Source organism: Miniopterus natalensis, chromosome 13 (genome assembly GCF_054644295.1).
Source record: "Miniopterus natalensis isolate mMinNat1 chromosome 13, mMinNat1.hap1, whole genome shotgun sequence".
Lineage (NCBI taxonomy): Eukaryota > Metazoa > Chordata > Mammalia > Chiroptera > Miniopteridae > Miniopterus > Miniopterus natalensis.
In genome coordinates, this window is record NC_142093.1 from 63486248 (window position 1) to 63774605 (window position 288358).

A 288358-nucleotide genomic window follows, 5' to 3' on the forward strand; every position below is an offset into this window, starting at 1 on the left:
GCCGCCTCCTGCAGGCCCCGGACCAGCAACCCTGGCATGGGCCCTGACCGGGAATCGAACCACGATCTCCTGGATCCTAGGTCGATGCTCAGCCCCTGAGCCACGCCCGGCCGGCTTAGAAATTTCCCAGAGCCACGCCCGGCCGGGCTATTTGGGAAATTTCTAAGCCTGTTTCTGAAGGTAGGAGTGACACTGAAGATGGTGGTCACTGTAATAGGACACTTGTTACAATGGAAACTTGTTACAATAGGACACTTTAAACAATGGAAATCATTTTTTAAGGCCCTCAATGAACAAAGAACCAGTAGTGGGAAGAGAAATGTGTCATTTTGGGAAACTTGACTGCAGCACCAACAAGTCATTTGCATATGGAAGGGCAGGGAGTTTCCAGGAATCCGGTTTTCAGGGTGCCCCCTCCTCTCATCTGCACTGCCAGCCCTCCCTCCGCATAAGAGCATCTGCGATGCTCCAGGAGTCTGAAGGCGCTTTCCTGTCGACTACTGTGAATACGAGTGTCCCTGACGAGGGCCCACGAGGACTTTTTTTAATCTAGGGGGGAAAACTAGGCTCCTTTAGTAAATGGACAGGATTAGCAAGCTGGCATGGGGCAGGTTAGTTTCACCATACAGACTTGCAAGCAAACAACTGTGCTAACCACACAAAACTTTTACCCACTCAATTGCATCCAGAAAGACCCTTTTTGATAGGTCTTTCAAAAAAGTCAAAAATTTGACAAGCCAAAGTTCAGGCTAATTCAGAATATTGACACTATAATTTTTTAAATTATAATTTATAATTTGGAACATTGAATGCTCTCCCTTCCTCACACATAAATGGTTCCTATTTACAAGGTCTGCCTGTTCTGCATTCAAAGTGAGAAAGCACCCTCCAGAGGTGAGTGCTTATGAGAACAGAATTCTCTCCTGCTTAGAATATGAACCTTCCTTGGCGCCTGGGGCAGCCAGAGCTCTCAGAGAAACAGAGGGCCTCTCGGGCACTGTGTAAGTTTCGGAATCTTTTGAAGGCTTGTAAAAACGTCTGACACTCAGGTTGCAGACTGGGGAACAGAAACATATTAACTCCAAAGTATTTTTCATTGCAAAAATCAAGGAACAAATATTCGATTAAACAGCTAGATAATGCAACCGCAATGACAAGTAGTTGGCGGCAACTCAGCTCTTATTTAGAAAGTTTGCTTCTCAAGAACAAATGGTAATTCTGAGCAAAACTCAATTTTTAAAATTCTAAAAATCCAACAGTTTAGAATAGAAAAATTATTTTGAATGTGCTATGTGTGTCCTATTGAGAGGTTGGATGTGACACTGTCTCTTTGAAAAATGAGGAAAGCCTCTGGAGGCCTCACAGCAGCTGTCCCCAGAGACGCCCCCAAACTGACAAACAGCTCCCCCCACTCACAGGCGCAGCCCCTCGGTCACACGGCCGTCCTGGTAGGCACTGTCTATGTTGGTGTTGTTGGCCATCCACCACAGCAAGGTGGTCGAGTGCGTGCCAGCTCCCAGAAACACCTTGCATGGGATTGTCAGTCTTGACCCTGTGGACAGCAGGACACACGCATGGACGTCAGAACCAGCTGGATACAGGGCTACCCCCTCCTCCCCATCAGTGATCTGAGTGGTGGGTGGATCCCTCCCCATCTCCTCAAACACCCTTCGCCAGCCAATTCTTTCCTTAGAAGGAAGCTAGGTTCCTCAAAAGGTTCCACTCATAGAGCATCAGTAATTACCTAGTGTCTCCAGTTCCTTCAACGGGTCTCGATGGCAGATAAAACCCAGAGGCACGTGGCTTCCCAAGGCCACTCAGTTCCTACAGGGCATCTGCCTTCTCTCCCAACTGATTCTGCTTGTCCCCAAAACCAGATTCACATGTCGACTCTCTCTCTTTGCCATCGCTGGTCTCAGCCACTGTCTTTTACATGAATGGCACCTTCTACAGCCACAGAACGTAAGGCCCGGGTGCCCCTGCCTCAGTCACTGTAAGTTATGTTTTTTAAGTTACCGAAGGGGGGCGGGGAGGATGAGCCAACCCTTCCCATTCGTTCTTCAGCATGGGTGCTGTGCCACCTCAGGCTCAGAACGCCAGTCTTCCTCCCTCCTTCACCACCCGGGGGACCGAAAACCTCAGCCCGCTGCATCCTGCCTCGTGTGACTCCGCCCGATGAGTTCTCTACGGCCTAATTACAACGTTGAATCTAAGCCCAACACCAAACAGAAGAAACAGAGAGAGAGAGATGGCAGGACTCTGCAGCCAGGGTTTAATGAATGAGCATAAACCTGCAAAACCATGTACAACACCCGCTCTGAGAGGTGCAGGCCTCACAGACACAGCCTGCAGCCCAGGTCTGCAGCCCAGCCTGACCCGAGTGTAGCTTTCTGACCATTCCTGAGTCACCATGACCCCCGGGCAGCTTTTCCTTCTGGAAAGCGGGAGAAATGGGGCCTTTCTATAGGGTCGATGCTGGGAACCCCACTAGGAGCACTGATGTTCACTAAGGACATGAACGCCACCAGATAGCCTGGACCAACACGGCTGAGAAAGGACAGTCCTGTCAATCATTTCCATCACCCCACCAGCTGCCCTGTGATTTTGGCAACAGAAATGATCTATGAGGGGCCGGCAGTGGCCAGGTCAGTCTCATTTTACCAATGGAGTCTTGGGAAATGCTGAGGGGCAGCCAAGCTTGGTAAAGTGAATTATTTTCAATATACTGCAGGCACTGCTCTGTGAGGGACTCACACCACCCTTCCCCACAGTTAAAAACTGCCGCCAAAATGTTCAGATTTTTTACGTTTAGATTTTCATAGGTAGTTTTTTAATGAAGCAAAGTACACCTGTTTCCAACAATGCCATTTCCAGCAACATCTGACACAGGGAGATGTTCCCTCACATTTGTTATTTCGGCCTCTCATCCTGGGTTCTAGGGTCTCCACCCAGGCACACTGCACACGAAGGGACAGGCGCAGTCGGCAGACACAGGGGTCTCAGCACCCCAGACTTTGAGATTTCAGGCACCCCCGTGGGTTACGCACTCTTGCTGGCCTTACCCAGGGAAGCCAATATGGTCTGGTGGGGCGAAATGATTACGGGAATGGTCTCCTCTTCTCTTCCTGGGGTAGGTGCACAGAAAAGAGATTCGGTCAGGGAAGCTGTCATTTTGAGCTGCGGTCCAGTTCCATTGTGTAGCTCATTAGCTAAGTTATCCTAGACCGTATGCCACCACTGCGGGAGCCGGCCTTTGTCTGGCAGAGGAAACAGGCTCTCCACAAAGCCGAGGGTCCTTGGCCAACCCAAGAAGCCAGAAGCACACTTTCCCCTCACAGATGGTCTTCATTCTGTGATAAACAATGACCCATTCCCCTCCCTGGCTTCCGGAATGGATTCTTAGCAGTAGCCTGCATAATGTCCACAGGATAGGTCTTCCTCCCCGTGGCCAATTTGCCCTAAAATATCTCCCCCAATCCACCCTCACCTCCCCAAGGGCCTGCCACAGAATACTGAAGTCACCTGGAAAAATAAAAAAGAGGCCTGGGGCCTGGGGACCACCTGTGTGTAATTTTAATCCCATGCTGAGTGACGGATTCAGGTTGGCCACTGCGACTTATTAATTGGGGAGATAATTCCCTTGGGAGGCAAGGGTAGATCTCCTAGGAATCAGAACCCAGTTCCCCAAGAGGCAGGTCTCCCAGGAGCTTGAAGAAACTGGGCACCTGAATTGGAGTAAAAAGAACAGCTTGGGCCTGGGCAAAGGGCTGCCCATCCCCACATCCACTTGCTCCAGCCCCACTCCTTCCACTTAAGAGCACTTGAAACCTCTATGAGTGAGCATTAGGCAGCGTCGCCACGGAGCTCCAAGTGCAGGCGGCCTCTCAGCTGTGACGGGGAGCCCTGCCCTCCCCTCCCCTCCCAGGCCCACAGCTGCAACTCAGAGGCTGGGGACATCAGACGGGGGACAGAAGCTTCAAGGGCCTGATACACCAGTGGGTCTCAAACTTGAGGGCACATCGCGTCACCTGGGGGGCAGGGGCGCTTGTTAAACACAGATAGCTTCGCTCCCGGGCCCTGTTTCCAATTCAGCGGGTCTGGGGTGGGGCCTGAGGTTCTGCGGTCCAGCCAGTCCCCAGGCGGTGAGGCGGGGACCTGCCTCCAGAGCATGCAGGCTGACTGCCCCCTGGTGTTCCTGCGCAGAAGCACATGAACGGGACACGCCGCGGTCACGGGGAGTCTCAGCGCCCCCGTGGGGACCGAGGTGAGATGAATGAATCCTCACAAGACAGTAAAAATGAAGTATAATCTAGCGATCTGACTTCATGGGAGACACGACTTTCCCTGAAACTTTGGATTCTGCGAGAAAAAAAGTTAGTCTTTTCCCCTCACAGACCAATTATTTAACCTTACTATATTTCCAAAACTCTCTGAAATGCCCTTAAAAGATTCCAATCGTGTAGTTATTAGTATATAAAATAAAGAAAAGCAGTCTGTTCTCCAGGGCAGAGCCCAGGACTTACACACCCTTGGGCTGGCACCAAGATCGGTGTCCGGCACGTAGGAGGCCAGGCTTACTGCTGAACACAGCGAGTGCTAATCAGCGCTGCTCACGCAGGATTAGGAAGGACACTCACTATTTGGAATCCTGCTTTCAAGGGCAACTAGCCACGCCTTGGGGAACACGACAGGGGCAATTTCCACGGGGTGTGCCTTTGCATGGCCTTCTAACTGAAAAATCCAATCAAACCTAGTAGCCTACATTCCACATAGCTATGGCCACTGTGTTCTGACGCTGGCCCTGGCGGCACGAGCCTTCCCAAGGGGCCTTCCAAGTGAACCACTGTTTGGGCCCCTCTAGTGGTGCGTTTTAGCCTCAGACCTGGAACCCCCGGATTCGCCCCTCCTCAGAATAACACCTTGCTTCCTACCGTATGAGGCGTCTTACACGCCTTATTGGCCTGGTGTTTTAAGAGAGTTTTCCTTTCACACCAAAGACATTCGAGGAATTCTGCGTGAGCCCCGATTTGTTCTCTGCATGCCCCTTGTCGGACCCGCTAGAGAGGGGCCTTGAGGGCGAGCACTTACTGTTGACGCGCAGTTTTATATTCCTGGTGATGTTGTACCGCAGGCCCCCGCGGGCAAACGTCAGGACGCAGCTGTAATAGCCGGCGTCCTCCACAGACACGTTTTGTATGAGTAAGTGAGTCGTTCCTCTCACACTTAGAAACTTCTCGTTGTCTTGATCCAAAAGGACAGAATCCTTAGGGAAAATGTTTTTCAAAGTTACACTATATACTAATTTTTATCTCAAAAGCTGTGAATGGGATCAGTATTATCGATCAATGTTGAATTTGCAACCCAAAAATGGCCTTGTTATTTACTTTGCAAATGTTCTACTTTGGACATAATTTTAACTCTTTTTAGAAGAGGGAATTTGTTAACACAGAAAACAAAGTTGCTGAATCTGTTTAAGCACCATGCTTAAAGCACATTTGCTTAAGCACCAGGGGGCTGGGGGAAGAGGGGGGTGGGACACCTTTCTTCTTTGACAAAATAAACCATCTAAAATACAAATATAGCCCGGCTGGGCGTGGCTCAGAGGTTGAGCATCGACCTAGGATCCAGGCCATCAGGGTTCGATTCCCGGTCAGGGCACATGCCCGGGTTGCGGGCTCGATCAATGACCCTCTCATCATTGATGTTTCTCTCTTTCTCCCTCTCTTTTTCTCTCTCTGAGATCAATAAAGATATATTTTAAAAAATAAAAAATAAAATAAAATACAAATATATTTATGGCCTGACAGCTGCCTGTGGACCTCAGGAGAACCCAGGGAAGAATCCTATTATAGAGCCGCGGGAACTTGGAAAACAAAGCTCAGAAGAGATAATGTTGTGTAATTACTTTAAACGTCATTTCAATTTTAGGAGTAGGTGGAGATGTAGGAAAAAAACGTAAAAAAACTAATTGAGAGAAATGAGGCCACACTGTTCACATGGACAAAAGACAGGTAGGTGCTGCAGAGCAGAACCCTCAAGAGCAAGGCCTCCAACAACACAGAAGAAGCTGGAAGGGATTCTGAAAACACCCTGAGAACAAACTGTTCCAGGAACAGCTCTTTCAAAACCATGTGCCTGAAACCTTAATGAGTCAAAGGCACCCTTGAGTCATTTCAGCTTCTTACTCTGAATGGGATCCCAGGCATAACTGGGAGTTTGTGCTCCACATGGCTCACAAAGTCTTACTTTCAGTACATTTAATTAAAAGGAGAGAGATTATTATCCCTAACAAGAGTGGACAAATGTGAAAAGAGCCCAGGAGGCCAGCACCACCCTTCTCCCTCGGCCCGGAGCCAGGGCTGCCCGCCGGGCAGTGCTGTCGGGAGCCTCCCGGGCCAGAGCTTTGGCTTCACCAGCTCTCTGCTGTGTGCCCCTGGGCAAGTTCTTACATCTGCGTATCCTTGTTTTCTAATCTGTAAAACAGAGACATTGATAGTTTCTGCTTCGGATCAGCGAGTTTAGGGCAGCGCTGCGCCCAGCGCGCCCGGGGATGATTGGCATCCTCGGGAAGGGGCGAATATTACTAGGCGCCACCAGGGCCTCCCGCCGCCGTGCTCATGGAGCTCCGGGCGTACACCAAGCCCGCGCACGGGACTCCGGATGTTCCCGAGGACTCGGCGGTAGGGATGGCTCGTCACCGCTTCGCAAAGGGAGCGGGTTGAAGAGGTGAAATAGCTTGGCCTCGGCCGCACAGCTCAACGAGACAGCCAGGGTTTCAGGCCCCAGGAGCTGCCGAGCCTGTGCCCTCTCCGCAGGCACAGTCCTTCGTACCCTTCCCGAGCCAAGAGAGAATTCACTCCTCACGGGGCTGGCTCTTTCACGGGCTGGCTGCTTTCTCCTACTTTCAGAAAATCATTTCATTTCCAGCATTCATTGATAGACTACATATATCGTGAAGTTGTGATACCAGTCAACTGGTTAACACATTTTTTTTCTGAAAAGGCACATTTTAATAATTATGACAAAATTATGCATAGTGTTGATTGAGATTATACTAGAAAATTCGGTTTATGTAGATTGCAGGATATCACTTGTATTTCTTAAATGAAGGGAAGTCCCTAACTTCCTTTTCTCTTAACTATGGAAATACCTTTCATGCCTTTGCTGATTAGCAAAGTAGCACAACATAAAAACGCTCTGTAACACTGACTTATAAAAAATGGAAAGGGGCCCGGCCGGCGTGGCTCAGCGGTTGAGCATCAGCCTAGGATCCAGGGGTTCGCGGTTCGATTCCCAGCCAGGGCACGTGCCCAGGTTGCAGGTCGGTTCCCAGCAGGGGCCGTGCAGGAGGCAGCCAGCCGATCCATGACTCTCATCGTTAATGTTTCTCTCTCTCTCCCTTCCTCTCTCTGAAATCAATAAAGACATATTTTTAAAACACCATGTTATTTCAATGTATATTCCTCCAGATTTTTAAATATATTAAACCATATTTTTACATAACTAGGAAATATAACATATATCACTTAAAGTCTTTTAACTATAGCAGTGTTGTATTTTTCTTCTATGTTGATACATATAAAATTATCTCCTCTTTGTAAGTGCTTATGTAATAGTGCACTGTTCCCATGAGAGAAAATCAGCTTAACCAATCCCTAGTAGTGAACTTTCCTGTTTCTCGTGTCCTATTATAAACAACGCTTCAGGTAAACATGTTAGGACATAGTGTTATATAGACTTGTCTCATTATTTCCACATGCGTTTTTTAAATGGACCTAATTCTTGACTACAGGGCTAATTTCTATCAATGAGTAAAAAAATGACTGTACTTTCCAATATCAGTCTATGGCCTTGATAGGTAAATTTTTCTGTGACGGGCCAGATGCTAAGTGTTCTAGGCCCACAATCCGCACGGCCTCTGTCCATACTCAGCTCTGCTGCTGCAGCGTGAAAACAAACGAGTGTGGCCTGGTCCTAGTAAAACTTTACTTAAGAACACTGAAATTTGAGTCTTACATTATTCACATGGCATAAAATAGTGTTATTCTTTTATTTTTTTTAACCATTTAAAAAAATGAAAACTAGCCTTAGCTTGTAGAACAGGTGGTGGCTCCTTTTGGCCCTGGGCTGTGGATTGCCCACACCTGGTCTGCCTGCATCACCTGATGACAGTATGTATTCGACCAGCAAGAGAAGAAATTATGTTTACTCCTTTAACCCAAAGTTAATATGTGCATAAAGCGGTTAAATTAACCAACAATTGCTTTCTGGGTTTTAATAGACAGAATGGAGCAAAAGCTGTCTTTTTCAGCTGTTATTTACCCTGGATTTATTTCATATTCTCAATCACTGTTCTGCGGATCCTTACCCAAGCCACATAGGATTAATAGAGCATATTAATCATAGTCCTTTTTAATTAACTGTTTAAAAAAAGAGAAATACAAAAGTGAATGTTATCTTCAAAAGGGGCATTTTATATCTTTCCTACGGCTAGTAAAATACAATTTAATTAAATGCCAGTTTTTAAAGATGTACCTTGTACCACTGAATCTTCATGTCAGTTTTGTTAGGGGCGAATTCACTCAGCTCAGGGCAGACTAAGGAGCCCGAGGTGGAGAAGGTCAGGATTTGGGGGTATGAGATGACAGGCAAGGAAGCTTCTGTGTCCTCAAGCACCCTGAGGTCCATGGACATTTCGTCACAGTAAGAGGCGTTTCTGATTTAAGAGGGGAAAAATGTAATAAATGGCAAGGCAAAAATAAAGGTAAAACTAAGTGAAATTAAGAGCAAGTTCCCCAATCCCATTAAATAAATTCTACATTCTGCATTTTCTTGATTAGTATGGTAATACTTCTATCCCTGATCCTTTTGAATCCTTAGGGGACAAAAAAAGCACCACATCCTAAATGTTATATAGAAATGGTGATATATTCTGATTTTTTCCCAAACATCCCTTCACAAGCCTGATTTCAACACCATCAAAGGCCACTAAGAAATCCTCAAGTCCCCTTCAGAGGGGCCTAAGCCCTCCAGGCTCTTGGCTCCTTGGGCAATGGGCCCACTTCTTGGTTCAGGGACCCAGATCCAAATGAAGAAACTGTTTCCCAAGAGCTACTGTCTCCATATAAAGAGAATTCCCTTTACTTCTCTGGGGAATCATTTATGAACTAAAGTCTAATTTCAGAAAACTGCTGAGAACTTCATATAAAATCTAGAAAAGATTTTTGCAATACTGCATGGGGAAAATTAACTTAAGTTTGTTTGTTTGGATTTAATTTTTTTTTTGGTTGGGCTAACTGTAATCTCAACATCATAATGCTACCCACACCCCAGGGCAGGGGAAACAATACCAGTAAGTCGTTTCCAGAAACAGGGGACAGACAAAGGATGTTCACTAAAACTAATTTTATAATTTCTAGCTACCTAAGAGATGAACAACATTTTATGCACAAGGAAATACAAAAAGTTAACTATCACCTTGGAAAGCGCAAATCAAGGAGCTGCGTGCAAAGGAGGACAAGCCTAAAGGACAGAGCGCGGGTGGAGGCCGTCGCCGAGGGGGAGGCGCGGCGGCCCGTCTGGGTCCCTGCACGCACTATTTCACCTGTTCTCATTTCATTTTCAGAGGAAAATTAGGTATACCGAGACTGAGTAATTCCTAAGGCTACATAGCTGCTAAGAGGTCAAAGCAAGGTTGAAACCCAGGAGGGCCCTGAGAAAACCCTTAAGTTAGGACACTAACTCCGGAAACCAAGCTCACTAGACATATTGAGAGTTACAGACCTCTTCACATTATCGATCTGGTCGTTCCCCTCGAGCAAATACTCCATAGAAATACCCAACAGAAAGAGGGGTGGGGAGTAATTCGGCCATGCAGTGTGGTATCCCCACAATGGGAGTCATCAGGGTTGCTCACTACGCACACCCAATTCTCCCATCCTGAGCGCACAGTGGGGCTGCACGTCCTGGCCTCACTGAGAGGTGCAGCCACCGACTCTAGTCAAGGGGTGGGATGTGTGTCACTTCTACACCCTTCAGAACTTGCTTCCTTTTGGTGCATGGTCAGCATTCAGTCTGGGCCCCGAGCGCCGGCCGCCCTCCCGGGCTGGCTGCCTGTGTTGTTCGGAGCCGCTGGGGAAGGCCGTGTGATCCAGCAGTGCAGCCTTCCCCACCCTGGCTGACAAAGGCCCTCTGGGTTCTAGATCACAAGGCTGTAAAAGTCAGAGGACAGGGCCCTCTCTGACCCTCTGGCTGTAAATGCCAAAGGGTACTGTGGCAACTCTGGCGACTTGCAGCCCCTAGGAACCCAACCTAGAGACCAGCCAGGTAATCTCTCCACAAGCTTGAAAGCTTGACCCACATTCGGATTTCGCTGCCCCCCAATTCCAGGTCACTACTCTTCTAAAGGAATGGAAAATAAAGTAAGAACATTAGCTACAACTTTTTAGTGAAGTATAAAAACAATCTTTAGACCAACATGGCTCAGCCTGTCTCCCTGATTTTTGCATGCTATCACTTCAGTGGTCAATAAACATTGCCTTGGGGGAAAGCGCAGTTCCACGTGCCGGGTGACCACCTGCTGCGGTGCTCCCCTTACTAGATGTTTCCCAGGCTCTGATTTCACAGAACCCTCCCAACAAACCTCTTTATAAAGATAAAACTAAGACTGGAATCGTCAAGTAATCAGACCAAGACAGGAGATGAGGGGTGCACGCTCGCACCCCTTCACTCTGGCCCCAGGTTTTATTCTTTTTCTAACACACTTTTAGGTTTTCCTAGCAGTGTTCCTTAGGAAAAAAAGATAATTTTTTGCACCGGAAAGGAAACAAAACTATGTGTTTATAGCTGCTGTAAAATCACACATCCATATCCCCCTGATACAGAAATAAGAGTTTGCTGGCCTTGCTTCCTAGGCAGGGCTCAGTCACAGAAAGTAACACACACACACACCATCTAGGAATCTAGGGCTGGGGCTGATGTTGTCTGAAATCCTCCCATTCACCAGTAATTCCTTTGTGTTAAGAATGTCACGTTCCTTCTCTCTCTTTCTAAATGTCAATGCTGATGATATGGCTTCTCCTTAAAGCAAACGTGTTCATGAAACCTACAGACTCTAAGCTGCCTGGTGGGAGGAATGGGTATGGCCTGAGGAGGGACACAGTCAGCAGCTACAGAGAAGGCCGGGAGCTCCATTTCCCAACCAGACCCTAACCCTTTCAGAAGAACCAAGCCAGGGAAATTTTAAGATCTCCATTCTACCTACAACTGTCTCCTCCATGAGCAGCAAGACAGACCAAAGCCACTCAACCGAGAAAGGACAGTCTTTCCAACAAACGGTGTTCAAAAAAACTGGATAGCCACATGCAAAAGAATGAAGTTGGGCCATTCCTTTATGCCATATACAAAATTTAACTCAAAATGGGACAAAGATCTAACAGAAGAGCTCATTCTTAGAAGAAAACACAGGGGAAAATCTTTATGACATTAGATATAGTGATGATATCTTCGATAAGACATCAAAAGCACAGGCAACCAAAGAAAATATAGATAAATTGAACTATATCAAAATTTAAACTTCTGTGCATTAAAGAACATTATCAACAGAGTAAAAATGCAATCCATGGAATGTAAGAAAATATTTGCCAATCATATAACTGGTAAGAGAGCAATATCCAGAATATATAAAGAATTCCTGTAATTCAAAAACAAATAAACAACTCAATTTAAAAATGGGCAAAGGACTTGAGTAGACATTTCTCCAAAGAAAATACACAAATAAAGTGCATGGAAAGGTGCTCAACACAGCTTAGTCATTAGGACAATGCAAATCAAAACCAAATGACATAGCTCTTCATATCCATCAGGACGGCTTTGCTACCCCCTCCCCAAAACCAACAAACATCAGCGAGAAAATAGAAAATAGTAAGTGTTGGCGGACGTGGGGAAGTGGAGCCTTGTGCACTGAGGGGGATGTGAGGCAGTGGAGCCACCGAGGAAAACAGCATGACGGCTCCCCGGAAAATCCACCGATTTACATGCGACCCACCAATTCCACAGACGTGCACACCCGTGTTCACCACGGCATCAAGCACAAAAGGCAGAAGCACCGTAAGTGTCCGTCGATAGATGACAGGTGACCAAGATGTGGTCCATAGCACAACGGAACGTTATTGTCTTAAAAAGAAGTGAAATTCTCATACATTGTACAACACGAGTGGAACTTGAAAACCTTATACCAGGAGAACTAAGCCGTCACCCAAGGGCAGCTGCTGCGTGACTGGGCCCGTGGTCAGACGCCCAGCAGCAGAGCAGAGCGGCGCCCGCCGGGGCCGGGGCATGGGAAGCTGTCGTTTAACCGGGCAGAGTTTCAGTTCGGGGTGATGAAGCTCCCCGGAGCTGGATGGTGGCGAGGGTCACGCAACAGCGTGTGTCCCTAACTGACTTGCAGGGTTGAGTGGATTATTACGGTAAATTTTATGTTCTGCATATGTTACCAGAGTTAAGGGGAAAAGCAGCAGGACAGAGGGAGAGGAGCGAGACCGCGGGAAGCAGCCCCAGCTCCACGCCTGCCACCTGGGAGAACGTCACAGGCCATCCCGGCTCCCGCGCGTGCAGAATAAGTGGTGGGAGTGTTTCCGACACTTCATTCAGGCCTCACATCCTGCTCTGTGCCCCTGTGGGCTGGGCAGTGAGCAAAGCAGACCAGGTCCCCGTCGCACCGGAGTTTACGCTCTGGTGGGGCAGACGACCATTAACCAGACTCACGGGTACGTGTCAGACGCAGGAAGCTCCGGCGGGGCAAGGAGAGAGGGTGACAGGAGTGCTGTTCTAAATACGGGGCTAAAGAGGTGGCATCCGAGCAAAGACTTAAGCGATGGGAGAGGGGCCGTGGGGACACCTGGGGGCGGCTCCGCGCAGGAGGCGTTTCAGGACCGGAGGGGAGGGCACGGATGGGTTCTCACCTGCACACTGGACTAACGTCCAGGCCGCCCCTGAAGAACCCGCCCGCTCCAGACGGCCTCACCTGACAGTGCAGATGTAGGTGCCGGAGTCCCCCCGCACAGCCGGCACAATCCAGAGCGCGCCGTCCTGGACCCACAGGCGCGCGCCTTCCTTCGCGGGGATCGCCCTGGCAGAGCCGTTTTTATGCCACGTCATGTTGACGTGGGGGCTGGCGGAGGCCCCCAACCAGTACCGCACCTGGGGGCACCTCAGGACCACGGGCTCCCCTTCCACCTTGAAGCTGGTCTTAAAGTGCTGGCCCCGGTATCGGCAACTTCCTGCGGCCGCTGAGGACAGAGACTGCGGTCAGGCTGGGTCCCACCTCCTGCCCACGGCCCATCCGGAGAGGCAGCCTTCCCCCGACAGCGTGGCGTTCTCGGGGACCCCCGAACCCCTCTCGTGATAATGGCTTCAAAACTCCTAAATAGCAACTTGAGCTTTACTATCAACTCCATTTACACATTTTCTGGGGAAAGTTAAATCGGGTTCACATGGTGTCAAAAATTAAAGATTAGAACGTTTGGCCATATTTTCCACTGGCCAGTTCCTCATTATTAAAGTAGATCTTAGCTGAGTTCAACACGAAAAAGAGCTTAGTCCTGACGGGATGTGTGAGTAAAACCAAAGGCACCACCCCGGCCGGTGTGCTCAGTGGTTAGAGCGTCGGCCTGCGGGCTGAAGGGTCCCAGGTTCGGCTCCGGGGCACCTCGGTTGCAGGCGCGATCCCTGGCCCTGGTCGGAGTGTGCGGGGGGCAGCCAATCGATGCGTCGCTCTCACATCCCTGTCTCTCCCTCCCTCCTTCCCTGCCACTCTCTCTGAAAAGCAATGGAAAAAGCACCCTCGAGCGAGGATTGAAGATACCGAAGGCACCTTGGGTCACGGGCAGAGGCCCCACTTCCGGGCTGCTCCTTGGGCAGGATGCGCGGGTGTCCAGAGGAGAGCCTGTATCGCATTTCGTTTGCTTTCTTTGTAGTATATTTCTTGAGGTGACACTGGTTACCAGTGCAGATCTCAGGTACACTCGACTGCCCGCCCGCCCCCGAGCCTAGTTCCTCCTGCTACCAGGCAGTGACCCCTGTGCACTGTGCCCCCCACCTTCCCCTGGAGCTCACGCCTCACGTTCTGATGCCAGCAGCCCCTCCCTAGGTAAACACCAGCCCTCCCAGCCAAGCTGCCGCAAGCCCTTTCCAGCTGAACGTCACTTCTTACCCGTGTGCTCCTCGGGCTGAGTGGCGAAGGCAGAGACGCCCATCAGCAGGCTCAGGATGAGCACCGTGTCCGGCAGCCTCCGGGGGACACGCGGGGTGCGCGCCTCGGGCCCCGCACTTCGTAGCCTAGAGGAGGAGACAGAGGGGTCACCAGGAGCCACGACCATCCAAAGAGAGAATCCCTTCGCGATGCTCCCAGGACAGGTTCTGGAAGCTTCACCTAATAAAAGAAACCTTTTTGCCTGGATTTTTTTAAGAAGACAACTCAGAATCTGGAGATTTGCTCCTCTACACTGCAGCCACGACATGCTCCCGGGGGGCCGGGGCTGGGGCGTCCTTCCTTCAGCTGAGGCCTGTCTCCTAAGCGCCTGGCCCTCCCTGCGCCGGCCTGCGGTGCTCCTTCCCCAGCTAAGGCCGCTGCTCGGGGCCCCTCCTCTTGGCTGGAACGTCCCTCTTGGTGAGGTCTTCCCAAGCCTTCCTGGGTAACGGCGCCACCCTTCTGGCCCAGTTCTTCCTATCGTCCCTCCCTGCTCCACAGCCGGCGTGTCTCCTCTCGCTGAAAGGGGAGCTCTACGTGCGCAAGGACCCCACTTTATTTTATCCAGTTACATCCCTACCTCCTATTTGTTGAGTGACTTAATGAGTGAATGAATCGCTGCAAGTCAAAAGGTCCTCATATGCTGGTCAGAGAACTCTTCCTAGGGCCCTATAGGCGTCATCCTTGGGGATTAACTCTTATTTTACATACAGTCTGATAGACGCTGAGGGAGTCCACACACCGCTAACTCTCTGGTGTAGAACATTCCAGAGAAAGGAAAAATGAGGCCCAAAAAGCGAATGATGTACTCAGCTCACGAAACCCGCCCCCCACGAACGTCCCCGAGATGATCAGAAGCCTCTGAGCTCCCCGGGGTCCCTCCCCCTCCACACCACAGCCGCCTGGGGTACCACGGCCAGTGCCACCTGCTGCTAACAAACCAGCTACAGCAGCAAGCCAAGCCTGCGGGTCGGATGGCGGCCGACTGACCCAGTGTAGGCTCCAAGCTTCCGATGGCGCCCAAGTCCGCTCCGCATGTCTCTCACCGTCCCGGACCAGTGTCTTCCTGGGAGGTGACCTTCTCATGTGATGGCAAAATGCAAGCAATGCGGGCAAGGTACCCACGGCCTTGCTCAGAATTAGCTCGCTCCAGTCCGCCCACGTCCCACTGTCAAAGCCAGTCCCGTGCCAATCCTGCCATCACTGGGGTGGAGAACCAGCCCGCCTCTGGTGGGAGGAGCGGCAACGCTGCACCAGGAGGGCAAGGCCTGGGAGCAGTCGTGCCATCTACCATTCCTGCTTCCTGTCTGGCTCCCCACGGGCGGGGGCAGCCTTGAGGGCAGAGGCTGGGCTTATTCACAGCCTTCACGGCCTAACCAAGCCCAGTCCCAGGGGGACCAGGCAATATTTATGACTGAGCTCTGCTAGAATGTTGGGAGTGAGGAGTAAATCTAGAAAAAAATCCCTTCTCCACCCTCCCCCAGCTTCCTTGAAGGAGTAGGCTTGTTCCCTGTTCCTGGAACAGAAATGATTCTAAGTGGCTCACAGTGAACCCAGATGGTTCTTCGCCGGCGAGGGAGGGTTGTCCAGCTGAGGCATGGCCCTGGCCCTGCAGGCAGGACCCTCCCTCGTCAGCGGGACCATCCGGAGGCGCAGCCTCAGAGCCGGTCTGACCTCCACTCTAGTGATGGGGAGCCAGGGTGGCAGTGAGGTTCTCCCCTAGGCGGGGTGTCTGCCTCGGGGCTGTCTCCCCAACACTCCTCTCCTTCCGTTTCTGAACCATAACTATTCCTGAAACTTACCTCTGACCCCACCCTCAGGCTCATGGGGCCTTGGATAGCAAAAGGTGACAGCGGCCCTGACCCAGTTGCTGTGCCTTTGGACACTCACTAGCTGCTCACGTCCCCACTGGACTGGTCTCAGCCAGACTCACGGGTTCTCTGGCAAGGACGTGGAAGAAGCAGGAGTGACACACACCAGGTACAATCAGCACCACGCACCCTGATAAAGGAATGAGGTCAACGACGTAATAGTGGCAGCTATTGCGCTAAACTCTGAGCCTGTGTTCTTTTATTTTACCCCCATGATGAGACTGCTGTGCCAGTTTCGCAGATAATATAGACGAGATTACAGAGGTTAAGTGTCTTGGTCAACACCTTACAGCTGGTGAGCAGAGGGTGAAGTTTACACCCAGGACTAGGGAGCCCACAGCCTTCGCACTTCAAAAACTGCAGTTTCTGTGACAGACGCTGCCGTGTCCCCCCAGCACCTGTCCCCGCTGCTTCCGGCGGCAGAGCCAGCAGGCTCTAAGCAAACCAAGCACCGTCCCGCACCAAGGCCGCGCTTCCCACCCTCCCTGGCAACTAGCAGTGGCAACTCCACAGAACTGGGGTGAGGAAACGTAAGTGGAAACGCGTGGTCGCCACGCTCCCTCCTGCTGCCTCGGGCAGGACGCGAGGGCGGGGTTCCCGCGCCGGCCGGCGGCGACAGGACCGCGGCTGCGTGGAGCGGCCCCTCCCCGACTTCCTTCGGTCACGTGCTCGGGTTTCCGCCCTGCACAGCGAACCCAGCCCCAACATGCTGACTTTTCAGAGTTTAGAAGAAGGACCCGGGGTGGGAAGCCCGGCCGGGCGCTGACAGGCGCGTGTCCATAGTGGCCGTCGTTCCGACGCTCAAGTGTCTGAGGGGCGACTCTAAAAAGTCCCTTTGACCACGGGCAGGAGGAGCTCCCCCGGGACGCAGGCTCAGGCGTAGCCTGGGACTAGGTGAGGGCTTGGGGCCAGGTTTAAATTATTTTCCACCAGAAAGCCAGGCTGCATCCTCAGGGGCAGGTGGGGCTCCGGCTCAGAGCTACAGAGCTGCAGGAACCCAGAGGAATCCCGTCCTGTCACTTCCTTTCCTGGCGATGGAAGCGAGTCGGACGTTGACCCTGTTCTCAAGATCCCACATCTGGTCAGGGTTAGACGTAGAGATGTTTCAACAAGGATCTTATCCAGTAAAGCAAAACTCTAAAATGTCCTCCTCAAGTAACTGCCCCCCCCCCCCAGGCCCCCAGCCGAGAGAACTGTCTGGGCTCCTCTCCGGGGACTTTGGCAAAAATAGCTGCTTTACTGACCTTTCCAGGAGGGGGCTTCAGGCAGCTGAGCCACAGACGCGTCGCAGGGGCTGCTGGTCAGGGAAAGGCTGGAACCCGAGTGCCGGGCTGGGGAACAGAGCCTTTGGCAGGCCCAGAGGGAAAATAACTTGCTTTGCAGAGGTTTGCAGCGAAGCGCTGTTCTCCGGCCCGCTTTCCCCAGACTGCCTTTAAATTACGGACGGTCCACCTTTCTGCTGGACTCTGGCCGGACGCCTCCGGGAAGGGAGGCTGAGGGAAGGGCAGCTCTGCCCCCAGTGTTTCCGTTACATTCTGCCCTTGTGTGTTTCTTTGTTTGCTTTGTTTTTGTCAAATAACCATGTCTCTCCACACCCAGTGTAAGAACACAGAGGAACAGGATGAGAAAAGCAGGGCCAGGAATAAAAAATTTTAAAAAGACCAAAATGCATGAAGAGCTGAAGGAAGGAGGGATGGGGTGAGGGGCAGAGCTCGCGGCACGAGCCGGGGGCCAGGGAGTTACGTTGCCTTTATTTCCGGCTTCACCTTCTTTCTGAAAGTGTTTAAACAACTGTGTCTAAAAACCCTGAATCAGGGCCACAGTCATCCAAACACAGGCGGCAGGTCCTGCAGATTCATGGGGTCAGACAGCTCTTAGTCACCTCCAGCTGGTAGAGTCAACTCCTGAAAACCCAAACGTGCTGCTTCAGGCATGTGGTATAACCTGAAACACGTGGGCAAAACAAATATTTACATCAGAGTTAAGCTTGGGAAATGTTTTTAAATGCGAAAGGAAAGCAAAATAAGAGGCATTTTGAACCGAGTCTCCGGAAGGCACAGAACGGTGGGAGTTTGGGGGGAGGGAAGATCCTCTAGCGAAAGATGTGGAGCAGCTTGGAGGCAGCTTTGGTTGAAAATTGTCCTGGCTCAAAGCAGAACTCCTAATAGGTCATCCGTAAGCTACTTCAGTTCTTTAGAAAAGGTAGAAGCTAGTTCCGCCACCCACCCCAGAGCAGCACGGCGGGACTGTGCGGTTGGCCCGCCAGGCCCGGGACAGCGGCCTGATGTCCTTGGCCTGGTGGGGCCTGAGGGGACAGCTGGCTCCCTGGGCCCGGCAGAGCAGAGCATGGGCCACATGGGGTGAACCAAAGGAAAAGCCTGAAGAGGTCAAGACTTGGCTCACCAGGGGTACCTACTCTCCTTGCATTTTACTTCCTGCCAGCAAGCATCTTATCCCCGAAAACCATCCCTGTCAACCTTTGGGCCTTGTCCAGCTTATTCCCTAACACCACTGACTAGGAGTTTCAGGAAAACAACTCGGCTTGTGGTCCCACTCACCCAAGTCCTCTGGTCACATGCTGTATCCCCATTAAGCCTGAGCTATTCAGAGCCCCCGGCGGGCGTTTGGGTAAGAGGGGTTCGCTGCTCTGAGCAACTCCAGGGGCAGAACTCATGTGCCTGGTGAGCGCAGCCTCCCCCTTCAAGCATGAAGGCGTGGAAATAGCCTCGATGCTTCAGTCGCTTACCGCAGGCCACGGAGCGGGTGGCCGGACAGCGCCGGGTGTAAGCCTGAGTCTACACAGCCCTCGCTGTGGGTTCTCACCCTCTGCTCTGTAGGCCATCAGGGGCTGGAGGCGCTCACCAAACAGCCTTCCCGGGCCCAGCATCCTCCACAGCTGCCCAGCTGCTCCTCCTCAGAGGGACGCTGCACGTCTTCATGAGCACTCAGGATCAAAAACTCCTCTGGCGCTTCGAAATACAAACCTGCCTCCCCGTAAGCTCTACCCATTGGACAGCTTCCACCCGAGGGGCAGCTCAGAAGTCTGCGTCTCCCAGGAGTCCTGAAACTTAGGGAGCCTGTGCAGGGGAGCGTCCCGGAGGGCACGTGGACTGCAGAGGCCGACTAGAGCCTGAGGGAGGAAGCCAGGAGCGCCGCCTGCCTGCCGTGACCGCAGGCCGACTGTGTGGCCTCTGTGAGGCTCAGGCTGCTGCTCTGTGAGGTGGCTGTGGCCCGACATGCATCCCAGGAGGCAGACGGCATGTGATACGCAAAGAGGTGAACGCAGAGCTGGCAGAGAGAGCACGCCACAAGCCGTCGCTCTCAGCGTTTCACAGAAGCAGCCCCGAAACTCAGGGAGTAAGTAAATTCCTGGAGCACGCGCGGCGAGGGGGCCTGGTGAGCAGCCAGCGCTTCCACCGCCTGCGTTCCGGCCAACTCCCCTTTCTGCGATCGCAGTGAATCACTCAGCTAACAGCATCACTGTACTAGAAAGCTGTGCCACCTTTCCTCCTGGGATCATTAAGCCTGTACACATCCGTGTTACAGAAGGATGTTTAGCATGTAAACACACACACGCACACACACGCACATCCAGAGCCTACGCTGGAATTCTGAAGCTTTCATTCAGTGACAAAGGGCGGGAGGCTGGACCCCCGCCTTCACCCTGAGACCTAGCTTTGTGGCTGGGCAAGCCACCTGGGCATTTACTCAATCTGGGTCACAGTTTCTTCATCTTTAAAAGACAAGGGCTGGGCCGCTGGGGGTTGCCACACTCCGAGGTGTAGAACCCAGGGCTCTCGGCCGTCTGGACTTGAACTTAGTCCTCAGTCCTGAGCGCAGCTTCCATGCCTGAAGCGGGGAGCCAGGGGCTTACTCAGACACCCACTCTGTGGGGCCACTCACAAGACAGCAGATGGCAGAGCTGGGGCTCAAGCCCTCCGAGTCCCCCGAGTACTGGAGTTCCAGCTTGTGGGGCTCCCTGGGAATGTTAATTCGCCCCGACTCTGCACTGTGTGCGCAGGAGGCGTGGTGAGCAGAGCGCACCCTTTCACCCCAGTGACGCATCCGCCTCTCGTGACCTGAATGTGGCAGCACCTCAGGCGTTGGATTTATCCACGATCCAGAAAACTGGCCCATTTAAACTGCACCACAGACGAAGGAAACAAAGACGAAAGATCTGAACAGCAGAAAGTAACCAGCAGGGCTCTGGCACCAAGGCGTGTGCCCCACTCACAGGAGAGGTCGAAGGCCTCCTGCAGACCCCTCCTTCTTTGGTCATGAGCGTGGCTCCAGTTCTCAGAGTGGCCCTCTGGACTTTCTAAAGACACCACGGCAATATTCCCCACCCCCCTGGCCTTCTGCTCTGTGACTGCGCCACCCTGTCACCAAAGGTGGACTCCAGCCCCCTCCCCGGAGTGCCGGCCGGTGGCTCGAGCCAAACGACAGAGAGAGGCCAGCGAGCTCAGAAGCGAAGTCAGAAAAAGCCACGCAGCTCTGCCTGCTTTCCTGGGGCCTTCACGCTGAGGGAGACCAGCCACCTGCGGACCGTCCAAAGACCCTGGGACCGCGTTGCAAGGGCCACCTCGTGTAGGAGTCGGGTGACAGTCCACCTGTGCACGGTCTCACCAAACTCCCCTCAAGGACCAGCCCTGCGCGGCCGCTTCAGACGGTCCAGCTGAGAACCGCTGTTGAGCTCAGAGCACCCCTGGAGTGGAAACATGGCCGAGCCAAGCCCTGCTCCAGGCCATGCGCGCAGGATGTGAGTGAGGATTAACCGTCTGCAGAAGCCACCCCCTTGGGGCGGTTGTTATGCAGCAGGGGGTGAGCGGAGAGCTCAGGGGCCGCAGGTGGGAACGGGAGAGGCCGGAAGACCGCGCAGAGGAAGCAGCCGCTAACCCACCCGCAGCGGGAGACAGAAACACTGTCAGGACAGGAGCAAGAACCAAAGCATACAGGACCCAGGGGCCTTAAGGGCTGACACAGGCCCCGCTCACTGTGCCCCCTGGGGGTCAGGGGGTCAGCACACAACCAGTGCTGGTCATGAGCCCTGAGCCACGAGAAGAGCGGAAGGTCCGTTCAGAGCCTCTGCCTCCAGGAGGGGACAGCGCAGAGCCCGCGTCGGGGTAACAGTGTCGCCGCCGCCCCTGGGTTCCCTTCCTGCTTCTGCCGATGTCCCCAGGAAAGGGGAAGACACAGGCCGCCCGCTGAGAGGGAGGGGAGGAAGTGGCGATGACGTCGGGGAATCCACCGACAGCAGGGGAAGCGGAGGGAGGGAAGCCGACGAGGAAGCAGGCAGGTCCTTCCGCTCCTCGGGTAGAAACCGAGTGCAACGCACGAAAGCGGACGAGGGGAGCTGGGAGCAGAGGCTCCTGTGCTTCGCTTTAGCCTGATCCCTGAGGCCCCACTGGGGTAAATAAGGAGCCGTGACCAGGAGGCCACGGGAGGCGGCAGAGGGTCTAAGGTCAGCCCCCTGCTCGCCTCAGCTCCCCCCGACGGGAAAGGGCCTCCGTGGGGGTGGGAGATGAGCAGGCCTGGCTGACACCGGCTGCGTGACGAAGCGAGGCCGCCTGCGCTGCGGGCGGGTGCTCAGCCCCTGGGGAGCCCTGTGGCCCACGGGGCCGCGCGCTTGCCAGCCGGTGAATAAGCCCCTCCGAGGCCCAGAGCTCTCCTCCCGCTGCTGCTGCGACCTCCCGGTGCTCCCCGCAGGCCTCGCTCCAGCCGCTGCTCTGGCTTGTGGGTGCTGAGCCCGCTGCTGGGTAAGGACTTAGAGCATCACTTGCACAGGTGGCCAGTCTGAGCGGGAGAATGACCACACGGCCACGACGCAGAGGCCCTGCGCAGCCCCTGAGGGACACAGTGGGGCACACCAGCCAGAGCATCGGCCTGACCATGGGTTTTCCCAGCCACAGACCTCAGAAGCAGATTCAGCAGGACACCCATGGCAGCCAGGTCCGGGGCATCTCCATGGAAGCCAGTGAAGGCCCACGGCTGGCAGGTGTGGACTGGCCACCGTCCCCATCGTGCCTTGGGGACACAGCTCCGCAACACCCAGATGCCTGCCCGGCTGGAAGAAGGGCGAGCTGAGAAACTCTGAAAGACTGAGCTTCCACCTGGAAGAGACTGAATGATTCCAAGAGAGGAAGACTGGAGCCACCAAGATGGGGATAGCATGTACTGGTAGGATTAATTCCTTTTTCCTGATGACAAGGGGCCTCAGGAGACAAATGCGACTCTGTTAGAAGCGTTAGCCAAGGCACACTTTGGTGGCATTGATCTCAGTGAGTATAAACTTTCATCAGGTTGCATACATTTTACATTTTCTTCCAAAATTATTACATCCTCAAAACAGGTGGCATTTCATTTTACGCTAGAAGGACATCTTCCACTCGCCGGACAGGGTGCCGACCCAAACAGCGTGGCCCCCCAGCCCCGCGCCCAGCACGCCGTGAGAGAGGTGGGCGTCAAGCCCGCACACCCGCAGTAGAGCCCGAGTGATTTCACATGCGCGTTTGCAGAAACCCACGCTGCAGGAAAGCCCGGCTCAGCCTGAGGACAGCCTCGGCTCGCTGGGTTTCCCCCAGACCCAGAGTGCCCCCGAGAAACCGTCTGCTCTGCCCTGGGGCTGGGCAAGTGTGCATTCCCTGGCCTGGCCCCTGTCTTCTCTCAGCTTTCCGTGCCGGCCAGTTTGTTCCCTGGCTCCCTGACGCTGGCCGTCTGAAACCCTGGTTGCTCCCCCGCCACCCAACTGACCTCCTGAGCAACGCGATGTGGCAGAGAGAACCCTGTTCAGCAATATCTGGAGCTTTTCTATTTTGGGGTGCACACAGGAGTTTGTTTCTCTGCACCCTTCAAGTTAGGCATGGCCACATGGCTGGTGTTAGCCATGAGAAGTAAGCGGGAGGGACAGGACGTGGGTCACAGGGCGTGCCTACCCATCTCTCTCCTGGTGCCCTACCCCCAGCCCTTGTCTCCTGTCGCCGTGAACCCTGAGCCCTTGTTTGTCAACAGCAGTCACATAGGGCGGTCAGGCCATCCTGCTAGGAGGCTGAGGTCTACTTCTACTCGTGGATCCAGTCGCTCGTTCCTGAATGCGCTTCTCCTCCTGTTAAACAGGAGGGACACCTACTTCTCACCACAGCACTCGTGTCAAAACTCTCTGCGTCCAGCAGATGGTCTCTGCAAGCTCTCTTCTGTGAATGGCCCCAAAAAACTATGACGAGCTCGGCTGGCATGGCTCAGAGGTTAAGCATGGGCCCATGATCCAAGAGAGCAAGGTTCGATTCCTCGTCAGGGCACATGCAGGGGCGTGCAGGAGGCAGCCGATTAATGACTCTCTCATCACTGATGTTTCCATCTCTCTTTCCCTCTCCCTTCCTTTCTCTGAAGTCAATAAAGATATATATTTTTAAAAAAGCTGTGACAAGCCATCACAGTCTGAAGCAGCGGACCAATGACAATATGGAGCATGAGCGAAACTCTTGTGTTAAGCTACTGAGATGTTACATCCGCATAGTAACTGGGACTGGCATGCACAACAGTCAGAGGACAATTGGGGCATCACATTTGTTTTCTATTGCTAGGTAGCCAACTGCCACACACTCAGGGACTTCAAACCACACCCACTGATTAGCTCACAGCGCTGTGGGCAGATGTCCGGCCTCAGCTTGGCTGGAGTTTCTGCTCAGGGCCACAGACTGATATCAAAGCTCAGGGTCCTGTTCCAGGTGCACGTCTTGTTGAAAGAAGTCCATTTCGAATTCTATAACCAAGGTCCCCCCTTCCTTGCTGGCTGTCAGCGGAGGCCACTCCTAGCAACTCGAGGCCTCCGGCCATTTCCTGCCCCTGGCCCTCCCCACAGCCCGACCGCTTGCTCCCTCCAGCTCCTAGAAGATACCAGATGCTGCTTCACATCTCCAACCTCTCAACCTTCGGGCAAAGAGCCCACTGGCCCTGTCAGACACACCCAGAATGGTCTTCCTTTTTATTAGCATCAAGTCAGCTGACTGGGGCCGTAAATTACATCAGCAAAAGGTCCTCACCTTTTCCCCAGAAGGAAAGCTAATCATGGAAACGACACCCCGTCCTGCTCACGTATCCCACCTTCATTCAAGGGGAGGGACTTGCACAAGGCCATGGATCACTGGGGGTCATCTTGCTTTTTAACTCTCACCCGAGGACATTTTTTCCATTGCTTTTCAGAGAGAGTGGAAGGGAGAGAAAGAGAGAGAGAAACATCGATGTGAGAGAAACACATCGATTGGTTGCCTCCCACACGCACCCTGACTGGGGTGGAGATCGAGCCTGCAACTGAGGTACGTGCCCTTGGCTGGAATCGAACCAGAGACCCTTCAGTCCCCAGGCCGATGCTCTAGCCACTGAGCCACGCCAGCCAGGGTGGTTCTTAGAAGTCTTCCTATCACAGACATTTAACAAAGTGTTCTGGTGAATATTAGCACCAGGAAATTTAGGATTCATCCAAAGCCTTGCATTAATCTCTTCCTTGCTCCCAAATAAGAAATCCGTACCCTGAATATTCTGAATCCTTGCTACTCAAAGTGTGGTTCGTGGCCAGCAGCACAGACATCTCTGTGACAAATGCAAAATCTCAGGCTCCACCTCGACCTAGAGTCAGAGCCATCTGCATGTTAACAAGACTTGAGACACGCTGCTCGTTAGGACTGGCTTCTCCCTAAACAAAGCAGGCACGTGGCGGGAGCACTGGTGGGAAGCTGCCCGGATCCCCGGCCCACTCGGAGCGGCTTCCGAGGTCCTGCCATCAGAGCCTCCTAGGCTCTGAGGACAACTCTAAGGATGACAGTTGTGATGATATTGAAGATGGTGATGATAGCTAGCACCGAACATCCTGCAGGAAGCAGGCACAGTGTGAAAATGCATTACTTCTTTTAATTTTCCCAATATTTTATGAACTCCATACTATTATTTTTGCTTTAGAGATCACAGGAGTTAAATAACTGCTCCCGGGAAGCACAAATAGAAGCCTCGGGGCCAGGATTCGAGCCTCACACCTTCAGCTTCGGGTTTGTGACCAAATCGTCACAGGGCCTCAAAGCTAACAAACTGGGACGCACGGGCCAGCTGAACCTGCCGCTGCATATCACTCGGCCAGTGCTGGCGGCCCTTTTCGCTGGCCGTCTTTCCGAGGCCCGGTCACTCTCTGCCTCCCAGATGTGACTTCCTGCACGGACCCTGAGTGCACCTGGGTTGGCAGTCCCCAATTAAGTCCAAGAATTCCTAAATTTCCTAAATTGACATTTCATACCAAAAAAAATGTGGGTGGTATGAATACCTTCCAGAGATTCTTAAAAATAGCAAAGAGCCCTGCTCGCTAATCCACCCTTTTCTGATGGGTGAAGCCAGCGTCCAGAAGCATAAAGCCGTGTTCCCAAGTCAAACAGCAAGGTAATATCCAGGTTTTAAACTGGGCTCTTTGCCCCAAAATCAAGTGCCACAATCATTTGCCTCCTGTGTTTAGGAAATTATTTATGCCTAATGTGGAACAGAGGTTCTTAACTAAAGTGCGCCTCAGAATCGCCGGCAGGCAGTTCATGCAGACCCTCAGGCGTCCCCCTTGGTGGTGCGGCTGGTGGGTCAAGTGCCCACTTAGTCCAGGAGAGCCAGGAGCCGCGCACATGCGACAGGTTAGGGCACAGGTTTTGAAAGGAAAATGAGTCTGTGATCAGCCTAAAAAGGGTGGGGCGGGGAGGAGCGGAAGAGGGGGGCCAGGCGGTGGGCTCGGCCTTGGTTATGCAGCAGCTTTGAAGCTCCTGACGCCTGGGCTCCGCGTGAAAGCAGCCCCCGGGCCAGCGGGGAGCAGGGCAGAGGCCTCCTTTTGCCTTTTAGGGAGATCAAATGGGCTAAAAGACAATTTAAAATACAATTGAAATGGGCAAGACCATGATGAGGTTGGCAGGAAGGGGCTCTTCTATTCCACACGGAGCTGGTGGAAAGGCCCCGCTCTGCTCTGGGGAAGGCAGAGCTCAGAGAAAGGCGCCGGGCGCGGGTGAGCGAGGCGGGCGAGGCGGGCGAGGCGGGCGGGAAGACAGCACAGGGAGCCCGCACAGGGCGCAGGGCACCGACCGTGCTGCGGGGAGGGGCGGGCGGCGAAGTTCAGCCGCCCAGCCGGCTGCTCGGTCTACAGAGGGCACATGGAGCAGACCTGGGCCGGGAGGCAGGGCAAGCCGAGGGGGCCGGGGCTCCAGGGAGGACAGCCGCCGAAGGGGCCTGGGAGTCAGGAGCCAGGGTGTCGAACAGCAGGCGCAAGCATGAGTTCACTCGTTTCTATCAGATCACAGTCCTTACATTTGATTCAAGAAAATATGGGGAGAGGAGACACCGTTCCCTGACAGGCCAACTCTCTGACCCACGAGCTGGTCCCAGGCCAGAGCAGAGGTGCTGACCACAGACTCCTTAGAGACTGATCATAGTGGGTGTTCATCCTGACTTAAGTCAGCGCCACCCCTGCCCCCCACTGGACGCTGATTCGTCGTCCCACTGCACCCTGGTTCCTGCCTGTCCTCTGCCTGAGCCCACAGCACTCCGCCTGACCTCTGAGCCCCCCACAGCACTCCGCCTGACCTCTGAGCCCCCCACAGCACTCCGCCTGACCTCTGAGCCCCCCACAGCACTCTGCCTGACCTCTGAGCCCCCCACAGCACTCTGCCTGACCTCTGAGCCCCCCACAGCACTCCGCCTGACCTCTGAGCCCCCACAGCACTCCGCCTGACCTCTGAGCCCCCCACAGCACTCCGCCTGACCTCTGAGCCCCCCACAGCACTTGCCTGTCCCTCTGAGCCCCCCACAGCACTTGCCTGTCCCTCTGAGCCCCCCACAGCACTCCGCCTGACCTCTGAGCCCCCCACAGCACTCTGCCTGACCTCTGAGCCCCCCACAGCACTCTGCCTGACCTCTGCCTGAGCCCACAGCACTCTCCCTGAGGCCCCCACTCTGCCTTTCCCTCTGACTCATAGAAGGTCCTCAGAAACCCTCTGATCCAGCCCCTTTTGTGACAGGTGGAGAAACTGAAGGCTTACAAAGCCAAGGTCACCTTCAAGCTGGTGAAGGTCATAGAGATGAGAATTGGCACCCAGAGGAGGCACTGAGGTCCAGAGACATCAGGAGAGCTGCCTGAGGTTCGTGCAGAAGTGGAAACCGGGGTCCTGCGCACAGATCCCTTCGATCCCTCTCTCTCCCGCTCTCTCAGCCTCTTACCTGCAGCTCTGCATTTTTCTCTTTGTTGCGTCTTGTCTGGGGAAGGCCGCCAGGCCTGACTTTCACCTCGGTGGAAGCTCTGCGCTCGGGGTAGGGATATATATCCTGGACCTCTGGGATTTCCCAATCGGGCGCTGTCGGGCTCTCCGACTGGCTGGTGGTGGACACACCTTTTCCCTCCTCGAGGGAGCACCCCGGGCTCGGTGCTGGATGCACCATCACTCAGATGGGGAAGTAGCCGAGGGAGCTCTGTGTAAGTTTCCCTATTTTTTGTGACTGGCTAAGACTATGTCCTTCCAGCTGGGGGGGGGGGGGTAAGTGGCGTGTCCATTACCCTGTTACAGAGTTAAGGAGGACTTTCAGTCTTTAACCAGTGGGATGGTCAATATTCCACCCTTGGGATCCTTTTGGGATTGAAGGAAGGTTAAGCTTGTAAGTCCCCAGCTCCCGGGTTGACATGATTTTAATTAAGTGAAAGGGGTGATTTTCTAAATCTTTATTACAGTTTGTGGAATTTGCCTAACTGAATGGTTTGTGCTCTGAAAATGACAACTCAGTCCTAAGTCATGTCTGTACAAAACACGTCTCCTAGCCTTCCTTGACGGGACCCAGGGTGACATGGGCAGCTCCTGTCTCCCCCTCGCCACCCCCACGGGGCTAGAGAGGACCGTAGGCCCAGCCCCACAGACACACCCAGCCAACTCCAGCCCTCCACCCGCCGCACTGACCGAAAGCCTGCTGTCCAGCCTAGATGGGCGTTAAAGAGCCCTCGGCCAGGCCCCTCAGCCCGGTGCCTCCCTCGACATGAGCAGAAGCCAAGTGGGGAGGGGGAGGATGTGGCTGGTTCCAAGGAGGCTTGGGCCAGGCTCGGGCCCTCTGGGTCCTGCCTCTCTGTTGGGCAGTCACAGTCAGGCAGCCGGACAGATGGGAGAGTGCACTTTTCAAAATGTCCTCGAACCTCCATGTTCCTCACCCTAATGACACTTCCTGCCTGGTTTACTCGGATACGGAGGTTCTTCCAGATGAAAAGCGTGATGTAGAAATTCTTTTAGACAAAAACCTAGGAATTTCCTCTCCAGAACAAAGCTGAAAGTCAAAAGGACCCATGAGCCTTAGTTGAATTATTTTGCTAACAAGGAAGGTGGCTCTCAGAGGTCACAACTCAGGTTGGGTAAATAAAACCTAGATGGAAACTTAGAGGTCAAAGCCATCATCCAGTTTCAAAAAGAGCAAACCAAGGCGCAGGCACATCGCGACCACAGGTGAGGAAGCTGGTTCATTTGCGGTGTATCTGACGTGCTGATGGGGTGGTCATACGGAAAATGGGGCGTTGAGCCAGGGGCAAAAATTACACTGTATCCGTGTGGGTTCTTTTCCCGAGGACTGGGGGATACTTGTATTTGTTCCAAAATGTTGTCATGGTGAGATTAGAGAGCGAGCTATAAATTTGGGGTCAAGCCAAGTAAATTTCAAAAGTGTGAATTCCCCCTGGCAGGAAAATCTCACCAAATACCATCATCATCCCAGGACAACAGGCATGAGAATAACTGAGGCCTCTGTGCACTCGGAGACATCGAGCACACCAGTCCCGCTGACCTGCCTGGGTTGGGGTTCTCTTCACTGAATAGCACAGGGCACCCCACAGCGTAACGTGGCCAAGGAGAGGAAGTGAAACCACAATCTGCCTCCGCCGAGCCGAGTGTAACCGCTGATCTTGTGATCCTCAAAGAGGAATTTACAAAGGTCGGGCCTGGCTCTGGGAAATCTCCACCACAGAGCCACAGAACTGCTTTGAGGAACTCACGTCTCAGACCCCGCAGCCACCCAGAAGGCCCCACGCCTGCAGCCACACTCGGAGCAGCGGCTGCCTTCCCGCACCCCACCCCCATCCCTGGCCGGCTGTCCTGGTCCCCTGCCTCCGGTACATTTGGCTCAACTTCTCCACCAACTGATGGGAAATAGACAAGGCACAGACTGTTCCAAAGCATCTCGAAATCCTCTGAGGTCTGAGGTGAAAGTCACCCAGGATGTTTATTGCAAGGATTGAAGCAATGTGTCTTCACTTTTTTAGACCCAGAGGCCTTTCCAGAATCTGTTCTGGGTCAGGAATCAGCAGTATCCTCTGAAAACCCTGGTGGGGCGGTTCCAACGTGCTTCCTGCCTGTGACGTGGAGGCCAGAGGGCCAGGGAACAGGGAGGGCGGGAGGAGGGAGGGCAGTGTGTGTTGGCCACTGTGTCATGGATTATAACGGCGACTATTTGTCCCTGGTTTTATGAGACAGCCTCTGTCATATTATCCCCATAAATTTACTCATATTATCAGATCAGAGTCCTTACATTTGACTTAAGAAAATACAGGGAGAGGAGGCACTGTTCCCTGACAGGCAGCTGGTCCCAAGCCAGAGCAGAGGCGCTGACCACAAACCTCCCTCAGAGACTGAGCACAGCCGATGTTCATTCTGACGTAAGTCAGCACCTCCCCTGCCTCCCACTGGGCGCTGGTTCCTGGTTGTCCCACTGCACCCTGGTCCCCACTTGTCTCACTGCACCCTGGTCCCCGGTTATCTCACTGCACCCTGGTCCCCAGTTGTCCTACTGCACCCTGGTCCCCGGTTGTCTCACTGCACCCTGGTCCCCGGTTGTCTCACTGCACCCTGGTTCTTGGTTGTCCCACTGCATCCTGGTCCCCGGTTGTCTCACTGCACCCTGGTTCTTGGTTGTCCCACTGCACCCTGGTCCCCGGTTGTCTCACTGCACCCTGGTCCCCGGTTGTCTCACTGCACCCTGGTTCTTGGTTGTCCCACTGCACCCTGGTCCCCGGTTGTCTCACTGCATCCTGGTCCCCGGTTGTCTCACTGCACCCTGGTTCTTGGTTGTCCCACTGCACCCTGGTCCCCGGTTGTCTCACTGCATCCTGGTCCCCGGTTGTCTCACTGCACCCTGGTTCTTGGTTGTCCCACTGCACCCTGGTTCTTGGTTGTCTCACTGCACCCTGGTCCCCAGTTGTCCTACTGCACCCTGGTTCTTGGTTGTCCCATTGCACCCTGGTCCCCGGTTGTCTCACTGCACCCTGGTCCCCGGTTGTCTCACTGCACCCTGGTTCTTGGTTGTCCCATTGCACCCTGGTCCCCGGTTGTCTCGCTGCACCCTGGTCCCCAGTTGTCCTACTGCACCCTGGTTCTTGGTTGTCCCATTGCACCCTGGTCCCCGGTTGTCTCACTGCATCCTGGTCCCCGGTTGTCTCACTGCACCCTGGTTCTTGGTTGTCCCATTGCACCCTGGTCCCCGGTTGTCTCACTGCATCCTGGTCCCCGGTTGTCTCACTGCACCCTGGTTCTTGGTTGTCCCATTGCACCCTGGTCCCCGGTTGTCTCACTGCATCCTGGTCCCCGGTTGTCTCACTGCACCCTGGTTCTTGGTTGTCCCACTGCACCCTGGTTCTTGGTTGTCTCACTGCACCCTGGTCCCCAGTTGTCCTACTGCACCCTGGTTCTTGGTTGTCCCATTGCACCCTGGTCCCCGGTTGTCTCACTGCACCCTGGTCCCCGGTTGCCTCACTGCACCCTGGTTCTTGGTTGTCCCATTGCACCCTGGTCCCCGGTTGTCTCGCTGCACCCTGGTCCCCAGTTGTCCTACTGCACCCTGGTTCTTGGTTGTCCCATTGCACCCTGGTCCCCGGTTGTCTCACTGCACCCTGGTGCCCGGTTGTCTCACTGCACCCTGGTTCTTGGCTGTCTCACTGCACCCTGGTTCTTGGTTGTCCCACTGCACCCTGGTCCCCGGTTGTCCCACCGCACCCTGGTCCCCGGTTGTCCCCACTGCACCCTGGTCCCTGGTTGCCCTGACCTGGCTGAGCAAACACAGTGATTTCCTGTGCCTGGCAACACTCGCACTAGTACCTCGACTTCCCCTCCTGCCCTATATAATTCTTTGGCTCCTGCCAAGCAGCATGGAGATCCATTTAATCTTGCAGCCACCCAAGATGCACCTCGGGTACTAAGTTTCCCTTAATCAAATCCATTAATTACCAGCTGGGAGTGGCTAAGGTCTTTCCTCAGTCTTCCTTTGCATCCCCTTAGGAGGTCGACTTTCTGTCCGGAGACCTTCCCTGGTTCTGCCCGTGGTAGCACATGGTCATTAAATCCATAAGGTTAATTTGGCAACCAGACCCTATAAAATTAAAAATTCTCAGGCCTGCAGTGGTCAGCTGGGCAATAACAAAAAACGTTGATGTCCTGGAAGCAGGAGAAAAGTCATGCCCTTCCCATTAATGATTTACAAATTAACAAGAGCAAAATCGAAAAACGGCCCGCAGTGGGCTCCGGTCTCTCACCTGGAGAAAGGGAGGAGCGAGGCCAGCGAGCTCTGTCAGACCCCAGAGCCGCTGCAGCAGGTCACCACAGGCTGAAACACCAGTTACCCCTCCCTTCCCGCTCTGGCGGTCGGAAGTCTGCCAGGTCTTAGTGGGGTAAAGTCGGGCTGTTGGCAAGGCTGACCCCTTCCGGAGGCCCTGGGGAGGGCCGCTTCTGTGCTCCAGCTTCTGGAGGTGGCCCTTGTCTCTGGGCTGTCCCCAGCACAGAGCCTTCTCTCCCCTGCTCCACGGTCGCATGACCTTCCCTGTCCTCTACCCTCTTATAAGGACCTGCACGAGTAAACCTGCAAATCCTTGCTATAGCCACACCTGTAAAAGCCCGTCTGTCGAGCCAGGTAACGTAATCACTAAGACCCGGCCGTGTTTAGGGGCCAGGCTCAGCCACCCCTTCCAGTCCTCATGGTGTCACTTGGTGACTGTAAACAGGAGCATAGCAAGTGGCTTCACACAACTAGGGGCTGGAACAGAGCACCCGAGGGCGGAGGGTGTCTGGAAAGGGTGCGCAGGGTGTGCACACAGCTTCTGTTACCCGCAGAGAGATGTTACTCTGCTGTTCAGTTCAGAGAAAACCCAGTCTCCGTTCTCCCCAGCTTTCCTTTTGCTTCCTGCTCCTTGCCTTGGTTTTCAGTGAGAGACGCTGGGAAGGGAGAGAATTCCAGGGCACCCGTGACACTAAGGGCCACCACCCACTCCTTCCAGCCTCCCATAGAGCCCAGAGGGAGGCGGGGAGGGGAGCTGGATGCGGGTCCCATTCTATGCCCACTCGCCCTCCCCAGGGCGCCCAGGACTGAGTGCCCTGCTCTCTGCTCCCTGCTCCACACAAGCAGCCCTCCCTCCCCGCGGGTCTCGGGAGACCCAGGCAGGCCCCAACAACTCCGATTTAAGGACCAGTCTCCCGTGCGCGGAAGGGGGCCCTGCTTCCCTCAGCCTTGCCCTCCCACCTTCTGGGCCAGGATGTGCAGTTGCCGGGGACCTGCCTGAACAGGAGAAAAGGCCTGGAGGCCAAGCTAACAGGCCGGCAGGCCATTCTCCCTGCCCTGTGAGGGTGTTAAAATTCCTTTCCTTAGCCTCATAGAGGGTAAGAGCTCCTCACGCAGAGCTGTGACCTCGGTCGGGTATTATTTATTCTATCTGCTGTGAGCTCCAGCCTGGTGTCCCCCACGGGGGAGGCAGGAGGCCTTTGCTTGCCAACTGTCCCAGTTGCTTTCCAATCTGGTCCAAACTAAAAGAGAAGAAGGAAACCACGATGCCCCCACACAGTCAGTCTGTCTTAGGTGCGATGTCTCCTGTGCATCCAGAACTGAGACGGCCCTCCCACGGCGAACGTGGTGTCTCCATCGCCCAGCGAGCGCCGAGCTCCAGGCCCACGGGGCGGCGGAGGGGCAGGGCTGGCCTGGCGAGCGTGCTGCGGCAGAAGGTGGTAGAAGAACCACCCTCCCCAGTGCCAGCCAACCCGCAGCCGCCTGCCCGCGCCCAGTGGCCGCCCCAGCTCGTCCTCAGGTCTCCTTTCCTCCCCTCAGCCTCCCACTGCCCACCAACCCCACCTGCTGCTCTAGCAGCTCTTGTTAGAAATAAAAACCACAAATAGCTGAATTATTAAATTGACTTTTAGACTCATAAGAAAGGTGGTTTTTAGAAAAGTGGTCCTTAACCACTGTGTGTGTGTGTGTGTGTGTGTGTGTGTGTGTGTTGGGTTTGGGGTTTTTCTTACTAAAGAGCCACGCTTTAATCTAGCTGCCCCAGAGCCCTCCAGCCTCCCAGTGCTGCTGCTTAACCAGTAATTACTTTTCCAGCTAGCGCCTGGCAGGGCTCCCGCAGGCAAGGAGAGAGACCCCAGCCATTGCAGAAAATTTGAAAAAAATTCAAAGGACACTCTCCGGATATTGAAGATCTATGTGGAGACGGAGTGACAGGCAGCAGGCTGTATTTTGAATGTTTACGCCTCTAAGTAAGTGCTGTAGGACCCACCCGACCTCAGTGACTATGCATACGCGGGTACAATGTCAAAGTCGCCGTCCACAGCCCTTTGAGACTGTGAGTCTTGGTTCAAACAGCCTGTCTGGCCTCCCTCACCACATCCCCCCACCTGCCACCCTAATGCACCCCCAGCTTCCAGGCAGTCCTTTCCTTGAGCCACGAGCCTTTCTCTGCTTTCTACTAATCTCTCAGGGACACACAGAACATTTTGCCTGAGCTCCGTGCTTCTGGGGAGCAGGGGCGATGGTGCCTGAGTTATCCTGCAAGGGCCCAAATGGGCCCACTGCCTTCCCACCCATGTGTCATGTTACATGAAACACAGCCTGGCCCTCCTGACAGGCACCTGACTTCAGGCAGCACCCTGACTTTGACTTGCCCGTGGCCCGCAGGGTGGCCGTTGCAAAAGCTCGGCACTTGGGCTCCGCAGGCTTTGATAGCTGGAATCAGAGCCCTGACCGATGGTCATCACAGAGGGACATCCACATTCTTCAACGTCCTGTCACAGGCTGGCACACCAGCCTGCACGGGAAATGGCCTTCATGGGGGTCCCACCCACTCAGGCCCGCGGGTGGTGGTGGCTGCACTGGCTGCAGGGAGCCCCGGTCCGCGAGCTATGGGCTGGCACGGCAGAGGCTGGGCCCCGAGAACCCACATTCTGGTGGAGGAACGTGGCAATAATAGAGATGTGAGCAAAGGGATGTGGTTCGTGGCAGCGAGATGCTGGCTGACCAGCAACCAACACCAAGGTTCTCCACACGGGACAGTGCCTTACACAGGTAGAGCCACTCAAATGTCCCTTCTCACTGGATTTGATCGGGGTGACCAGCACTCCCCGTCTTGCCTGTGGAGTCTGCCGTGCTTCACCCCACTGCCCGTGGGACAGCTAAGCCTTGGCCTGACTCCACCAACCCAGGAAAAGCTGGGGCGTCAGTAATGTGGACACTGTTGGAACAGGACTAGGGTGACGCTTACTCTGATTCCACCTGTGTTAAAAAGGCAGCTAAGTAAAAAACATTCAGCTTACAGCAAGGACACACGGCTGCTGATGGACAGCAGTCACACCGCGGGGGTGATGCCCGATAACATCACAATTACTCGCTCCAGGGCTCAGTTCAGACACTGTGCTTGACGCACTGCCAACTGCTTCCCCATGTGTACATTCCCTCACTGACTGCAGGGGATCTGCTTCTCAAAACAACGGCCTAGAGTCACACAGGGCCATAAATGGTCTCATGCCTCTCACCTGAACCCCGGTTCATGCCTCTCTCACCTGAACCCTGGGTCATGCTTCTCTCACCTGAACCCCGGTTCATGCCTCTCTCACCTGAACCCCGGTTCATGCTTCTCTCACCTGAACCCTGGCTCATGCTTCTCTCACCTGAACCCTGGGTCATGCTTCTCTCACCTGAGCCCCGAGGTCATGCTTCTCTCACCTGAACCCCACGTTCATGCTTCTCTCAACAGAACCCCACGTTCATGCCTCTCTCACTTGAACCCTGGGTCATGCCTCTCTCACCTGAACCCTGGGTCATGCCTCTCTCACCTGAGCCCAGGTTCATGCCTCTCTCACCTGAACCCTGGGTCATGCCTCTCTCACCTGAACCCTGGGTCATGCCTCTCTCACCTGAACCCTGGGTCATGCCTCTCTCACCTGAACCACTGGGTCATGCTTCTCTCACCTGAACCCTGGGTCATGCCTCTCTCACCTGAGCCCAGGTTCATGCCTCTCTCACCTGAACCCTGGGTCATGCCTCTCTCACCTGAACCACTGGGTCATGCTTCTCTCACCTGAACCCTGGGTCATGCCTCTCTCACCTGAACCCTGGGTCATGCCTCTCTCACCTGAACCACTGGGTCATGCTTCTCTCACCTGAACCCTGGGTCATGCCTCTCTCACCTGAGCCCAGGTTCATGCCTCTCTCACCTGAACCCTGGTTCATGCCTCTCTCACCTGAACCACTGGGTCATGCCTCTCTCACCTGAGCCCCAAGGTCATGCCTTCCTTCCTGCTCACCCACTTAGCAATGCCTCAGGAGATGAATAGCCCAACAGTCACCCTGGCCACTCTGTCAGTCACCAATGTGGCCAAGAAGCCAACATTAGGATCACACACAGGCAGACCTGCCCACCTGCCTCCCCACTGGGCCTGTCCCAGAGGAGTCAGGCCTGGGAGGGGTGCTGAGGAGTCCATTTCCAGACTTGACCGTAGTCCTGGTTAAGTTGGGGAGGAATATGCTGGGTTCTCTAGGATTTAGTCAACCCGCTGTTAGTCCTCTGGGGATCCTAGAGCCAGTGACTTCCCAGCCCACACTGTGGCTCCTCTGGACTCTGAAAGTCAGAGGGGCCAGCGAGGCCCACTCTAGCAAGCCCAAGGAACTGGGCAAGCTTTTGGCCACTTTTGGTCAAATATTAGTGAAACTAAGTGAAATAGCAGCTGGGGCTTATGTACACCATCATGTTTTTGGTCTTGTGCTTGGTGATCCGCAGCTCCCCAGGCTGTGGGAGCAGGAGGAGGCCTGGGGCCACCCGGGGCACTTTGTCCCTCTGGGAGGAAGCTGCAGTGGCGAGATTTCACCCACATTAAAGACCGAGGACTGAAGTCATCCCTCACTCCCGATGGGCGTTCGAGCCTTGCTGGGTTTGACAACAGTTCTTTGATGAAGCAGACAGAGAAAATCATTTCCAAACCAGGCTCTGTGCTCTCCGGGCGCAGGCAGCTTCCTGCAGCCCATGGCCAGGCCCTGCGTCCGCTCGGTGAGTCCGCCCTGAGCCACTCTGGGTCCAGGCAGGCCGAGGCTCCTAATTCAGCTTCAAATCCTCAGCGTGAATTTCTGCAGCTGTGAGAAGAGGGTGGTGGCATGGCTGCTCTCACTCACGCATTTGCCACTGTCTGACTCTACTCCAGGCACTTCATTCGCATGTTGACTTACTTAACGATCCCAGCAGCCCTGTGAGGTAAGGATTATAATGTATTAGCAGCCCATTTCACAGAGAGAAACTGAGGTATGCAGACACTAAGGAACTTGTCAAAGGTAACGCAGCATCTGGGCTGAATTGTGTCTCTTTCCCCCAGCCAAAAAAACCAGACAAGTTGGAATCCTAACCTCCACTGACTCCGAATGTGACTGGAGTTGGAAATCGGGTATTTACAGAGAAAATTAAGTTAAAATGAGGTCGCTAGGGTGGGCCCTGATGCAATAGAAAAAGGGGAAATTTGGGCCAAGGCAGGCGGGAGGGGAAGACAAGGTGAAGGACACAGGAGACGACAGTGCGAGCGGGGTGGCCCCCCAGCAGGCGGGGCTACGGAGGCCCGGCCCTGGAGCAGCCAGGGGCGCGGGCTGAGCGAGGCCTCCCCCGGCCTCCGCTCGGAACTGTGACCCAGCCAGTGCTGCGGTCCTTCACCGCCAGGGTCCTTCACCGCCAGGGTCCTTCACCGCACATGGGGAGTTCGCGTCGGCGCTGAGATTCAGACTTGGGCCCTCTGGTCCCAGAGCCAAGCTCCTCATCACCATCCCTCAGGGTGGCTGTGAGGGGGACAGCGGCCAGCTCGGGGCCAGGACACCGAGCGGGACACCTGGTGATAGAGGTGGTCAGCTAAGAACTCCATGAAGATGAAATAGCCACCATCTTTGAGCCCCTGTTGAATATTCTGAGAACCCTGGTCGGTGTGGCTCAGCTGGTTGACCGAAGGGTCCCAGTTCCACTCCCGGTCAGGGCACGTGCGGGGTTGCAGGCTCGATCCCCCGTAGAGGGCTTGCAGGAGGCAGCGATCAATGATGTTTCTCTCTCTCTCCCCCTCTCCCTTCCTTTCTCTGTAAAAATCAATTTTAAAAAATCTTTCTAAAAATTGTGCGATTAAAATATACAAACACACAATGCAATGTACAGATGATGTATTATAGAATTGTACGTTTGAAACCTATATAATTTGATTAACCAATGTCAATCCAATAAATTTAATTTAAAAAAAAGACAGTTGCTTTCCTATATAAAATAAATTAAAAAAATACAATACACAAAGAAAGATGGCAAACATCTCCAACAAGACCGAGACCATGCCTAATGCCCCGGCCTGTAGCAACAGAACAGTTCAACCCAGAATGCCACGCGTGTGCCCTGAAGAGACGGGACTGGTGTGCTTATGGTCTTCTTCTAACACTATTTCCCTCTGGGGAACAGCACTGATCCTATCACATTCCATCAAGAAGTTAATTACTTTGCTATTCTTGCCAAGTGGAGAGGGGCCAGGGGCAAATGCCTTTACAGGTCGGCAGGTGAGAGGAGAGGCCCTCTTCAAACCTGCCCCCTCAAGCTTAGTCACACCCCAGGGTTGGCTCTGGGTCCCCTGCCAGGCACAGTGTGACCCCAAAGCCTTGCCCTAGGAGTAGACCCTGCACCACCGATCTTAAGCAGTCACCCCCAAAGCAGAGGCACTGGTGAGTGAGGGAGGCAGGGGAGCACCAGCATTATCAGCCACTACTCAAGGGAGCCTCTCAAACATTTATTAAGCACCTACTGCGTTCAGGGAGTCACATGCAAAGGTGAATACATTCTCTATAGTTAGCGGCCTGGGGCACAGATCTTTCCCTCCCAGTGCTTCGGTCTCCTCTGTACAGTAGGGACAGGAATCGTTTTCTAATGAAAGCAGCGTTTAGGAAAGTTCTGAGCACAAAGTAAAACACTCAGTCGCTGTCGGCCACTGCTACACAGCTGTTAACTAACACACTGGACGTGAACCGGCACGAAGTGGAATGAGGTGAGGTACCAAGAACAAAAGCTAGTGTGAGAAACCCGCCTGGAAGAAGCTCTCTGTGTATCTGAAGACCGGGTGCTGGCCCGCCAGGCTCCAGCCTCAGTGGCCTGGGCTCTTGGCCCCACCCTGCGTGCTGAGACCAGCCTACTGCAGTCATCAGGGATTTAGGGAGCCCCCAGCTTTTGGCTCATGGTCTGGTGAGCCTCAACTAGCCCCAGATGTGGCTCTCACCTGCCCCTCCTCCAGGCCAGACTGGGGTGCAGGAGCGGCTTCCTGGCTGTGTAGACAGCTGGGTAGGTTTCCCATGAGGAAGGGGCTGGGGGAGGTCAGAGGCCAGGAAACCGGTGCCAGAGCTGGGAAGGTGGTGGCATCCACAGAGGCAAGGTGGGAAGGTGCAGAGCAGGTGGGTGGGGAACAGGATGGAAGTCCGAGTTGGTGAAATGGGCGCCATTCTAGAGACACCCTTGGGTGCCTGCTGGAGCAGTGTCTGTGCCTGGCCTGGCCTGGCCTGGCCTGCGGGACAGACCCCCGAGGAAGCAGGCCGTCCCCACACATCCCTGGTCCTGGATCCCTGGTCCACCGGGCACCTGGAAGACACACAGTCCCTGAGGTTGGTTCTCACGTCCTGCTTATGCAAAAATGGCGAATGCTCTGACCTTCAGGCGGCTGTCGGTGTGAGACAGGAGCCTCCTCTGGGCTATGGCTGACTTGTGACCAGAGCTCTCTTGACCCGAATGTCTGCAGCACCTGGGGCAAATCTTAATCTCCCCAGTCCCACGTGAAGTCACATGTAGACCTCTATGACATGTTACCTGAGGCACAGAGAGGGCTCAGCTTCGCCCTTGGGGTCCTGCCAACGGTACAAACCTGAATCTAACCAGAAGCAAACCCCAGACAGAAATCGAGGAACCTCCTGCCTGCTGTCTGCAGAAGTCTGTATCATATATTCTTTCTGATTAGTGTTTCAGGATTCTTAGGGTATATTCCTAGGAGTGGGATCACTGGGCGAAAGGCAGCTCCATATTTAATTTTTTGAGGACCCTCCACACTGTTTTCCACAGTGGCTGCCCCAGTCTGCACTCCCACCAGCAGTGCACCAGGTTCCCCTTCCCCACACCCTCGCCAGCACATGTCGTTTGTTGATTTGTTGATGAAGCCATTCTGACAGGTGTGAAGTGATAATATTTTTTAAAAAAATAAAATTTAAGGCCACATTCCTAGGGAAGGTAGAACTGTAATCGGGTTGGGTAGTTCAGTGGTTGAGCATCAACCCAGGAACCAAGAGGTCACCGGTTTGATTCCTGGTCAGGGCACATGCCTGGGTTTTGGGCTCAAGACGTAATAGGGGGCATGTAGGAGGCAGCCAATTGATACCGATTCTCTCCCATTGATGTTTGTAACTCTCCCTCCCTCTCCTTCTCTCTCTAAAATCAATAAAAATATATATTTAAAAAAAAAATACAAAGGATGGCTACGGCCCGCTCTGGATCACAGGAGTGGAGACAACCAGAGGCAGTGAATCATCTCAGGTGCTCTGGTGCTCCACAGAGCGTAACTGGGACAAACGGGACTACCTGCGTCAGCTCTGCGCCTTAGACAGCAATGTCAGTAAATGGCCTGGGTTTGGTCATCTTGCTGTAACAGGTTACATGAGAGGATTCTTGCCTTCAGGAAACATACCAACCATATCTAGGGATAAAGGGCAGGCCTACAGCTTGCTCTTAAATCATTCAGAAAAATCGCGCGCACACACACATCTGGGGAATCTAGGTGAAGGATGCGGAAATTCTTTTTACTATTCTTGTAAGTTTTCTCTAAATGTAAAATTATGTCAAAGTAATTTTTTAAGTTAAAAATCCAGCCCCTAGCACCATCCACACCTGACTGGTTGCCTCATCTGCTCACAGGCCCGGGTCCCGTCCTCCCAGTCCCAGGCCTTCCGCACACACCCGGGGCCGCCTCCCTGAGGGCGACCACACACGTCTGCTTGACAGGTTCTGGAGACCCCTTGACTCAGCAGCGGGCTTTCAGGGGAACCCAGCTCTTGTGATACTTCCTCTTGTCTCCCTGCCATCAGCACCTCCTGGGAAGGAGCCACTGAAATTGTCCCTAAGCCTTGTTTCCCTTCCCCCGTCCGGTCCCACCTCCGGGAGTTGAGGGAATTGGGAGGAGGGCTGAGTCAGGAGCCCTCCGGGCTGGCCCGCCCGCTTTGCGTTAGGTTTCTTCATGGGCCAGAGCCATGGTTTTGTGGAAATAAAGACCACTCAAGTGAGAACCTGCAAAGGCTGTTACTCAGAGCTGGCATAGCAAGGGAGTCAGCCACCATCACTTGGTTTCGGCAGGAACCTGGGCAGAAGAGTGGGAAGGTTTTATGGCAAGAAAGGGGAGGCTCGGGTGTGCCTCGACTGGACGCTGTTAGCTGGGGAAGCTGCAGGGGGTTCACCGGATGGGGGACATTCTATGTGTTGGTTGGGGGGCAGGGGCTGGCTTTCTCTAGCTGGTCCTCAGTTGGAAGCAAGAGCAAAAATTAAGGAAGCTGTCAGTTATTTACCAAGTCCTGTCCCTTGGGGGCTGATTGTCACAGTGGGGTCACTGCCTGGCTTCCCGGACTGCCCACGGGAGCACCCTGACTTCCTACAAGGCCGCGGCACAGACAGTGGACTGGTCACCACAGACGGTGGGCAGAGCTCTGTTTTCATAGGCTTTCTGGCCATTGTCCATTTGTGTTTTCAGTCCCTCAGTTTCTAAGGCAAAGACCTCCTGCCAGTACCCACTGATCTCAAGTCCCAAACTTCAACCCACACCTGAAAGGCGTTTAAGGAACTAGAACTACCAGTTCTCCGGCAGGTGCCCGCAGACATAGTTGGCATGCTTCGGAGTCCTCAGTTACCAGGCCAAAGTCACTGGCATGTGCACACAGGACGTCCTGGGCACTCCCTCAGCCACATCACTTCTCAGCCTCCAAAAGCTGCCCCTGCCCCAGTATTTCAGCTGAGCCAAGGTGCCAGCCCTTCTACCCATGCCTCCCAATGGCACCTCCTCCCTAACACGCGCCCTCCGTTACTGGTAGCTCGCTGTTGTCATCGCTGTCGGCACAGCCAGCCCGCTCCCTGCCCAGCACGCTGGCCCCCGTCGCAGGAGTGAGGCCCAGGCTCGGACAGGAGGGTATGGCCACACTCTTACTCCTGACACTAGCTCGGTACGCCCGTTTCTCCAGCGAGGAAAGAGTGAGGATAAGGAATATGGAAGGTGGAGTCACTTAACCAAGCTCTTAGAGTTGTAACGTTATGGAGACTGAGACATGAGCAAATGATTCTGGTCTTGCTCTGACTAGCCTGGGAGCGTAAACTTTTGAACTTTCCGACCATGAGTCCATGCCTGGATACACAATGGCTGGTTGTGTGTCAATGCCGGGACATACACCAGGCTTCCAGTTAACCCTCTGATTACCCCCTGAAGGACTCAGGCCCCCTGACATCCGTTATGCAGACTGTTGGAGGTGATCAGAGCTCCTGAAGCCCATCATCCGGACGATCAGACATCTGACTGATAACCATGCCGGACCGCCCCAGGACTGACAATTCCCAAGAACTCTTAACTTTTCTTTCTTCTTTGGAACACTTCTGGGTTTTGGCCTAACTGTATTCCAAGTTTGCAAACTCCAAGACCCTTGAATAAATCTTTGTCATTTATTTCTGGCAAAGCTGGAGAGTCTTTCTGAGTTCTGTCAACACAGGGGGGTTTTCTGGTGTGCAGAGTGTGACTTTGTTCTATTTGGGAAGTTCCTGTGTTGTGGTTGTTGCAGCTGCTTTTAGTCATTCAGGGTTTGAAACAGGACCCTCAAAAATCATCTTCCACGCCCTCCATGTCTTAGTAATTTCACACCGCTTCTCCCAAACCTGCCTGGTCTCCCAGTCAACAGAGCAGTGAGTGAGCCGTGGTGACACACGCTGCACAAGTGCTCCTAGCAGCCCAGACCGAGCTCCAAGGTCGAGCTGCCGTGACATTCGCTCCATCAGTCCTACATGCAAGAAACTTCACACTTCTTAATTTTTACACACCAAATTAAACCTGGCCCTGTCCACCAACCCCTCACCACAGACAGATATACCTTACTCAGAGCTGATGGGAAATTCCATCTCGGCTAAGCCCAGAGTCTAACAAAAATCTACAGGAAGGACCTCACCACCCTCTACCCAGGAGCCACATGAAAACCTATTTCCACAGGTGAGCCCCAAACACCCTGATTATTCTCAAGGCCACCCTGCTTTGTACCTGGTCTCCAGGGACACCTGCTGCCATCCATCCCTACACACACACACACACACACACAGCATTAAAAGGTACTTGTGAGAAAGAAGTAAAGTCCTGACTCTCATACTAACATAAAATTAAACATGTGTTAGAAAGATAGGAAGGATGCAAGCTCGAGTTATAACAGATCAAAGGAAAAGTTGAAACAGCAAAGATATGTGCGGAGAAAGCAATGCTGGGATGAATTACAAATAGAGACAAAACTGGCTTTTCCAAGGGGTTTGGGGGAATCCAATTAAATCCCTTCCAGGCAGGACAGAATTCACGTGTCTATCGGTTTCTTACAACTTACCAAGAGCTGCAGAACAGCTCCAAGGTAGTGAACGCGACTCGGCTCTGATAACCCAGCCCTGAAGGGATGCTATAGGTGATGCGTAGTTTCCCACTGAAACATCAGGTTGCACTGAGCTCCAGCCTTGCTCTCCATCTCTCCCCCATCCAGGTCCATCCAGGCTAATCCTCTGCAATGGGCCCAGGTGCCCTGGAGGGGAAGGGGGGGGTGTGAGACACTGAATATACAAACAGACAATGGCCAGGACCAAGGATAAATAGCATCTGACCCCCAGTTTGCGGTAACCAGTCCAGGAAGTCTGACCACCATCTCCAGGAAGCCCAATAAGAACGCTTGTAACAATCTGCCCCAAACAACCAGGACTTGATCAGTAACTGACAGCTACCCTAATATTTGCCCTCCTCTCCAGTGTGCTTCTAACCTGGACCAGGCAGAGAAAGCCAAATATGCCCCCTAACCAAACAATAGGGCTCAGCTCCTAATGAGCCTGCCCCATCTCCCGAGGCCAACCACCTCCAACCAGGGCACACCTGATTGTCCACCATAAAGCTTCTCGCGCTCTGCCTTCCTTTGAGTCTCTGCCAAAATGCCAGGATGGCGGCTGACTCCCTTTTGTAGGCTTTGCTTTCCTCACTTGGGTAGCTTTCATCTTTTCACGGGCATGTTCTGTACAACGGGATATGAACTATTTGTTTCCACTCTACGACAAGAGAGACCAGAATTCAAAACCCAAAGTCTCAGCCTGCCTATCTGCACTGGAGAGAAGAGAAACCTCACCTGTTCATGCTCTACAGAGGCAACGTGAGAGAGGTGGCTACAGTCCCCGTCACTGTGCCCATAGGGGAGATGCATGAGCAGCACTGTGACCAACACTGTGAGTCCCCCCACTTTCTGGCCGCTGAAGACTGCGGAAGGGAAGCCAAAGCAACACTCCTATAACTAGAATTTGAACACCTCAGCCCCTCCCAAGCCTGTTTGTACCCCATACAGCAGCACCCCACAGTCTAAGCCTCTCCCCCTGGCATACTCATGAACACAAGACCACCACCCAAATCCCGTCCTACTCCTGCTCTGGGTCGCTGCAGCAGCTTTACTGGCACAACTCCCACTGTTGAATTTGGTTCTCGGGTAATAGTCAGCAATGGGGGCACTATTCTGAGAGCCCTTTCTTCCGCGGGCTCCACCTTCTCCTCTCAGACCCCAGGAGGCCTCTTTTCCAACACTTTGACAGGTCGCCCTGAACTGAGTCTTCCTCTGAAGCCTTTCTTACAAACCTGGGTAGGGGTAGGAGCAGAGGTGGGCAGAGATGGAGAAGAGGGAAAGACAGGAGTAGCAAGGGGTCCTGAAACCCTAACCCCTGCCCCCCGCAGGAGTCATTGGGAGAGTAATTAATTCTATTCTCATGTGCATAAGTTACCATTTACCAACCATAAAGTCTGAGCGTCCCACCTGGTAGGGGTTCAAGGGTTTTCTACTTTTCCCCCTATAGGTTTCAAGGTTCTCCTGCTGAGTATCTTGGGTAACAGACTAGATTTCAAAGTCCCCCCTTTTACATTGCTGTGGTTTCCCCCAGAATTTATGAGAACACTTGGCAATTTTACCTTGGCAAGTCCCAAGACTGCTGACTTCTTTGTTCAGTGGGTGAGATAAACTCCCCTTTTCCCACCCTTTCCCCTCCTCCTGCCCTAGCAGCCATCTATCCTGCCTAACACTCCCCCCTCAAGTAATACTATCTAAATGCTTTTGAGGTTTCAGGGTCAGTGGTCAGTTTTCCATATCTACTTCCCACTGATTACTCACATAGAGCTGGTTATGGGATGGCATAATTTGTTCCCTGTCTGGACAGGTAGGGGCTATGGTTCTGTATAGAACTTTTCAACAGTCTGGACTAGGTGGCTTGGCAACCACTTGTAGGTGAACTGTCTCTAGCCTGGAAGATACAAAACAGACAAGAGTCTGGGCCTGGTGTTGCCTGGCCTTGTCGAGAAAATACTGGATATGACTCTGGACTTGGTCCATTTGGCTGACCCAAAAATAGCATTCCTCTTGAAGCATGGCACAGATACCTCCCTGGGCAGCAGTCAACATATGCAAACCCCACCTATTTTGGAGGACAACTGACACCAAGGAGTTGATTTGAGTTTGGAGAGTAGGAGAGGCTCCAATTTGGTTATTAAGCTGAGTCAATTCAGAATAGAGGTTAACATAGATGTTGTTTTCTGAGACAACTCCAGTGATCCCAGTGGCAGCCCCAGCTATTCCAACCACGGTGCTGATTCCTATTAGAATGGGAATTATGGGGCCTCCTCTTCAGAGATCCAAGGACTGATGCTCAAGGCGGTGGGTATAAGGGCCGCAGTGTCTGCAACAGGTAGTGGGCAAAACTTGTCCTAAGGCGCAAAGTCCTGCACAGCTGGCAGGCACTGATAAGCAGTCTCCCAGATAAAATATAATCCCTGCTGAGGAAGGAGGCATCCTGACATATGACATATATTGAGTTAGATTTTATCCTTAAAGATGTACTTCCAGAAGTATGTATTGGCAAAAGCTGCTGCAGTTAAGGGGCTAAAAAGAGGGGTGTATTGTGGGAAGCGTTAGTTTTATCTTCCCCAAACATAGTGCATCGGGTGGTGTCAATAAGGTGCTTCCCTGAGAACTATTACGAATTATTATGAGTACGTCCCCAGGAGGAACTGGCCATTGAAGTCAGGTGGGAACAACTTAGGGGGTCTTTCCCCACAGAGCCCTCCAGAGTAATTCTGACTCAGAAACAGATCTATCTGGTGGAGGAGGGAGTCGAGATATGTACAAGGGAAGGTCTGCTAAGGAGAGCGCATTTGGTTGTTGAAGTGTATCTGAATTAACAGGTTCATTCCTTGCCAGAGGCAAAAAAGCTTGTGATCTCTGGCCCACCTCCCGCCCTCTGAATCACAGCCCCAACTCGGATGAGACTAGGGGATGGCCTCCATTCCCGGTGGATAGTCATCTCGTGTAGGGACCTCACTTGCATAGCCAGTGCCTTTCCCTTAATACTATCATTTTCTGAGGGGGTCAGGGCTCCTTGAAGGATTAGATTAACATCCTTCCAAGATAAGTCATCAGTTAAGGTGAGCTTTCTCCATTCTTGGATAAATTTGCCAGGGTCGTCTGTTAAACTCCTCAGCCTGTCCTTTATGCCCATGAAGTCTTGTATGCTAATCGGAACCTGAATTCTTATTATTGCCCCATCCTGGGCTTCCCCTAAAGGGAAGGGTCGAGGTGGTAGTCTTCGTTTGTCTCTGGAATTTATTGTTTTATTCTCCGACCCACCAGTTGATTCAGAAGCGGGTAGTGCTAGTTCTGGGGCAGCTGGTTTCTGAGGCGCCATGGGTGGAAATGAGCATTCACCCTCACGATTTAGTTCTTTCTTTGTTATGGCTGCTAAGAGTGCAAGATCTATCTTACAGCTCTGGTATCATTTGGAGTCATTTCTCAGAGTCATGAAGACCTGGACATGGTATTTTCGTCCACTTGCCCTGCCTTCAACAGAATAAGTCTAGTTGCAAGGTTGTATTATAATTTAGGCTTCCATTTCAGGGCCAAACTTTCCCATCTCCTAGTTTATATTGGGGCCAAGCTGCATTACAAAAGTAAATTAATCATTTTCTTTTTAAGGTCAAAATTTTTCCAGTTCGTTAGGATGTATCGCAGAGGTGAATCTTGTGGTATTGAATTTTGGTTTCCCATCTGAAAGAGAACAGAGATTATAGGAGAGAGTGGGCATCCCTGTTCTGTTTCCTATGTTGTTTCCACCACCTGGAGAAGGCATCCCTTCTCAGGCCTGGTTTTCCAGGATTAATTAGTCTTACTGTGTAATCCAAAATCCTGGCTCAGTTACCCATGGATATGTTTACCCTGTGTCCCTAGGGTGGCCTTACCAATGACCAGGGCACTAGCCAGATGCCCTGGGAATGGATTTTACTCCACTGAGATGGGACTAAACTCGATGCCAGTCTCTTGAGTCCCTCCTGACATCTCTATTCCCATTAAACTTAAACCTTCTTTGCCTCTGACCCTTTCTTCCCCGTACTATGGAGGGAGGTCTTATATCTTCTGGGTGCACTCCTATTCTATTTAGGAAACAATGCCATCGTTACTGACCCCGTTTTCCTGCCAAAGACCCTGCTGGAGCAAGAACTGCAGTATTTCTAGTCCCACCAGCTGTTGTAAAGAGGGGACCCTTCTAGGTTCTTGCAATACTCTCATTCCCTCAAAAAAAAATTGTTCTTCAATATATTTGTCCCCTAGAGTGTCTGAATACTTGCCATTCCTGCCCACTCCCCCAGTCTCATGGATCCTGCAGAGCCATGCATAACAGATGCATGAATAGAGTGGGCAACCCCTCCTTTGCCCATATCCAAGCAAATAATTTACTGATATCCCTACGTTTGGGTAAGGTTCAGCAGGACAAAGCCAACATTCCTTGGTGCACCTGTTAGTCTTCTCAAGATATTTAACAAATTGTCTTTGGGTCTCAAAATTAAGTATTAGAGCTTGAAGCATGTACATGAAGAAAGTCCCTTTATTCCACTTATTCCATTGGCATAGAACCAGTCCCCCAATTAATGGGGTGGAGTAAAGAGACCTGATCAGCCTGGCAAATAACTTTAAGATCTTAGCTTCAATGTGTTCAACCAGGTGTCTCGCATGTGCCTCTGCTCACACAGTAATAATAGTTCTCCGTTAATAGCTTCTGGCCAGTGTCTTTCCTCACAATGTTCACATAAGCAAGCAAGGGAAGGGACCTCCTTCCCCAACCTAGGGTAATATCTTACAAACTTGTGTGGCTCCCAGTTAGGTCTATACTGTGCCGCCCTGCACGCACAGCAAGTTCCTCCCCTTCAAGCCCTACGGAGACAGTGTAAGCGCAGATGGAGAGGCCAACAGCCTGGTGCGACAGAGGGGCAGCAGCTGAGCAGCCGAACAGTGGCTTAAACTTACTCTTTTAGCAATCATGTCCACCAACAGATGGGCTAGGAACCAGATGTAGTGGTCTCTGTGCACTGTTTGTGAGCAGGACTCCCAGAAGCCATTATCCTTCTGGTCATCTCACACTCTCTTACGTGTCTCAGCTCCTCTCCCTGCCTGTCTAAAACAAACAGGAGGGCTTAGAGCACTGGGTGACCATCCCTTGTGACCATCTCTTATGTGCATGTCCCCAGACGAGCCAGCCAGTTCATTATAAGTGAAATGGAAGTCCATAAGAGGCCTCTGCACATCTTAAGATTCAACCCCAGACATCTCCACAAGGTCCTTACTTGCGTAAAGACATCTGAGACTCAAACCAGAGGAAGGAATTGCCTCTTTTCTTTGGGCCCTATGAGAACCAAGATAGTCATCTTTCTCCTTCACATCTGTCAGTGAACATAACCTCATTCCAACTGTCTAACTCCTTATGCTGTCACTCCCCTCTTTTTCCCCAAGAAAACTAACACACATGCATAAAGGCTTGACAGGCGAGGAATAAAACTTACTACTTTCCTGCATCACCGTCAGTGAAAGTAGGCAATTCAGGGGTCCAAGTCATGGCACCAGGAAGATGGTACCAGAGCCTGAGCTGGAGGAGGCTCTCTTCTCCTTGGCTTTTGTCATGCTCGTAATAAAGAATTTAGACGAGTGACAGAAAGCAGTGTTGAAGCAAAGCAAGTGAATTTATTAAGGAAGCAGAACAACCAAATTTATTAAGAATACACTTGGCATAAAGCACAAATGGCAACTCAGCTAGTCTGAGCACCCCGTCTGGTGGGGGTTCAAGGGTTTTATATTTTCCCCCTATAGATTTCAAGGTTCCCCTGTTAGATATCTCGGGCAACAGATCAGATTTCAAGGTCCCTCTTTTACACTGTTGTGGCTTTTCCCAGAATTTATGAGAACATCTGGCAATTTATCTTGGCAAGTCCCGAGACTGCTGGCTTCTTTGTTCAGTGGGTGAGATAAACTCCCCTTTTCCCGCCCCTTCCACTGCTCCTGCCCTAGCAGCCATCTATCCTGCCTAACACTATAGGCTTCCATCTCCTCCTCATCATCAATAGATTAAGAGGTGACAGTACCTAGTTATAAATTGTTGAGAGGATTAAAGGAGATAATTCATAGATAACCGACTTAGATTTTGTGTCTGACTGGAGTAAGTACTTATAGTAAGTTTTTAATACTTTATTATTATTTAAAAATTCATTTTATTAGATCCTCAGGATGCTAAAAACTCTTCAACAAGAATTTACTGAGTGTCAATTTAGCATTGTACCAAGCATTATATAGAAATGAGAGTATTCAACCCAGCCTACTGCCTTACTAAGTCTAGAACCCCACTGGGGAGCTCAGCACATCCTTAAAGACAGGACCCATGAGTATCTGGTCATATATTTTACTTCCTACTTCCTCATGTAGTGTAAGTTACTGTTGACTGAACATAAATGAATCAGGAGACTTTGGCAGGAAATAAATGACAAAGATTTATTCAAGAGTCTCAGGATCTACAAATCTAAAACACTACCAGGTAACATCTAGAGTGCTTCAAAAGAGAAAGAAAAGTTTGAGAGTTTTTACAGTAAAAAGCACACATTTGAGAAAAATAAGTCCTGAATTCTTAGCCCACTGATTGGCTCAGGATTGTAACCTTCCTAATGTCCCATGGTCTGGGTAATAGAGCAATTCTTTCTTAAGCATGACAAGTGGTTGCCTATAAGAGATACATACATCTCCAGCCCATGAAACTCTTTCTTAAGTCCTTCTGAGGTTGGCTACGGAATTTAGGTACATCTAGGTCCTGATGCACAACAAAAAACTCAAACGTGAAGTTCCCCAGCTAGTTGAAGCAAGAATGGAATCATTGCTTCAGGCCTGAGCCTACTCAATTTTAATAATTTAATCATTTTAATAGCTTGACCATAGTTACTCCATTTTACATCTTCACTCTTCTTACACTTTCCTCATTGCTCATTTGGTTCTGCCAGGGGAGCCCGGGCACTGAGACGTTCACGGTGCCCCCAGTGGAGGAAGCAGACAAAACTTCCTCCTACCTGGGCGAAGCGTAGATGAGTCAGCCGCCCAGCAGCGCGTGGTCCAAACACCGAAGACTGGGCTGAGGGGCTGAGGGGCTGAGGGGCTGAGGGGCTGAGGGGCTGAGGGGCTGAGGGGCAGGGCTTGTGCACGTCCCCAAGCAGAGCAGGTCGGTCCTAGAATTCCCTTGGGAGTCTCCTCCAGACACCTTTAAAAGTAAGACCTGGCAGTGGACTCAGCCGGTGGGACAAAAGAGCTTGATGCTTTAGAGGACTCAGTACTTCCAAATGTGAGGATGCGTAAAGGCCTGGAACATTCCCACACAGGATCAGTACCATACTTCGCTGCCGGCCCTCTGCGGCTTCAAGGCCCTTTATGCACCATTTTCTCATGCAGTCCTTCCCAAGCAGTGTTCCTGCCACGCAGTGTTCTCTCGCTTTGACAGAGGAAAGTCAGGTGGTTTGCCAAGGTCCCTCACACAGTAAGTGGCGGTCTTGCCTTCTGAGTCAGAGGGCAGTAGCCGTTCCTAGGCAGGCTGTCTCTGGAAGAGCCCCTTTCTCAAGCTCCTGCCAGTGTAACAAGCCCAGATAGGCTGGTCAGAAATGCAGAGTCCTGGGCCAGTTCCACCCTCAGAGATCCGGTTCTGGAAGTACACAGGGTCCACGGATCAGTATTCTTTACCCTACTCGGGTGTGTCCCATGTAGCTCTTAGACCATATATGTAAGAACAAAATATGAGTGTTGTTAAAAAGGAGACAACAGGCCCCAAATGGAGTCACTTGTGCTCAGCCCTGCATCAGCAAACCAAGACTTAATACCCAACCCGATTACAGTTCTACCTTCCCTAGGAATGTGGCCTTTAATGTGGAGCGTCTGGTCAGCCCCAGTCAGGTCACCTGCTGACGGACCCCTCCGCCCGCTAGGAGGGCAAGCTTGCCTGCGCAGCGCGTTCCTGCCACTGACTTCCTCTTTCCACCTCCTCCCGCCTCCATAAGCCTTCCCTTTCCTGCAGCTCGGCGGACCTCCTTTCTGTGCGCTGGTGGGAGGCTGCCCGATTCGTGAATCATTAAATAAAGCCCATTAGATCTTTCTGTTCCCTTGGCTGGATGTTTGTTGGTCAGTCCTGTCCTGGATCCCCAGGAAAACCACTGAATGAGTCTCTTGCTCTGTGTGGCCGTGCATGTGTGTGTGTGCGTGCGTGTGTGCGTGTGTGTGCGTGTGTGCATGCGTGTGTGTGTATGTGTCCTGCTTTCATCTCCGAGGAGAAAGAATGAAGGAACCCGCGTGAAAGCAGCAGGAGCTGGAACGACGATCTAAATGATGAGGGCCTCTCTTCTAGAAGGAAGCGGAGGTGTTGCGGAGGGCAGAGCTGGAGAACCGAGAGGGCTGGAGACTGAAGGCAGCCGCCCTCCTGTGCTGCGCCCAGCCCCAGCCAGGCCCACGGCGCCTGCGGCCTTCAGAAGCAGGAGGAGAGCCGGCCGGGAAGGAGGACCTGCGCCTGCGAGCGGGGCTGAGCCAGTCGGTGCCCGCTGCTGTCCTTCAGCGAGGGACTGGCGCTCGTGGGATCAAGTTCCCCGGCCTCCTGCCGGCTGCGGCACTGTCTCCCTTATGAACCTGAGAGTATCACCCACCGAGCTCGAGGCCAGACCTCAGCTTTGACAGAGCTCTCTTGCCGAGGGGTTTCACCCTTGACATGTGGGTTTAAGACGGAAAGCCGGGGTCCTCAACCACTTCCTTGGCCACAAAGAGCCCCATGGACGCCTGAGCCCTCCCGCTGCCCCTCCGCACCGCCGGCCTTACCCTGGCCGCCCACCCTCAATCTAGTCTAAATCACGCCCGCCGGCCTTCTCAGTATGTAAGAGAGAACACCAGCTACCTGGACGGTGGTGACCCTCACCTTGGAAGTGGCTTCGAGTTTCCCCACTTAAGGGCTGTAAGGAAAAGTACAAATTTAAAATGAGAGGCAGACTTCTCTGTATTGAAAATAAGGGATGAGACGCCCTCTCCCTTTTCTTAGAGCATTTACTCATAAAATGTCTAAGGTCCTTCCCTATCTCTTTGAGGTGTATAAATCTTTTTCGGAATCTAAATACCCTCTTGCAGCTTTCTGACCCAGGCATGTCCTTCTCAAGGAACTGGGAGCCATGTCCCTGAGACAGGAACATCCGGGAGCCAGCCCTTCTCCCAGTCCCCGTGGGCGCAGAGGGGCCCGGCTCCAGCTCGCAAAGCTCCTTCCTGCCATAAAGACGAGAGAAGTTCATCTTCTTTTCTATATAAAATCAGTGAAGTAATTCCGATGGTGACCCAGTTACCAGGTAAATTACAATGAAGTGGCGTGAGCAGCCCTCTGGGCGGCCCGGCGCTGCTCGCCCGCGGGGGACGTGCCCGCTGCATGCGCAGCTGTGCGGGCGGCCAGGCTCTTCTGCGCCGCGGCCGCCCACAGGCTGCGGGCCGAGTTCCACACTCGGGGTTAATGCTTCTTCAATTGCAAAATTGTATTTTTCCTCTTCTGCCTCTGTGGAGAGATTTTCCGGGCAGGAAGATTTTGTTATTAATTCTCTTTTCCCAGTAAACCCCACCTCCATCTTCTCCAAGTGGAGTGGGGAACCCCCAAACCGTGCACCCTGCCCGCAGCCCGGCTGTGGCTCTCCCCCAGCTCTCGCCTGTGGTCAGCGCCCGGGGCTGGCCGCTGCGGCCGCGAGCTGCGGCACGCCTTCGGGCCGCGCTTAGCATGAGGCGTCTCCGTGAGCTGTGAATGTTAATTGTTAACTGTCCTGCGCCCACCAATGTAAAAGAAGCGGGTGTCTATCATGTCACTTTTTACCCATCCCCGGAGGTTTCCCGCTTTGCTTTCTCCCGCCTCCTTAATCCGTCGCCAAGGGACTTCGGCCCCCTCTTACAGCTCCTCCCGTGATGCTAGTGTATAAAACAAGCTGCAAAACTGCCATTCCCAGGAGCGCTTTCTCAGTCTGTTGAGATTGCAGCCAGGCAATTGTTGTCAGTTTGGCCCAAAGAAACTCATAAAAATTCTCTGCAGGTGTGGACTTACATTCTGCTGTTGTCAATCCTCCCCCGGGGATATTTTTTCAGTTACGCTCTCGAGAGAGTGGAGGGAGGGAGAGAGGGAGAGACACCGATGTGAGAGAGACGCATCGACCGGTTGCTCCTACACCTGCTCCTACGGCGGTGGGGGATCGAACCTGCCACCCAGGTACGTGCCCTTGGCTGGGAATTGGACCCGCAACCCCTCGGTGTGCAGGCCGACGCTCCACCCACTGAGCACACCGGCCGGGGCTGGATGTTTCTTACGTCAGCATTCCTGTGGATTATTCTTCGCTGTTTTATAGTGACATTGCTTAATGTGATTCAGTCCCTCTCCCCACCGGCCCCAGCACCAGACACCTCGGCTAATCCTGCTTTGCTGTGACCCCCTCAATACCTCAGGGGGCCTGCGGGGAGGGGCCTGGGAACTCACCTGGTCCGTCGGGAAGTTGGAAGGGAGCACACAGAGTTAGGTGCTTCCCAGGTATTGTTTTAATTCCTTTTCTGACATTGAACATGTTGTGCTTTGAATCCCATTTTAAAGATGTGAAAACTGAGACAGAAGGTGAGGTGATTTGACCAAGGCCCCCCGCCTGTAAGTGGCGTGGCCTGTTTTCTCTACGCCGGTGTCTCTTCTGTTTACTGACCACATGGGAAGGGCTGGGCCTCAGGGAAAAAATGGCAGAACCCCCAGGTCTTTTAGAAGCTGCACTGTGTTTCAACACAGGGGTTGCCTAACAGTATTTTTCTTACAAAGAAGCGATGCTGGAACATCTCAGCCTGGTTGAGAAACAGCGTGCGGTTTCCCCACGCAGAGCAGGGGCGGTTAGGAAACGCTGTGGCCAGAGCCCAGGTGGCCGCGGTCTGCTCCCGCTCCAGGGAAGAGGCTGGGCTGGGGTGCTCCTGGGAAACGGGGCTCTCGGCCAAGCCACGGCATGACCATTGGCCAGAGGCCCTAAATCTCTTAGAGTCAGCTCACAGGCTCCCCAAAACACTGAGAAGAAAACAATTGGCTGTCTCTTGGGAAGCTTTGCGCTCAGAGGACACGTGAGCAGGCACCGTGACCAGGGAGAGGAGGCAGCCGCTCAGACGGCACCGGCTGGTCCTGCCTTCACCGTGTCCTCTGGCGCGTCACTTCGCCTCCCTGGGTTCCTCACGGGCAAAGGCACAGCAGCTGCTCCTGCCTTTCAACATACCCAGGAGTCCGGATCCTGGGCGTGTCGGGTGGATCTGTGTGCTACCTCAGGCAAAGCCCAAGATCTCAACATCTGCTTTTACAAATTGGCTTTTTAAAAAAAGCCATCTCCTTTACCATTTCATCAGCCAAGAGCAAGATGCTTTCCATCCTTGCACTGGGGAGAAAATATGAAGAGTCAGAGCCTAACTGCAGAACTCAGTCAATGACTTTGGTCATAAGTCACAGCCCCTCTGTACCTAAGTTTCTCCCTCTGTCAAATGAGGTCATGGGTGAGACCACCTTTCAGATGACCTTGGAGCTGGCTCTCCATTTCTCAAAGACCCTGGGGGGCTCTTTCACCCCGCTGGCCTGCGTGCCTGGGGGAAGCCAGCCCTATAGCAACTTCTGGCCCAGGGCTGGCCCGATGGCAGAAGCATTAGCCAGAACACCCTGGTGATCCCTCCCCTGTCCTTTCCTCAGTGGTTTAGCCCACTGGAGACCATCTCAGAAAGAACATCCCCTCTGTGGGAATCCACCATTGCCTCTGATAACATCCATCTCCAGCCCCTCTAGGTGGACAAAGGACAAAAACACCTCCATGTAGAAGGTTGGACCAAGCCAACCCCTGTTCCTGTTTGGTCACCAGGACCTGCCTCTCAGGGGGATGCTTGGCCTTTCTGGGAAGATGAGCTTTAAAGAGTGAGGAGTTAGGTCCAAAGGGGAGGAGCTGCTGCTCTGGCAGAAGGCAGGCATGGCTCAGGGGGGGACCCTCTAACGTGACGATGGCTGGTTCAGTCTCCTGAACAAATGCCCCCAAAGCTGTATCTTGAGTACATCACCAACATGCCCTTCCCCCCACCACAGAGGCACCATCTCCCTGTTCCTGAGTAAGACTTTTAGACAGGATGTTTAATCTGTATGAACAACAAAAAAGTCAAGACCTCTGCAGTCCCAGAAGTCTGATAGAGAACCTGGGCATTCTGCTCAGAGATCCATCCAGGTAAATATCCCACACCATCTGGCTATCATTATAAAAGTGCTTTATGGGCTGAAGGAGGCATTGCAGGACACGCTCCTAGTGGACTCGGAAGCCCAGGCCCAGTCACATCTGTGGAAGAATTGTTCTGTGTATTTCAAAGCCCTTGCTGCTAGGGTTCCAGATGCAAACTGGGCCCCAGAAGTTAGATGCATTTCCTCTTGGTTCCTAAGGCCAAAGGGCAGCATGACCATTGTCCAGTAGCTTCTGCCTGCTACTGGCAAGAATGATGAAGATGTTGGGTTTTCAGAAGGCATTCCAGGGGCCAATCAGTGGGTATGCAGAGCTAGCTGTAGTAGAGGCAGAGGCCGCTTCCCAATGCCCAGGTCAAGCTATGTGACAAGCTATTTCTCATGGTCCAGGAGTGGCCTCTGACTTTCCACCTGCCTGACCTGGCAGAGGCCGCAGCCCCCTGATGGACCAGTTCTGCAAATGCCTGTGGCTTCAGCCTTAGAGGCTCTCCTAGACCAGCCACACACAGTCCTCCTAATGTAAGCACCAGAATGTGCCAAGGACCAATCTGCACACCACGGCGACACAGAAAGAGTCTGAGGATCCAGGTAAAGAAACAGGGAGAGACGGGTCGCCCCCCTTCTCCCTCCACTCCCCACTCCTAGCCCCATGCCCATCTCTGCCTATTGAAATCCAACTCACCCTTCAAAACTCGGGCAGATCGTGCTTCCTCCAGGCAGCTGGAGGCACTCTCTCCTCTCTGATTCCTCCAGATTCACGCCTGTTTCTCGCCTAAAGCAGAGAGCACGCGCACCTGTACTGTGGCTATTTGTGTTCAATCACTTTTCCCCCTTAAGATGCTAACTTCCTGGCAGGCAGGGACTTCTTCCTTTCTGGTCTCTCCCAGCACTTGGCCTAGTATATGATACCTGGAGTAATCCCAGTAAATGCTGCGACTGAATGAAACTTACTGAGGAGACAAGGCTTAGACAAAAGCCACCTGAGAGCCCCCGGCTGGATATGCAAGGATGGGATTGAGTGCTCCCGACAAGGACAGGCCGCAGCAAGGTGATGACTCTGCCTCCACACTCTCGGCCCCACCCCCACCCAGCCCTCAGTAGAAGAGTTATATTCTCTGAGCACATTGAACTGTAAAGGTGTCAGACTTCACGACACTAAAAGCAGTAAAAATTTAGAGCAGAAACTGAAGAAATTGAATATTAATCTGGTCCATACAAAGTTCTATTTCCAGAATTCCCTTAGCAGGGTCTATATCACCCTCCACCACAAGAAATCAGGAGTTTGTGAGAAATTCAGCACATCTCAAATCCCCAGAGAAAGCATCTCCGAATGTGGGGATCCTCCTACGGAAGCCAGCCAACCTTAACCCATCCCGCTAACGGACCTCGGTCCACAGGGCCTGCACCGGGCACAAGGCTCTAACTGCCACCTCATGCCCCGTCCTTAGACGTGAGTGGTTGGTGATGGGTGAGTGGACGTTCAGGAAGGTGCCCATCATGAAAGAGAAAAACCAAACAGGACAAACAAATCCAAAGGCAAGTGAAGAAAGAAGAAATAGGGAGCAGGAATAAAAACCTTAGAATGTCCTTGAGAAATAAGAGAAGATTGCACCCACCCTACATGTACATATTACAAGAATAAAATGTTAAGATAAAGGACTAATCAAAGAATGAGAAAAGTTTATTGGGAAATTGCAAGAATTTATCCAACTGTCAAATTAGCAGACACAGTCCACATAAGACCTTCCTCGCCCCTCATACCAGTTGCAAGCCTGAGGGATTCCTAAAACCATTCTCTGGCTCTGTAATTCACTAGAGAGACTCAACTCATGAAAGCTCCTGTGTTCACAGTTACGGTTTTCTTACAGGAAAAGGCTGCAAGTTAGCATCGGCCCCAGGGAGAAGCACATCAGGTCCTGCCAGGAAAAGTACAAAATATAGAGTTTCTGTAGTTGTCTCCCTGTGGGTCAGGGAGCATTATTTCCCTGGTGACAACGTGATACTAGGTGGGATCTGTTGCTAACTAACCAGGGAGGGTCCCCTGAGCCTCTCTGCACAGGGTTTTTATTGGGGCTCCATTACGTAGGCATATCAGTTCACATGGCTGATCACAGGCTCTAGGCATGACACAAAGCCTCGGCCCAAATCACACTGTTGGTCGTTCTGGTGTGACCAGCCCCCACACTAAATCGCATGGGTGGTTTTACATATAAAAGAACTCAAAATATTTACTTTCCATGCACCCCTCTGAAGAAACCATGGAAATGTGTACTCTTGCAGAACTAGGGTGTAAACCAAAAAGGAAGAAGGTATGTTGTGATAGATTTCCAAAAAATCTTTAAAAGACCACAAATCCTGTGCAGCTCATTCTGTCTCTTTCCCCACTCTTGAAACCAGGCTGGCCCTGTGCCTTGTTTTAACCAATAGAATGTAGCAGAAATTACAAAAGCATTTCCAAACGTAGTTCTCAAGAGGCCTCCCAGCTTCTGCTCTCACCATGTGAGCAAGCCTGGCTGATCTGCTGGAGGATGAGGGGCTGGGAGAGAAAGGCCCAACTACCATGCCATCCCAGCTGAGGGTGCAGACACAGGAGCCTCAGCTGGACCAACCCAGACCAGAAGAACCCCCGGCTAACCCATGAAATCATAAGAAACCATCAAAATCTTTGTTATTTCAGTCACTTTGTTTTGAGGTATCTTGTTACCCAGTGAAAGCTGCTAGATTAACATGTGATCTAGCAAACAGAGAGCTATCTCAAGAAAGCTACAAAGAAGAATTCCTTCAATGACACCTTGGCCTACCCTTAATATTTCAGGGCCTGGGGCAAGATTACAAATGGAGGCCTACCTACTTTAAACCTAGACATTTAAAAGGTATGACTCAAGTCACAAACAGTTCAATAAAATATGTATACACCTACCTTAGTAGATTCCCTAGCATGCCAACCTGGAAGGAAGGAAGATCTTTGACTCCCACTTGCAGTTCTAGGAAGGAATGTGAAGACTTGAGGAAAGCCAGCCCCTAGCCCATCTTTTCCTCCTCTCACCCCAGACTCTGCCCAGCACCTCAATAAACCTCACATGCAAGAATGGGCCCACTAGCCCACCAGTCAAGAAGCTCTATCCACTCTCCAGCCCAGCAGTCCCTGACCCCAACCCCATAGATGCCCCTAGCCATTTCTCAGGCCAGGAAGTACACACATACGGAGAGAGAGAGAGAGAGAGAGAGAGAGAGAGAGAGAGAGAGAAAGAGAAAGAGAGAGAGAGAGAGAGAACAAAAGGTCCACACTCAGAATCAGAGCAATATGATCAGGGAATTTCAGGGCCCAAGGTATCACGGTGTGGTCTGGAAGGAGGGACACATGTTCTGGCTGGGTTGGCCCTTTTATCTCGTAGACTCCTCACTCTGTGGGGAGAGAAATGCCTGGAAGGGGGCTTTTAGAAGCACAAGACTTGGTCTGAGGATGGTACTGATGACAGTGCAGTAGTCCTAGAAAGCAAGCCTCCCAGACTACAGCAGGACATTAGAGAATCCCAAGAGGAAAGTTCAGGGGGAAAAAAGTGAATTTTGTAAGTTATTTCCTTTGTTTTACCATCTGGAATACAAGCTGATCGACCTAAAATAGATATTATAACAAAAGAAAGAAGTATTAATGATAAACCCATAGAAATCTAAGCAAACGTAAACATGAGGCAATTATTAACCACAGGAAAATCAAATATCATACATGAAATAAGCAACCATTGTATATTATTTGGCACAGCCATTGTTTCCGTTATACATTATTGTGTGCCTAGAGGAGACCACACTGGGTTAACAGCCCCTTTACAGACAGGATAACCACATTGAAGAAAACAGAAAACAGGTTTGGATGAGGGGTCCTTGAAGAAGAGAAAAATGCATTGTGGCTACAGTAATAAAATGGAGAAGGCCAGATTTCACAATGTAGTAGATTTTTTAAAAATATGTTTTTATTTATTTCAGAGAGAAGAAGGGAGATGGAGAGACAAAAACATCAATGATGAGAGAGAGTCATTGATGAGTTGCCTCCTACTAGGGATGGAGCCCTCAAGCAGGCCATGTGCCCTGACTGGGAATTGAGTGTTTGACTTCCAGGTTCATGGGCCAATGCTTAAACACTGTGCCAGGCCAGACAGGCCGGAGTAGATTTTTGAAAGTTACATTCATTGATAATGGTCTTGGAAAAGAGAAAGGGACTAAAGAACAATCTCAGCCAGAGTAGGAGGAAAGACAGTAAGGGATGAAAGAAAGAAGGTGACTGCATTAGTCTGACAGCCTGCCTTGCTGAAACAACAGGAATTTATTCTCTCACAGTTCCTGAGGCTGGAAAGTCTAAGATCAAGGTTCCATCAGGGTTAGTTTCTGGTGGGAACTCTCTTCCTGGCTTGCGAAAACCACCTTCTTGCTGTGTGCTATATTGCTTCCTCAAAAGGTTACACAATTCAGTTTTTCCACCAATAATATGAGATCTTCCCCCTAATTCTTGTCAATAATGGGCATTACTCTTCTTAATTTTTATAATCACATTATTCTAATTTGCATTTCCCTAAATACTATAAAGAAGTTCCACATGTCGTTACATATTTATCAGGACATGAAGAATACCATATCTCACATGAAGAATACACTGGAAGGAATAAAGAGTAGGGTGGATGAAGCAGAGGATCGAATCGGTGATTCGGAAGACAAGGTAGAACAAAACACCCAATCGGAGCAGCAAAAAGGAAAAAGAATTTAAAAGAATGAGGATGGTTTAAGGGAGCTGTGAGACAACATGAAACATGACATCCATGTCATAGAAGTACCAGAAGGAGAAGAAAATGAGCAAGGTTTAGAGAACCTGTTTGAAGAAGTAATGGCAGAAAACTTCCCTAACCTGGTGAAGAAAAAGTCACACAAGTTCGTGAAGCACAGGGAGTCCCAATCAAGATGAACCCAAAGAGATCCACACCCAGACACTTCATAATTAAAATGCCAAAGTTTAAAGAAAAGAGAGAATCTTAAAGGCAGCAAGAAAGAGAGAGTAAGTTACATACAAAACAGTTCCCATAAGGCTGTCAGCGGATTTCTCAACAGAAACACTACAGTCCAGAAGGGAATGGCATAAAGTATTCAAAGTAATGAGAAGCAAGGACTTAGAACCAAGATTACTGTATCCAGCAAGGCTATCATTTAAAATTGAAGGTGAGCCCTGCCAGTGTGGCTCAGTTTGTTGACTGTCATCACATGCACCAGGTAGCTGATTTTAATTCCCAGTCAGAGGACATGCTGGAGTTGTGGGCTCAGTCCCCAGTAGGGGACAGCATATGCAGGAGGCAGCATATTGATGTTTGCCTCTCACATCGATGTTTCTCTCTCTTTCCATCTCTCTTCCTCTCTCTCTAAAAAGAAATTTTTAAAAATATTTTTTAAAGAATTTGAAAGTGAAATAAAGAGCTACCCAGACCAGAAAAAAAAAACAATGTTTTTCCTTCACCGGGTTAGGGAAGTTTTCTGCCATTATTTCTTCAAACAAGTTCTTTATCCCTTACTCACTTTCTTCTCCTTCTGGTACTTCTATGACATGGATGTCATGTTTCATGCTGTCCCACAGCTCCCTTAAACCATCCTCATTACTACCAAACCAACACTGCAAGAAATGTTAAAGAGCCTGTTTTAAGAAGAAGAAAAAATAGAGAAACAGAGAAACATAGGTAAAAAGGAAAAATGGCAATAAGTAAGTACCTGTCAATAATAACCTTAAATTTAAATGGATTAAATGTTTCAGTCAGAAGACTTAGGGTAGCTGAGTGGATAAGAAAACAAGACCCAAATATATGCTGTCTACAAGCTACCCACATCAGAGCAAAAGACACACAGGATGAAAGTGAAGGGATGGAAAAAATATTCCACACAAATGGGGGGAAAAAAGCTGGGGTAGCAATACTTATTTCTGACAAACTAGACTTCAAAATAAAGACCATAAGAGAGACAAAGAAGGTCACTACATAATACTAATGGATCTTTCCAACAAGAGGAAATAACCCTGGTAAACACATATGTACCCAACATAGGAGCACCTAAATATATAAAGGAAATCTTGGTGTACTTTAAGTGAGAGATCGACAGCAAGACAGTCATACTAGGGGATTTAACACCCTACTGTAACCACTGGATAGATCTTCCAGACAAAAAATCAACAAGGAAACAGTGACTCTAAGTGACACACTAGATCAGGATTTAATTGACATTCACAGAACATTTCATCCCAAAGCTGCAGAATATACATTCTTCTCAAGTGCACATGGGACATTCTCAAAAATAGACATGTTAGGACAAAAAGTAAGTTTCTACAAGTTTAAGAAGATTGAAATCACATCAATCATCTTCTTGGATCACAATGGCATGAAACCAGAAATCAACTACATGTGCTGGCGAGGGTGTGGAGAAAGGGGAACCTGGTACACTGGTGGTGGGAATGCAGACTGGTGCAGCCACTATGGAAAACAGTACAGAGTTTCCTCAAAAAATTAAGATTGGGACTGCCTTTTGATCCAGTGATCCCACTTCTAGGAATATATCCTAAGAATCCTGAAACACTCATCAGAAAGAATATATGCACCATTGTGTTCACAGCGGCACAGTTTACAATAGCTAAGATCTGGAAACAGCCCAGGTGCCCATCAGTAGCTGATGGATGAAAAGCTGGGGGATATTCACACCGTGGATACTACGCAGCTGCAAAGAAGGATCTCGTGCCCTTTGGGACTGTGTGGAGGGACCTGGAGAGTATTATGCTGAGTGAAATAAGCCAGGCAGAGAAAGACAAACATCACATGATCTCACTAATATGTGGAATCTAATGAACAAAATAAACTAATGAACAAAATAGAACCAGAGACACGGAAGCAGGAACAGACTGACGAATGTCAGAGTGGAGGTGGGAGGGGGGACTTGTTGAAAGAGGGTGAAAACATTAGCCAGAGAGCAATATGTGCATAGCCCACAGGCATCAACAACAGTGTGGTGATGGCCAGAGGGAGGTGGGACCAAAGCTGAGTGGAGGTGGGTAAAGGGTGGGTGGGGCATGGGGACATTTGTAATAGTATGAACCATAAAAATAAAGTTATAAAAAAAGAAAAGAAATAATCTCCCCCCCTTGCAATTTTATCATTACTCTGTTTTCTTCATTTATAGTATAGTTTGTCATTCAGAAAATTTTATATAATCAAATACACGTGTCTTTTTAAATACACCTTTCATATTTATTGTCTTGGCTTAAAATTTCTCCCCTAAGGGCACAACATAGTTACTTAAATTCTCTTTCATGATTTTTTATTTAATTATTTTTGCACACAGCATTTAATGTGTTTGGAGTTTCTTATTAAATATGGAGTAAGGAAGGAATTTCACTTTGATGAGTGGCCAGTGGTACCAGCAGCATGTGATGAGTAAATCACAAACAAACCCAAAGGAAGGCATGGCATGGTGGTTAGAAGCCAAACCTCCTGATTTGGGATCCCTGCTCTGCCATGTGCTAGCTGTGTGACTTCAGGCCAATCCCTGAATGTCTCTGTCCCTCACTTTGCTCTTCTGTAGAGTGGAATCAAAGGAATCTACTTTATAGGGTTGTTGAGACAAGTAATTGAACTAATATAAATGCTTAGCACAGTTCCTAGGCCATGGCTGGGTGAGATTCAGTCCAGTGTTTTTCAGTTGCAAAGCCTCTTACTCTACAAGTCTCAGGATAGAGGGGTTCAAATGCCTAATCCAATCCAGGGTGGGACTTTGGGGGCAGGAAGTCTAGCAGGTCCTCCCCAGACCCTTCACTTTGCCATCACTGCTTCTCTGGGAGATCTAGAATCTCTACCCACAAGCCATCTCCTTATCCCATGGCCATTGGCTAGTTCCCAGACTCTCGTCCTGCCCAATGGGGCAAAATCCTACAGAGCCTAGGCCTGGTCCACCCTCCCAACTCCACCTGGTGGCTAGCCCAGTGTTGCTGGGCTTAGGAGAGAAAGTGGGTGGTTGGTGGAGTTTGTGGGAAGGGCAGTGGGGTCATCTTTCCATTTCCCCTTCCTTCCAAACCTCTTCAGCTCTTTCCTGGTCATCTAAGGCCTTAAAACTCAGCACCTGTCTTCTGCGTACTCGTTTACAAGGCATCTGAGTACGCATGAGCTGAGTGTACACCTACACACATGTTCTCTTGTGGACAATAAACCTTTGGACAGTTCTTGGAGACTGTCATACCTTATGAAAAGATTCGTTTATGGGATTCAGGTTAGAAATGAAATAAATATGTTCCTTATAAATATTCAGCTATTCATTAAAATATAACAGCAATGCTAGGGGTAGAGGACCCATCAGTCTCCTTTCCCTGACCTCATGTTTCCAAGTAAAGGACGTCTGTGGCAGATCAGCTTGGCCATCTCCCCCCTACCTCTGCAAAGAGGAGATGAAGGGTAGGGAGGGTGGTTCCCCGGCTCCCAGTTCATTGGATAGAGAGCATCTAGGAAACGGCTTCAAGCCCTGGACATCTTTGTCTCTACCTTTCACCCTAGATTGGGTCCAGAAAGTCAGCCGGGGTGACTGTGGCCACCTCAGACCCTGCTTCTCAGGTATGCCGGGCAGGATGAAGCGGGTGAGGGAAGGGTGTAACTGCTCTTCAAGCCACATTGCCCTTTCAGAGTTGAGGGGATAAAAGCAGCAACAGAGAGCAAGGGGGCCTGGTGCCTCCACCTCCTTCCCCATCCAGCCTCCCATTCACAGTGCCAGGCAGGCTGGACAGACTCCCGTCCCCCTTGAGCCTCCCAAGAGAGGGGCTTGGCTCTCCTCCTGTCTGACTGCACACTGGGATGAACTAGCCACTGCACTGGACTCAGGCAAGCACACTGCTAAGCCACCCACGGGTATGCAGTGCTTGGCTAAAGTCATCACTGCTCAAACAGCCCTGATGCCCTTCTGCAGGTTCTGGGCTCTACCTCCTGGGCACATGTGGCCCACTGGTCCTCTCTCCTGTCCACGTTGGATTCCTGGTCACCGAGTTTGGTCTCCAACCTGAGAGATCCTGGTGAGGAGCAACAGAGAAAGAGCTCATCTGTCTCCCGCACCCAAGGGTACACATGCAATTCTGCCTCCTCTGCTGCCCAAGGAAACAACTCCCTGTGAGGTGCAAATTATCCCACTGGTGGCAACAGATAAAACAGGAGAGGGCTCAACCCATCACCCTACCTGCCACCACTCACTCACCAAACCTGTTTCTCCTTGCACTCTGCTGCTTAGAGTTACGGGCTTTTACTCACCCCGAGGGCTGCTGGGCAGAACCAGCTCCAAGCTCAGGTCATGGTGCCCAAAGAGTAAGGCCAAGACTTCCCGGGATTACCCTTGAAAACCTGCTTCTCATAAGCCCCTGGAAAGGTTTGCCTGTGGTGGTCCAGCTGCTGCCTCCTCCTAGAGGTGCCACTTCCTGGACACCAACAGCTGCTGACACACAGGGAATCCCCTTCCACCAGGAGCTGGAGGAATTCTAGGAACCGTAGGAACACAGAGAAACACCCCATTGTACAAATGCATCTGTCAGAGAGCATGACCTCACAGTTCTGAGAAATCTAGATACAGGGCTTAACTCTCTTTTCCAGGAGAGAAAGTGGGAGAAATATTTTGCCCCAAACTCTATTTCCTGGATTCACAGAACACATTCCACTCGCAGGAGCCTTTGTGTGGAACAGCTAATTTAATCTCAACTCGTCTTTCCTCCTGGTAGGACTTCCTACCACTTGTTAATTTGCTCCCCACACAGGTCCCTTGAAACCTTTCCCAGCAAACAGTGCAAATACATCCCGAGACGGACAACGTGACCCTGGAAGCCTAGAGCAGGGGCGCCCAGAGGGGTCCCGGCGGGAATGCTGTCTAGCACAGGTATTCTCAAAACATTTTTAAACTTTATTTTTCAATTACAGTTTACATTCATGTTATTTTGTATTAGTTTTGGGTGCACAGCACAGTGGCTAAACAATCATATGCTTTACAAACTGGGCCCCCAATATCTCGCATACCCGCCTGGCATCGCATGTAATTACTACAATACTGACTATATCGCCTTTGTTGTACTTCACATCCCTGGGGTTATCTTATAGCTACCAACTTAGTCACTAACTAGTTCTTAGTCCCTTTGCCCCCTCCCCTCTGGCAACCATCAGTCTGTTCTCTGTATCTGTGAGTCTGTTTCTGTTTTGTTTGGTCATTTATTTTGCTCTTTAAATTCCACATGGAAGCAAAATCATATGGTATTTGTCTTTCTCTGACTGACTTATTTCACTTAGCACAGTACCCGCGAGGTCCATCCATGCCATCACAAGTGGGAAGATTTCATTCTTTTTATGGCCAAGTAGTATGCCATTGTACAGATGTACCACTTCTGTTTTACCCACTGGTCTACGGTTGGGCAGTTCAATTGCTTCTATAAATTGGAGACTGTGAATAACACTGCAATGAACATAGGGGTGCATATTTTCTTTCAAATCAGTGTTTTGGGTTTCTCAGGATATAGTCCCAGAAGTGGAATCACTGGGTCATAAGGCAGCTCCATTTTTAATATTTTGAAAAACCTCCACACTGTTTTTCATAGTGGCTACACAAGTCTGCATTCCCAACACAGTGCCTGACACTCACTGCGAAAGGTTTTTTCTGGTTCGAATTAAACAATTAAGCACGCAGATGGGTTAAGCACTCTGCTAATCTCTGGCTCTTTCAAGATTTGGTGGCAAAATCTAACCGCACAAGCTGCTTGAAGAGCTCCAGAACTGAGCCTTATTACAGATCACAGTACTTAACTCAGCTTCCAGTGAAGTGGAAGCGTCCCTGCTGGGGATGACCACAGCAGAAGTGAGAAGGGAGGGCCAGAAAGCATAAGAAAACTGCAGAGCAAATGACGGCCAGGCACAGCCAGGGCCCACAGAGGTCTGTGGACGGAACCTAGAGGGACACTCTCAGCTTCATTGTGTCTTCTTCTGCATTCCTGGTCAAATGCACAGGTGCAAGGGAGGAGAGTTTTTCATATAACCAGAGTTGTGATTTTTGTAAAGCAAGTTAAAAATGAGGGGGAGTAGGGGAAGGAAAGGTGCATGCAAGGAGGGGCACAATGTCTGGCAGGGGTCTTAAAGCTTGTGCAGGAGCTTCAGGTGGAGTGAAGACAAGTAAGGCCAAAGGACAGTCAGGGTTGCGAGAGCAGAGGAAGGCAGCTAGAAAGATGGAATTAGCGGTCGGAGAAGAACATGGACAAAGTTGAGATTATGAAGAATTTGTAGCTTTTGGCATAACAACGCCATAATTATTATGCTGGTTTTATAGGTAGGAAAATGGAGGCACAAAGAGGTTAAATAACTTGCCAAAGGTTCCATGGCTGGTGAGAAGCTGAGCTAGGATTTGAACCCAGGTAGTTTGGCTCCAGAATCCACACTTTTACCCACCACACTCTGCTACCTCCTGGATGAAAAATATAGATATATAAATAAGAGCACTTCAAGGTTTTCAACAAAAAAATACTTTTTAAAAAAATTTTAAGCCAAAAATCCAGTAGACAATTTGAAAGAGTCACTGTTGCAGTCACTGTTGAGACCTAGAGCCGGCCAACAGCGGTGCTGCGGAAAACCCACTGGGGGAAGCAGGTCAAACTATGGAACCCAAAGGCAGAGATGGAAATCGAGGACAACAGGCCGCCTGGAGGACAGGCCTGACGGCTCTCCTGGAGGGGAGCGAGGAGCAGGGGAGGGAGGCCAGGAACAGGCAGCTGGAAAAAGACTGGAGTACGGGGAATGCGGTCCAGTGAGTCACAGGGAAGGCTGCTCTGGAAGGACATGCCCAAGCCTATCCTCCGACTACGGAAAGCTAAGAAGTTGTTGTGGCAGAATTACCTTCAAAGAATGTCTAGAGGAAGGGTCCTCACCGTGACCTGGGTGGCCTTTCCCCAGTGACTAACGATGCTGAGCATGTGTTCATGTGCTTGTGGGACACTTACGTGTCTTCTTCAGAGAACTGTATATTCAGAACCTTTGCCCATTTTTAAATTTTTTTGGCCTGTTGTTGAATTTTAAGAGTTCTTTCCATGTATTCTGGATATGTACATTCTTTTTAATATAATCCGGATAACATATCTGGATAATATGTCTTTTTCCGTTACATATCTTGCAAATGTTTTCCCCTTTTCTGCAGGTTTCACATTCTTGATGCCACAAGTTTTCCATTTTGATGAAGCTCAAATTATCTAATTTTTTTGTTGTTGTTGCTGCTGCTTTTGGTGTCATATCTAAGGAGCTGTTGCCAAATCCAGGGTCATGAAGGTTTACCTTTACATTTTTTTCTGAGTTTTATAGTTTTAGCTCTTAAATTTAGGTTTTCAATTCATTTTGAGTGTTTTGCATATGGTATGAAATAGTGTCCCAACTTCTTTCTTTTATAAGTGCAAACCCACTTGTCTCAGCACCATTTGTTGAAGAGATTTTTTTTTACCATTGAATGGTCTTAGCATCCTTATAAAAAAAACCAATTGGCCAAGATCTATAAATTTATTTCTGGACTCTCTAGCCCACTGGCCTCTCTGTCTTCCTGTATGCCATTGCCATACTGTTTTGATTATTACAGCTCTGTGGTAAGCTTTAAAGTCAAGAAGTGTGAGTCCTCCAAGTTTGTTCATCTTTTCAATATTGTTTTGCCAACTGTTGCTTTCCATATGAATTTTAGGATTAGCTTTTCCATTTCTGAAGGTAAAAAAAGCCACTGGGGTTTTGGTAAGGGCTGCATTGAATCCTGAGATAAATTTTGGTAGTATTGCCATCTTAACAATAATGAATACAGGATAATTTTCATTTATTTAAGTGTTCATTAATCTCTTTCAGCTATGTTTTATCATTTCCAGTGTACTAAGTCTTGCATCTTCCTAATTAAATCTATTCCTATTTTATTCATTGTTATGCTATTGTAAATGGAATTGTTTCCTAATGTAGTATTTGTATCACTCCTTTGTAATATATAGAAGTACAATTAATTTTTGCATGTTAACCTTATATCCTGCTACTTTGCTGAATTTGCTGATTAGCTGTAATACTTTTTTAGATTCTTTAGGACTTTCTACATATAAGAGTGTATCATCTACAAGCAGAGATAATTTTACAACTTTCTTTCCAGTTTTGGTTCCTTTTATTTCTTTTTCTTGCTTGATTGCCCTGGCTAGAACTTCCAGTGCAATTACACTTCTTATGAGTCTAATAAAGGCAAAACAGAATCACAGCAGAAGTATACACGAACAGAGTAAGAAAGTCAGATCATCACAGACACAGGGACAGGTGAGACTGGTGTAAAAGAATAGTATTTACAATCCCATGGCAACATGCTTGGAAAGAGACGGGTTCCTTGCAAACTATAAAGTTACCAGAATTAAACCAAGAAGCAGAAACCTTGAGTAGATCAATGACCATAGATGATCCTAAAGAGGCAATTAAAAATATGCCATTGAAAGGGCGCCTGGGACCAAATGGCTTTACATCTGAGTCCCAGTTCTCAGTTATTTCTAATGTCATTTAATCTAGTTCAAACTATAGAAATGTGGCAATATTCCCATTTAGTTTACAAAGCTAGCATCACTTCTATGGAAAATTTCATGACAATCATGACAATGATAAGAAGGATAGACAATGATTCTTATAAATATAAATGGAAATATTTTCAAACTAATATTTAAAATATTATCCAAATTATTGGTAAAGGAAGGTACACCACAACTGCATATCACCTGGGGAAAAGAAAGCTGACACCCTATCTCACATACACACTAACCTCAGCTCCACGTCTTCCTCCTCACTCCTGGCCTCCCTGACCCGAGCCAGGACTGCGCCCGCCTGGGGGTGTTTCCTGAGCACGGCAGGGCAAGTGCTGGATGTGGTAACACCTTCAAGGCGAGCAGGGAAACAGCCACCCCCTCGATGATGAATTTGCATGTGGCAATAAAGCATGTCTCAGCTATTATCTTATTTAAATGTATTTCACATTCCCCCCAAGAAATGGAAATGTAAAACTAGCTTCCTGAAGGTTTCCTTTTTGCCACCGAACACGTCACCAGGGCACAAGGACACGGTAGTGATTTTGAAGCCAGTGGGGAACTTGTCACAATGTGTGGAGACTGTATTGTGGGACCCTTGTGATCACAGATGTTACATTGTCACCGAGCAGGCTTTCTTCGCCATGAAACACGTCTCGGCCTTGACTGTTCCTAAAATGTTTTTGAGAGTATTTACCAAAAGACGTAGTAAATAAAATCACACAGTAAGACTATGGAAAGAGGAAGGAAGTGAATATGCTAATCATGGAGACTGGTATCTTTACAAAGACTGAATATCAAATATGACTCAGAGTTTCCTTCAGCAAAAAGGGGAACGAGCTATACAGCCCTGCTCACGGGGGAGGAAACCACCAGGGTCCCGGCCACCCCCCCCCCGCCCACACACACACAGATTTGAAGGACTGGCTGTGAGGAGCGCCTTGGACAGTAAGCACCACAAGGGATGGTTCTTTTTCTAAGAGCAGCAGGGGTCCAGTGGAAAGTGGGTTTCCTGTGTGTGCTTCTGCTAAAAGCCCCAGTGCAGGTTCCAGAATCTGCCTGTGGGGAAAGGCCTGTTCACCGGTCCAGCAGGCCGGTTCCTATGTGGCTTCCTTGTCAGACCCTGACTGGGCACCTGGGCATTTGGTCGGCCATGGAGCCCCTCCCGTCCCTGCCGACCAGCGTCTGGGAAACCCTTCTCAGGTGACCATCCTCAAGGCCCAGAGCCGCACAGACAACAGGCTGGGGCTTCGTTCTCTGCGGGGCCCCAGGACTCTGCTTTCCAGGTGGCAGGCTGCAGGCAGAGGACAGAGGAGAATGGGTGAGCTCACAATTTTCTGGAAAGTTCTGAAGCCTAACTGGCCCTCTGGCCTAATGAGGACTGAGCACCAGCAGTGGGGAGAGGAGGGAGAACTGAGCAAATCGGCAAAGGCTTGTTCTTAACAAGGAGTCAGTAAGTAAAGTTGGTAAGTCGAGAAGAACAGCATTTTAACAAAGTATAAAGGCCCCATCATTAAAGCAGTGAGGTTTGTGAGTGGACGAATGAAACAAAACAAAACCCAGAAACAGCCTCAAGGTACATGTACAGTTTAGCACATGATAAAAATGTCAACCCAAAGCCATGGGGACAGGCTGGGATTTTAAACACATGTTCTCGGGTACTGAGAAAACCACACATGAAAAAGACAAAAAGCACACTTCTTCCTCACACTGCACATTGGATTAAATTCAGACAAGTGAGATCAGAAAATAAAATGTAGAAAAAAAGAAAAGAAACCAGGCTGATTCTGGAAGCACATACGAGCAAATCACTCTAGACCCAGGACTGGGAAGTCTTCCTGACTCTAAGTTTAGATTGTTGACTACATAAAAGCAAAATGCTTTATTGAGTGTAAAAATACAATTTTAGAAAATTAAATGGATAAATAACTGGGAAAAATATTTACAACTTATAACAAAAAAAAGATCCCTAATCTATAAAGAGATTCTAAAAATAGTAAAGAAAAGAATAGAAAACTGGGGAAGAGACAGAAGCAGATGTCTCACAGAGAAAGAAGGAAACAAATCTGACACTTGAAAAAAATGTTCAGCCTTCTTTAGGGCAAGAGGAATGTAAGCTCAGACTATATTGAGGCACCATTTCTAAGTGTCACCTGAACTGGCGAGGCTGTGGGGAAACAGGCGCGCCACGAGTGGGAGTGCTACACGGCAGGAGCCCTTGGAGGGGACTGGGCATTTTTCAGACAAATTACATATTCACTGACCATTTGACTTAGCCTTCTGGGAATCTATTCCAAAGATACCCTGGGAAAAACTCAGATGAGATGTGCACTCGGCTGCTCACTGAAGGGTTCTGGGCCGGCCGGGTAAACTCCGGCCTGCGCACAGCCGGACACGGTGCGGCTGCCCTGGCGCGTGAGAAAGGGTCATCTCCGCTGGGACGGGACGCATTCTGAACCGGGACTGTGCGATGGTTGCCTGACTGTAAATATTCTGAGACTCACTGAGCTGTAACTTTCAGACGGGGGAATTGTACGGTAGTAAATTATACGTCAATAAAGCGTTTAAAAATCAATGCAATATCTTTATATGCAGCTATGAAGTGATCTGTGGGATAAACAAATGAAAAGGGTCAGGTGGGGGAAAGTGAGGTGGACAAGGGGTGAACACAAACACACAGACACATTTGCATGTATATGTCTAAAGTACACATTCATTTTAAAAGGAAGGATAAACCAAAAAACCAAAAATCAGAAAACAAAAGTTACTTACAAGGGAGAAGAGAATACAAGGAAGGGGAAGGAGGAGAGCTTGAGTTCTCTGAACAGATAATTTTTTTTTGTAGGTTTGACTTTAGAACAAGGTAATATTTTACAAAATTATAAAACACTGTTAAATTTAAAAAGCAATTCCTAGAAATGCAAAGCAACATAAAAAATCATGGTGATGGACAAAAAAACAAAAACAAAAGTTCCCTCTAAACAACAGGTCTCAGGTCTCGGGCCCACGAGACATGCCTCAGTCTCTGGCTCAGCCTCCTGCCACCTCAGCTTGTCGTACAGTTACCATGACACCTCAGCTCTTGCCTTTAAAAACTGCAACCACACACCTGGTGGCATCAGAATTATCTCCACATTAGACGACCAAAAAAGAATACTTCCATATAGACATTTACAGCTGTCACCCGTAAGTCGCAACAGTAAAGCAGTATGGGTTCTCACTATTTCGTCTTTAAGGAACGTTACATGTTTGGACTTGAAACCCGCATCACGCTGGTACCCCACTGCTGCCACGGCTGGAAACCGGGCACACTGGGTCTGGGGCATGCACTACTTCTCTTTTGCTCCCTAGAAGACTAAGTGTGGAAAGCCCTCCAGGACCCAACGGAGCCACTTAGCCTGGTCCCAGATCCAGCAGGTCCTGCCTTTCACCGGGGAAGCATTCTAAACTGGGACTGTGCGATGGCTCCACAGTCCAGGTTCCAGACTTGGTGGCCGTGGCATCCACTGGGAAGGCAGCCACATTCCTGGGAAAGAGGAGCCAAGAGTCCTGGAGACTCTATCACCCGTCCCACGTCTGCTGCAGACAGAGAGGACCTCTTGGGATTGTTGCCTAAATACCTATTTGCTAAAAAATTATTCATGTTTACAAGGAATTCCAAAGCCATTTTGCACATGGGCTCAAAAATGTTCCCAAATAACTCTTGGACTGTTTACCAGCCTTGTATATAGGGTGTCCCCCTGAAATGCACACACATTTTAAAGCTGATAACTCACTTAATTTTCACTCCTTTTAAGGTTTGATTTGAAATAATGGGTGAAGCCAGACTAAGCTTTGAACAAAGAAAATTTATCCCAAAGGGCCATCAAACTTTTTTTCATGGGGTTACATAATAAAGTTTATGGGACAAAACCAGCAATGGTCGATGAATTGGGTACACGCATGTGGAATGAAGTCATTCTTTTTTAATTTATCTTTACTGTTGAAAGTACTACAAATGTTCCCTTTCCTCCCCCATCCTTTACCCCTCCCCCCATGTATGCACCTCACTATTGTCTGTGTCCATGGGTTATGCATATATAAATTTTTTCTTTTTTTACATATAAATTATGTTAATCTCTCCTCCTACCACCACCTCCACCTTCCCTCTGAGATCCCTCAGTCTGTTCCGTGCTTCTATGTCTCTGGATCTATTTTGTTCATCAGTTTATTTTGTTCATTAGATTCCATATGAGTGAGATATTGTGACTCTTGTCTTTCTCTGACTAGCTTATTTCACTCAGCATAATACTCTCCAGGTTCCACCATGCTGTCTGAAAGGTTAAGACAGCTGCATAGTATTCCGTGGTATAAATATCCAAGAAGGTGCTTGATATGATTTCAACCTTCTTGAACTTGTAGAGACTTGTTTATTGTCCTAACCTGTGGTCTGTCTTTGAGAATGTCCCATGTGCACTTGAGGGCATGCCTACTCTGCAGCTTTGGGGTGGAATGTTCTGTAAATGTCAATTAAATCCATCTGATCTAGTGTGTCACTTAGGGTCACTGTTTCCTTGTTGATTTTTCATCTGGAAGATCTACCTAGTGAAGTCAGTGGGGTGTTAAAGTCCCTACTGTGACGGTATTGCTATAAATCTCTCCCTTAAATTTCTCCAGAAGTTGTTTCTTTTTTCCCAGTCTGTGACTTTTGCTCTCAGGTGGGTCTCTTGTAAGCAGCATATATTTGGGTATTGTTTTATCCATTCAGCTACCCTATGTCCTTTGAGTGGAGCATTTAATCCATTTATATTTAAGGTTATTGATAGGTACTTATCTATTGTTATTTTATTTCTTTATTCCTAAGTTTCTCATTTTCTCTATTTCAACATCTTATTACAGGAGTCCCTTTAACATTTCCTGCAATGCTGGTTTGGTGGTGACAAACTCCTTTCACCATCTATCTTGAATGACAGCCTTGCTGGATAGTGTAGTATTGGTTTCAGATCCTGTTTTGCATTACCTTGAATACTTCATGCCATTCCCTTCTGGCCTGTGGAGTTTCTGATAAGAAGTCAGTTGACAGCCTTATGGGGGCTCCTTTGTAGGTAAGAAATTGCTTTTCTCTTACTGCCTTTAAGATTGTCTTGAATTTTTGGCATTTTAATTATGATGTGTCTGGGCCTGGGCCTCTTTGGTTTCTTCTTGCTTGGGAATCTCTGTGCCCCCTGAACTTGTGTGACTTTTTCCTTGACCAGGTTTGGGAAGTTTTCTGCCATTGTTTCTTCAAACAGGTCCTCTAACCCTTGTTTACTTTCAACCTCTTCTGGCATTCCTATGATGCAAATATAGTTACATTTCATGTGGTCCCACAGCTCCCTTAAACTGTCCTTTTTTCTTTTTGGTCCTCTGAGTGATTTTTTCTACCCTGTCTTCTGATTTGCTGATTCGATCCTCAGCTTCCCCTCATCTGCTCCTCATACATTCCAATGTTTGTATTTCTACTGTCATTCGTCATTTCCTTAATAGTTTCTGTATCTTTTTTCATGCTGTTGAGCATCCTTAAGATCAGTATTCTGAACTCTGTATCTGATAGATTGCTTATCTCCATTTTACTTAACTCTTCTTCTAGAAAATTCTTTTCTTCCTTCATTTGGGGCTTGTTTTTGGTCTCCCCATTTTGGCTGCCTATTTGGATTTGTTTCTACATATTAGGTAGATCTGCTAGGACTCCCAGTCTTTTGGATGGTCTCTGATGCAGGCCAATGTCAGACACTGTTTGTGACTGGCCTTCAGTACCATGTTTGAAGTTTTCCATACTCCACAGCTTCTGATTTCCTTTGCTGGGGCTGGGTGTGTTTGCACAGGACCAAGATATGTACCAAGATCTGCTTTTCCAAGCCCTGGGTCCGGAAGCAAATCAGGCAAAGACTCAAAGCACCCAGAGGCTGTTATTCAGTGTCTTAATGAGCCTCAATCTGTAGAAACTCCACAGGGTGGGTCAGAGGTTTTCCAGCTGGGTGAGGCAATTGCTTCTACCCCAGGCAAAAGCTGCTTGGAAGGTAAATGTCTGCCTGAAAAAGATGCCCTCTGCCAAATGGGAGAATGAATCAGCACCGAGGCCCAGATGGGTGTCCTCTGAGCTCTAATCCTCCAGCCAGCCCCCCTGGATTCTCCTCACACTGCTCTAGTCCACTGTGCCCTCCCTCTGCTGGAGTCCAAGGTGAGTGGTTGCACATGAAACTGTGTGTTGGCTCTATAAGAAGGGGCCTGCATTTCGAGGCATTCTCTCTCTGGCAGATAGAAACCTGGATGCTTTTCACAGCCAGATGTTATGTGGGCCCCTATCTCTGGGCTGGGAAGCCCAGCTTGAGGTTTAGGCCCAGAGTCCTCAGTGGGAACCCCCACAGCTGAGATCTCCCCCTGGACCTTCAGCTGCTACCTGTGGGAGCAGCCAGCCCTCTCTCATCTCCACACTTCCTACCAGTCTCTATGGGGTCTCCACTTTATGTCCTTGGTTATGAGGGTGCTGTCCAGATCATCTTCAGTTGATTACTCAGGACGGCTTTTCTATATTTTAGTTGTAATTTCAGTTTGGTCCTGGGAGAGTGTCAGTGTAGCTCCCACTCAATCTGCTGTCATCTTGGATCTATCCAAAATGATTCTTGATGTTTGTGATTCCGCTGCTTTGCGTTATCAGCAGGGCCTGGACCAGAACGGTCATCAGTTTAAACAGGCTTTGACAAAAATATTTCTGTAAAATCTTTTAAATTTTGAAAATGTTAATTAACACTGACTTTATAACCATTCAAGGTGTGTGTACACTCTTTTTGATGTCCCAACACACCTCAGGCATCTGCTCCACATCCCAACAGCCCGCCCAGGGCATGGGCCCGGCCACCAGCCGAGGGGCCCATTTATCCTCCTGACGACCATGACTATGCCCGCCATACAGGGGACAGATTCTGTCTCCCTGCAGATTCCACACACTGTTCTTGGCTCTACCATTTGCCCCCTTGCTGAGCAGCCTCTCCATTTGATCTCCCTCCAAATACATTTACATGAATGAGTGAGTACTGGGAGTCTTCTCTCCTGCAGACTGAGAGGATGTGTAAAAGCCCCTATATGTGCCCGGTGCACAGCCAACACACAAAGTACTTGCTACCTTCATCACTGTAACCCCAAACTAGGATGGTTAGTTGAACAATCCCTTAGTTTACATTATTCTAATGATATTTGTTACCTTTTCTTTGAACCAGTCTTTATGGAAGCTAGTTTGGAGCCCTCCCAAGCGGGTTCTGACCCTGTGCCGAGGCTGCAATGGGTCTAGATCCAAGAGGGTGCAGCCTACGCAGGGAGCACAGCACCCCCCACTTCAGTCCAGTCTCACAGGGGCTGTCTGCAGTCATACTGGAGTCTTAGCTCAAAGGCATCACTTCCACATGCACCGTACATGGAGGCTCTGCTCTAACACCTAGAACACACTAAACACCCTTCTTAAAGGTGCCCCTCAAGACAGTGCCCCTGCATTTCCTCAAAGGAGCCCCCGTACCTCAAGGCTGCTCAGCACCCAGTGGTTGCTCAACATGTTACACTGACCAAAACGAAACCAAGTTCCCAGAAGCTTACCAGCACCTACACTTACTCAATGATGCACCTACGGGGGGGGGGGGGGGGAGTGACACAATTAGGTGGCCTTCCAGGAGCAGCACTGAGGAGATGCCAGTAAAATAGAGGTCAACAGGACAAGGCCCTTTCAAAATGTGACAGTTTTAAGTATTCACTTGCCCAGGATAGAAAAGGGATGTGGCTCAGCAGGCCCAGCTTTCACAGGGTGAGTGCACTTAAGTTCAAAGGCAATGCGAGTACCCTGAACCAGGCCTCAAAGACCAGGAAGGCCCACCAGCCCCCACTTCCCTGGCGTCGCTTGCTCTCAGCAGGCAGGTAGGGCGTGTCTCACAGACACCGCAGGAGGGCCCAGAACAGTCCCAATTTCAAAACATGACACCCAGTACCTGGCCTGAATGAGCCTCGTGTTTAGCATCAAGATCTCTTGGGAGGAAGGAAACACTGAGTTTCTAAAGAGCTCAAACCGAAACACATCTCAGCAGGAACCCATTTCTGGGATTGCTCATCTCCTTTCATTTGAGGCTGGGACCTAGCTGACAGCGAGATTATCAGTCCTCAGGCTGAAGGCAGGCATGTGACTAAGGCTAGAATGGAGGATGGCACTAGAAGCAAAGCACTAATCCAGGCTACAGCACAGGTGACCCTCGAAACTGCAACACCAACCCAGGCAGTGACAGGACAGTGTGGCTCCATTCACGGGAGACAGCCAGCGGCAAGTCCCTGTGAGAGATTAGTTTGCTTAGTTGAGTAGGGTGGGGATGGGGGGGGGGGAGAATGGCAAAGGGGGGTGGGGTGTCTTCTTGGGATAATAAATGACTAAAGGCCACTGAACTCTAAATGAATGAATTGTATGGCATGTAAATTATATCTCAATAAAGCTGTTAAAAGAATTTAGTATTATCATTTATCACAAAAATGATTTAATACTGGTTTCTAAGGTCTGTAGTTATACCCAACTTCCAAGTAAATTTAAGGAAGGAACAGAATTGTCTCACCCCAAATCAATCCCATCCCTCCACACAACTTCTGTTGGGCTTGTGGTCACAATTTTATGACTTCGACCAAAATAGAAGAACTTTATAAGCTGGACCATCAAATTCAAATGTCCAAAACTGAGCAGACTCGGAGACAGGGCTTGGGACTCAAGGGCCTTCACTGTTAAGACACAAGTTAAGCTGCAGCAGCAGGGCCTGAGGATCAGGGCCTGCATGGGAAAGAGGGCCTCATGCCAGCAGGGGAGGCAATGTCACTGCACCGTGCAGGTGACACTGGAGCAGAGCTGGTGCTGGTAATGGGCTGCTTGTGTCCCGGCTACTTCCCGAGCGAGCTCCCAGCCGGTGCAGGGACTCGGAACAGCAGGAATGGAAGGTGGTCCTGTAACAAGCATCCAGCAGGTTTTCCCTGCCCATCCACCAGTGGAACAAACACCCAGCGGGAAAAAGAAAAACCTCACTTATTTGGTGGCCTAGACAGTTACAATTTTATTTTCGCCTCAGAGAAATGATGTTTCTAGGGTGAAGCACAAAGGAGCTAGTTTATGAGCATGTTTAACGACAAGATACTGCGGCCACCTCTCTGTAACCCGGAGGCTTGAGCACGGTGCTGAACCCGAGGACTTGGCCCCAGATGTGTGCATGGGGATCCTTCCTGCCGGACCGATGGCGTTGACGGGGCATCACGAAGGGCGCGGCCAAGGACCTTCACTGCAATTACTAGGCCTAAGTTAGTATTCATGCGCCAGTCTCAGAAAAGGCAAATTGAACTGTCCTATTAGGTAGACAAAATGCTATTTTACGTTTTGACCCAATGCAGACTTGCAGAAGTAAAACCGTGTTTGTTCCTTAAGGGTCAGCTTCACTTCGTTTTCTCCTCAAGAGCTTGGCGATCGACAGCTCACCACCAATCTCATTCCGGATCTTTAAGCAAATGTTTGCTTTCGTGGCCCATACCTGGCGGTCCCTCGGGCAGCCCTGCTCTGGGAGCTGGCAGGACAAGGGAGTCCCCCTGGAACGGGGGTGGCCCTGGGGAAGGTGTGCATAAAATATGGGTCCTTACAGGAAGGAAACATTCTGAGATCAGAATACATTTGAAACTCATGCCACAGAAAATAGGTGTCATTGTTATTTTATTTAAGAAAAAAAGGGGGGGACAACAGTAATTTTCATAGTTCACAGAAGACACATTAGCACTGAGGAGGGGGCTGTGTCCTGCGGCCGTCGGCCTGCAGCCGAAGCGTAGCGAACCCAGGCAGCCTGCCACACGCACCGCTGGTCAGCACGTCTATAACCGGCAGTCAGGGATTATGAATCACCAAGAGTGAGCTACAACTAAGGCGAAGACCTAAATAACCCATTAAAAACGTCAATTAAAAATAAACCATAAGTATGTGATGCACATTAGTGTAACAAAACCATGCCTGTAAACATTTTCTCCAGCGGAGCAGGTGCACGGAACAAGGACACCCTGCTGGGGCAGGGCCGAGCCCCGCCACCCCCGATCCCAATGCTCCGCAGCTAATGGGAGCATCGTAACACTGCTTCCTTTTGTGATTTTGCCATCTTGGCACTTCTGTGAATCACTACCCTTTAAAGGAACAAAATCAGCCCTTCTCCAGACACAATTTTAACCACTCACAGTCTTTTAGGGAGAAACCGAACTGGGCACCTGCTTCAGCTATAGCAACAAAGTCTGGCTGACGAGGTGAGGCCAAGAAGGTGACACCACAGCCAAGGAAGGCGCACGGGGGACCCACCCTCAAGGACAAATGGCCGGCTGAGCTTCGTAAAGGAGGCCCAGCAACGAACTCAATTCTGCTCAACTCAAACCCCTCGTGTCGGGTGGGTGCCGAGGGCTGTGTGCGTGGGACAGGCGCAGTCCCCACGAGCTCAGGCCCCACCACGGCTTAAGGGGAACCCAGTTTTTGACAAGCTCTAAACCCTCAGTCATTCCGTTACCGCGTGACACCCCCTTATCAACAGAGGCTCAAGCTGCTGAAAGTTCGGACTGTGCTGCCTCACCCCTCCCTCCCCGCCCACCTGAGCGTTGTTCTCGGGCACCTGCCCAACTTCCCCCTCTCTAAAGCCACGGGAGGGGCACCTGGACCCAGCCAGCGGTCCTGCCCTCCTGGCCGCGTGTTCACGATGGCACGTCGCATCTCACTCAAAAAGCCAAAGTGCGCGCAGAAAACCGCGAGCAGCAACGTTCCGACTGGAGCCGAGGTGGCGGCGTCTGGTCTACCTCTAAGACCCTCCCCAGGGGACCAGCTCTCCGGCCTTCGAGCTGACAAACCAGTCGAAAAGACTAGTGGTTCTGCTGAGCATCAGCACGACTCCAAAGGCACCAGCGGGCGGGCCTTCCCCACCCCTTCCCCTGAAGGGAGGCTCGGCGGGCTGGCCTGGGGGCCGCAGGACCAGCCGCCGCCGCTCGGTTCTCCTAACTCCCGGGACCGCGCTGAGCAGGGCAACAGTGGTCACAAGGATGCCAAGTGGGTGGCAAACAGGTGCAGACGACTGTGATCCGTGGGGAGGTAAGTCAGTCTCCCATTTTCATGTCATAAAAAAGGTCAGGCAGGAAGGAGGGGGAAGCCTGCGAGGCGCCGGGCTTCCGTCTGGCGCACGGCTCAGAGCGGCCTCGGAGGGGGTGCAGGGCCCGACACAGCGACAGGCAGAGGAAGAGTGACCATGGAGCCAATTATTACCCAAGACATTTATTACAAATGCCATGAACACAGTCATGAAGCCAAGTTGGTTTTAAAAAACAGAGCAGGAAGAGCCCGGGGGCCGGGGGCCGACACTGCCCAGCACAGGGCGGCCGGCTGCCAGGGGCTGCCCACTGCGGTCCTCGGGGGTTCAGCGCGCTGCGTGTCAGAGCCGGGAAGAGCCCGCCCGGGCCCTGCAGCACCGGGCGGCTTGCGTGGCTTCCGCTGTGGACACCTGTCTGCCACCAGACCCCACGGCGCCACGAGGCCCTGGGCTGCCGCTCGCTGCCCACCACGCACTCGGGGAACGCGCTGCGCGAGGCTCCCCGCGCTCTACCCCGGGGACGCCCACGGCATCGCGTCAGCCCCGCGAGCAGGCGCACGGCTGGCCCCGTCCTCAGGGACAGTGTCTCGTGTGCCTACCGAGACCTGTGACAAAGTAACAGTCCAACTCCAATCTGACAGTTTGGTATTAAAATTAAATTAAACATTAATGTTTTCCTCCAAAACACATAAACTAAACCACCTCTTACTGCATTAAAAACAATGAGGTAGGCAAAGAAATGAACGTGGCTGAAAAGCGTCTTTCCTCCGCAGCGCGGCGTGGGGACTGCCGCCCCACTGCTGGGCTTAGACGGAGTCGCCCCGCGGCCGGAGCGCTAACACTGTCACACGCTTCTGGCCATGACACAAACGCACACATTCTCTCTTCCTTTCTTTTTCAAGAACCATCTGCACATGATTTAGGCAAAACCTGGTGCACAGAAAAATGACTGAGTCCTCGGCGAAGCCAAACAAAAAAATTCCAAAAAAACCAAGACGGGACCCCTTCACCCACCCTACCCACCTCCCAAGCCCCACCCACAAAAGTTTTCCTAGTAACTGTCTTTCACATTTTATAAATATTAACTTCTTAAACCTGCCCCTTCTTCTCTGTCCACATATTGTCACATTACAAAAAGAAATGTCAATTAAATACATTGTTAATGTTACTATATTAAATCCGCTCTCGCCTCAGCAGCCTGCCCATCAAGACTACCACCTACACCTCCCTGTGCCCACTTCCAATAACCCACAGCACTGGCACGGTCTCCGCCTCCAGCACCCGAGTCCCTCAGACAAGACATTCCGGAGCCGAAGGAAAGGCGTCTGCTTTCTGGTCCGATGCTCGATCCAAAACACTTAGCACCTGACGGGAGAGTCTGAACAGCACCAGCTGCATTGCAGCCTTGATTTATTTTTGAGTAAGGAAAAAAATTTTAAAAAAAGATTGGGGATAAACTGGTAGGGAGCAGGAAGGGAAGGAGGGAGAACCCCACGCGGCATCTGCGCACACGGCCGCCTGGGCTGCCCGGCGGCGCTGCTCCGGCCGAAGGGATGCCGAGTCCTCGGGGTCTGGCTGGCGGCCAGCGATCCTCCGGCGGGGGCTCTACCAGCTCAGAAGAGAAGTCCTGCCTAACGTCATGAAATACACCTGACTGCTGCCACCAGACCGGACAGAGGCGAAGAACACCTGCAAGAGCAAGAGAGAAGGGGGTTACGGGAAGCAGCCCCGCAGGGCCCGCCAAGCACCCGGCTGCCAGCAACCTGGCCGCCGGCGCAGGCGGGACGCCCGAGCCCCGGAGGCTCCTTCAGAAGAAAACCCGGGAGACGTCTACTCTTCATTTATGAGGAATGAAGCCATCTGTAGCCGATTTTTATTACAACTCAGAAGACTAATGAGTCCAGCAACTCCTTGTATGTTGCCATACTGTGAGAACTTCCAAAGAAAAAAAATATGTTCCTGAAATTGGGCTCTTTCTCCCACCTCCACTGGGAACACCTCCTTAAAATAACGTGCTTAGAAAACTCAGTGAGTTGGTGAACAATGGGGAGGACTCCTCAGCAACCTAATTTTTCTCTCTTAATAAATGAAGCTTGCCCGGCCGGCGTGGCTCAGCGGTTGAGCCTCGACCCATGAACCGGGAGCTCACAGTTCCGTTCCCGGTCAGGGCACACGCCCGGGTTGCGGGCTCCTACCCAGCAGGGGGCGCGCAGGAGGCAGCCCATCAATGGCTCTCTCATCACTGACGTTTCCATCTCTCTCCCTCTCTCCCTTCCTCTCTCTGAAATCAATAAAAATATAGTTTTAAAAATTGTTAAGTTAAGCTAAAATGTACTAGCTAATTCATAACTCTATAATTTAATTTTGTACCTTTTACTAATAAACTTTGAGGAATATGATATCATGAGTTATAAAATTATTTAACAGAAGTTCAAAGAATAGTAAACTGTGGCCACATTAAGTACATCTGGAAAATATAAGCCAAAAAGCTGGTAAAGTCCTGGATAAGGTCTCAGGTGGTACGGATTTTCAAGGTAAGAGATTCAGGAGACATGAGGAAAATGTTACTCCGTTAGCACATGACCTTCTGGACTGCAGGAGAAAGTGGGTGGGCGGTGATGTGGCTTCTGGGTCGAGTATGCAACTGGGCAGGCAGACGACCGGCTGGCGAGGAGGGACCTACGGCTCCTCTCTATCGTGTCAAAATTTTAAACTTCATCTGAGAAGTCAGCCTGCAGGCTGGTTGCCAGGATGTCTCCTATACTGTAACGTGAGGCGAGAGGTGGAAATGCTCTCCGAGGAAAGCCCCTCAGGCTGCAGACAGGCCGCCTCAGCACATCTCTATCCTCGCGAACAGGAGAGAAAGCTGGGCTGGTGAAGGCCGGCTCCCGCCTGGCTGTCCTTCCCAAAGCCGGCAGCCGGCCCCACGCCCATGGCCATCCCTCCGCTCCACTCCAAAGCTGGTCTGAGGAGGGACCCCCTAGGGGCCAGTAGGACAAGGGTGTGGTCAGTTTTAGAAAAGTAAGGTTTTTAAACTGGGGCTCGACGCCCCGGGTCTCAGCTGCAGGAGGTACTAGTGTTTCTGTGGAAACGACCCCTCGGCACGTCTCATGTGCAAACTGTCAAGTTATTTCAGGACTCAAAAGGCAGAAGAACAAGGGTATCTCCTGATACACGTGGGTGGAGGGACCTCGTACCTGCCCAGGTCTGCGCGGTGGTTTCGTCTGACCCGAAAAGAACCCTGTCCACCTAACCCTGGCAGCGTAACCTTCCCTGCTCCAAGGTCAGACAGTCTAGACAGGCCACCTGCTGGGTTAAAAGCTCCGTACGACAGTGTCTGCAGATAGCCGTCTCTCCATCCCTCGTAGCCAAAAGTATCTATACACACGTCCCAACCCCCACACGCAGGTCTCAAATCCCACTACTAGAGACGCTTGAGGAATTTACTTTGGAATCTATCAAAGCCCTAAGAAAAGCTTCGCCGAACTCCCTGAAAAACCCGCCACGGCTGGAGCAGCAGCGAGACGGGCCGAGGGGGCGTTACCTTGTCGTTGCGCTCACACAGGAATTTCAGTCTCTGAGCCCTTTTGTGCATAAACACGCCATCCAGGTGACCCGTCTCCACAGACCGGATCTCTATGGCCTTTTCTCCCCAGCCCATCGTCTGGTTGGATCGAATATAGGCTGTTGGAGAGGCAAAAACACGTAACAATGAGGAGACAGCCGTGAGAAGACGCTGCTCACGTCACCCCCCCGAAACGTCCAGCGGTTGAGAATTTCTGGTTTAAGGATCTCGGCCTCGTAAGCTTCTGGTCCCCCCGGGAAGCTGTCATCCGAATCGGGTGGAATCCAGCAGCTTCCGTGCGGCGACTGCCTGCCGAGTTTATGCTCGGTGCTCCCACTTTCTACGCCCAGTCACGGGGAGGGCAGGCAGGGACCGCGGCTCAACCGCAGCCGACCCAGAACAGTCTGAGACCTAAATGTGAAGCCCTGAACATCCCAGCGGCCCGCTTCACCCGGCCCGGCCGCGGACACGTCCGCCCGGGGCACGAGGCTGCGCTGCGGGTCGTGGCTCCGCGCTGCCAGAAGCAAACCACACACCTCTCCGCCTCCCTCTACTTCCCACAATCAACCGACCTCTGTCCCACTCCCCCCGAACGTCTTAAGGCTTAAATGAAGGACTGTCAACGGCAGAAGCTTTAGAAGCGTCGAGGAATTACTTGGGTTCTGTTCTAGGTTAGTCCCATGGTCTACAGTCTAATTCTCCACCGTCTACCGCCAACCGCTCTGCTGACACACACGCGGTCTGGGAGGAAGCTCTGCGCTCAGAAACGCCGCCGCCTCCAGGGACACACCTACGGACGTGGGCATCTCCCCCCACTGCAGGACCACGTCCTTGGTGATCCTCCCGTAGGTGTTCACGTAGACGCCCTCGTCCTCGTAGCACACCAGCAGCTCCATGCCGTCGGTGTTGGGCAGGATGATGATCGCGTGAGGCTTGATGCTGCACTGGATCTGCGAGGGGAGAAGGCACAGCGAGGCCGGTCGGGGCCAGTCTTGCCCTGCGCGAGCGCCCGGTAAGACTGCCGGAGGGCGCACCGGTCATACTCTTGGTGATAAATACAGCAGCTGGGCAACACTTGGGGGAACCCATGCAATCTATGTCCCAAAGTCTGCCTTTTACAGGTCAGACACTCTACGAGTTCACATTTTCTGAGGTCCCTGGAAAATATTTAGATTGTGGGCTCCATTTAAGAAATTATGGTTCCTCGCCTGGCTGGGCGTGGCTCAGTGGTTGAGCATCGACCCAGGATCCAGTCGATCGGGGTTCGATTCCTGGTCAGGGCACATGCCTGGGTTGTGGGCTCGATCCCCATTTGGGGGCGTGCAGGAGGCAGCCGATCAATGACTCTCTCATCACTGGTGTTTCCATCTCTCTCTCTCTCCCTCTCCCTTTCCTCTCTCTGAAATCGATAAAGATATATTAAAAAAAAAAAAAAAAAAAGAAATCAGTGTCCTCAAACCACTCCCAACCCAGGGGTGTTTGGACCTACCAGCTACTGGCCCAGTCCCATCCCATGTTAGTCAAAGCAGGGCTAAGGTCTGCAGGAGGGCTGCACAGAGCCAGGAGGGACAGTTCCTCTTGCCTCAGAGAACACAGACATGAAAACGGCCCATCATTTCAAAACTCACCCCCACACGAGAGGAAGCAAGGGATCCCTGCTTGTGTTAGTTCATTAAGCAGAGTAAAGAAAAGTCAAAACAAAATGAAGCCAGTCAACCAACCATAGAGTGTGGGTTCTCTCTTACGTGTGTTGGTAGATAAATGTCATAGACGGATCCCGAATCCACATCAACAGCATGGAACCCAGCGCAGGACCCGTAGATCACCTTCAGCCTCTGGCCCTCCTCCACAGTGAGGTCCACCAGCAGGGGCTTGTGCACCAGCTCCCCGAACGACTGCAAGTGCAAACAGGTCACCGAGAGAGAAGCAGTGAGACGGCAGAGACCTGATCTCTCCCAGATCAAACTAGAGAAGCCAGGCCCAAGTTATTCAATTACGGAGCCACCCTGCAACAACTAAAGGCAAAAACACTCTTTTAAAAAGCCTTCAATTTAATATGCTTTTGTCTGTTAACGAGAATCTAGAAAACGCTTCTTCCAGAAGCCATGTCCCAAGTTCTCCCTACCTAGTCCAAGAGCTCTGCTCTGCCACTTAGGGCCCTGCTGTACGTCTCAGTGAGACACGGACGTGAAACAGGGTTTTCTAGAGCTCGCTCCTCAGCTGCTTCAATGCAGACCATGGACAGAGAGGAGGGGCTGTGGGAGCCACGTACTAAGAATTCTATCAGCAGGATCACCCCCGCCACTACTGACTTTTAGTTGACATTATTACGCTTCTACTTTCACTTTCCCACTAGAGTGGTACAAGAGACTACGGCACGCAGGCCTGGAGGGCCTTAGCTCTTCTTTAATGTCAGTACCTACAGCTCACAAGACAGATTTAAATAAGATCGTCAAAGCAACTGGTACACTACCTATAACATAAAGAATATAGTAAGAGCTGATCTCAGAAGACAGTTGTAATTTTATAACCAATCACTTTCACTCGATAATACGTAGAATTATTTTTTAAGCAAATCTGATAACCACATTTAGCCTCCTTTACTGGAATCAAGCAATAGCAATCTAAATATGTCAATTTCCCAAATAAGTAAAGGTTACTCTGCATAAAATATATCAAAACCATTTTTAAAAATAAGTAAATAGTGCCTGGCCAGCATAGCTCAGAGGCTGAGCATCGACCTACGATCCAGGGGGTTACAATTCGATTCCCCGTCAGGGCACAAGCACGGGTTGTGGGCTCGATCCCCAGCAGGGGGCGTGCAGGAGGCAGCCGATCAATGGACCAATGACTCACTCACCACTGATGTTTCTCCCTCCCTCCCTCCCTCCCCCTTCTTCTCTCTGAAATCAATAAAGATATTTTTTTAAAAAAAAAAATAACAAAAGAGAATCATTTTGGATGAAAAATTCTTAATTTCACACCCTATACTAAACAGTCCCAGGGGTTATGCTTAAGGTTTTGTGTCTAATATTAGAAATGATGTTACTAAGTTATTTATAATACCTAATGTCATAGTAATATCATCTTAATTAAAAATTTCATAAATTTGTATCTAGGGCAAACTCTAATTTTTAAAATATCAAAAATACCCATATAAAATAACAACATTTTTCTACAGTATTTTTCTTTTTTTCCTTTTTTTAAATATATCTTTATTGATTTTAGAGAGAGGAAGGGAGAGGGAGAGGGAGAGAGAAACATCAGTGATGAGAGAGTCATTGATCGGCTGCCTCCTGCAGGCCCCCAAGTGGGGATCGAGCCCACAGCCCAGGCATGTGCCCTGACCAGGAATCGAACCCCGATTGCCTGGATCCTGGGTCGATGCTCAACCGCTGAGCCACGCCCGGCCGGGCTACAGTATTTTTCTTTAAACAAAAATGGAATATTATACACATTTTAATCTACTTTTTTATCTGGGTTGTAATACTATACTACTCATGAATTTCTGTAATTTAATTTTTAACTATACATCTCAGGCTGTCTACTGTTGGCTTCTCTTCTGTTATTAAATGTTTAGACACACCCATGACGTCAGGTGGGTCAGGGTCTGCTTTTTAATGGAGGAGGTGTTATTCTGTCTTTTCCTCTGTTACCATATCGCTCACTGATCAAGGTGTCTGCACCCCACTCCGGGCTATCACCTCCCACTCTGAGGACCCGAAAAGCAGAAAGCTAGGCTTATGCCATTAGGAATGGCCACTCTATGGAAAGTTATACACTCTATTAGTAGACAGCTTTTAAATGATCAGTTTTAACTGCTCAGGGTCTTAAAACTTTTCCCTGGCTCTTGGTCACACTGTAGCTAATGCTACTTTTAAGTGCATTTGATGCTGTTACCTTAAAGGCCATAAATTTGTGATATGGCTTGGGTGCCCACGCATAAACTTCCACAGAACTCTTCAACGCAATTACGAGAAATTTGATTCTTTCATATTTCACTGGAAAAACAAACAAGAGAAGCACAAGTTAGTATCAACATGGAACTCTGAATTCTTTCGGCTGTCTTCTGCGAACTTTACAAAAACGACTTCTATTGATTCATCCAAACCTACAGCAGGAAAATGTGGAGCGAAATCACAGTTTTCTTTCCAACTTCTTTGTGTGTGATTCAGGCCATTCCCAAGTTCTTGATGTTATGCTGGACTCAATTCCAATGCTCTGGTTACTACCAATGAGTACTTTCACTAATGTTCCTAATCTTCTTATATTGCAAGCATTTAATTGTCAAGGGCAGTGCCAGGCACAGCACCCTGAGGTCTCAAGGACTCAGCAGAGCTTGAAAAGGACACTGATGACACTAATCAGCCAAGGAGCTCCTGAGCCCAGCAGGAGGCGGACCCTCGCTGTGCCTTTCCCGAGTCCCACCCGAGCTCACAGGCTGAGCCGCACAGACGCGGCCCCAAACCGCCCACTGGCTGAGCGTGAATTCTGTTTCTGTGTCTAAGACCAAGACAGGTAGTAACTTAGGATTCTACCTAAAGTTCTGAACCAGAAGAGCAGGAATAAAGAAACCAACTATCTATCTATACATATAAATAAGAATACATGTGTACACACCCACAAACACAGCTGCTTCACTCTCTCGGCCAGGCCACTCTGCTGACAGGCACCCTGGGGGCCTGAGCACGCGTCTGGGCAGACCCGGCAGTTTCTCTGTAAGTTGTCTCATCTCACACTCTGACCTGATTCTTCCTTTGTACATGAGAGACGGCTTGTTAACTTGATGTCTCTCCCTGTTAAATTCCATATATTGTCACGATTCAAATCAGTAGGTGACATTAACATTAAGACACAAAGGATTACCGAGCTGTCTAAACTAGTGCAGTTAAACAGTTTTCCACGACTTTAGGAAAATTTCTTATCTGCAGCGTTAACCTGACAGTGACTAAGTACACGTGGCTACCAGGCACTTGGAACGTACTAGTGCCGCTGAAAAACTAAATTTTAATGTTTATTTCATGTTGATTAATTCAGATATAAATTTAAATACCCCCCTCCCCCATATAGTACAGCACAGGTTTTGATAAACTGAGTACAATTTCCTAAAAGTATAAACTAACAAATGAATGGTATCACCCACTGGTGTCTCCAAAAGTGCTGTGACGCTGTCAGAAAGGATCCCAAGGGGCTGCTGCTGGCTCTGAGGAGAAAGGCATTTCCCTCCAACACAGCTCTAGCGCCCCCGTCGGATGAGCTCTTCATAAACATCCCAGCTGCTATCCGCTGGTGTATTAAATTTAGACTTCGATGGTTTTAGTTACACCTCAACAAATAACAATGTTTCACATAAACACAACACAGAAAGCCCTAATCCCAAAATCTATACCAAGGAGATGCTAGTGCTTTTTGGGATCACTCAGAATCATTCTAACACTAACTAGGGTGACTCCTCTAATTGTCACTGACCAATAAACTGAGGGCTGTGGACAGATTACAGAGCAAGGTAACGCCAGCAACTGTGGCGTCCTGGCCCAGGGAACGACTACAGCATATACTCTCATAAACACAGGAAAAAAGGAAACACAAGCAGAAATCTGGGTTCAGCAGGCCCCTTATGCTGGTAAGTCTTAGACGTACAGACCATCTGCTGACCTTCTCAAGCTCCCACTTCAAGTGATGTGTCATCTCTCCCACAGAGCTTTAATTTGACTACACTCCATTATGTCCCCTTTATTTCCAACATCTGTACTGGTATTTTGTTTTGTTTTTAATACACAAAGAAATTTCTTTTGTCTTGTTCCTGTGAGATGTTATTTCATGAGAACCACAGCAGGCATTCCAGAAAGAAAAACAGTTGCCAGGAGCCCCCGACTGGTGCCAGGTTCTTGTCCGTTAGGAGCCCAGGAGCCCTGCAACACTGCGCTCGGTCCAAGATGCCGAGCGCTCCTCGGGCAAACCGCGCACGTTCCACCGGACGGCCAAGGACAGGGCCCCTGGTCCCCGGTGCTCCAAGCCGACCGGCTCCCTTGCAGGGCGTATCTGCTCCGCACCTTGCGGAGAGGACTGTGGGCTGTCAAAGGGGAAGGGGGAAGGGACTGTCCCAAGGTGACGAGTGCAGCCACGCGCCTCAGGACGAGTGTCCAGGATTAGGAGGTGCCTCAGCAGCACAACAGCGACGAGGTACAGGTGTCAGGAGCGAGCCTGCTAGTCCCGCTTTCAATGGGACCCTAAGGAAGCCCTGGGCGGCGCGCCCCGCGGCACTCACCGACTTTATAGTGCACACAGCCCTCCAGGTCGCCCACGGTCGTCCAGCCCTGCTTCTTCTCCACCTCCGGGTCGTTGTGCAGGATTTTATTCCTTAACCAGGACAGATAGTAGACACGTAACTTATCCTTTTTGCCTAGAAAAACAAACAGAAACATTTTACACACATATTCCAAAGAGACATCATCATCATCAACAGTAACCAAAAGAAACCTCAGTGAACAATAAATATCATCCCCCTAAGGGAATTGTTTTGTATCAGTTTTATTAGAAACTCAATTCAAGCTATTCAGGTGGACTTTTGAAATCCAAGAATTATCACAAAGTACAGCCTGAAGGAAAGGTTTGAAAAGGAATAAAGAATTCACACTTAGGTAGACAAACAATGTTAATAAACCACAGAGTAGTACGAACACCTTCGCAACAGCACTATCAACCCAGCCTGTGAGGTGCTTCACTGCGTTAGGTCGTCTGACCCTCAAACCCCTCCAGTGTAGCTATTCCTTCCCATCTGGCTGCACAGCGGTAAGTAAATCACTAACAGGAACGCGGATCCACAACGGGTGAGCCATAAGCTGGAGCTGTGTGCAACTCACCCAGAATTTGTAAAGAACTCGTGTAAATCAGTTAGCAGGGAGATAACCCAACAGGAAAACTGGGCAAGCACCCAGAAAGGCAGATGCGTCAGATGCATACAGAGGGGCCTGTTCTCCGCAGTCAACAGTGAGTGACCGTCCTGAGGTTCAGCGTCTACAGCCACAGAGCAACTGCCGGAGGCAGGAGACGCTGGGGAACCAGAAACGTCAGGAACCGCTCTGGAAAGCCTGAAGCTTGGCACTACCTACTGAAGTCGGGTACAGGGGCCCCTGGCACGGCCCAGCGGCCTCTCTCCTAACACACAGGTGCGTGTGAGCCCCGCACACAAGGACGTTCAGGGCAGCACCGTGCACAACAGCCCAGGCAGGACCCCCAGCAGGGGCTATCAACGGTGGAACGAGCGAACAGACCGATGTGGTCAGACACAGGACTAAAAGGCACAGAATACAGCTATTAACCACCACCAAAAAAAAAAAAAAAAAAATGACGCTGGTCAAGAAGGCAGGCACTCACATCAACAAGCGACAGACAATCCCTGACCATGTGGACAGACGCAGAAAAAGCATTTGACAAAACCCAGCACCCATCTCAGGATAACAACTCGAGGCAAGCCCTGGCCGGGTGGCTCAGCTGGTTGGAGCATCGACCACACGCCCAAAGGCTGCCAGTTTGACTCCCAGCCGGGGCACATGCTCGAGGTTTGGGCTCAATCCCTGGCGGTGGGCGTGCAGGAGGCAGCCAATCGATGTCTGTCTGTCTCTCTTTCCCCCTCCTCTCTCTCTAAAATCAATAAAAAAATATTTTTAAAAGGTCAAATGCTTTCCTATATACTTGTAAAAACAACTGGAAATTGGAAACTAAACAGTCTGAAAAGGCAGTGAAAAGTCTGTACGATACTGTACCGGTGGGTAACTGCACACCTGTCAGAACCCACAGAATGCCCAACACCAAGAGTGCACCCCAACATAAGCCATGGACTTAAAGCAGCCAGACACAAGAGAAGACCTATCGCTTTAGCACGTCTGACTTCAGTTCAGTAAAGGAAAACCAATCGAAGGCGCTGAAGTCAGGACCACGTTCCCGCCCGGGGGAGGGGGCCGCCTGTGACGGGGGAGCAAGCAAGCGTCTGGGGTGCTGGGGCTGCTTCATTTCTTCACCAGGGTGAGGGCTACATGGCTGGATTCTAACTGTGGCGATTCGCTGAACTGCAGACTTGCTATCTGTGAACTGGCTGTACTGTGTCTTATACTTTTTACATTCTGAAGACCTTGGGAGGGTACTGAATGTGGGAAATACTCAGTATGCTAAAAGCGAAACAAAACAAAGGCCACACAGTTTTATGAACAGTGTTTTATTCCCACAGTGGGAGACACAATTACAAGAAAGAAGTAAATACAAGAAAACGTTCACAGAATCATCCCCAAGACGGTGGCCTCTATTCGTTCTGAGTTTCCTGCCTCCGAAGCTCCCCGCGGTTGGCGTGCTTCACGTGTATGACTGTGAAACCCTTAAAGCTACCAAAGGAGAGACAACTATGGGGAATTCGAGCAGCAGCATCCCTGTCCCGCTGACTGCGGATCCCCACGAGCCGTCCTGTTCGCCGGGTCACAGTGACATCTAAGCCACTTCCGCCGGCAGGCTGGTTTCCTCCTGGTAGAGAGCCTGCTCCCCCCAACACCCACGCTTTAAATGGCTGTTTTCTTTTACGTGGGATGGTGAAATTTTTGCATTTCAACAAAGACCTTTACTTACAACTGTGGATGAAAAGGGGCCACGTGCTCACCTGACAGTGCAGGGGAGGCCTGCATGGGGGCCTCGCAAACTCAGGGTCCTAAAGTAACCACAAGGATGGTCTGAAATTAAAACTTTTTAACTAAAAGCAGTTTATAGTGGGTGGTCATGTCCTAGCCCAGTATCTTCCCTGACAAAGGTCAGTCTTCACCTTCACTGAGCCTGTCCATTGTCTTTTTGTATCTGTGATAACATATTGTTGGAAAGTCAAAGTAATTTTCCCTTTTCCCGACCCCTCAGGGCACAGGCGCCACCACAGGTCCCCTCGTCGTTCCCGAGTTAATCGCTGACTGTTAACTACCCAGACCCGCCTAAAGGAAGTGTGTCCATCATTTTACTTTCTGTCCAGTCCCAGAGGTTTCCCTGCTTTGCCTTCTCCCGCCTCCCTGACGGTCACGGGTGGATTTCATGGAGCCCGCTCAGGCCGCCTCCTCTGACTGATCTGAAAGGCGAGGTGCAGATCTGCCACCTCCGGGGCGCTGGCCCAGTCGGCTGAGATTCCGCTTCCCCGCAGCTGTTTGGCTCAAATAAACTCACAACAAATTCTTCACAGGTTTGTTTGAATGTTTCATACACTGACACAACCAAAGTCCTATTTGAAAACTAAAATACCTGCAAGAAATCTGTTACAGATAAAGAAATATAACAAGCTTGAGTTAGCAAGTAACTAAATCAGAACTGCTGCTGACTTTAAGACCTATTTAAGTCTTATCTTGCATACGCTTTGATCCCAGCACTAATACAAATTATTAGGCAATCATGACCTAGGAAACAGGAGCATGCACGCCGCAGGTTAAGTGATCTACACAGATGTTTGTGAAACATGCTTATGTGAGAGGGGAAAAGGGGATGAACTGAAAGACTCACGACGGAAGGCGAGTAAATCAAAGTGAGCACAAAGAAACGCGCGGCGCTGTGCAAAGCGGTCGTCACGGGAGGGTGCTTGATGCCACGGAAAGAGAGGCGACGTGGTCCAGGCAACAAGAGCGGACTGTGCACCCGCGTTCAGGACCGTGGTTACGTGGGAGGCGGCCGGGGGCCCGCTAACCGCGTGCGCGACAGAGTGTCAACGTCCATTAAAGCCAGCGGTCGGCACACGGGGCCTGTTTTCTCGCTGTTATCCTCTGGACGCCTGAAATGGTGCATAACCATTCGTAGGTAGATATCTGACCCTTTAAGTGTGTATTTTGAGTGTGCGTCTGCTTAAAAGACTGGAAGTTAAAAACCAAACAGTTAACACTCATTATCTTTGGGTGATTTTACGTCGCATTTCTCCGACTTGCTTTTCGGTAGTAGTCTGTCACTTTTCCTAATGGACGTAATTTATACTGAAAAAAGAGCTCTTTCTGAAAAGCAACTTACAGTGTTCACTGACGTAAGAAAAAAATGCATTACTTCTTACTGCCATGGAAGGAGTAGTTCCTTTCGCACGAAGGAGCACAAGGGAGGACACCACCCTACGGGCTGGCGAGCGGAGCAAGCCCAGCAAGCCCAGAGCGCAGAGTGGTCCCGGGGAGGCGACCCGCCCGGGCGGAGAAGCCCAGGCACGGTGCCCCGCGGGTCACGCCTGGTTCGGTGGCATCTCATTTAGCCACGGCTTCAGAAAATGAGACAGCTGAAGGCCGTGCCGGGCGCTGTTTAAACAGTGCGAAGCCCTGCTTTACTCACAAATACTCACCGGATATTGTCACCAAGACATTCAAGCCCTCGAGGACATCCATCTGCTGAAACCGTCTTCGGTTGATCAGTGGATACACCTTCCCTTGGCCACTTCTGTCCAGCAGCATCAGGCCACTTTCTGTTCCCACTAACAAGTTCACTCCTGTTTCAAGGACACAGAAAGGCCGAGTTACACTGTGCCTGGCTGGCGGGGGGGTGGGAGGGCAGCGCCGCCTGGAGAGTGGGTTCCTCGCTCACCCACAGAAAGAAACGCTTGGCATGGTCACAGGTGAAAGGAGTCCAGCTGCAGCCAACGGCCACAGGGAAGCGACGGGGAAGGGCTTCCTCAAACACAGAAAAGGCCTGGAGGGGAAGCGGCACGCCTCTCGGCCTCCTCCAGAGCCCCTGCTCCCGCCCCCGGCTCCCGGGCGCCTCGGCCCAGCAGCGCCTGGCACGAGTTCCTCCCACGCGCCACACGCACGCTTCCTGTGTCTGTCGTTACTGTCACGGGAGCGGCTGCATGTGGTCCCTGAATGCTGAGCGGTTCACGCCCGGCCCGGCTCCTGTCATTCAGCTTAAGCTTTTCTTAGAGACCGTTCTCCACCGTCGAGAAAGCAGCAACTGCACTCTGTCCCCCAGCTTCTCAGGAATGTGAAAACACTTCGACCCCCCGGACCCCCCCGGCTCCCCGCTGCCGCCGAGTGCCTCCTGCTCGCCCCACCGCGCGGTCTCCTCCCTCCTCGCCCCCACGCGCCTCCTCTCCCTGCCACTCACGCCCGCTTTGCCGTCTGGCTGCGGGACAGCAGCTCTGAGCCACTAGCCCCTCATTCCATGCCTGGGCCCCTGCTCGCTACCGAAACCCTCCCCGCAGCGCCATCCTCTCCCACAGCGGCGCCCTCAAACCAGCCAGGCTGGCCACCAAAGCAGGAGGCCCCCTCCTTTCCCCTCCCTCCGCTCTCGCCCGACTTCAGGCCGCGGAGGGCGAGAGGCCTGACTGAGGTGCTGCAAGGGCCCTCTGCTCCCTCGAGCCTGCGCATCAGAGCCCCTCCCCGCAGCCCCTCCGAGCGTCCTGCGCCTTCAGGACCACGCTCCCGACAGGCGCGGGCGAACGCCCCGCCGAGCGTTCAAGCCCCTGCCCTCGAGCCAGCTGGCTTCCTAATGGTTCACTGACTTTCTTCCTTGGCCCAGAGTAACTTTAACATGCAGCAGAGACGAGAACAAAGTATCTGTGCTTTTAAAGTAATTGCTCAATCACTATCCCCGTGACCCACGTTTTACCACTCGCACCCCACTCCCAGGAAACATCAAAGGAGCCACAGGGAAGGCAAGAGGAAAGCACCCTCCGGCAGCCTCTCAGCCCTGGGCCTGTTCCGAAACGAGCCGGTGAGACCCCACCCGAGGAGTCCCAGTGGGTCCTGGGGAAACGCAGGGACCTGGGATTTACACCTGCCCTTACTATCACCGCTGTTCAAACTCGGCAACGCGCAGAGGGCCCAGCACACGTGGGCAGCTGCAGATCTGCAGGACCATTGCTGGGGTCAAGTGCAGAACATGTAACAAACCCTCCTGAGTTCCAGAGTCAGACCCGTAGTCCCTGGTAACAGTGCGACTGCAGGGAAGCCCCACGTCCCCTCCCGACACTGCGCCTCACAGGAGCCCCCGGCGGACGCCTCCGCCCGCCCACAGGTGCCTCCTGCCTGGTACTATCTAATGAGGCAGTTTGCCAGAGCCTGGCATACTATGAAAGTGCTCCAGGGAATGTGAGGGAAGCCTCTGGAATTTGGGGGAAAGGGAAAGACCTAAGTATTCACTACCTATCTTGAGTGATCCTTAAAATTAAACAAAACCCTCAAAATAGTACAACACAAGGAAAGGCCTGTAAGCGCCGATGGTTTGTACAACGCAAGGAAAGGCCTGTAAGCGCCGACAGTTTCTCCTACTGCCTGCAGCTGGGACTTCAGAATGTCCCGTCCACACCAGCTCTGTCCGACAGAACTTTCCACTGTGACGTCCAATGTCAGCCAACGGCCACATGGGGCTTCTGAGCACCTGGCCTGCGGCTGGCCCACTGAGGAGAACTTCTCCATCGCGAGACCGGTGGCCACGTCACCACCAGCGCAGCAGTGGCCGGTCCTGGCGCTTCACCAGCCAGGAGGCATCAGGGCTCCTGGGCGCTAGAGCTCAGGGCAGGACACTTCCCAGGCTCACAGCAGCCACTGGGTTTTCACGAGAACAGTTCTTTACCAGAATATAACACAGCCAATCACGACTTAGCGCAGGGAAAAGGAAACCGCCGCCCGAGCCAAGGCAGGTATCATCAGGACCAGAGAAAGACACCACGCACTGCGCCCGCCGTCTTCCCGTCACTGGCTGAGGCTGTCGCTCTGCCGGGGCACCGACGCAGAGTTTACTTGGCTGTTACGCTTGGCACTTCCCTTCACACACCTAGGCGAGGCACCGCTAAACACCTTTAAATCATCTGCAGCAGATAAAACCAACATTAACGGACAGAGCTGCCGTCAGACAGAGCTGGTTCCAAGGTTTCGTTCAGTATTTTCCTGGTCCATCTTCAATATCAAGTACCTGGAAGTATCTATATATCAAGAATCCGCTCATAACTGACCCAAAACACAAGCCTTGTGAAATCTGTTATTTCTGGTTTCCAAAGATAAACAGCATTCAAATAGCAATCACAACTTTACAGTAAGAAAAAAATCAAGAAATGAAAGATAAAGTTGAAAAATCCTCTCTCTCTCACACACTGTGGAAGCTTCACTCACACTGGACAGTGGCTCCCTGGCCATGATGGGCTGTGAGCAAAGTCATGCTGCATGCGGCAATAATTTCTTACAAATACAGTTTTAAACCTCCCGGCTGTTGGCTATAACCAAACACAGGCTGTCCTAGGAGCTGGGATTGTAGTGAGGGATCTGGTTGATGGGAAAGGAAAGTGGCTACAAGCTGTGTGACACGTGACTTAAAATTCCCTTTACGTTCTACGATAAATATGATATTATAATAGTCAACTGCAGACAATTCATTATGAACGTAAGAACGGAAACAATCATGTTCAAAAGATGTATTAGAATAATCTGGCTGGGAATGGAGCGATTGCCTCATTAAAAATGTAATAAATGTGCTGCAATTTACAACACAAAAGTCAGGTATATAAGGTGATTAAAAAAGAATGCTCCCAGCAAGCGTTTTCCCAGAAGGTACAAACACATGAGGGCATCACACACGGTCAGCCGAACGGAAACTCTCCGATCTTCCATCTCAAAGCAGCACCGCAGTTCTCAGAACCGTCTCCCCTCCTGGCTGCACCTCTCACAGGCCTGCTTTAACTTTTCCGGTCTGAGTCTTTAAGAGGCTTGTTTTAACTCAGCAGGTAACTCACGACAGCGATCAGCAGTTTCAGGAAACCCGGCACTGAGGGCCCCAGCCAGGAGCAACTCACACGCCCCGATTTTTAGAAACGTTTCCACTTTAAGTCACCGCCCAGTCTCTCCCCTTAACAGTGATAAAATGAAAAGGCCTACCCCATTTTTAAAAACATAGGCTCAAGACACTCTCCTGTTTTTCTCAGAGGTATTGAAGTTAATTAGGAAAAAAGAATTTTAGTTTAAGAAACTCAGTTAATGGCACACAGAACGGGTGGGGCAGGCAGTTTGCAGGACATCAGAGGAATATAAAACAAGTGCACTTCCATTTCTAACAATTAGCACATCTCACAGTATTTCAACCCTGAATGCAACAATCATGTTTGATGATATGAACACCCCCCGACAGGCCTCACTATGAACGGAAAAGATGGGCTCAGCTCCCGGGACTGTCCACAGGGACGCTCACGCTCACTGAGCCGCAGGGTGCCCAACAATGCCTGCCTGTGCCCACTGTCACCTGAGCCCAGTCGCCCCCAAATGGCTTGTGTCCTTTACCTAGAGGGCAAATAGAGGAGCGTCCTTAAGATCGTTAGGGGATTTAAAACACTCAGCAGTGGTCAGGGACAGATCAAGTCCAAAGGTGGGCGGGCAGGAAGTGGGTCAAACGCAGGGCCCTTCCTCAGGGACAGGGCAAGGGACGTCGTGAGGGTCAGAGGTGAATGTCGGGCCCCCAGTGTCAGCCTCAGCCGTTCGGGGCAGGCTGAGCAGCTGGTTGAGCGGAGCTGGCTCAGTCCCCGTGGGGAATGCAGAGGACATTACAGGAAGGCACGTGTTGAGGAAACTGTGCTGGACTCAAAGCAATGAAAGGCCTGCTGCATCCCTCCCACCTGCACTTGCAACGTCAAGGAGTAAGGCCTTTCTGAGAAGCAGGGTCCCTGTGAAAAGCAGCAGGCCTGCCGTTCGGGATGGAGGGCAAAACCCAAGCAAAGGGCTGGAAGGTGGAGTAAGAGCAGGGGCTCTGTGGGAGGAGGGAGGGCCGGGCAGGGGCGACAGGAAAGCAAGGCTGAGAGTGGGGAGGGCAGAGGGCTGCCGGCCCTCACCTCCCGGGGCAGCCCAGGGGCTTCGCAGACACTGCGAGCACCGCAGGCAGGGCGGTTCAGCAGCCCCAGCCCCTTCTGCACACTTGGCCTGGGCCAGACTGCTTTTAAAAGCTTCATTTAAATGTCAGGCCCAAGGCACAAAGAGTGAGGAAATACATGTTAAAGTGACACATTAAAAGAAAAGCAATCCAACCAATTTCTCCTCTCTCCCTACATATCAAATGTCTTTCTCATCTGTTCACTCTGCTTCTTTACATAAAGAAATGGCAACGAGTCACTTTCCAATACCTGGCGGCAGGAACAGGTGCCAGAGTGGGTACCTCACACGCACAGAAGGGACAAGGGTGGGATCACAGGCACCTGCCATCCTGTCAACTGCTCTTCAAAAAATCCCCAAACTATCCAAGCAGGACTTCTCTAAAAGACCAGCCTGCCGTTCAGAATAAAACTAAAAGGGCCGGAGTAGCAGTGAGATACCTACCCCATAAGGCAGCACACAGGATCTCAGAGTTAAATCTCTTCTTGTATTTGCGGATCTCTGGGGTGTCGCTCTGTGGCCTAGTGTTGGTGGGATTCACATTGACCACTGAGCCCTTCCGGGTGGGATCTTGCCTTATGGCTTCTGGTCTCATTCCATCACAGGAAAATCCCACTGAAACAAAGTACACTTGAAATTATTTTCGGTGCGCTCCAACCCCGTGCCTGCCTCCCTCCCCCACTGCACCGAGGAAATATTCACGAGCCATAACGGAGTCTCTGTCCCGGAAAAGAAAATTTGTGGGAGATGGATATGGAAAAGGGAATCAACTGAGCAGCTCACTGCAAACAAGGCGCTGCGAGCAACGGGGGGTCTAAGGCCGCACCGGCCGCCGCACCCCAGCCACTGGACAGAGCAAGGCAAGGGGACAGAGCCCCCGTGGCCCCCGCCCTCTTGCTGCTACTTGACTTACCCACAGAGGTCACTGTTGTGCCACCAGACGGAGAGATCTGCAGTAGCCGGGGGTCTATAAAAGGTGTAAAGGAGGAGGATTTGTGTCTCTGGAGGGTGCTACTAGCGGACTGAGTCTGCAACGTAAATTTCAAACTGTGTTAATAGGATGACATGAAAAAGATACACACTAACACTCCCGCCCGCTCGGATCCACACTAACACTCCGCCCGCTCCGATCCACACTAACACTCCCGCCCGCTCCGATCCACACTAACACTCCCGCCCGCTCCGATCCACACTAACACTCCGCCCGCTCCGATCCACACTAACACTCCGCCCGCTCCGATACACACTAACACTCCCGCCCGCTCCGATACACACTAACACTCCGCCCGCTCCGATACACACTAACACTCCCGCCCGCTCCGATACACACTAACACTCCCGCCCGCTCCGATCCACACTAACACTCCCGCCCTCTCCGATCCACACTAACACTCCCGCCCGCTCCGATACACACTAACACTCCGCCCGCTCCGATACACACTAACACTCCGCCTGCTCCGATACACACTAACACTCCCGCCCGCTCCGATACACACTAACACTCCCGCCCGCTCCGATCCTGCCCTGGTCCCCAACACCAAGCCCCGCCTCCTGCACCCCTCCGGGTGCTCCCGAGGGTGCCCCGGGGTGTGCGCATCCCCTCAGGACGCTAACGCGACACTACCCGCACCATCTACTCTTCGTGCTTCCGGTTTTTTAAAACAAATAATTATAATGAAAACTCCTAGAGGAGGTTTGAAATGTCTTGATCTCAATTCATCAATTTCTGAATTTACTTTCCTGTCCAGAAAAGCCCAGTTAATCTATGTTGGAGTCCCGGCAAATCTTCGTTTTATAGGATTTATTGTAAAGTGAGCCTCTTGCCCGACAGCTGCAGGCACTTTGGCTGCCACCGTTTTAGGTGCATCGTCATTAAACCTGTATCCAAGAGCTCACTACTGAGGGTGCAAATGACAAAATCGGCCACATCCCTTTGCTCTCTTAGGAGCACTAGTGTTTTGGTTAATAATGTAACTTAAGAGAAAAAAAAAACCACAAGGGAAGTGAAACAAATTGTTAAGTGAAAATGTAATGACAATTAAAAACAAAGAAACAGCAAAGTAACCTTGCCGGTTTAGTGGGTTAAGGGTTATAGTCAATACTGCACGTCAGAACAACACGGAGCAAAGTCGGCACGTAAACACGAGAGGGTGCGAGCCAGGTAGGCAGCTCTGGGGACAGCAGACCTGGTCTGCTCAGGGCCTGTCCGGGACCGTTTCCCCACCACGGGCAGCTGAGTCACCCGTCCTAGAGCCACGCCCTCCTCGGCGCCCAGCGACACAGCTGCCTGCGGCGGGCCTCCTGCCCTTGTCCCTGGCCAGTGGCCAACCCAACCGATGGACAGTCTGATGCTGAGCCGCCTTGGAAGCAGTCGACTTGCCCCTGCTCCTCAGGGGAGAGGATTATTCTGAATCTTTCTAACAAGGGAACCGGGCAGTTAAAAGCTCACACTGACAAGACTGCTGAAGCTAAGGGCCACTTTTGACCTCCTTCAACTGCTAGACAAATGCATTTAAATCAAACCTCCCAAGAAATCAAATCACTGGTTCAGGTCAGTAACAGGTGCTCAAGGGGCACCCCGTCACTGCATGGGTGGGAAGGGGGCACGGCCTGTTCCAAAGAGCAAAGAACCACCTGACTGGCATCCGACTGCACCCCAGCCAAGCCCTCGAGCGAGCACAGGCTCTCCCACTCAAACCTGACGTTACCAACACACTCAGACCTTCTTGCTTGACACCCTAAGTTTTTAGGTTTCCCCCCAAAACATCTGGTCTCTTCTTAAACTCTGCGGGACTGTGAATTTCAAGGAAAGCAATCCTTTAACAGGGTTGGTGAAAACAAATAAAGAGTAACCAACCCACGACACCTCCCCGAACAAAAGCAATCCAGCCCTGTCGGAAGGAAACTCCTGCTGAGACGACAACCTTGTCCAGATGAGGCCCAGTATGCTTAACCAACTAACTGCTTCTGAGTTTCATTTATTGGATAAAAATAAAAGATTCCACAAATGACTCTGAGTTTCATGTGAAATACATCATGGGTCTGAGAACACGGCGATCACTTTGCTTAGACTTTATATAGAGTAAACTGAACACAGAAAAAGCCATGCAGCTGCACTGGTCTAGAGAAACAGAGTGAACTGGCAGGGTTGAGGGAAACTGGTCCAGGTTACGGGGTTTGTATGCGGATCTGAAACATGTTACTTGGGGGTTGGGGAGAAGGGTGGGTGACAGAAGAAAGCGGGTGGGGAAGGCAGGGGAGGGACGTGGAAAGGTCTCCTCTGCAAACTAGCTACCAGGCCCTGCTGGTGCAACCCTAGGAGAGCAGCCAGCTGTGGTGCAAGACATACCTCATTAGTAGTGAGCTTGTCCTGGGGTGCCTGTGGGGACATGGTGGGTGTCGGCTGGCTGGAAGATGGGGAGGAGGAGGTGGAGGAAGTGGAGGAGGAATGGCTTTGCTGTAAGAGATCTGGCAAGAGGTGAATGCGACCGGCAAAGCCATTGCTCTCATGATGGCTGGCACGCTTTTGGTCAACTGTACTCTGTAGAAAAAACAGGCACACTTGTCTCGCTCAAGCGCTGCTGAAATGGCCTATGGCCCTGCTGATTCCTGACTGTTCGGGTGTGGGGCTTCTCGAGCCGCTGCACTACCAAGGAGGCTGGAGGAAGTGGGCCCCAGTCACCCACACCTCCTGGCTGGCTGCCTACGTTGAGCCAACAGAGCTCCAAATACCTCATCTGGTGGCAACTGGACTCGAGCAGCAAGCGACCTGGTTTATCTGCCACACTAGCTGCTGTCACCAAAATCACGAGCAGTGTTTTCTTTTTAAACCTTTCTGTCTAAAACTTTAGAAAGTCCCCACAGCTTCTTTGAGTCCTATCTTTTCCATGTTCTTCTCACTTTCCAACCCAATGCATGGCCACCGCAGGAGACACACTCGGGGAAAAGTCCCCAGCGCTGGGTGGGTGCCCTGTTCTATTTAAATGAGCAGATCGCTTCCCTCACAGCTAAGCTAAGAAGGGACCGGCAGCTGCAGCTCAGTCATCCAAACTGAGCGCGCCTAGGGGGACCCATTAATAGTCAACGGGAAGGAAACGGACATTTTGGAACACACAGAGCGACCGCCAGCCCGCCGCTGCGCGAGGCCTCCCATGACTGCCGGGCTCGGCGTCCGGAGCTCCTGCCTGACTCAGCCCCTCGGGGCACCAGGGACCCGCAGAGCGACAGCTGGCTGCAGAGCCTCGGAGGCTGCTGCGCAAGGCCGGCTCTGCCCCGGCTCCCACAGCCTCCTGAGGGCGCCCTTGGCTTTCCTCTCATCAGACAGACTGGAGACCCAGCGCGGAGCTTGAGCGAGGCTGCCGCAGAGCATGCACGAGCAGCGATGGGGGGGCTGCGGCTACCTTCTCGCATGCAGCACACCTGCCGCCCGGGCCCAGACGCTATCCTCTGGGCCTTGTTAACAGGAACACAGATGATGTAGAAACAGCATGAGTGAGTGATGAGCGGGGGTTAATGACGACAGGAGCAGCTCCGCCCAACAGCCCTGCGGAGACACGGTACCTGGCGGACAATCAGCGTGCCCTCCTTGGACGGCGTCATGGCTGGTTCGCTCTCGACATCGTCATGGACAATCATGGTTTTCACGGACTCCGTCTCGCCATTGCTCAAATTCAGAGACGACCTATTGAGAAAAGCCCAGAGCTGAAGGATGTGACCGCGCTCAGTGGAGGACATTCTGTTCATAGTTCTCACCTTCTCAAAGGCATTAGGCAGTCAGGCTATGGGCAGAACGTTTCCTTAGGGGACGCAAATACTTAGCGCTTTCCCTCCAACAGGTAAGTTCCTGCCAGTATAGTTTTTATTTTGAGCAAAAAAAAAAAAAAAATAGAATGAATGCTTATGGTTAATTAAAGTAGTTAAACCAGTAGGAACTTTCCCTGTTTTCATACCTTCAAATTAAAAAGGAAACAAACTACACACTGGGAGCCGGGGGAGGCCCTGGGGACCCACACACAGCGAACAGCAGGGAGGGCACTAGGCGGCCTGCTGCTCAGTCCCCTGCCTGTCACATGCTCATGGGGTCTCACGACAGGGTAGGAAACGGCCTGGGTCCCCGCGGGGAAGAGACTCGGGAAGAGTCTGGGTCCCAGGGGGGAGAGACTCGGGAAGAGTCTGGGTCCCAGGGGGGAGAGACTCGGGAAGAGTCTGGGTCCCAGGGGGGAGAGACTCGGGAAGAGTCTGGGTCCCAGGGGGGAGAGACTCGGGAAGAGTCTGGGTCCCAGGGGGGAGAGACTCGGGAAGAGTCTGGGGAAGAGTCTGGGTCCCAGGGGGAAGAGACTCGGGAAGAGTCTGGGTCCCAGGGGGGAGAGACTCGGGAAGAGTCTAGGTCCCAGGGGGGAGAGACTCGGGAAGAGTCTGGGGAAGAGTCTGGGTCCCAGGGGGAAGAGACTCGGGAAGAGTCTGGGTCCCCGCGGGGGAGACTCGGGAAGAGACTGGGTCCCAGCGGCAGCGGGAAGAGACTTGGGAAGAGTCTGGGTCCCAGGGGGGAGAGACTCGGGAAGAGTCTGGGTCCCAGGGGGAAGAGACTCGGGAAGAGTCTGGGTCCCCGCGGGGAAGAGACTCGGGAGAGTCTGGGTCCCAGCGGGGAAGAGACTCGGGAGAGTCTGGGTCCCAGGGGGAAGAGGCTCGGGAAGAGTCTGGGTCCCCGTGGGGAAGAGACTCGGGAGAGTCTGGGTCCCAGGGAGAAGAGACTCGGGAAGAGACTCGGGAGAGTCTGGGTCCCAGCGGGGAAGAGACTCGGGAAGAGACTCGGGAGAGTCTGGGTCCCAGGGGGAAGAGACTCGGGAGAGTCTGGGTCCCCGCGGGGAAGAGACTCGGGAAGAGACTCGGGAGAGTCTGGGTCCCAGGGGAAAGAGACTCAGGAAGATCTCATCCTCTAAGTACACCCAGGACTGACGCTGCTCTGGTGTCCTCGGGTCCGGACACGGGTTCCCTGGCCCCGTCCTGCTCTGTGTCTTCGTCTTCCTCATCTGTCGTCCCCGACTCCTCACTGGACGAGGAGTAGTCCGTGACCTTGTGCGGTGGCCGCACATCTTCCACGGCGCGCAGCTCTTTGGCCAGTGCAGTCAGATCCTGACACAGAGGACAGAGACGGGTGAGGCCAAGGGCTGGGAGGGGGGAAACGGCGAGGGGGGGGAGCCTGCACTTTATTCATAAAACGGCCACAACATCAGTTTGTAAAACTGTTGATGAAGGTGAGCTCTTAGAGCTTCTGACAGAAAAGACCAAATGTCAGTCCCAACCTCACACCAAAAAGCTGTAAGAATCTACTTATGATATGCCAGTAGCATTTTTTCCTCAACTATAAAATAAAATTCTAGGTCAAAAAAATGTGTGTAGCCCTGGCCAGGGTGACTCAGTGGTTAGTGTGTCGGCCACACCAAAGGGTCTTGGGTTCGATTTCCAGTCAAGGGCACATACCCGGGTTGTGGGTTCGCTCCCCACCCCTGGTCAGGGCGTGTTCAGGAGGCAACCGGTCAATGAGTCTCTCATATGTATCTCTGTCTCTCTCCACTCCCCTCCCTCCCTTCCACTCCCTCTGAAAAGCAGTGGAGAAAATATCCCAGGTTAGGATTAACAGGAAAGAAAATGTATGTAAACCGATCCTTGGAATTTGCTATAAAAACACCTATGTAACAAAGTCTTCTTTTAAGGAGATTATCCACAAAGCGATTCTAGTTAAACAGGGCTCATTTAAAGTCTGTACTTGGTGAAGGTTCTATTTTTAACCTCAATGTTTATTTTTAACAATTTCAAACCTTCAGCAAAGTGAGAGTGAACTGAGCACCAGCTCACCACTCACATCTTGCCTGACCAATTGTTAACATCCTGCCACATTCTTAAAAACGTTCACAACAACGTGAAGTGAGGAAGCGGAAGCCGGGCCGCTGTGGGCAGGCGGGTGGGCAGGGGCGGGGCCGGCACCCACCCCGGCCTTACCCCGAATCTTCACATTATTACCTTGCAATAGTGCCAATGAATGTGAACATCAGAGAGAGTAAAAAACCCACAGTTTTTTCCCTTTACTGGTCTATACTGAGTTATTTTAAGAATCAATTACCCAAATATAATTCCCAAGTACGATTATTATTCATTTTCTACATTTTCATACAGAAGTTGAAAGTGTATCTTTCTACCTGGGAATTTTATTTCAAAACAATGGTTTCCTACAAAGCAGGCTATGAAGGCTTATTCCTTTCTTTTTCCCCCAGCAGTTCCAACAGTTCTCTGCTCCCCAGGGAAGAACACGTCCGTCTGTCCCCTGAGCTTGAGCCTCTGAAATCACAGTGACCAAGTGTGACCCTGAGCCTTGCTAACCGTGTCAAGACTGTAGTAGTGGCTTCTTAAGAAGTTTTTGGGTTTTTTAAGCTATACTTAACAATAAAAAATGTATGCAGCAAATTCCATGTGTTAAAAAAAAGAAGCAAAAGCTTAGGGTTTTTTCATTCTAGAAACGAACAAAAAGGTAAACTGAGGCAGGAAACGCCCCAGCAGCTGGCGCGGGCTGCGCTCCGGGGCGGCTCACCACTTCGCTCTGCAGTCCAGCAGCGGCGCCGTTGGCCGGGGCGGGCGAGCAGCGCGGGAGCACGGGAGAGGGAGACGAGCACAGGACTCAGTTCAAGCAGGAAACCACAGTCCCGACCGGCTTACGATCCGCACGGTGCAGACAAGGCAGTTAGTGCAGCAGGGTTAGAGAGTGAGGGAGTCACAGCCGCCGCTGTACCGAAGGCGGGACTTAAACAACAGGTGATTTAAAGAGGTGACGGGGAAGATTTACTCTAAAAGCCAGTGTTATAAATGCCCAGCTCGTCGAGAGTGCCAAGGTTAATGCAAAGCAAAGGGGTAAAAAGCCCTCCATTCTCCTACATTTTTAAAGGGCTCAGCTGGGAGGGGCACAATGTGTCTGAGGTTTACGGCATCCATTCTAAGTCCTCAAATCTGTAAGGGGCCCCGGAGAAAGGACTGTGCCTCTCAACTACATCTGTTTAATAGAAGGATCTCACCCAAGCTTGAAATAAGTAAACTGAGGCTGTGCAATTCTTACAGCAGGCTTCAGCGGTCTAAACACTTCTTTTTTGTCTTCAGGTTTTTTCGCTGCGTTTTCAAGGCGCTGGGATGGAGAGCCTTCGGATTTGGATGAAGCTATGAAATTCAGGAGACAAGAAAGGCAGATGTGTCCTACACCCAGACGGTGCTACAGGGCAGACCTGGCCCGTCAGCCTTCGCGTCCCCCCGGCCCCGGCCACTGCTGCAGGCCCCGCGCAGGCAGGTCTCCGCACGCGCCCTGGACTCTGGGCTTCCGACTCCCTGCTCGGACTCCAGCATCGCCACACCTGACTTAACGTGTTCGCAGCGCCCTGTCAGGTCAACAATCCCAAGGAGGGAAGTTTCGCTAATTGATTGTAAGTTTACGTAACCAACAGCGATGGAGTCTATCGTGAAAGAGGTTCAAACCTCAGCTCCGACATCTCGCCAGTCACCTCGGACCAGCTACCGAATCTCACTGCGCTGCAGTCATGGTAATTTGTAAAATGGAGACACGACGGCTACACCTCAGAGGGTCCTTATGAAGACGAAACAGCGCGTGTCACGTGCTCAGCGCCGGCGGGTGTCGGCTCTCGGAACTTAACTCTATCACTACGGTTACGACGACCACTGGTGTCATCAGACCTGCACTGTGACACTGTCCTGTGACGTGCAGCTGTGCAAACCCCCGGCCTGTGCCCACGAATCATAGCCCAAGGTTGTTAACAGGGAAAGGGAAACAGAAAGGTGTCCTACATCTCACTCGGAAGCGCTCCCCCGAGCCGCTCTGAGACCCAGGGTGGGAGCCAGGCTGGGACCCCGAGTTGCTGGACCCCGAGGAGCTGCCGCTGCCAGGCCTGGGCACCAGCTTCTCCACTCTCTCCCACAGCAGCCTGGGCTCAATACTGCTGTTGGAAAGAAAAGGAGAGAAGAGAGCTAATGCATTATCCCAAGGTGGAGCGTCAAATTATAAGCACATGCATGAAACACGTATGAGAAAAACATTCAACATTAAACTCACTGAAAGTTACATTTTTCATGGGTTTTATCTCACATATCCTAACAAACCAAAAATGCTACATGATATTCTACCACTAGCAGACCCCAAATCTTCATTAGGGTGAGAGGAATGGCTACTGTTTGGTCTAGAGGTGTCACTATTTCTGCAATAGCAACATTATAAAAAACCCACTTATACAAATTACATACAAAATTATACTGCTTCTGGGCTGCTGCTCCCAGCGACCGTTACTGGTCTCAAACCGACCCCTGCACAGCCTACCCCTCGGGGGGCTGTTTTGGAAAGGTGCCAGGGAGCGTGGGCTGTGATGCGTCCCTGAGGGGCACAGGCAGAGCCACGCTCACAGGGAGGAGCTGGTGCCCACTCGGCCACGGCAGAGCCCACAGTCTCCCTGCACATGCAAGGGCTAGGGCGGCCACTGCAGCTTCTGGCCCAGCTCCCAGCTCCCTGCTGCAGTGACATGGGGGCTCCGCACACGGAAGGCGAACTTCAGAGGTTCCCTAATGATCAAGGAGAAAACGCTCACCAGGGACCCTTCCTCCTTCCTCTAGAACGTGCTGGCCCACGGACGCCTGCGACGACGAAGACGCCCTACAGCTGAGCTGTGTGACACGGCAGCCACGGACTCATGCGGCTGCTGAACACCCGGCACACGGCCAGTGTCACCAAGGAAAGTAAGTTTGCCTCTTATTTAATCTCAATGAAGTTAAATTGAAATTTAGCCGTATAATACAGCAGGCACTCGCCTCACAAGGCCAATAGCTACTGTACAGGAAAGAACAGCTTTAGCACCAAAACAGAGTATTTGGTTAATTCACTGGTTTACTGTGAACTGTCAGCCACCACTGACGGTCTTCAGGGCTGCCTGTCATCTGTGCTCCCAGGCCCCAGGAGGGCACATCTACCAGCTCCCGCCTCGCACTCTCAGAGACTGGCCGGATCGTCTGAAACCTGCCGCAACACACTGCCGGCGGCCGGCTCTCTCTTCACTAGTGATCAGTTCGATGTTATTCAAGTTAATGAAGTTTGCGGCAGTTTTTCTTCTATAAACTGGTAATCTCTCTGCCCCAGAACTTCCCTGTTTATTGGCATTTTTATGAAAAAGGACGACAGAAGACTGTAGGCGACCGAGCAGCAAGCCTGCTCCTGGGCCTCTGTTCCTCTACCTGGTGGAGTTCCTCTGGCCAGCCTGGCTGCTCTGCGGCCCACTGCCCTGCAGCGGGGAGTCCCGGCGGGACAGGACGGGGGAACGCGACGTCGTCCTCACGGGAACCTTTGGGTGGAAAAGGCAGCAGTTAAGTTCCTGAAATATGCGGAGAAAAAAGATCTCCCCACCAAAACGTATTTCTACAGCAGTCCTAATTCTGGAGCCCTTCCATCCGCGGCCTACCCGTTCCTGACCGTTCTGTGCCTCCCACTGAAAGGGTCAGGCCGAGGGAGGCACAGGAGCCAGGACAGCGGCCCTCTGTGCTCTGCAGCATCCAAATGATGTCTGCACTGGAGTCTGGCAGGACGTACAAAGCATTTTGCTAAGATAATGTGAGAATCAGGAAAATAAGCTCAAAGAAACCAAACAATGTCTACGAATGGATGAGCAGGAAGCAAAGGCTGGTAGGAAGCGAGGGAATGTTCAGAGGAAGCAAATTCCAAGTGGAGGAAAATAAACTAAAATGGGCCCTTGGGTTTAATTAATGGTGAACATTAATAACTACCCCAAAAAAATTAAACTAAAAAAAAAAGTTTAAAGCAAAGCAAAGCCAAAAATTCCTCAATTTAAAAAGAAAAATATCTCTTTTGAAATTTTTGTTCATGATTTTTCCTTGTAAGACCTTTTCTGAAAATTTGGATAACGGTTGAGATTGCAAAATACTCTGTAGCTTCTGCGTAAGACTGAATACACTTTGCTCTAAGAACTTACTGTTTACAGACTCCCTCTCAAGTCATTTTGTTACCTAATGTTTACATACAGAATTACCAACAATGAACCGCTAACTGCCGCTGGCGGGAGGCGACGGCCTGGCTGTGGAGCTTTCTCCCCACAGTGCAAGTTTCTTTGAAATGTCATTGCCCCTTAATTCTGGTGAAGCCACCAGACCCTTAATTAAAATAAAGAATTCTTAAAGGTAACAAACAGGAAAAAGCAGCACCCATCTGTCCTCTGCTCCTTACCCTTGGAGGCACCTCGTCACTGTCTGATCTAGACCACGCCTTTTGGGTGGGGTCAGGCGCCTCCGACTTAGAGTCAGAGCTCTGACTGAGCACCTCACTGCGGGGAGGTGGGCCTGGGTCCTGAGCGCGAAGGTGGTGGTGTGCGAATTTGGGAGGAGAAGGGTCACTGAAGGAATGGGACCGCGAGACAGGGGAAACATTGTTCTTGAGAGATGCCAGGTGGGACCACTGTACCTTACAAGAGAACAAAACACAAGACATTCAATGCGTTCTGCATAAAATGCTTTTCTGGTCAATTCCAAATCCAAAGCGGGCACTGGGAAGGCAACCGGGGCTACAGAGTTAGGGAGCCAGGCAGCCAACAGTCACACTCTACAGTGAGGCCGGGATCGGGGAGCACAGTTGTAGGAAAAGAGCAAATGTACACTTAGAAGGAAAACTCTTAATATCCAGACAAACATTACAGATAGAAGTAAACATGAAGATTTTAAAAAAAAGGCTTATAGGCCTCCTGTCCTGACGGGGGACAGTGTGCCACATGCACACCGGGGAGAAGCAGAGACGGCCCAGGCGGAGAGGGCGGGAGTCGGGTGCGCACAGCACCCGCAGACCTGCCTACCCCCCTCGCGTTACCTGGCAGTGTAAGATTTCAGACCAAGGGACAGGAAAAACGCACACTGAATGAGCAAAGACAAACCCCTCATGTTTGGACAAATTATAATAAAATAACTTAAAAACGGCCAACTTTTCAAATACACCAACACAATTTTCCTTCTTTCTTCTCTCAAGCCTTAAAACTCTCAGACCCTAGGTCTCCATACATCTTCATACTAGCTAGGGAAAAAATAACTTAGATTTCTTTAGAAAGTCATTACTGTGATTCCCTAAACTGACCTTCTACTTGACAATTACTTGTTAACTGAGTTTATCTGGCTGCTTTTAAACTGGGAAAAAAACCTCTGAAATAATCTGTCTGTTCTTTTTAAATTGTATTTTATTGTTTTAAAATATGTGTTTAATGTTGCAATTTACACAATTCCAGCTATGTATCTATTACATCAGTGCATTTAATGAAAACTGGAAATGCCAAATCACAACTGATTCTACCTCCCCAAAAGCAAGATTCAAAGTCAGGGCCAGGTCGGTGAGTCCTAGGTGAGCGGCGCATGGCGAGCTACTGGCACAATCCAGATGCCTCAAACGTGTAAGATCTTCAGTCTGGAGGAGCATGGAACTTAAAGTATTATCTATAACTATAATTTTTAAAACATGGGTTTTAGAATAGAGTCCTCCCTGAAAAAAGTTTCCCCCAAAGAGAACGTTTTCATAGGTGCTTCAGCAAGAAGCAACTTTACACAGGAGGAGGTAAGGGGGGCCTATTCCCAGGCTCTGTAATTAACGTGAAATGTAGTCTATAGAATTCAGGAACTCCTATTTTCTAAACTGTCAGTGGCCACATTGATGAAGATGTTCTATTTGCGGTAGGTTTAACCTTCAGAATAAAAACTTCAATCCTGGGCTGTCCAGTGAATGTCATCAAACCTATTCTGCTAGTTCCTCCTCTCTGCCCTTCCCTTTTCCCCTGCTCTCTCCTCTGCTTCCCTCTTTCCATCCCTTACTCTGAGTTTACTCTGAGTTGCCAATCGGCATGCGGGTGAGCTCTCGTGTGAATCAAGAAGCTGCTGACCCTACGCAAAAGCCTCCCAGGGCCCAGTGCTCCTCCCCTGCCCCCCTTCACACCTTATGGTAAGGTCCTGGTTCTTTACTCTTTAAACTCCTCCACACTGGGCTTATTTACTGTGAAGCACATTCAAAACCTCATCTGAATGTGTTTTTCAAAACACCACAGCTCCTTCTATCACAAGAATGTGAACTTTCACGTGCAATCATCAGTGACAGGTAAGCCTAGGCTTCCAAACCTGTTTCCAACATTCTGGGTCGCACAGTTGCAAGGAGCAAAATAACTAAAAGTTGTTGTTTTCAGCAGGAAACCGGGAGTCGGGGGAACCTAAGATCTCTGCCGTGGGGAGTCTCTGCAGCCCCCTTTCCTCTAAGGCAACAGAGGGGGCTCCCTGGGCCGCGGCACTCAGCCCAGAGGTCCTCCCTCACCTGGACAGGATGGAAGGCTATAGCCGACCAATGAGAGCTTGTGACCTTTACCCTGACCTACTTCAGGGAAAGCCACACCTAACCCATTGGATGGTAACTTTTTAGGATCTCGAACCTTTTGAGAATCTGCTAAAAGGCCCTTTTCCCAGGAAACACACACACACACACACACACACACACACATAAAAGAAACCGTGCACATGTGGACAAACCCAAAGCTTGTAAGTGGAATTTCAGGGAAGTCGTGACTCTCTGACGCCCCCTCATGGAACCAGGCCGGTGCCCAGGACTGGCTAAAAAAAGGTCTGGTTTGCCCTCCAAGTACTTTGTAACACTAACATTCTAAAAACCAAACTGAAAAACTCTTTGTGTTAGAATAAGACACTTATTCATGAACATCTGCGTTAGGAAGACAAAACATTAGACTAAGAGAAGGAATCACCTAATCTAGATATTCTTAATGAGTACAACAAAAACCTTTTAAAAAACTCCTTCTTTTCCCTATCAACGGAGGGATCATCCTCTTTAGGTTAGCCTAAACTCACTCCTGCTAATCTCCTTTCTCAATGGGGTAACACAGGCCGAGGCTCTGGCCATCACACGCCCCGTGACCCGGCCTCGCTGCGCACCTGTGGCTCAGCTGGTCTCTGCAGGGCGGGGAGCACAGACTCGGAGTTGCCATTGGAAAAAGACTCTGATCTGGAAGGCACTGGTGGCTCCAACGCTCTGCCTGTCTGCTTAGACTGGGCTTCAGGGGAGCTGTGGTTAGTTTTCCTAAATCTATCTTCCGCCTGCATCAGAGAATCAGAAGACAGAACTCAGTGTTAGTGGGAAAAGCAGACACCAAAGCAAGCCTGGGAGTGGGCGGACTGCAGAGAGACGTTTTCTGTTTATTTCAACTACGAGAAAAGACAGGGGCAGCTGGAGAGGGAGGAGGCAAACAAAGCAGGGCTAGTATTCGATTCAGGGTAAGAAATACCTATGAGCATAAAAGTTAAAAGAGGCAGCCTTGAAAATCTCCCCCTGGCAAGAATTCTAGGGTTGTACATGAAGATGATAAACTAGTAAAAAAATTAAATGTGTCACAACCAACTAAATCAACAGATTAAAAGGTTATCATCAGGAATCCCAAACACATTTCATTCCAGCAAAAAGGGCATTCCAGCCTACGAGCTCCCACTCTCCTCTCTGGGAGGGCTGGGAACGGTGGGAGGGCGCCACCTACAGGCCAGGAGGCTGGCAGGCTCCCCCTCTTCCTAGCGCCCGGAACAGTGGCTGCTTTGCCACATCTCACTGGGAGGCTTTCCCAGGTGCACCAACTCATGACGAGTCAGGATCACTGAAAAGTCAGTAATTGGGCTACAGGCACACTTCATCTTCATTGCAGTTTTGGAAAAACAGTTAACCAGGCCACCGTTTCCCTCATCTACATTTTAAAGAACAGTTCTACAGTTCTGCCACACAATCTTCCCCTTTCAGTTCAGTGTTCAATTCATCTGAGAACTGTTAACAGAGGCACTCTGTCCTCTATGGATAAAACACTAAACTGGGTAAGAAACCCTGGGCGAGTCCCCTCACTTCTCAGAAACCCAATTTCTCATCTAGAAAACCCAGGGGGTGGATCATCAGCTGTGCTGATGCCCCTTCTAGCATTAATCACACGTCTTCAGAGGCAGGGCACCAACACGGATTCATGTCTACGTGACCCAGGAAAGCAGCTACCTCTCGAGCTCGGTCCGCGGGCTCGTAGTGGGGCTTGGGCTCTGGAGCATGGTAGCTGGGCTTGCTCCGTTCCTGCTGCGGCGGCTGCGGGTGTGGCCTCCGGTGGTCGTGCTGTAGAGACAGGAGATAGGCTTGTTCTTGTTGCAACTGTCTCTGGAGCCTCTCTGCCTGCCGGTGCTCCTCCATCTCCCGCCATCGGCACTCCTTGGAGAGGGAGAGGAGACACTAAATCTATGGGACACTGGAGAGCTCACCTCTGCTCCAATTCATTCTCAACTTTTTTAAAAACCATGCTATTTTCCCCCATGTTTTGTAACAAAGCAAAATAGCTGGGATTTTAAATAGCATATTACCTGTGGAAAATCTGACAGCTTGTTGCTAACAATAATATCACTGGACAGAGTAAGAGAGAATTCAATTAAAAGTCAGTAGCAGTGGTTTCAAAAGGTACCTAGAGTGAACTAGGTAAAAACCCTACGGGAAGTGTTCTGAACGTCAGCCCTTAGTATCTCTTTTGTTCACTGAATGCCAACTTCTGTTCAAAACCTTGTCTATCTACCAAACAACAGTTATTAATGGGAAATAAGTAAATAAGTAAAAGCCACCTGGAAATGTGTCCCAAGCAGCAGGACCACAGAGGCCGTCTCCCCGTGAGCCTGTCGGCCCACCGCACTAACCAGTGGTCTGGCGGCGCACCGCTGCGCCCGCTCCGGGGGAGACGCGCCCCGGCACCTGCTCTACACAGCACGACAGACGCGGGGCGTTACCAGTAACATGGCCTGCTCCTGCAGCAGCTGCTGCTGAAGGGTTTCCAGGTGCCGCTGCTCCTCTTCTAGCTGACGCCTGATATACTCCTGTCACACAGAAATCACCCGCGGTCAATCCACCCGAACAGGGAGCACGAGCCACCCGACGGAGCCCCGCGAACCATCGGCCCGGTCGTCCCTGGTGGTGATTCACTTAGTAATAAGTCTCTTTAACAAAATCTACTGCTGAAGATTTTCCCAAGAACTTCAAAATCTGGCCCCTAAGACCTAAAGAGCCTAATAAATGATGACATGCAAAGCAACGGTTTGCATAAAGGTGCTGGGAGGGTGCCTGTTAGCACACAGCCGCTACACACACATGCTGGGTTAAAGGGCTGCGACGTCCTACTAGGACGGCAGCCTCCGGAGACACCAGGAGTCTAGTTTCAGGAAACCAGAGGTTTCTCATTAATAAATGTCTACTTCCTAGTCACTATTTATAACAAGCATGGGTGGCCAATTTTTAAAACCCAAAACCAAAACCTGTTTAATATTAAAATAAAACAAACATGGTTCCTAAAACAGCTACATTCTGAAAGACACATCTGGAAACGTAGACTCAGGCGACTTTTCACAAATGAACAGCCCCAGGTTCTTCACGATGGGGGTCAGGTGTGCGTGTGTGAATGTGAGTGTGTGCGTGAGCATGTCTAAGAGAGAGAAAGGAGAGGTGGGCGACTTGTTTCCAATGGGAAGACAGTGATAAAGAATGAACACAGTAAACACATCCAAAGTATGTATGTAAAGAGGAAAACTGCAACCCTGAATCACACGCATCTTCTGTGGACTGGGAAACCAAGCGACCTCAGACATGGCCTCCAGCAGGCCCTCAACCCTCTGTTTTCCCGTCTCCTCACCTGAAAAATTGCTATCAAAAATATGCTCTCCCAATTCTCAGGATTTTTTTGTGAGGCTCAACTATGAAATAGATATAAAGTAACTTCAGAAAGAACAAACACTGATGGACAAAAGAAGTTTCCTTCCTTTTCAGCAGGGAAGAAAGCTAGCTGCTCTTGAAGGGGAGTAGCCAATTTCATTCTGAAATTGAGATTATTTCTTTACAGTGTCTGCCGCTGGCAACCCACACACCAGGCTGCACCTGAGGACAGCTGAGCAGATGTTTCAGCTCACCAAGAAGAGAATGCTGGATAACAGAAATTATGACGCATAAATTTCCTTAGAAAGCTTTATCTTTCAAAGAAAATTTAGCCAAAAATCAGACAGACAAGCCGGTCTGGGGGAAAGCGTATCCACGAGACCAGTGGCAAGCACGCCTCATCTCCACCCCGGGCTCCACCTGAGCTAGCCCTCCAGCACACGTGCCCCTGCCAAGGCCCGTCCGAGCATCTGTGTGGCCCTCCCAGCAGTGACCGAGAAAGGAATCTCACTCCTAACTCATCTCTTCTCTGAACTACAGAGAATTAAACCATAAACTAAAAGATCGAGCAGTGCACTCATTTGTTTTCTGCCTTCAAAACAAAGGGACAACTGGAAAATTCACATCTATCCAAGTCACAAAGGCCCTAGCCTACAGTCAGTGAACACACAGAACACGGTTATGCACGCACACGAACGCGCACACTTATGCGAAGTGACATTCATGTCAGAGTAACTATTTTGCAATAGAAGAAAGCCGAACAGAACTGCTTTTTCATGCTGTTTTTTAAAGAGGTGATGAATACTTGCTATACACAAAAGCCAACGAGTGCCGTCTTCTCACACTCGAGCTGTGAGAGTTAACTTGTGATTTAATTTTTGAAAGCATGTAGTGCATGTTTTCTCTTCTTTGCACTCCCCAAGTATAAACTAGAATGTGAGAAAACATCACAACGCACCCCGGTCAGCTGGCCCAGTGTCAGGGAGGTAACTGATTAAGGGTGTCACCTGAACCCCTCGGGAACACTGGCGACGAGCGGACAAGCCCGAGTCTCAGATCACCCGAGGCAGAGTTTGTATCCAGAACCACCACCAAACGACCCCATCTGGAGGTTCATACCACTGTTCTAAAGTACTTTACGTATGAATCTCAAGTTTTATTTAAACCGGTCCGCTCATATCTTTTTTTCTTTATTCAAAGCTCCTAACAGAGTGATTCATTCAAAGACATGAAAGGCAAGGAGGCGAGTGATGGGATCCACACTGACAACACAGACAACAGAAAACTCAATTTTTGTTTGCACAGGTGGTTCAAGAAACAGAGATTTCTAAAGAAAACTATTATCTGGCATTAATAAAATGCTATAAATATTACTAAAACCTGATCTTTTTTTCTAAAATGCTACACACGTACATACTGAACTATACGCAAAGATATATTATTCAGTTAGCCAGTGGCTACTTCAAACATTGCTCATAAGAAATTTCTTACAGCTGGTTTTTAATTTCATTTTTAAATGATACGTTGGGTCTGAAGCATTTAAACTGAGCCCGAGAAGGCACATTCCGAAATCTTTCAGCCTCACACTGTTTGGAGCCCACGGTCCTGGCTTCAGGCTCTGACGTGTAATAACTGACGTCTCTGCCGAAGGACGGCAGCGCCCGACCGCGTGACCGCCACCGAGCACCCCGCCCCGGCCGGCGCCGCGGGCTCACCTGCTCCCTCTCGGCCCGCCGCCGCTCCTCCTCGGCCCGCCGCCGCTCCTCCTCGGCCCGCCGCCGCTCCGCCTCCTCCAGGCGCCGCTTCTCCTCCTGCTCGCGCCTCCGCTGCTCGCGCTCCTGCTGCCTCCTGGCCTCACGCTCTCGCCTTTGTTGCTGGGAAGGAAGGAAATCATCAGCGGGGGTCTTCCCCGCCCGGTCACGGGGAATGGGGGGCGTCACGGCCCATCTCTACCGGCCGGTGACCGCCGGGCCTCTGGGAATCCCCGCAGGGCTGGGCTTCGCTTGTGTACCTACTATTTCCTATTCTTCCCTGTGCCACAGCAACTAGGGGACAGCGCATCCTCAGTCCTTGAATATTACCCAAGGCCCTGAGTCTGAAAAAGGAGACAAAGACGACAAATAAAGGAAAATAGAAATAGGGCAAATAAAGGCAAAAAGTAACTGAAAAGAAGGTGAAGAGAGAGCACGCACCAGGAAAAGAGGAGCTGACATCAGCCAGAGTAAGAAAGGCATCACCATTCATCACTATGACTGCAAACAACTGCCACGGAGCACGCTTACTACGCACCCCACACTGTGCTATGTGACATTCTTTTTTTTTAAATTGACTTTAGAGAGGAAGAGGGAGAGAGACGGAGAGAAACACCGACTTGTTGTGCCACTTATTTATGTGCTCACTGCTTGGTTCTCGCATGTGCCCTGACGGGACTGAACCCGAAACCGTGGCTTTTTGAGACCACTCTCTAACTGAGCTACCTGGCCAGGGGGGGTTTGATAGTTTTTATTCCACCTACTTTACCTAATATGATTCTCGTAACAATCCTAGGAAGCAGATATTTCATTCCTGTTCTACAGATGAGAAAACAGGTTCCGAAAAACTCAGGGTTGCCCGCTGGTCAGCCCCCGCCCGAAGGGCCGCTGGGTCTCAAAGCCGGTCCTGTTACCCAGACATCACTGTGCATCCCACCAGCAGGTGCTGAAGGTGCTGCCTCCCAGGCTGGCTGCCTCGGGGACCCCACAGCGTGGAACACGGGCACGCGGGCACTCGTCTGTCGGTAAAGCACTGGCCCAGTGCAGAGGGCAACAGTCACCGGTCCGTCCCCCGCGGGAAAGGCGAGCCCGAGGCCGCGCTGCCCCACAGAACCCGGGGCTGCTGGGACAGCACGTCTCACCATGGTCCACGCGGCAGCCGCCAGCCCCGGGCTGCTACCAAGGGCCCGAAATGTGACTGGGGCGATTGAGAAACTGAATTTTTAATTTTATTTCGTTAAAGTTCACTTAAATTATCATGCAGTTAGTGGCTACTGCACTGGACTGCACAGCTCTAGAGAGTAAATAAATAGCCACCAAATTTCTCAAGACACAGGAAACCGATTATTACCACCACAAACTTTAATGTGACGTTGAGATTAAATATTAAAAAGCCAAGGCAGTTTGAGGTAAAGCACTGGGGATATTAGACACGAATATTTAAAATGGGTATACAAAGTATTTACTGCGGTCCAAGCACTCCTGGATTTCTCCCGGCCCTCGACCAGCTCTCAATGTGAAGGTGGACACTCACAAATGACCCCGAGGGGTGCCAAGCCGCTTCCTGGGCAGCAGCTGGACAGGAAGGGTTACGTGGTGTCTGTCCTCTCGGCTGAGCACTAACTGCATCACCCTTATTCTCCATGGAGCTCTGCACGGGCTTCTGGCCCCACCTCTTCTTATTTCAGACACTCCACGTTCTGTGATTTTCCCTCCAGTCTGCCCTCGGAATTCAATGCACAGAACTCACCAGTTTCCACGGGTGGGGGCAGGACATGAGAAGTGAGTTCCTGTCCTGGTGTTTAGAAACAAGGCCTTTAATGGCCAAGCCGTCTTCATTAAATTCTGACACCCACACTGGCCCCAGACAAGGCACCTGCTGCCTGCCACTTGCTAGCTTAATGCCTTTACACTTTTCCCAGTCTTAGAAAAACAGGACACTACAGTTTGTTCAAAACGCCATCTAGGGAGGACAACTGAGGGCAACTGCCTGTGGCAAAGGCCTCGAAGCTGGGCCTTCTGCAGGGACACTGTTTTTCCTGTGCGGTTTGTACTTGGGGGGGGGGGCACGTGGCACCGGCTCCGAGCCCTACACACTGCCCTGCACGCCTCAGTAACAGAGGCTCTTCTTTTTAAAAACCAGCTACCAGAACATAAAACAAACAAAAATACTTCCACCACCCTGGACTCTGGGACAAACAGCACACAGAAACTGGAGGCCAGAGCGCGGAGAGCCACACCCACGCAGTGCTACCGGTGTCTTTCTTCTTCAGAGCAAAGCAAGCAAAGATCTGTTAGTTTATACCTGCGGCATTTTCTATTCAGGAACAAAAAAATGGTTTTTACCAGTACATCACTTACAATAAATATACAGCTGCTGGGAACACCACCATTTTTCTAACACTGGCAATAAAAATCATTGTAATTTGCCAACTGGGAAACAGGTTTTGTTAGATGGGCCAGGTTCAGAAACCCAGGCCGTTAAACCTGTTTCATGTTTCTTTGCTTTAAACAGAAATTCGTTATTTCAGATATTCCTGGCTAGCCAAATTTTTCAAAGGAAAACATCTTCTGAACTTTTTGGTTGAGTAAAAAAAGCATTAGAAATAAGATAAAACAAAAGTCTTCTTATGAACCTGAAGCTGAAATGCAAAGACTGTCTCTCATCCAAACAGTTCTAAAGCTTAAACCATGTGAGTGTCCTCCCCGTAGAGGCGAAGATGCTCGGAAGCTCCGTCCGAGGGGCGAGGGAGGCCTGACCTCTCCACCCCCCACCCCGAGGCTGCCGCTGCTGAAGCCCGAGGGGCAGCCCAAACCAGGACGATCTGATTGTCCAAATCAGGACACTCGGTTTACAAGAGCAATGAGTTGCTAGAATACACGGGGTTCAGCAGACACCTGGGAGGCCTGGAAGGGTCTCACCTCCCAATGGAAGAGCGAGCCCAGGGTCCCAACGGCAGCCTCCCCCCGCCGGTCAGACAAAAGGAAGCAGGAGAGGGGAACAGAAGCAAGGCCGTGGCTACACCCCTAGAATTCCCAGCTTCGGAGATGCAAGTTCCAAGCCAATCCCAGTGATGGGAACAGGTCAAAGGCGGCAAAGGATCCTCTATGCTGACTTTTACAACTTCGTGAGGAAAAAGTAGCCGAGATGGGCTCCGGGTGCCCTGAGCTCCAACCCGCACCAGGGGACCCTGGGGAGAATGGACGGCCCTGGTCCTGACTCAGCCGCCCGGGCACAAGCCCCTTCCCTTCGAGGAGCCTGTTTCCCGCCGTGCCAGAGTGTGTGGTGGCAGCGGGAGGGGGGCAGTCTGTGCTGGGTATCGCCACACGTGGAGTCTGCGATGGGTATTTACTGGAAGAAGTCCATAGCTGGTGGGTAAAGGAACAGAACCTTTTAAAAAGGTCTCAGCAGTGAACTGTAGGAGAGCTGCGGGCTCAGCCCTCCCTTGCCCGCGCCAGGCGCGCCGAGGTCGCAGGGCCAAAGGACGGAGGGCCGTGAAAGACTGAGGTGCTTCACCCCCACATCAGCTCTAAAAGTGAGGGAGACGGTCAACTGAAGGGCAGGGAAAAACCCCAACCTAGAACTTCCACTTCTCTTTGTAGCTCACCCTTTTGAGAGTGGCTTTTGCCACGTTTTATAATGTCCGTAAGTGCGGGCACCTGTCAGATACACGTGCCCAGTGCTCTTACTGACGGGAGGCTCTGCTCCTCTCAACGCCACGAGCCAGACGCGCGGGCAGCCTCAGAGACGCGCTCGCGGCCGCTTCTTTATGCGCCACGCAGGCTACTGAGGTTCTTTAATTCTTAGGGATGATGTTGAATTAAGGTGCCACTTAGCTCCACAGTATCACTACCAGAAAGAAAAGCCACGGGTTGCACTTTTTCCTCTCTTGTTATTTAAAATTTTTTATTTTGAAAGCAAATCCTATCCCCATCTCTGATGATGCCTGGGCTGTTCTCAGAAAGAACCAGAGGAGAAAAAACCTCATGTGAATCCTGGCTGCTGCAGGGCACTCCTGGCCGCCTCGCGCCGCCAGGCCCGAGGCAGAGGTCGCCCGGCACCCAGCCCACACCAGCCTCGAGACTCAAGTTCCCGCTGCATCTCGAGAAGGAAAGGGCAAGTGGGCGCGGAAGCAGAGGGGCCCTGTGCCGCTTCAGGCTGGCTTCCCACGACCGCTGCCCCCGTCCGCCAGGGCAGGCACACGCCAGGGCAGGCACACGCCAGGGCAGGCACACGCCAGGCCCAGCCACGCCCAGCGCCTGCTCCTCCCTCCTCTCTCCTGCTGTCTATCCTGGGGTCTCGGGAAATGGCAGGACCCTGGGGCACAGCCTCTGGCTCTGGCTCAAACTGAAGGCACTCACTCTCATACAAGGCAGCCAGCACCGAAGGGCTAAAATGTGCGGAATCCATTTTCTTGGTTATTTCCAACTGCACCGAGGGCAGGGCTCCCAGTCTGGCGGGAGATCTTGTTGTAAGAGGCAAATTTTAAATGCCTTTAGAAGCAGCTATTTTCATTTTATTCACGTTTTAAGTTTTTAAATCAAAGCACAAAGTACTTTAAAAACTCAAAAAGAGTATAAGGTTTATGTCAAAAAATAAACCGTCCCAATTCTCACTCCCAATTCTTACTGCCAAGGCATATAACCACTTTCAACACTTACAGCTTTTCCCATAGTATTTACACCCTTGTATTTCAATAACATGCTTAAAGAGCTATTAAAACTTTTTTTCCACTTTAGACACCATCTATGGATTTCTCCCAAAGAATATCCATTGCGTCGTCCATCCCATGCTCCAATCGAGTCATGGGACAATTTCTGGTTAAATGGAAAACCATACTCGAGGCTGAGTCATGGACAAGTGGCTTTTAGTTCTCTGAGGAGGTATTAATTGCTTTGGGGGGGTCGTCTGATTGATCTTCTACAGATCTATCACAAAATCATCTCTGAAGTCTCTTGTACCACCATAAAACTCCTTTAAAAAATATGGTTTCACTGATTTTGGGAGGGGGAGGGGGGAGGGAGAAGGAGAGGACCATGGGTCAGCTGCCTCCTGCACCCCCCCTCCATGTGCCCTGACGGATGGAGCCGGGAACGCCCCGTGCATGGGAACGGCACTCAGCCAGCTGAGCCACCCAGCCAGGGCATACGCCTTCCACTGCCAGGTCTTCTTTCTTTACTCGTGGAGGCTAACCCTCCCCCAGGCCTCTCTGCCCCGCCGCCGGGACGGATCCTCTCCAGGCGCCTGTGCGTGTCCAGCTTCTCAGGAGTCCTTTCGGACTCTCTCCTGTACAGGATCCCGCTTCCTGGAGCTGTTCTCAGCCTCTTTCCATTTGCTGGAACACATCTTCCAATAGCCCCTTGAGGAATAAGGCCCCGGGGACTCTGCACGTCACAGGCCTGCAGTCTCAGGGAAAGTTTCCCTGACTTTCAGAGGCCTCGCACTGCCCTTTCCCAGCCCCTGCCGCTGCTCCTGGAGGGTCAGGGGCCATCCAGGTGCCTGTTTCGCCCGGGACCCACCCACACCCTTGGCCTGCTCCCCCAGCGCAGTTCTCAGGATTCTTTTCATCCCTGATACGCTACAATTTCAAGTGGATTTATGTGCCTTTAGCCACATCTTTTTTATATTCACTGTGCTGGGCATTCAGTCCATCTTCGATCCAGGAATTCACGTCCTAGTTCCGGAAACTTTTCTTTGAATTATTCCTGTACGTTCCCCTATTAAATGAAGTTAAAAACCCTCTATTAAGTGGAGTTAAACCACCTGGACTGCTTCTGTTTTCCTTTTGTTCTATTTCCCATAAACTTACCTTTCTACCCCCTACTTTCTGAGAATTTTAATTCATAACAAAATTTTCAAAAATTCTCATTTTCTTACTCTTGCTGCCTGAATATTATATCTTCTCTTCCTAAGGACATTAAGACGCCGTGTGCGCGCGAAGTATCCTGAGACAGTTCCTGCGTCCCCTCGCTGTCCATCTCCTTCACGCTCCTTCCCAACGGTCCTGGAATCTTCCACATTAAAGGTTCCTGTCCGCGGTCCTGGCTGTCCACTCACCCTTGAGACCGTGAGAGCAAGGTGACTGAGGCAGCTCGGCCACTTCGTTGGGGCCTTGTGTTCCTTGGGCTGGTCAGTGTCCCCAGAGAGGAATCTGATATTCTGAGACCCTCCCAGTCGCCTGCCCGGGTGGAGGGAGGGGGCAGGAGAGGAGGTGCCGCCAGCACTGGGGGAGCCGGGGAGGTGAGCGCGTTGCGTTTGCAATCGCACTGACTGTCTGGACCTTCGTCAGTGCTCGTTTTCAGCATCTCCCTCCTCAGCCGTCTGGTTCCTCCAGGTTCCGAGTCTCAGTGGTTCCCGTTTTCTCGGTGTGCGCGTCTGCTCCTGCTGAGGGGGCGCAGCAGCCCGGCTGCAGGGCTGGGGAGTGTGACCGCTCCATAGAGCATGCTTCTGGCCCCACGTGTCACCACCCAAGTTCCACTCTCCCAGGACCTGCAGTATCAGTCTCCAGTCTCCACTCTCCCGTGCACTGACTCACACAACTAGATGCCTGCGCTGGTCTCAGTGCCCTTGCTGTTTATACCATTGTTGTTTTCTCAGTCATTTCACTGAGATTTCTCAATGGAAGTCAGTAAGCTTCCAGTTGTTTGTGTTCAACTGTTTTCTAAAGTCAGTAAATTATGTATTTAATTAAAGTAATTAAAAATTATTCCAGCAAGTGCACACCATAAAATAATAGTAAGCAAACATCTTACAAACGGACAGGCTATGATTTAGGGTCTCGATTGTTAATTGAAAGCCTTGGTTTCCTGGGAAAGTGCAGTGCTCTTGGCTCCTGCAGAAACACACACAAAAGACAGCAAGCAGCCAAGAGCAGCAGGGGCAGGCTTCCCCCATCCTTTCCCCTCCTGTAGGTAAATATCACAAATACTTTTTCAATTGTAAATCTAACCCTCATACCCAGCACATGCCATCTAAGACCGAAAACTATTGTGATTTTATCTACAACGTTTAGCATTAAGATTAAAGAATCCATTCAGATCTCTAGGTCTCGCAAACTCCAACCAAATCTAAAGCCACCTTTTCAAGATCACCCCTTGAGTATGTAAAGGCTTGAACAATGATGGTTACACCTGCAGGGTGCCTCCTAGTTTACACAGCGCGCCCTGAAAGTGCTTTAAGGTGGCCCAGCAGTGTGGCTCAGTGGTAGAGTGTCCTAATAGGTCACTGGTTCAATTTCTGGTCAGGGTACATGCCCGGGCTGAGGCTCAGGGAGGGGTACAGGACCCATGTTGATGTTTCTCTCTCATCAATGTTTCTTTCTCTCTCTCCCTCTAAAATCAATTTTAAAAACCATATTTAAAAATAAAAATAGAAAATAAAGTGTTTTAAGATGGCTCTGGAACTCAAATTAGAGATTCCAAGACCAAAGGTCCTTTTAGGAAAGGGCCTAAGTTTCAAGAACAAGCCCTTTCTTTCCAGAGATACATCCAGGACTACAAATGACTGGTTCATCCACTTGAGAAATATTTATTAAGTACATGGGTACACAAAGGTGACTCAGACACAGCCCCCTCTTCACCAGGTCTTGTAGGTAAAATAAGTAATAAATTTTAAAAAAACCCACAGTGGGGAAAGTGGTAGTTTCCAGGGACTGGCCCACTAAGCACGTCCTGGTGGGAGGCCATGGCAAGGACAAAGGCTCCTCTCCCACATTACGCTCTAGGATTTGAAACTGAAAATTGGACCAAGAGCAAGAATTTAAACTACCAACCATAAAAATCACTATGGTCAGAACAGGCCCTCAACTGGGGGTTGGGGGGTAATTAAAAGTTAAAGAAAAGCTTTAGCAAATATATCCTCTTAGGTGATTAATGTGAAAGCTCTCCTCTTGCAAAAAAAAAATGGCCAAAAATAAAATATCCACTGAGTAACACCCTCCCTTCCTGGATTAACTTTATGCCTGGGATTTCAAATAACAAAACCAGGAGACTCTAAGAAACGTGCCTTTTCGGGTTTACCCTGCTAAGTATAAACATGACGCTTCAAAGCATCTGCAAAGTGAGGTCACTGTCATTTTCTTAAGTCATTCTTTAGAAACAAAATCAAACAAATTGAGAAACTGCATGATGCCAAAGTGATTTCCGAATCTCTCAAGTTATAGAGAGATTTCCTTAATGAAGTGTTTCCAAGTGTGCCTGAGTAAAGATGCTTTATCTTTGAGTTCCCTTGTTTGGTATTTAAAAGCAGTGCTTTGACCTTACAATTCTGAAAACTTTTCTAAATTCGGATACTGGTAAGTGAGGTCCACTTAACTACAGCTGCTTTAGCAAAAACTGACTGCCTCTCGTGACCAGTCTGTGCTCCAGAGGCCGCTACCTCCAGGACCCGAGGTACATGCTGGACACGCAGCGCCAGCCCCGACTTCTGGAAGTGAGGACCTGAATGCCTCAGAGCCAAGAAATGCACAGCAAACGCGTCACAGTGTATTAATTTCTTTCTTAGAAACTTCTACGTTTTCCTAATGTTTCAATTTAGCTTCAGTACTAACCCCATTTCACATAGAAAATTTTTTTCTCTTGCCTTCATTTTTAATTTCTTCAATTTCTATCGACCTCTCTAAAATTTTCGTCACTTTGGAATTTGTAGAAATGACAGAAATGAAGTGTCCTCTGGGTGGAAGGAGAAGCAAAGTACAGGAACTGCTTGGGCTCACACAACCCTGACCTCCCTCCTGGAGGCAAGCAGGCCCCCAAATCACAAAGTGACAATGGCAACTCCATTGCTAAAATCTTTGGAAGGAAAGGTCATAAAGACAGAAAGTTCGTTTCTTAAATACCTGCAGAAAAAGCCTGAGCAGGTGAGTCCTGAATATCCCATCAGCAGCGTTTGTTCAAGAACAGAAAGGGCGCCCTGGCTGGTGCGGCTCACTGGTAGACCATCAGCCTGAACACCGAAGGGTCCTGGGTTCGATTCCCGGTCAAGGGCACGTACCTGGGTTGCAGGTTTGATCCCCAGCCCCGGTTGGGCACGTGCGGGAGGCAACCAATGGCTGTGTCTCTCCCCCGACCCCCTTCCGCTCTAAAAATCAATGGAAAAAACACCCTCTGGCGAGGATAAGAACTGGAAGGGAAAACGCAGGCAAGGCCGTGCTCGCGTGGCCGACAACGGAGCTCGAGGGTCTGTGAGCACATGCCAGGGTCACCTCCGCAAAAGGCAGGGCTGGAAGACAGGGAACTGAGCTTTCCTCACTTTTTTGGGTTATTTTATTAAGAAAACGGTAAGTTCTAATGTGAGATAAAAAGCTTGATTTTGACTCCCACCTACACTAAAAAGGTCATTTATACACAGTTGAAAATACAAGAGCGTGCTTCTGAGGCAGTGCCGGGCTTTCTTTGTAGAAGTAGCACCGTGAACCACAGACAAAGGAGGAATTCGCAGTTCCCATGAGGTCGAAATGAAGAAGCGGGGCTGGGGGACAGGAACCTTAGTTAGACACGTAACAGGTTCAAAAACATATCCAAAGTACCCCGATTAAGGCAGCAACCTTGACTTCGATTACTGATAGCAACATCTTGTCTAAAATTGTTACTGAACTTCGACAGAGTGGTAAACAGGCTGGCTGGTGCGGCTTGGTGGCTGAGCGCTGTCCACGCACCAAGAGGGCACGGCTTCCACCCAGGCCGAGGCACGTGCCGCCGCAGGCTCTGCCCCCGGGGGGGACAGCCGACAAAGTTCTCTCTCATCGGTTTCTACCTCTCTCTCCCTCTCCCTTCCTCCCTCTCTAAAAATAAAAAATAAAAAAATCAATAAAAAATATTTAAAAAAAAAAATAAAAAGAATTAGAAAGCACTGTCATCAAATACATCACTGTCCTGGGAGGGCGGAGGAAGAACCACAGGCACCAAGTCAGAACTCGATAAAAAAGAGCACAAACCGTGAGGATAAAATGACAACACAATTACACAGTCTTCATTTTTGCTCAAAAAGAAGAAAAACAAGTGAGAATAGAATGGGAGAAAAAGCTGGCCCGTGAACACTTTTTATGGCAAATTAGAAGCTAGAGACAAAGTTCCACATGAGCCGAGGCTGTGGTGCTGTATCTAAGTAAGAAAGGTGATGTTAAAACATTCTGCTGAAGGGAAATCTTGATCACACAGGGCTCTGAATCTGGGTGAGATACTAGAGTGAGGTAAGAAACACTGAGTGTGTCCAGAGGGAGGCTGGGGCACGGACGGGGGAAACTGCCAGGGCAAATGCAGCTGTGTGGGCTCGGCATCCCCCCCTTCCCCCGGGAAAAGCAATGAAGAAAATGGAGCCCGGCCAGTGGCCCAGAGGCTGAGCATCGGCCTGGGATCCAGGCGATCACGGTTCGATTCCCGGTCAAAGCGCCCAGGTTGCAGGTTCCATGCCCAGTCGGGGGCCCAAAGGAGGAAGCAGATCGACGTTTCTCTCTCATCACTGATGTTTCCACCTCCCTCTCCCTTCCTCTCTGAAATCAATAAAGATATTATTAAAAAAAAGAAAGAAAATGGAAAACGTGAACAAAAAACTTGTTTTCAGCAAAACTGGGAGAGACTCAAAAATCTGCAAGGACTTCCCAGACCCTGGTGCTCAGAGGAGCCAGGGAGAGAAGCCACCAGCAGCACTTTCCAAAGCCCTGAAGGAGGAGGGGCCTGAGCACCTGGCCACGCTTCTTCAGGATGCAGGACTACGGGGGCAGAGGCAGTGAGCTCACCTGCCAAGGGGGCTGGGACACAGGAGGGAAGGCAGAAGTCCTTCCCCAGGGGCCCGACTTTGTGGCAGTTCCCAGGAAAGGGATCTGCACTGGGCTCCCCACAGCCTCAACTTCCGGACTCTTTTTTTTGCCACTTGCAGGTAGAAAGTTATCTCCTTCAGTTTTAATTGTCATTTGTCTTACGAGTGAGGTTGACCACCTTTATCTACTGTTAGTAACAAAAGAAATCCCTATTCCCCAAACAGTCCTGATTGAAACTTTAATGCCAATAAACCATTTATGGCTCAAATATTCCCGAATTATCTTTCTGGGACCTAGAAAATAGATAATGCTTTACTACCCAGGCCAATACGAAGGACTGAGTGAGGTCACCGAGAACCCACACCAGGGGTCAAATCCATGCAGACATTCCCGCTTCAGTTCCCAGTTCCCTCTTTTCTGGTCAGGATTTGCACAAAGGTGACTCTGAGTTCGAACTTTTTCTGAGAAGCGGACATTAAAGGGCTAAGTGACATAAGGAGCGAGTGCAAAGCTCTCATTGAGCAGAAGTCCCTGTTCCTGGCCTGCACAGGGCCACTGCGGGCCTTCCCTCTGCGAGGCCTCCCTGCTGTGCAGAGGCGGAGGAAGGGCACGGGCTCACCACCCCAGTGGGCTCTGCTGAGTGGCCTCGGCTGCAAGTTACACACGCCCAGCAGGCCTGCTCCCGTGCTAGAGGAGGTGCAGCCCAGGGTTAACAGGACAGTGAAAAGTGCTGCACATTCTATGTAAGCAACCGCAAGAACCTTGAAACTCAAGCGTCCCCGGAAATCCAATGGTCCTGCAACCTGAGCAAACCTCACAGGGCACTGAGAGCAGCTTTAAAAATATTCCAAGAGGCCCAGCCAGTGTGGCTCAGTGGCTGAGCATCGACCTATGATCCAGGAGATCTCGGTTAGATTCCTGGTCAGAGCACATGCCTGGGTTGCGGGCTCGATCCCTACCTAGCAGGGGGCGTGCGGGAGGCAACTGATCAATGACTCTCATCACTGATGTTTCTCTCTCTCTCTCCCCCTCTCCCTTGCTCTCTCTGAAATCAATAAAATATATATATATTTTTAATTCCAAGAGTACACAAATAAACCACAAGGAGAGTTACATAAGTAGAAGTGTTGTCCTGCCTACAGAGGGAGTTTTGCCTGTTTTCTTCCACAAACTCTAGGTGACTCTCCCAGTTTCTCTGTCAGACAGGCACTGCTTTCTAAAGTAGGGGCGAATTATAAAGTTTGCAGAATTCGGGTTATAAACACAGAAAACGAAACACAGACTCACCCCATGAAATACACTAAGTAATTTGGGTAACAGCTTGTGCTCTTACCATATTTATAGAATAAAGCCCTGTGTGGACACTGTATCTATGTATATTTTGCATTCTTTTTCTGGCACAAAAGATAGAGGTGAAACGAGGTACGTAAATGAAATGAACAGAAACCATCACGAATAAGAAACCTGGAGCTCTGAAATATGTAAGAAAAGCAGTTAGAAAAAGAAAATAAAAAACTCTTTTAAGCCCCAAGTGAAATATAGAAAGTAATTTCTGTGAGTTAAGAGTGAAAAAGCTGTAATCACATCTCCTATGTTGACAGCGTCCGAGTTCGAGGGGCAGGCCGTACGAGACGGGCTCCCCCACAGGACACACCCAGTCCCACGTGAACGATTACAGGACGGCGTCTGTCACACCCAGCATCCCCTTCTCTTCACCCCTTACTCTTAAACGTACCTGAAGTTAGGGCATTTGTACAAAAATGTTTTTCATGTGAAAAACTGAGGTTTCAGAAAAAATGTACACGTAAACGCGAACCCAGAGGCCACGAGTGGAAAGCCCCCGGGCCACGCCTGAGCTGGCGACTGAAGCGGGACGGAGCCAGCTTCCCGGGCCAGCAGGAGGCGATCGATGGCCCGGCCGCGGCCTCCACCGGCGTCACGAGGAGCCACCGTGGGGCAGGTCCCGGAGTTTCTACAGCAAGGAGCCTCTCTAAGGCCTGGGGGAGGTGAAGCTGCCGCCCCGGCGCCGGCCTCCCTCACAGGCTGCTGCGCGGCCCCCGGGGACGCACGCCCGGGAGGGCCTGGCCGCCGACGGGGATGAGGAAGGGCGCAGCCCGGACCCCCTTTCCCTACCTCTTCCAGCCGCCGCCTCTGCTCCTTCTGCTGCTCAATCCGCTTCTGCCTCTCGGCCAGCAGCTGCCTTTTGTACTCCTCCTGCTCCCGCAGCTGCTGCTCCTGAAGTAGCTGCTGTCGCCGCAGAGCCTCGGAGCGCTCCTTGTTCTCCTGCTGCAGCCGCAAGAAATCCCGGCGGAGAGTGGACTCCCCTGGCACGTTAACGATGGAGCTGCGGGCGGAAGCGGGCGCTCAGCGGTGGGCTCGGCGCCCCTGCAGCGGGCGCACCCCAGCCCCGCGCGGCTCCAACCCCATCACCCTCTAACGAGCTCCCCGCTCCAAGGTCCAACGAATAAAGCCGTGGCCATGACTACACCTACAACCCAATGGTATTTATGCGTTTACCCATTTCATAAACATCTTAAAACTCTGGCCTGGACGACATCTCACCGAGGATTCTCATGTGACTCAAACTCTAAAATTAAAGGTGCAATCGTCCCTGTCTGGCCACCGTACTTCCCGTCAGTAGAGGTGACATCCTGCCCGGGTCGGCCAGGAAAGAAACGCCAGCGACACCTCCAGCACTCACGTACCCTCGTTTTCGTCGCCTGGCGCACTGAGTCCTACCCTGCGCTCCCTCCCACTCGCCCATTTCCAGGGTCAGCAGCTGAGTGCCTGCGAGTCCCAAGAACTAAACCCTGATTAAGCAGCACCTCCCTTGCTGGTCTTCCTTCCCCCCCAAAGCATCCAGAGCAACACGGCAAGTGAATCTCTTTACACGGCCTCTTTCATTAGGTGACGCTCCTATCCCAAAACAATTCTGCTCATACGATCAGTTCAAATTACCCCAAAAGTTTAGTCTCAAATGGATTAGGATCTCCTCTGTGAGAAAAGGACATTTCAGAGTGTTTTCAACAATCCTCCAACCTCCTGATACGCTCTCCTCAAGCTGCCAGTCTGCACACAGGGGCCCGCAGGCCTTCGCCCTCCTACCCGCCTGTGCTAAAATGGGAGTTACGTGTAGCTACAGCATGAACCCGGCAAGGCCAATACTGGAATTTTAAAATCCTCTCTTCTTGGATGAACGAGTTGCTGTGAGGTTCATACTCCAACTCGCCAGCCTTCTGCTTCGCGGGGCACCGGGAAGCAGGGAGAATCCCACCGGGCTGAGACGGATGCGCAGAGAACGTGCCCCAGGAAGGGGCCCGAGCTGCTCCGCCGCCCAGGGAAGGGCAGAGCAGGCAGGAACGGTGTTGGGGAAAGGGCAGCGTTTTCCGGGGGCCCTCCTGGCCCAGGCGCGACGGCTGAGTGTGCCGGGCAGTGCTCACCCTGCAGGACATCTGCGTCCCAGCCTCGCTAACGACGCCAGCGCAGGCTCCCCCTGCCCAGGACCAGACCCGACCGCACGTTTCCAAAGGGCGGGGGAGGGGGTAACGGGTGGCCGGGCAAGAGGACCCAGACGGGAAACGTTTATGGGAATCCTTCCCAAAACAGCACCGTGGGAGACAGCAGGACGCTTCCAAAGTCATTCAAGACTGGCCCACACTACGGGCGGTGAGTCCGAGCCTGGCGCTCAGGGGAGAGGGGCGCGGGCGCCGCCTTACCTGGGCTCCCCCTCCTGCTCAGGGACGTCCTCCTCCTCCTCCTCGCTGCCGCTGTACTCGTACTCCGTCTCGTCTGTGGAGAAAGGTGAACGGGCCATCGCAAACCGCGACGCGCACGGAGGGCCGGCGGCCCCAAGAGCGCCCCGCGGGAGACAAGCAGCGCGTCCTTGGTGAAAACACGTGTGTGGGGAGCTGGGGGGGAGGGGCGGCACCTTCCCCCAGGAGCGGTGGCCGCGCCCCGGGTTCTGATGCAGTCAGATGACCCCCACGGGGTGCACGGCTGAGGGGAGGCAGAGCCCCCAACACAGGACAAAAATGGCCCAAGAGCGTCAGCAAATTCGGAAAACCCACTCTGATGCCAACCTTCAAAAGAAGGAGATTTAACTGCCCAAACTAAGGCAATGAAAACATTTCTTTTTAGTAGTCGGGGTCCCCTAAAGTGCCCACAGCAGAGTCTGCTGGGCTGACGGAAGTGAAGCATGTAGCGGGCACTTAGGGCAGAAGAAACCAAACCAAGTGTTCGCACTATTATAAGGTGACGTCAGGGAGAAACCGATGACACAACACAGCCGGGGACAAGCTGGCTCGCCTCAGACCAGACTAGGCTTCAACAGGAGTAACTCGCTTCCACTCTGGCAGGCTTTATGCCCCGTCCCAAAAGTCAGTCCATTCCGTGGGACCCTGAACTTAATGTCAGTGCCTGGCCTTCAGTGAGCAATTTCTCTCCACCGAGCAACCAAATAAGAGAGGCTGGAAAGATTTATAAAACAAAGTCTCTTCACAAGCAAAAAGGACATTTCTAACTTTTCTCCCAGAGAGTTAAGTTTAAAATCAGCTTCCTGGAAAGAAAAATGAAGACTCAGAACTAAAACTGTGGTTTCGTCTGTATTACGTGTAACCGCGGACACTGCAACATGTGTGCACACGAGCTGCGCGGTCTCCCTGCGGACGTCAGTTCTCCTGGGCCGGACGATCGGAGCCGCAGCGCGGCCAGGCGCGCAGGCCGTGGGGCCGCCCGGGGCCAGGGGCACCTGGGCCCGGTTCATACCTTTCTCCCCTCTCTTCTTCCTGGTCCGGTCGATGTGGTCCTTGAGCTGGATCCTGACCTGCCGCTCGTTGGGCTGGTCCCGGATGAACGGGTGCTTCAGCAGCTGCTCTGTGGAGGGCCGCTGCGTGTAATTCTTTACCAGGCAGCCTTCTATGAAACTGAAAAACTTCTTGGACCTGTTAGAGGAAGTAACAGAGGCCATCAAATCTCTACCACAAAGAACAAAGCTCCAAAACATCAGAGAAGAGCCCAGGGTCACCGTGCGCCCTGCAAACGCATGGGATGACGTGGGGACAGCAGGAGCTCGGGACCTCGGGACCTCGGGACACGGGACCAGGAGCGCCACAGCCACACTGCTTAAAGGTCGGCAGCCACACTGCTTAAAGGTCGGCCGCATCCCTGGCAATACGCCACAAACTGAGCCGTGAGGAAAGTCTGCTTCAAACAAACCGGGCTTAAATCTGATGCTGCTCATTAATCCTTCAACTGCAGAGGCTGGGGAGGGGAGGGGTGAAGAAGTTCTGCTGCAGTGAGGCAGGTGGAGGCAGACTCCTGGGGCCTGGGAGACAAGGGGAACATGGAAACAGAGGAGCCCAGGAAGCGAGCGAGTGCTGGGGCTCTTGAGCCTGTTACGATGACATTTCAATCAGCCTCAAACTGGCCATTCCCTCCCTCTTCACGCTAACGCACAGGTTTGGGAACAACCGTTTTAGGGGGGCAGTGACTCACTCTGACACCCACATTTATCAGACCAGCCACGTGGATGTTTGCTGAGAGGTTCCTGGCTCAGGATGACCCTCACCCTGTCTTGGCCCAGACACCCCACCTTGAGAGGCCAGCTCGGGGGGCCTCTCTTTTGATAAGTTTTCCCGAAACACTCCACCCACGTGCCCCAAGCAAGGAGCCTTCCTCCCGGGCTGCCTGCAGGACGGACTCTGCCCTCGTGTTTCTGTCTCCTGCTGGCGTGAGGGGGCGCAGGTCAGACCCCGGTTCCTATTCCAATCAGCCAGCAGCGCCGGACACCGAGGGTGGCGGGCCACCATGGGTATGTAATAAATTTTTGTTGAATGAATGAGTTATTCAGTTCTTTAAAATGTAAATTAGGAAGTTAGTTCCATTCTTTCCAATTACTTTACTGCTGTTAAGAATCGCCTCTATTGTCCTGTATTTTCATTCAAACTCACTATTTTTTTCAATTCAACAAATATTTATGGATCAACAATTTACATGTGTTTATGCTTGGATCTAAGAAGTCCGCACCAGAAATAAACTGGAGAACGTTTATGCACACAGGAGAGCAGGGCACCATCACTCAGGGCGAGGAGGGCGGCAGGGGGCGGGGAGCGGGGAGCGCGGGGCGGGGAGCGGGGAGCCCGGGGCGGGGAGCGGGGAGCGCGGGGCCGGGAGCGGGGAGCGGGGCGCGCGGGGCGGGGAGCGGGGCGCGCGGGGCGGGGAGCGGGGCGCGCGGGGCGGGGAGCGGGGAGCGGGGCGCGCGGGGCGGGGAGCGGGGAGCGCGGGGCGGGGAGCGGGGAGCGGGGCGCGCGGGGCGGGGAGCGGGGCGCGCGGGGCGGGGAGCGGGGAGCCCGGGGCAGGGAGCGGGGAGCCCGGGGCAGGGCCTCCGGCGTTCCGCAGACGCCGAGAGAAAAGCCGTCCTTTGGCGGAGAGGGACGATGCAAACAAAGAGGAAGCTTCGGAACAATGAATCGCTTTCTGAAGCGAGTATGAAAAGTGGAAGACAGAAAAGCAGGTTGGGGGTCAGCTCGGAGAAGGGCCCCCAAAGTCACTCAAGGAGGTTGTTACTTTCTCCTGTGGCGAACGGGGGCTGGGCGGGGCGCCACGCAGCTGTGGGGGACGCCCAGCCCCATGCCCACAAGGGCCCCTTTGGGGCCTCATTAAAAATACACCCCCTCAGGTACCATGTCTACAGGTGGCCCTCCGGGAATCGATGGTCTACAATACATTCTTTAGAATCAACCGTCACATTCTGCTGGCAACGGCCTCACGGACCAACTTTGGGAGCCACTTCTCCAGAAACAGAAGAAACTTACATGGTGACAGAAAGACACAATCATAAAGGGAGGAAGGAAGGACTTTGTGTCTGTGGCCATCTCGTCACTTTAGAAAACTCGGGTGAAACGGGAACCGCGGATTAAAATGCATTCGTCACGTTTAGCTGGAGAACGTTAGGGTGAGGACACGGAAGAGTCCGTCGTGACCTACGCCGTCTCTCCACCTCGTGCATCATGCGCATGGTGGTTAATCCCAAACTGCAAGTAACGCTCAGGCTGGTCAGAGGCCCAGCGGAGCCCCGGGGCTGAGGCGCCCTGAGCAGAGCTGAGCTGTCTTTCGTAAAACCCGACAGAAGGAGGGAAAGCGAGTTCCGTGGGCGCAGCACCCGCCAGGGAGCGTGGCCCGCCCGCAGCTGCTCCCTGGCGCTGTCCGCGACACAGGCTCGGTCTCCCTCAGGGAGGGCGCCATGGATGTCCAGCTACCATGTTTTAACACAGGAGGCCATTGGGGCTAAAACCTTTGCAACTTTGTACGGCCTTAAAAACCCTCTCAAAACTGGCGGCCTCGTTTTCTGGAGTTGAATGTGGTTAAAGACAGTATTAAAGGGATGAAAAAAATAGTGTCTACAAACAGGGTGGGGCACGGCGGTGAAATGTGCCGGGAGAGGTGTGCCAGTGAGAGCACGCGTGTGCGGATACACCACGGACGGGGCTGCAGAGCATCCGGAGGGGAGCAGGGCGAGCGGACAGCTAAGACAAAGCCAGAATAAAAGGCTTGAGGCTGAGGGCTTCTGCACGGGTCAGACTCAGAGTCAAGAGCTGGACAGGAGACAGCACTGACTGGAAAACAGCTCCAGGAAGCAACAAAACCAAACCACCAGGAGCAGGCGTCAGGAAGACAGATGAGCCGGGGAGACGGGCCGGCAGAGGAGCTCGGTGCACACAGGCGCCGGGAGGGAGGGCCCGGTTCAGGAGGGAGCGAGCCGGCAGAATCCTCAGCGCGGAGCCAAGGCTGCCCTCCCCCCCACGGCTTTAGCATGAGCGCGAGCCCGGCCTCGGCTCTCCTCCGGGACGGTCGTCACTGGCTCTCCACAAAACACATTCTTGTTTAGCAAATAACTGAGCGCTGCAGGGAGAGGGGCGGGCTGCCCGGGGGCCTTCCGGTGCTGTGCCCCAGGACGAGGAAAGGGCTGCGGCCTCACGCCCGCCAGTAACAACAGTAAATGCCGCCACTGACTTTCACATCCTATTTCACCAGAGGAACTGCAGGCCATGCAGCTCTGCTTGTTAATGCAAAGCGGTCAGAGGTGTATTACACTTAGAAGTGTGCTGGAGGTTAACACGGAGCGTTTTCCTTCACGGCGTTCCACGTGGCCACCGCTGTTCTGTAACACAGAGCGCGTCTATCAAGGAGAACAAACAAAAGCTTCAGCACACGTTTCAACTGGTGTCTTGGGCTCCAGCTCCGTTCCCGGGGAATCAGGTGGCTAGAATTTTGACTCGAAGTAAAAGTAAAATGGAACAATTTTTTTTTTTTTTAAGAAAACAGCAGCAGCAAAACATTGGTAGCTTACCATTTTTTTGACTTCAGCCGGGGAGGCGGGTTTCTGGGAATGAGAAACAGTGCTCTCATTGGATGCATGTCACAGAGAGCTGGGGAGAGGAGACGGCGTGTCAGTTCGGCACTCACTCAGCCCGGCCCCCGGCTCGCCCACGCGCCCAGCGCTGCCCCGACCGATACCCTTCACGTCAAACGCCCAGACATCTCCTTACGAGCGGAGCCCTGGGCACACCCCAATTCCCCACTTAAACACAGCAAAATATGAGGAGGACCAGCACCACAAGAGGAATACACAATTCCAAAGACACTGGAAAGTTTTCGTGAATCAGAGATAAACACTGATTCAAAGTGTTAAAAGAATCAACAGCTTACTAAATCATCTACAGGATTACAGTGGAAAGAGTTTTAATTCATAGGGTTGTTGTGGAGATTAAATCAGGCACTGCTGGCGAAGGCTCACACGACGCCTGGCCGCAGCGAGCACAGCCGAGCCCTCCAGGAGCGTCCTGTGTTTGGTGATACAGCCAGTTACTGTGAAACAGCAAAACTGTTAGGGCGCAACGGGGGCGCTGACCTCGCGCAGTTACTGTTGCACGCCCACTACTTGCCCAATAAAGGCAGGCCAGCTATGCGTGCACACGACACTATCCACAACGGGCACCGGCCGCTCCCGTGGGCTTCTTAACCTGCCCGAGAGTCTTACAAGGCAGCTGGGACATGGGGGCTAAGATAACACTATTCCCACGGCAACAGAAAACCCAGAGAGAGGGCCGGGCACAGGCTCCGTTCCTCAGGAGGAAACGGCAGGGAACACGGTGTTCGGGACAGACATCCATTTCTGGATTGCGAACGAATTCTTCTCATTCATTCAACAAAAATTTCCTCAGCAACAACTATGTACAGGACAGTTATGTGTTCTCTGTGCATCCCTTTTTATTAGGAGAACCAGCAGAAAATGCTATTTCTTCCTGCTCTCTGCAATTCTACCACTTCCCTGATCAAAACTCAGTTTTATGAAGTTGTCATTGATTTAATCCAAAGCAGAAGAAAATTTCACAGGGAATACCAAAAAAAGTTATTCTGCAGATAAAACGTTTTGCCTCTATTTGTAAAATCAAAACACAAGTAATACTTAAATTTCATGTGTTAGGACCCATTTCACTGAATATTAAGTTCAAGTTGTAAAAAGAAAAATTACTGCCTATTACCAGGTCATACAGCTGAACACAACTTAAATAAAGGGTACCGTAGCCTACGGGGCTCAGGGGGATCTCCAAAAGGAATCGTGTGCACCAGGGGCTCCTCTCACACCTAAAGCTTCACTGTGCTTATGACTCCTTCACCTGACGCCCACCAGAAATGTCTATCCATGAAGCTGCTCTTTTTGGAGCCTTGAAACTAGGGTTAAGTTACATATAACAACCGCTACAAAGAATGCTACTTACGGGGAGCACCTTCTGCCATCTCAATGGCTGTAATGCCGCAAGACCAAAGATCGCTCTGCAAAAGGAAACAGCGAGTTATACGTGTATATCAGACACAAGCCCCTAGCTCGACTCTGCTGGTCACCCACACAAATACTATAAACACATTCTTTGGCATATACACTGAAAAGAGGCTTGCCAGGAAATTGAAAGCACAAACACATTTGTAAGAATACTTTCCAAATAAATAAAATAAAGATAAGATTGGTTAATTAGCACTGCTCACATCTATGAACGAACTAGAGGCGTCCCCAGAAGCGCCTCTCTCCCTGCAGCCGCCCCTGCTCTGTTCAGCACGTCTCTACAAGCATTCAGTAATTTAGGGCCCTGGCCCTGTATACGCTTATTTTTATGTTTACATCTCAAACTTAACGAAGATGCTAAAAGTTTAAAGGCTGGAGAGCTATGAAAGGCCCACAGTGCTAAGGAAACCCAGCCCAGCTCACTAATGGGAGCCACAAGGCCAAGTCCCTCTTTCTCCCTCACACTTCCTGAGGCAGGAGCACTACGTCAAGGCCTCTCTGTGCACGGAATCTTTTCTTAGTTTTAAAAGCTGCATTTCACCCTAATTCCCCAAATATAAGTTCCATGAGGACAAGCACTTTTGTCTGTTTTAGTCGCCTTTGTGTCCCTGGAACTGTGACTCGCATGTGACAGGCACTCACTAACCACTCGATGACGAACGAATGAAGGTTTATCAGCCAACTTCTCAAAATCCAAACCAGATCTTTAAAGCAGGCAGTGGGGGGCTGCTATCAGAGGGTCCGTTTGCTTATCTGCTATCCTAACAGGCAATCACTGAAGTGGTTCAGTTTAAGGGGTTTCAAATAACCTGTAATTACTCAGAGTGCAAACACGTTTGTCTGACTACAAGCATTAGCAGAGACCCACACATCTCTCCTTGTTTTTATGGTGTTTTCCACACTGTGGAGGACAGCAGGTGCTCCGTGCCCCCTGGGGGGACACAGCACAAACCCACCTCTCCTCTGAGGCGATCTTGCTCATCTGGGTGATCAGCTGGGTCTAACTTCAGATTTTGTATTTAAAAGTTATTTTTAATTTACTTATGTATGAAAATATTTTGGGTATGTTGGAAAATGTTTGCAAATTTTGGAGCTACAGAATGATGTATTAAAGAATGAAAAGTCACAGAATCTATAATCTATTTTAAAATTCTTCAGCAAATAAAAAAATAAAATAAAAATTCCTCTGCACCATAGCTTAAACTGAGTTTTGCTAATTGGGTATTTATAATAAAACTGTGGTACACTGGACAGTGTTATGATGCGAACTCAATTTTGAACATTAACAGGTGCACTAACCACTCTGGCTCGTTCAATAAGGTAAGGGAACTTTAAAGAACAGTTTGGTTAACGTAGTCAACCCGAGTCTGAAGAGCAAACACGGGCATCCAAAGTGCAGTACTGACATAAGTCCCTAGAGGCCACTAATAATTTAAATAACTTGTACCACATCAAAGCCGAAATGCTCTTTAATACTCTAAAATTCTAAGCTGTTGCTATGTATTCTGACAATAATTTTTAAAAAATAAACGTGATTATGAGACATTCTTCAAGATAAAGAGGACAGCAAATAGGGCAGAATCGTTTAATTTGCTCATGACAAAATGCTGTATGCACAGCAGTGCGACCCTGGCTGCCCCGGAAACCGCATGACTTAGGACAGGCGGCGATGCGGAATGCACAGAGAACGGCCTCTAAATGCTGTGCTGGCAAAGCTGCACCTGCGACAGGGCGCCCACATCCCCCAGGGAGCAGGAGGGCGGGGTGGACGGCCTGCGGGCAGAGCCCCACCGCCCAGGGCTGGCAGGGGCCCAGCGAAGGCCCAGCGAAGGCCCAGCGAGCGGGCGCCTCTTACTCTGTAATCATAGGTGGCGTCTGGATTCTCGTCACAGGCGATGACCTCAGGAGCCATCCAGTAGGGGGTGCCTATGAATGTATTTCTCCTCCCAACAGTCCTGTCGAGCTGAGCGCTCACCCCGAAATCGACTGGGGGGGAGAGAAAGGAAAAGTAAAACACAACGAACAAACAAGTAAAAGACAAGATCAAGGGAAGGACGCAGTGTCTTCAGGGTGAACCGAAGCTGTGAACACCCTGTGGACGGGAACCTCAAGGTCCCCAACATGAGGAGCAACCTTCCAGTGCAGGGCCAACAAGCCCGCGCTCAGCCGGGGGGCGGCGGCGCCCGGACCTGCTCGCCCCCCGCGCTTCCCCTACGGAGGGCGGGGTACTCGGTCACAGGCGCGATTCCCGTCTGCGCTCATCCTCGGGAACCGCCCCGCCAGCTCTCGGGGCGCACGCCCCTCAGAGACAGGCTCGCAGGCCAGGCAGCGCAGTCCCGCCGCCTGGGCAGCACAGCAGGCGGCCACCAAGCGGCTACCGAGAGACGGCCACAGCCCTGGCACCACGGGCCCACGCGGGGAGCACACAGCCGCTGCGCGGTCAGGAATGAGGACAATCTGAGCGCCAACTCTTAGCTTTGAGGGGACTCTCCAATCGGGCAGACTAGTCCTCCGCAGATGGCCCACAAGTGCAGGCCCCGTGCCGAGAGCAGCAATGAAGACCTTATTTCTCAAGTGTAACTACTGCGCCCACAAGTTTTTAAAGGGGAACTAGGCTCGTATAAGCATAGAGTTTTTTCTGTGATGCCTTACTGGAAGAAGACTCAATGTTAATTCTGTTTAAAAATCTGAGAGAGGTATTATATGAAAGTGGGGTGAGAACAAGTCCAGGTGCAGGCGAGGGAAACGAGAAGTGCGAGAGCCACTGCAAGGCCATCTCCAGGAAGACGGCCCTGAGCCCCGCCCGCCCACCCAGCCACGCACGCGTACTGAGCACCTACTACATTCACGGCATGGCACTAGGTGCTGCAGAAGGGCACCCCACAAAGAGGTCAACCCTGGCAGCTGCACCCCCAGAACTCATACTCTCATAAAGGAGTCAGAAATATAAGTAAACAAATAGCTCTACAATTATAAATTGTGAACATTACTATGGAGGAACAAGCAGTGGTACCCAACACAGGCCAGAGGGTCAGGGACGGCCCGTGAGGAGGAGGGAAAGCTGCAGCTCTGAGACTGCGAACAGTATGTGAGAAGGCCCTGCGGCAAGTTCCAAGGGACTTAAAAATCAGTGACTGAGGAAGAAAAGAAAAGTTAGGGTCATCACAAAACGAGGTTTAAAAGTAGCAGGGGCCATGGCTTTTTATGAGCTATGGTAAGAAATGTGGACTTTATTCAAAATAAAACAGAAAGCCATTAACGGTCTGTCAGTAGGAAAATGCCCTGATCCGACTTAGACTCCAGTCTGTCCACTGCACGGGGAACAGAGCAGAGGGAGAAGCACGAGGGGCGGGAGGGGCAGCCAGGCGAAGCAACAAGCCCAGTTCCCACCGTTACGGGGCAGAAAGGGCGTGTGGGCCGCAGGCTGAGCTCTGGCTACGTGCAAACAGGGAAGGGAGTGCTGCTGGTCCGAGCCAGGTGCAAGGACCAGACCCTGCGGCAGCCTCCACGTACCGAGTTTCACTTCGGCGTTCTCGGTCAGCAGCACGTTCTGGCCCTTGATATCCCGGTGAATCACATGATGGATGTGAAGATGCGCCAGTCCCTGGGTAGGAAGAAAGACCCGAACCTGAGTGCTTTCCGGCCATAAGTAAATAACCAAGAACACAGCCTTTATGACAAAGGGCACGTGTGGGCCAACGGCTCTGTGAACCACATTTAGAACATACAATCAATCCCAGTGCACTTCCAGGAAGACATCACCCATAAGACCACAGACAGAGAGAAGGGCCCACCCTCCCACTCGAGGGCAGGTCCCCTGTGGGCAGCGACTCCAAGTCCCAGCTGCCCCTGTGCCTGCTCTGCTGTAATTTGTGCTATTTGTGTACAGGGTGGGGCCTTCCCCAGGCTGCGCATCTATGTCTCAGTGGATGAGGCCATGGTATGTTCGAGTGAGACACATCCCAGGGGAGAGTGAAGAGGGGCATGGGATTTAACACCTGACCCTGGCCTCCACAGCACAGTGACCGACGGCCACTGTCGGTCGATCCCACCTCTACCAGTGTAAAGTAATTCTGCCATCAAAAGACCTTTGTGTTCAAGTATTTCTTTCCCAAAGAGATAAACCCTACTGGCATGTAGTGCTTTTTGATGACCTTGCATCTGGAAGGAAGCCCAAGAGCAGGTCTCTTAGGACAGGTGGAGCAAGAACACAACCACGTTTTGCACCCAAATATGGTCTAAAAGATAAAAATGCACCATCTCACAACTCATTTACTTGTTCCATCTTTAGCTACAGAAGCCAAATTGAGAGCCCGTCTGCTTTAGATACAAGCAACCTACTCACTCTGAAAGGGCTCAATTTAAAAGGTGAAGATTAAACATTAGGGTTTAATTTTCCTGCTTAATTTTTTGTGGGTTTTGTTGTTATGATGACTGTGTAGGCCATGAATTAAACATAACAGCCACTCTACAACACTCGTCTTCCTGGCACAGTGGTTTCTAAACAATCTCCCAGTTGCCCACTTGGGACCGTGCATTTGACGGGAGTTTCCCCTCCCGCCATGCGGGCCACGCATGCTGCACCCGGAGCACTGGCTGGGCGGGAAGACCACCAAAAACCACGGCACCGCAGCGCCAGTTAGGAAGGAAGCTCCTCCCTTCAGCACGAAATAACTTTGAACAGCAAAAGACAAACCTATGTCGCTCCCTAATTCTTCCATACCTGTATTTCCTACTTTTATTCCTTCATTCATTATTTATTCTATACCTTTCACAAATCTCTTCTGACACTTTTACAGCATCATCTTAGCACCAAACACAAATACCCAAGTGTCCTCAGACAAACGTGACCTGGACTCTGTCCCTTAGAGCCACGTATGTAAGAAACGTCCCTGCCCTGTGCTAGTGCCAAGGGCGGCCACCGAGCACAGTGCCGCTGGGCCGGGCTGTGCTGAGCAGGGGACACAGTTTCCCGCATGAAGTGCCCGGCAGGGAGGGACGGGGTAATCCCGTGTGGCAGCGACTCCCACAGTTCCTCTCTTAGCAGAGGCAGGGAAGACAGATCCAAATGCACAGGAACACATCTCCTTCGTGACAGGGAACAGGAGCGGTCAAAGGCTGTCCTTCCGTATTGGTTACAAAAGGCTGCAAGTGCCCCAGTACACAGAAAATACTGGTTTCTATCGAAATGCGCGGCTGTAACTGCGGCGCAGCCCGGCGTGGGGGCGGGAACGCACGGGCTGGCTCTGTCCTACACCTCCGGCCTCGGGAGGCGGGGGCAGCCGGGGCGTCCACACGCCCGCCCGAGGCTCTCCCTCGAGGGGCCTCACGCAGCAGCCTGAGTTAACAGCCACCGAGGAGAGGAGTAGCTGCGGGAGTCGCGGCCGTGCCGCAGGCTTGGGGAGCTGCCTCCCCCTCCTGGGCGCTCCCTTCCCAGTGCCCCGCCTGCTCTTCACCCCGACTCCGTGATTCCCTCGCGCGTCCGCGCCAGCTTCGCGGGCCCGGGCTCTCCCAGAGGGCCGTCTTCCAAGCCCACTGAGGCTTTGTCACACGCAACTCCCGCTGTAAACGAAGGAAGCTCTGGTTTCACGGGCTCACGGAGGTGGGAACGCTCGCTGCCCCTCAGCAAGATGTCCATCAAGCCTCCCACAGCCTGGGCTGCTGTTAAATGCCGCTTGAGGCCAGTGGTGATAAAGTCGCGAAAGACACTTGTTAGGGACGCTGGGTCCGCAACGCTGGCCTGTGCACACGAAAGCAGTCTCGGAAACGCATCCGAAGTACGTTTGATGCCTCGGACACTGACACTGAAGCCTAGCTCTCTGCCTGAGAAACCCTGCCCTGGAAGCCACGCAGGAAGGTCCGCAAGGGTGTGCTCGCAGCAGAGGAATGACCACTAATACTCAGTGAGAATTAGCTGTGTTCCCACACGTTGCAGGAAAGGATCCCTACACACAAGCCCACTTAATTCTCATAAGGTACTCCCTTCCCAGGCCGCGTGGCGCCTGCCCTTCACACATGAAGAAAACAGGTCCTGAAGCCCGAGCGGCAGCCAGGGGGGCAGAGCAGGTAGGCAGCGGGGCGGGGCTCACACCCACATCGAACTCCAGCACCCACAGTCCTAGCCAGGGCTCCCCGCCTGCCCACCAGGCTCAGGCTTCCATTTCCACGGCGACACACACACTGCACCCTGAGCTCCTCCACCGTGGCTCGGGGAGCACTTCTTCCCACCTTTCAGACTGCTCCCGGGAGTAACGTGAAGGCAGAGCCCTGATGTTCCAATAATAAAACCTGACCGTGATTATAAAGCAATGGTTTTCCCCACCTCATTCCCACAACTGGTTTTCTTAAGGGAATTTCCTATTGTCAAGGGCTGTGTAAAATATCTAAATAAAAAGAAATTAAAACCTATCTCTATGAATTCTACATGGCATTTTTTAACCTGCAGTCCTCTATGAAACTTCAATATCAAAATGGGGGTAAATTTACCTACAAATAAAAAATAAAGTAACAAATTTTTTTATTAGCGAGAGAAGAATAACAATTAGATTCCAGTTCAACTCTATAGTCTTATTTTTCAAATGTGGTGGTAAACGAAACCCAACCTCGTCCTTTGAGTTGTGATTCAGGGGTAAGTGAGAAAAGCGGGCTGGCTGCCTGAAACAGGCCAGGCAACTCAAGACGTCTCAAGCCCGCAACACCGAGCCTCCGCCTGTCGGCAGGACGGCTCTGCTGCTGGAGGGAATCATTCAGAAGCTGCTGTAACAGCAGCTCAGAAACTGACGCTAAGATCATAAGCCAACTTTCTAATTGGCTATAAATAACATTAACAGTGGAGCCTGTCCTCATAAATATTGCAACAGGCTCTAACAGTTAAGGCCAAAGTCCACAAGACGACTCTGAAACCAGCACTCAGCGCACTGACAGCGATTCTCCAGCTCAGATACAGGATCCGCATCAAACAGCAGCGACCGTTTCCCTCCTCCACTGGGAATTCCTCCTTATCACCTGGAGATGCAGGAAATTCTATTCTGGTGTAAATCTACTTTCTTTAGATACTTACCAGGATACTCTGATTCTTTAGATCAAAACCATGACGTAGCTTAAACTATCAAAGAGCCCCTGGGCGTCAAGAAGAAAAGAATCTGTCCAGTTACAACTGGTGCGAGGAAAATGAACACGAAACACAAGGCCACACGTGGGCCCCGAGCGTGCGCCCTTACCCTCAGGATCTCTCGGGAGATGTAGGCTATCCAGTCTTCCTTCAGCGTGTTCCCTTTGGTGTTCTTCACGAGGTCTGTGATGGACCCGGCGCCACAGAACTCCATGACGAGCTGCAGGGCAGAAGCGCACACGGTGACCACACGCCCCAGCAGGCAGGGCAGCACCCCAGCGGCGCACACCCAGGAGGAGTCGGGGCACACAGCCCGGGCTCCTTTGGCCCCTCCCGAAGATCCGGGCACAGGGTCATTTTGGAGGCATTCAAATTACTGAGAGCACGTCACCATCCAATTTATTAACTGTGTGCATTTGGTGCAGGAGACCGCAGGCCTCTGACGTCCCAGAGCCCGTCCCCGTGTAGAGGCTCGAGGGCTCTCTGCCCTGAGCACGCGGGCGTGGGGCAACCACTCTGTTCATATCAAGCCCAATCTCAGAAATCGGATGCAAATACTCCCTAACACTGCTTCTCATTTGCCAAATTCAAACTATTATGATTCCCAAACTATCTTACGTGGATTGGGTTTAGAACAAAAGAGAAACGCTCTTTTAAAGCAATACATAGTTTTAAAAACATTATATACTATATCTAAATGTTTGAACAACATGAACACAAGTATGTTTTTGAAAGCACCTAGAAAAATCAACTGAACTGAAGTTTTAACTATGATGACATCTGGGCAATGGAAATGAAAAGTAACTGCTTCCCTTGGATTTTCTTAATTTTGCAAATTCCCTAGAATGGCTTTGTTTAAAATTAGGAGCAGTATTAATCTATCTTCCTGCTTTCTAACTCCAGAACCTCGGGCATAACTAACGTGATGACCATATTTCTGACAGTATCTGTTTCATCATCTTGAACATAAATGGGTCTAGTAAGAGAAAAGTTTGCATGTGTCAAGCCCAGAAATTTCCCTGGAATTTATTGTTTCTAATGAACTATGTCACCGGTACTATTAAAAATGACTGACGTAAGTTTGCTTTCTTGTGATTTGTCTCTCGCTTCCAGGTGATAAAGAAGCATTCAGTTCAGCTTCCATGTTATGTCCGTAAGTTAAGTTTATACTTTTCTGCTTTTATTTTCAAGCTCCTAATTTCCTTGCTCTTTGGTTACACTCCTTTTAAAACATGCCATTTTATTCCCAAAACACAAATTTAACTCTTTTCCAGGCAAGGTGAGATCAACATCAAAATAAACGTCAGTATAATGTCAACCCAGCCGCCCAAGGCACACAGCAGACTCGGCCCCTTTGCCTCGCCTTTCTCTCGCCCCCGGGAGGCCCCGACCCTCCACCAGCCCAGAGGACCCCGCGGGAGGCGAGGACCCCGCGCCCACCCAGAGCTGGTCGTCGTGTCCCGGAGGGCTCTTTTTGATGAAGGCGCCGTAATACGTCGCGATGTTCCTATGGTGAGAATACTTCTTCAGCATGTTTATCTCCAGTTTGATTTCTTCTTCTTCATCCTTAAGACAAAAACAAAACGTGTGGCTTCTGAGTAACGTGCGTGACTTTACTTCCCCCTCCCCACAGGCAGCAACAGAGGTTTCCAGTCCATTCCCTGTGTCCCCGTGCAGGAACGGGGGACTTGAAATGCGATCACGGGCGTGCGAGGCACGCACAAGGCGTGGGGGTGAGGGGGTGGGCCGCCCGGGCAGAGGGCTCTGGGGCCCAGCTCCTGCACGGACAGTGTGAGCCTCAGGCAACTTACTCCCCTTCTGTGGACCTCAGCTGGCTCACTGTAAAAATGGGAGAAAAAAGAGAATTGACTGCCCAGCTGGGCATGGCTCAGCGGCTGAGCATCGACCTAGGATCCAGGAGATCGTGATTCAATTCCTGGTCAGGGCACGTGCCCGGGTTGTGGGCTCGATCCCCAGTTGGGGGCGAGCAGGAGGCAGCCGATCAATGACTCTCTCATCACTGATGTTTTTCTCTCTCTCCCCCTCTCCTTTCCTACCTCTGAAATCAATAAAGATATATTATTTAAAAAAGGGGGGGGGAGAGAATTGACTGATACTCACTTCAACCAAAGGCTATTTCTTTCCTAGAACCCGCTGTGGACACACCGCCTGGGCACGTGCGGCAGAGGAGAGGGGCTCCGGCAGCCTCCCCCACACCCCACCCTCTGGCAAGGCAGGCCCAGTGGGACGCCACCACCCAAAAAGAGTCAGGTGAGTGCAGCGAGCCCCAGTGACAAGACACCTCTGGGGGACAGCAGGCTGGTCTAGACTAGCTCCTCTCCAGCCTCTTGCTCTATAAAAAAAGGTGAGCAGAGGAAGAAATGCAGGGTGTATGTGAGACGATCACAGGAGGAATGAAGGCAAGAGGCCGACACAGGTCTGACAACTGAAACACGGTGCCCTGTAAGTGCAGAGGGCGGCCAGCCCTGGGCGGGAGGCTGACAGCAAGCCCATCCTGCCCTTCGCTGCAGACGTGTGGCACAGGGAGAGGGCTCTGCCAGGCAACCGCAAACAGGAAGCATCGGGAGGGGCGGAAGCAGAACTGAAGCGAGACAGGAGAGAGAAGCTGCAGGAGAGAAAATCAGCCTTGGCTGGCTGGAGGAAAACTAAAAAGATTTTGAGAAGAATCTGATAACCGGGTTCCCTTTACTACATATATTTTCAAAAGGAAATGATGACGGGTTTCCTAAAACGTCCCTACTGTTTGCACCGACGCGTTCGTTCCATGCACGATTGCTGTTCAGAAGACGCGGGTTTCTGAGCATCCGGGTGCACGTGTGCCCCACGAGGCGGCGTGCGTGGGAGGGCACTGCTCGCAGGCACACACGGGGGGACGGGCAGGGCCACCGTAACAGGAAGGGGGTGACACACACACACGGAGCCCACTGTCACAGCCTGGCATCTCCGAGGGCCCACGCCCTCTGTGAGGCACTCATAAGGACCCACAGACGCAAGTGAGTTTTGTTTGCAAATACTGTTCTTTAAGATAAAAGCTGCAACACTGTTAATCAGATACTAATGACGACCAAATGAAAAAAATAGAAGAAGCAATCGTTTAAAGTGTAACTTCCAGTTGTACAACAACCGCGTTAGAACCAAACGCAGAACAAAAGGGTAGTCCTCCCAGAGCGGCCACTCCAATGGTGGCGCCAGGCTGCCCGGAAAGGAGAACATCACAGCGTGTTTCACAGGCATGGCTGCCGTGTGACGTCTGAGGTGACAATGGCAAATACAAGCGGTCACGTGCCAAGGTGCAGTGCATAGAACAGCCTGCACAGTGGCTCCTCCGAGCCCTGTGCCCGGGTGTCGCCCCAGTGCGCACGGCTCCGCCCGCGACTCCACCATGGCCGTGCTGAGTGGCAGTGACACGTGACGCTGACAACCAGGACAATGACCTTAAAGCTAACGAAGCCCGGGTGTGCCTGGCTAGTGCTACAGAGTAACACCCATCTACCTGGGGTCTTTCTTCAGAGGAACTGTATACCAAATGGAGGCTGACAATTTTTACTAGCAAAAGGCAGAAGGAAGCAGGCCCCAAACAGAAGAGAAGGCCCAGGCCACCAGAAAGCCTTCCTTCTGCCCTTCCCAGGCCCTCCCTCACACGCACGGTGCACGCCCGGTGACCAGGCAACGCGGCCTGTTGGCCCGGGAACCCGCTCTCTTCTGAGGCCCCACAGCCGCTCCCGACCGTACCTGTGGCTTCCCGAGCAGCCGGGCACAGCCCCGGCGAGGCCGTCAAGACGACAGATTTTCCTAACAGGGCTCGGCACACGCCGATGCCATAAGCGAGCCGGTGTCGGGAAGGCATGGGGTGTGCTCCTGGGACACCGGGGCCTGGAAAGTAAGACCCAGTGTCCTCACTGTCCCGCAGCTGGGTCAGGAGAAAGTGGGATGAGGTTGTTTGCCCTTTTTACACTCATCAGAAACCCTGCAAAGACCTGGGTATGAAGACTATACAAAAACACCAACGCTGCGTGAGAGCGGGGAGCTAAAAACACTGGGTGTAATTCTGTTCTGTGGTGAGAGCAGCCAGTCCCTCCCCTAACTTCTGAGCATCTGGCTGGCAGCAGGCTCGCCGTCTCAACCCCCAGGAGCCCACCTCCCGCTCCCCACGCGCCGAGCTCTCCGTGGCCCCAGCACCCAGGCGGCTCCGCCAGCAGGTTTCACTCGCGACCGGGCAGGTGCTGCCTCTTTTCTCCAGGGCGACCCCTCCTGAGCAACACAGGATTGTCCACTAGCTTCTGTACTGTTTCTTTTTTTGTTTCAAGTCCACCAACTTATCATTCTTACACATTTTATACAGTTAAAAATTCTTACAGGCTTGAACTTGGCACTATCCCGTGAAACACACTGAATGTGCCCACTGGCAAACGTGGCCAGCGCCCTTGCGCCCTGCACATCCCCGAGCCAGGGCGCTGCAGGCAGGCACACACCGTATGCAACGGAACCGTGGCCTAGAGCACTCCTGCTGCTGCGGGCACAACAGGTGACCAATACACACCTTATGAAATGAAGAGGCATCTGGCACCTCACTGCCACTTCCTAATGAGGGCCCACCTTGGAGAGAAAGCATCGGAAATGCAGGACCTGCCATCGGCTTGGAGACAGCTACAGCTGGAATCCTAGTTATGACTAATGCTTATTAATACGGTGTTTTATGTGGTCTTTAGAGTAAGAATGAACCAACTTCTGAGTTCATACCTCCTTTAGACATTAGTTAAAAACAAGTTTGGTAGCTGGGGGGTAGGGTAATGGTAAGGGGGGGATGGGGGACATCTGTAATACTGTCAACAATAAGAAATTTATATATATTTTTAAAAATTAAAAAAAAACAACACAAGCCCGGCCGGGCGTGGCTCAGCGGTTGAGCATCGACCTAGGATCCAGGCGATCAGGGTTCGATTTCCGGTCAGGGCACATGCCTGGGTTGCGGGCTCCATCCCCAGACGGAGGCGTGCAGGAGGCAGCCCATCAATGACTCTCTCACCACTGATGTTTCGATCTCTCTCTCTCACTCTCATTTCCTCTCTCTGAAATCAATAAAGATATATTTTTAAAAAAACACACAAAACAAAACACACACACACAAGTTCGGTGGTCTCAACCTCACATTTAAATGCACACACACCACCAACCACCCAAACCTCATCTAGTCTCAGAATACAGCAGAACGCAGACCCAGGGAGGCTGGAACTAAAACTCCGCAAGTCCCACAGGAGAGGGAGCGGGGCTGGACGATGGACGTGACAAGCTTACGAGTGCCCTGCCCGCAGGCGAGTCCAAGAGACTTGGCTCTTCATCCTCCTGCCTGGGAGGCCATGATCACATACAAATGAGAGGGTAACAGAGAGAGGGGGCACTCTGGAAAGACAGGCAAGGCCCCCCGGCATTCTCCGGTGACAGGCAGCCAGGCAGCCGCTACACCACTTAAGGATTTAATGCAGCTGATGCCAATTAGCATTCTGGACGCCAACCAGCGGAAGTAAAATCTCATAGAAAAGGTCTGTCTGAGGCTGGGAGATGGAAGGCAAGGACTCTTCTGCCGCCTTCCTTGGCTGCCTGAAGATGGGGGCGGGAGAACATCGGGATAGTGGTAATTTTCAAAAGCAGCCCCGGTTTGTGGACGAGTCACATGACAAGCCCTGCCCACCCCACCATCTGAGCACACGGGAGTGCCTGTCATTAGTGCTTTTTTCAGATGACTCCTTAAAATGTTGTTTAAACTTTTGTTATCTACATTCTCTCGACAGGCAGCCTTCAGAGAACCTAACAAGAAGAATCCAGAAGGACTGGGCCATGTTCTGAGCCAACCCCCTCCCCCGCATCCCCCCCTAGGAATTAGGGCTGCTAGTAACAGCGGGACGAAAAAGGAAGGGTGCTTCCTTGTGGCTGGGCTGTCAAATGAAATGTGCATGTATCTCTGGCAGGTTTCACCACCAAAATGTATAAACAAATATACATTTAGAAAGAAAAGAACCAAATTAATCAAAATTAAATTTTTTGACTCAGACACATGAAAAGTTATATAATTTAAATTTCCTGACAATTCAACCAAAGGGGAACTGAACTGTGCGGAAAAGATTTTAGAACAAAATTCAGGTGGCAGAACCTGGTCAGAGGAAGGGATGCCATCTTCTTTAAAATTAATCAGCCCCAGTCCCCCAAGATCAATCAGTCTCAGAATAAAAACCCAAGAGAAAAATTATAGAACATAACTGAAATGAAAATCAGACACTTGTGACAACTTGCTCAAGAAAAAGCACTACTTTGAACCCATTCTAGACAAAAAGACATGTTCTCCAGTTTTGCTCCTGAATCCAGGAACTTCTGGGATTCCAAAGCCCTCAACTTAGAAATACACGTTGTAAAGCTATGGCTGCTGCAGAGTGATTCCTCTGATGAATCTGGGCAAAATAAATAAAAAACCTTCTGTAAAAGATTAGCCATTCAAGATGCCATTAGGAGCACTTGTGATTTGTGGGAAGAGGTAAAGATATCAGCATTAATAGGGAGCTGGAAGGAGTGGATTCCAGCTCTCATGGAAGACTTGGGGGGGGGGTCAAGACGTCAGAGAAAAACTGCAGATGTGGAAACAGCATAAGAACTAGAGTTGGAAGTGAGTCCGAGGACGTGACCACTGCTGCAATCTCAAGACAAAACTTTAGCAGACAAGGAGCTGCTTATGGCTGAGCAAAGTGGTTTCGTGAGATGAATACCCTCCTGGCGGAGACCCTGTGAGGACGTTGAAATGACAACGGAGGATTTAAAAGATCCCATAAACTGAGTTGAGAAAGCAGCTGCGGGTCTGAGAGGACTGACTCCAACTGTGAGAGAAGCTCTACTGTGGATAAAATGCTATCAAGCAGCGTCACGTGCGACAGGGAAATAGTTTGTGAAGTGTCAGCTGCGTGGCAAACCTGACAGTTGTCTTCTTTTAGACAATTGCCCCCCGCCCCTTCAGCCACCACCACCCAATCCCCAGTCACAGCCATCAGCGTCGAGGCAGCACCCTCCACCCCCCAAAAGATTATGATGCCCTAGAGTTTCAGATGATGGTTTGCAATTTTTAGCAAAAATGTATTTATCTTTTTAAAATTATATTTATTGGGTTGACATTGGTTCATAAGGTCATATAGGTTTCAGGTGTACATTTCAATGACACATGATCTGTATAATGCAGTGTGTGCCCACCACTCAAAGCAATAAAGCATTTTTAAATTAAGGTATATATTATGTTTTTTTAAATGTTCTTATTGATATTTTGCGAGACATCCATCACTTGCCTCGTGCACACCCCCTACTGGGGACCAAGCCCACAACCTGGGCATGCGCCCTGACTGGGAACTGAGCCCGAGACCTCTCAATGCTTGGGAAGAGGCTCAACCAACTGAGACACACCAGCCAGGGCAATATACTTCGAGGTTTTTTTAATTTCCTTTAAAATCCTCACCTGAGGATATTTTTTCCATTGCTTTACAGGGAGGGAGGGAGGGAGAGAAAGAGAAACATCACTGTGAGAGAGACACGCTGACCAGTTGCCTCCTGTAAGCATCCTGACCAGGGCCAGGGATGGAGCCTGCGAGCGAGGTACGTGCCCGTGACCAGAATGGAACCCGAGACCCTTCAGCCCATGGGCCAACGCTCTAACCACCGAGCCAAACCGGACAGGGCTGCTTTGGTTTTTCAGACATAATGCTATGACACACTTAACAGACGACAGTGTAATACAAACGTAACTTTTATACGCAGCAGGAAACCACAACATTCCTGTGACTTGCTTTACTGTTACCTGCTTTCCTGCGGTGGTCTGGAACCGAGGTATGTCTGCACCTGCTACTGGGTACCCTCAGTATGGTAACAGAAAGCAGGACCTGAAACCTCGATCCTGACTCACATGGAAAGCAAATGTACCAGGTGAGGTCCAGTGTGACCACGATCAAACCCTCCACTAAAACACTCTGTGATTAACTGAAGGAAACCAGAACATGTCAATCCAAAATATGCTTCTTTGACATAAGAATTATTTTGAACTAAAGGCACCTGAAAAGCAGGTACAAAAAACGGCACTCTGACCTCCCCTTGAAAGCAAGAGATAAAACTTCTATTTGAAAGGTGTCCTCTCCTCGCCAACTGGAAAAAACTTTATCACCAGGGAGCTGAGGTCCAGAGAGCTCGGACAAGCAAACCTTGTTAAAATGACTCTCACCTTCCTTTAGCGTCTTCATATATTTTACTTCCCACACTCCTCTCCTTGTTCAAATAAGTATAAAAGCATCTGGGTTTCACGGCCTGAGTCACCGTTTTTCCTGGGAAGGCTCCCACGAATACGTGAGAGACACACGGTAATCAACACACTTCCGTCTGTCTGTCTCCTGCTTATCTGCTCTTTGTTACTGGGACCCTGGTCAAAAACCTAGAAGGGTAGAAGGAAAAATATTTTCCTCCCCTACATAATCAAACTTGTAATTACAGTAGGAGACCAAAAAGGGAGCAGCCATCCGTGCTCAGAAGACGACAGAACAGCATGCTCCTGGCGGCAGCGCTTTGCCCTCTCGACACGTGTGCAAGCGTGTTCAGGTGACTACGCGTTTCAGTGAGTCCAGAGGAGTATCTCTGGATTACAGATATTTTCTTTTTCTTCAACTGACATTTTCCTAATTTGGGGAGGGGGAAGCTAAGAAAAGAGTTTAGGACAGAGGAGTTAGCGCCATAGGGAACTGAAGACGAGTTCATCTTGGGCCACTCACACGGCCCGGACCGCTGTGTCCCCAGGCTGCCCTCTGCTCCGCTGGTCACCGTCCGCCTCCCTGCTCAGGCTGCCTCCCCCAGTGGCCACTCAGCTGCGCGGGGAGGCTGGCGGGGCCTTGAAGAACTGGCACCTCGCCGGTCCGCCTGCCTTCTGCTGGGTCAGTGGCACCAGAGCACTGAGCTTGGTTTGAGTCACTTCTCCCGTTTGCTACGGAGGTGCCAATCCAGGCCTGTCACCTCCTGAATCGGACGCTTACACGTTCAGTCTTTCCTGCAGCAAAGCAGAAGGTGGTGGGCCCAGGTCACCCGTGGTGCTGTCGTTCCTTCCTGACCTGCCGGGGGACACCGCAGGGAGGCTCCCGCCTCGGGCCGTCCATGCCCCTCCCTAGGCCGCGGCAAGCCCCACACAGCTTCCCGACAGCGCAGGCAGGAGAAGAACCCCGCAGGCCCAACAGGCTTCCTTAAAGCCCCACCAGCAGGCCGGGTGAGGACCCGCGACGAGGGGCACAGCTCTGTGGGAGCGCGCGGTCCTGCTCTGCGTGTCCCACGGTCCTCTGTGCTCACGCAGAGCCCCCGCTCCCGCACCAGACGCCACGACTCGGGAGGGCCAGGCTCCGCAGTCATCCACTGAGAAGACCGACCGTTTGGAACATCTGTTCCTGGCCACTGGGGAGCGGCAAGGGCCAGATTTACCCTCCCATTCAAACAACTAAAATTAGGCAAAACATATGAAAAACTCTAAGACACTGAACATCAGGCCCTGAAGGACAGTGACCTCTGTCTGAGATGGAAACGGGAGGAAAGCCCTAGAGCGCCTGGCTCGCCGCCTCGAGGTTCCGGATGCAGCAAAGGGCCGGGAAACCCAATCAGAGCCCAGGGGACGCTGGGAGGAGACAGAGCTGAGAGGCGGCGGAGACCAGGGCGTTAGGGTTCGCAGGACAGACCAGAGCGGAGACGCTGCACGGAGCTGCCCTGGACGCATCCTCATTAGGAAGCCACCTGAGGTCAGGGAGAGGAGCCCAAGGGGCTGGGGGCAGTTCCCAGTGCTCACAAGGACAGGCAACAGGGCTGCTGCCACTGACCCGGTGAAAACTCACGGTTCTCAGGAAGCGGGCAGAGCATTCAAGAGACTCTTGCTCAACTATGGCGCAAACTCAGCCCGAGACGCAATGCTGATCCAGTCCCAGCAAAGGGATCTTCACAACGGCCAGGCTGTTTCCAAGTCACGTCACTGCGTCCCAGAGCAAAGCTCAAGGGTGTTATCAGAATATAAAACATCCAATACCCAAGACAGTAAAAAGTCACATACAGCATCTGATTAAACACCGCAGGCATGCAAGGAAGCAGGAACACACACACCTGGGGGTGAGGGGTCCTCGGAAGGGCACCCAGAACCAACCCAGGTGGCACAAAATTAGCAGACAAAGTCTATCAACCAGTAACCATTACGCCTCCTGGGCGCCTGCCCGTGAGAAATGCCACACTCAGGTTGTTTTATACGCTCCGTTATAAAGCAGCAACTTGAGATTACAGCTGTTTCAACTCCTCAACCAGGGGCAAGAGGACACCCCCACATGATACAGATCATCTGCTCCCACTTTTCCACAACTGAAAGCATAAAATCATAACTTTTAACAAATTTAAATCACACACAGGGGAAAACCTGAGCAGAACTAATGTGTGCAATCACCTGCCTTTGATAAGGTCATTAAATAATTATTGTTTTATCTCAATTGCATAAGCAAGCTATATAGTTTATGCCCGAACCCAAAGTATAAAAATTGCTGCCCTGGCCAGGTGGCTCAGTTAGTGAAGTGTCACCCCATGAACAAAACAAAAAAAAGTTGCAGGTTCAATTCCTCGTCAGGGCACATACCTATACTAGGATGCAGGTTCAGTCCCCAGTCAGGGTGGAGTGTGTAAGGGAGGCAGCCAATCAATGCTCCCCTCCCCCTCCCCAAAGTCGGTAGAAATATATCCTCAGGTGAGGATTTAAAAAAAAGGTATAAAAATTGCAAAGGTGACCTAAGTAACTGCTCTATAGACATATTTGGAGAACGCTGTCCATATATGTATATATATATATATATATATATATTTTAATCCTCAGCAGAGGATATTTTTTCATTGCTTTTCAGAGAGAGTAAAAGGGAGGGAGGGAAGGAGGGAGGAAGAGAGACGCATCAATTGGTTGCCTCCTGCACCCCCCAGGCCGGGGCTAGGGATCGAGCCTGCAACCAAGGTACATGCCCTTGGCCAGAATCGAACCCGGGAGGCTTCAGTCCGCAGGCAGATGCTCTATCCACTGAGCCAAACCTACTAGGGCAGTGTCCATATTTTTTAAAATATCAGTTAAGGTTATACAAAATGCTGGGTGATTTTTTAAGTCAACTATTTATTTTACTCAGAAAAATGCCTTTCACTCACGAAGTGGTGAAATTAAACTAAGAAAATGTGGGTGTTGTGCCTGCCTGGAGGATGCTCACCACCAACCTCAGACCAGCTCTCACAGACAGCTCTGCTCCACCAAGAGGCAAGAACAGCACCTCCTAGGGCACAGCAACTCTTTCTATTCCTCCCAAGATCTGAGAATGGTCAGTAATTCATTCATTTAACAAATGAATTAGTGCAACGTCATGAACAGTATTAAAAACAAGACCAGAAACCTGCAAACCATGTTGACATTTGCCATTTCCAGTGCCAGTGAACCAAAACTGCATGTGACCAAAGCGGTTAAGTCTTTTGTCATATTTTCAGTAAGAATGAATAATATTTTACTCTACTTCTTTTTAATATTTAAATCTATTGCACAAACCAATAGAGAAAATGTATGATTATAAAATATAATAAAATATATACTAGCACAAAAACATTAAAATAAAGGCTGCCTCTAGTTTTATAAAAAAGGTGCAATGCTATATACATTTTTTGCCAATGCTCAAAGATTTGAATACCTACAATTTACGGGGCACGACAACATGCTAGTTGTCACTATGTTAAAATCCAACAACAGAACACCACTGCTATGCTCCCCAAGGGACCCAAGAGCCCGTGGCACAGTGGAAAGAGATCGAGGTGCTACTCTGGTGACGTGATACGGACCTCTGGGCACGGCAATCACCTTTCTGAGCATCAACCGCTGTGTCTGGGCAGTCAGACCTGAGCAGGGCAAGGATGAGGGGCCAGGTACAGAAGGTCACCAGGGTGGAAAACCCTGGGTGCCTAGCAAGGGACAACTGTAGGGTGGGACCTCACCCCCAGGGCGGCCTTTCCTCCCCTAACATATTGCTGGTCATGTGGAATGGATCCCCTGATCATCCATATCACCGGTCATTCCGTTTAGACCCCCTGACCTTTCCTGCCTAGAGATAACATCTAGACCTCAGTCATATTTCAGCTCTAGGCCCAGAAAAGCAGCAAAACCAGATAAGCAACACCACGGCTGACCTCAGGACCAGCTACATTGGGTAACAACTCTCTGCCCTGGTGCCCACCAACTACTCAGTAGAGATCATGACCCTGAAAGGACACACCTAGAAAACTGCTGAATATTCTACCAAGATGTTCCCCTGGGACTTCCCCTAAAAACTCCACCCTTAACAGCCCTAGGACAGAGGACCCAGTGCTCTCCCTCCTGGGAGCATGCTCCCACCTTTCCCTTTCCCCTCCCCCACCGGGCAGGTCACCTTGACCTCCCTCACTCCCAAGGGCCTTCTTTTGCATCTGTAACTTGTTTCCTGAGCCCATTTCTTCTACCATTCGTTTTCTCTACTTCTGTGATTTTCTGAATAAATGTTGTTTTATAGTTTGAGCCTTGGCTCTGAATTCTTTCCTAGCCAGAACTCAAGTACCTCGGTTGCTGAGTCTGACCCCATGGGTCTACCACCTGGTGCTGTTCCTGCTGCCCCCAGCATATCCATAAATAAAATGAAGACTTTCAACGTGAAAAACAGAAATGCCTGAGGCATACACCTAACTTAGTCTGAACCTTCTGCTTATTTACTTATTAAACAAGAACAGGAGAATTTTCATATTTGGTAAGCTTCCTGTTACATTCTTAAATTAGAATAAATTCATACAAAATAGGAACACGTTCTATCCCTGCCAAAACGTAAAGAATTGACCCTTTAAAAAATTTCACTGTCACATCATCACCAGCACAGCTATTTTTAAAACACTTCACCAGGTACCTGTGTTGAGCAGTTCAACCTGAACTCGAATTAACGTCACACTGCTCTGAGGGAAAGATGGAGGATTCAGAAGAAAGCGGGCAATGGCTTCGGAGAAGCCCAGGTCCCAGGCCCAGCCTGGGTTCTTTCGTCCGCAGGAGATACGGTTACCTGCCTCCAAGGTGCTGCATGAATTCGAGCAAGTGCCTGTGTGATGCCAGGAACTACTAGTCCTTAAAAACACTGAACCACTTCAATCCCTCTACACTTTCCAGCCTGTAGGTCTTTACCACTTAAGATTATTTCTATTTAATTTTTAAAAAATTGATTTTAGAAGGAGAGAGAGGGGGAACGGGTGGGGGGAAGAGAGACAGAGAGAGACATCTACTTGTTGTTAGGAACACCTCACTGCTCCTTCTTATATGGGCCTTGACTGGGGATCGAACCCACAACCTCAGTGTATCAGGACAGCGCTCTAACCCACTGAGATACCCAGCCAGGGCAAGATTAGTTCTAATATCTAGTGAATTGTTTTAAAAAAGAAAATATTAGAAATAGTACAAAGCTTACTTACTCCGCTGGTCTGTAAAAGGTCACGTTTATCTTACCCTCCATCGGGTGTTTTCAGAAGGGGCGCTATCACCCAAGGGGATGAAAAGTGATTCCTGGAGGTGGAGGGAAACCTACCACTTTTATGTATAAAGCCTAAAGAATACGTACAGTACAGGAACCGATGCAGAGAGTTTTAAATTTGCATGGGGTGACTAGGAAAAAACATCTTAGAGGCTTCTCAGGGAGGTGACAGTGAGGCTAAGGCTCAGACCCGGGGCTGCAGGAGCGCACTGAATCTGCTGGTTCTCAGCATCACCCCCGTGCTTTCCAATGAAAATAAACCCAAACTCCATCAACTCCTGAACCGTTTTAAGAGCTCTTCTCCAAGGACTTGTCTTGCACCAATGTTAAAAATAAATAGACGTACAACTTGGGACCTTTACAGCATCTACAGAAAGGCTGAGTAAGGAAGGCAATCCACATTAGGAAGCTGAAATCAAAGATCAAGATCATTTTAACTCAGAAGTTACCTCGTGTAAGAAAATTCAGCATCCCACAATCCAGGCACGTGAGTTTCTCAGTGGACAGGCAACGGAAGGGAGCTTGTGAAGAAAGGGAGAAAGCCCGGAGGATGCGCAGGAAGGGCACGTGGGGGAGGGAGACACAGGCACTGGTCTCACTGGGGCACTGAGGGCTCTCCCGTCAACCATGGGTGGCCCTGTGGCCAGTCGGCAGGTCCGCACAGGGCAGGAGAAAGAGCCACCAGTGCCTGAACGGGAGAGGCTAGTGCCAGGCTGTAAGGCTGCCACATTTACCTGGCCTCTGAGGAACAAGAGGACGGAGCAGGTCACAGGCCCACAGAGCTCTCCCTCCCGCCCTTTGCTATTTTCAGTCTAGACAAGAACAGCACATTCTTTACACTGGGCTCCCTCCTGAAAAGTGTGGAACTGTCGAGCCTCACAGGCCTTGCTCTGTAAACTGGAGTACGCTTGTGTGACCCCCTCTAGCCACAGCATGACCGCCGGAGAGCAAGGTGTGCCCTGCTCTGTGGACCCAGCTCAGGCAGCACTCAAACCCGTGACCGCCAGAGGCGAGGGACACGGCCGGGCATCAGCCACTTCTGCTGTGGCTCTGGCCTCACCAGTGTGGTGAGAGGCTGCACAGGGCGAGGGCAGAGCAGACTTTCTGGGCACCTTTGACAATCCAATGTGGAGTCACCGTGAGCCATGACATTATGTCAAGTGCTCCGTGGCTGAGCATCGACCCACGCACCAGGGGGTGACCGGTTCCATCCCTGGTCAGGGCACAAGCCCGGGTGCGGGCTCGATCCCCAGTAGGGGGTGTGCACGAAGCAGCCGATCAATGACTCTCTCTCATCGATGTTTCTATTTCTCTCTCCCTCTCCCTTCCTCTCTCTAAAAAAAAAAACAAAACAATAAAAACATTAAAAAAAAAAGACTGAGGTATAACAGGAACACCCTTAGGAGGGGACCAGAACCCAAACGCTCACGTCTGGACACCGGGATAAGTGCTCGGTCGGGACACCGGTATGCGCGGGGCCTCCACCCCTCCTGGGTGTAAGAACTCAGAGCTCCAACCAACCGACATTCGAGCTTGGCCGTACCGCAGGTCACACTCAGAGCCCTGCTGGACTTCCACGCCAGCAGGCCTGAGACCCATGCCTGCCTCTCCACCACGGACACCGCAGTGACCAGGACTTGGTGCCGGACGCTCGCTCTGCTCGCTTCTACCATGCGAGCTCCCCTCTCTGGGTAACCTGCATGTGGCTCTACTGGCTCACTGGGGAGTCTCCCCTGATAAACACGGCTTTGCAGAAAGACACAAGTGGGGTGACTGCTTTCATGGACGCTCCCTTGCTCACAACACAGGCAGAGGCTGGGGTTTTACTGGCTGTCCAGGCAAGGCCAGACTTTTATGTAGTTTTTACACTCAGTGCAAGAAAGATGGAAAGGACCCAATAAAATCTGCTGGCTCCCTGTGCCCCGGTGGGCTCCCGGCCATGCATCTCCCTGTCCTCCAGCGTGTGTGCCACCCTTGCCAACCACGCACATTTTGGTCGTGAGACTAAAAGCAAGTCAAGATCCATCCATCCTTTAAGCTCCACGTGAAACCAGCTCTCTAAACATACCTTCTTGGACCCTGATGTTTGAAATTGTTGATGGTTTCAAAAAGTCAACAACTTGAGAATCAAAGATCTGGATTCTAAATGGCAATGCACTCCTGAACAGAGGTGCCAGCGTCGCTGAGCCGGAATTCCTCGCTCCCAGATACAAGGCGGCGGCTTCCTTCCTAAGGTACCACTGAGGGAAGGGTTTTCAAACTGGAGGGAGCATTAGAACCCTAGACAGCTTGTTACAACCCAGGTTGCTGGGCCACAACCCGGGATTTCTGCTACAAGAGTCTGGGATGAAACTTGAGGCGCTGCATGTCTAATGAGTTCCCAGGTTGAGAATCTACTACTTTATCCCCCATCCTGGGCTAAAGGCCTAGTGGAGGACAGACCCCTGGAGCAGCCAGAAGACGGGTGGGATGCAGCAGCGCTCCCACTCGGCAAGACGGGCCGCGAGACAGCAACCACACAGCACCCCCATCGCCCAGTCGGCCTTTGTTCTCTTCACCCCCAGAAACAAGTGGCCCTATTTTGCCCAAAGCGACCACACACACAAGCAAGAGCAGAAATTGCACGGCAATACTAGGTCGAGGAGGTCTGTCATGGGACCACCAGCCTAAGCTTTTCTAAGTTGTTCACCAAAATGCACACCGTTTATGTAGTTTTGATCTGTGAACTATGTAAATTACTTACACATTCAGGAATTAAATAAATCAGGAGAAAAAGCAAACCCTACAAGTGAATCAATATAGAAGCTCAATCTAGCTACATATCAAACTCCTAAACCTCCCAGAGAAAGAACCGTTTCACGGTTTCACGGTTTCACGTAGCTTCTGGACACAGCTCTGACTGCGTAACAGACACACTGTAAAGACAAAAAGAACTTCAGAGCCACCGGAACCGTGTACTGTTAAGATTGTTATTGTTACAATGTCTACATTGTTATTTAAATTCCGAAATGATTTTAGGCTCACTTAAAAATGAAGCAAGTAAGTAAATGCATTTACTTTATTATGAACCAGTTTGTTTTTTCAGTCTAGGAGGAAAAACAAGAATACAATATACAAGATTTTTAAAATTAAGCAAAAACTGTGATTTTTGAAAAATATATTTCCATACTGTCTACAGAAAGGACCTAGAAGCAATAACATCTCAGCAGCAATGAGCACACTTAGCATTCAAATACTGGTTTTGGAATAAATTTCCCAGTAAAAGGAACTAAGACGCCTCAGGGGAAGGGGTTCCGCATTCTGGCAGGTGAGCTTCAGATATCTACTGGTGTCAGGAAACAGAAAGTACTCAGAAACCTAAAAAAGGACTACAAGAAGCCATTCTTGGGAGAGCTCCCATGGCCAAATTTGGCACACTTTGATTAAATAATAATCATAATCCTAGCAACTTTCATTGATGGAAACACAATGAATAAATAAAACTGTCCATGTCTTTAACAATATCCAGAAAAAGAGAGGACAAGCAGAGTGGGAGCGGGTTAGAAAGCAAAGTCTTCTTTATAGACTGATATGAACTGGAAAACACAGAAGACAGAACCTGAAAATCATCACTTCGCAATAACTAACTCAGGCAAGGATTATCAGATGAATGCCAAAACCGTTAGTTAAAAAGTTGTGGGTGAACAGAGTATATCGCTCAGTGTCGAGGCATCACCTGGAGGGTCTCTACGAAGTGAAATCCAATATTCCCCTCTACGTGGACAGCTCTGCCGGTCACCCCTCCACTAGTGGGAAAGGGCTTCACCAACAGTGAGAACGCATGTGCCCCCGACGTGATGAATGTGAACTACTCACCAGCACCCATGAGGTGTTCCTGCCAAAAAATATTTAATCTGAGTCTCTCAACCTCATCTCCAGGTTCCAGGAAATATAGGCAGGAGGAACAAGTTAAAGCACCACATGAGAAAACCATTAGGCAAATCCAGAATGTGGGACAGTTTATGAAATAATTGGCTGGACTCTTCCAGAAGTCAATTTCTTTAAAAAAAAAAAAAAAAGTGGCATGGGAGGGGGCACAGAGGGTCTAAATTAAAAGTGAATTAACAGCGCGGCCAGTGTGGCTCAGTTGGCTGAGCGTCACCCTGTGCACTGAAGGGCTGCAGGTTCAATACCCGGTCACGACACATACCTGAGCTGTGGGTTCGATCCCCGGTAGGGGAGCGTGCAGGAAGCAACCAATCGATGTTTCTCTCCCTCTCTCTAAGCATGTCCTCAGGTGAAGGGTTTTTTAAAACGTGAATTAATAGATAACTAAATATAATGCATAAACCTCAACTGGACTATAACTTGAAAAAATGGTTATAAAACCATTCTTGGCACAACTGAGGATATCTGAACACAGAATAAACATCAGGTGAAACACTCGAATTCTTCCCTTAGGTGGTGTTATGATTACTTATTTCAGGAGGCGCATGCTCAAGTATTTATAAGGGAAGGCCTATGGCGGTGCTGCAATCCACCCACACACAGCACGTTAACACTGCTGACGGGAGAAGGGCAGGGGATCTTCATTCTTTCAAAAGTTCTGTAATTATGAACATTTTCATAATAAAAAGGTTTGGGGGAAATTATTAAAATGAAAATGTAAAATTTAATTCTCAGCAATAACCCTAATTCATCTTTTCCCTTCCAGAGTGTTACCTCAAAATAACAGGATACCCTAAATTGCAAGAAATAAACTATCAGTCCCTTATGTGTAACAGCAATAATACAAGTAGACAGGAGGACTGAAATGAAGGCGCTATCAAGGTTCACACAACCAATTCAAGTATCCCTCAAACACATCGCACAGAAACAAATGCGCTCTCCAGCTGGGGAAGTCTTGTGCATGGTACGCATGCCGTTTCCGGGGGCCCCTGCAGGCAGGCACAGAGTGATGGTGCAGCCTCATTTGTTATAAACTAACAACAGAGTCCCAGCCAAATCCCCACCTTGTAAAACCACCCACCTGCCTTGCCTTGTTTTGTGCATGGGATATAATTATGATTTTGGACTATAGTTATAACTGGGGAAAACCGGGTGCAGGGTACCTCGGACCTCCCTATATACTTTTCTGCAAATTCCTGTGCCCCTATAATTGTTTCAAAAACAAAACAACACATTATAGATCTCATGTCCTGGTCTTGTCCAATATGAACACATCCTTAAACTGCTCCTTAAACCCTTCCCACAACCAATCAGATAAATGGCATGCTTTCTTTATAAAGAGCCCTTCAAAATCCTAAAGATAATCTTAAAATGTTACAATCTGAGAAGCAATATAAAGAGATCTTGACATCCTTTGCAAATAAATGCCTCCCATTCCAGACCCCTTGGTTTCCTACAGTCCCTAAGCCTCACCCCAGGGTGAAATGAGAATTCTCTGCTGGCTGTGTGTTAGTTCCAAGCAGGTGAGGTGCAGGGGCCCTGGAGCACACCTGGGGTGCAGGGCTCAGGACCGCCCAGCCGACCGCTGGGGAGAGCGCCACGCGCTTACTCCCACACCTGCTGCTTTCCTGGCCTCCTGAGCCTGAGGAGTAAGGGGCAGCCTGGCAACTGCCTCTCAATTTCACTTAAGGGACAGGCTCAAGAGTCAGAACAAGTCTGTGGATCTTCCCCAAAATAAGAGTTCATACCTTTTTGCTCCTGAGACAAAACTGAGAAGTCAAAAACCATGCAGAAGCCCTCTCAGGAGAGCCCTCTCCAGCAGCCCCTCCCACTGGAGTCCCCTTGAAGCCAGCCTGACCCCGGCCCCACCACAGCTTCACAGACCTGCCGAGAGGCCCCTGGTAGGGGGTCAGCCAGGGCATGTTTCCCGGAGTGCCAGCTGCACAGTGACCTCTACGCACACTGCGTGCCAAGCGATGGCACACGGGAGGAAGCATGTGTGGCAGAGCTGCCAGTGTGGCCAATGGTTGAGTTTGCACTGTTCTCACAACTCACCATCTGGTTTCCATTTCACCTGCACACAAGGGTTTTGAATAATCATTTTTAAAGGAATCCTGAAAATGCATTTTTCCAACCTTGCCCGATTTTTCAGGCAAGGAAACGCCTTTTGTATACAACTCAGCAGAAGTGGAATTGGAAGGCGCCTACTGCATCCAGCTGCGTGTGGGGCACAGCTGTGCTCAGAGATGACCGGCAGGAGCACTCCAGGGCACCAACCGGTCACGGGAAGGTGGTGGAAGAGTCAGAATTAACCACACTTTGTATTTTCTTGTGTTTTACAGTTTTAAAACAGTGATCACGCTCTGCACACATCATCAGAGCCAGGCTTAGTGAAGGCCTCTGCACAGAGACAGGCCTTGTTCTGAGTCCGCTTGAGATGGGAGATGGAGCGGGGCCTGGCTGGCCACCGGCAGCCAGCGCAGCCAGGGCAGCCAGGGCTGGAGTGAGGAAGAAGCTCGGCTCTCAGGGCTTCCAAATGCAGGTAAAGTGGCACCCGTAAGCCTACCGGTAAACAAGTCAGGAGGTGTGTTAACAAATGTCACAGAACACGGCTCCAGCGACACCCATCCCAGGGCAGCACCAGCCACGCATGCACAGCGGCGTGAACAGAAGGAGATGAGAAGGAGCCGCTGATCGTTCCATTCACAGCGAGCCCAGGTGTCACAGGTAACTCGACCTTCGTCTTTAAATTACAGTGAGTCAGAACCTGCTGCTCCTTCACCGCTCTCTAAAACTATCTTAAAAATAATATCTAACGGGAAAGCATCCCATTTCACGCTGAGTGGTACACCAAGAGGGGTCTCTGTAACAACACGCTGGTCCACGTCACAGGGTGCCACAGTCAACCAAGCAGTGGTACTTTCTCATTAGGAAGTGCCCACGTCCTCTCGGGCAGAGAAAAGAGAGCAGTCACCCGATAAAAGGCTACACCTTCACGTTAAAGCTCTGTCCGCTGCCCTGCGACCGAGACCACGCTGTTCTCTAACTCCTACCAACAAACACGCACCCTGGGCAGGGCCAGTGTCGGGGACCACGGGAGACAGGCAGTGGAGGAGCTTCTCGAGGTTACTCAGCTGTGCACCTGAGACCAAGCAGCCACCACCTCCCTTCACAGGCCCCAGGCTGGAGGCGATCGTGGCTTCATTTAAAGATACCCCAGATCCCCAATTCCCCAATGCTGCTGGTTAACTCTCCCTAGAATCTGTGACATAGATGGTAACCCTTATTCAGAATGAAGCACATTACACAAATCGTAGGAGTCTGAAGTAAAATTTCTGATGAAAATACAGGTGACCCAACAACATGGGGAGGAGGGGGTTAGGGGTGCTGACCACTGAATATTCCTTAGAACTTTTGATTCCCCAAAAACCTAACTACTAATCGCCTACTGTTGAACAGAAGCCTTTGATAACAGAAACAGTCGATTAACACAAAGCTCTGCACTCTTACAACTAAGCGAGCTACAGAAAAGACATGAAGGAAATCACAAGAAAACACATTTACGGTGGTGGGAGGGGCGGGGGCAGGGAAGAAGGGGTAAGTGGGAAAAAACAGGACACCTGTAATACTTTCAATAGTAAACATAAAATAAATAAAATAATAAAATAAAATAAAATTAAAAAATAAAATAAAAAATGAATGCAACAGTTGTAAAAATAATATGTTTATATTTATAAAAAAAAATCTGCATATAAGTGAAATCACACAGTTCAAACCCATGATGTTCAAGGGTCAAAGGTAACTTAAAACAGGATGGGTTTAGTCCACTACAATCTATGGCCATTTTTTCACGACATACACACACGCACACACAAAGGGAAACTTGCTCACTTTCTGTCTGAGCTCATCTCTCCTCTTTCCCATCTAGAGCTACACAGTAAACCCTCATGTGACCATTTGAAGAACTATTTTTTGCTACTAAATTTTGCCAACAATCTGCTCAGCGTTCCAGCAGATGTTTCTGTTTTCAAACCTCTGGGAACTTTCCCCATGTTAAAAATAAAAGTGATGGCCCAGATGTGGCCTCATGCCCCAGAGCAGCTTTCCCCACCCCCACCCCTCCCTCCCTCCTCCTGTGACCCCCACGATCCTCTCAAACCTCATCTTTCCCACTAGAGAAGATGTTTCCAATTATGGTCCATCCTGCTGCCAAGGATGACATCACCAAGAGGTGTTTTTTTGAAGAAAATGCTACTGATCGTTAGTTACTTGGGGACCATCTGCCAAGGTTTAAGCCCACTATTGTGCTAGGCCTTAGGAGCCCCCAAGGTCACAGGAGGGCAATCTGTTCTCCAGACAGAACAATGCTCTCACACTGGGGCGCAGGGCGGGATGCTTGTCTTTCATCCAACCATTGCTTTAAGAACATGTGTGGCCCCAACTTACCTCAGTAACATCCATAACTTTGATGGCTGCCAGCTGACCTGTCTTAACATGTCGACCCTGAAAAACAGAGAGAAGAAATAGGATGAGCCACTATTCTGCACATCCCTAGGACAGAATGCCTGCGCTTCAACACATCATTTCTTCTGAATTTCCCCCCGTAAAATGATGATGACATAGACCATGCTTTCCAAGAGAACAATAAGGTTTGTAATACCAATGAACAACACTTGATAAACAAAACAATAGAAAAAAAATGAGTTTTGATAAATTTCCCCTTTCTTTCCAGGGTTTAATTTATATATTGTTACCTCTCAGCCCAAGCAATTTAAAGGTGCTCTTCTGTATGTCAGGTTGAGCACTCTTTCCTTCCTAGTATTCCACATGAAGGAAATGACAAAAAACAAACAAAAGTGCCTCTATGAGAATTGTCAAAAATGAGTAGCAGTCCTTTTTCCCTGTGGAGTCCCCAATACCCATTACTTGACTTTACGGGAGTTAATACTGAGAGTCCTCTTTGAAGCTCTCTTGTAGTTCCAATGTAGAAAGGTTGGAAAATAATTATCCAGAATGAAGGGGTGTACAAAGAGATGGGGGGAAGAGGGGGAGGGAGGGAGGAGAGAGAAAGAGGAGGGAAGGGAGGGAAAGGTGGAGGGAGGGAGGGAGGGAGGGAGGGAGGGAGGGAGGGAGGGAGGGAAAGGTGGAGGGAGGGAAGGAGGGAGGAAGAGGGGGGGAAGGGAGGGAAAGGTGGAGGGAGGCAGAGGAAGGGAAGGAGAGCAAGGTGCTAAGGCTTTCTTACAGCTACGTTATCATTCCTGACCCAGAACCGAAAACGTGGTTGTCCACTTATGTCACTAGGTATTTCCAGTTTGGTCACCCTCCCCTTGCCGGGTGAGGCTCGCCGGATCTAATCGCTGTCCGTCTTTGCCCCGTGCACTTTTGCCGAGCGTTCTGCTGGCCATTTCCCAGCAGAGTAATGAACAGCGACTCCGGCACCCTGAGCACCACTACGTAAGAGCTTCGTGAGGAAGGGCCCTCCTGCCACAGGTAACACGGGAGGGGCCGCGTTCGCCTCTCTTGTGGTCCCTGATGGAGCACCGGGACGTCGGAACCTGAGCCTGAGGAATGCTCTCCCTCTATTCTGGAGAGTGTACGCAGGAACTCAAGTTTCAACTCAGTAAAAAACCACCGTGTAAAATGACCTGCATTAAACTATGTCGCAGTTTTATGTGGTCATGGTGGATGGAGTCCAGCGATGGCCCGGCAGTTCATGAGCAGGGCCTGTGTCGCCCTTTAATATACAGGAAACCAGGACCAACACAATCCGCAGGCAGGGAGATCCCACAGGGTCACAGGGACCTCTGCCTTCTTGGCCCCAGCCAGGCCACAGCTATCACTCCACAGGCAAGTTTTTCCAGAGTTGCAGTCTCGGAGGACCCGACCTGACACCTCGCTGTGGCCTCGGGGCACCCCATCCTCACACCTTGCCCGCCACCCCCAGGGGGCCCGCTGGCAGCTGGGTCCCTGTGATCCTGAGAGAATGCTGTCCTGCCTACATGTCGCAATACAAGGATGAGGCTCCGTCTCAGACGTGCAGGGTGGAATATACGCTGCGCCGGGAAGGTAGTAACTGATGGTTACATGGGCTCCTGTATTTCTGGTATTTACGGCCATTTTTACTACCTGTCTCTACAGGACTTAGCATCATTTGACAGTGTCCTCTGAATCGCTCATGTAAGGTTTCTACCCATGTGTGTTGTAAGCTCTGTAACCTCGGCCTTTTTTTAAGCTTTGTAACCACAGCACTGCTCTAAGCACTAGTACAGGGAAAACTGAGGTCTACTTCACATCCTGGGCCTGGCAGGAACCTGCAGCCACAGCACAGCGCAAGAGCACGGGCTAGGCAAGACTGCATCCACACTGCACCTGAGACCTGGGCAGGCACAGCTCCGTGTGCCTCAGGCTCCTGTCAGAGGGGCAGAGCAAAACCCACATCAGAGATTTACTGTGAAGACAGACAGGAGCAGAGAACAGTGAGCGTGCACAGCACACGATCAATTGTAGCCCTGGTAATAAATTACGACTGAACCCATTTCTCTCAACTGAGGATAGAAATGAATTTAATAGCATAGTATCAAGCAACTCCCATGAGTTCCTATCACATGAAACCAAACCATGATTTCCCTGAATCCAAGCAGAGAGGGTAGAAGCCAAGAGGACGGGGTGCTAAGAAATCCTCCAGGCCCTTCCACGTAAGAGACACAAGACCATCTCCTTAGCACCCAGTCAGTCTGCAAATCTGCACACACATGCCTGCACTCTGTGCAGTGGGATTGCATCCAAATTACTAAAGCAAATTCCTCGCTGACAGAATCAGAGAAAATGTCACAAGACTTGCCCCAGCTTTAGCTCTTTTCAAGACGGGTCAGCAGCACTGTGTTGGGAATGTGTTAGGTGAGATGTGGGGGAGGGGAGGGTCTTCGGAGCGATAGGGTAACACTTAAGATCCTTACAGATCAAGGAAACCACTGGTCCACCAGAAACACCTTTCCAGGTGTTTACATAGCAGCGGCACGCTCCTTTCCCTCGACGCCTGAACTCGAGGCCACACGTGCGCCTCAGGACGCGGAGTGTGAGGGGCACACACAGGGCGGCGGCTGCGGGCTCGGTCAAGGGGCACACACAGGGCGGCGGCTGCGGGCTCGGTCAAGGGGCACACACAGGGCGGCGGCTGCGGGCTCGGCCAGCACTGCTCTGCAGAGGACACCGGCTTCCCCTGCCGAGCGACTGCCGAATCAGGGCCACCCACTCAGCAATCATTTTTGTGTCGGAGAACAGACCAAAAAAAGGCACTAGTCTTGGTTAACATATACCGGCTCTTCCAAAATTAGGTCCATTTTAAATTGGAATATGACTCGGGAAACAGTCTTCTGCCTCCCTCCTTCCTGAGAAACAGGACAATGGGCTGGGAGCAATGCACCTGGGATCCGGTGGCCTTGGGCTCAACCCTGGCTCTCATTCCTCTGCCACCAGCTCGTGCTGTACTTCCTTCCGAAAAGTGCGCAACTTCCCCCCTTCCTCAGGTCACTGCGGACCGATGCAGGCCACCCTGAGGGCCCTCACGGCAGGTGACACCCAGGTGAGAGTCTCCACTCCCCCACAGGCCGCGCAGACTCCCCGACCCTTCCTCACTAATGCAGTTTGAGTTTGCAACGACCTCAAAGTCGTCCATTTAGGTCATTTCTCATTTCAAAGGGCATGGGCACTACGTGGGAAGCAGTGGGGCACTACAGCAACGTCCTTCCCTCCCTCCTTCCCTTTACACACACACACACACACACACGCACGCACACACACGCGCGCACACACGCACGCACGCGCACACACACACGCACACACACGCGCGCACACGCACGCACACACACGCACACACACTCACACACGAAAACTCTAAATTTGAAACTAACAGAAGTAATATTCAATCTGCTAAGATGGGCCACCACATGTAAAGGAGCCAAAATGGGCAGCAAAATAGCCCGGGGAGACAGAATGCCAATATGTGCGTAATCCTGCGCTAAGCAGATTACATGAAGGGTTTTCTGAAATTATAAAAATGTGTGTGATTTACTCAACACTACCCAAGACAGAACATATGGTGACCCGCTCGGGGTGGGCCAGGGGCCCCACCCACGTTCCCCTGGCATGGCGTTAGCTGGAACAAGCCACGCTCCTCACACCGCCTCGGCAGCAGGTGAAGGAAACGCACACCACCAGCACCAGCCGCACGGCGCTCGGGGCTCAGGACGCAGCAACAGGTACTACTCCCTGACGCTTGAGGCGGTCATGTGTCTGTCATCCCACTGTGACCTCCATCCCATCTCCTAAAACTGCTTAGTGGTCTGCTCCTGTCGGAGAAGCAATGTAGCCACTTCCCTTGGCCCGACTCGGGACCCCTGCTGGGCTGTGCAGAGGCTAGGAGCTTTGTATTACAGGACCTGTGTTTGCACTGCATCGTCCACTCCTGAGATACATCCGTAAAGGGCTTGGTCGGTACTAAATATGCATTCCCAACACCCACGTGTGACCTGGACTCTTCTGTCCTACTGTCTACGCTTCTTGGACACATGGTGTCCCGTTCGGGTTATAAAGTGCCACAGGGAAAACACTGAGGGCCACGGCTTGCTGTTTATGAGGCACCACATAAACATTAATGCTTTTATGAGACATCTGATGATGAAAAGCCCCCCGATACCATCCTCAGTTATTTTCCCAATAGATCCTGAAGAATCCTATGAGGGCGGTAAGGCAGGTCACTGCCCTATGCTGCAGATGAAGAGCTCTGACTAAATTTTATCGCTAAGTCATCGACCCAAGCCGTGGCGCCAGCAGGGTGCCCTTTTCGCAACGATTATACAAAATGCAGGAGGCGGACACCTACTATTTCTACCAACCTGTCAGATTCCTGCTACTGAAGTTTTTTTTTGAACACCTTAAATTATTTCCCTCGGTGGTCTGGAAGAGCTGGCATACAGCAAGGTTCAGAGTTAAAACCGTTACTGCGGTGGACACCACCCGCAGTCAGGTTCGCGCCCACGAACCAGAGCTGTCCCCCCGCAGAGCAGCCTTCACGGCGCTTGTTCTTTTTCTTGTCTCCAAATGAGGAAAACGCACGTTTGTTTTAAAAGGAAAACCCAAACTATTCCTGGCAGACATCCAAGCTAAGGAAAATGCCCGAATTTTCAACTCTCCTTCCCGACTCTGACAGAGTCAAAACTGACAAGTTGCATTTGCAAACATGCAGTATACTCACGACACGTTCCCACACACACCGTCACAGCACGCGGTCTAAGTGCGGGGCCTCCAACGAGGTCTGTCCCCAACCTGGAGTGGAGCCTAGCTCAGGAAGAGCGGTCACGGGAAGCTTTACGTCCGAGAGCCGAAGACGCGGGCGCTCCGCATCTTCTGAATGCTCGCCCGCCAAGAGCCGGGCAAACAGCTCGCGCAGTCCGCCGGCCCGGCCCGGGATCGGCACGAACCACCCCGGGAGTGGGTGTCACCGCGGGACGCTCTCGCTCGCAACAGAAAACTCGGAGGGGGCCCAGCCGGGAGCTCCGGTGTTGGGGCGTCGCCCATGCACCAAAAGGCTGGGGGGTCAGCTCCCGGTCAGGGCGCACACCCAGGTTTCGGGTTCGGTCCCTACTCGGTGCCCACGGGAGGCACGGATCAGCATTTCCCTCTCACATCAATGCTTCGAGCTCGTGCTCTCTCCCTCCCTAAAGCCGATAAAAATATTCTCAGGCGAGGATTAAAATCCCACAAAACTCAGAGGGATACAAATGAATGAAGTGAACGAAGGCGGGACCTCTGCTAGGACCCCAGGGCACTCTCTACGGGACTCTGGCCGGCCAACCCTCGCCTCCAGCCTGCCTCCCGGTCCTTGTCCCAGCGCCCGGCCCCCTCCCCCCAACAAGGGCGCACAGGGCTCCTCAACAGCGCCTTTTCTACTCCTGGTGCTCCCCCTACACCTCACCTTTCTTCAGGATCAGAAAGCGGCCTAAGAGGATGGACAGAGGATTAGAGAAAGAAATTCTATTACGTTTACGACACTATGCAAGGTAAGTGAACACCATTTAGGATTAACAAGTATTTTACTCCCGCCACAACCCAGAGGGACGCAGGAGCGCTCACAGCCTGAACACCAGCGCCTGGGGCACGTGGAGGCCCTCCAGTCCCCGAGGGAGGGCTGCGAGAACCGGACAGCGGCCCCGAGGCCCCACTCTAGGGACATGTAGTAAAAGAGGCACTTTGCATGCGTTACCTTTTTTTTTTTAATATAATTTTATTGATTTCATCAGAGAGAGAAAGGGAGAGAGAGAGAGATAGAAACATCAATGAGAGAGTCAGATCGGCTGCCTCCTGCACGCCGCCTGCTGGGGATCGAGCCCGCAGCCCAGGCATGTGCCCTGACCAGGAATCGAGCCTTGGTCTCCTGGATCCTAGGTCGATGCTCAACCGCTGAGCCAAGCAGGCTGGGCTGCATTACCATTTATGCCTCACATGTGCCCTCCCCATTTCACAGGTGGGGAACTGACACTTTGAGAGGGTAAGTGAACCAGTTCAAGATGCACACTCAGACTCCTTCCCTGTCCCAGGCTGTGTACGTTAAAACAGAAATGGCCACAGTGTCCGAGTCAGACAGCTTCCAGAGGGAAAGCCAAGTAGACTACAACATAAATAGTTTAAGTGATTATAACCAAACATGGCAATACAGTAACCAACAATAAAAACTTAGCTTCAATCCCTGGCCTTTCCTCTCCTAACATAAATCAGAAAAATTCAAGCAAAGAACTCCCCAGAGGAATTCTTCACGGAGTCTGAAGGCAAATGGGAACACATCCGGCGCCCGTATCCCGGCTTTCCAAATTAATAATGGGATTTTGTCTGTTCCTTCCTCTGTCTTCTCATAAAGTTTCTTTCAACAAGTAGTGGAGATCAGAATACTTTTTCTTTCTGCCGAGTTTAATCTGAAACAAAAACTCTGAAGGGCAACTGCCTGAAATTGCTTTTGTATTTGCTTCATGACAAAGCCTACCAATGCAGAACGCCACTGAGCTGAAGGCTGGCTCATGCCCCGTGCCCAGGACACGCCCCGCCCTGCAGGGGAAACTCCACACCTGCCTTCAGGCGCTCATAATCCACAGGGCGGGGGAAACCCACGAGGAGGGGCACAGCATGTGACAGAGGACTCAGCTCCTCGGAGACACACAGGACACAGGGCAGCGTGAGACCCATCGCTCTCTTTGACAGGAGGTGAACTCTGCTGTGGGCTAGTGGTGTAAACTGGCCGTGGAGGCTGCCCGACAGGACGTGGATCCCCTCAGATTTGCGCTGCAAACCAGCCTTGCCAAACGCCAGAAGGGACAGGTTCGCGGTTACCTACAGGCCAGGAGGAAGGGGGAGAACCCGACGACTCACCCAGGACGAGAGGTTGTGTCACAAAACTGCATCACCTCTCTCCAGACACATCCAGAGAAAGTAGCCTGTCATCCACTGCCCTGACCCAGAGGTGCCAGTCTCCCTGCCCTGACCCAGAGGTGCCAATCTCCCTGCCCTGACCCAGAGGTGCCAGTCTCCCACTGAGTCAGTAACTCCTCGCTCCTCATTCCATCCAACTTGGAAGCTTTGTTCCTTGATCTTAATGATTTTTAGTGGTGTTTTGTTGCGTTAGGGATGTAATATTCTGGATGTAAGAGGCTGATGGCGGGGGGAGAGGTGTCAGGTTTTTCTACTAAGGAAGTCAAGTTCAGTTTCTCACACTCACCTGTGGTGTGCAGACCTGAGACCCCACACAGGCCCAAACATGAGGATTCCTGAAGTGGGCACAGGAATTCACAGCCTTTTAATCCAGTCTCGGGTGATCCTTATGCATTGTGAAGTTCTCCACGCTTATATTTAAAAGCCTGAATTTAAGTTCTCGCATCCGTTTTTGGACTATAAAGAATTCATTACAATATGTGCTCGTCTTCACTGGGGTTTTGGTGTGTGAAGGTTAAATTCGTAACAAGTAAATTCTAACAAATGTCAATTACTATGTTTGCCATAAAGTCATACAACTTATGTTCTGAAATGTTCCTGAGCTCAAAGGACAGACAAGTATAATTCAACAAAATAGCTGATTTTGCAGACAAGAAAGTAGCCCAGAGAGCTAGCAGGACACACCCGTAAGTGGCTAAGCCAGCCCTGGCTTGCCAGCTCTCCCTCCAGGATGCCTCGCTCACAAACATTCATAGTTTACCTTAACAACAAATCAACAAGCGACCTGTGCTGGCGAGGGTGTGGGGAAAGGGAACCTGGTGCACTGCTGGTGGGGATGCAGACTGGGGCAGCCACTATGGAAAACAGTGTGGAGAGTCCTCAAAAAATCAAAAATGGAGCTGCTGTTTGACCCAGTGATTCCACTTCTAGGAATGTATCCTAAGAATCCTGAAACACTAATAAGAGCAAATATATGCACCCCTATGTTCACAGCAGCACAATTTACAATAACTAAGATCTGGAAACAGCCCAGGTGCCCATCAGTAGCTGATGGATAAAAGCTGGGGGACATTCACACCATGGACACTACGCAGCTGTAGAGAAGGATCTCGTGACCTTTGGGACAGTGTGGATGGACCTGGAGAGTATTATGCTGAGTGAGATAAGCCAGGCAGAGAAAGACAAACATCACATGATCTCGCTTATACGTGGAATCGAAAGACCTTAATAAACTGATGAACAGAACAGATTCAATGACATGGAAGCACAGATGAGACTGAAGACTGTCAGAGAGATGGAGGAGGGCGGGAGGGTGGGGGGGGAGAGAGTAACCAAAGAATTTATATGCATATATGCACAACCCAAGGGCACGGACAATGGTGGGGAGAGGGACTGGGGAGGGGGAAGGAACGGGGTGGAACGGGTCATTGGATGACCATCTGTAACATTTTAAACAAAAATAAAATTTTAAAATTAAAAAAAATTCCACTGGCCCCCTGAAACCTATTTAACTTTATTAATCAATGTTACCCCAATAGATTCAATAAATAATTTTTTTAATTCCAACTGGGAAAGGGGGATGAAGAGGCAGAGCACAGAGGAATTTTAGGGCAGTGCAACTACTCTGTATTATACTGTAACGATGGATATTGGTCATTATATATCTGTCCAGACACACAGAATGTACACCACACGAGTGAGCCCTAATGCAAACCACGGACTCTGAGTGGTGGTGATGTGTCAACACAGGTTCATCAATTTCAAAAACTGTTCCACTGTTAAGGGGGATGCTGATGGGGGAGGTTATGCATGTGGGAGCGAGGGGCACATGGGAAACCTCTGTACCTTCCTCTCAATTGCTGTGCAACCTAAAACTGCTATAAAAACTAAAGTCTTGCCCGGCTGGGCGTGGCTCAGCAGTTGAGTATCGACCTAGGATCCAGGAGATCTCGGTTTGATTCCTGATCGGGGCACACGCCTGGGATGCAGGTCGATCCTCAGCAGGGGGCGTGCAGGAGGCAGCAGTCAATGACTCTCATCATTGATGTTTCTCTCTCTCTCTCTCCCATCCTCTCTCTGAAATCAATAAAGATATATTTTAAAAAAACTAAAGTCTTCAAAAAAGTGTTTTTATTCCAAATCCACTCCCCCTTGTATTTCCTTATTTTTAGGAGCAAATATAGAACCTGTATGACTGTGTGGTGAATGGCATGAACTCAGCACTCCATCCACTGACCACTATTTCTTTTTTTTTTTTTTTAATGTATCTTTTATTGATTCCAGAGAGGGAGGGAGAGGGAGAGAGAGAGAGAAACATCAGTGATGAAAGGGTCATTGATCGGCTCTCCTGCACACCCCCGACTGGGTATGGAGCCCACAACCCAGGCATGTGCCCTGACCGGGAATCAAACTGCAGTCTTCTGGATCCTAGGTGAATGCTCAACAGCTGAGCCACACCCGCCAGGCTCTGACCACTCTTTCTAAAATGCTACGTGTATTCCGCCCAAAACAAAGACCAGCTTAACTGGTTCTACACTGTAAACCCCCAAACCACAGGCTCTTTTCCAGGAAGTATCTGTGAAAGATGCGCAGTTCAACCAACAGGGAAGGCACACTAGCCAGACACCACTCCATGAGCCATCTTAGAGAAGGAACCACATCAGGAGCTTCGGAGAGAGATGACCAGGGCATGTCAGAAACACTTCGGCCTTCTAACACCTCCCACAGGAGAGCAGCCGCCGGGCAGCGGGCCCAGGGCAGCCGGCCTCCCACCGCCGCTCTCGCCACTCCTCCCGCCCACACCACGAGGTGAGCAGGCGCCTGTTTCTGCACATTTATCCTTGAAACTGCTATTTCTTATAATAACATCTTTTTATTTGCCTATTCCTCCCTTCCATGATCAGGGCTGTGGACAAGCAGGAAGACAGAGCAGATCGGCCAAGACTTGCAGTTTAATTAGAAGACAGAGCTTCTATTCCCGGAAGTTTAAAATTCAAGGCTTCGACATGGAATTAGGCCTTTCTCAGGTCAGAGCTACCTTATCTGGAGTCCTCCATTTAAGGAAATTATGTCTCAATAGCAGAGAATGTGAGATTTAACTTCTACTGAGAATGAAACGGTCAAAACAGCCCGGCAAGACCTCAACGGCCTAATGCCCACTCCCAACAAGCGCGGCATTTACACAGCTGACTTAGGAGACAGCTGAAGGCAAAACTACTTACACACCACATCGCTGTGCCTTAAGAGACCGGTCTGGATGGAAGTCTTTCTCAACCCTGAAACCCTGAGTACATTAAAGATGCTTTTCTTAATGGCACAGGGAAATCATCATGAGCACCAATTACTATCCTGTCCTTGCAATTAAGCGAGCTCCTCGAGGAACGTTGCGTCAGGCGGTAATTGTCAGACTCCTACAAAGAAAGGGCGCAGTCAGTCACCTGGACCCTGCATGCTTGTTCTGTCACTTTCAGCTGTGTTCTGGAACAGATGGGGGGGGGCAAGGCGGCAAGCTGAGTTCCAGATGGGTGAGCTATCACTGTAGCAAAAGTCACCTTTAGGTTGGGAAGCGCAGGCAACACAGATGAACAGATGAATGCCGGTGGAGGGAAGAAACGCTGCCATGAGAGGTCGTGCGTGCTCCCTTCCTGGGGGCAGTGGTCAGGTGGGAAGAAAAGACAGCAGCCTCTGAAAAACACCTGGGGAAGCTGCATGAAAAGCACTACGCTCCTCCCCAGGCAGGCAGCAGCCCTGCGGTGCGGCCCACGTGTCAGCCAGTGTCTGGGCGACAGCATCCAGGGTGAGGAATTACGTGTTAGAGGGAGTGTGGCAAATTCGAAAGCACCAACAGGCCCTGGCCGGTGTGGCTCAGTGGTAGGAGTGCCGGCTCAGGCATCTCGGGGTCTTGGGTTCGATTCCCAGTCAAGGGCATGTACCTGCATGTGGGAGGCAACGAATCAATGTGTCTCTCTCACATCGAGGTTTTCCTCTCTCTCTTCCTCCCTTCCACGCTCTCTAAACAAATCAATAGAAAAAATATCACTGGGTGAAGATTAACAAGAAAACAAAAAAGATCACCGACCAAGGAACATACACACAAACTTATAACACACGTTCCCTACTTCGGTCCTCACACACAGCAAGAGCTACCCATAAAACACGTTTTATTTTCATATCTGTTCACTGTCTGAAGCCACTAAAAATAGTGAATTCATCTTTCTCTGTTTTTCTATAATATCAATATTACAGATTAAAATCTGTTAATATTTTAAAGGAGAAAAATAAGAAACTATTTCTTCATTAGTTCATTTCACATGTTAAGATATTTAAATACTCATAAAGGTGCCCCAAGCGGGCCCTGGAGTTCGGAGCCGGGACAGGAGCCTGAGTCCACCGCAGGCGAGGGTGGCGCTGGGCAGTGACAGAGCCTTTGCTGGACACCATTCTCCTGCCCTATAAAATGGTGACAAGAAACCACCCTTTGCCACAGGGTCCTGTCATCTATAAAAAGCAGGCACAGCAGCCGCAGGCCTGGGTCCAGCAGGCAGCACCACGCCAGGCGCAGGGGAAGCGCAGCCAGGGGCTGAGATACAGGAGGCACACGGGCCACGGTGCCCGAGATCAGCCTTAGAAGCAGCGGGGTCTTCTGAGGTCCAGCCTTCCGGAGTTCAAGGCTACGATGGGTCACAAGGTGCTTCCCTCCAGGCAGAGACGGCTTCGAGGGAAAAAAGACAAACCGTAGCTAAATGCCTATTCGTTCAAAATTTCAAACAAAGCGTATAACCAGAATCTTTCTCCAGACCCCGTACAAATTAATAGCACTATTAGAAATTGATATATTTTCTTACTCACTTAAAACCAAGTCACATAGCACACACTGTATTATTTTAATTATTACAAGATTAATGATCCATGTTAATTTTGAATATAATTCTCAGTCTGAACTCCCCCGTGGCATTCCCTTAGAAACATGCAGGGTGGGCCATGTGCCCCTACCCCAAAGCAAGGAATCCTGTCTTTTAAAATATACAGGGTGGGACAAAAGTAGGTTTGCAGTTCTGAGTATGCAAAACACAGTTTATTCTTTTTGTTATTTATTAACTACTGTATTAGTTTTTGTACGAACAATTTGTAAACCTACTTTTGCCCCACCCTGTATATGCAGTTTTTAACTTGAGTTTCTCAAATGAGGTAAGAATCAGGGAAGGGAGCTGGGCCTCACGACTGCCCAGCTGGCGCCCCAGCGTTACGGCCGCCACAACCAGCAGGGCTGAAGGACACCCCACTGTGCAGCCCGGGCAGGCACAGCCAGGAGGCAGCACACACACAATGAACTTCAGCAAAATGCTCCACGAACATGCACCCACAACAGAAGGTGGAACCCAGAATTCCGGAGGTTCCCTTCCTCCTCCTCTCACCACTAACCCCTCACCCCCAAGAAGTTTTCCTACGCGTCTCCCTCGTGACTTCACAGCACACTCGATTTTTAGAATTATGCCCATGGTGCAATTTCAATATTAAAGCATCACTCAGGCATCGCTGAGGCAGTCAAACTGAACTTTTCTCACTGGCTTAGAGGAAAACGCTGAAAGTTTCAGACACAAATCAAAGGCAAGAGATTAAACGATGCTAGGGATTCGGATTCCACCCTGGGCTCCTGACCCGCCCGTCGTCTCCCTCGTCACCCACAACTGTCAGCTGAGGTTTCCAAACTGTGCCTTACTATTCCTCAGCATCGCAAGAAGTTGACTCTAAAATAACACTGCCCCTGAACATGGATGTATTTACAGAATTTACATAAAGTCAAACTGTAAGCAGCTTCGTGTCTCCCTGAACGACTCCTAAATACAGGTGTGCTCTGGTTTTGGAACCTAACTGCCGCCGCGTCCTGAGCGCTGGCCGGGTCAGAGGGGGACCGGGACCTGGACCGCGGCCTCTGAGGGCAGCGCAGCAAGTCCGCACGGAACACTGCGGACACATCCTGAGACTTTATTTTTTATCTTTATTTTGTTTTTCAATATACCTTTATTGATTTCAGAGAGAGGAAGAGAGAGGGAGGGAGGGAGAGAGAGAGAAGCATCAATGACGAGAGTCGTGGATCCATCAGCTGCCTCCTGCAGGCCCCCGACTGGGGCTGGAGCCCGCACCCCGGGCAGTGCCCTGAGCGGGAACTGAACGGCCATCTCCTGGACCCCAGGTCGACGCTCAATGGCTGGGCCATTCTGCGACTTTAAGCCAACATCGCACAACGAAACAAGTTTACCACGGCTGACGGATACGAGGATAGGAGAGCTAATTTCCGAGGGCTTCTCGTCAATGTCACAGCTAAACGATGTTCGCGAGGAACTGCTGTTCGTTTTCCTTCCAGTTTTCCAAGTCTGTGTACAATTCTGCACTTGCCTGTGCTGAATGTTCACAAGATCCTTCTTTCATTACTCATAGCTCCCCTATTGCTCCCTATAACAACAGCCTCCCCCCGAGGCCCCGCGTGAGGCTGTCCACGGGTGATGCGTCCACACCACCCACGCAAGCTTTCAGAGCCAAAGCTCCTCGCGCCAACTCACACCAAGGTCACCAAAACCTAATCTGTCAATTGAAAACAAATCATTGGTGGCTTAAGAGGTATTTCCATAGAAATTAGGAAGAGCTCTTGCCTCCATATTAGAAAACAAGAATTCTCCTCAAAGCATCTTTTGTCCTAAATCGCAACCTACTGACAAAGAGCCGTGTTACAGAAACAGGCGCGTTTCCTGTGTTACAGACCACTTCTTTTTCAGTTGCACACGCCCATTCTAGCTTTCTAAGAATAAGAATCACAGTTACAGACCTTGTGAATAAGTAAACACAGTAGGAGAACAGTTCTATAACTTACTAAGCTTCAACCTAGTGGGGTCATCAAGTCAGCGCTCTGCCCACAAGGGGAACCGCGCAAGGATCCCAGTACATGCGGAAAGGAGGCTGCGAGGGGAGCGGTGACGAGACTGTGCTCCCCCCACCCTGTCCTCTCCATTCCTCTCCTTCCTACCAGTATGCCTCCTCTGCGCCAACAAAGCAGATGGTCATTCTCCAACACAGAGCACAGGAGGCCTCGCGCCCCTCAGAGAGAAAACCCCATTTCACAGAAAGCGGTGGCAGTTCCATGAGTCTGGGAAACCCGCCCAGGGTGGGGACCTCACTCGGGCCAACGCATTCCCCCCCGGGCCCCCGCAATTTGAAGACAAGGTCTGCATTGCAGAATTGGCTCACATCCACCCGGCGGCTGAACAACAGCGGAAGGGGAGTCAGGACGGACAGCTGCTGAGGAAGAAGCCCGTGGTCGTCAGGGTCGCACGGTCCCTTCCTACAAGCTATCACATCCCTGCCTGGCCCCTCAGGCAAGGGGTGCATCCAGTGGGCTGTTTTATGAAAGCTCCTCCTCACTCCACCTCTACCTTTCAGTCAACCCAACTGGCCCCACAGCCTCAGGGGCTGCAACCAAGGTACCTCCAGAAACCAGACAGCTGCCAAGGAATCGCCCCAAAGCTCTGCTGCTACCCACACAGACACCCCTCCCCAGTGCCCACTGGGCAGAACTCCTGACAACAGAACTGGGGTCTAGGCAAAGCCTGGGGCTACCAGCACGACAGGGCAAGGAAATGACGCAAGGGAGGAAGCACTGAGATTTCACAACTGCCGGGGGGATCAGAGGCCGGCCTGGGAGGAGGGAACTGAGCACTCACAGATCTGGCAATCGCCTCATCATCAGCTCTGCTCCCAAGATCCTGACCTGGGGGAGGCAGGACAAATGCCCAGCGCACTGTCTCTTCCCAGGGACCAGAGTTCTGCTGTGTGGTTCAGCCCAAAGCCGCCTGTTTCCTCTCATCAACTCCTGACGAGACAGCCTCCGCCAATGGACTGGCTGCTGCAGGGAGGCCACTCTCATCAACCCGCAGCTACGGGCACCCAAAATGACCCCACGTAACTGTAGGTAGAAAGACAACAGGAAACCGAAACTCTCCAAGCCACAAACACACCAAAATTTGCTTTCTTAAGATAAATCCAGAAGATTAAAAGTGAAAAGAAATTTCGATCATCTGAAGCCACTGCTCGCTCTCCCACTAAGCAGGTTTATGACCCTGAGTGCGTCACGAAACTTCTCAGAAGCGTGGCCACCGCACTTACAAGGAGCACGGCTCAAGTGTGCTCCCGGCCAGCATCTTCATTACCTAGCACTGGTCTCCACACCGGGGACACAACAGTGACAGAGCAGTGAAGCCTGTGTGCCCATTCTGAGAGGGGACACAAGCAGTAAACAAGGGAACGCACTCGCTGTGTTGTGAGCACCTGGGCTTTTTTTTTTAAGCTACAGGGGAAAACCTGGCGGGAGAGGGAGTGGCAGGAAGGAGCGGCTGCTACTTTACACTGGGTGGCCAGGGAGGCCCCTGATGCAGGCCTCCAGGCAGACGGCCGGAGGTGATGAACGACGCGCCCGCAGGACCTCGTGAGACTGAATTAACCTCCACAGAAGACTCAGGGCCCACGGGAGGCAGCGCTAGCCCCACAGCCCCGGCCAGGGTGCCCCGGGCTGAGGCCTACAGGCAGCACGGTGGCTATGGAAGCATCAGTGAAGGTGGCCTGCTCTGCGCCCTCAGGTCACCAGCAGCACAGTGCCGAACACGTCCACAGCCGCGTCCGAGACAGTGCCCATCGCGCTCAGACACCTCTGGACGAGCCACACCAGGCCCAGCAGGGCCCACTTCCTGCTGCAAAGCTCAAGCAGGGGTCCCAGAGAGGACTTCAAGGAGCAAAGCCAGAGGCTCCGGCCAAAACGCCTCCAGATTCTCCATTACCACCTGACTACACAGATCCTCCTCAGCCAACCTCACACTCAAGGCTGAGCTGAGGCCTCTGCCCGCAGAGCTCGGCTGGCGTTCTCCAGCCACCACTGAAAACAGTCTCCCTTCTCTGTAAGGACAACACTCAGAGGGAAACAAATGGTTTTAATTGAAAATAAATCCCTCAATCTCTGGTGCACAGCACTGCACATTACTTTTTGGTATGTAACTACTTGGGCTGTGAGGTTATAAAATTCAAATGCTGAACAGTAACAAAAGCCTCTTAACAGAGCCCTATTAAAGCAGCCTGTGCTGTGTGGTTACGGCTGTACCCCTTCCCTTCCAGGCTATTCTTGCAGTTCTACGGCCAGAAATCACCCTCGATGCCCATAAAGAACAAGGCTCTTCTCCCTAGCAATTCACTAACATCTTTTTTTCAATTCAACATTCCAAAAAGTAAGAAGGAACAAACTTTCTAAAGCCCAAATTTTTAGTTTCTCTTGAAAAACAATTTGTTAAAGCTGGGTCCCTAAGCCCAAGGAAAGACTGTCTAGAGCTCAGCCGCCCGGCAGGCTCCAGCAATCCCTACAGCCTCACCGCTCACGTGCTCCCCTGGGGATGTGCTCAGGGGCCAGGCGTCCCTGATCAGAGGCCGTCCAGTGGCTCTTCAACCCGAGCTGACAACCAGTCACTGGGAGAGATGTGTATTGCTGTTGCCGGGTGTTTTTTGTATTGTTGGTAATTATACATGCGTGGGCCTCACCCAGATCTATTGGATCAAAATCCTGCCTCAGCATCCATATTTTGTAATTGTCCCCAGACAATTCAGAATAGCTGCAACTGTGGCACCATTAGGGATTATGCCAGAAAGACTCGAGTGTGTGCCTCCAAACCCATGATCCCAGTAAAAAATGAAAAGCCCCCCTGCTTAAAACCACCACCCTAGAGCACGCTATAATGAGGACACACTGTAGCTCATAGATGCGCGACTGTTACCGCTTGGGCATGTGAAACAAGCAGATGTGGCCCCGCCAGCGTGGGAGAAGCCCACGTAGCAGAGGCGCAAAACCTGCAGCAAAACACCAACTCACAAATGACCATTCTAAGTTATCATCCAAACAGGACACTGGAATGAACGGGCACCAGTGGGAAGTATGCCGGGCAGCAGGTGTAAGCCGGGGCTGCTGGGGCAAACAGAAGGTATGGTCACCTGCCCTTCGCCACACCTCGAGAATTATTGCCTTAAGGAGAAAACAAAAACAAAAACAAAGATCACCCAGATGGCATATCCCTAATTACCGGGCTCTAAGTTAGAGGCAGAAGGAACCCACCCAGCACCTCCCCGGGACCCTCAGCGAATGGTTTCCAGTGCCGAGCCAGGCCAATGAAGACCAAGTCCTGAGCGGCAGAGCTCATGTCATTTAAAAGCACAACTCTCCACACAACCTCAGGCCGGAGGGGCGCTCTCCCACTCCCAGGCACACGCTCCTCAGAGGCGTCCTGGAAGGCCCCCTGAGCAATGCTCCGCTTCGACGGGCGTCCAGGAGTAAGCTGGGGAGCTACAAGGCCGAATGGGGGGCCAAATACGGCCAAGAGCTGGTGGCTGCTCAACTGCAATGCTCTTCCCCAACCCCGGGGGACAGACAGGGCTGCAGTGCAACTCCCCCCGCCCCCCCCCCGCCTGTGGACAGACAGGGCTGCAGTGCAACGCCCTCCGCACCTACCCCCCCCCCCCGCCTGTGGACAGATGGCTGCAGTGCAACTACCCCTGCCCCCCCACCCCCACCCCCCCGCCTGTGGACAGACAGGGCCGCAGTGCAACTCCCCCCACGCCCCCCTCCTGTGGACAGACAGGGCTGCAGTGCAACTCCCCCCGCCCCCCCGCCTGTGGACAGACAGGGCTGCAGTGCAACTCCCCCCGCCCCCCCCCGCCTGTGGACAGACAGGGCTGCAGTGCAACTCCCCCCACCCCCCCACCCCGCCTGTGGACAGACGGCTGCAGTGCAACTCCCCCCGCCCCCCCCCTCGCGTGGACAGACAGGGCTGCAGTGCAACTCCCCCCGCCCCCCCCCCCCCGTGGACAGAGAGGGCCGCAGTGCAACTCCCCCCGCCCCCCCCCGCCTGTGGACAGACAGGGCTGCAGTGCAACTCCCCCCACACACACACACACACCCCCCCCCCCCGCCTGTGGACAGACAGGGCTGCAGTGCAACTCCCCCCACCCCCCCACCCCGCCTGTGGACAGACGGCTGCAGTGCAACTCCCCCCGCCCCCCCTCGCGTGGACAGACAGGGCCGCAGTGCAACTCCCCCCGCCCCCCCCCCCCCGTGGACAGACAGGGCCGCAGTGCAACTCCCCCCGCCCCCCCCGCCTGTGGACAGACAGGGCTGCAGTGCAACTCCCCCCACACACACACACACACCCCCCCCCCGCCTGTGGACAGACAGGGCTACCCTCCCCTCCCACACAGTCCCTGACGCCAGCCCTGGAAAGCCGCGTGAAAACAATATACAGGAAGCTTGAAAGTTAACATGGAGGGGGAGTGGGGGGTCCTGAAAAACAACTACAAAACCCACGAATGTCCACGAAGTGGTTCTGCCGTGCACAGTGCGCTCACCCACCGGAGGGGTAGGCAGGAGTCCAGGTCGCCCGAGATCTGTGGTGACGGACGAACTGGACTTACTGCTCCCTACTCTGCCAGGCGGCGTACCCCAGCTGAACAACTAGGAAGGGGTAGAGCAGGGCTCCACCCAGCCACCAGGCCCCTAGCCACTTCGCTATTCTGGCTTCATATGCCCAGAGGAGAGGCAGACAGGCTGCCACAGGAGCCCATCCAGCCACCCATCCATCGCTGATCAGAGGCCGTGTTTCCACAAATGGCAGCCACTCAAATTCTGCACAACACCCAGCCCCCACCAGCTGCTGGGAGCTAGCAGAAAGCAGGGGGTTCCTTTCCCAAGTCCTCTCTTCTCCCAGTTCCAATCACACCCACACGGGGGGAGGGGGGGCAGGCACTGAAACGCTGAGGGGAGGGGGTATGCCAGTCAAGGGGAGCCTCCCGGCCCCACCAGCCCCCAGCAACACAACAGAAGGGCTTTGTGCAAAACACGCCTGGGGTTTCTTCACGGCAATTTGGAGAGGAAATTCCGCTCACGGCCAGACTTTCCTTAAAGAGCTCCCATTGAGATGGCCAAGCCCTTAATAATCTTCCCCTGGGCCACTCAGCTGCTTCACCTCCACTGGAGCGGACAACTCAGCAGATGTATCAAAAGTACCTCTATGCTCGGAACTGAATAGCAGCACGAGGGCCGGGGCCGGACAGAGCTTCCATTCAAAAGGACCTCCTCCGAAAACGCCGCAGGCTACATCCCAGGAATTCAAGTCCCTGAGGGAGCTGGGGGCAGGGGCACCGCCAGCTGTGCTCCGTGCCAGGCGTGGACCCGTCCCACAGGGAAGCCAGGCTAGGCGCAGCCCTGAGCCAAGGGGCGCCCCTGCCAGGCTCCACTCCCGAGGACTCCTCCAAATGCGGGTCGCAGGACCCCTGAGTCAGAAGCCGCCACTAACCAAAGCTTACTGTGCTTCCTAATCCTGAGGGCGCTGGGTGGCGGCCACTCCCGGCCGTTTTCGGACCAAGCAACAGGCTGAGGGCAGCCAGGCCTCCGCAAGCCCACGGCCTATCCTGCTAGCCCAGCGCTCCCAGCCACCTTCCCCTCGCGACCCCCCTGTGACTGGGGGATTCAGGGGTCGCTTCCTTCTCAGAGCCCCATTCGCCCTGTAATTCAGTTACCTGCCTACAAAGTGAGGATCCTGAGGGTAAAGGCTGACCATCTCACCTTGGTACCCCCAGCACCCAGGGTGACGCCAGACAGAGCACCTGGCTCCGTGTTTGCGGGATGCCTGAGCCCCAGCGAAATCTCAGGCAGGTCACTGGGAGAGGTCACTGTCTTACAGTCCACACAAAAATATCTCTAAGAGCAAACTCAAAGCCTCATTTTACAAATTCTTAAATATGAAGTACTTCATTTACACCAAAGAGGAAACAAAACCATATTGTCACAACAGTGCCTTTAAATTCCAGAACAAGTTCATAAAACACAAGTGGCTCACTTCCAAGCTCTCACTATTACTGCTTCCAAACTGCTTTGTTCCGAGAGGACTAACAAGTTAAAAAACTCAATGTTAAGCTAAAAAAATTCTATTATTCTAACAAATGGTACTGTACCATAAGCTCTCTACTGCCTTTTTTTTCCTTTTGGGAAACATGTTTTTATTGATTTGAGAAAGAGGGGGAGAGGGGGGAAGAGAGAGAGAAACACCGATGTGAGAGAAACCGATCAGTTGCCTCCCACACACACTCTGACCGGATATCAAACCCACAACCTGGGAATGTGCCGTGACTGGGAAATGAGCCCGAGATCTCTCACTGCCTGGGACTATGCTCCAACCAGCTGAGCCACACCGGCCAGGGCTCCACCACTTTTTTACATAGAATACCTTATGTAGTTAGTTCTATGTAGCTGTCTCAGTGTGTCTGAGAGCCAGCTTAAGAACACAGATAATATGAAAACCCAGAAATATTTTTTTAAAATATGTCTTTATTGATTTCAGAGAGAGAAAGAGAAAGAGAGAGAAACATCAATGATGAGAGATTGTTCATCGGCTGCCTCCTGCCCGCCCCCTGCTGCGGACCGAGCCCAAAACACAGGCATGTGCCCTGACCAAAAACTGAACCGCCATCTCCTGGTTCATAGGTCGATGCTCGACCGCTGAGCCACACTGACCAGGCAACTCAGAAATATTTTAAAGGCTTAAGTGAAACGGAGTCTAAATTTTTTTAAAGGAATTAAAGAAAAAACTCAGTTAATTTTCACTTTTATTACAGCTCCCCTTCACAATCTGACTTCTCCTCTTGGTTGGAGCATTTGGAACAGCCAACTCAGAGGAAATGCCAAGAGATGGTGTCAGGCAAGCTCCTTAATAAAGAGGGAAAGATAAGACCTCCTTCTAGGGCAAAAACGTCCAAGGACACCCCAGGAAGCAACTGTCCAAACAGCAGTCTAACCTGACCTAGCGAGCCTCTACAGTCTCAGAACTAAAAGTAAGAAAACGCCCAACGTTGAAGGACAATCCCTCCCGCAGGGAGATCCACTTAACTCCAAGAGAGCGTGCTGCCCGGGGGATTCTTCCCAGTGCCATATTCCTGGCCTCTGCCAAACCTCACAAGTGTGGCTTTCCTTCCTTCAGACCTATGCTTCCTCCTGAGAGAATGAGCATCTGCAGCAAAGTCCTGGGATCAGTCAGGGTTAAGCTTATCAAGAGAAAGTGGCTGGAAATCCGAAGTCCTGGGAGAATTTCAGTAAAGAATGAACTTCATTGCCCTTGATCACTGCCCTAATCTGAGCCATAGATACATGCAGAGTAGCATGTCCCTGAAAATGTTCAATGTGTCCTTCACTCTCTGTTCACACCCCTTTTCAAATAAAGATGCAAAATGACTAGTTACCACAATTGTGACACACAGTTGTCTGCCTTATCTTCCAAAAATAGAGGGTTCCAGGACTACACTCATTGCTATAAAAACTATTTTAAGTTGTTTTTCCATGGAGTCTGTGTTATACGACCCATCACTACTACTAAATGTCTGATTTGCTGGGGGAATATTTTGTCCTGGGTTCAAATCTTGATTTTTACCATTTGCAAGGTTCAAGTTACTTTTCTATAGATCCAATATTTTCACTTACTATTTAATGTTGTACTTTTTACCAGGAAGATGTTCTCAAGGTTTATAGAAAAAGAGATAAAGACACAGGAACAGGTGTTATATATAGTATTTTTTTAAAAACCTGTACAAAGCATTCTGAATTTATTAACCGAAAATGAGCTAAAAAAAATTAAGTAAATATATCATGTCAAAAAGCACTTGTCAAACTCATTATTCCAGTGAGTTTCTAATAGCACTGTGCTTGTGTAAAACAAAGGCCAGGGCTCTTCACGCCATAAGTTTTCCAAGTGAAAGAAACTTCCCTCCTGCTCACACGAACCCCAGGGACCCGCAGATACTTGTGAAGAGAGCTCAGAGTGGAATGAGCCCTCAAAAGTCCTGTGCCACAGCACTGCATGGGATCTGCGACACACCCAGCCCTGGGCTGATGCAAACACAACCCACCATGGGACACTGCTGAGTGTGGAGCAGGGGAATTTATCTGTATGTGAAGAGGCCACTCAATAATAAAACATACCTGTGGGAAAGGTGAGCCAGGACCCAGCAGACACAGGCTGGATTCCAGTACTGCCACTAACAAGCTCGTCCCCCTTGACTTCTAACAATATTTTAACAGTATTTTCAGCCGCTGAGGTAGGGGTTGGTATCCCAGCAGCAAAGTAGGAGCAGAGTGAACCAGGCGGCATCTGCCCAGCTTCCAGAGTTCCCCTGAGCTTCAGGGGGTCATTAGGAAGACTCACAGTGAAATCTACAGCAAGTCTAGGAACCGGCACTCGATGCCATGGTTTCACGGGGGTCTGGCGTCTTCATCGACCCTCGAAACACGGCTGAGCCAGAACAGGCAGAGGTGGTGTACCCAACACTGCTTCTAACAGGCTGCAAGTGAGCCCACCTTTCTACTCAAAATCGCTCACTTCAGTGAGCTTACCGTAACCCTCATCCACACAACGAAACTCCTCACCCATCCAACCAAAACCTAACTAAACAAAACCTCCAAGATGAGCAAAGCCCAGGAAATTACTTTCCCGTACCCAGAAAGCCTACGTCCAGCTCAGCAGAGTAAAACGAAGGGGAACCCTCACCCGCCCACCCTCACCATGTGTAATTCTAGCACTGAAACCAAGAGGCACAAATGCACACAGTGAGACACGCACAGAACCCGTCCACGGCGAGGGACGTGCACGGGGCCCCGTCCACGGCGAGGCACGCACAGACCCATCCACGGCGAGGTACGCGCATGGGGCCCCATCCACAATGAGACATGCACAGAACCCCTCCATGGCGAGACACGCACAGAACCCATCCACGGCGAGGCGCGCACAGAAACCCGTCCACGGTGAAGCACACACACAGAGCCCCGTCCACGGCGAGACACGCACAGAAGCTGTCCACGGCGAGGCACACAGAAACCCGTCCACGGCGAGGCGCACAGAAGCCGTCCATGGAGAGGCGCGCACAGAACCTGCCCCTAGTGGGGCGAGGAGACTATCGCCCGCCCAAGTCCAGCTGAGGAAAAGGGCGACGCACCGTTACTTCGTGTGTGTGCTTACGGTTCAAAGCTCCAAAGTGTTCGTGAAGACGAACAGTCTTTCCTTCCAACAAAAATGGTGAATTGTATTTTAATACCTATTTCCTGCTGAAAGGAAAGGGCCCAAGCTAAAAACATGCTGCAATCGCCGATGGGAGGCGAAGCTCAGGCACGTACCCGCCGGTTGAAGGTAAAAATTAAGGTCAGTCCCTTCACAGCCTTCTCATGACAGACTTAAAGAATGCCCCTCAAAAATGCAAACTGACCTGTAACGTCGAAAGAATGTATGTCTGGAAAATTCGTACACTGACGTTCTGGTCCTGGACCAACAGGCTTGCTAATACTCAACGTGGACAAAGTAAAGTGACCAGACGAGTGGCCAATAAAAAGGGAAACTAACCCAGAGAACCTGTAACGTAAGAAACTCACGCTCTACAGAAAGCTTCCCTGCAACGCACAGAAATACGGTGAAAGGTCCTAAGACACACGTGCGGATATCGAGTCCCCGGAGAGAGAAAGGCAGGCCGTCCACACAGGCGGCATTTTCAGTCCGCGGGTGCGGAGGGCCCACTGCACAGCGTCAGCGCCCCCGACCCCTGCACTGTTCAAGGTCACGGTAACTGTCTAAACTGCCCTGTCCTGCAACCCCAAGAGCCTGACACAAGCCTGGCCCACGCTCGATTTCAAGGACAGCACGCACTCTGGAGTACTCTGTGTGGCTGCTCAGTGTCCACTGAAGGCTCCTCTGCTTGGCAGAGAAATGAGACAGATGGGCCAGAAGCTGCGGAAGAGGGATCAGCGCCGAAAAGGGGGACAGGGCAGAGAGAGAGGGACCAAAACCTTTTACCCTGTGCAGACACAGGTGATAAAGTATCTTTCTCGGGCCACTATGAGTCAAGTTTTTCTTTCAAAGGGCTTCACTTGGGGGTCAAGATCACTGGCAAGAGGTGCAGAGGGCACCGGATGGGACAGACAGAATTAGAGGAGCAAGGAGATGGCCAGTCTGTCCCTCCGCTGTGCCTAAGTGGCATTTACTCCCCACGCGGTCGTGTGAGCCCACAAGAAAACCTTTAAGAATGTCAGCCTAGAAGAGGAGGACTGTTCACTCTTTGATCAAAACATCAAATTAGATGTTTAAAAAGCATCGGACAAATCTTATCACTTTTACTCATTAGTGATTCCCAAATCTAGTAAATACGGTCACTTACTCATGAAGTTTTTTTTGTTGGTTTTTTTGTTTGTTTGTTTGCTTTTATTGATTTCAGAGAGGGGGGGGGAAGGGGAAGGGGAGGGGGAGGAGGAGGGAGGGAGGGGGAGGGGAGGGGGAGGGGGAGGGAGAGAATCACTGATCAGCCACCTCCTGCAGGCCCCCTCCTGGGATCGAGCCGCAACCCGGGCATGGGCCCTGACCGGGAATTGAACCTAGGTCTCCCGGATTCTAGGTTGACGCTCAACCACTGAGCCACACCGGCCGGGCTCATGAAGTTTTCTTAGCTGCTCATACCCATAATTCTTTCACCACCTCAATAGGCTTCCCTGGATACTTTCTGGAAGAGACATAAATAATATAAACACCAAAGTGCTGAACCACACCCATCTGGCTCACTACCTGGAGGCAGCACACAGTGCTGGGTTTGCAGCCATTACAAGCAGTATCTCCACACTCCTCCTTCCATCCCCATACCTTTCGCCTTCTAAAAATTCATAAACCAAAAAAGCTGCCAGGTTTTCCCTTTCCAACACAGAGCTGTTGAGGACTGAGAAGGTGCTGCTACTTTTAGTACCAGCCAACATGCGACCTTAGTTCTCTCAGGGGTTTGTAGTTCACTCCACCCCAGCTCAGAGCCTCCAATACACTGTCATCAGACCAACATCATAACCCGTGACACCTGAAAGTGACTTCCCACAGAATCTGGCAGCAGGATGAAAGCACATTCAGCACCCAGAAATGCCCTGCGGCCTCTCTATACCCTGGAAAGCATTTCACAGTCGCAGTGTTAATCTAATACTCAAAAACAAAAGCAACTAATTCTGTGAGCCTTTCCAACTAACAGAAACAAAATGAAGCGCCATACACCCTTGGCTGGTCAATCATCCCTCCTCTTTGTTTCACGGGGAATAGGAACCAATAATAAAGACACCACTGCCCCCCCACAGGGCTGGCTGTCCCCCTCTGGGGATGTGCTGCAGTGGCCCCAGCAGGGCCACCCAGGAAACCCCAGCAGCAGGAGCTGAGGCCACAAGCACCTTCGCCTCCACCCTTTGTGGTTTAAAGAGTTGAGCCATCTTGGTGGGAATGGCCCTCAACTCTTTAAGCCACAGAAGATCAGGTACTAAAGGTAAAGAACTGACTGAATGCAAAGTGGTCACCAAAGCGCCTCATGTGCTGGTAATTTCCATAATGGGTACAGCTTGGAACAAACAGACAGCCTTCAGACTGGAGCCGGGACATGTCTCCACCGGCGTCCTACAATCACACATTTGGATTAAAACACAGGGGGATTCTTGCAAACAAAAGTGTCTGGAAGGATAATACATAAAAAAGCCAGAAGTGGGAGCACCCTCGTTAAAATCCACATCATGTTTCATAATGAGAGTCACACGAGACCTTAGGGTGCAGACGACTTCGTTCCTCAGACTCCAGGACCTCAACAGAAAAGGCAGGTGTCTACCCCATTTTGCTAGGTCCTTCGGGGCGTACACACATTTCCAGGCTCTCGTAAGCAGCACAATGAGAATGTTTACCTTAAAAATGCCAAGGGCACATTTCAAACACTTCTGTATTTCAAACAAAAATTTTCTTTGAAAAAGTCTGTTGTGGGGAAGGGGAAATGTACTGTAGCAACTGAGTTAGCTGTTTTAATCAAAGGCAAATTTGGGAAGGCGGGCAAGAAAGTCCAATCTCTGCTAGGTCTATATGGTCTCAGGCAAACTGCAAAAACATCTCTACCCTCAGACTTCACATCTGAAAAAATGAAGATAATCACAGAGCTTGCCTCATGGCAATAATTTGAAGAACTAAATGAGACAGTGTGTGTACAAGTGAGCTCCACTCCCGGAGCGCTTAAGACATGCAATCCAGGCGGGCTGCTGTCATTCCCATCACGCACTCTGCCACAAGCACAGGACTGGCATTGTTCTCGCCTGCTGCTGCCCTCCAATGCCAGCTGCCCTCAATGCCAGGCGGTGCGAGGCCTCCCTCCAATGCCAGGCGGTGTGAGGCCTCCCTCCAATGCCAGGCTGTGCGAGGCCTCCCTCCAATGCCAGGCTGTGCGAGGCTGCCGGTGCTCCCTGCAGCTGGAGCCTGGCACCAGCAGAACTAGGGCTGGGTCTCCTGAGATTGACATGGTTTCATACGAGGACATGGGACAGGCTGGCAGAGAGAACAATCGGGACATGGCTGGGAAATCACTTGGTGTGGTTTAGTGGATGAGCCTGAATTCCAACTCAGCACCTGCAAGCTCTAGGACCACACAACAGGTAACCTAACCATGCTCAGCCTCCAGTTCCTCCTCTGCGAAACGGGAATGTCACACTAACCAAGCCTTGCAGGTGAAAACACTGGCCCGCTGCCTGGCTCGGTGGCCGCAACGCCCTCCTTTCCTCCCCTCTTCCTTCATCCTGTAACTTTCTAATGCTAAGCGCCTTCTGGTATAAGGCATAAGCTTGTCAACTTCGGTAACCAGAAAATGACCTGGGTGTTTTACGAGAAAATTTAGGTTGATACGGGAAGTGGCTTCTCTCCTGAGTCAAGGAGCGAACGGGCAGTGAGATAATGAGATAATGGCCTTTCAGACAGCAGCTGAATCACTGAGAAGCTAACTGTTCAACGAAGGGCAAGCCGCTGCACTGTGAGCCCGCCAGGAAACGCAACCCGCGCGGCGTGGGCTGGGGGGGGGGCGACCCCTGCGCTACTTTATTTTCGACGGTCAAGTTACTCTTTCACTCACAGACCAGGTTTCCAATACTGTGGGGTAATTTCATTTATCCTTGCGCATGTCCTAAACATTTCAATTTCAATATAAAATTAATTTTAATCTACTTTACAACCCTGGGAGGAAGGGCGGTTCGAAAGAAAAAGATAATGAAAAACAAATGAGGAATTAAACACCACGAAGCGTGGCAAGCGCTGTTCTCCAGGGAGCACCACTGCCTGCCTTCCAGGCCAGGCCACCACCCTGCGAGGGTGTGAGTGGGCACTAGGCTATCAGAGCGATGATGGGAACAGGACGGTGGACGCCCCCCTGTGCTGGCTCCTCTGGGAGCGACGGAGGCGACTGCAGTGTGCGAGGAAGGAGGCCCACAGGTGCAAGGGAATGTGGCCCACAGTCCAGGGTCACACACCTGAGGGGTCAAATTCAAATAATTCTGTGTATAAGGAACAATTTAAAGGTCCTTTTTGAATCTGTTATAAATGTGCCCATCCCCACCCCTCCTCTCCTCTCTACCCCCTCAGTGCCCAAATTTCACCCAATTCCCTCCTAACCCATTTTGGGGAAGCTAGGTAAGAAAGAACGTAAGTTATAAAAGACGCTGGGGAAAAAGACAACTTGCCTATTCTATTGACCATTTCTCCCATGTTCTACAAGTAGGGCCATGAAAGAGAAAGGACTGCGCTTGGAGAAATGCTCATCACAGAAGTCCTAGGCCAAGGAGCTGGTGCTCACTCAGCGACGACAAGAGCCAGAAGAACACACACTTTGGGTGATGTCCTGACCATAGTTCCACTCAAGCCTGACAAACAGTATTCTCCCCACAACCCCGCCATGCCATGGGCTATTGCTCAGAATATGCTTTGAACCTGTACTGTTTAAAGACTTAAAAACAATTATATACTAACACAGCCCAGACCTCTGCCTGCTGATACTGGCAGGCCCACAGCCAGCAGGGTATCGTGTGCTCTGTGCCACGATGAGAACTGCTAGACTGCATGCCAGAAATCCCAGGAGAGTGCAGAGGCTGCCCAGGGAGCGGTCACGTTCACACCCCGATGCTGCTCGCAGAGCCCTCCACGGGGTCCCCTGGCCGTCCTGAGAAGACACAGGTCAAGTGTTTGCATCATCACTGTGTCCAATGTACAAAGCGAAACCTAAGAGGTCACTGCTCACCCAAAGACTCCTGCAATGAGAACCTGGCCTGCAAATGCCTCGCCCAGGCCCCTCCAGTGGGCTGCCAGCAGAGCCCACCACCCAAACACACACTTCACAGGTGACTGTCTGAAGGCTTATTACAAGAAAACCCTGTTACCTATATAGATTTACAGCTCGACAGATGATAAATTTTCACTCCAAAGCAAATTTCAATACAAGTGCCTACACTTTTACCACCTTCAGACACTTCTCTCTGGCTAAAGCTATCCTCGAAGCGATGAATGTTCTCCCCAGGCTGTGTGTACATCGAGCCTCAAACCAACCAAAAAAAATGTCTACAAAAAAATGTCCACCAGCTAAAAGCCAACTGGTCTGCCTCTCAGGAGGAGGACCCTTAGAAAGTGACCTGGACAGAAGCAGACGGTCTAGGACGGGCCCAGCCAGAGAACAGAGCAACACCTGCATTGGGACAGCGGCTTGCGCAGGAGCTTCGGGAGCACGCCAACCCCGGGCATCCAAGCAGGATGCGCACGCACAGTCAAGGGTGCCGATCGCCACTGAAGCTTCCAGGCTCTGCTTCAGGTCAGCTCCATCTACCACTGCCTGTAGCCAGGCCCCTAGACAGTTTGTGTCTTTCAACAAAGACTGTTTTGGTTTCAGCTTCAGCACCTCCTAACAATCCCTCAACCTACATGTCAATAATCCCTGATCCAGGAGCTGTGTTTGAGGCCCAGCTTTCTCTACCACACTACCTGCTCCAGTGGTTTCCTTGGAGACAGCACAGTGCCCTGTACTCAGTAGGTACCCAATAAATACTTGCTAAATGACGAAAGGGCCCTTAAGGAACCCACTCTGGTCTCTGCCTGAGCCCCAACGTCACTGCAGATGTTCAGCTACCTGTTTTCATGATGACCTAGCTGGGACAATGAAGCAGCGCTGGGGAGCCGTGAGAATCGATCTCTCGTCCGAGGACTCTGCCCCTTGGTTTACAAAAATGAAAAGGAAAGGGAAGGGAAAGACCACTTCTACAAAGTTAGTATTCTTTTCAATATACTCTACTGAAAGTTTACCAATTTCTGAAGTCTGTTCTCTCCTTTCCTTTCTCAGCTTCACGCAACTTAACCTGATAAGCATGTGTACATGCACACCTGTGGCACACCGAATTCTTCGCAGAAATGCTAACTCATAACTGAAAACCTATTATTAAAGTCAGACTTTCCAACACACCAGAGGGAGGTGGGAGTGGCGCACCAACCAGACAAGACAGGCGCGGCCCTCCCGGCCAGGACCAGTGCCAGCCCAGGGCGTCCCCGGGCTGTGGGGCGGAGGCCGTGAAGCCAAAGATGCAGGAAGGGTAGAGGGTTTACACCAGGAGACGTTCTCTGGATCCGGCCCCCTCGGTGAGGTTATCCCAAACCTGTCTCTAAATTCCTTATGTCTAAAAGCCGACTCCTATATTGCAAATTCAGAGTCAAAAAACAGTAAATACAAACTAAATGGGCGCATGAGAGCTCTTCAATAAATTTGTTACCTGACAGTAAGTGACTGGCTTCAATCCCAAAGCAGAACTGTGAGAAGCTGTTGTTGTTACACTTGCTTTTAAACAGCAAATCCCAGGAGCATCTGTCACTTCCATGTACAGATCCAGACACGCGTTTTCAAGGTGTGCAAGTGGAAATCTACGCGGGTGCCTCCCTGCCTTGAATAGCTTCACCTACTGCACTCTGGACTCTCCTTCAGAAGTGGAAAGGCGACTGTATCACTTACATACCCATCACACCCACCAGCTTTCTCTGGAAAATCCCACAAATCACTAACATGCCGTCTTCACAACAGGTTGCGGCTGCTCCTCTGAACTATACAATCTGAAAACGGCCATGCTCAATACGTGCCAAAAAGACAATAAAAGTCCCGGGCTTCTCCAAAGAAAACAGCGTGGGCCTCAGCTTTGAGGTGCTGCCATGGCGGCTCCGCTCGGGGTCTCCCGCGGCCCGAGGCTGCTCCGCGCCGCAGGCAGGCTGGTCTCCTCCTCGGTGCTCCGCCGTTTTCAAAGGCTGCTGCAAAGATCCCCAAGCCCACTTCTAGTACCAAATCGAGCGCCGCCAGTAATGAAGTGACACTTTGGATGTTTTTGTTTGTTTGTTAGTTTGTTCACTGCCTCAGAAAACTTTCCTAACGCCTTACCAAAGGCTTAGAAGGAATAAAATTCCTTGGAAGAAGAGGTGGGTCAGGCTGTTGGAAGAGGCATCCGACCTTGTGTCCCAACTGTGCCGTTTTAATCTGTGGTCGCACGCAGGGCAGACCTTCTCTAAAGAGAAGATGGAAAGGTCTGTTCCTTTAAAGAAGTGTTTCACGACTCACCCTTGAAATGTCTGCCCCGGGCACGGGGGCCGCACTCCTCGTAGCTCTGGCCTTCCCACGTGCTGCAGACACGTACACCAGCCTTTACCAAGAACACGTGCAAAGGGCAGCCCCTGGACAAGCCTTGAGACTTCCCTCCTGGTCTCATCCTAAACTCCCCTAGTGACCTTCACTTACGATGCCAACCTCAAAAGGTGTGTGAGGGGAAAGGGTGGGGACACAAGGACATAATTTTTTTTACTTACCTAACACACTTGCTAATAACCCTGTAAACCTGGATTCCTCAAGGCTGCCTATGTTTTAGGAAGAATACACCCCCTATGCTAGAAATCTCAAGTGTCTATAAAACATCAGGGGAAAAAAAAAAAAAAAGATGAAATGAATATAAAAATCAAATTACCTAAGTCAAGAAAGGCCCCGGGGGGAGACTTAAGGAAATAGGTCCACATTTGGCCTAAAGTTTTTTTCCCAAATGTCTGGCTGTATTGTTCACAGGAGTGAAATGTAATTTAGTTTCAATACGAGTTTAAATTTCCTTAAATAAACATTTATAGTTAAAGGCATAGTCCAAAACATGCAAGATCCCCAAAACAGCATTTTTATAGCAAGCTCTCACCCTGCAATCAAAAAAGTAACCTCACAAAATTAAAATTCCAGAAGACTGGACGTAGAAATCAATCCGCTCCCTGCCCTGAGGTCAGCTCTCCTGAATATAACGGACACTGCTGTGAGATCAGCAATCAAGCCACTTCTTAAACTTAGAAAATCAGTGTTTCACACGTGCTCTACAACAGTGAAAACCGTATGCATTCATCAGTAAAAGTATCAGCATACACTTTTATTTTAAAAGAATAAACAAATCAAAAGATATGTCAAAATGGGATTTCGAGTACTTTGGGATGAGAGTAGCTGACGGCAGAAACGCCAGGTGGGGCCAACCCAACCCGAGTAAGAATTCTAAGGAGTAGACCTTCTTAGAAGGGGGGGTGGGGGGCCTGGGGGAGGCGGGCAGGGTCGGTAACACGAGTGGGCAGAGGGATTTCTGCAGTCTCTAGGGCTGTTTCCCAAGCTAAAGCTAATAGCTCCAGAAATCAATTTAGTAGCTCACAACCAGAAAGGAAGTTTCAACCATACTTGGCCACACCATGTCCCCTGGGCACTTAATGCCTATGGATGCTGAGTGTCTGCACACATCCTACGTTCAGTGACAACATGCCTCAGACCCAAAGCTCTAAAAAGCCCCCACCGGCGAGTGAGTGCGTGTTGTGTGCACGCATGCATATGTCTGGCACTTCAAATTTAGACACAACAGAGAGTCACACATACAATGAGGAAAGCCTCAGACCTGCAGGCCCAGAGGCGGCTGGCCATGTAATGGAGTACGAATTCAGGTCATAGTCACTGGATGTGGGTTCTATTTTTTTTTTTCCACCTGGGGGCAATGATAGTGTGCTTAGGGTTGTGTGTGAGAAACCACCACAGGGCAACACTGGGAGAGAAGGGGCTGCGAGTCGTGGAGTTGGGGGGCAGACAGGATATTTTCACTTCTTCTTTTAGTATTTCTCTGATTCAACCAACTTTATGATATAATCATATTGCAGTAAAAACCTTGGGATACTTAAGCTGGAATTACAAACCCTTGCAGGCTGCATATGCTACACTTCACCTCTGGAAATGAACTAAATAACCAAAGGAACCCACCACCAAACACCTTTCAACAAAGCAGGTGCTGCGTCACCAGCACATCCACGTTCAGCTCCTGGCGCCCCAACAATCAGGAAAATACTAAAAACAGACTCCTGCACTAGTGATAAAACGGAACTGAAATCTTCTGCCACATCACAGATGATACGAGCACCTAGAACTCCCCCTACCACAGAAGTTACTAAATACACTTCTGGTGCTTAAAGAGCTGCTGTCTGGGAAATGGTCTATTCAGAGCAACTCATTTCCTGCCTTTTTCAAGTAATTTAGGGTCAGATGATCAGGACCGTAGGCTAACTGCACAGAAGTGCTAAGCCACCAACTTTGCTCTTAGGAAAGAGAAGCCAGCAAACAGCAGGCGGCCAGAAAATGCCGCCTGCCCGTGTCTTCTAGGGAGGCAGGAGCTGCGTATGGCTGCGAGGGAGGAAGCCCACCGGGCCCAGGTCAGCCACAGGTGCACCGGCACCCGGTCCTCGTGCACCCCAAGTCCGGGACAAAGCCGTGCAGGCCTCACCTCGTCACAGAGAGTGGGGACAGCAGAACCCTGTGGCGCTGGTCGAGAGGTAGCCTCTGCAAAGCTAATGTCTACGGCTCAGTGAGTAGAAAGAAGCTAAATGAAATCTCATACTAAAGCGATCAAATTCTCTAAATCTGCTCGGTCCATTTCAGAAGCCACTTCAAGGCCGCTGTGTTCTGGTTTTTATACGCTAACACAAATTCCGCTGACGTTTTACACTGTCTTTAACAGCCAGATCCCTCAAAGTTCATAACAGAAAGTAAAGAAAAAAGTGCTACAAACACCGTAAGAAAAACAGACAGTCCCTTTACCCTCCCAGTCTTATTCCTTCAAGCACTGTTTCGGAGCAGTGTATAAAATGCGGACTGTTTCTATCCCTGGGTGGGAGGGTGGAGCGGAGGACAGAGCGCTGTCAGGAAAATGCAAGTCCCCATGAAGGGCTCCAAGCACAATCCCGTCACATGGTGGGGACAGGCGCCGCATTTACTGAAAGGGCTACTGTTGTGGAGAGCTGGGGCCTCAACAAACACTTGATCCACAGATGACCCATCAGCGCTGCCCCCATCACCAGTCACTCGCTGGGACGAGGGCCACAGCCCCCCTGTAAGAGCCTTTGTCTGGTTATCTCACCATGTTTGGATACTGCTCACCAAATGTGAGTCCAAGAAAGCCACTCAGATCAGGATACACATTAGAGAAGCATCTGGCCTTACAACCCTAAAAATAAAGGCCGTCTCCCCTCTACTGTCCCCGGAGACATCAGCACTGCGTGACACAGATCATTCTCACGAGTCCCTGAGACATGTGTAAATTTGAAATCTACTTTGCTCTGGTCTTACCAGCCGCTCAAGCAGAAAACCTGAGGCCAAGTTAAGAACTGCATGTAAACAAATTTCTATTTTTAAGAATCTTAAATTAAGTAGAACCTCTTTTTAAAAGGGTGTGTGCGCTGAGCTGAATGAAAGCCTCTCGTTAACGTTTCACTTGAGATTTAAAATCTGGAGAGAGGATGGACTTGCTCTTTCAGGCTTCTAACTCATAACACGCATATTATGGGGTAACGGGGGAAGCCCCTTTCACCGCCCCACTCATGCAGACAGTGGCAATTCACGTCCTTTCACCATCTCAGAAAACACAGTGAGAGGCATGTGTCCGTGCGCCCTACGCAGTCGGCAGGAGCGCCCCTCTCACCTGCCTAATCCTAAATGTCCCACCCTTTACAAGGAAACCGTGGCAGGAAGGAAGAGCCGGGCCTCTGACCCAGAGCCAGCGGACGAGGGGGACGGGGAGGGGGCGGGGAGGGGGCATGCGGGGGGCAGGCGGGGGGCAGGCGGGGGGCAGCAGGAGGGAGCAGTTTTCCACAAAAAGAAGGTGGGGCCCGGGAACGGGAAAGGAGTGCAGAAGAGCCTTGGCGCTCACTCATGTTACTCAGGCCAAAGTTCACATTGAATTAAAGGGGCTTCACTATTTCGGGCACACACTCACGTATCATACACACCCCAAAGGGAGTGGAAGACAGACAGAGACAGAGACAGAGACAGAGACAGAGACAGAGACAGAGACAGAGACAGAGACAGACAGAAGAAGGGAGGCAGCGGGATGGAGACACCGACCAGGCGAGACGCCGTCCGCTTAAAGGCCTAAGGAAATGCACAGTCCAAAGAGGCCACCGAGGAACAGGCCCTCCCCAGCGACCTGCCGGGCCCCAGGCACAGCTCCACGGCCTCGGGCGGCAGCCCCTGCACTCTGCCCCAACCAGTCAGGGTCAGAAGCCGCCGGCACCCGCCTGAGAAGCCTCCCAGCGAAATCCCAGAGCTCAGAGTCACGGATGGGGGCACTTTTCCTCCAGAGTCAGACTGAACCCAACCCAAGAGGGCAAGGCTTTGAAGGGTCCTTTACAATGGTCCCACTGCCCAGATGGCACACTCACTGGGCACTGAGGCTGGAGCCACATTTCCTGAGAGTCTAACCCAAGACAAACACTCGGCATGTCCCTAACCCTCACAGCCTATTAGTTACTGCTATTGGCCCATTTTTCATCTAAGGACACTGCGATTCAGGAAAATCACTTTCACAACGGCCCATAACTAGTCAATGCCAGCACAGGGCTAGATGACCCAGCGCCTACACCTCCAACCACTAGGCTGGCAGCTCTCACACTTGTTAGACTCATGATCTCCTTATACTCCTAAAAATTAAAAATTCCGAAAAGCTTTTGTTCAGGTGGGTTGTATCAATATTTACCACATTAGAAAATAAAAACTGAACACTTAAAGGGGGAGAGGAGGGAAAGGAACAGAGTGACACTCCTTTGATCTAATGTTGAGAATGGGCAAGGAACCCCTGGAGTCTGTGATGTGCTCACAGGAGGAAAACCGACCACTCTCCACACCTCCCCATGCAAAAGGAAGGGGGTCAAAACCGCACGGTTTTTAACGCAATGGTGTGCAGAGTCCTCCAGCATCACAGTGCCGGGTTTGGTCCTCAGAGCCTTCTTTTTTCTCCCTTTTTCCAACTCTTGATGGCCGTAGGTGGGATGAATAACCTCTGCAGGCCGCGGTCTCGTCCCTGTGGCTCTGGAAATAACAAGTCTAACAGGGGTGCTTTCAGGGCAGGAGACTCAGCAGGGCGTCTGGCATGTAACACTCATGCTGACTAGTCACTGCTATTATTACAGCTACGCAGGAGAGGACAACTAGGGAGCATTTTCCACTTCCACAAACTTAGCAAAGTTTTCTGAACAGACATGTTTCCTTCCCTTACTCTAAAAATAAGGTTCTTTTCAAAGCGAGTAAGGGAAGGGCTGTGCTTATGCTGACCCTGCAAGCCCAGAGCTATCTTCAAACACTTATTTTCCATTTCAATGTCCACATTCCTTTCTGTCTTCACAGCTTGAAAGGAACAGACGCTGCAGACACTAAGGTCAAAAGACACTGTGTCAAGCCTTCGCTCTGCTGGAGACAGCAAACGGCCTTAATTGTGCGGTGCTACGACTGATACAAGACGATCGAGGAAGCTTTAGATTATGATGGGTAAGGGGAAAATCCATCAAGGAAATTTAAATCATCTCCGATGCCAAGGACGTGGGCAGATGATCTCCTAAGGCTTGACGGTCTTTTCCCTTGTTCTAGGTAGGATACTCGTGTCTGCCTCCAGGGGCCTGGAGTCCACACGCCCACAAACTTCAAGAGTTCCTCCGGCTGCCCCCCTGTGGCACAGGAAGGGCCAGAGCCTCAGACATAAGAGAAAGGAGGAGAGGGGGTGACTGCCCTGCTGACATTCGCAAGTTAAGAGGCAGAAGGCGCACGGAGCCCCGGGGCTGGTTCCCCACCGCAGTGGCCCCAGCGCAGGGCTGCGACAGCTGACCGCCAACAGTGCCGGCCAACCGAGAGCTGGTCAGCACCCACCTACTGGAGTGAGTTCTGAATTCAGTCCCGAGTTTAACTTAGAGAGTCACTGCAAATTCTATCTGCCAATATGTAAAGAAAATTACTTTTCAGAGTCAGCCTTATTTATTTTCACCACCAAAGTTTATGAAAAGTAAATCTATGTAATAAGCCCTAGTTCAATGAGGCACAGAGTACTCAGACTGAGCCAGTAGCTGGCAACCTCCAGGGAACGTTAAGTCACCAGCACTGAGAGCCCAGAGCACAGCGCACCCGCGATCAGAGACTTACCCTCTGCTTTAATATTTCTTAAGGTGTACTGAATTATTAGAAAAGTAACATAGGCAAAAAACTTTTACAATCTAATAATATTTCGGGGGAAAGACACTTTAGAATTCCTACCCATAAAGAAGATAAGTTTTCATTTACATCCTATATAAAGTGTCTTCATAAATGTTTTTTTCCTTTTGGGTCATCCAAGTTGTAAGCTGAAGGCAATGGAAATCACGCCTCCTCCACTAACAGAACTGAGCACAAGAGAGGGTCCCAGGGAGGCCCCCTGAGCTCACTGATGCCACACAGAGATTCACATCTCTCACTGATATTTTTATATTTTTAGAAAGCACTACTACTCTCATGCACCTTGTCCCTTTATTTACTGAGCATCAGCCATGTGCAGGAAGGAAAGTGCTGTGTTGGAGTTGGCTTCACCTGCGCAGTCAGCTGCAGACCTACTGCACCGAACACGCTTTTTATCCCTCAGGTTGGCCCCCGTGTTCGTCAAAAGTCGAAGTCAGTTTCCCCTCATTTCTCGTGTTCAGTGGATTAAGAGGGGATCCAGGTTTACGTAGATACTGCTTGGTGTTTGAAGTTTCCCAGTCTTTATCTAGGAATGTATTTTAGTGACTTCAGAAAAGAAAAAGTAAAAAGGGTCTTCCTCCAGTTTTTTGGGGGTAGGGCGGGGCTGTCGCTTTGCAGCTGACTTTCCCTGTGGTGGGAAGGCAGCAGAGGCCACGCGGTCCCGCAGCGAGGTCTCAGCCCGGTTCAGGCAACCCTGCCACCTACTAGCCGTGTGGTGTTGCCACGTGGGGTAACCTCTCTGAATTCGTAACATCTCCAGAGGCTGGCACAGAGCAGGGGGATCAACAATATTAACTCATGCCATCCCTTTCCATTTCAATACGTTCCTGGCAAACTTTTAAAAAGTGCAGAGAAGGTTAGAGGAGACGGGAGCCTACATGAAGGAGCAAGAGGGGAGGAGTGGAGAGAAAGGCATGATGTGGGCCTGAATTATAGTGAGTAACCAGAAAATGACAGCTTTTTTCCTTTTCAAACTCTATTTCATCTGAGTCACCTGTTCCAGACACAGGCTCTGGGCCTTGAGCAATTGAAAAGGAGTGGCAGAGAAAGGAAAAGACGCACCCATCACCTGTGAGGTGCGCACTCGCCAGCAGGCTGAGCAAACGCTGAGCAGCCCGCCTCCAGACCACTCCAGGCCTGTCTGTGTTCCCGCTGTTGCCGCCGAGTATTTCCCAATCTCACACTCAGATCCATCAGAGAGACAACGATTAGTAAGGGGAAAAACTCACATTACATAAGGCCTCAGTGACTTAAGTAATCTGGGGCAAGAATGTACATTCCTCAGTTTTTTGGAACCATGTAGCCAACTTAATTTAATCCAAGAACGAAAAAGAGGGCAGAGCCCTCATTACCCAAACAAGGGGGGCAGCTTATTACTGCTGCAGAGAACCAACCGCCCTGGCCCCACCTTCGCATCTCCCAGAAACTATGCCCCATTCAAAATCTGACCAACAAACACCCATCCCCACCCCCACCCCCACACCGAGAGAAAACACACTGAAGGTCAGAACAGCAGCTCTTCCAGATGACAAGTAATTTCACAAGATCACAGTTTATTCGATGCTTTATCATCTGTGTTTCACGATTTGTCATAATGACTACAACCTTTCATAACCAAAATTCCGCATTGCCCAACAGCCCCTTTTCCTGTGTGTGGACAGCAAGCACAGAGCACCAGCCAACACACTGAAAATGAGTTGTCAAAAGAGAGAAAGGAAGGAAATGTGTGCGCAGGGGGGCGACAGGACAGGAGAGAGGGATTAACTTTTCTGATACCAGAGCTTTCACTGCGTTTATTTTATTGGGTATCTTTCTCCAGTGTTCAGTCGATAAGCCTTCACTAAATACATACCCACCAGGTGCCCAGTGTGGCGTCAGAAGCTCTGACTCTGCACCCTCCCAGAGTGCCCGGCAGGACTGGGGATCGTCAGTCACTACAGCAAAACGGGAGGAGCGTCACGAAGTCAGCAGGGTCCTGGGAGATGCACAGCCACGCAGCTTATCTGGAGCAGGGCAATCAGCAAAGACACTGACTATAATTTCTCTGAATAACTGAGGGTTAGCAACGGAACGAGTTACCACAATGCACTAGAGCTGAATGCAAAAGACGTACACACAGATCGCTCCTCGGCCTTCTGGCGAAGATCAAGTACAAACTGCACAGGGACCAGTTACGTGTCAGGTGCAATGACAGGGAAGGGGACACACAGTGGTGACCCCTCTCCAGCGCTAGCTAACCTGAGATTATACAGACAGATGTAAAAACGCAACTGGGCCAAGAGCTCTGACAACAAAAGGCAGCGCCCAAAGTACGTCTTGTGGTGATCAGGACCCAGCGGGGGCGTCAGGGAAACCGGCAGAAGCCTTAAGTTCCCGGCAGGCGGGGACGGGACAAGCAGCAGGGCCGACAGGTGGCCCGTGCAGCGGCAGCGAGAAGATGGCAGGCGCCTGGACCAGCCGGGCCTGGGGTCATCCTGAAGAGTCTGGCCTTTATCCTACGAGCCCTGGGCAACTCCTGAAGGGGGGCCCAATCAAGCTGTTCTGAACAGATCCCCGCGTTGAACTGCAGGCACAGATCCAACGCAGAGGTAGTCGGGATGCAGGCTGCACCGGGGACTGTGTGAGAACTAGGTGGGAGGAACTCTGACCTCAGCAGCAGCTCGGAATTTTTAGCTTTGAGAGCATCTGACAGCAATCTGTGTTGGGTGGAACAGAACACCTGTAATAACAGACTTCTAGAGAGTGTAAGAAGAACACCATTAGTACAGAGAAGGCTGGAAAATGGATTTCTTCTGTGTGGAGCAAGCGCCACTCATCCCGAGAACATCTCAGCAGCCAGTCCATGCTGTCTTGAGACTCAGCATCACTATCACAGTGGCCTGTCCCCGGAACCCACCCATCGTATTCGTGCAACTCTCAAATCCACGCACCTTTACCCTAGTGGTCCCCTTACCCACGGGGGATACGTTCCAAGACCCCAGTGTAGGACAGAACCAAACCCTACATATACCATGTTTTTTCCTGTACATACATACCTGTGATAAAGTTTAATTTATAAATTACGCCCAATAAGAGATTACAACAATATACAGTTGACCCCTGAACAACACGGTTTGAAACACATGGTTCATGGATGTCTTTTGATAAATACGCAGTTGGTCCTCTGTGTGCCTGGGTTTCCCATCCACAGATTCAACCAACAGCAAATGGAAACCTGCTTTCAGCCACGGCTGGGAACCTGTGGACGCGGAGGGCTGACCGCTTGCGTGGGTCTGAGCATCTGAGGGCTGGGCTCTGGGGTGCCGCGTGGGGGGTCATGGGGTGCCCGCAACCCACCCCCCGCGCACACCGAGGGACGGCTGTAGTTAAGTTTTGGGGGAGTCACAAGTTATAAGCAGTGTTTTGACTGTGCAGGGGGAGGGCCGCCCGTCCCAGGCCCAACACCTGTTCTGTCCGTGTCGTCCACCCGCACACGGGATGCCTTTCCCCTTCCTCAGCACCTACACGCGCTGTGGCTGTGACCTTTGCAGTCTGAGGTGTTACAACAAAACTGGCGCGAATTTCTTTTTCCTTCTTCACAATTTCAGGAATAAAAGATTCGTTCTTACCGTAGATCTTAGAAATCTCAGCATACGATCTTTTCTTTCCTTGTAAGGCTGAGAACGCTCACCTTTTCATTTCAAGGGAGCACTTTACGGCCTCCCTCTGGCACATCCAAATGGCCAAGCATCACGGCTCTTGAACTCTGGGGTCGCCACTTAGTAAGTAAGAGTGACCTGAGCACGTGCACCGCGGCGCCAGGACAGCCGGCCTGACGGCCCAGGGCTGCTAAGCACCCAGGGCAGGTAATGCACACAGAGTGGACACACTGGACAAAGACCAGGCTTGTCCTGGGCGGGACGCAGAAGGAGCGCAGGGTTTCATCACACTACTCAGAACAGGGCGCCCATTAAACCTCATGAATTGTTTGCTTCTGGAATTTTCCATTTAATATTTTCAGACCACAGTTGACAGTGAGTAAGAGGGGATGGGACTACTGTACCTCCATTTCTACTTCCTTTTCTGACTCCTCTCCTTGCCTTCCCGGGACCCTGCTCCACGCCACCTCCCCAGTGCTGCTGGAGGTCTTTCCAGCACACACCTGCCTGGGTCTCCTGCTTCAAGCCCTTCACCTGCGCTCCAGGACAAAGCGTGAATCCTTGGCTTCGAGCACAGGGTCTCCTGTGGGCAGGGTATTCTGGGAAGTGTTTACTCCAAAACCTACAGATTTTCCATCTGACCTCAGCAGAAAACCCTAGCACAAAAATAAAGCAGGTGGTGCCTGCTTGGTGCCCTGGCCTGCTGGTCAAGAAGCCTTCTCAGACACTGTCCAACCAATGGGCCTTTGCCCTCTGACAATGCCCACCTGCCTAACACAGAAGTGAAGACAGAGGAGGCAAGACTTGGCAAAAATGACTAGTCTGGAAGTCTGCCACGGGGGACCCTGCGAGACCGCCCTCCCGCATCCTCTCTACTCCCTCCTGCCCTAGAGCCTCCCTGCTCTCCCGCCTACCCCTCCTTACCACCGAAGCAGGGACTCCACTTACGCAGCCACGGGACTCAGTCCCCACACTGACATTTCCACGTCCAGCCTTTACCTCACATAAAGGAAACAAAGGGCTTGGTGCTGGTCAAAGGCACGTGAAGTTACGGCCCGTGAGAGGGGCGGTGGTATCATCCTGGTCTGGAGTCTTCCTTCTGTCTCTGCACAGCCCCCCGACCACAGCTCTACTGGACGCACCGCTAACTGGCCTAGCCCCCGACTCCCCCTCCTCCAGCTCCACAGGCGCTGGACTCATCTCATCTAAAATACTCTGCTCTGGGATCTGAGGAACTCTGAGCCATTTTCCCAGGAGCCTTCTCTGCTCCACAGCCACCCAGGCTCCAGCTCCGGCCAGGCCATGTGCAGAGACCGAGCTATCCCTGCACAGACCCAGGACCTCTCTCCCCGTGGAGCAACACAGGGAGGCAGACAGGGAAGAAGCGCTGGCCACACAGAGTACAAGCAGCCAGCCCTACACACGAGGCCAAGGAGTGTGGCGAAGGCAGGCAGCGCCCTCGAGCGGCGCACAGGGCCTGGGGTCCGCCCGTGTGCACCTGGGTGAATGGGTGACCATCGCTCTCTGTCCCCCGGGCAAACCAGAGAGGGAGCACACTGGTAGAGTTACAGGTATAAAAAATGAAAATGGAAAATAAATATGTAATTAAATTTTGGCTTGCTGTAATTGATAAGCAATTATAACATAATTACAATACGGCTAATTACAACCTTTTAGGTAAACTATCTATATTAACACTAAACTACCAATCAGCATCATAGCATCACAGAGGTGGGTAACAACGCCCCACAGACTTACCTTGTCAGTTTTTCAGAAGGTTGTTTTTTTTTAATATGACAGTAAGCTCTTACATGTAACAATCAGCTGCTACAATGTAAAAGAAAAATAAGGGGTGGGGGTGGACACATGTCACCGGGTCACTGTCTTCTTTATAGTTTCCATAATGTTTGATTCTGTACAGATTATCAGACAAATTCACAACTTTAATCTTCTCTATTATTAAAGAAATTATAGTATGATTACCTGTATAACAGATAAGGAATCAACTAATTCACGGGATCCCTTTTCTATTAATACTCTCAATAATAATGGAAGGAAAAATGATAAAGAGATTCCTACCAGATCCTCTAGGGGGACAACCCAGTTAAATTCACGAAACGCCATCACATGCCACACACGGCCAGGTCTGCCCTTCCGCCCTCCAGCCCTCTGAGGTCAGGATTACCACCCCTGGCTGCAGTCCAGGGAACAAGGTTCCAGGAGGTGACATGACTTTTTCAAGGTCATACAGCCAGTATGTGCAAGAACTGCAACTGACTCAGAAACAACAGACTCAAATCTGTGCTTTTTCTATAGCACAGCCGGTCACTAGTCCGAGAAGAGGGAGCCGGGGAGCGGGCCGAGGAGCCCGGGCCTGGCCCCCACCAGGGCACCTGCACACAGAGCGTTCCGTCATCTTCCAAGTAGAGCCCGATGGGATGTTTCTCAGGTAAGTAAAATTAAACTTCAAGGAAAATACGTGTAACTTGTCCAAGGTTTCCAAGCTAGTACGTGGTAGGAAGAATATTTAAATCTCAGTCTAGCCCGGCTGGGCAAGGCTCAGCGGCTGAGCGTCAACCTAGGATCCAGGAGATCAGGGTTCGATTCCAGGTCAGAGCACGTGCCCGGGTTGCGGGCTGCAGCTGATCAATGACTCTCTCATCATTGATGTTTCTTCTTTCTCTCTCCCCCTCCTTTCCTCTCTCTGAAATCAATAAAGATATGTTTAAAAAATAATAATAACTAAAAATAATAATAATAAATCTCAGTCTGGCTCCAAAATGTCTATCTTCCCACTGCCCCACACGCTCTCTGTACATTTTGCCCTCTGGCCTGTTGAGAGCCACAGAGGGCCTGACAGGCCCATCACTACACCTCCTGGACTCCTCTTCTACCTCAACGTCACAGCACCTGCCGCTGCTCCTACATCGGCGGCCACACCTAACACCCAGTGCTCCTCTCCTCACTGCCAGATCTGAGACCCGAGCTCTGACTCTACACTCACAGCAGCCTGCCGGGGAAACCTCAGGAAAGAAGTTTGTCTTCTTTGTGCCCATGAGGCTAGTGGACCAGATGGACACGAGGGCCTCGTACAAGCCTATGTACAGAGGTTTCCTGACACCCCTTTCATCATTCCCCTAAAAAGTTGGGCCTTTCCTGACCATCACCAGCAACAGTCACTTCCTTCCCCAGTCACAGGCCAGGTACAGCCTCCAGGTCCAGGCGCGGCTGCTCTTGTGTCCCACAGACAGGAGACCCCAGGCCAGGGCCAGGCATCCTCAAAGCCTGCGAGCGCGGAGGTTGGCTTTTAAAAAGTTCCCAGTGGCTGGCTCAGTGGATACTTCACAACACAGGCATCCCATCAGCTCCAATCCAGAGTGCCGAGGCCACCCAGGAGCTTCTTGGGATGCTGTGACCCTGGGCCCTCGGCCGGGAGGACGGCTGCTAAATCCTAAGTAGACTAAGGAAAGCAGCTCCAGGAGACGGCGCTTCCACCTACCCAAGTCCCCCAGCAGGTAAACGTGTTGGGAGGGGACGGGGCAAAGGCTAACAACTTCCAGAGAAGAGAGGAAATGTAGTTGAGCCGGGCTTAGGAGGGGAGACCAGGTAGAGGGAAAACGCCCCTGAATTCTGTAGCACCCCACCTTCTGAGTCACTAAACCTGAACCACTGCCAATCTCAAGGTGAGAGAAGCACTGAGGCTGCAACGGGTGCTTGCGTTCCCCACGGCCCCACCCCACGCGAGCCCGTCCTGCTGCTGCTCTTGAGGAGGAATCGGTGCCCAAAGGAAAAAACTGAACACGAGGCAAGTTAGTTCTGGGAAGTTCCTGAAGGCGCAGGATTACTCCAGCGGGGCCATGACCAAGGACACATCAGCTACTTTCCGTGGGCTTTCTGAGCCCGTTTCGGCTCCCAATGAGTTTAAAATTAATGATGTTCTATTAAAATCGACGCCTACTCCTTCAACGCTGCTCTTACTCTGAATATGACCCAGAACTTCCAGGACCTGCCTCCCCGCCCCAGTTCCGAAAAGTGATTCGAGATTAAGGGGCGGGTTCCCTTTCCCGGGAGGTGACAGAGGAGTATGGGGCTTGTACAGTTTCCCTGTCACTTCTGGAGGGAGGGAAGAAGGCAAAATCCACCAGCAGGCACCAAAAGTCACCGATTTAGAAGGAGCCCCCCTGAGTGCACACGAGGGGGGCAGGCCGGTCCAGCCCTCCCTCCCTGGGCCTCGGCCTACGTGTAAGAGCTGATTTCTGCTCCCCGCTTTGTAACTTTAAAACACTTACTGTGCCATCCGAATCCATGACAATGCATCCTTCGGCATACTTCTGAGTTGAAGTGATTCGACAGGAATTAAATTTTATGATATCCTCAAGGAAAAAGAACCCTCTACGGCACAAAAATCACTTCCATGTGCTCTCGCTGCGACTGGAACCCGCCCCACAGAGACGCCCAGTGCTCAGGGGCACTCGTCTGAAACCTGGGGCCTGTGACATCAACAGCAAACTCCGGAGGATGGGATCGCCTGAAACGAGGGCTCTCGGCAAATGCTCAGTGGCCATGAGTTTAACTTCTGCTCTCCTCTGCTATAACCAACAGTCTGAAAAACTGTCCCCCACCATCAAAAAGCGGGGAAGGGAACGGGAAAGGTGGGCTTTTCCGTCAGGGAGAAATGGCCTGTGGGTCAAGTTTACACACCCCTCGCCCTGGCCTGTGGCGCAGTGGATAGAGCGTCGGCCCACACACCAAAGGGTCATGGGTTCGATTCCCAGTCAAGGGCACGTACCTCGAAGGCAGGTTCCATCCTTGGCCCCAGTCGGGCCTGTGCGGGAGGCAACCAATCGATGTGCCTCTCTGACATCGATGTTTCTCTCTCTTTCTCCACAACCTCCCCCTTTCCCTTCCACTCTCTCTAAAAAAAAAAAAATTTCAATGGAAAAAATATCCTCAGGAGAGGATTAACAAAACAAAACAGAACAAACAGTTTACACACCCCTCTACCCCAGACTCAAAATCCTAGCATCACAAAGCCTCTGACAACCAGAGGAAACCAGAAAAAGGACGCAACGAATACGCTCCCCAAACAAAACACCGGCCAGACTGATCTCTAAGATCACAAAGGCAGAAACCACAAAATGCCACACAGACACTTCAACCGGTAAGGAAGACAGTAGGAAGCATGAACAAACTGTTTCGCTACAAAGGGCATGAAGAAAGCAGAAAGCAAAGCAAATAAGCCTGTCCTTTCCCGATTCTGGACCAGACACATTTTAGAGGCGGGGGCCCTGGTCCCAGTCTCCCCAGGGAGACCCACCTCTCCTGCCAGGACGCCCACCAGGGCCCGTGAGCTGCAGGGAAGCAGCAGGACGGGCCCCGCGCCTCAGCCAGCGTCCCCTGTGGCCACCTAGGCTGTGCTGAGGGCGCGGGCAATGCCCTCCACACCGTCAACATAGCCCTCGAGCCAGGAAACACCTTGAGGACCAAGAGTAAGGCGGGCAGGAGAAGTAACGGGATCTCATGACAGGAAAAGGCCTGTGACGCAAGTGACAGGGACACTGCTGGAGGAGGTGGTGCTGGGTCTTCAGTGGGGTGAGAGCAGCCCGACAAAGGGGGTGGGGGGAACTGTCGGGACAGGTGTAGTCGGAACAAAACACAGGCCAGCGCAGAGCTCAGGGGCAACGCGGCTGGGTTTCATTTCGAAAGAAATGTCCATGCAATTAAATGTTTTTTAAATAATTCCTCACTTTTGCTAAAAAGAATCTAGCAACTCCCATTTCATTAGCTTTCAACCTGTCTTGACTGCAACCTATAATTAAAAATGCATTTAAAAGCACCACCCAATACACACATAACAGACATTTTTAACCAAAGTAAGAGTTTCTTAAACTTGCACAAAACCCTCCCCAAGTACATGGGATCTTCTACTTTCTTTTCAGCTGAAAGAAAGGTGGCAGTCGTGACAGCTCCGCTGCTGCACCGCCCACTAAGGGACACGCCCCGGCTGCGAGGGGCACAGCCCGACGCGTCCTTTTATGAAAAGCAGGCCAAAGTGAGGACAAGAGATGTCCACCTAAGGCTAAACAAAAGTTATATTTTCTGAATACAACACCTCCCACAAGGCCTGGTGGACTTTTTCAAAGAAGATAGTGAGGAAAGCGAGAACAGCGGTGAGAAGGGACACTCACAGCGGTGAGCCGGGGCCCGGGTCACTTCTGCTGCGGTGGCTGCTTCGTGTGCAGCATCTTCAGATCCTGAACACGGGACATTTGTGCAACACTCACGTTTTCTTCATGTCACAAATGATTTATTTCTTAATTTTGCCAGATTTCCAAATACAAATCAGTTTCTTTCACATACGACAAAAAACAGAAAAATCTAGAGCCGTGGTGTCCAGACACGGTGGTTCAACATCAGCTGCCGGGTCCGTGTTTAAAACGTCCAGCCTGGGCCTCCGCCCAGACCAGCCAGCAGCCCTGGAAACAGCTCGGTGTAAGGGTTCCCAGGGCTGACGGTGACCTTCTCTATTTTGGAGAGGGTTGGGGTTAAAGGCGTGTCTGCAATGTCTTCTACGAGCTCAAAACTCATTAAGATGCATGCATTTCATTACACGTGAAACTTCCCAAAAAGAAAATTCCCTAAAAGGAAATAAACTCTGCACTGCATTTAATTACATGTAAGCCGAAAGGTCTCAGGGTAAAAGGTACTAATTTCAGCAACTTATTTTGAAAGACCTTAAAACAGCTACACACAGATCTCCCTCGTTTCACTGTGCTCACAGATACCTGCCTGTACTATCTCTTTTTTTCTCCCAACAAACTGAAGGCAAAACCATCCACCAGTAAAGAAATTACAACTGGCTGAAGGCTCAGGTGATGGTGAGCATGTTTTGGCAAAAAGGTATTTTGATTAAGGGACGGGAACTGTTCTTTAGACACAAGGCTGCTGCACACTCAACAGGCTGCAGCCCAGTGTCGACGTAACTCCTGTGCACTGGGGACCAGACAGTTCCTGGGGCTCCCTTTACTGTGGTGCCCACTGTATTGTGGTGCCCGCTGCCCTGTGGTGCCCACTATGCCCACTGTCCTGTGGTGCCCACTATGCCCGCTGTCCTGTGGTGCCCACTATACCCGCTGTCCTGTGGTGCCCACTATGCCCGCTGTCCTGTGGTGCCCGCTGTACTGTGGTGTCCACTGTCCTGTGGTGCCCGTTGTCCTGTGGTGCCCACTGTCCTATGGTGCCTGCTGTGCCCGCTGGCCTGTGCTGCCCACTGTCCTGTGGTGCCCGCTGCTCTGTGGTGCCCACTATGCCCACTGTCCTGTGGTGCCCGCTGTCCTGTGGAGTCCCCTGTACCATGGTGTTCTGGAGCCAAACCCACACTCTCTGAGGTATGTCTGTGCTGGATGACTCCAACTATGACATTTTGTAAAAGTCAAAACTTCAAGAAAGTGAAAAGATCAGTGGTTGTCGGGAGGGAGGGAGGGAGGGAGGGAGGGAGGGAGGGAGGGAGGGAGGGAGGGAGGGGAATGAAGGAATGAAGAGGTGGAGCACAGAGGATTCTTAGGGCAGGGAAAATACTCTGCGTGACACCGTGATGATGGAAACATGTCATTATACATTTGTCCAAACCCACACAACGCACACCAGGAGTGAGCCCTGATGCAAACCGCGCACTCTGGTGACAATGCGGCATCACTGTCGTGTTTCCATCAACTGTAACAAACGTGCGACTCTGCTGGAGGACGCTGAGAATAAAGGAGGCCATGCGAGGAGGGAGAAGGTAGACAGGAAATCTCTGTACCTTACTATCACCTATCTGCAAACCTAAACCGCTCTAAAAAAATTAAGTCTTTAAAAAAACAGGATGGACGGATGTGTAGAATTACGTGAGAAAGCAAACACAACAAAATGTTAGCCACACAGTCTAGGAGGTGGATGTATGTGGGTATTCATTTGATACTTCTAACTTTCCTTAGGTTTAAAATGTCTCACAACGAGGGAAGGAGAGCTCCCCAGGCGATGACAGCACCGAGGTCTGACCTCAGAGTGGGGCCCCAGCGTGGCGCCTCCACAGCGCACCTGTCAGACGCGCACTCGGTCCCAGGGCCACTGCGAGGCCGAGGCCGTCCAGCAAGCGCCCGGGAGCGCGTGGCGGGGGCCCTGCTGGCGCAGGGAAGCGCCGCGCCTCAGGACGCACCCGGGGGGCCCACGCTAGGACGGCAGGAGGCTGCCTGCGCGGTAACCTTGGGGTTCCCCACGCTGTTTCCTGAGAGCAAGCTGAGCCCGACCCTCCCCCTAGCTCCCTGCTCCACACATTTCCTACGGGCAGTCCTAATGCACTTGGTCTCAATGCTGTCTCTCTGCTTTACAATTTTTAGTGAAAAAGCTAACAGCCAAATCAACAAGCAAGTGTCTCTTTTATTTCTTTTTCGTTTTATATTCATCTGTACTTGCAGAAAGAAATTACAGTCTAAAACACAGTCATTTATTTGGTAAGCAACAGCAGACAAAAACAGTTGTTCTCAGATAAGACAGGCTTTATCTTTAAGGAGTCCCGCAGTTACCACCTACACAAGCGCACTCACTACAGGGTCTTTATACTTCTGGTATTTTGAGATAATACTATTTGTTGAAATAATATTTTTTATAAACTCTCACGGGAACTTTAAAGTACACTCCACTCAGTTTTACAGAAATAAATTCTTTTCGTTGTGAGACTGGTCGCTACAGGAAAAAATTCTACACATACTGTTTCTACAGGTCGCCTCTAGACTAATCAAACGCATATCAGGAAGTTACGAGAGGGCAGAACTGAATTCCCCTCCATCTCCTACAAAACAGCCATGCCAACAAATACCGAGAATGCCATGCTCTTTCCTATGTAGTTTAAAGAATCTCTGTTCTATAATCCTCCACTAAGGCCCTTTAATTCCAAAACAGAGCTACCTGTGTTTTAGGTAAACTATGAGGCCTTGATGATGGTGTACTGAAGTGTCACCAAGGCCAACTGCAGAGTGCAAACCCAACAAGAGACTTTCTGCTCTCAGCCACTAAAATCCACAGTTAACTCCAAGATCATTAGCTAACATTAGCTGACATTTCCCGCGGCCAGCGTGGCGCAGTGGTGAGAGTCGGCCCACAGACTGAAGGATTTCGGGTTCAATTCCGGTCAAGGACACTTACTTCAGTTGCAGGCTTGATCCCCAGACAGGCAACCAATCAATGTCTCTCCCCCCGCCCCCTTTCCACTTTCTCTGAAAAGCAATGGAAAAAATTTCTCAGGTGAGGGTTAAAAACAAAACAAAAACTATATTAGCGGATACTTAACTAAAACTAATGGGTCTGTAGTCACCGCTAAAATCAAAGCTAAAGTACAACAGAGGAATGGCCCATAAGCCAGCTAGTTACCAATAGCAGAGCACCTGTATCCACCTACCTAACCGGCAAGAGGCCACACACCTTGGGCAGAAAGTGATGGCTACACCAGCTTTAAACCCCACCCATTCAGATTCAAAAGCAGTTTTCCTGACAATTCTTCCAAAATCCTCGAGTCACCAGAAATGTACACAAGCCCCAAAGACCCTTTATAATTCTAAATCCTCACTCAAAGATAATAAAGCAGTTTCAAAAGTCTTAAATTTGTAACTCTCTAACATATAAACCTATCCGATTGGTTTACCGTCACAAAATGCAAGAGATGAAAGGGCTAAGTGAGCTCTCCCAGCCCAGAGTTCACATTAATTCCAGCAGCTCCACCCAAACCTGGGGAAGCCACGCAGAGAGCATGACAGACCAACAGTCACTGGACTCAGGACACTCAGCTTGTACCCAGACTTCTGTCAACCGAACACGAGGTGGCCACAAACAAACAGGCTGTCAGACTGCGAAATGAATGGACATGAACCAGCAAGCCCTGCAGAATGCCGCCTGCCATGGGACCCCACAGGCCGCCGGTGCCCTGGCTCCTCCCCACCAGAGCTCTCCTTTCACACACAACAGTGCTGGGACGCTGACTTTGGAACAGGAGCACTGTATGAGAGAATGTCTCTTTCACGTTACCTTGCAGACTGGAAGTCAAAACAGTGCTGAGCAGTTTCGCAGTCACCAGAGGCTCGTGTCCCTGCAGAAGTGCAGGCTCGGGGTCCTGGTTACCCAAGTGAGTCTCAGATGAGGTGGACATGGTGCCTATCTTACCACTTACCTTGTGTCTACAGACTAAGCTCAATGGGCAAAAGCAAATGGTTTCAAAAAGGAAAACATTTTCTTTATCTTTTTAGTCTGGAAAACTAACCCACAAAAGTAGAATGTAGGCCTGTGCGCCCATCACCAGCTTTAATGATTATCCACATGTGGCCAATCTTGTTCCCTCTGTGCTTCTGCCCACCTCCTTCCTTGTCCTGGGCTATTCTGAGTAAATCCGGGCATGTTATCATTTCATGTGCGATACTTCACTGTTTATATGAAGGAAATATTTCTGAAACTAGTATTTCCCAGAGCCGGCTGTGCAGGCTCACCTGAAAAGCTTTAATAAAATTAAACCAATTGAACCGGCAATAAATAAATAAAATACAATCTTTTCCCCATTTGCAACTACTTATTTGTATGGATTGGGATTTTCTCAGTATTTCCAACCAAAACAAAATTTAGGGGGGAAAAACACAGATTCTGAGGTTACAAAGACACAAGTGAACATCCAGAACCTGATTTCATACCTGTTCCTGAAACTGATTCACTGTTTTCATTCCCTTTATGATAAGTAATGCTTTGTGTTTTTCCTAATATAAATGTATTCTAATTAAAAAATACCCATTTCAAGTCTGGGCAGAGTGCTGGGATCAGTTTGCTTTGCAACCTCTCAGGGTAAATCTCCCACAGCTGGGAGAGAAGTAGTCCTTAAATCCTAGACCCAGAGCTGACTTTTGTTTCATTCCCTCTGGAGAGAATCTTCTGAAGAATATGGGAAATGTAACAACAATACAAATCCAAGAAACCAATTTTGACCCCAAACTCTGTAAGGGACATCCTGTCAGTGGAACCTGTGCCCTATAAGCTTCAATTGCCTTCTAATGAATCCCTATGCTAGAGGTTTCAAATGGGCACCTTTCGAGAGCACTCAAAAATTTTAGAGATGAACAGGCGCACATGGGCCCACTCTTCCTCTTCTTGAAAGCAAAACTGAGGCCCGGAGCATAAAAGGACCAGCTTGAATAACCCTCGAGCTCTGTCACTGATGACCTCATGCCCCACCTGTTATCCTTCCCGTATCACTCTGGCAGGACAGCAGTCGCCAGCCCACTACCACCCACCATTTTTAAACAGGCCAGTACCAGGCTGGACCACATCCCTAGACCTCACATCAAACACACAGGGAGGACCGAAGTGCTGAGTCTGAAGCTCCAGGGAAGCATGAGTGAAGCCTCCTTATCTGGCTAATCATCACTCACTAGGCAGGAGTTACAGGGAAGAAATCGTCAGCTGACATTTCTGTGACGAATGTAAATAATGACAGCCATGAGCTCCTGTCCCTATTAGCTTGTAAGGGACACAGACAAAGCACAGGCCAGAGGTGCTGTGCTGCAGGAGGGCCTCCTGCGTGCGGGCAGGAGACACATAAACTACTTAACCGATAAGCTCCTCCCACAGCATGATCAGGAGTTCGCTTAACTCCATCAGGCCGACTTATGGTTTCATTTCAATCTCTCTTAACAAAGTTGAGAGAATTCAAGGCGGGAAACAAAGCACTTAAAAATAAGTAGTAAATGGCCCTGGCCCGTGTTGCCCAGTGGTTAGAACGTCGGCCTACCTACCGAAGGGCTGCAGGTTCAGTGCCGGGCCCCAGGTCAGGGAGTATATGGGAGGCAACCAATCGATGTGTCTCTCTCACATCCATGTTTCTCTGTGTGTGTGTGTCTCTCTCTCCCTCCCTCCCTCCCTTCTACTTTCTTTATGGAAAAAAATATCCTTGATGAAGATTAACAACAACAACAAAGTGGTAAATGATTTGAACCTACAAAAGATCATTTCTAAGTTTCTTAATGTGAAACCTACAATCTCTATGCACTGGTTTTCCGACCCAGGGTCTCACTAGAAAACACTAAATTACACAAGGGTAGAGGCTTTCTTTTTCAATCCTCACCTGAGGGCATGCTGAGAGAGGAAGGGAAAGAGACAGAGAGAAACACTGATGTGATACAGAAACATCAGCTGGTTGCCTCCCATATGCTCCCCAACCGGGATCAAACCAGCAGCCTTTCTGTGCAGGGCACGACGCTCAGCCCAGTGAGCCACTCCGGCCAGAACAAAAGCAGTCACTCTAAGAGTTCCCCAGAGATTGTGCAAAACAAATTATAATCTGCTTTAACCTTACCTTCTGTGCTAATCCAAAGCCTATTTTTCCTACCTCTACTTATATACAACTAACCCCCTTCAGCAACTCTCTCCTACCTCTGCTCTAAGTATTTACGAGGAGATGCTACTAGTGTATCGGTGATAGAAGGTATCTGTATTATGGGCAAGAACACGAGGGGAAACACCCTCAGATACGACACTGAATACTGCTCCTGCAGGCAGCGTCAATGTCTGATGCACACAAGATCAACTCTACGGCGACTCTGCAGAACAGGAGAACACGGGAAGGAACAGGTGACTGTGAAACCCTTTGGTCCTTCATCTCAATAGCCTCTTCCTCCAAAAACAGTCTGGGTACCCCCAGGAGATTCCTATAATCAACTTACACATAAAGTTGTATCTATGAGGAGTCTTTTACAGACCATGAAAGTTAACAACAAACTCCCCAAAGGAAGAACCTCCAACAGAATACCTAGTTGAAAACTTTAAGCCCGTCAGAAAGTTATTAGTAATCATGACCTGTCCATTCAGGGAATGATGGTAAAAAGAAAAAAGGCAGACTTTGACTTACCTTTCCCCTCAAATGTAGAACCAGCTACTAGCTAAGGAGCAAGCAACTGAATCTGTGTGCCCCAAAATTTAGCATAAATCAAGGTGAAAGGGACCCAAGGAGAGGGAAAGAAAGGGTCTCTAAATTCAACACCCAGCAGAGTCACAGGGCAGACACTGACCAAGCTCAGCAGTTGAGAAGCTCAAATTTGCACAACCAGAGGAGCTTTTAAAAACCCACTGCCCGCCAGGGACCCCTGGGACAATCAAGTCTGAGTCTCTGGGGTCTCAGCATAGTTACCAACATTTTCAGCTCCCCAAGTAACTGTGATGTGAAGACAAGGCAAGGACTCACTATTTAGGGTGAGGTTTAGAAGCTCCCCAAAGCAATCTGAGGTGCACGAGGGTTGAGAACCTCTGCCCATGGCTTCTCTAACTTCGTCTGTGCTGCAAACCGCAGTCAGGAGCTTCCAGGCTACAAGAAGGTCTCAGTAAGAACCTTGGTTTGCCAGGTGCAGCAGGACTCAGGGAATGAGACACAGTGGAGAAGTTGCTATCGAATGAAGGAGAACCTACTGTCTTGACGCTTGGTTTTTGAGGAAACGAGCAGAGGGGCTCAGCTGCTAGGCATCTGCCGGGGAAAGGACTGCCCCAGCTTTATGAAAAGTCTTGTGTACTATATGAACTACCACAAAAACAAACAAACAAAAAAACCAACAGACACAAACAAAAAGCAACACACTGGCCCCATCCTTAACACACTACTCAAAATATTCTGCATACAGACGATTTCCTGGGCCCTTTCTTCCCGGCCCAGTCAGCTGTCCCCTAGTTCACCAAGCCTGGGTTGCCCCCTCTGGAAATGGCTTTTCACAGGTCTAGAGGAGCCAGCGCACCCCCCCTTCAGGGCGGACTTTGGATCCTCAAGGCTGCTTTAGCGATTACTTTACACCGATTCTCCCATAAAGTGTTGACAATTTCTAGGTTTATTCTTTCATGAACCTCAGAGCCCACTGACACGGTCTGCGTGGAGACCGACTGTCGAAGGCAATCTGTAGAATGGGGAATGTCACTCCTGCACTGTTCAGGTAACAGATCTGAAGCCGTGTCAGCAAGGCGCCTGTGAGCAGGGCTAGAGGCAACAGCTAGAGCACAGAGCTTTTTTTCACATGTGATTTTTATCAATGTGACCCACAGAAAACACAAGTATTGAAAATGTCATTCTCTAAAGACCAGCCTGATGCGCTAAACTAGGAAATATGGTAACAATTCTGCCAAAACCAAACTCAGCAATAATCCCACGTGTTCTCCAAAATAAAGCCTAAAACAGACAAACCTCATAATTATTCCCATATTAAGAGAACAGTAACAAAAGATTACAAAATTAGCTTAAATAATCTGAATTTTCAGGAAGCACAATCTAAATGTCAAAGGAACATGATAAAGAAAAGTAGGTTTAATGTCAGTGCCTGCACACAGAGGGCACTCAGAAAAGTGTACTTTTGTAAATGAGTAAGATGAGAGAAAGCCAGAATGTCAGCAAGACAGTTTAGGCAAAAATGTAGCATCAGCCTGGCAGTCTACTATACGGGTGGTAAAGATCTTCAGCCATTTGGTCCCTCCACCACGCTGGGTCCTTGGGGCTCTTCCAGGCAAAACGGGGTTGGTGACCGAGAGGCTCTGGCGCTCTTTGCAGAGCTGTGACTCCAGGGCTCCAGGACTTCAGCGTAAGAACCCCTGGCCTCACCCACCATCCCCGCAAAGGCGCCACTGAACTGCAGCAGTGACCTGCACATCTCTGCCCAGGTGGGTCTTCCCTGCTGCCTTCTCCACAGGACTTGACATCCTCCAGCCCTTGCTACCTACATCCACTGGCTCCTCTAGAACTTCCTATTCTCACAACCAGGCTCCTGAATTCTCTGTTCCAACAATCACACTTTCTACCACCTATTTTCTTAGACAGAGCACCGATCAAGAACTGAAAGGGATGCCTCCTGGTCTTTCCCGAGTCAGCCGCTGGATTCTACTTACACCTGCCCATTTTCCCTCTCAGCTCAAAACAGTGTGAAGGCCTGCACTGCCTGGGTCTGCGAGGCCACAACAACATCATCGATTCTCGAGAGAAACGCAGGGCCGGGCTCAGGTACCACCACAGGCCCCGGCCCACTGTGTCGGCCACACCCACAGACCTTTACTACACACTGAGGACTAGGAGCATCATAATCAGTTTCTTATTCTGACTTCTGTGGTCTCACTAAATCACAAAACGGGGTGGGAGGGTAGCACTGTGCACTGTCTTTGGCCCAGACAGACAGACAGACAGAAAGCACTCTTGGGACTCGCCGTGAGGGCAGATCGCTGGCACCCTAGTCCTGACCAGGCCAGAGCCCTCAGTGCCCACCCAGAGCCTGAGGGTGGGCAGCAGCATCCCTAACAGCCTTCCCTACATAAACGTCCTGGAGCTCTGCGACCACAATCCCAACTAAAAGTGACAGTCCCTTCACAAAGTCATCGACTTTGAACGTTCGACATGCAATGTATTCTACACCACACAGGTAAGACAGAACCCTCCCCCAAATAAGCCACCCTAACAGCTGTGTTCCACTGAAACACCTAAATCAGCCGCCAGCCACCACCACCTCCTGCCCTAACCCCTCTGCCCACCTGAGTCCTTAGTATTCAATGTGTGGACTTACTTTAACACCAGCCAGGGGCTGGTCAGAGATGTAAAACCTCAGGCCCTCAGACCTGCTGAATCAGAATCGGCATTTTTAACATGCTCCCAGAGCAGATTCAAGTACCCAGTAAAGTCTGAGAAGCACCACACTGGGCACAGAAATATAGGGGAAAGGCAAGCTTAAGGGCTGGCAGCCTCTGTGCTCCTTCTTCCTCAACCCCTGCAGCCCCCGTCCCTCCCACTGTGGCCCAGGGCCCCGAGCCCTCCCGCCTTCTCTCGGCCTAGCCAGTCTTGCCCATCAGCTCAAGCTGCCCCGCTCTGGGAAAGTCTGGCGGACGGTTAAGCACTAAGCTGAGAACTCAAGACTGAAGGCCTCAGGGTCTGGTCTCTCCACTGCCAACCAGCTATGTGACTACAGGCAAATCACTTGCCTCTCTATGCCGTGACAAGAACAGAAGATCTCGTGGAGTCAACACAAGACAGCTATTCTTTTCTGAACACACTGCCCAGGTGTCCCTCCTCTTTACTAATTCAAATAAGCACGCTGGCCCCACAAGCCCCCAGCCTGCAACACCGGCGTTTTTCTCTCGCCGTCAGCTCTCCCTCTCCGTCAATTTATACAATCACATCGCCAAGGCTGACGGTCCTCGCTGAGCCGGGCACGCCTCGGCTCTCCGCTGAACCCACCGATCACCGTGGACCACCCTCCACTCGTGCAGGCCGAGCGCGGGCGCAGGCGCAGCACACAGCAGCCCCACGCGCAGCCCCGGAACCGTCGCCCAGCAGCAGCCCGCGCCCGCCTTCCCCGGAGAGGCGGCCACGAAGCTGTGAAACAGCCCATTAACTCAAGAGTCTGTTCTCTTCCCAGCACATAAGCAGCTCAGGGTTAATCCACGAGCGCCTTCACTGCAGCACTGACCCTCACGTCCCACCGCTTATCTTCTTCCTAAGAACGGAAACTCATCTTCAGACTTCATCTCCCAACACATAAGGAGCAGACACACGTCGTCAGTTTACCTGTGGATTTCACTTCCCCTTCATAACCAACGTTTCTGGGAAGGAAATAAACTTCACTCACTCCTGACCAACCAATGAGACGCCTGCGCACGCAGAGCTGGGCGCGCGGCTTCCTGGGCCCAAGCCCACGCCCGCTTCCCGTGCAGCTGAGAAACCACGCCCGCACTGAGGCACGGAGCACCTAAAACCAAAGCGACCTGGGACTCGTGCCTCGCTTTGCTATGACCATCCCATCCAAATAACAGGGTGGAACAGGCTAACTTCTAGCTGTAAAACAGGACATGTGGTAACACTGCAATTAATGGTGATTAGACGTTTTTGTAAAATGAAAATATTAAAAAAGATCAGCATTTATGGCTCCATCTCAATCCGACAAAATGGAATTTTCCACGATATCCAAAACCTTTTTAATATTCCTTAATGAAGAATGAAAGGAAGAGAAAACTGAGATAAGACAAAGAAAACAACAGGTGCTTAAAAAGTCTGCCAGCCCCTTACACGATGCAGCTCCCATGAGCTGAGGTGACTGCAGGAGCCTGAGGCCCCAGGACAGAGCAGCAGAATTACCACGCAGAGCCTGGCCCTCGCCCAAACTGCTGACCCACAGAATCATGAGCAAATAAAATGATGGTTGTTTTAAGCCATTAAGTTTTAGGGGTGGTCTGTTACCCAGCAAAGGCCAACTGAAAGAGGCATTTATCACCACCTGATGTATTTCCTTTCTGTCTTCTAAAGCTCCATGAAAACAAGGACTGTCTTTTTTGCCAATTTTGTATCTCCATCATCTAGAATAGAGTCTGTGGTATTTTTGCATTGAATAAATATGCTATATATCAGAATAGAAGATCATATGTATTTCTGAGTTTCTAAGAAGGAAATCCTGAATTTATTAGTTAATAAAGCATTAGTACTTTAGGGCACAAAGTTATCTTCTGTGTCTTCAGTGTCTTTAAGGTATTGTTATGAACTGAATTGTATTCAACCTCCCTAATTTATATGTCAAAGGCCTACCCTCCCCATACCTCAGAATGTGACTCTATTTGGAGAGGTAATTAGGGTAAAATGAGGCTGTTAAGCACTGACGGGACACATGCAGAGACACAGGGGTGCACAGAGGAGAGGCCACGCGAGAGCACAGCGAGGAGGCAGCCATCTGCAAGCCAAGGAGAGAGGTTCAGGAGAAACCAAACCCACTACTGCCTCATCTGGGACTTGTGGCTGCAGAACCATGAGAAAATTAATTTCTGTTGTTTAAACCACCCAGTCTGTAGTACTTGTTACAGCAACTCAAGCAAAGTAATACAGGTAAGGGGTTCACATACACTTGTTCTTGTGCCTCGCATTGTTACATTCTCTAGAAGATGAAAAATTATTAAAAGATTCAGAGGAGAAATGTTGGGTGGCAAGTAATTTTTTGAATTGATTTTTAACTCGGAGGTAGGTGTTAGTCCCATTTACGTGACTGATCAACTCCGTGATTTTACAAGGTCTGTAGCCTCTTCAGAGCAAACCTCAGGTCCATTCTTTTACCAAAGTTTCAACCAGATCATCATCAAGGCCCCTTCCAGCCCTAACATTCAAGCGAGCAAAAATGCGGATAACTACCAGAATGTGCAAATGAACTCTGCAAGTGATTTAAAATGGAGTTTCAATCTCCACTTTGACTCAGGGTTGGCTGGTATCGCTGCCGACATCACAGGAAGGAGGTTTCCCCGCAGTTTGTGGATGAAAGGAAGCACAGCGATTCTCAAGGCGAGTTACCAGGCAGCTGCAGAATGTCTTTCTTGTGCTCTTTTGGGGGGAGAGACGTTTTCTTGCTGCTTCCTTCAAAGGACCTCTTTTGAAGTGTAAGACAATGTGGCACAGAGATGGCGTCACCTTCTGGAAGTTCCCTTCTCAGAGGTTCCTCGCAGCAGAGGACGTGCGCTTCAGACCTCCTGCCTTGCAGCTTAGCCTCAATGGACTGCGAGGAGGGAATCTGTGTTCTGGGTAGTTGCTCTTTGGCTAATATTTATAAATAAGCTGTTGGAAAAAGTTAAATGAAAACTATGTTTGGGGAGTGTAAGAATAATAAATGCTAAGCTAACCCTGCAAGACCTGACTGCCTAGTGTCTGCGGAGCACCATCCACTTCTCACGTGCCTTAAAGTCACCACCGGCTCTTCGGGCGGCGCTCGGGGCTGGATCTGGGCTCTACCTGCCCTGCATGAGTGAGGCTCTTCAAAGATTAAACAACTTGCTGCTGTCACAGGCCAGCTGAGCTTCGAGACTGTAACTGAAATGGAAAGCTCCTGGAGAGTATTTGTTATTCTGGGTGGGGTCAGGGTGAGGAGAATAGGAACTTTTTCACTTACCACTGTCAAACTGGAATATTTTGTTAGCAAAGCACCCTTTTCCTTAGACGAAATATTTTAAGCATAATAAAGATTTTGGTTTAATCAAAATTATTGCTGAATAAACCCTTGAAGTCCAAGGCAAATTATTTCTTAGTGGTTCAGGGCCAGAGTCTTTAATCTTCTCTCCCTACATTGTTCTGATAATGACAGGTTCGCTATATAGGTGTGTCGTCTGTACACATTCTGGAACAGACTTCTACAGAGAATTTTTATAAGAAATAAAAAGCTAACTAGGTAGAGGTATTTTGCATCTAGATATCTTGGCTTCCAAGTGGTCCCATTTCCTCAGATCTTTTCTTTTGCCTTTTCTGTGCTCTACGGTACTTAACTTACAGGGTCACTACGATCCTGAGTCAGTGACATCATCAAGTTATTCTTCATGCACTTGCTAACGCAAGAGGATTCAAAAACACCTCCAGGTGCTGCCTGACAAATACGTACTGGGGCAGGGGGGTACTGTCTACAAGATAGGGGCATATGTATGAATAAACATGAGTCTGCAATAGTAAAGCTTTTAATCAAGAGAAGAAAAGTCCTAGCTCATGAAACTTTTGGCAATTCCAAGAAAAAGTTTATTTAATGTATGTGCTAGGGTCAGTCATTAGTAAAAAATGAGAAAAAAAAGAGGTTTTTTTGAAAACAAAGTTGGAAGACTCACACTTCCCAATTTCAAAACTGACTATGAAGCTACAGTAATCGAGGCTGTGGTACTGGCTCAGGATGAACAGATCAATGGCACAGAATTAAGAGTCCAAAAATCTAAAAAACAATAGAGAGAGTTCAGAAACCCTCACATTTAAGGTCAAGTGTTTTCCAGGAAATGTACCAAACAAATGAATGGGAAAAGAACAGTCCTTTCAACAAATGGTGCTGGAACAAATGGATATCCACATGCAAATGAGCCACATCACACACAAAAATTAATTCAAAATAAATCAGAGAACTGGACATAAGAGCCAGAAGTATAAACTTAAAACACAGGAGTAAATCTTTGTGACCTTGGCCTAGGCAGTGGTTTCTTAGAGGTGACACCAAAAGCACAAGCAACAAAAGAAATGAATGAAATGGACTTTATCAAAATTAAAAGCTTCTGTGCTTCAAAGTACATCAAAAAAGTAAAAAGTCAACCCACAGAACGGGAGAGAAACGTGCAAGTCGTGCATCTGGTAAAGGACTTGTGTCTAGAACACCTGAAGAAATCTTACAACTCAGGTTTTAAATAACACAGTTTAAAAACGGGCAAAGGATCTGAAAACCCTTTCTCCAAAGGAGGTACTCAAATGGCCAAAAAGCATACGTAAAGATGCTCACCGTCGTCAGTAACCAGAGAAATGCAAGAAAACGGAATCATAAAACCACTCAATCAATCAATCCAAAAGCAGGAGAAGGGGGGAAGGACAAACTACCAATGAGAAGAAAACCCACAGCAGAAAGGGCCAGAAAGAAATGAAACAAAAAAAGGTCAAGAAAGTCCTACACGCCCTGGCCAGGTGGCCCCGTCGGCTGCAGCCCCGTCCTGTACGCCAAGAAGACTGGGGGTTCGATCCCGCTCAGGGCACATACCTAGACTGCAAGTTTGATCCCTGGTTGGGGTGCATACGGGAAGCAACCAACTGATGTTTCTCTCTCTCTCTCTCTCTCTCTCAAATCAGTAAACATACCTCAGGTGAGGATTCAAAAAAATCCTCTATTTAAAATCACTTTTTTGGCCCAGCCGGGCGTGGCTCAGCGGTTGAGCGTCGACCTAGGATCCCGGCGATCAGGGTTCGATTCCCGGTCAGGGCACATGCCCGGGTTGCGGGCTGCAGCCGATCAATGACTCTCTCATCATTGATGTTTCTGTCTCTCTCTCCCCCCCTCCTTTCCTCTCTCTGAAATCAATAAAGATCTATTTAAAAAAAAAAAATTTTTTTTAAATAAAATAAAAATCACTTCTTTTATTTAATAAGAGAGAGAGTATATGTTTTCAACTAATTGCGTAGCAAACTAACTGAGTAGCAAACTAATTCATTCTTGGTGGTGATGACTGACAAAATAAGACAAAAATAATTTCACACTTTGATGGCTAGCAAAGGCCTTTGTGCCAGCATTGCTAGAGAAAGGTTAGAAATACTTCACGATATTGAATTTTTTCAAAAAAGCTCACAAAACCATTTTACTCAGCAGACAGAAAAAGAAAACTGCCTTTTGTCTATATTACCAAAAAGTAAATATATAGCACCCTAAAAAGAAATGCAAAACTTCACCTTTTAAATAATTTCCTTGTGTACCTGAACTCCAGAAACTTAATTAAAAACTATTTGCCTATCACAAAGCCATACACCATTGTTGCCTGTTTACAGACTGTCACTTCTAGTCCCAAGGTCCAAGAGAGGAGCAGCTGAATGAAGTAGCCCCTCATGTGTTCATTGTGGGGCACAATGTGAGGACTCTGGGCCATCCTCACCGCTATTCCAGATGTGACTCCAGGCACCGAGACGTCTGATGAGAGCTCCTTCCCCACATGCTTCTCTGGGGATGCTGAGGGCACCCCAGATGCAGGAGATTCAAAGCAGCAATGAACACAGCAGACACAGGACTAGATGTCGGACACAAAGCCTCCCCAGCGACAGAAGGCACCGGGGACAGGCCGGCAATTACCATAACCAATGGAACACCCTCCTACCTTCATTCAAAGTTCCACTGACCAGGATGACTGTGTCGCCAGCTCAAGGCTGGTCTCAACTACGGGCTGACTGCCCTCTGTGCCTCACCAGAGCACCTGAACGAAATCGGAGGCTGTGCCCTCCGGCCGGCCTGCCCCTCCCACCCGCAGCAGCCTCCACTCCTGCTGCTCATGTCCCCAGGGCCAGAGCGCCCTGGCACCCAGCACACATCGCGAGTGCAGCAAGTGCTGCAGTAAGTGACTGAAAGGAATCTCGCCTCGCAGAGCAGGCTCAAAATACCCACGGACGGAGGAACACTAACCAGATACTAAGCCTCAAACCACTAAAGAGTAATGAGCGGAACATCCGCAAGTTTTTCCTGGAAACTAAGGGAAGAAACAAGAATGGGTGCAGGAACATAAGGTAAGCACGTGAAAGAGTTTATTCTCGTATTATTATTTACTAATTATTGTATTATTTTCCACACAAACAACTGTAAACCTACTCTTGCCCCACGCTGTGTGGACAACACACAGAGAGAGAACAGAGATGCTCTAATATGCCAACTTCACACGGGAAAGGCCCTGGAACTGAAGGCTCGCCCTCGCAGGTGAAGGAACACACTTGATGACTTGTGTGTCACTTGAATGCACATTCTCAATCGCTGACAATAGTGACTACCGTGGGATCCCAGTAAATGATATGGCCCTTGGATGCACAGCCCTAACTCAGGTGGTATCAGCCTCAACTTGAGATCTCAAAACTGAACAGTCAGAAAACTGCAGAGCAATTATGCAGAGGGTCACAGAAAAACCAAACGGTCAATGGGTTCTGGTGGTCAGCAGTATTCTGCGATTATCACAGCAGGTCAGAATGAAAGCTCTAAGTACAAGAATTCTCCAAAAGTGTGCTATTATTAAAGTTAATTAGATTTGACCTGAATGAAGCAAGTCCCTAATAAAAGGCACATAAAAGTACTTTAGAATAAAAGATTTAAAAATACTCTGAAAGGTACACTTGAAGCCAATGAAGTGAGTGACCGTATCCCCCATATGTAACGTGGCACATCCTTCCAACCAGAGGGAATAGATTTTGTTGTTTTTCATCTAAACCCTAGTGAGGCAACAGCTTCTGCCTGGAATAAAGGAAAACTCAAGTCTTCAGCATCCTGTGGCAAATGGGTGGCTTTACACAACGGAATCCCCCAAAAAGCAGGAGAAGAGAAAGAAAAACTGGTTTGGCCTAATTCCTGATACCAATGACCTCACTGGCCTCACTGAGAGTGAACAGTTGGTCTTCACAGGAATGAGAAACTGATAAGAAAAGGTATTCACCCTTAAAGAGACACTTAAACAGCGATGACTAATTATGGTGGGGAAGGGGAAGGTTCGGGAAGCCGGAACAGGCAGCCGGGCACAGCACCGAGGCGTCTGGCTGTGCTGATGAGCAATGGGGAAGACCCCGCCCGGCAGATGAAGTCCCACTCTCCCTCCACCTAAGACTCCAGGGCGCAGCCCCATCGAGCAGCTCTTCCGCACACGTCGGGGATGCCAGGCCAAAACTCCTGCTGAACAGCCCGACCTGGAAACCGGCGCAACGCCCCTCGGCCGGTGAAAGAGAGCCCAGCACCATCTCCGCACCCTGCCAACTGTTCCACAATAAAAGAGGAACAAGCTGCCACATTTAGTTACAATGAGCCTCAAAAACATGATGCAGAGGGAAAGCAAACGGAGACCAGAGACCACATAGTGCATGATTCCATTTATATGAAATGTTCACAGGGCAAATTTATAGAGACAGGACTAGTCGCTGTCTGGAGCTCAGGATTAGCACAGGCATTAACTGTGAATGAATGAAGATCTTGAAAGGTGACGAAGGCATTTCAACCCTGATTTGGGGTGACGGCTGCGCACTGGTAAATTTACTAAAAATCACTGAAACGTAAGCTTGCAAGGGGTGAATTTCATGATACGTCAACTATGCCTCCATAAAGCTGCTTAAAACAACAAAAGCAAACCTGTTGAAGAAACTTCTAAATCTCTGGAAGGCCTGTTCGGGCGGCAGCGAGCCTGGTGATGGCACTGCTCTGCGCCCTGCCTCTCCCACCCCTCCTCCTGTCCGCCCAGGGCCTGCATCTCCCAACCGGGTCCCAGCACAGAGGCCCAGCACCAAGGCACTGCGTGACTCCTGGCTTAGTTCCCTGTTGCTGCTGTGGTTATTTTCCTTAGTTATTGTTCTGGATGAAAAGTAGCAAACCCCTGAGCAAAACCAAGTAAGTTTAAAATCAAAGATACTAGACTTCTAGTTAACCTCTAGGTTGGTGGCCTGATCGCAGGTTATTTCCCATAAAAATGATTATAAGGTAAACAGAAGAATAAAGAAATTAAGGGGAAGAGATGACAGCAGAGACCATTTCTTTCACGTTTTGATGGAGAGGAAGACCTCACGACCTAAGCACATACTGAGAAGGGTACCAAACGGGAGGCAACGTGCCCCACGGAACCCTGGGAGGATCGTCATTTGAAGGCAACTGATGCCAAGTGAAGTGTGAGGCTAAGAGAACTGGTATTTAGTGACTGGCACCCGGGCTCCCGTCTCTCCCTCATGCAGCCTGCACACTAATCCACATCAGTCCGCACCCACAGGACCCAGAGGCTTTGTCCCTTCAGAAACGAAGGAGACAGGCTCCAGAGGGGAGGCGCAGCCGTGGGACACAAGGGCTGAGAAGCTTACACAAGACGACAGGCGCTCCAGGCTGCGTCCTCTGTCCCGAGCCCCAGAAATGCAATAAACAGATGTAGAGCCCCTAAACAGGAAAAGCCTCCGAGTATTCCTCTTAGAGAAACTGACCCCCCAAAAAGTCTACAGATAACGTACTGACCCCCCACCTGTGCTTTCTACACTGAAGGACCACCCACCAACCACCTCCCACGCCTGCATGCTGAGCCGCCCATCCATTTCCAGCGCCTTACTTTAAATACGGCCAGTCATGAACCTCCAGGCATTTAAGGAAAACCTTCGGCTTTAAAGACAAAGACCAGTCCAGCCGGGCGTGGCTCAGCGGTTGAGCATCGACCCAGGATCCAGGAGATCGGGGTTCGATTTCCAGTCAGGGCACATGCCCGGGTTGTGGGCTGCAGCCGATCAATGATGCTCTCATTATTGACGTTTCTCTCCCTCTCTCTCCCCCTCCCTTCCTCTCTCTGAAATCAATAAAGATATATAAAATAAATAAATAAAAATAAAGACAAAGACCAAAATAAACCTGGGCGAAACAAGAGAAAAATACAGGAGCACAAGAAAACCAACCAAACAAACAAAATCTATACTCAATATCCTCAGAGGTAAGGACATATCCACGAAAGAACAGATGCAGTTAAACAAAATCGTGAGTGCTGCTCCAAGTTAAAAATTTAATAAAAATATTGAAATGTAAAGTCAGAACAAAAAGACCAAAACAAAAAAACGTAACAGTAGAAGATAGGAACCATCAAAGAAGTGACTAACAGGATTTCCAGAAAGAGAAAGCAAAGAAGTTGGAGGGAAAGACAAAAAAATTTCCCAGAAAAAAAGGGCATTTCCAGATTTTAAAAAAATTAACCAAGTACTTAGAACAGTAAATGACAACAAGACACACCCATAAAATCTAATACCAAGAATAAAGAAAATATCCTAAAAGCTTCCCAAAAGAGGTTTAAAACGGGTCACACTCAAACAACAGAGCAATGTATTCAAAATTCCAAGAAAAAAAAAAACACTCAAGCTAGAATACTGTCCACCCTACAGCTAACATACAAATTCCATATAAAGAAATAGTAAAGACACTTTACTCTCAGCCATCCAAGGAATTAACCCTTTACAGCCCATGCACCTTTCTTACAAAACTATTGGAGGATGTGCTCCAGGAAGATGAGGCAGCAAACCAGAGAAGAATGCTGTGGTTTCCAGGTAACAGCTACCGGCCACATCTGGGGGCAGCCCTGCCTGGCCAGCTGTGAGATACCTCTAGGGAGGAAAAAAGTGGAATCAATAGGTTATCTGAAACACTAAACCATCTGGCTGACTTAAGCATTTGGAAAAATTGTTGAAAAAGCCTTAACTTTGCCAGGCATTTGGTGCATCTTTTGGGGCACTTCAGGGGGTGTAACGACAGGTACACAGAAAACTAAGCTAATGAAAAGTAAGGCAACACAGGGAGGGGAGGAGATTTTAAAAAAGGAAATGTAATCATATTAGACTGCTTGGCTCAGACATAAATGGCATTTATATAGTCATGATAATATGAACAATTATCATTTTAACCCAAAATTAGGCCATACTTACTCATTTAAGGGAGGAGTATAGGAGCTAAATCTTCAACTACCACAGAACTATATTAGCAGTTCAACAACTGTACTCTCAAAAACTGATCAATCAAGAAATAGCCACATAAGCACGTAATTTAGAAATATGGCAGTAAACTTCAGATGTAGCACCTAAAGCATTGAAAATGGCTTCCTCTTGGGAACTGCATAGCTGCTCCAAGTTCTGACATGAGAATTTTAGTATCACTGAATTGCAACCACGCGCATTCATAACTCTGATAAGATTTTTAAGGCCATACTTATCATATAATGAAAATAAAGTTTTAACTCATAACAGAAAAGTGTTTCTTTCTTTTCATTAAATGTAATGAAATTTGTCAATATTTGGCCATACCTGAGGTAGTTACAATGCCCCAGGATCGAAGGCAAATTAAGCACAAAGCTGTCAGCAGCATGGCCTGGCTCCCCACTTCTCGAGGGTGGGAGAACACCTGCTGGCTGCGGACAGGGGCCCCCAGTTCCCCAGCTGCTAATGCAACAAATCAGCTTGAGGACATTCTAAGAGCCCTGGGCAGGTCAACCCTGCCAGTTCGGTGTTCTTCCAAGTGTGGTCTGGGGACTGTGGTGTACGCGAGATAATTTCAGAAATTGAGAATAACTGGGTAGAAGCTTTTAGAGCTGTTTGACAGGGTACTCTGTACGTCTACCTTTTCCTCTCACTTTTCCAGTTATTTGTTCCGTGCATTACAGCACAGAGAAGCCCTGCTGAAGCTGAAACGCCCAGTGCCGTCTGCGTGGCTGCCCACAGGTGTCGGCGCTGTGTCTGAAACCGTGCTGCGTGGGGGCCTGGGGAAAGATTCCAGGATGCAGAGTTGATGTTACATATTTGGCACTTTTCGTCCGGTCCATCCCCCTGCTTCCTTCTCCAGTGTGTGCGTATCTAACACACAGAACAGGGCCAGGCCAGGTGACCGCACAGCCAGTACTGTCCATGGCATGAAACCACCACTTTGGGGTTAACAGTTTCGCATCTTGTCTCCCCAACTGAGTTCTAAGTTCCTCATAATGCTACAGAGAGGTCACAGTCTCCAGGATCCCAGTTTTTAAAATGTGGGACGTCCTAAAACGTATCAGTTTTTCCTTTTGAAATTCTTATAGAACAGTGTGTCACAACTCATGTCTCCCAGCACAGCACATCTCCTCTGAATAATGCAACCAGACTTTTAGTACTGAAGCAGCCTCCTAACAGAATATCATATTCTGTCTGGTGAACAGCCATGAAACATTATAAAACCTAAGAACATAAGGCTGCTGCACTGGTCGCCGGTAAGACAGCATCACGCTGGCTGCCTCCATTCTTTTCCTACCAGCCCTTCGTACGTCCAAAAACTTTATCCTGATTCAGTTCTTTTCTATTTTTATAAATACAGTTTTTAATTTTTTTAATTGATTTGAGAGAGAGAGAGAGAGAGAGGGGAAGGGAGGGAGAGAAACATCAATTTGTTGTTCAACTTATTTATGCATCACTGGTTGTTTCTTCTATGTGCCCTGACCAGGAACCCACAACCTCGGCACATCGGGACAATGCTCCATGCAACTGAGCTACCTGGCCGGGGCCCCTGACGCAATTCTTGTGTTATCATATTAGAAAAAACTAACTGTCATCCAATCCTCTAAAAATTAGATTAGTACCTGGGAATCTCTACCCACCGAAAAATCAGGTAATTGGCCCCAAATTAAACAGTAAAATATATCTTAACACTGGTAATTCCCCCTAGTATTATAAGAAACCCACTTGAATTCATGAAAAAACTGTAGTAAATATTCAAAGCAATTACTTGCAAATACTTTACAGGATGATCTACCTATGTATCTACCTGTGGAAGAAACAAAGTTTTTAAAAGGTAAGGTAGTGCCCTGGCCAGTGTGGCTCAGCGGGTTGGAGCATCGCCCGTGCACTGAAGGGTCACGGGTTTGATTTCGAGTCAGGGCACATACCCAAGTTGTGGGTTCGATCCCCGGTTGGGGTTCATGCAGGTGGCAACAAATCAATGTTTCTCTCTCCCCCTCTCCCTTCCTCTCTCTCTAAAAACACTCAATGAAAAAACATCTCCTTGGGTGAGGGTTAAAATATGTATTTTTTAATATATATGACATCTAAAAAGGTAAGGCAATAACCTAAAATTGTTTCAACTATTAAAATTGTCACAAATTCTAAATAGTTTGACTCCAATACAGTCGACCGTCAAGCAGCCTGCATTTCTGCACACTTTACTTCAGTGTCCATAACACACCTGCACATACGGCGGGACTGGGCCTCCAGCGTCGGTCACATGCCCGTGCCGCTCTCTGGGCACCGGTCCTGCCTCAGTACCTGGCCCAGCTTGGGCTGAAAGCAGCACCCTGTGCCACTAACTCCACACTCTACTGCTGTCAGCCAGGTTTTTTTAATGACTGGGAATACAGAAGAATGAAAGCACTGATACTAATGGTAAGCAGCACAGGCAACACAAACTTAATACGGCCGAGAGAGGGACAACATCTGACGCTCCAAGACCAGGCAATTCCCTGGCTCAAGCAGCTGCTCGCAACCATGACCAAGTATTTGCTAACAGAGCAAAGAAACAAAGTGAGAAACCACGCATAAACTTCATGTGCCAAAGCACCCACCTCTGAGTTAAAATGTACTTAAGTTTCTAATATTTTTAGTTCCCTGGGAATGAAAGTCCTTACGTGATGCATTATTTCAAAAGTAGGATGTATGATTTCAAGAACATCTTTGCTCTTCCAGGATCAGTCCAGAAAATCTACAAACACACAACACTACACCAAAAATGCCCCCAGATAATACTTTTGGATTATGTCAGTACGTAGAAACATACATATATCTAATATTGGTTAACAAAAAAGGCAGAATGCAAGTCTGCAGCTATGCAAATGAACATTTACTTATCACAAAGTTTCAGGCAGGCAGTAAGAATTAAAACCCATCACCAGCAGGGCTTTCCCTGGGTCAGATATTCCTGACTTAGTTTAGTTCCAAAGCAGTTTTTGGAGTTTGGGGCTGATGCTTCTCCAGAGCTAGCCGCCAATTCGCGTTGAGCGGGGCTGGCTTCCTCCCTCCTCGGCAAGTCCGGAACCCTGGGCAGGAAGGAAGTGTCCCGGGACAAGTCTGTGCATGCCGCTCGCCCGCTCTCCTCATGAAAACACCTACTTCTACAAAACATCTCCGCTTAAGAACAAAAGATGCTACACTTACCAGACATTTAGAGAACAGCCCTCACAACAGCTGAAGTGCTTGCTTCAAAATGTTAGACCAACAATTTTAAAAGCGACACAATTTATAGGGCACTTTTTGGTGAGCAATGGAAAGTGGTTTTAGCGCTTTTCACAAATCCCAAGGCTCCTCCTAATCCTGTGGGCAAGCAGTGCACCCATTCAAAGGGCCACACCGCCCGGCCAGGCGTGGCTCAGCGGTTGAGCATCGACCCAGGATCCAGGCGATCGGGGTTTGATTCCGGTCAGGGGACATGCCCGGGTTGCGGGCTCAATCCCCAGTCAGGGGCGTGCAGGAGGCAGCCGATCAATGACTCTCTCATCATTGATGTTTCTATCTCTCTCTCTCCCTCTCCTTTCCTCTCTGAAATCAATAAAGATGTATTTAAAAATAATAATAATTAAAAAAATAAAGGGCCACACCAAAGCCTGTAGGGAATGAGTGAACTCACCAAGTTCAGTGGAGCCCAAAACCCACCCCAACACTCCTGCTCTCTGCCACTGCACCGCCCTTTCACCGGCACTCTTCTGGACCGACTGCTATCCTCGGCCAACCACCTCCCCAGCTCCTTCCCAACACATCATCTGATCAAGTCTCCTACTCCCAGGGACCCCAATCCCAACAAACTTTCAATGGTTCCTCAATGCTCAGAGAATGATGTCCCTCCTCAAATTGTGCACAAAAACACCCTCTCCCCAAGACGCCCACTGCTCCCTAAACCCACTGTCCAAGGTCACCCCCATCCTTTCTGCCACACACAACCCCTCCTCACCTTTCTTCAATAAATGAGGGTGACAGCACAGGCACAGTGCTATCGGTGGCAAACTCTCCTCTCCGTGTGGTTCTGCTTCCCAATCTCTGGGCCTAGAGTCCTCTCCTCCACCTCGGAGGACGGCATTAGACAGGGTCAGGATGTTCAGTCCCTCCTGGGAGTAGCTCTGACTCCAGACACTGCACCCACTGAGTTCTAAACCCCTAACTTCCCCTCACTCCCTACAGTATCTTCCAGAGGCAAGATTTTCCTTCTCCAGGTCAAGACAATTTGGAACACCAGCCACTGTATGCTCACAAAATACAAAACACAAAAATGGGCAAAATATTAAAAATAATAAAATCCAATGTAACATTCAAAGGAATTTTGATATATTATTTTAGGTTTTTATTTTTCAAGCTATCGCTTTCTCCCTTTGATGAAAATAATTAAAATTCACTGTCTTTATTCAACATGCACAAGTTCATCCTATAGACACTTCTTTTATACACATGTGGTATTATTAAGAAAACCTGGTAAAGAGATAGTTACAATTTTTTAAAGTTTTAATTTACATGAGTGTCCTTCCCTGAGAGCCCTCAAAAGCCTAAGGCCAAGAATAAATTTCTCTCAACAGAATATATCCTGTTTCAATTCCTTTTTTAAGATAAAGACATACACTGCTCAACTCTACCCAGGCTACTTACTATTTTTTTAGAGACAGAGAAAATTATAAACTATCCTGCAAAAAAGCCATTTTCACAGAATATACCAAAACTCAAAAAACCCCCTCTTTCCATAATTTACTTCACATATAGTCTTCTCAAAATAATCAACCACTATTGCTATAACATAAAAAGTTCACAGAAAAAAGTGAAAAAAAGAAAAACTTAACAATGAATTAATGATGAAATAAATTAGGACTCCAGTTGTTCAGCTTACAGGTGTTTCACCTGAAATTGCTTTAAGAAAAAAAAACTCTTTTATACATAATTAGTCACAAATATTTTCCAAACTCTGATGCTACTCACACTGATGGGCGTTTAGCAGCAATAAGCAAATGCTAGAGTGTTAATAATCTAATCCCAAAACCACCATAAGCAAATCATGCCAACAAACACCCTAAACAAACCCCTATGGGTGATAAAAGGTTCTAGGAATCACATTTGAAGGGAGGAAGGACCCAACAGTCCCTGCTCTCCACCAGTACCAGGACCAAGGCTGCCAGCTCAGACATCGCAGCACTGGGACAGCATGGAAACACGGATGAAACAAACGCTAAAGAATCAGTGTTTTTAGGTGTGAGAATGGCACTGTGATTATCTAAAAAACAAAAAAGATACATACTGAAGTGTTTATGGGCGAAATGGTTAAGATAGTGGAAGGGAGAGGAAGATGCCAGATTAGTCATGTGCTGGTAACTGTTAAACCGAGTGAGTAACCTATTCTCTCTCCTTGTATATGTTGAAATTCAGGCACTGTTTTGTTCATGACTGTATGTCTCTTATGCACAGATTTTTTAATTCGTTGGATTTGCATAATTTGTGAATTTCTCAACTGTACAAACTCTGTAGTGGGAGAGCTGTGTCGCTGCCAGTCTCTCAAATACTTCCCAAATGCAGTGCTCAGCAAATGTACTTCAAAAGCTGGGGGGGGGGGGAGAACCAAAGAGGAAAGGGGGAGCGGTAAAAACTAAACAATGAGCCTGCTACCGCCGCCATAAAGAGCTCCCACCTCTGAAAGCCAGTTAGCACACATTCAGGTTTCATTCTTTCTTCTTACAGTTTAAAAGCACAACTGTGGGCCTCTGGTTTACTTCACTGCCCTTCACATCCACGCTGACCCGAGGTACAAACAACCCCAGCCCTGTGGAACCAGGTCAGAAACGAGCTTTGGCTCACTCACTTGGAAGAGTACATGCACCGCTTAGATTTGGCCAGAAAACTGGGTTAGAAAAGACCGGCTGCCGCTTAAACAAACAATGGGGCTGGGGAGAAAGTCCTCAAGCCAGTTACCAGGCCGCTCAGTGAGTTGCAACACAATTTTTTCCAAAATTTTCCAAAGGCTTCCAAATTCAGTTGAGCCGGCAGGCTGATTTAACAGGGCTCCCTTTCAAATTCAAAAACCTGGCCTGGGCCCCAACAGTTAAACAACAAAACACAGGCTAATTCGCTGGAGATCCCCGAGGAACACGACTGAAGTTCAGACCCCAGGCCGGCGCAGCCCAGGCCGGGCCGCGGGGCCGGGCGGGCGCTTCCAGCGGCGCACAAGCCCCGTTCACCACGCAGCAGACAGACAATGGCACCCGCGCTTCGTGCGGCCCAAGGAAATGCGCACAGCAGCCTCCCAACGCCCTCCTCCACGCGGCCGGGAACAATGACCATCGGGGCGCACCACGAAGCCCGCTGCCGGGGTATTTCCTCCGTCTCGAGGTGCACCGCTCACCGCGGCAACGCCGGCGCAGGGCCCGAGGAAACGCCCCGCGGCGGGAGCGGACCCCGGCGCGGACACGGCGCCGCGCTCCCCGCGCAGGGCTGCGCCCCTCACCTAAGCTCTCCCGTGATCCCCGAGGAACAGCGCCCGGGGACGCCAGGTGCCGGCCGCCCCGGCAGCCGGGGCCCCCGGGGGGCGCGGGGGGCGGCCGGAGGGCGAGAGGAAGGCCGGGGGCGTGGGCGCGGGCACCGGGCACCCCTCCTGCGCAGGCTCGCGCTCGCTCCCTCCCGTTCCCATTACACACCTGTCGGACAGGTTATTCCTGGAGCCCAGCTGTATAAGCCTCGCCCGGCCGGCCTCCCGCCTCCCGGGCCCAGGCACACGCCCCTCCCGGCCCCCCGAGCGGGTCCCCACGCGGCGGATGCTGCAGGACAGAGTTACAAAGTGTCAGCCGCTGCGCCCGGCCCGCGAGCGCCGAGGGCGCGGCGACCGGCCCGGGGGCCACGGCGGCCTGCTCCGAGTTTTAAGTCGCACACTCGGGCCAGATTTGGGGAAAACAGCAAAATGAAGGGTGTCTTATGGAAACATGTCCCCCCATTTTATGACAGAGCGCCCAAGAGCGGGGCTCGTTTCCTGACCGCGAAGCCGGGGAGCGAGGGCGTTCCAGGCCCGTCCGCCCAGGCTGCGCGCGCCCACGGCCCGGCCCGGCCCGGCCCGGCCCGAAGTTGGACCGCGCCACGGGAAACAAAGGAGGCGCCGCGCACCGACCTTGTAGACTTGTCCGTAGGTGCCGTTCCCGACCACTTCCACCAGCTCGAAAATCCCGGCGGGGTCCTAGGCGAGAGGGGGGGGGTTACCGCCTGCGAGCCGCACAACAATGTGCCCGGCGCGGGGCGGCGGCGGCGGGGACGGGGCTCCGCCCGGCGCGGGGCCGGGGCCGGCGGGGGACCGGGGGTGGCCGGGCCCCGCACCCGCGCCCTGGCCCCGCGCCCGGCCCCGCCGCCGCCGCCTCCCGCGGACAAAGGCGCCGCCGCGCCCGCGGCTCCGCCGGGCGCCCAGGGCGCGGCCGCGGCGGCCACTCACCCGCAGGGAGGAGAGGTCGATGTCCACCAGACTTTTCGCCGGGGAGTCGTTCGCCATCTTCCCGTTCGCCGCCCACGCCAGCGGGGCCGGGCTCCGGGGCCGGCGGGCGGCGGCCTCCCCGGCGCTCGGGCCCCGCGCCCGCGCCGCGCGCCTGCAGACGGGCCGAGCTGGGGCCGCGGAGCCGCGAGCAGCGCGAGGCCGAGACAAAGCTGCCGGCGGGGCGGGCCGGGCGCGGGCGGCGCTGGCGCGGGGCCCCTCCCGCTCGGCAGGAAGGCCGGGCGGAAGCGCTCGCACCGCAGCCCCGCCCAGGGCGCGGGGCCGCCCGCGTGGCGTGAATGTGCATCGGGTGGGGCCGAACAATGGCCGCCCGCGCCCCCCGCCGCCCGAGGCGGGAGCCCCCGGGTGGCCCCCCAGGCGCCGGGCGCCCTGCCCCGCACCGAGCCAGAGCCGGGACCGCGGCCGGACCAGATGCCCGGCGGCCCCGGACCCGCGCCCTGCGCCCGGAGGGGCTGTGGCGAAAGGGGTGCGTGCCCACGCAGGGGGGGTCCCCCCTCCGCCTCGCTCGCCTGCCCCGCCCTGCCCCCTCCCCTGCCCTGCCCTGCCCTGCCCCCTCCCCCGACCCTGCCCTGCCCTGCCCCCTCCCCTGCCCTGCCCTGCCCCCTCCCCCGACCCTGCCCTGCCCCCTCCCCTGCCCCTGCCCTGCCCCCCCCCGACCCTGCCCTGCCCCCCCCGACCCTGCCCTGCCCCTGCCCCCTCCCCCTCCACTGCCCCTGCCCCGCCCCCTCCCCCGACCCTGCTCCTGCCCACAGCGCAGGATTCCCCACCGGAGACCCTCTCCTCCGATTTCCCTGCCTGGTGTTCTTGTCCTCGCTCTTCTTTTCCAGGCCAAGGTGGTTACCCGGTTGCAGTGGGGATTCACTGAGCATTCCTTACCTGCCAGGTCCCAAAACCAGGGGCAGGAACAGTTTCCAGAACAACTCAACTGCCGGATGCTGAGCTACCTCCCTCAGGTGAGCAGTGCCTGGGGTCATAGGTACTAACCCAGGTTTTGTGCCTAGAGATCATTAAGGATCAAAAACAGGCATCTTCCAGCAACTTTGGAAGCTTGTCAGTGGTTAGACTATTTAATCCTATTAACCAAGAACTTATTTATTTATTTATTTATTTGTCCTTTAACCACTTTTAATTCTTTAAATCATGAATTTTTACTGAATGAAAACTTGCGATGGCTCCCTGTTTCTTCACAACAGGTTCTCAAACCTAGGTGCAGAGAATCACCAGGAGGGACTATAAAAGCACTGATTGCTGACTCCACCTCCTGAGCAGGTCTGGGACAGGCCTAGAACTTGCATTTCTAGGAGGTCCTTGGAGGATGCCAGCATTGCTGTTACAGGATCGCACTTTGAGACCCCGAGCCTCACAGGCCTTCATAATAAGGCTTCACAGACATCGCCTACGGATTCTTGCTTTGCGCACACTACCCAGTTTAATCCCTCCTGCAGCCCAGGAGAGATGTCCTCATTTTAGAGATGAGGAGACCAAAGTACTGAGCAATAAGGGCTGTCTCTAAGTTCCTAAAAGAGGAACTGGGAGTGGAGCAGGTCAGCCTATTCCCGAAAATCAAAGTCTGTGATTCAGCCAAGCAGGTATTCTACCCAGAATGCGTTTAGCACTCTCCTGCCTCCCAACAGATTGGTTTCCAGGATTTTCTACTATGACCATCCCCTGTAAGGCTAAAATACATGCAGGGATGCCTGGGATCCGTTGATTAGGAAATCACAGCAGCCAGAGTGTTCCTGTGAATTCAGTGGTGCTTTTAAATGTTGTATTTCTTAACCTGTCGACAGCAATGGCATTATCTATGAGTGTAAATTAAATAACTTACCTAGAGAGGAGCCTGGTGCACAGTGAACTTTCAGACCAGGTTTCTAGTAATAGTATTTCCTAGTGTTTATTCCTCATGATTGACAAGATGCATTGGGTCCAGACAGCGTGCCAGGTCCTTTACATGCATTATTTTATAATTCACATTAACCCCAAATAGTAGGTACCCTGATTTTCCCCACTTCCCACAGTAGGAAACCAATGTGTAAGGAAGTTAGGCAGCTTGGTGTGCACAGCTGAAGCTGAGGCATAGACGCCTGGCCCCACACACCACAGCCTCAGCTCTAACCCGTGACCTGAGGGCCTCCTCAGACCACTCCCTTCTCCGTCTAGCCAAATCCTCGCCAGTACCTCAAGCTCAGCCCAGAAAGCAGCTCTTCCTCCTCCAGCGCTCACTCTAAGCCTCGCTCCTGTGCTGCTGATCCCCCACCTCACCTCGGCGAAGGTACTTCCCACTTGGTACCTGCCCCTGAAGAGCCCACCCCTGGAGGCACGGACTCAGCCGTTTTCTAGGCTACAAGGAAGATGACGACCCTCAGAGTTCACAGTCTGATAGTGTAAGATAGTTGCATAAATAGCTACAGCTAATAGCAGAACATCATAAATTCTGGCTAAATGAAAAGTAGTCCAGTGGAAAGTGTGCTGGCTGTAGAGCAAAAGTGAACTGGATTTCAGCCAGTTCTGCTGCCAGTGGTGCAGCCTTGCACAGGTTGCTTAGCTTCTGAGCCTCCGTTTCCTCTTCTTGTGCTAGATGAAGACGAGGTGAGAAGGACAGTTAGTGGGCAACCTCAAGAGCACAGGCAGAATAAGCAGGCCTGGAGACAGGAGCTATAAGAATTCTGTGCCAGAGGACCCTCTTAGGACCTGGCTTCTGGTGGGATGCCAGAGGCAGTGCAGATGCTGTGGGAGGAGCCTTGTGCACATTCAGGAGGGTGCTGTCGCTAGCAGAGGAAAGGATGCCAGTTGCTGAGTGGTGGTAACAAAAGAAGGTTTGGTTCTAGACTCAGTGCAAAGTCACTAACTTTTCACATAGAAGCAGCGTGCCCCTGCCCAGCATGCACCTGTGCTGGAGCTCCAGAGACGGGCCAAGTTCCCAGTCAACAGGCATGTTAGCTCAGGCTGCCATATAAACACCACAGGCTGTGGGGCTTAAGTAGCAGAAATTTATTTTCTCACAGTTCTGGAGGCTGGAAGTCCCAGGTCAAGGTTCCACATGATTTGGTTTCTGGTAAGAGTTCCCTTCGTGGCTTGCAGATGGCCACCTTCTCATTGTGGCCTCATGTGGGCTTTCCTGAGTGCTAGTACACAGAGAGAGAAAATTGTCTGGTGTCTTATAAGGACACCTATCGGACCAGGGCCCCAACCTTATGACCTTATGGATATTTCCTTACAGGCCCCACCTCCCAACACAGCCACACTGGGGCTTGGGGTTTTACCAGTGGGGGGACACAGACGTGAGCCCATCACCAGCCATGTGTAACCAGTGACGCCTGGACACAGACTTCAGTCCTGGCCCTTGTTCTCAACAATCTATTCAAGAACAGAAAATAAACCCACCCAAAAAAATAAGATAATAATTTGAAAAAATAAATACTAATTTGGCATTTTAGGCTGGAGGGAAAAAAAACAGGTTACTTGGCCAGAGAATGAGGAGCTTGAAAGATGAGGAAGCTGGCCTCCCGGGACCAGAGGACTCAGATCAGAGAGCCCTGAGGCAAAGCTGAATGGTTTAGGAAAGACCAGAAGACAAAACTGAGGCCCGGGCAATGTGGGGGTTAAAACCCGAACCCAGGTGATCAGTCCAGTCAAGTGAGAAACCGCCTAGCCTTGGCCTTCAAAAGCTCCGGTGGCAGGGGAGAGCTCAGCCACCAAGGGATTTAAATGTGCCTCCCCCAAGAGACATCACCTCACACCCAGTCCCAGAAACTCCAAGGAGCTGAGCTATGCAAGAGGTCAAAGTTGACAACCCCCGTGCATCATTTTACTTATTTACTAGTTTTTTCTTTATTGTTAAAATATTAATGGAAGTTGATTTTCAGCCTTAGAATGGAGCAGCAGAGCTGTGGAACTGAGGCTGCATGTAACAAGTGCTGAGGGTCACAGAAGACTTGTGTCAACTGGAAATAAATGATGGAAATGGTGGTGAGCAAGAGGAATTGTGTCAAACCAAGGAAACAATTGTGAGATGGGCGGGAAAAGCTCAGAGAGGGAAAAGCATAGGCTTAGGGTCAGAGCTGAGTCTTAATCTCTGTTGCACAAGGTATTGAGCAGATGCTCCTCTCTGCCCCTCAGTTTCCTAATGCGTGATATTAGGGGACTGGGTGGAAATGATGGAAGGCCCCTTGGGGCCTTAGAGACTGATTTATGTAACCCTGGCCTCCGCCCTGTGACTGCTCATACCTCTTAGCCGCAGTGAAAACAGGTGGCCACGAGCAGCGGGAGCTGGTGGAACAGGTAGAGTGCTGTAGATTCAGCAGTAGGCCCAGCCCTTTAAAGGCCACCTTTGAGCCTGCGCAGAGGCTCGGAATCCTTTTAACTGGTGAATCGGTTGAATTAAAAGGAAGCAGTTACTCTAGTGCAGAACAGGGTGGTGGGTGCGGGGTGCAGAAGTAGATCAAAGGGCGGCAAAAGAAGTGGGCCAGAGGCAAGACAGACATCCAGCCCGCCACCGGCTGTAGATGCTATCGCTTCTGGGATGAAGAGTCTTAGCTCAGGTCTTCCACAGGGAGATCCTGAGGCAAGGATTTGGTTCAGGGAGTTGATTTGAAAGATGATCCCAGGGAGCAAGTGAGGGACAGGAAAGTGAAGCGGGATGGAGAGGAGTCAGTGAGTGGGCTGATGCCCGGGTTCCCGCTGTGGGCAGCGGGGCCGGACCCAGCTGGCGAGACGAGGAGCGAACGTAGGTTTGCCTTCTCGTGTACCCGTGTTCATGGGGGAAGTTTCTGTAAACACTTTTAAAATAAACAGTAGTTTTTAAATGCAGAGGAACTTGCCATTTATAGAAGGCCTGTTGAAATCCTTTATAAAAGAGAATTACTGTCCCTTAACTTTTATAAATTTATATTTTATATATCAGAATTGCTTAAATCAAGCTGAGCTGTGAAAAGCTCTTTACCTGAAAAATCCTCAAGGGTCCTCAAAAGTGAGGTCAGAGGTAGCCCTCGCCTGAGAAAGCAAGACAGTCGCCACAGGAAGTGGCTGGGAGGAGCACAGGGATGTTGAATAGTTGTTAGGTGTGTCTCGTTCTGATTGGTGGCTGGGCGACCGGAATCAGAGGCCCTGCCAAGGAGAGGCCAGGGAAGGCCTCGTAGCTGAAGAGAGAACAGATTTTATTTATACTTGATCACATCTTTGTGTCCTAGCCTGAGCAGGAAGTGACCTCAGAAGAGACCCGACTGTAGGCCTCCCTTACGTGCAGCCCTTTAACACGTCACAGCTGGAATAAAGTCATGACTTTGCATTGATGAGTCAGATCCCAGCCGGGGTGTGTTGGAGCCCCACTGAAGAGTGCAGTCACAACCAAGTTTATCACTTTAAAAATGATCGAGGCGCAGTGCTCCATCAGTGATCCTGCAAGCCGGCCAGTCCTATTGATTTGTAGTGCTATTGACTATATTGATTCCAGCCTCAGAATCTTCTCAAATATGCTTGCTAACAAAAGAATAAGTGGTGACGTACCAACAATAAACTATGAACTGTAAATGCCATACTTATGAATTGCAAAGTTCGAGGCCTTTCTGTTCTTTTGAATAGTTCTCACCACCCTGTTGTCCATGTCTATATTCTGCACTCGGTGGCCAACTAATTTAGAAAATACAGTCAGGACCAGGTCAAGAGTCCAGCCATGACACATAGGTCCTGGGTTTGTCCTAACTGTTGGCTACAGACAGCTCCTTGAGATTGGTGGGTAGCTGAGGCCGAGGGAGGTGCTGGGGGAGGGGAAGAGTTGGACAAGCAAGTGTGTCTGGAAACCCCACTCCTGGGAATGCAGCTCAGTCACAGAAAGGCAGGACCACTCACTGCTGCTTTTATTGCATTAGGACTTACCACTACTAGCTGCCTTGCTTCTAAAAATGTGTTCATATTAAAATAGTTCTTGTGGAGAAGTGCTACACAAAAATAGATGACCTTTGGGACCCCAGCTTAGCTCTTTAGCAGTGGAGAGGAGAAGATGCAGAGGAAGTGGGGTGCCAGTTGACGGCAACAGGACTGAAGAGCGAATGACCCAAATTTGGACTCAGTGTAAGCCCAACTTATAAATGTCACCACCCATTTTGAATTTTCCAGCAACTGGAAACAAGGCAGTCACTCAGAAAAGAGAACCAGTGGTCTAGGAAAAATTGAAAAGGTATTTTCCATAACTTAATTCTTTATCCACAGCTGCATAGACTGGATGAAGAACTAGAGTATGTGTTGTGTTTCAGAAATGTAGGGCTCCCTGGAGACGGTTCTGGGGCTTCCTGGACTTCCCAGGGAGGTCTAGGGAATTAGTGTTAGGACTCCTGAGCTCGTGCCTAGCCCTCCCTACTTCCATCACATACGTTCAGCTCCTATATGTTTTATAAATTGGGGATATGAGTAATAGTTTATTAAAACAAGATTACCACTGTTAAGAAAAGTTTGCAAACTGCAAACTACAAACTAACGTATACTTAGAACCAAGATTTCTATGATCACGTGACAGAGATATCTAATAGATATATTTGTGCTGCATTCAAAAGTAAGTAGCACTTTAGGCATTTTTTTAATCTTTGCTATGATCTGAGTAGAAAAGTAGTAGTGATGAGGGAGTGGGAACTAGGACACCTGGGCTCTGGATTCAGTTCTCCCAGAATCAGCACTGGCTCAGTGGTTAGATCACCCAGCCTGGTGTCTTACGAATTAGAAAGTATTCACTAACTGCTGGTTCATTAATTACCAACTGTTCTTCCTTCTCACTTAGGCCTGAGGATGAGCTGTGTCCTCGCTCCTGTCCATTTAACTATGACCGTGGTCTATTAGGGTCTACTTGATGGCCTGTTTTGGACTAAATAACCTACCTCTTATTTCTCACACAGCACATTTGGGAGAGAATTGATGAGAAAATAAAAAACATTTTTAATTCCTCAGAGTTAGATACAAAAGACTGACCAAAATAATGAAAAGTATAATTATAAAATAGAGTTGGCCAACAGTAATCTGGGCAACATTGCTTATTTTGAAAATTCAAAGGATGTTTATAAAAAGTTTGTAATAATATAGAAATGTATGTTGCAATGTTAATTGAAAATACCACTATACAAAACTGGCACGAGATTATAGTTGTGGCTACATAAATATAAAAAGTACTCATAGGAAATTAGGGAAGAAATACATCAAATTTTAGTAGCTTTTGGCTGACAAAACTGTGAGTTCTTTATTTTTTCCCTTCAAGACAGGTGGTTCTACAAATAATCCGAAATTTATATGGAACCACGAAAGACCCCAAATAGCCACAGCAGTCTTGAGAAAGAACAAAGTTGGAGGCATCACACTACCTGATATCAGACTATACTACAAGGCCGTAGTAATCAAAACAGCCTGGCACTGCCCCGGCCAGGTGGCTTAGTTGGTTGCAGCAGCATCCCCTATACCACCCCCCAAAAAAGGCCAGTTATGGGTTTCATCTCCAGTCAGAGCATATATGAGAGGCAACCGATCAATGTTTCTCTCACATCCATCTATCTCTCCCTCTCTCTCCCCCTCCCTCCTTCCCTTCCCCCCTCTCTCTCTCAAACCAACAAACATATCCTCAGTGAGGATTACAAACAAAAAACAAAAAACAGCATGGTACTGGCATAAAAACAGAAATATAGATCAATGGAACAGAATAGAGAGACCAGAAATAAACCCACACCTAGATGGTTAATGAATATTTGACAAAGGGGGCAGGAGCATACAATGGGGTAAAGACAATCTACTCAATAAATAGTGTTGGGAAAATTGAACAGAAACATGCAAAAAAAAAAAGAAAACCAATGAAATTAAATCTTCTTAACCATACATAAGAATAAACTCAAAGTGAATTAAAGACTTAAATGTAAGAGTCAAAACCATAAAACTCTTAGAAGGAAACATAGGCAGTAAGATCTTTGACATTTCTCTTAGCAATATTTGTTTTAAAATTTTTTAAATTGATTTTTAGAGGGAGAGGAAGGGAGAGGGAGAGAGAGAGAAACATCGATGTGAAAGCAAAACATCCACCAGCTGCCTCCTACACACCACTGCAAAGATCAAGCCCGAAACCAGGCGTGTGCCCTGACCAGTACCTGAACTAGCTGCCTGTGGAGCCTAACCACCGAACCACACCAGCCAGGGCCGCAGTACTTTTTCTGCTACATCTCCTCGGGCAAAGGAAACAAAAGGAAGATAAACAAATGGGACTACATCAAACTAACAGGTTTTTGCACAGCACAGGAAACAACAAAATAAAAAGTGAACCCACCAAGTGGGAGAACATTTGGTGGGTGATACATCTGATATGGGGTTAATATCCAAAATTTATAAAGAAATTATACAACACCACCAAAAAAAACCCAAGACCCAAATAATCCAATTAAAAATGGGCAGAGGACCTGAATAGACACTTCTCCAAGGAGGACACACAGATGATCAATAGACACATGAGAAGATGCTCAACATCACTAATCCTCAGAGATGCAAATTAAAACCACAATGAGGTGTCACCTCACACCTGTCAGAATGGCTCCACCAACAAATCAACAAACGACATGTGCTGGCGAGGGTGTGGGGAAGGGGCCTGGTGCACTGCTGGTGGGAGTGCAGACTGGGGCGGCCACTGTGGAAAACGGTGTGGAGGGTCCTCAAAGAATTAAAAACGGAGCTGCCATTTGACCCAACAATTCCACTTCTGGGTATATATCTGAAGAAACACTAATTCAGAAGAATATATGCACCCCTATGTTCATTGCAGCACTATTTGCAGTAGTCAGGGTTGCAAACCAAGTACCCATCAGTAGATGAGTTGCTTAAAAAAAAAAAAAAGCTGTGGTGCATTTACACAGTGGAATACTACTTGGCCATTAAAAAAATGAAATCTTACCATGTGTGACAGCATGGCAGGACCTAAAGGATATTCTGCTAAGTGAAATAAATCAGTCCGAGAAAGACAAATACCATATGATTTATATGTGGAATCTAAAGAGCAATATAAACAAACAAAATAGAAACAGACACACAGATACGGAGATCAGACAAGTGGTTGCCAGAGGGGAGGGGCGTTAGGGGGCTGGGTGAAACGGGAAGGGACTGAGAAGTACAGATTGGTGGTTACAAGATAACCCCGGGGACGAGAAGTACAGCACAGGGGACGTAGTCAGTAATGTTCTAATGACTATTATGGTGCCAGGCGGGTGCTGGAAATATCCAGGGGATCACTTTGTAAAGTGTATGACTGTCTACCCACTGTGCTGTACACCTGGAACTAGTACAAAATAATATTGAATGTAAGGTGTAATTGAAATTTTTTTTAAATATATAATAATAAAGACATGTAGTTCTATAAATTTCTTCTATGAGCATCTTATGATATAAAAATATGAACTTAAATTTTAAAATAAAATTAAATACAGTAATTGTATGGTCCTCCTAGCACTGCCCTAACAAAGTAGCACAAACTGGGTGGCTTAAAACAACCGAAATGTCTTGTTCTGGGAAGCCTGAGGTCAAGGTGTTGGAGGCCTGCCCCTCTGAAACCCGGAGGGCTGTCAGCCCCTCCTCGCCTCTTCCTGGCTTCTGTGGTCACTGCCGTCTGTGGTGGTGCCCCGTCCCCAGCCACACAGCTCGGGTCCCATGCATTCTCTTTGCGTCTAGGTCTCCACGCGACCATCTTCTCATAAGGACTCCAGTCATACTGAATTAAGGGCTCATCCTGCTCCAGTGCCACGATTTCTTTTTTTTAAAAGGATAGTTTCCTCTTTTTTTTTATTTTTTATTTTTTATTGATTTCAGAGTGAGGAAGGGAGAAGGAGAGAGAAACACCAACGATGAGAGAGGATCTGCTCGGCTGCCTCCGGGGTCCTGCCGTCAGGAACTCCAGGCTGGGAGGGAAGTTTCTGAATTGGCTAAATGTTTCATTGTCTCCCCAATTTTAAACAACTCTTTGTGACTTTCTCCTACTGAATTTCTGGGAATCGTTTCTTTTTTTAAATGGAAATTGAAGCATGTTTATTTAATTTTTCAAAAGAGCTGTCTTGGGCCAAGTTTGACAGAATTGCTTGACATAAAAACACAAATCAGGACTGTAGTGTCGCGCGGGCGAGCGAGCATGGCTATCTTGCAGGCGCCAGCTGCAGTTCTGTCGCCGCCTTTGGAAGCAGAACCGTGCATCTCGCTTGCCACACACACACACACACACACACACACACACGCACGCATTTATTTCCCCGGGAATTAGTGACTCGGCGTCATCTGCGAACCAGCACGCGTGTGCTTCGCGCGGGTCTCCCCTGCGCCCGTCTTCCTGTCGGGAATGCTTGTGTCTGAAAAGCTAAGAAAATTAAGTGCACGGCTGTGTCGGTGCGATGACCCTTCGGCACGCAGTCAGGAAGTTAGACGTGCTCTCCCAGCTGGCAGGCCCTCTGAGCGGGGGGTCGGGACAGTCAGGGTGGGCACTTCTCACGGGCATGTGGGTGCAGGAGACTGCTCCTCTCCCTCTGCACACAGGACTGTGCACAGGGCTGACCCGCCCCTGGGGGGAGAAGCTCCCCCAGCCCTGGGTCTCCGGGCCCTCCACCTCTTCCAGTCCCAGCTCATCTCCACGGGGCGGCGGCCACTCGTGGCCCTGACACGCCTGCGCTGCTGTGTCCCACGGGGCTGGCTGGGGGCAGACGGATGGAGCTCTCCTGGCTCTTTGGCTCCTACCAGGAACTCCCACCTACCCAGCGTTGACCGTGTGCCAGGCACCCCACTCCCAAGGGAAGGCAGGACCGGAGGACATGGCCAGAGCCCTGGCCGGCACAGGGCCGTGGCTGCAGGGTCACTGGGAAGCAGTGGACGGCTGCTTCTAAGTAAGTACAGGACTGAACGATGGCGGGGCATTTACCGGTTCACAAAGGGTTTTCTGGCCGTTCCCTCTGACCGTCATCACAGCCCTGGCATGGCACGGCCGGCAGGGACGTCAGGTTGAGGCGAGGTGAGTGATGCACACAGTCCCAGCAGCCGCGCCGAGGAGCCCAGGCCGCCTCCGCTTGCCTGCGGGCGCCAGGCTGCCGCTCCGAGGGAGTCAGCCGCTGTGCCAGAGGTGGCCGCTGGACCAGTGAAAATACTGGGCATTGGAGTAAGGAGCCCTTGAACCTGCTCCACAAGGAATCGTCATCTTTTCCAGCATTGCTGAGTTCCAGCAGCATGATAGGTACTGTCCTACACACAGATGGTCCTGAGCCTTTGGGCTTGTGATCTGGAGGTGCCAACAAGCCTGGCTAATGGGAGAAATGAGGGGAATGTACGCAGTTAAAATGGGGTCTGAGAAGGGGCACTTTGCATAATTACGTGTCTGGTTATATACCTTCGGGACAACTGCCTGGAGCTCTGACAACAGGGCAAAGTCAATTGCCCAGTTTGTTGGTCTGAACAAAGGTAAACAGGCTTAGTCCCAAGCATGCGTCTTTCTACCATTTTAAAATGTTGAAACAAGAAAGCCAAGGGCCACTGAGTGTGTGATGTGCCTTAAATGCCCTAAAGATGAAGAAGCATAGAGCCTTAGAGGGTCAGCCCAGCTGTGCCTATTCATTTCATATGTGTTTAATGCATTACACACACATGCACACACACACACAACTTGCACCCTACCAAATACCTCCTTCTCTTAAACAGTATGAAAGTGGGCGGGAGCAGGAAGCATGAGACAGTGTTTAGTGAACTGTGGTTTTAGCTCTGCAGGGACTTGGCTGGTGTTTGGGTTTCGGTTCCTCTGCGCATCTGAAGTAGCCGTGATTGGCACCCAGGAGAGCAGACTGGTACATTGAACCCTGAAACTGACTCTGACTGGGGGAAGAAATAAAGTGTGGCTAACACAGAGATTTTAATAGTTTATGTTTTAATTTGCATATAATAAAACATTTAATTAACATTAAAAATATTTTTGTCATGGAGTTCCTATGTAAATGGCGCCAGAGAGAGCATGCAAAGATGGTAATATTGTAGGACCTCTGTTATCCTGACTTTCCTAGTTCTAAACTGTGCTGGGACTCTGCAACTTTCTTTCATATTATCATATCATGTGACACTACTGTGCTATGTTTACTCATAATAACAGTAAACTTAGTAATAGTAAAACCATTAGGTTAGTCATTCACAGCTTCACTTGATCTGGCTGGTGGGGTGTATATAAATGTAAAAATTGATCATAGTGTACACTTTAAGAGCTATTACTGTGTGTTATACCCCAATTAAAAATAAACACTGCTGTGTTTGACAGGAATCACGACAGTAAAGTGGAAAGAACTTCGAACTAAGGTAGATCAGAGTTCTCTAGTCCAAGCTCACACAAGTAATTAAGTTAAAATGACAGGAGTTGTTAAAAAAGCAAAAGTGTCAGGAAAGGTATGGAATCTGGGCAAGCTATAAGGTACTGGCACCCAATATAGGGGATCCAATAAATGGGGGAATATCAGAAATAATTAACCTGTTTCATGTGATACCCCAGGGGGATGACGTGGATAGATGGGCCACTTCAGTGTGGATTCATCTCCGGCCACAAGTGTGCAGAATGGGATCCTCTCCTTCCAGGAAAATGCCTGCAATGACAGATCCCGAGGCAGGGAGTGGGCTTTTAGAAACTTAAATGTCTTAGTGCAGTTTCTAGAGATAAGTCTGAAGACAATGAAGTAAAAGGGAGATCCCTCCCTTGCACACTTACCCACCATGCCCTCCACCCTCCCAAAGGTGCCCATTTATAACTACCCACCAGGCTGCCCCAACAAATATCCAGGGCCTTATGCCGAATGCTTGCTCAAAGTAGTAATAGTAAGCATTATTATCTCTGACTACAAAGGACTAAGGAGAGAAAATAAATGACTGAGGTGCTCATGTTGCTAACATGATCAGAGCTGCTGGGGGACACCCCTTGTAGAAAGCAGGGCTGCCTTTATGAATAGGAGATGTGGCAGTGGTCTGAAAACTGTGCACTGAAGACCTCTCCCTCAGAAGTATCTAAAGGGCCACCATTAGCTATTTACCCATTCTAGCTGGGGCTGTTATAACCAAATACCATTGCATTTCTCACAGTTCTGGGGACTAGAAGTCAGATCACGATGCCAATGTCGTCAGGTTCTGATGACAGTCTCTTCTAGGTTACGGGCTCCTGACTTCTCATTGTATCCTCAAGGCGGAAAGAGCAGGGAGAGCAGAAACAAGCTCTCTTGTGCCTTTTATTAAGCGCACTAATCCCGTCCATGAGGACTCCCCCCTCAAGACCCAATTGCCTTCTAAAGGCCCCACCTCCTAATACCAGCACAATGGGTAGGATTTCAGCATGTGGATTTGGGGAGGGAACAAACACAGTCTACAGCAAACCCTAGGGTAAACATTGCTTTCCTTCATTCATCATTCTCAAAGTACACATATTACTGGTAGAGAAAATATCCTGAATTCCTAACATTTTAATGCAAATTAGTGTCTTAGATAATTTTCTATATAGAAGAAAGTAGACTACTAACAACTCTGAACATTCAAATGAAATGAAAGGTAGGTTTGGAGCAGGAGAGCAAGTGAAAGGTGAAACTATAAAGGAGAGTGCACCAAGAAACTGGAAAAGGTGGTTACCTGGTTTGGCCAAGCACCATAGTCCGCACCAGACGCGGACTGTGAGACTGGAGATGAAGATCCCTCAGTTAAGCCTGTTGGGAGTGGCTGTGAGAAGGCAAGTTACACACAAATAGGCCTCTTCCCCTTTCCCTACTTACTTTGTTTTAGAGACAAGGAGTGTGTTTTTGAAATGAAATAGAGGGTGCTGAGCCAAGTGGACTAACTCAGGAACTGCAGATGCTTTATCTTTCTCTCTGTTAAAGGAATAATTAAAACACAACAACAACACAAAAACACAGGAAAGAAATTTTCTTGGTCCAGAATTTTAGAACTTTCTGGAAGACAAAGAGTGAATAGGACTGTATTGGTGGGAAAACAACAACATGAAAACTCATGTTTAAAACTCAGGACCACTAAAAGCAATTCCAAAATTTCTCCACATTAGGCATAAATGACTACAAAGAATAGGCCTGGACTTTTAAAAAAATTGTCAGAGCACTTCGTTAAATAACTATATTTGGAGCAGTCCTTCCCCTTCCCTTTCTTTCACAGTCCATATCCAATGGTAACAGCAGCATGTGCCCCCAGGTTAAAACCTTAGAACTACTTTCAAACAAGCAATATTCACTATGTTGGGGTTAAAGAAAGATACAGGTTGACTCTGAAGTTCTTCCAGACCTTTAGAGGGACATTAGAGGCCAGAAGAAAGAGGTGGAAAGAGCTGACTATTTGCTTCCAAAGTACAAGAATACTTCTCCTAAGTGGGAAATCTGGCACAGAAGGTCCATAGATAGATTGTGGGACTCCAGGAGGGAGGGAGACCCAGGAGTCAAGCTTCCCACAGAACCCATCCCAAAGCCTGATTCTTCTCCATGGTCTGAATAAAGCTGACTAATCAGACGGTCAATGGCCGGTGAGGAGGATGTCAAATGTAAAATGCAGGAAGCCAAGCTTAGGCCTGGTGGTTGTGGGAAACAATGCTGAGAAAAGAAGGCATCAAAATAATCAAACTGAAAAACAAAATTCTTAAGTAAATAGTCTCGATAGATAAAAGGGAAAAAATACTTTATAAGTGATAACCTCAGAGAAATTTTCACAGTTTTCATGTCCTTAAAACAAGATGTAGGTGGGTTAAAATTTCTTTATTAAAGGGCAAAGGCTCTAACTGGGTTAAAGAAAAAAGTCTTTATACCCTTTTCTAGTAGTGTAGTACCACAGGCTCTGGATTTGAATCCTAGCTTTCATACCAATTAATGATTTGTGAAATAAAAATAAATAAGTAGACTAAATGGAAGATTAGACTCAGCTGAAAGTCTAAGATCAACCCAAGAACTTTCTCAATATAATGCTACAGGATAGACTAATAGCAATGATCAGTTATGAGAAAAAAATGGTAAGACAGGAAATACAGAGAATTTTCCTGCAGGAGTTCTAAAGGTATATATATTCTTTCTCAATATTGTGCTAAGGGATAAAGTAAAATTATTTAGCCATAAAAAAAGAATGAAATCTTACCATTTGCAACAACATGAACAGACCTCAAGGACATTATGCTAAGTGAAATAAGTCAGATATAGAAAAACTAATACCATATGACTTACTTACATGTGGAATCTAGAAACAAAACAAAACAAAAAACCTGCTTGTAGATATAGAGAACAGGTTGGTGGTGCCCAAGGTGGGAGGTGGGAGGTAAGAGAAATGAGTAAAGGAATTCAAAAGGTACAAACTTCTGTTATAAAATAAGTCATAGTACGGTGACTATAATTAGTATCTGTATTTGACATTTGAAAGCTGCTAAGAGAGTAAATCTTAAAAGAATGAATCATAAGAAAAAAATTTGTGATCAATTTTGCAATGTATACAAATTTCAAATCTTTATGTTGTACACCTGAAACTAATATAATGTTACATGTCAGTTATACCTGAATTTTTAAAAGGTGAAAGAGATCACCATTGCAACTATGTATACAAGGTTAAAAAATGTAAAGCTCCAAGGATAAACAGAAATTCCTAAAACTTCCAAAAGACTAAAACAGGTTGTCTAGAAAGGACTGGTACTCAGGTCGACATTCTCTCAGGAATGGGAGAGAAAAAAATAACTCCAAAATTCCAAGTGAAAATTATTTCAGACTGCAAATTTTATACCCAGCCAAACTAACATTCAAGTAGGATATCAAAAATAAAGACATTCGTAGGCATTCTAAGGTTAAGAAAGTTTATATTCCAAAGGGCCTCTTAGAAAGATAATATTCAAGTATGTCCTTCAGCAAAAGAAAAAAAAAATTTTTATAAAAATTGGAAGATAAGGGATGTTGTAGCAAACATTTCAAAAATTTGAGTAGCTTATCACAGTAAACATTTATTTCCAGCTCACATTACATGATGACCATGAATTGTGTGTGTCTCTACTTCCATGTGTTCTCTCATTCTGGTACGTGGAATAAAGTTGCACCCTTATCTGAGACATACCTGTGTTCATGGCAGAGGGAAAAGGAAAGAGAGGCCACCTGCATTCAATTGGCTAAAACAAAGCCCATGTCTACACCCAACATCAAAGGGGCACTGAAATATAACCACCTCTCAGACGAAATAGAGAGTGACTATCTAGTATTAACAATATAATTTACCACAGATAGTAAGAATGCAGTCCTGAATACTATTCATCCCAATAAATGTGACAGATTGAAACTCCACTTTAAAGGCGAAAGATCCTAATGGATTAAAGAAAAGACCTAGATGCCATTACTAGTACTAGAGTGATTAGTATAGTAGTACAGTTTTGGGTTTCTGTCTTGGAAATCATAGGCCTATGTACTAGGTATACGTAACATGAGCATAAAAATAGTATGGACTATCTGCTTCATAGTGTTGTCATGAGTGATAAATGAGATGATTCATGTATAGGACCTGTACCCAATATATACACAGTGCATGTGAAGTGCTTAGCAAATGGTGCTCAATAAATGTTAGCTCTTATTATTACCTGAAACCAAGTGACATGTTTAAAGTTTAAAAATACAGGAGCAAACAAATACTAATGAAAATGAATAAGGAGCATTGAGTTAAATACGGTGGGTGGAAGACACTCTCAGTCCCACCCAACAACCTACTAAAGATATAGTAAGGGGATCTTTTTATGTATAGTAATAGGACTATAAGGACAAAGAGACATCTTGGGAAAAGGAAAACAGTTAGACATCTAATTGGTAAATAATTAAAAAACAAAAGCAAAAGCTACTGTTTGGTAGTTGGGAGAAATCCAGAAGTAGGCAGCTTTGTGCCACAAACCCCCAGAAAGGCTTAAGAGTAGGATGTGCCACTCTGAGTATGGAAGGTGGGGTATATGTGTGGCTAAAATTGGGATTACTGATTGAAGTTCATATATGATGTAGTTGAATCTCTAACTATTCCACCTCTGCAGAAGACTAGAGAGAGAATGAACTAGAGTGACATGGACTCAGGATTTAGGCCAGGAATGAGGAGCCATATTGAAAACAGTAGGGTCAAGGATGATACTACATAGAATGGCGTGTAAAACCCTTGGCCTCCTTCCTCCTTTTGGTCCCAAGAACGCTGGTAGTCTGCACTGTAAGTGCCCGCATTGGAGACTAGCCAGGTATCCGACAAGCCTAAGAGAAAAGACCTGCAAGTATTGATGGTTGGTGTACCCCAACCACACTGTGGAGACAGATCGCCTTATTTGAACCCAAAGGAAACAAGCCATACCCACTCATAGAAACCCTCCAATACGCCTTCAAGTGGCACACTTCTGACCGTGGAGGATTATCGAAGGATCGCCAAATGTTTGAAGAAAGTTTCCTCATGAAAGCAGAAAACAAATTTGGAGGAGACAAATCAATGCAGAAGTACAAGAAACTTAAAAGCAAAAAAAGTGGTATTTTCAGAGAGGTAAAAAAAAGATAATTATATCTATGAAAAGAGATCAATAGACTATGAACAAAGGAACATTCAAAAGTTGTCTTGGAAATTAAAAATTCGATAGCACATATGAAAATCTCCATGAGTAAAAGGTAAGAAGATCCATCTGAGGAAGCCTCGCAGGAAGCGAAGGAGACAAAGATCGTGAGTATCAAAGAAGGTGAAAGTGGGCTAGAAAAGAGGGAGGGCCAGTGCGCCAATGGTCCTAAAAATAGGACTTCCAGAGAGAAAATAAATTTAAGAGAAGAAATTACCAAGTCACCAATTCAAGAGGTCTCCCAGAAACAAAAGGCCCAAGTTTTAGATGGAAAGCACACGAGGGCGCAGCGCCCTGGGTGGAGACACCCACACCGGGCACCTGGTGAGGTTTCAGGGCACTCAGGACAAAGGGAAGATCTAAAAGCTTCCAGGAAACAAAGCAGGCCCCAGACGAAGGAGCAGGCATCAGATGGGGAGCACCCAGCCCAACAGCAAGACTGGAAACTAGCGAACCTTCAACACCCTGAAGGAAAATAATTTCCAACTTAGAATTGCCCCCCCCCCCCCCCAAACTATGCATCAAATGTAAGTAGAATAAGGGCAGTTTTAGACAGGCCGCCCTCACTCACCCTGTACTAGGAAGCTTTGTGCCGGGACCACCAACAAAAGAAAGACGAGGAATTAAACAGGAACAAAACTAGGAGAACAGCGCAGGGAATGCCCAGGGTGAGGGTGCAGAGAAGTCCGAGGAGGACAGCAATGCAGGAGGCCTTGAGGTCAACCAGTGGCACAAGAGGGCAGACAGTGGACCGTGATGCGGAAACGAGATTTACGCTTCTGGTGGAAAGGTATACCCGAAGGGAGATATCATCATAACAGAATAAGCAACGTGGCTGTGAATCACATTTTCATAAACAGAATAATGAATATTGATCTAAACAAAAATTGGAACCATGTTGGGAAGACGTGGGACATGGGACGTAGTAGAATCATGTAAGGGAGGAGCCAAAAAATAATGTTGCACAATGGAAAATCAATAAAACCTAAAACCGAAATATCAAGAGATTGCAGTGGGAGGTTATTACTTCAAAATGTGGAAGCAATTATTGAGATAAAACAATGCAGAGAATAGTAATTGGTTGTCTCTAGATGGGGGGAAATCAGAGTGAAAGGGGTAAGGCAAGGAATTCATTTTGATATGGCTTCTAAAATTATTATAAAAACCATATACCCATATAAATTAAAATTTATGCAGATAAAAATAATTTAAAGACAGTAAGTATGGCAATATTAATATCAAACATATTGTCATGGACCTTTGCCTCTTAATACATAGCTTTAATATATATGTTCAAATATAGAAAAATAAATTTACAATAAAAAATTTTAGTGGACATCTTAACATACTTTTCTCAGAAATTAAAAGATTAAGCGGACAAAAAATTAGTGCTGCATGTATGTGGAAGATTTGAATAATTAACTACTGTATGTACACATACATACATATATAGTCACGTACATTCTTTTTAGTTGACCTCCGAACATTCATAAAAGCCACTATGAAATAGGCCACATAGAAAAATCTCAGTATAGTTTAAAAGGTACGAGTCATACACACAGAATACATGCCCTGGCCATGTAACTGTCAACATAAGAAACGTTCAAAGCTGTAGAGAATTTTGTGAGTTTATATGAGCCAAACTGAAGACAACTGCCAGGAAGCAAAATCTCAACAGATTGAGAAAATGCTCTGGAAAATGGCAGTTTTACCACTTATTTTATACATCAGAATCAAAGGGAAAAACTTAAGGTGGCACATGAAATTCATCGCTAATAGATTAGGGACGCGGGAGAAAGCAGAACGTGAAAATCTCTGGGATTTAATAAAAAGTAAGATGGATAGACACATACTTCTTAAAAAGAGTTTGTGAACATAGGTGGGCACAGGATAGTTAACAGTGCTGGGGGTTGTGCCCTGAGGGGTCTGGAAAAAAGGAAATTACCCTGACGTTCCAAAAGTATGTCGTCATAGATGCAAAAAGACAACAGACAGGCTCAGTCAAGGTAAAGACTGACCTTTGTCAGGAGGGATACCGGCCTAGGACATGACCACCCACCATACTTTGCTGTTAGCTAAAAAGTTTCCATTTCAGCCCATCCTTGTGGTTACTTCAGTGTCTGAGTCTGTGAGGCTGCCGTGCAGGCCGCCCCTGAGCTGTCAGGGTTAGTGTGCGGCCCCTCTTCTTCCACAAGGCAACAACATTAGACATGAGCAAGGACAAAAAGGTAGCAAAAAAATCAATTTGCTTGTAAATTTTTTTAAATGTTTAATCCCTAGGATCAAAAAAGGTTAAATTTGTGAATTAACTGAAAAATAAGGACAAAAACAGAAAGCTAAAAAAAGACAGTAACTCCTAAAAAATGTGTATGGATTATAGGAAGAATTAATTCAAAAGAAAAAAATAAAACAGCGTATTTTATCAATAAAACCAAAACCCATTTCTTGTTGGGGGAAAAACCCAAAACAATAAAACAGACAAGCTTTTGGCAAGCCTGAACAACAAAAAAGGAAAGGCATAAAAATAAATGAAATTAAGGAAAGAGATAAAACTATAAATTCATACCAATAAATTTAAACATTAAAGGAAATGAAAGATATTTTAGGAAAATATAAATTGCCAAAAATAACTTCTTTAAAACAAAGAGAACTTTGTGGGAGTTAAAAAATTTTTATTGTGATAAAATATATATAACATGAAATATGTCATCTTAACCATTAAGTGTGCGATTCAGTGGCGTTAATTACATTCAAACTGTTGTGGAACCCTCACCACTACTTGTTTCCAAATCTTTTCCATCACCCCAAACAAGCTCTATAACCAGAAAGCAATAACTCCCCATTCCTCTCTTCTTCCAGTCCCTGCATTCATCTGTTGATGGACACTTGGGTTGTTTCCACATCTTGGCTATTGTAAATCATGTTGCAATAAACATGAGAGCCAAAGTGACATTTATTTATTTATTATTATTAATTTTTTCAATTTTAATTTTTTCATTTAGAATGTACATTCAATATTATTTTGTATTAGTTTTAGGTGTACAGACTAGTGGTTAGGAAATCATATACTTTATAAAGTGATTCCCCTGATATTTCCAGTACTAAACTGGCACCATACATAGTTATTACACAATTATTGATTATATTTCCTATGCTGCACTTTATATCCTCATGACTATTTTGTAACTACCAATCTGTACTTCTCAAATCCCTTCACCTTTTTTTTTAATTGAATTTTTTTTAGAGAGGAAGGGAGAGGGAGAGAGCAAGAGAAACATCAATGTGAGAGTGAAACATCAATCAGCTACCTCCTGCATACCCCGTACCAGGGATCAAGCCTGCAACCTGGGCATGTGCCCTGACTGGTAACAAACTGGCAACCTTGCAGTGCACAGGACAGCGCCCAACTAACTGAGCCACACTGACCAGGGGCCCTTCACCTTTCTTACCCAGTCCACCAACGCCTCTCCCCTCTGGCAACCATCAGTCTGTTCTCTGTATCTATGAGTCTGTTTCTGTTTTATTTGTTTGTTTATATTGTTCTTTAGAGTCCACATATAAGTGAAATCATATGGTATTTGTCTTTCTCTGACTGATTTATTTCACTTAGCATAATACTCTCTAGGTCCATCCATTCTGTCCCAACTGGTAAGATTTCATTCTTTTTTATGGCCATCTATTATTCATAATTTTTATCTTTTTTTTCTTCTTTTATCTTAAAGAATGCCCTTTAACAGTTTTTGTAATACTAGTTTGATAGTGATGAACTCCTTTAGCTTTTTCTTGCCTGAGAAGCTCTTTGTCAGTCCTTCAATTCTAAATAATAGCTATGCTGGGTAATGTTGGTTGTAGGTTTTTGCTTTTCATCACTTTGAATATTTCTTGCCACTCCCTTCTGGCCTGCAAAATTTCTGCTGAGAAATCAGCTAACAGTCTTATGGGAGCTCCCTTGTAGGTAACTAACTGCTTTTCCCTTGCTGCTTTTAAGGTTCTCTCTTTCTCTTTAACCTTTGGCATTTTAATTATGATATGTCTTGGTGTTGACCTCTTTGGGTTCATCTTGTTTGGGACTCTCTGCACTTCCTGGACTTGTATGTCTATTTCCTTCAGCAAGTTAGGGAAGTTTTCTGTCATTATTTTTTGAAATAGGGTTTCAACTTCTTGCTCTCCCTTTTCTCCTTCCAGCATCCCTATGATGTGAATGTTGATTTGCTTGAAATTGTGCTGGAGACTACTTACACTATCCTCATTATTTTGGATGCTGTTCTGATTGGGTGTTTTTGGCTTTCTTATATTCTAAATCACTAATTTGATTCTCTACTTCATCTACTGTTGATTCCCTGTAATTTATTCTTCATTTCATTTAGTGTATCCTTCATTTCTAACTGAATCTTTTTTAATGGTTTCTATGTTCTTTATCATGCCATTGAAGTTCTCTCTGTTTCTTGAAGTTCTCACTAAGTACCTTGAGCATCCTTATAGCCATTGTTTTGAACTCTGTATCTGGTAATTTGCATGACTCCATTTCATTTAGTTCTTTTTCTGGAGATTTTTCCTGTTCTTATTTAGGACCTGTTTCTTTGTCTCCGCATTTTGGCTGGTTCCCTATGTTTGTTTCTATGGGTTAGGTAGAACTGCTATGTCTCCTGGAATTGGTAGAGTGGCCTTGCGTAGTAGGTGTCCTGTAGGCCAAGTGGGACAGCCTCCCCAGTTACCTGAGCTGGGTGGTCCAGATGTGTCCTCATGTCAGCTGTCTTGTTGTACTTGAGCCTTGATTATTGTGGGCATCACTGGAAGGAATTGCCCCCCACCCTCAGGCCAATCAGCTGCAAGGATCAGCTGCTGCTACAGCCGAGGTGCTGCTGTGCAGGGTCCCACCCTACAGAGCAGGACTTACTTCAGTGGAGCTTTGGTGCTTGCTAGTCTGCTCCTTCACTGTGTTGCTCATGGAGATGGTAGGGTTTTAATTCAGCATGGTTATGAAGCTGCTCACCAGGTGTGCTTCTCTGGAGCCTCCTGGGGGGTTCAAGGCTTTTCACTTCCTGTGCCCTGCTTAGAGCCACCCAGAATGAGCTACAGAGCAATCTGCAGATGGCTGCTACTTGTGCTGGGCTTGGATGTGCCCAGGAAAGGCCAAGCTGGGATCCAAGGCCAGCTGCTGCTAGTGTCAGGCCTGGGGCCACTTAACAAAAGGTACGAAGTATGCAGAGGGCAGATGCTGCTTGTTTGAGAGATTTTAGGTAAGTACGAAGCATGAGGCAAAGGAGGCCATCTGTATGGAAAAGCCACTGGAAACGGCTTGGGTGGGCCCACAAGTGGGGCTTCAGGGAATCACCAGGGTGGGGCAAATGGTGGGAGCTAGGCTGATGGAGACTCTGATATGGAACCCACCTGCCTGTTCTGTGGGGGAGAGGGGCTCAGAAAAGGATCAATGGCCTCTGCCAGCACTTCTGTCTGGGAGAAAGCTGTCCCTCCAGCTCTCATTCTGATACTGGACAATTCAGTTTCTTCCCATATGTCCTTGGTGTCTTTCGAGCTGCTGCCTAAGTGCTGGAGCTTAGAGCAAGTGAGCCTGAGTAAGTCTGTGTGTGAGCCCTTTAAGAGGAACTGCCTGGGACCCCAGAAGCTTCCTTCTCACTCAGCCACACTCCTCACTGGTTTTTATAGCCGGGACTTATGGGGACTTTCAAAACCCTGGGCTGGGGGACCTGATGTGGGGTGTGGACCCCTCGCTCCTCAGCAAGACATCCACAGCCGAGATATCTCTCCCAACTTTATCTGCCACACTTGGGTGTGGGACCAGCCTGTTTAGAGTCTCTGCCCCTCCTACCAGTCTCATGTGGCTTCTTCCTTAGATCTTTCATTATAGGACTTCTATTCAGCTAGATTTCAGGTGCTTCTGTGATGGTTGTTTTGTAGTTTAGTTGTAATTTTGATGTGGCTGTGGGAGGTTCAGAGTACCATGTTTACCTGTGCCCACATCTTGACTGGGAATGCCCAAAGTGACTTTTAAAGAGGTTGAAAAACAGAATAGATCAATCTCTATAGAATTGATCAATACAAGATTTATCTTTCTTTTTTTAATCCTCACCCGAGGATATTTTTTCCATTGCATTTCAGAGAGTGGACAGGAGAGAGAGTGAGAGACAGAAACATTGATGTGAGGGAGACACATTGATTGGTTGCCTCCTGCATACACAAAGACTAGGGCTGGGGACCGAGCCTGCAACTGAGGTACCTGACCTTGGTGGGAGTCAAACCTGGGACCCTTCATTTCAACACTCTAACCACTCAGCAAAACTGGCTAGGGCAAGATTTATCTTTAAAAAACTATTTGTCTCAGACAGCTACAGCAAAGTTCTCACAGATCTTAAGGACATATAAAAATTCCAGAGGCTAGAAAAAGATGGAAAGTTTCCTAAGTTATTCTACAAGTCTCATAAAAATCTGAACAAAATTCAAATAATAAATAGGAAACAAACCGTAAAAGAACATTATTTTAAAATATAGATGCAAAAATCCTAAAACAAAGTATAAATAAAATATCAGCAAATGAAATTTACAGTGTATTTAAAGGCTAATTCTAATGTGATTATCCAAATAGGGTTTATTCCAGAAATATAAGGTTAGTTCAATATTAAGAAACCTGTTATTGGAATTCAACATATACAATTCAAATAAGAAATGCAGTCATCTCAAATCTAAAATAATATTTTGGTTACATTTTAACATCTCATTCTCAACAAATTAGAAAAAGATTTCCTTTAGTAAACATTATACTTATTGGTGAGATAACATAAATATTCCAGTTAAGAAGTCAGGAAGTTACAACAATGGTAACTGTTAACATTACAATTCAACAGCATGCTGGATATTCTGATGAGGCCCAAGGAAGGAAAAGCCATCTTGGTTTGTAGATGGTATGAAAAGTCTATCTAGAAAATCCCATGGAATCAAAAGAAAAACTATTAAAATAGAAATAAGGCTCAATAAGAGAACCATACACAGAAATCATAAGTTTTCTATGTACTAATATTAAACAATTTAGAAATCCATGGGGGGAAAAATAACTCACATTAGCAACACAAATGCCTTAGAACTGACTACAATGAAGACAAGTATGAAATTTCAAAAAGAAAAATAAACTAAATAAATGGAAGAGCAAATTTTGTTCTTAAATCAAGATGCAATGTTTTTAAAATGTCAATGTTCTCATTAGTCTAAATTAAAAATAATTCCCCCAAATTTCATACTGGATATTTAGGTTAAACTCAAACTGATTCTGAAATGCATCATAAATACAAAAACAACAAGAACAAACAACATATTGAAAAATAAGGTGAGTGACAGAGAAATTGCCCTGTTTGATAGCAAAATAAATGGAAAAGCTATAGCAATTGAAGCAGGATGATGGTCATGCAAGGACAGATAAATAGGAAAACATCTGCTCATATGTGGGAATTTATTACATGATCAAAGTGGTAGTTCAAATTAGTGGGAAGCTGGGGATGATAAGGCATTTGCTAACCATTAGGCAAAATAAACTTAGATCTCTACCTCACATCGTACACAAGAACAAATTTCAGATGAATTAAAGAAAGTTTAAAGTAAAAATTTCTGAGCTTATTAGAAGAAAATGTTTTTATCATCTGACTATGAGTACAAACTTCCTAAACAATTTACAAGACCAGATTTATAAAGGATGATATCAGTGAGAACTTAAACAAAGAGATAGTAAGCATTAAAAAGGAAATAGAAACCATAACAAGGAACTAGTCACAAATGAAGAATACAATATGTGAAATGAAGAATACACTAGAAAGAATCAGCAGTAGGTTAGATGAAGCAGAGGATGTAATCAGCAATTTAGAGGATAAGATAACAGAAAACACACAGGCAGAACAGCAAAAAGAAAAAAGAATTTTTAAAAATGAGGAAAGTCTAAGGCACTTCTGGGACAATATGAAGTGTAGCAACATCTGCATTATATGGGTACCAGAAGGAGAAGAGAAAGAGCAAGGAATCAAGAACCTGTTTGAAGAAAAAAAACTTCCCTAACCTGCTGAAGGAAAAACACACACAAGACCAGGAAGCACAGAGAGTCCCAAACAAGATGAATCCAAAAAGGCCCACACCAAGACACATCATAATTAAAGTGGCAAAGGTTAAAGATAAAGAGAGAATCTTAAGAGTAACAAGAAAACCTACAAGGAGGCTCCCGTAAGGCTGTTAGCTGATTTCTCAACAGAAACACTTCAGGCCAGAATGTTTTGGTATGAAATATTCAAAGTGATGAAAAGCAAGGACAGACAACTCTATCCAGCAAGGCTATCATTTAAAATTGAAGGGGAATCCAGCTGGTGTGGCTCAGAGGTTGAGCATTGGCCTATGATCCTGTAGATCTCGGTTTGATTCCCTGTCAGGGCACATGCCCAGGTTGTGGGCTTGATCCCCAGTCAGAGGCGTGTAGGAGGCAGCCGATCAATGACTCTCTCATCATGGATGTTTCTCTCTCTCTCTCTCTCTCTCCCCGTCCCTTCCTCTCTCTGAAATCAATAAAATTATATTAAAAAAAAAAAAAAAAAGCTGTGGTACATTCACACAATGAAACACTACTCAATGGTAAAAAAGAAGGAAATCTTACCATTTGCAACAGCATGGATGGCCTTAGAGAGTTTTATGCTAAGTGAAATAAGGTAGTCAGAAGAAGACAAATACCATATGATTTCACTTATATGTGGAATCTAAAGAGCAATATAAACAAAAAAAACAAGATAAAAACCGACTCATACAGAGAACAGAGTGACGGCTGGCAGAGTGGAAGGTGATTGGTGAGTTGGGTGAAAAAGGTGAAGGGATTAAGCAGAAAAAAAAGAAAGAAGAAAAACAGACACCAGTGTGGTGATTGTCAGAGGGAAGGGAGGAGGGGGACGTGGAAGAGGGCAGAGGGTAGTAGCTGGTGGTGGACAGCGACTTGACTTTGGGTGGTGAGCCCAAGGTGCCATGTGCAGGTGATGTGTTATAGAGTTGTACATTTGAAACCTGTGTGGTTTTATTAACCAATGTCACACCAATAATTTCTTTCTTTAAAGATAGCTGCAAAAAACTTTAAAAAAAATTTTTTTAACAGTATTTGGCACATGGACACACTCAGTAAATGGCAGCTATTTGCTAATCATCATCATCATTTTTGCTGTTTTTCAATATATGGATATATTAGGGAAAAATAATAAAATAAATTATTCCCTAACATTGAATATTTGGGATGTTTTTAAATTTTTTATGAATTTAGATAAATATACAGCTAATTTAGACCACTTGATTTAGCTAGTAATCCTATACTGTGCTTTTAAAAGTGTATACTTTCTTATTGCCCCCATATTTAATTTACTTGGATATTTTTGTATAATTTCGAAGGTAATTATAATGTATTGTACACTTAAAATTTGTTAAGAGGAAAGATCTCATGCTAAGTCTTATCACAATAGATTTTAAAAAATCAATAAATAAAATAAAACAAAACACTTGACATGTTCCCTGAGGCCAGGCAGCAATTCCCAAGCAGGACTAAGACCCAGCATTGGAAGCTGTCTAGAGGGACCTCTCTGGCTTTCTTCAAGACCACCACCACCCCACTCCCCAAGGCAAGCGTGGTCCAGGTTGCAAACCGGCCCAAGCATGCTCCCTTTAGTCACTTCTGAGCCCTGTTTCCAGCCTGGAGGGTCCCCTAGGGGACCTATACCATTTACCCCATAGTCCCCTGGGGAAAGATAAAATCTGATTGAATAAAGGAGTCAGTGGCTTATAAAAACTAGTGGTGCACAGCATTTCATTCTAACCAGCACTTCCAGTAGAACTTTCTGTGATGATGGAATTATTTTGCATCTTTACTCTCCAGTTCTGTAGCCACTGGCTTCACTGAACACTTGAGAGGTAGCTAGTATAACAGAGGAATTGAATATTTTATTTTATTTTAATTAAGTTAATTTACATATCAATAGCCACATGTGACTGGTGATTAATGTGTTGGACAGTGCAGGTTTTAACCTACATCAATCAGCCTAAGCCTCTGGGACCTCACTGTGGACCGACAGAGAGATGAGAACAGTTCAGAATTTTTAGGGGTGGAACCAAGAGAGCCTGAAAAGGCTGTATTAGTTTCCTACTGATGCCAGAAGAAATTGCCACAAATTCAGTGGCCTGAAACAACACACATTTATTATTTTACAGTCCTGGAGGTCAACAAATCAGCCCACGGCGAAAGTTAAGGTGTAGGCAGGACTGATTCCTTCAGGAGGATCTAGGGGAAAATGAATTCCTTGTGTTTTCCAGCTTCTAGAGGCGGCCTCCATTCCCTCCATCGTTAAAACCAACAGTTTAGCATCTTTCAAATTCCTGACCTCTACTCTGTCATCACATCACCTCCTCTGACTTTGACCCTCCTGCCTCCCTCTTGTAAGGACACTTGTGATGACATTGGGGCCCACTGGGATAATCCAGGAAATTCTCCTCCTTACAAATTCCTTAATTCAATCACACCTGCAAAATCTCCTTTGTCATGTAAGTTAGCAGCCACAGGTTCTGGGAATTAGGACATAGACATCTTTGGAGGGCCATTACTGAGCCTACCACTGAGGGTGCCGACGAGTTCTGTGACGTAAGATCTGGGCTAGTGGCATCACCCCTAGAAACTGCCTGGAGGTAGGCTCAGCAACAGAAGTCTCTGAGTTGGAGCAATTCTCACCTTCATGCTGGACACGGCATGTTGGACTCAGTTCGTGACAGAGGAAGCAGAGTCTAGACTCCTTGGGGACAGGCCATTAGGTCCAGCAGAGAGTATCAGGGCTCCTGCCAAAGCCGCTGAGGCTGGAGACAGAGGCTCGGCGCTGGGGGCTGAGAGCCTGGCTGCAGCCCGGGGGGGTGGGGGCTCACACTGAGGGAGCAGGGTGGGAAAGTGGGGGTATGGGTGGGTAGGAGCCTGCATATTATCTTCTGGACATTGGAGAGGTATTGACTGTTTTTGAGCCAGGAAGTTATATAAACAGAGCAATGTTTAAAGAAGATTAAGCTGGCAGTTGTGAGCAAGCGGGGCCAGGGTGAAGGGTGGGAAACTGGTGAATAAATACAGGCATGTGATGTAATGATTAGGTTCAGAGGGAGCAGTGGGAATGGAGAGAAAACAAAATATGTGCAAGAAACATCCTGTCAAACAGAAAATGCACTAAAAATACCACTGTTGAGCTAAATCAAAAATGACAGCAGCACTGTAAATCGTTTTGAAAAAAATTGTTTCAGTTTCTATTGGTTTATATGCTCAAATAATTTGTGTAAGTGTACTGTGTGTCCTTAAATGGTTTTATTAATGCCTACAGCTGTCGCCGTACAATGTATATTAGCAAGTATACATTGAAACTTTCCTGTATTCACTAAGCTTTTATAAACACAGTCAATCACTCAGGAATCTGAAAGAACATAATGTTGCAGATATTTAAATTAACACATATAGGATGTGCATCTCAGGACTGCTCTTCCAGGAGTAGGGACAGATAGATATTTTGTCACCACAGGAAGTTTTGACATTTACTACTTTTCACCTTTTAAAAAAATGAGCCCTGCTTTAACTTACCAGATGGCTCTCTCTATGGCTTGCCTGCCATCTGGAATTTGTTTTGATAAATCCAAACATTACGGATGTTATCTTCCCAGCTAAATATAACAGTTAGTTCATTCCCCTGGCAACCTATGCATTTCTTTCATGTGCTAAAAAAGATAGTGCTGAACCTAGAGGTTGCATTCTGCCCACTGGATATATCTGCCAAAAAGAAATCAATCTGCGTTAGTTTAGTAACCTGCAGAACAACTTCAAAGGAGGAACCAGGGGCAAGTTGGTGTCCCGGAACAGGCGAGAGGCCACCCTATGACCTGTGGGTGACTGAGTTGCTGGAGGGGAGTTTCCAAACGCTTCAGGTCCTGCGTTGCTCAATGTGGTCATCTGTGTCTCTAGACACCTAAAGATGTCTGGAAGCCTATCTTCCTTCTTTTCTTTAGAAAATTCTAATTTTTAGAGTTCAATGCATACATTGAAAAGTGAAATCATTTTAAGCTTGTAACAAAAGCAGCAGGCCTCATGGCAGCCACCAGCCCTAGTGTAAACTTAAAGAGGATCCCAGACCCAATTAGTTTACCGTTTATTTTTATTTTTGCTGCCATATTTTTAAAATAACTTGATTTTGCTGCTATTTCTTTATTTTTCTTCTTTGATATTATCCTCTGACTCCCTTCTGTGGAAGAAAAGAATTAGGTCTCATACATTAATTACACTTTCCCTCCCAAGGTAAATATATTCTGCTTTTATATCCAGTAGTCATCAGTATCTAGTATTTATATTTACTTTCACTATGGAAATATCACTCAAAGCTTAGCTACTTGGAGTACTATAATTAGCATATAAGTACATTTTCTTTCTTGTTCAAGGTTTTTTTTTTTTTTTGCTTTTCTAAGGGAATAATAACAGCCTTAATTTTTCTATTTAGATTTTTATGTGCCAATGACTAATTTATCTCAATTCTTATAAATGTCCCAGAATGTAAGTCATTTATCAATTTCATTTCCCCCTTGGGGCCACCCTCTGGTGGCCCTCTGACTTGTTTTATTTTGACCTGGCAGTACTCCCAGCCTCCCCAGTTACCCCGAATTCCTGCACCATCAGCATGGGGCACCTTTCTTCCCTCTCATCTGGGCTAAGCACCTATTCCTAGATCCTGTGTTTGCCTCTGCTTGGGTCACTCCCTCGTTTTGGTAGAGCACAGCATCCCCCAAACTTACAAAAAGAAAAGAGCCCTGGCCCGGTGGCTCAGTTGGTTGGACTGTCGCCCCCAACACCAGAAGGCGGCAGGTGAGATTCCCGGTCAGGGCACATACCCCGGCTGCGGGTTCCATCCCTGGTTGGGGCAAGTGCGGGAGGCAGCCAATCCGTGTTTCTTTCTCACACAGATGTTTCTCTGTCTCTCTCTCGCCTGCCTTCCTCTCTCAGGAATCAGTTTAAAGAAAAAAGAAAAAGAGAAGAAAAGAAACACGGGAGGCAAAAGGTAAGGTCAAGTTTCAGAAACTCGGCCGCCCTCCGGCCCTGCGGCTCGGGGTTTCGGCTTTGGAGGACTTCCCCCGGAGTCTGGGGCCAGCGGCCACTGTCTTCTCGTGTGAGGGCCACGTGTGAGTGGCCTCATCTACTTTGAAGCTGTGTCATCCTCAGGCTCTGACTGCGTCTTTTTTTCTTTCTCTCTTCCTCTTATGTTTTTAATCACTGGAGGCCTTTAAGACGTTCAGCTTCCCCTCCTTGAAAGGTTAAGGTCGGTGGTGCGGGCCGCTAAGTAGTCATCTCAGACGGTGGCTAAAAAAAGGCTGAATTTAAGGAGAGGGGGTGGGGATGGGGGTGTCCACAGGGAAGGGCCACGTGGCACTGAGCCAAAGGGTGCTGGGTCCGAGACGGCAGCAAAATAGACTCGGGACAGTGAGACAGGAGCACAGAAGAGGCAGCGGGGAGCCGGCTGGGCGGCTCTGGCCACTGAGAGGTCAGAGAGAGGGGCCTTGGGACAGGCTCAGGGCTCAGCCCGGGATGAGCTGCCGCTGCCCACTGCTCCCCTGGTTGCGAGCCTCGTGGGTCCCCTGGGATGGAAGAAGGGGGAAGGAGATGGGGCTGGTGGCTCCCCACCAGGGTCCTTTGTCCTGAGCTAGTTCTCTCTCTCTTGCAGGTGGGAATCTTAGGGGAGTCTCAGGGGAGGGTCTAATAGAATATTCATCAGCTCTCCAGGTGTGGCCTTTCAGGTCACGGTCTCCGCTGATGGGTCGCTGCCAGGAAAGGGGGTCATCACCCAATGCAGCTGGTCTGAGGCAGCCGGGTCCCACTTGCCTGGTTTTGCTGCTTCCTGGGCCTGAAGCTGAGGTACCGCGGGGTCTGGGGGTTATCCTCGGGGAGCAGAGGTCAGGGTCTCAGCTGGGGAGGGTGGCTGCCCCGGGGACAGGGTTCTTGTTTTCCCAGGTCCACCCCTTCCTAGGCATTGGGGTGTCCTGCCCTGGGGGGCCTCTGTACGTGGCCTCTGCTCTGGTCTGACACCCCTGCTTGTTCCTTCCTTGCTCTGGGCGCTTGGTGCACCCTCTAGTCTGAAGGGACCCGCTGGGTGGCGGCTCCTTTCCTGGCCTGGCTTTCCTCCTTCCCGCGTGGGGTCCCCACCGGAGAGCGGACACCTCGCCTGGAAGAGCCTGTCCACCCCTCTCTCCCAGGGGTGCCTCTCTCTGTCTCAGGGGTGCTTCTATCTCTCAGGGGTGCCTCTCTCTGTCTCAGGGGTGCCTCTCTGTCTCAGGGGTGCCTCTCTGTCTCAGGGGTGCCTCTCTGTGTCTCAGGGGTGCCTCTCTGTCTCAGGGGTGCCTCTCTCTGTCTCAGGGGTGCCTCTCTCTGTCTCAGGGGTGCCTCTCTGTCTCAGGGGTGCCTCTCTCTGTCTCAGGGGTGCCTCTCTCTGTCTCAGGGGTGCCTCTCTCTGTCTCAGGGGTGCCTCTCTGTCTCAGGGGTGCCTCTCTCTGTCCCAGGGCGTCCGCGCCCTGCTCCGCCCCCCTGTGTCCGGAGGCCAGGACCAGCCGGCTCTGGGGTCCCGGGCCCCGCTGGCTGCACACCGGGCGCCGAGGGGGCGGCGGGGAGACTGGTGAGCGCAGCCGCTCTGCTGTGCTTAACCCTCGGCGGAGAATATTTTTTCGGCTGCTTTCCGGAGAGTGGGAGGAGGGAGGGCGAGCGACGCCCACGCGGGAGAGGCCCGGGCCGCGGCGACCCCTCCGGGCTGGGGCGGGCGTGGCCCCAGCGCAGGCCCTGCCCCGGGCGGGACTCGAACCCCGGGCCGGGCCGGGCGCGGGCGGCGCTCCCACTGGGCCTCGCGGCCGGGAAGGTCCCGAATTCTGGCCGGAGCGTGGCCGCGCCCGGGCCCTGCGGTTCGCTCCACCGCGCGCGGCCGCGGCGCCCTCTGACCGCGCCGACTGGGGTCCCCGGCGGCCGGGGGACGATGGAGCCGCCCCGGCCTGGAGCGCGTGGGGGACACGGGGCGGGTCGGGGCGGGACGCAGGGGACGCAGACGGCGCCCTGCGCGCGGCCCAGGGGCGGGCGGGGACCCGCCGCACCCCTTTCCCGCGCCAGGGGCGCTGCCGTCACCCCGAGGGCTCGCGGCGCGGGAGGCGGGGGCGCAGGGGCCGGCGCCGGGCGCGTCCTCGGGAGGGCGCCGCGGCTCGGGGTCGCTGGCCGTGTCCCAGGAGACCCCCTCTGAGGAGCAGCCGCTGATGACCACGGCAGCGCCGACGCCCGCGGCCGCGACCTGGCTCTTTCCTCGCCGCCGGGCCCGGGGGGTGTCCCGCCCTGAAGAAGGGGCGGGAGCGCGAGGCCCCCGCGGGGAACGCCCGCGGCCGCCGCCCGCGGTTCCAGTTCTCCCCGCGGCCTCCGCGCAGGGGCGCACCCCGGGGACGCGCTTCCCCGGAGCCGGCGCCTGGTCCCCGGAGGAAGGGGTGCCGAGGCGCACGCGGGGCGCCCGGGGGCAGGGGCGCGGGGGGCGCGGGGGGCGCGGGGGGAAAGGGGCGCGGGGGCCGCGGGGGCTGCGCGCGCAGCAGGGTCTGCACCCCCACAGGCGCCGGGCCGGGTGAACGCGCTGCCGCCCCGGCGCAGAGGGTGCACCGTGGGTCGCACACGGACGGGACTTTGGACTCGGTTCAGAGGTCAGGGGTGCTGAGGGGCTCCCCGTTACTAGAAAAGTCTGTCCAAGGGCCGCTCCTAAGGGGTGAGAGGAGTAACCCTGAACCACCCTGGGCCCGGCTTCTGCCCGGAGGGAGGGCGGTGCACCCCGGGGGCCCAAGTCAGGTAAAGATGGGAAGGAGCAGGTGCGAGGCGGGGGTTGGCCTGGTCCCTGCAGGTGACCCCGGCCGGGAGCTTCGCGCTCCGGGCGGCGCATAAGCCCCTCTCCTCCCCTCCCCTCCCCTCGGCTCCCCTCCCCCCCTCCTCTCCCCTCCCCCTCCCCTCGGCTCCCCTCCCCTCCCCTCGGCTCCCCTCGGCTCCCCTCCCCTCGGCTCCCCTCTCCTCCCCTCCCCTCCCCCCGGCTCCCCTCCCCCCCTCCTCTCCCCTCCCCCTCCCCTCGGCTCCCCTCCCCTCCCCTCGGCTCCCCTCGGCTCCCCTCCCCTCGGCTCCCCTCCCCTCCCCTCCCCTCCTCCTCTCCCCTCCCCCCTCCCCTCGGCTCCCCTCCCCTCCCCTCCCCTCCCCTCCCCTCCCCCTCCCCTCGGCTCCCCTCCCCTCCCCTCCCCCTCCCCTCCCCTCCCCTCGGCTCCCCTCCCCTCCCCCTCCCCTCCCCTCCCCTCGGCTCCCCTCCCCTCCCCTCCCCTCGGCTCCCCTCCCCTCCCCCTCCCCTCCCCTCCCCTCGGCTCCCCTCCCCTCGGCTCCCCTCCCCTCCCCTCTCCTCCCCTCGGTTCCCCTCCCCTCGGCTCCCCTCCCTCCCCTCCCCGCCCGCACAGCGCCCTTCACCCGGCCCGCCGGCGCCCTGGGCCGCAGCCCCGCGCTCTGGCTCCCGCCGGGCGCCCGCCGACACTCTTCTCCGTTGCGTGGTTATTTTACAGGAGCCTCCTGCTTCCCGCGAGACTGCGGCCCCCCACGGACCAAGGAGAAACCTCCCGCCCCGAGCACGCGGCGGGCTGCTCCCCGGGGGCTGGGTCGTGACCTCCGCGGGCGCGGGGCGGGGCCCCACACCCAGGCCTCGCGCGCTCCCCCTCTTTCTCTCTCTGAAATCAGTGAAGACTAAAGAAATAATAAAGACGATAAATAAAAGCTGCGGGGCTGGGGAGGGACACGGAAGACCAAGAGGGCCCGCCGCACGGTGGGGGCGCCCAGGCAGCCTGCGGGCGTCGGTGGCCGCCGGACACCCGGCCCAGGCTGCTGCGAGCGAGCCAGCCCGGAAAGTCCAACCTCGAGGGTGCCGCTTACAAAGCCACGTGGACCCGAGGCCTGGCTCCCCCTGAACCCCTCAAGGAGGTGGACCCCGTTCTAAAACCAGTTCACATCCCCGCCGCCTACCTCATTTTGGGCATAATTTCTCTCTCTCTCTCTCTCTCTCCCTCTCTCTCTTTAAGATGGAAACATCTTTACTGCTTTTGTTTACCAAAAAGTGACATTCAGTGTAAATTTAAACAATATTAGTACAAAAAGTACGTAGTGAAAGTCTTCCAGGCGCACCTCCTGAGAGGCCCTGTCAATGTTCCCCGCGGCTCCGACGCGCCATGAGCGCTGTTTGCACCGCGCTGGGCGTTTGCCCGCAGCCCGCAGGACAGGCCGCCCGCCCCGCGCGGAGCTGCGGGCCCCCCTGCGGTGCGGGGCTGCTGGGTCTCCCCGGGCGGTGCAGCTGCGGGCCCGGCGGTGCGGCGCTGCTGGGTCTCCCCGGGCGGTGCGGGGCTGCTGGGTCTCCCCGGCGGTGCGGGGCTGCTGGGTCTCCCCGGGCGGTGCAGCTGCGGGCCCGGCGGTGCGGGGCTGCTGGGTCTCCCCGGGCGGTGCGGGGCTGCTGGGTCTCCCCGGGCGGTGCAGCTGCGGGCCCGGCGGTGCGGGGCTGCTGGGTCTCCCCGGGCGGTGCAGCTGCGGGCCCGGCGGTGCGGAGCTGCTGGGTCTCCCCGGCGGTGCGGGGCTGCGGGGCCCCCCTGCGGTGCGGCGGCGCCCGCGGCCCCTCCCGCTGCAGCTCCCGCAGGTCGGGCATCCCCGCTGCAAGCGGTGCCGCCCCGAAACCCTCTCCACTGTCCTCAGCGCGGTGGGTCTCTCCGGTTGCTCTGAGACGCGGCGTTTGCGGCTCCGAGGGAACGGACACTTAACATGGGGACACATGCTGCCAGGTTCCCCCCGAAAGGCTTCCCTCTGACTTACGCCCCCGGCACTGGGCGCCTGTGGGCTGACCGCCTTCAGCCTCTCGGGCGCACGGGGAGGCTGCGGCCAGGCACCGGGGCGGCGGGTGCTCCGCGTCCCCGACGGGGATGCGTGTTCCCCTCCGACCTTTCCAGGGGTGCCGGCGCAGGAGGGCACCCCGCTGCCGTGCAGGCTTCTCTGGAAGTCGGGGGCGCGGAGCAGGGCCCGGGACCCTCCGGGAGCGGGAGGGTCAGCCCGGGAGGCCGCGCGCGCAGCGCGGGCGGGACTTACATTCCTGCCCCAGCGCCAAGAACGGGCGCCCTCCTTTCCCTCGGGGGCCGCCTGTCCCCGCGGGGCGCTGGGGGGGCGGGGAGCTGGGCCGCCAGCAGCGCTCCCCCGCACTCGGGGCCCCGCTCAGGACCGGGCGGGCGGGCGGGGCCCCGCCGCCTTCCCGCTGGCGCCCCGGAGCCCGCGCCCCCGCTCCCGTCCTGGGCTGCAGCGCGTCGGGACGGGGCCGCGGCCACGCCGGAGTCTGCAGGCGCCGGGGGGCGGGTGCTGGGGCCGCCTCCGTCCCCGCACAGCCGCGGCGGGAAGGGCTCAGCCGGGGCGCAGGAGCAGCGTCGGGCCTCGCTGGCCAGCAGGGCCGGCCGCCCGGGGCCGCTGCCCGCTGCCCGCTGCCCGCTGCCCGCTGCCCGCTGCCCGCTGCCCGCTGCCCGCTGCCCGCGCCGCCTGCCAGCACCTGCGACGGGCCCCACACGCCTGAGGAGCCGAACGCTCAGTTCCGTTTAATTTTTGTCTTTCAGTTTAAAAACTGGCACTCAATTCAGTTATTGGAAAAGTTTTAAGTAAGTTTTCAACAACTTCGGTATGTGAAAATTATTATATATATATATTTTTAGATATATTTTTACTGATTTCAGAGAGAGGAAGGGAGAGGGGAGCGAAGCCTCCGGGATGGCCGCGCCCCCGCGCGCCCCCTGCTGGCCCGAGCCGCCCGGCCTGTGCCCCGACCCGAGTGGACCGGCCTCCGGGTCCTGTCGGCGCCGTCACCCAGCCGCGCCCCGCGGGGCTGCGAAAATTATTTTTGATGATAAATTTATGAAATGTAAAAACTAGTCAAGTGTTTCTGACGAAAATTTAGCATCTGAATTGTGTGCTTTAAGTGTAAAATACACACGGGTTTTCTAAGGCTTAGCAGGAAAAAAGAATGTACAGTCTCTCAATGATTTTTCAGTATTGATTGTTCGTTGAAGTGATAATATGTTGGATATAGTGAGTTAAGTGAAATATGGTATTAAAATTATTTTACTTGTTTTGTGTTTTCACACTTTTTAATGTGACTGCTAGAAAATGGAAAATTTCTTGAGCTTTCACGCATTTGTTTACTCACCATTTATTGAGCACCTGATACATACCAAGCACCGAGTGAGCAAAACAGTTACAGCAACAAGGAAGAGCTCCTTCTAAGCTGCTGCACATTGGATGAAAAACGTAAGCAATACATATACATCTGTATATGCGTATATAGATGTCATCCCACTGAAATGTAGCATTTATTTCTTATGAGAAATATTATATTCACTGTTGTTGTTTTTCTAGCTTCATCAGCTTAACCCCCAGCTCATTCATTTGCTGTCCTTTTTGTTCTCTAAGATATGTATTCACGGCTGTGATTTTCCATATAAACACTTTTTTAGCTACATTCCAAAAGAGTTGATATGTTGAGTTTTCATAACTATTCATTTTAAATGTTTTATAATTTACTTTGAATTTCCTTAAATTATTAACTGTTTAAAAGTGTGCCATTTGGTTGTAAGATACAGTAAGTCCTCACTTAACATTGTTGATAGGTTCTTGGAAATGGAAATTTTTAGCAAATGATGTATAATAAAACCAATTTTACCCTAGGCGAATTGATATAGACAGGAGTTAAATTCCTACAGCTTATTTCATGTCATAAAACATCACCAACTTCTAACTAAAGACCCCAAACACTTCTAATAGTAAACATTGAAATAAATGTGAGCTGGACATACATTTCAATGAATAAAAGCAGGTGAGGGAATTCTTTTCTAACGCATCGATTTCAGTTCAGGCTTCCAGGTGGCCGGAGCCTGTCCTGCCAGCTCAGGGTGCCAGGTGGTTCCCCACCCTGGGCGGGATGCCCTTCCACCTCAGGGCCATGCCCACACACCTGCTCACTCAGACTGGGACAACGCAGACACCCCTTCCCCCTCAAGTGCACGTCTTTGGGATGTGGGAGGAACCCGGCGTCCCCAGTGCGAACTCCGCACTGACAGCGGCCCGCTGGGAATCCGTCTGTTTTTCTGGGCAGCATTATAACAGAACGATGTTATCGGGGAAAATGGTTTGGACATCTTTTTGTGGGTGATTTCTGATAGTCACCAATATTGTGTTGCGCCCAGAGGATATTTACTTGACACGTGCAGGGGCCCATGTTATCCACTGGAGGTAGCTTGTTTAAGTGCTTCGTTAAAATTTGCAGGGCCTTAGCTGTTTATAATTCTTGGTCTGCTTACCTGTCCGTTTCTGAGGCATATGCTTTAAAATCTCCGGTTACGCCTGTAGATGTGTCACTTTCCCCATGTAAATCCACCAATTTTGGCTTTGTATCTTTTAAGATCATATTATTAAGTGAGCGTGATTTCCCGATTTCTTATCTTCTTGGTGTGTTGCTTTCTTCCTTTACGCTGAGACTTTTCCCGCCGGCCCTGTTGTGCCGTGTTGGCGCAGCTGGAGGAGCCTTCCCTTTCTCCTTCCTCTCCCTCCCTCCCCTCCACTCTCCCTAAAAAAATAAAATAAAATAAATGAAAAAAATATCCTCAAGTGAGGGTTAAAGACAAAAAAATCAGCAATAGTGATTCCTAATTTCTTGTGCCTGTCAAGGTATATATCGGACCCTCCGTAATACTTCCCGAGGGCCAACCTCTGAGATACACGGATGCGATTCAGGAAGGAACGGAGCATAACTCACAGTCCGTCAGTCAGTCAGCAAACATTTACTGAACATCAACCACGCGAAAGGCCCTCCTCTGGTTGTTGTAAGAACGACAAGGCGTTGAATGTCGGGGAAATAACCAAACTAGCAGAGCCCTTACACGTGTGGTCTCACTTCAACCTTCTAGCAGCCCTGTGAGGTAGGTTATTGTTGCCCAGTTGACAGATGGGCTAAGCAAGCCTCACGCTGGTTCAAGCTGCTTGCTGTGGTCTTATTACCGCCCGGGGTTTGAGTGGGTGTTATGCCCGGGCCCCAGTCCCAAGGCCAATGCATTTTGCTGCGTCCAAGAGCATGGTCTCGGTTCTCAAAGACTTCTCTCCGGAGGGAGAGAAGATATAAGCAGACGAAGGGTGAAGTCGTAATGCAGGCATTGTCACAAGCCGCTTGCTTGGGTTGAAATAGGCTAATAAGAGCTTGTGGTCAGAGGAAGCCGGCGGGGGGGAAGGGGGGGGGGCCAAACTGGATGAGCGCAAGAGCATGGACCAGACAGGTCTCAGTTCCAATGGCATGTCAGGGACAAACGGGATGCAGTGTCCTGCTTTTTCACTCTTGGCCTGTCTTCACGCTGTCCGTGGTCTTTCTCACCTGTTCCTTTTATCTGAGGCCGGGGAAAGCTGGGGTTGGGAGGGTGATGTCCTCTGAGTGGTGCCCCTCCTGTTCCCTTAGGCTGGGTGTGAGCGCGGCTGGCAGGGCTGGGGTTACGCTGAGGCCTCTCTCTCAGCAGAGGTGGAACCGAGTGGGGCGTGGAGAGCGTGAGGACCTGGGCACCCAGCCAGCGCTTCTAGGACATGCACGGTGTGCCAGCTTGTGGTGGGCAGGTCGCAGTGGGCTGAGCAGGGTGGTAAAGGGGCAAGAGGGACAGAGAGAGGGGCATTGGCTGACGGAGTGGAAGGACCCCTGTGAGCCATCCTCCCTGTCCCTCCCTCACGCAGTCCCAGGAGGGGAACCGCCAGTGAGCTCTGGGCTGACACCAGCCCCCAGAGCGGCAAAAAGTAACCAGAAACCTGAGCTCTGTGGTAAGAACACAAGGTGTTGAGTCAGAAGGGCTCTGCTCAATTCCCTTTTCCTCCGGCTTGTGATACCCTTAGGTCAGATCACGTCACCACGCTTTGGGAACTCCTGCCAGGGGGAAGTGGCAGCCTCCCTGCAGCGCACAGACCCGCAGCCCACGCCTCTGGGGGCCTCCTCCCGGCCGGCCGGCCGGCGGCTCGGCGGACACTGCTGGGGTGGGCAGGGAGCAGCTGCAGCAAACACCGCCTCCTGTGATTTCTGAGCACGTGGGACTGAGGGGGAAGGAGCCTCCGACCAGGTCAGAGGCCAGGAAACACTCCTTGAAGAGTTAGTTGGACCTTTGGCAGTTCCAACGGCAGGTCTGAGGGTGGGCTTCAGGGAGACCAGGCCTGGAGGTCCCGCTGTAGGAGAACAGCCAGGGAAAGTAACTGGAACATCCATGTCAAGCTTTGTGTCCGGCTGAGGTGTGAGTAGGAGTCCAGCCAGGACACCAGGCCTAAAATGCTGACTTGAAATGTCCGCCCAGGTTGGTAGGAAATGAGGGAACATCCGAGACTTGGAGCAGAGGACAGCGGGTGCAGATGTCACCAAGACTTCCCAGGCTGATGGGGGGCGGGGGCTGTGAACCAGATGAGGCACCGGAGGCCACGGTGGAGCCCTGGCCCTGTGGGGTGGAGTGTGGCAGGGAGCGGGAGGGATGTGGAGAGGGGCTGGGCCGGCTTCAGGGCCCGGACACTCACAGTCCTGTAGGGCCTGTGCTGGGTTTAATGCTCAGCTGCCACTCTCTTGAAATTCTTAATAGATTTTGAAGAAAGAGCCCCACAAATTTTGAGCTGGATCTTGCAAATGATGTAGCCGGCCTTGAGAAGGGGACATCTAGACTGACAGAATGTTTGGACCTAGAGTGGCGCCGAAGAGAGAGGGAACCTAAGGAGCTGTGGGGCATTTAGGTGAACAAATGAGGGGCACGGAGTGAGATGGTGCTTGTGGAGAAGACGCTGTGTGTGACACACCAGCCATCGAGAGGAGGTGCTTGAGAACACTGGGGATTTGGCGTCAGGGCTCAGAACACAGCCCTGAAAACTGTAACAACTATCCGTGTGCGCTGTGGGCACTGGAAGATCGGAGGGGACACTTTGTAACCTGTGTGAATGTCCAGCATCTGTGCTGTACATCTGAAACTATACAAAAAAGTGTTGAATGCCAACAGTAATCAAAAAATAAAATAAAAAATAAAACAAAGTCATCCAGATGGAGTGCAAACAATAAAATAAAACTAAATTTAAAAAAAGAAAAATGTAAAGAACTCTGGGCTATAGTTATTTGGAAATCATATCCCTTTATTAACATTTCCTTCAAACAGTAAAGGAATGTTATATTTTATTTTAGTGAGATACATTACTTTTGTAATTTAAAAATGAAATTGATAAAATCATTTACTCAATAACACATGAAGCCTTAGAAATGGCTGTAGGAAAGAAATGTTAAAAAGTTCAAGAACTAACCCTGAAATACCCCTGCTATGGGCTAAATTATGTCCCCCTCAAAATCTGCCTGTTGTAGTCCTAACCCCCAGGCCTCAGAGTGTGTTTATTTGGAGACAGGGCCTTTACAGAGGTAACTAAGTTAAAATGAAGTCACGAGAGCGAGCTCTGATCCCGTAGGACTGGTGTCGGTGAGAGGAGATTAGGACACAGACACAGGCAGAGAAGACGCAGGGAGGAGACGGCCGCCTGCCAGCCCAGGGGAGAGGCCTCAGGAAAAGCCAACCCTGCTGACACCTTGATCTTGGGCTTCAGCCTGGAAGTGGTCAGGGAGGTGGAGGGAGCCGAAAGATTTAACCTCAGGACGTCAGGTGACCTTTGAGAGGAAACGTCAGGGGCAGCGGGGAAGACCGGGGGCAGAGAGGCTGGGGTGGGAGTGACTGATGGTCTCTGGCCGGGGGAAGAGCCTGGTTTCTAAAAAGTTTCAGTTTGAAGGGCAGGCATGAGATAGGACAGTAGCTTGGGGGAAAACCAGGATCAAGAGGAGTTTTGGGGTGGGATTTAGGGAGCCCAGGGTAAGACTGGCTGGAGGAACCTTAGGGGCGACGGGCCCAGCGTGCTGTACCCGATCGGCATTTGTTAAGTGAGCAGAAAGGAAAGGCGGGCAGCTGGCCCGCAGCACCGACTGGCATGGTGTCTGGAGGAAGAAAGAGGGAATCTGCGTGCTGCGCCCATTCCGGGGGCCACCGGACTGCCCCTCCCTGTTTACCTCCAGCCGGCTCCCGTGAGGAGCCTGAGGCCCGGTTTCCATTCACCTTGTCCCCTCGGAATTCCCCTGGCGCTGGAGGGACGGCCTGTCCTCCAGTAGCTGGCACACTGGCGCGTGGGCACTCGTCCCTCCCCAGCGGCAGAGCAGTCCCCCCTGGGCAGTGGGCGCTGACAGCCACCTGCAGGCTTTGGGTTAGGGATCCCGTGTGCAGGGGCCTCAGAGTCACTCCCTGCTCCTCCCCGGTCCTTCGCCTGCAGCAGAACTCTGGGGTGCCCTTCTCGGCTTTGCAGCTCCCCCCTTGCCCCCCTGGCCCCGCCCTTGTTCTCTTGGGAGCTGGGAGCTGACTCTCTGGGGAGCCTGAGCCCCAGGACCCTGCTTCCCACAGCCAGCAGTTTTCAAGCTTTTAAGGAAACAGCTAAGCCCATCTTTCAAACATCGTCTTAGAGAAAGCCCTAAGATATCAGGCGGCTCGGGGACATTTTATTAGTGTGCATTTCCACTATAACTTCAGACTCACTTGCTCACACATTGTCAAGTCATCCAAGAGAATTACAATCTGTTTTAATAAATGGAAAAAACAGAAACCGGGGAAACCATTGCGTTTTGATACCAGCCTCAGGGTCTAGTTTGCTTTGGTAATAAGAAATTCCCAATTCACACAGGTAAATGGCTATAAACTGTAACAATTTATCAGCTCACGAGCCTTATAACCCTGGGCTGTCCTTTAAGGAAACAGCAAATGACAGGATTTGCTCTTTACGAAGATGATTTATCCTTGTAGTGCAGCCTGCTGGCCTGCAGTGCGTTTGTAAATAATGTATTGAATCTATTACAGTACAGAATGCAAAACAGTTTAACAATCTTTTAAAACTGAAATTTGAGCCAGGTATTCCTGAAAACCTAAATGGAGTTGTATAGATGCAGATGGAAGCCCGGTAGCCTAACAGCCACCTTGAGCTCCAACCCTGGCACCAGCCGGCCGGCACTCACTGGAGACCTACTTTGTGACAGACTCGGTGCCAGGCCGGAGATACAGAAAAAACACAACTTGTCACCACAGGACTTCGGCCTGGGAGAGGTGCTGCAGGACTTCAGAGAGAAATTCCGTCCGGTGCAGGGTATTCAGGGAGCTCAGGAGACAGGCACATGGGGGCCCTGAGGCAGGGACTGGGGTGGGTGCAGGACAGGGACCCTGAGTCTTTGCTGGGCATAATGAGGAACTGGGTGAGGAGAAGCCCGCCAGGTCGTGCCAAGAGGCGGGGCGTGAAGAGTGAACTGTGTGGGTGCCCGTGTCCCGCTGTGCGAGACGGCGGGGGGCGGGGGTGAGGGGGCGGGAGCCTGGGAGGTGGCCCTCCGGGTCCCCGCAGGGAGGACGGCTCCAGGGTGAAAGAGGCGCCTCGGGCAACCTCGGGCGATGGGCAGCTGCTGAGGGGTCTAAGCGGGAGGGGCTGCCGCCTGAAGGAGCCCGTGTGCGGACTGACCCACCGTGGAGGCGGAGACCCTGGGGGTGACTGTAAGGAGGCTGAGGCGGGTGGAGGCTGGGCCAGGAGAGAGGCAGCTAGTGAAACCGAACACACTGTATGAGGGAAACGTATTTATACGTTTTACGTTGACTGGTGGTAGAGCGCGCGATAACTGCCCACAAACAATGTGATACGAGACAAAATGGCAGGACGTGGTGATTGACTGGGGGGAGATAAAGGAGAGGAGAGTCAAGGGAGCCCTGGCTCAGCAGCTTCTGGCTCAGGTGGCGACCGCACAGCAGGAGCCTGGGCCCAGGTCTCTGTGCTCCCGCAGCCCTGGACACAGACACCACGGCAGGAAGGGCCCTCACCCCAGGTCCGTGGCCGAAAATCACCCTGTGAACACAAATCCTGAGGCCGGGCGGGGCCGGGCGGGGCCAGGGAGCCTGCGTGCTTCAGGGAAGTCGCCTGAGAATGCGGAGCAGAGCCCTCGGTGCGGTAGCTGTTGCTGAGACGAGCCAGCCCAGCCAAAGGTCAGGTTTCTACAAGGCAAAACCGAGTTGCTTTCTTTTAAAACGACGAGACCCATGGGAGAGTCACATTACTGCAGAGGGGACTCTGGGCTCTGGCCATGGGGCAACAGTGTATTTCCCAGAGAGACCCGAGGCACTGAGCCACACTGGCCCTAAAAGCTGGAGACGTGACAGAGGCCAGCGGCCTCGCCGCGCCGCAGGCCTGTCTGTCGGAGCCTGAGCCTGGCGCGGGCGCCCGGCCAGCGGGACCGGGCCTGCCGTGCTGCTCCGATTGCTCAAGCGTGGGGAGGGGAATGGGCGGGGAGTTTATGTGGTTTTTAAAATAGGAAGTTTCACCCCACAGAGCGTCATTTCCCAAGTGAAGGAACTGATAGGCTATTAGAAGAGCTGGCACAATAGCAATTTGGGGTTTTTAACACGTTTATATTTCAGGAGAGCAGACACAGGGCTTTTCACCAAATCAAAGTGTTGTTTGGATACAAAATGACTGAAATATACCCCCGGGTTGGCTGCGCTAGATTTTACGAAGCCAGAGAGAAACTCTCGTTTTGTCTTATGAGAGATAAGATAGGTTGCATGTCAGGATTTTCTTTTTCTTTCATCTCAAAATGCAGGTTTTCAAACTGTTAAAGAGACTCACTGGAAATTGTGAGGGAAATAGCAACCAAAAACAGTGTTGGCTCTCAACACTGCAGTACAGGTCCGAAGCCTGGGCTGCTGCTGCTGAAGGACAGTTTATTAAGAAGAGGAACCGTCAAGGTCACACAGAGTCACCGAGGTATCTCCAGCGGACCCCCTCCTTACTCAGGTGCTGACTGAAAGGGGCCCCTCTCAGCTGGGGTGGGGAGCCCCCCCCAGGGTCTAGGCGGTGAGGCTGGCCCAGTGGCCAACAGCCCAGGAGTGGGTCCAGCGTCCTCGGCCCCGGCGTCCCTGCCACCACTCAGGAGGGAGGGGAAGGCCTGAATGGCTCAGCGTCCCTCTGCAGGGGGCCTGACCTCAGAAGCTCCTCGGAGCCTCCCAGAGCCCAGGAAGCCCCCAGACAGTGACAAAGCAATTCTATAGGGAGATAGAAGAGGGAAGAAAGAACCAAGATCGCATCAGGATCTTAAACAAATGCTTAAGGAGAGATTGGCTCATACTTGTGTTTGCATCCAGAGGGAATGTTTTTATCTCTAATGCTGAAGTCTGGCCATTGAATACAGTCTGATGTTCCCTCAGCATGAGCACACCAGGGCCCGCGAGGAGTGGGGCGGGTTGGTGCGGGTGGTGACAAAGACCGGGGACTCTGCTTGCTTGCCGTGTGACTTGGGCAACTCCAGCCTTGGTCTCCCCCCTGAAGAATGGGCCCTCGTGAGGCTATGGAATAGGTCGCTGGGACAGCCCACGTGTCCAGTTCGACACACAGCTATGTACCAGACCCTGGCTGTCAGGGCCGGAGGTGACCCTCCCAAGGAATCCAACTTGGGCGCATAGCAGGTCCACTCATCCAGCAGCACCCTCTTCCTCCCCTGGCCTCTGGGACCCACTTTTCATTGTCCACACTCTGACCCCTCTCCTGCTCACCCCATCTGCTCTGCACGTGTGGGGCTCCTCGCAGCTGCTTCAGGGCCCCTCACCCACACCCACTGCGTGCCCTGCGAGCTGCGCACAGGTAACCCACAGAGCTACGTCTGCCTCGGAGCTCCACGGGGCTCAGACCCGGGGTCAGCGGCAGGCTCGGCAAGTCCTGGATGCCTCGAAGGCATCGCCATGCAAAGTGAGTAGCCGCCTCTTGCCTTTCACACCCACGCCGGGCCTCTCCTGGGGCCACCCAGTGGTTGGCACGGTCATGCAAGAAGACCTAGAAGCTGTCTTTGTTTTCTTCTTACCTGTCGGGTCTGCCCACAGTCCTCGTTAGCTCTGGAATAAATCTGCTAATTTCCTTCCATCTTGTTAAAAAACAAAATTCAGCTGAGTCAATGTGAAGATCTAATCGGCTTTATTAAGCGATTCATGAGCTATTAGGCAGCTTCTCACCTAGCAAGTAGAAGGGCGCTCTGAGGGGTTGTAAAAATGGGCTTTTATGGGAAGAGGGTGGGGCAAGGAAGCTATTAACAAAAGGAGAGAAAGGATTTTGGGGGGAATGGGGCATCTTTTTTGGGGCAAAGAGAACAGGAAGGGATTTTATTGTGCAGATTTCTTCTTTCTGTGGGGATGGAGGGACCCATGTAACAGATGACCTCATTAACGCTGACCAGAAAGTTCTAGACTGGTTGACTTACATGTTTCTGGGAGAGGCTGAGACTGGAATTAACTCTAGGTTTGGTGTCATGGGCTTTAGCATGAGTGACACCGTTTGGGGCCTGTGGTGTTGTCTTAAGAATATCCATCAGGATGACCCCAGTTTAACTGTCCTGCTCAGTGATTGTCTTCTAACATCTAACAAAAAATGTGGCTTGGCTGGGGCAGTGGTTAGCAAACATGCTGAGAAATAAATTCAGCAGCATCTTATTATGTTAAGAAAACACAGCAGGGAAACTGGCTCAGGAGAGACCCAAGAGGGTGGTTGGGGAGGGCCTGTCCGAGGAGGTGATGTTTGGGGATCCTAAGGGAGAGAATTCCAGGGCTCAGGGTTGGAAGTGACCACAGGCTAGGGACGAGAGGGAGGGTGGGGAAGTGAGGTGGGAGGTCTGCAGGGCCAGGGCCATGGGCTGGAGGCCTGGGGGAGGAGTTCGAATTTTATCCTAAATGTGGTGGGAAGCCATGGATCACTTTCAAACACAGACTTCAGCGCTCAAGGGATTGATTACTCACCAATCCTCCAGCCCCACGTGGCTCTGCATTCGACAGAGTGCTTGGCACTTGCAGCAGCAATGTCCGTTCAAGAAATAAGTGAATGATGACTCCTGAAATCCAGTTGTTATTCTCTGTGATCGAGGGTGACCTGCAGGGCCAGCTGGCTGGGAATGACACCGCCGTCCAGGCGGATCCAGACCAGAAACCACCCGGCTTCTCTGCCCCGGCAGCTTGCCCCCAGCTCCTGTACGCTCTCCCACCTAAACCCCTCTCAAGTTGTATTCTTAGATAAGAAGTCACGAGCTAAATCTCCTGACAGTGGTGCCAGAGTTACCGCTGTCTGTGACCCTAAGTCCAGGGTCTGGCCGTTCGCCGGCCCCTGTCAGAGACGCATGCCCATCCTTCTGGAAGGTGTGGTCTGTTGAGAATATTCAGGAAACCTGGACCAATGGCCTGTGGCTCTTCATGTGCCGGCCAGTCACCTATGGTCTCTGGGTTTACTTGAGCTTATTTACAAAATGGGTGTAACGATACCCTTTGTGTGACTTTCATGTCGAAGACCAGAGAACACGGCTTCCCCGAGGAAGCACGGGGTATTGTCGTCCCCGGGGCTGGACTCCAACGGGCAAGGGGAGCTCAGGCGCAGGAAGGATGGGAACACGCGCTCGTCTCCTCTCTGAGGCAGCCTCGCACAGGGCTGGGCTGCTGGGGGAGCCTGCGGGGCAGCTCCCCGGAAACCTGTGCCCAGGAGGAGCTGCAGGAGGAGCTGCAGGCAGGGGAAGCTTCAGACTCCAGGACCCACTGTGAGGCATCACTGCATTGCTTGCCGTTGAATCCAAACTTGTCACCACCCCTTGTAGTAGATGTGATGGGCTGCCCTGGAGCCACCAACTTGGGCCCGCAGAGAGGAGCTCTGGGAAGGGGCCACTCAAAGCCACCCTAAGTTCTGAGACTCCAGGCCTCCCACCTAAACCTCTCTCAAGTCGTGTTCTTGGATATGAAGTCACAAGCTAAATTGTCGGCCTAGCCAAGTGGTCAAGTGCCCAAGAAGATGTTTGTCTGGACAAATGAGGATACACTAAGATGCAAGCAGCTGTAGTCTTTTTTCCTGGTACCCAGAGGCGGATCTGCACAGAGGAAGCCACCTGGAATGAACAGGCCCGTGCCCTGAGCACTGTCCGGAGCCCCCTCCTGGCGATCACGCCCCCGCCCCCCCCCGCCACTCACCGTCCGCTCTGGGCCGGTGCCCGCCCGCTCTTCTCACTTACTTTCTTCTGCATTTTCAAAAGGAACGAGGGTCAATCCCACTTTCCCCCAGGTCACTACATCCTGGCCTTTTAAGTGAATGAGCTCTTAGTTAAACACTTGGGGGCGGAGCGGGAACGAGGCATTTGCCCAGCATCTGCCCAGCGTCCCCGCACTGCCACTCGGCGTCCTGGCTGGGCGGCCCTCGGCGGGGGTC

General features: G+C 50.3%; 2 protein-coding genes across 10 annotated transcripts in view; both read right to left on the bottom strand.

Annotated features, from left to right (window-relative positions):
• The window catches only part of IL1R2 (interleukin 1 receptor type 2), a 17716-nt gene extending 2431 nt beyond the window's left edge, over positions 1-15285 (bottom strand). The window contains 7 exon segments of the mRNA XM_087823800.1: positions 1417-1552; positions 3063-3125; positions 5089-5263; positions 8536-8716; positions 13025-13289; positions 14213-14337; positions 15239-15285. Of these exon segments, the coding sequence (XP_087679926.1) occupies positions 1417-1552; positions 3063-3125; positions 5089-5263; positions 8536-8716; positions 13025-13289; positions 14213-14337; positions 15239-15285 (992 nt within the window).
• Positions 15286-81412: 66127 nt separating this feature from the next.
• Positions 81413-240404, bottom strand: MAP4K4 (mitogen-activated protein kinase kinase kinase kinase 4). 9 transcript variants are annotated; one of them, XM_087823739.1, is made up of 32 exons: positions 240297-240403; positions 239982-240047; positions 166670-166726; positions 146127-146252; positions 144796-144906; positions 141089-141179; positions 139431-139561; positions 137514-137568; positions 136082-136160; positions 132499-132674; positions 131451-131523; positions 129868-130078; positions 116942-117100; positions 114311-114397; positions 113544-113747; positions 112451-112612; positions 109713-109946; positions 108710-108816; positions 107279-107430; positions 106542-106639; positions 104394-104569; positions 102998-103118; positions 101787-101978; positions 99351-99465; positions 98882-99052; positions 93937-94080; positions 89872-90006; positions 87504-87604; positions 85349-85498; positions 84394-84553; positions 83583-83722; positions 81413-81727 (listed from the first exon to the last, which is right to left on the bottom strand). In XM_087823739.1, exons 1-32 carry the CDS (start codon positions 240351-240353, stop codon positions 81644-81646), a joined length of 4125 nt encoding a protein of 1374 aa, XP_087679865.1. In that variant the 5' UTR covers positions 240354-240403; the 3' UTR covers positions 81413-81643. The 9 variants fall into 9 exon arrangements, with proteins under 9 accessions (XP_087679865.1, XP_087679868.1, XP_087679867.1 ...); XM_087823742.1 differs by lacking the exon at positions 101787-101978 and having other exon boundaries at positions 113544-113654; positions 240297-240404; XM_087823741.1 differs by lacking the exon at positions 112451-112612 and having other exon boundaries at positions 107279-107427; positions 113544-113654.
• Between the last annotated feature and the right edge of the window lie 47954 nt (positions 240405-288358).

Excerpts from the sequence above, each read along its gene's own strand:
- MAP4K4 (XM_087823739.1), bottom strand. The coding sequence starts at position 240,353 with ATGGCGAACGACTCCCCGGCGAAAAGTCTGGTGGACATCGACCTCTCC. Across the intron at positions 136,161-137,513 it reads GATGGCAGAAGGTGCTCCCC|CTCTCTGTGACATGCATCCA; the intron begins GTAAGTAGCATT and ends TCCTCTCCCCAG. Across the intron at positions 83,723-84,393 it reads GGAGATGCCCACGTCCGTAG|CCTATATTCGATCCAACCAG; the intron begins GTGTGTCCCTGG and ends CCTCTCCAACAG.